Source organism: Rutilus rutilus (genome assembly GCF_951802725.1).
Source record: "Rutilus rutilus genome assembly, chromosome: 7".
NCBI classification, from domain to species: Eukaryota; Metazoa; Chordata; class Actinopteri; order Cypriniformes; family Leuciscidae; genus Rutilus; species Rutilus rutilus.
In genome coordinates, this window is record NC_140221.1 from 42,966,885 (window position 1) to 43,225,501 (window position 258,617).

General features: G+C 36.5%; 16 protein-coding genes and 1 pseudogene across 32 annotated transcripts in view; 8 read left to right on the forward strand and 9 right to left on the reverse strand.

Annotated features, from left to right (window-relative positions):
* Positions 1–651: 651 nt before the first annotated feature.
* LOC311293587 (sesquipedalian-1-like) lies at positions 652–6,209 on the forward strand. 2 transcript variants are annotated; one of them, XM_084413980.1, is made up of 3 exons: positions 652–721; positions 1,917–2,012; positions 2,845–6,209. In XM_084413980.1, the coding sequence occupies exon 3, from the start codon at positions 2,865–2,867 to the stop codon at positions 3,651–3,653; it is 789 nt and encodes a 262-aa protein (XP_084270106.1). In that variant the 5' UTR covers positions 652–721; positions 1,917–2,012; positions 2,845–2,864; the 3' UTR covers positions 3,654–6,209. The 2 variants fall into 2 exon arrangements, with proteins under 2 accessions (XP_084270106.1, XP_084270107.1); XM_084413981.1 differs by having other exon boundaries at positions 658–721; positions 1,912–2,012.
* A 3,023-nt stretch (positions 6,210–9,232) lies between these two features.
* Positions 9,233–52,487, forward strand: sh2b3 (SH2B adaptor protein 3). 2 transcript variants are annotated; one of them, XM_084415334.1, is made up of 9 exons: positions 9,349–9,428; positions 13,084–13,125; positions 23,004–23,984; positions 40,433–40,537; positions 42,193–42,287; positions 44,952–45,037; positions 45,431–45,645; positions 46,408–46,579; positions 50,504–52,487. In XM_084415334.1, exons 3-9 carry the CDS (start codon positions 23,031–23,033, stop codon positions 50,848–50,850), a joined length of 1,974 nt encoding a protein of 657 aa, XP_084271460.1. In that variant the 5' UTR covers positions 9,349–9,428; positions 13,084–13,125; positions 23,004–23,030; the 3' UTR covers positions 50,851–52,487. The 2 variants fall into 2 exon arrangements, with proteins under 2 accessions (XP_084271459.1, XP_084271460.1); XM_084415333.1 differs by lacking the exon at positions 13,084–13,125 and having other exon boundaries at positions 9,233–9,428.
* Positions 52,488–57,444: 4,957 nt separating this feature from the next.
* Positions 57,445–102,605, forward strand: gak (cyclin G associated kinase). Of its 4 annotated transcripts, none has more exons than XM_084414568.1 (28): positions 57,445–57,796; positions 61,838–61,899; positions 62,745–62,804; positions 63,992–64,106; positions 64,731–64,873; positions 65,600–65,725; positions 66,794–66,883; positions 67,302–67,437; positions 67,555–67,667; positions 72,180–72,255; positions 75,911–76,031; positions 81,625–81,674; positions 81,772–81,920; positions 82,930–83,052; positions 84,454–84,587; positions 86,759–86,953; positions 87,064–87,181; positions 87,618–87,697; positions 87,782–87,975; positions 91,184–91,348; positions 93,459–93,872; positions 94,583–94,717; positions 95,365–95,505; positions 97,628–97,714; positions 97,808–98,068; positions 99,100–99,266; positions 99,365–99,541; positions 100,641–102,605. In XM_084414568.1, the coding sequence occupies exons 1-28, from the start codon at positions 57,652–57,654 to the stop codon at positions 100,740–100,742; spliced, it is 3,879 nt and encodes a 1,292-aa protein (XP_084270694.1). In that variant the 5' UTR covers positions 57,445–57,651; the 3' UTR covers positions 100,743–102,605. The 4 variants fall into 4 exon arrangements, with proteins under 4 accessions (XP_084270694.1, XP_084270695.1, XP_084270696.1 ...); XM_084414569.1 differs by having other exon boundaries at positions 99,118–99,266; XM_084414570.1 differs by lacking the exon at positions 95,365–95,505.
* Positions 102,606–104,028: 1,423 nt separating this feature from the next.
* ugt2b1 (UDP glucuronosyltransferase 2 family, polypeptide B1) lies at positions 104,029–109,392 on the reverse strand. The gene is made up of 6 exons (XM_084414572.1): positions 108,133–109,392; positions 107,902–108,050; positions 107,271–107,402; positions 105,471–105,558; positions 104,929–105,151; positions 104,029–104,821 (listed from the first exon to the last, which is right to left on the reverse strand). Exons 1-6 carry the CDS (start codon positions 108,839–108,841, stop codon positions 104,539–104,541), a joined length of 1,584 nt encoding a protein of 527 aa, XP_084270698.1. The 5' UTR covers positions 108,842–109,392; the 3' UTR covers positions 104,029–104,538.
* Positions 109,393–109,526: 134 nt separating this feature from the next.
* On the reverse strand, positions 109,527–123,787 carry LOC311293961 (UDP-glucuronosyltransferase 2C1-like; annotated as a pseudogene). Its single transcript, XR_014630291.1, has 8 exons — positions 123,755–123,787; positions 123,024–123,150; positions 113,522–114,274; positions 113,290–113,438; positions 111,428–111,559; positions 110,421–110,508; positions 109,973–110,192; positions 109,527–109,809 (listed from the first exon to the last, which is right to left on the reverse strand). The product of XR_014630291.1 is annotated as a UDP-glucuronosyltransferase 2C1-like (transcript).
* tal2 (T-cell acute lymphocytic leukemia 2) lies at positions 120,060–121,341 on the reverse strand. The gene is made up of 2 exons (XM_084412801.1): positions 121,110–121,341; positions 120,060–121,007 (listed from the first exon to the last, which is right to left on the reverse strand). The coding sequence occupies exon 2, from the start codon at positions 120,990–120,992 to the stop codon at positions 120,663–120,665; it is 330 nt and encodes a 109-aa protein (XP_084268927.1). The 5' UTR covers positions 120,993–121,007; positions 121,110–121,341; the 3' UTR covers positions 120,060–120,662.
* Positions 123,788–125,857: 2,070 nt separating the features above from the next.
* shoc1 (shortage in chiasmata 1) lies at positions 125,858–146,207 on the reverse strand. The gene is made up of 28 exons (XM_084415057.1): positions 146,017–146,207; positions 144,990–145,080; positions 144,260–144,450; positions 143,823–143,982; positions 143,565–143,670; positions 143,321–143,465; positions 142,892–142,987; positions 142,653–142,788; positions 142,286–142,380; positions 141,925–142,188; positions 141,763–141,792; positions 139,861–140,391; positions 138,057–138,224; positions 137,742–137,912; positions 137,525–137,620; positions 135,177–135,352; positions 133,867–133,930; positions 133,716–133,785; positions 133,454–133,629; positions 132,955–133,069; positions 132,272–132,380; positions 132,038–132,165; positions 130,799–130,886; positions 130,503–130,634; positions 129,388–129,537; positions 128,049–128,202; positions 126,743–127,123; positions 125,858–126,158 (listed from the first exon to the last, which is right to left on the reverse strand). Exons 1-28 carry the CDS (start codon positions 146,114–146,116, stop codon positions 126,073–126,075), a joined length of 4,209 nt encoding a protein of 1,402 aa, XP_084271183.1. The 5' UTR covers positions 146,117–146,207; the 3' UTR covers positions 125,858–126,072.
* Positions 146,208–147,680: 1,473 nt separating this feature from the next.
* susd1 (sushi domain containing 1) lies at positions 147,681–161,237 on the reverse strand. Of its 3 annotated transcripts, none has more exons than XR_014627875.1 (20): positions 160,895–161,237; positions 160,332–160,786; positions 159,261–159,404; positions 158,965–159,114; positions 156,634–156,786; positions 155,357–155,536; positions 154,948–155,127; positions 154,682–154,861; positions 153,443–153,622; positions 153,143–153,322; positions 152,172–152,351; positions 151,831–152,010; positions 150,513–150,677; positions 150,324–150,415; positions 150,045–150,231; positions 149,311–149,404; positions 148,197–148,442; positions 148,065–148,104; positions 147,866–147,959; positions 147,681–147,777 (listed from the first exon to the last, which is right to left on the reverse strand). XR_014627875.1 is itself a non-coding variant. In XM_084413052.1 (20 exons), the coding sequence occupies exons 2-20, from the start codon at positions 160,384–160,386 to the stop codon at positions 147,732–147,734; spliced, it is 2,736 nt and encodes a 911-aa protein (XP_084269178.1). In that variant the 5' UTR covers positions 160,387–160,786; positions 160,895–161,237; the 3' UTR covers positions 147,681–147,731. The 3 variants fall into 3 exon arrangements, 2 of the variants coding, with proteins under 2 accessions (XP_084269178.1, XP_084269179.1); XM_084413052.1 differs by having other exon boundaries at positions 148,197–148,452; XM_084413053.1 differs by lacking the exon at positions 151,831–152,010 and having other exon boundaries at positions 148,197–148,452.
* A 2,895-nt stretch (positions 161,238–164,132) lies between these two features.
* Positions 164,133–172,717, reverse strand: LOC311293734 (uncharacterized protein). Of its 3 annotated transcripts, XR_014627959.1 has the most exons (8): positions 172,338–172,701; positions 171,914–172,077; positions 170,497–170,736; positions 170,193–170,372; positions 169,210–169,405; positions 165,400–165,482; positions 165,263–165,320; positions 164,160–164,179 (listed from the first exon to the last, which is right to left on the reverse strand). XR_014627959.1 is itself a non-coding variant. In XM_084414218.1 (5 exons), the coding sequence occupies exons 1-5, from the start codon at positions 172,604–172,606 to the stop codon at positions 169,212–169,214; spliced, it is 1,047 nt and encodes a 348-aa protein (XP_084270344.1). In that variant the 5' UTR covers positions 172,607–172,717; the 3' UTR covers positions 168,418–169,211. The 3 variants fall into 3 exon arrangements, 1 of the variants encoding a protein (XP_084270344.1); XR_014627958.1 differs by lacking the exon at positions 165,263–165,320 and having other exon boundaries at positions 164,133–164,179; XM_084414218.1 differs by lacking the exons at positions 164,160–164,179; positions 165,263–165,320; positions 165,400–165,482 and having other exon boundaries at positions 168,418–169,405; positions 172,338–172,717.
* Positions 170,216–192,562, forward strand: lrp13 (low-density lipoprotein receptor related-protein 13; the record flags this gene model as incomplete). The annotated part of the gene is made up of 23 exons (XM_084414260.1): positions 170,216–170,433; positions 170,608–170,702; positions 171,943–172,101; positions 174,142–174,315; positions 176,158–176,364; positions 179,364–179,588; positions 179,706–179,912; positions 180,969–181,198; positions 181,292–181,421; positions 182,382–182,569; positions 183,526–183,709; positions 184,889–185,101; positions 185,403–185,586; positions 185,826–186,027; positions 187,050–187,214; positions 187,318–187,518; positions 188,691–189,234; positions 189,615–189,734; positions 189,836–189,943; positions 190,183–190,416; positions 190,956–191,274; positions 191,361–191,469; positions 192,163–192,562. 23 exons carry the CDS (start codon positions 170,216–170,218, stop codon positions 192,187–192,189), a joined length of 4,443 nt encoding a protein of 1,480 aa, XP_084270386.1. The 3' UTR covers positions 192,190–192,562.
* Positions 192,563–194,871: 2,309 nt separating this feature from the next.
* On the forward strand, positions 194,872–196,976 carry LOC311293497 (uncharacterized protein). The gene is made up of 3 exons (XM_084413838.1): positions 194,872–195,324; positions 195,469–195,549; positions 196,182–196,976. The coding sequence occupies exons 2-3, from the start codon at positions 195,487–195,489 to the stop codon at positions 196,578–196,580; spliced, it is 462 nt and encodes a 153-aa protein (XP_084269964.1). The 5' UTR covers positions 194,872–195,324; positions 195,469–195,486; the 3' UTR covers positions 196,581–196,976.
* A 2,611-nt stretch (positions 196,977–199,587) lies between these two features.
* rchy1 (ring finger and CHY zinc finger domain containing 1) lies at positions 199,588–205,493 on the reverse strand. Of its 2 annotated transcripts, none has more exons than XM_084413839.1 (8): positions 205,380–205,493; positions 204,800–204,919; positions 203,904–204,019; positions 203,682–203,760; positions 203,494–203,597; positions 201,801–201,830; positions 201,498–201,618; positions 199,588–200,300 (listed from the first exon to the last, which is right to left on the reverse strand). In XM_084413839.1, the coding sequence occupies exons 1-8, from the start codon at positions 205,431–205,433 to the stop codon at positions 200,115–200,117; spliced, it is 810 nt and encodes a 269-aa protein (XP_084269965.1). In that variant the 5' UTR covers positions 205,434–205,493; the 3' UTR covers positions 199,588–200,114. The 2 variants fall into 2 exon arrangements, with proteins under 2 accessions (XP_084269965.1, XP_084269966.1); XM_084413840.1 differs by having other exon boundaries at positions 199,588–200,525.
* Positions 205,494–208,657: 3,164 nt separating this feature from the next.
* Positions 208,658–212,070, forward strand: kcnv2b (potassium channel, subfamily V, member 2b). The gene is made up of 2 exons (XM_084414011.1): positions 208,658–210,080; positions 211,104–212,070. The coding sequence occupies exons 1-2, from the start codon at positions 208,773–208,775 to the stop codon at positions 211,371–211,373; spliced, it is 1,578 nt and encodes a 525-aa protein (XP_084270137.1). The 5' UTR covers positions 208,658–208,772; the 3' UTR covers positions 211,374–212,070.
* Positions 212,071–213,699: 1,629 nt separating this feature from the next.
* Positions 213,700–216,067, forward strand: LOC311293054 (zona pellucida sperm-binding protein 4-like). 3 transcript variants are annotated; one of them, XM_084413055.1, is made up of 9 exons: positions 213,724–214,300; positions 214,343–214,573; positions 214,653–214,840; positions 214,908–215,005; positions 215,077–215,234; positions 215,311–215,503; positions 215,573–215,720; positions 215,806–215,878; positions 215,957–216,067. In XM_084413055.1, the coding sequence occupies exons 1-9, from the start codon at positions 213,745–213,747 to the stop codon at positions 216,031–216,033; spliced, it is 1,722 nt and encodes a 573-aa protein (XP_084269181.1). In that variant the 5' UTR covers positions 213,724–213,744; the 3' UTR covers positions 216,034–216,067. The 3 variants fall into 3 exon arrangements, 2 of the variants coding, with proteins under 2 accessions (XP_084269180.1, XP_084269181.1); XM_084413054.1 differs by having other exon boundaries at positions 213,700–214,573; XR_014627876.1 differs by having other exon boundaries at positions 213,724–214,573; positions 215,288–215,503.
* A 2,853-nt stretch (positions 216,068–218,920) lies between these two features.
* On the forward strand, positions 218,921–220,304 carry atp5meb (ATP synthase membrane subunit eb). Its single transcript, XM_084413339.1, has 4 exons — positions 218,921–219,086; positions 219,284–219,338; positions 219,687–219,785; positions 219,909–220,304. Exons 1-4 carry the CDS (start codon positions 219,051–219,053, stop codon positions 219,932–219,934), a joined length of 216 nt encoding a protein of 71 aa, XP_084269465.1. The 5' UTR covers positions 218,921–219,050; the 3' UTR covers positions 219,935–220,304.
* idua (alpha-L-iduronidase) lies at positions 220,159–232,498 on the reverse strand. The gene is made up of 14 exons (XM_084413338.1): positions 232,176–232,498; positions 231,536–231,676; positions 230,395–230,477; positions 230,075–230,182; positions 229,851–229,946; positions 228,524–228,726; positions 227,575–227,754; positions 226,776–226,992; positions 225,320–225,517; positions 223,201–223,322; positions 222,091–222,216; positions 221,521–221,597; positions 221,339–221,439; positions 220,159–221,253 (listed from the first exon to the last, which is right to left on the reverse strand). Exons 1-14 carry the CDS (start codon positions 232,334–232,336, stop codon positions 221,153–221,155), a joined length of 1,914 nt encoding a protein of 637 aa, XP_084269464.1. The 5' UTR covers positions 232,337–232,498; the 3' UTR covers positions 220,159–221,152.
* Positions 232,499–235,374: 2,876 nt separating this feature from the next.
* Positions 235,375–258,617, reverse strand: part of tnksb (tankyrase, TRF1-interacting ankyrin-related ADP-ribose polymerase b) — a 26,075-nt gene continuing 2,832 nt past the window's right edge. Inside the window, exons 3-28 of one of the 4 annotated variants that reach the window (XM_084415338.1) lie at positions 258,414–258,509; positions 257,821–257,857; positions 256,988–257,063; positions 253,923–253,943; positions 250,729–250,823; positions 249,405–249,471; positions 249,096–249,282; positions 248,891–249,009; positions 248,717–248,808; positions 248,557–248,635; positions 246,920–247,091; positions 246,724–246,803; positions 246,207–246,352; positions 245,958–246,123; positions 244,785–245,004; positions 244,587–244,696; positions 243,234–243,422; positions 242,112–242,349; positions 239,335–239,414; positions 239,124–239,244; positions 238,931–239,028; positions 238,772–238,846; positions 237,280–237,385; positions 236,353–236,539; positions 236,105–236,261; positions 235,375–235,779 (exon numbers count right to left, since the gene is read on the reverse strand). In XM_084415338.1, the coding sequence (XP_084271464.1) occupies positions 235,693–235,779; positions 236,105–236,261; positions 236,353–236,539; positions 237,280–237,385; positions 238,772–238,846; positions 238,931–239,028; positions 239,124–239,244; positions 239,335–239,414; positions 242,112–242,349; positions 243,234–243,422; positions 244,587–244,696; positions 244,785–245,004; positions 245,958–246,123; positions 246,207–246,352; positions 246,724–246,803; positions 246,920–247,091; positions 248,557–248,635; positions 248,717–248,808; positions 248,891–249,009; positions 249,096–249,282; positions 249,405–249,471; positions 250,729–250,823; positions 253,923–253,943; positions 256,988–257,063; positions 257,821–257,857; positions 258,414–258,509 (3,101 nt within the window). In that variant the 3' untranslated portion in view covers positions 235,375–235,692. Of the gene's footprint in view, positions 235,780–236,104; positions 236,262–236,352; positions 236,540–237,279; positions 237,386–238,771; positions 238,847–238,930; positions 239,029–239,123; positions 239,245–239,334; positions 239,415–242,111; positions 242,350–243,233; positions 243,423–244,586; positions 244,697–244,784; positions 245,005–245,957; positions 246,124–246,206; positions 246,353–246,723; positions 246,804–246,919; positions 247,092–248,526; positions 248,636–248,716; positions 248,809–248,890; positions 249,010–249,095; positions 249,283–249,404; positions 249,472–250,728; positions 250,824–253,922; positions 253,944–256,987; positions 257,064–257,820; positions 257,858–258,413; positions 258,510–258,617 lie in introns of all 4 variants that reach the window. The other 3 variants (XM_084415336.1, XM_084415339.1, XM_084415337.1) reach the window with 3 other exon arrangements.

Here is a 258,617-nt window from a genome sequence, read left to right on the forward strand (position 1 = left end):
GACCAGTTTGACAAGCTTGGCCAGCCTGGGAGACCAGCCTTAACCAGTTGGGTTTCCAGCAGGGATGGTATTGTGAATTCTTGTAAATACAATGGTATATTCCAAAACACCAACATTAGGCTACCACTTACAAAACCACCCATAAAAAGTCACCAGTACCTTATAGATCATGGTAATGCCATGTTGCTTTGGATATGTACCATGGTATTACCATCTGATATCATCACTGTACCTTCCCTTCTGAAACCCCCAGCTAAAACTAGCCTAGGCTAATTGGCTGGTCTTAGCTGGTTTAACCTGGTCTCCCAGGCTGGCCAAGCTGGTGTTCAGACCAGCCTGGTCAGCTTAAAAAATAGACCAAAACCAGCCAACCACCTTAGGTTGGTTTTAGCTGTTTGTTTGTTTTTCTCTTAGCAGGGTGTTGCTACCATACCAAAAAGAGCAGATACTTATGACCAAACGAAATGCATATACTATGAATGCATATATACAATCATGTTTCCAATCTCAAACTTAAGTTTAAATATGTCAGAGGCGCGTGGGACTCATTATGATGTTTATAATAACCGATTGTGTGAGTAATTTATTATGCACACATGAGCGCGCGAAGCACTGCTGCTGTTACTAGAGAGATTCCTGTAGAGTCACGTGATCGCCAGCCAGGAAAGGAAGAATGAAGGGAGGAAAGCAGTCTGCGGGCGTCCAATAACACACTCAGAAGGCAAGTTAAACACCGATAAATGCTCGAAATGACGTTCAAGCTTTCTCTTCATGAGTTTCTCTATCTTTGTACCGCGGCTTCATCAGCTTTACGCTAGTAACCAGGCTGCTTTTGATGGTTTGTCAAGCAAACTGCTCGAGCTCAGTCGAGAATGACAAAGACTGTATTATAAGTCATGTTGACTTCATTTCCACATGTTGTGCTTATGGTGATGGATGATTTCCTTTCTTTACGAGTGTAAATGAGTTTGATAATGTTATATTAGCTTTTTTTAACACCTTCTTGGTCGTTGTTAAAGCGTGTTGCCTAACTGTCCTGCAGATGTGGTCTGACAGTGTGTTCTGCAGCATTCTGATGCGCACTTGAAATGTAGTGTGTATGTCATGGATCACTCAAACTTTAGTTGTTGGCTGTATTAGCTGGTTGTATCACTAATAACTATTTGTTTGTTTTTACTGTGGCAGAACCGTGGAACAGTATCAGATAGTAATACCATGGTATTTTGATGTTGAAATGCATGTAACGTTATCATGGTGTTTACATGATATTAAATGCAACCTCCAAGAACACCATTGTAAATACCATGAAACATGTCTAAAATATGATACTACCATGGGGCTTATTGGTTCCTTTTTTGTAAATGTAACATAAAAAAAATAATAATAATACAGTTACCGGATATAATGCTGGTACTTTGACATGGTACTAAAATGGATGTACCATGGTATTTATCATAGTAAATGTCCAAAAAACGTTGTTACTTTTATACAAAGGTACTATTATCTTTATAAAAAGTATTGTGGTAGTGGTAAAGTGATGGTATCTGGCATATCAAGGATCTATGGTTACGTCCAGGGCTGGAAAAGTCATGAATCTAAAAAAATAAATGTGTGTGTATGTATGTGTGTGTGTGTGTGTGTGTGTGTGTGTGTGTGTGTGTGTGTGTGTGTGTGTGTGTGAATTTTGACTTTTTTTGTCACATGGTTTTGACGCATTTGGTCTGATTCATGTATAGTTTAGTCACCCCAGACCCCACACAGACCTTTATTTATGGCACTTGTTTTAAGAAAGAGGAATTTGCTTGTTTTAAACCAGGTCAGATGTGTGAAGTGGAATGTTACTGTAATTATGACACCTCGGTTGTTGACTTCACTGTGTGTGTGTGTGTGGCTGTTTCTATATTTTTTTAGAGCAGAAATGGGATGGAGATGTTCTACATGTGCTGGTGTTTTGATTGACGGTTGGAAGCAGGCCAAACGTGAAGGCTTCGCAGAAGAGCTTTCATAGAACGGTGAATTTAGATCTATTACCGTTCAAAAGTTTGGGGTCAGAACAATATATATATATATTTTTTTAGAGAAATGTATATTTTTATTCAGCAAGGACGCATTATATTGATCAAAAGTGACAGTAAAGATTTTTATAATGTTACTTAAGTTTTTTTAATCTTTTTAATTTTTTTATAAATGCTGTTCTTTTGAACTTTCTATCCATCAAAGAATTATGAAAAAAAAGTATTGTGGTTCCCACAAAAAAAAAAAAAATATTAGGCACAAATGTTTTTGACTGATAATAATAAGAAATGTTTCTTGTCTTGAGCAGCAAATCAGTGACACTGAAAACTGTAGTAATGAGTAACTGAGTAATGATGCTGAAAATTCAGCTTTACCACCACAGGAATAAATTACATTTGAAAATATAATAATTATATATATATATTTATTGTAGTAACATTTCACAAATTACTGCATTTACTGCAACATTAAAAAACAGACCCCAAACTTTGAACAATAGTGTGTTTTTATTCTTTTCATCACTTTTATTCACATTTTTTAAATAATATATATTGGATTGGATATAAAATATTGCAAAACACATCTAATCAGTTTTTAAGAAAGCTAATAGCCAAATAAAAGTGCATTGAAATCATTGTTATATATATTGACTGATAAATAATATGCAGAACAACTTTTTTAAATTATTATAAAAAAATTTTACGCAATATGACAAGTAGAAAATTGGGTTAAATCAATGTTATTAAATATTACTGTTAAATATTATCAGTCTATCTCTACTGTAAATGTATGTACTGTAAACTCAGTTTTGATTCATTTCTGTTTCAGAGACAGGTGTCCTCGCCATCATGAAGTTGAATGAGAGGAGCGTGGCGCATTATGCCACATGCAACTCTCCTCCAGACAAGACAGGCTTCCTCTTTAAGAAAGGGGAACGGAACACGGCGTACCATCGCCGCTGGTTTATCCTGAAGGGCAACATGCTGTTCTACTTGGAGGAGAAGGAAAGTCGAGAGCCCATTGGCGTCATCGTCCTGGAAGGCTGTACGGTGGAGCTCTGTGAGTCCGAATCCGAAGAGTTCGCCTTCGCCGTCAAATTCGACTGCGTCAAAGCGAGGGTGTACAAGATGGCTGCGGAGAGCCAGGCCGCGATGGAATCGTGGGTCAAGGCTCTGTCCCGGGCCAGTTTCGACTACATGCGCCTGGTTGTGAAGGAGCTGGAGAGGCAGCTGGAGGAGGTACAAGAAGCGAGATCGTTACAAGCCAAAAGCAAGGCGAAGAAACACCAGACGCAAGTGCAGGGGGCAGAAGCGGGCACTCGAACCTCCACCCCGTCCCTACAGAACACTGCCATAACGGGGCCTTCGCAGGAGGGGCTGTCTAGCAGAGAAAACGGGGTGTCCTGGAGTAAACACACCGGTTCGGCAAACGGTGTCAGCGAGGGTTGTGCCTGGGACGGGGACTGCAGCGTGAGGGCAAGTGGAGTCAGACCACCTCCGGTGCCTCCGCGGAGGAAGACCAACGGCGGGTCGCTCGAGAGCCCCGTTTCTCCCGGCACGGCCTGCTTCTCCAAACTGCATGAGTGGTACGGCAAAGAGGTGGCTGAACTGAGAACAGAATGGCTGCAGAGTAAATGAACGAAGCTGGACGTCTGCAAGAGACTCAACATATATGCAGCCGCACGCATACCATACTTAGCGCAATCATGGTTTAAAGAGATAGTTCACCTAAAAATGTCAATTCTGTCGTTAATTACTCTCCCTCATGTCGTTCAAAAACTTTGGTTCATCTTCGGAACACAAATGAAGGTATTTTTGATGAAATTTCAGAGCTTTCTGTCCCTCCATTGACAGCTATGCAACTGACACTTTGACGCTTCAAAAAGTTCATAAAGAGATCGTGAAACTGATCCATATGAACTGAGCGATCTAGTCCTAATTTTCTGAAGAGACTCGATCGCTTTATATGATGACCAGATTGAATTTAGGCTTTCTTTCACATATAAACATTGATCAGCGAACATAAACAGAAGCTCAACCGAACCTGCTTGACGCGCGACAACAAATCTCATTGGTTCTTGCAGAAGCTCAGACGTGCTGCGCAACACGAGAATGAACCTCATTGGTTCTCAAACATCAAGCGATCATGCTTGAGCTTACTTTTACCACAGCTGATGAACATTGAATGTCTAAATTAAATCTGTTCATCATTTAAAGGGATCGTGAACCGCTCAATTCATATGGATTAGTTTCACGATCTCTTTATGAACTTTTTGAGGCGTCAAAGTTGTAGTTGCGTAGCTGTCAATGGAGGGACAGAAAGCTCTCAGATTTCATCAAAAAGATCTGCATTTGTGTTCTGAAGATGAACAAAAGTCTTACGTGTTTGGAACGACATGAGGGTGAGTAATAATGACAGAATTTACATTTTTGGGTGAACTATCCCTTTAAGATATCATTGGTCAAATTCATCTAAAAACAGTGAGAACATCAAAATGAAAATCACTTTCCACCGTTACTGGTAATTTCTTTTCTTTTTTTTATAAAACAAGACCAAGCCATTTTTTAAAGAAACATTCTGTCATTGTTTACTCAACCTCATGTTACATTCCACAACTGTTTTGAAATACAGCAGGTGACCAAAGTTGGAAAAAAAATTGTTTATTAATCATAAGCACCAATATGACAAAATAAACCACAATTTACCCAAATATATATTTTACTAATACATGAAAGACATTGCACTTTGAACTGTTGAGGGTTGACCTAAATTAATCTTTCAATCAATTCATTGGAACACAGTTTGAACTCATTTTAACTTTATGCAATTTTTGAAATAGCTATGAATCAGAAATGCTATTAAAATCATCTTAACATAAAGTTCCTCACAAGTTTGTGAGACAAGGATTACAGTCTGTTTTTTTGAAGATTATCAGTGAAAAATAAAAGACTTTAAAAGAGTTTGATTTGGTGCAAAGGTTGTACAAGACTACATTTACGGTGCTTTTTTTATGACTCACAAAATGGTGCCAAACTTCTTTGTTTGTGTTCATGAAAGGAAGACAGTGATGTGGGTTTGGAACGACATGACAATGAGTAAATGATGACGGCGTTTTCTTTTTTAGATGAACTGTAAAGTCTCGTACTTAGCTTCATGTTGGGGTTTTCCTAGAAACTCATGTTGAAGTGGCTTGCCAGTTCTTATTTTATTTTTAATATGTATATTTTTAAATTGACGTCTTACTTGTTGAACAACACTGTGAATCCTTTTTCACAATGTTGGTCTTGATAAAAAAAAATAAAAAAATAATAGAATAGCGGTACAATATGTGTTTTCAGAATCAAAATCATCTTGAATGTTAATTATTACAGTGCCAAAGCTGGTCTATGGTCATTTGTAATAATCTTTCAATATTATGTAGCAACAAAAGCAAGTTAACCTGAGTGATTTCACTGGTGAATTGTATGCTGCATTTTAGGATGTCTACAATCGAACCCGCCAAAAACAGAATTGCCCAAATGATTTCTAACTTTAAAGTATGTAAAAGTGTCCGAGACAATGAAGCTATCTAATTAGACAGCTAACATGTAATCTTCGGTCAATGGATCAATGTTATTAAGCAACTAGCAATGTTATTCATTTTTATGCTAAGCCTTGCTATGCTTAATTATATATTATCATACTTGCCAATTAGCTTGTGAATGCTTTGCCTTGCTTTTTAAAACGGACCAATTATAGTCATCATACTGTGACCAACATTTAATACATTATACACACAGCTCTCGAATTTATTTATGGCTTTTTCAAAACGCTTTTTTTTTTTTTTTAATGGTACGAATTGTGTGCAATCCTGTAATCATATTTGGGGAGGTCCTTGACTGGCCAACCGCGGTGCCTTCAGATTTCATATAAAACACTGTGTTAGATTCCAAAATAAAATGGGAATTGAGAGACGAACATGGTTTCAATCCTAACAGTGTGTGTATTAACACGGTACTGCAATACCGTGAAAATAAAAGCTGAAGCTGTATTGCAATAACCAGTTTGTCAAAACAGGCACTGAAATGACATTGGGTTAAAAAATTTAATTTGAAGGAAACAAGAATGCAATTTTCTTTTTTTCTTTTTTTTTCAAATAAAAAAATCAAGTCAAATAAAGATGAGCATTGGGATAAAATATGTATTTTATTTGTGTGTTTTTTTTTTCTTCAAAATGTGAACTCGCACAATTTCACCACAAGGTGGCCCAGCATTGCTTTGTATTGGTGAGTAGTTCATTTTCTGATAGACTGAAGGGTTCATTCACTGATCCCGTGTCATTGCATTAGTTAGAAATGTCCGTGTGTGGAGAATGTATTGACTTTTTATTTGGTGGATGGTTTCTAAAATTCAATGCTCTTGACTTTTTTTGGTACATTTCTCTTCTTCAGCAATGTGCATAATAAGAAATAAACTATGAAACATACACTTTTACATTTATATATGCCCTTCGTGGCCTTTTCAGGGACATGGAAGTAAAGATTAAGTTTCGAAGGCATTGTTACTACTGTGGAACGTTTTTTTCAACACTGAATGAAGATTTCATTGCTTTTTCTTCTTCATTTCTCACAGCTAGTAACACGCTTTTAATGGACCACACACATTTGACAGCGGAAACTACAAAATCTATCATGTGAAGCCACAAAGAAAGCATTGAACCTGAAGCTTTTTTAAAATAAAAGTCCCAAAGCACCACATTAAAGACCCACTGAAGTGCCTTGAAACGCGCAGCATGATTCACTGTGTTGACGTAATTTCTACTGAAACAGGAAGAAAGGGCGGGAAATATCTAACAGTTTTTAAAATAGCCAATAGTGTTTTGTTTATATCACAGCTCGGTCAGAGCCGTTGAGCTCGTTATAGCCGCAGTTTCCTCCTAATCTCTTATCGTTTCTCCTCCTAGTCTCCATACCACTTTAAAATATATCATTCTGAGCAGAATTCAAATGGGTCCGGTATGTTTTCTGGTCTGTGCCGACTCGCAACACTAACGCGAAACCAGACTTCATTCGCCCCAATGGACAGCATATTTAGACTGTCTGAATTGTTCCCTATTCCCTATATATAGTGCACTTGGTGTCATTCACCATGTAGAAAATAGTAAATGTGTGAACAATTTATAATATATAATCAGCGTCTATTTATAATGTAGGGGGCGGAGCTTCAGATTCAAGAGAGCTTTTGATTGGACAGAAAGTCTGATGAGAAGCTGAAGTGCAGAGAGATGTCATCAAAATCAATTATCCATATTTTTGGAAGTTTTTAATGCTTATACCTTCTAAATGTGAATTTTTTCATTGTTTTGGATCACACGCTTATAGGTAACAGTAAGGCTAACATATTCATACTAAAAGCCAAAAAAAAGGAGAATTTTGATTTTGATGACTTTAAATTAGGGAGTTGACATGACGTCAAATAGTCATATAGAGTTATCCAGTGTGACATATTTTTACAACATTTATAATCATATTATATGATAATATGTGTTTGATATATATATATATGTATGTATATATATATATTAGGGCTGTCAAAAGATTAATCACGATTAATCCATCCAAAATAAAAGTTTGTGTTTACATAATATATGTGTGTGTACTGTGTATAATAATTTTGTATATATCAATACACACACATGCATGTATATATTTAAGAAATATTTGCATACATATACTGTATATATTTATATCTAATTTATATTATATATAAATATAATGTTTTTATATATAAATTACACATTTTTCTTAAATATAAATACAAGCATGTGTGTGTATTGATATATACAAAATTATTATACACAGTACACACACATATATTATGTAAACACAAACTTTTATTTTGGATGGATTAATCGTGATTAATCTTTTGACAGCCCTAATATATATATATATATATATATACACACACACATATATATATATGTGTGTGTGTGTACATAACTGTACGTCTCTATATTGCATATCTGTTTACATCGTATACATGTAATTCTAATTTGTATAAATATCATTATTTTTTAACTGTGTTGTATTATTTTTAGTTGTATTTATTTTTATTGTAGTTTTATATTCATTTGTATCACCCTAATCCCTATGTGCATATCAAGATGTTGATAAATCAAGAACTCTTTAATGTTTCTCAGAATAAACCATTTTTATACATCATGTCCTTGTTTTGAAATATCATGAATATTAATAGTGATGCTGGTAAGTCCCGCCCCTTCCGTAAAACCGCGCTGGACCTCTAGGTTGAAAAATCGTCAATGCAAGTGAATGGGAGAAAATAATAATTTTCTGGTCCCGTTTGAATTGTGCCATGAATGTGAACATATGTTGTCTGTGAATTTTTTATATATTATATTATATTATTATATATTATATTATATATTAGATATTGAAGTAGATAGACTATAATATTATAGCCAAATGCGTTGGCCTATGGTTATTAACAACTGCTGCAACGTACTAAAGTACATTTCACTTGAAGCTTTTGAAACAATGCCACAATCAAATTATTTAATAGCTGTGTCTTTCTAATAGCTATTACTTAGTTATGAAGATGTGCACAAACACTACTACATGTAAAGTTTGAAACATTATTACACCACAGTTTGTTTGCTTAATCACCAGATACATTTGCAGTGGTATAGCCAACAGATGAGAAAAAAAATAGCCACGAACTGGTGTAGAAAGTAGAGCCTCAACTAGATGAACAAGAGGGTAACGTTAGCTTAGCTAACTGCAATTTCTTATGGTTTGATCTCTAACACAAGTAATGGCTGTAAAATAAATCCAGCGACTGAATTCTAGAGGACCATAGCTTTCAAACAAGGTATAGCATGTGTATGTGTCCTGTAGTGAGACCATTACAACATTAGATGTTTGTGGCTAATGTAGGCTAAACACTACACATCGGCCGGGCTGCGATCAGACAGGCAGACGGGTCATATAAACACCTAAAAGTCGTTTCAAAATTACCCCGAGAAACAGTGCATTGCTGTGCTGTTGGTACACACGTACATAGCACATTTGGCACAAATTAGCTTATCTTATGTGACATTTTATCAGTGAGACTTCTCTGCAGTTCTCCTTGAAATTGAATGAGGGTCCGCTAAACCGGAAGTTGGTTTACAACGGAAGTACTGGACAGAAGTAAAAGTGGGCGGGGCTTTGCACACGAAATGGGGCTTTTATTTTGCCGGAAACTCAGTGCGTCTCGCCACATCAAGGATTTTTCGTCGCTTGTTGTCGCTGTGTCCATGGAAAGTTTGTGTGTGTGTGTTTTTTTTTTTTTTTTTCCTTCCTGAAAGTTTACGCAGGACTGTTGTTGCGCGCATCCAACATGACAGAGAAAGTAACGGACACCACGGCTGGCAGGCAAGTCATGTTTAATCATTACCATAGCTCTCTCTTCTTGTAAGTTAAGATGTTTAATAGGATTCTGCAAATGATTAACAGTTCGTGCTATATATCCTGACATTTTTGGCCAGAAGTTTCTTGGTCAGTGCAGATAACGCAGAACGTGAGAGTTTGAGTCGAGAGAGGGGGGGGGGTCTCCTGTTTCTGCTCTCCGACAGTTATGACACCGCAGTAATTATTATGAAAGTTTCATATAACTCATATATTGGCTATTGAGGTTATGCGATGCTATCTTCCCTTTCAAAGTTTATTGCAAAGTTATAGTGAACTTGTCACGCGCAGAAGAAAGTTTAAAGGGATCACGCAGTTTCACAGCGCGTGCCTGGCTCGGTCCGAAAGATACGTGAATTACGTACGGATTCTTAGAATTTGCGTCATTTCGAACTGGCAATTAAAGAAAGCAGCGCAAAATTATTACCATAATTTGACAAGATTAAACTGCTCGTGCTCATGCGTTCACACCCGCTTACAAGTTTATTAATGGCATCGAATTAAGTCCAGTGATTACGTAATTTTTGTTACACAACATATACATTATTATTACTAATTATAAGAATGTGGCACGAGCTAATTTCCATACTCAGGCTCGTGTATACAAATGTATTTTTGGAAACACCGCTTTTACTTTAGTTATGATGTATTTTGTTATTAATAATAATAATAATAATAATAATAATATGCCATGGTCATTTGCATATACATGTGAAATGGGCTCGTGAACATGTGTATGCAAATGAGTGTATGCCAGATGTGCTTTACATTATCTAGAACAAGCGACCGGAAATCCTGCCTGTACTTTAGTTTATAATGTATTTTTAATAATAATAATAATGTGCCATGTTCATTTGTATACACATATAACATGAGCTCGTAAACATGTTTATGCAAACGTAAAATATGCAGTATGCAAAATAATAATTATTTTGTATATATAAATACACACACACACATTTAAGAAATATTTGCATGTATATATATATTTTTTTTATTATTATTATTATTTTTTATTATATTTAAATATTTGAAATAAAAATACCAAATTTTTCTACATGCATGTCTATGTATTTATATATACAAAATAATTATACACAGTACACACACATATATTATGTAAACACAAACATTTATTTTGGATACGATTAATCGCTATTAATCTTCTCACAGCCCTAGAACATTTATTTTGACCAATATTTTTTTAAAGATGCACACACACACACATACATATATATATATATAAAATATTGTGCATTATCTATTAACACTATCAGTAGATGCAAAATGTTTTGATGCAAAATGTAAATATGTGTTTCATTAGCTGATTATTTAGTACTTTTTAATTGACTTCTTTATATTTTATTGGTGTGATCAGGGTCTAAAACTAACTGTTGGCCTGTATTAACTTGCAGAAAATATTTCTTACAGCCCACGAAACTGTATTTTGCATATATTTGTAACCTTGTGACAGTGGAGCCATTGAGCTTCCTTAAAAAGAGCTGGTTGTGTCAAGCAGCAGATAAATAAATAACCAAATTAACATGTATGGCACTAATATTTACTAATGTTTATTTCTATAAAATGCTTATTACTCTCGTATGGACTTTGGTGAGTGTTAAATATTTACCTTGGGTGTGATATTTATAACATGCATCAGTTCAGTTGTGGTTTTCTGTGCATCTCTGTGTATTATATTGATACGAATTTCACACATAGCTCAGAGCACATTCGAAAGCCAACATGTGCATGTTCATGTATAGAACAGGAGATTCTGTTGCATCATGCGTTCGTCTCAAGCTGTAAGAATCCCCCGTTCCCACACTCGCTGGCCCCTGAACTCCTACCCTTACATGGGGGGAACAGTGTGTCGAGATGTGACTGCGTGATATGGTCGAAGGAGCCTTAAACACTCAAAGCAGCGTGCTACTTGTGCGTGTGTGTGTGTGTGCACACGTGTGTGTACATGCACTTCCTTTTGATCAACCTCCTTCAGGTTCTGCAGCCTCACAAAAGGGCGCAAAGCCATACTTTAATGCATGTTTTCTGCCCCGCATCAGCGCTTCTGTCTGGTTTTTGTGCATGCTAGTGTCAGGGAGAGATAGAACGACTATTGAATGGGCTTGTGCAAACAGGACAGGGGAGAATTACAAGGTTGCATTGTATCTTGCTTGTGGTCGAGTCAAGAATGCTGTCATTGTGTGTTCTGAGACACTGAATATTTGTCTAGCAGATGCACAGACATCATTGAGTGCCATTGAGGTGTTGAAATGTGTTTTTGCTTATTTGAAGACATGACCCCCACAAAGCATGCATTATTAGTGCTCTGTGCTAACGCACCCCTGCCCCCCTACTAGCACTATTGGTCACACTTAGAATTAGGGGTTTGTTCAAAAATTTGGTGTGTAACTTATGGGAGTTTGTGCTATGAACCTCAACTCAATTCTAAGCAATCAGAATTACAATTTTTATATGCTGGATGATAAAACTTACATGGAAGGAGGAAGCTGAGGCATATCTAGGGACCAGGGGCCGGATTCATGAAAGTCTTTTTAAGATTCTTAAGAAATCTTCTTAAATATTTTGTTAAGAATGTCTTATTTGTTGAATATGCAATATTCTTAAAGGTAGATTAGGCAATTTCAGAGAGGCTAGCTTTGAAAGCATAGATCCCACCCTCCCTTCAGAGCGTCTCCAAAGCCACGCCTCCTTCAAAACACACACACAGCAGAGTCTGCAAAGTTAAATTACCTCATGTCTCAAAGCACATAACATTACAATAATAATTAACATAAACAACTTACAGAGCTCTAGTTGTACCACCTGACTGCTGCAGATTCATTTCGGTGTTGATAGTGTTGACCAAGCGTGTCGCACAAGTGCTGAAAGGTGAAGCCAAAGCGTCTCGATCGAGTGAAGGGGCGTCGTCCATCTTTTTTTACAGTCTATGGTGTTAACATTGAAACGCATAAATCAGAGTCTGAGGACGTGAACAGCTCTGGGTAGAATGTCACGGGTTGCCATCTTGTAATTACGGTTACGACACGGCGTAAACGCAGCATAAGCTCATTGTTCTGGTTCACGTTGAAATGTAAAAGGTGGCTGCTGCTTGTTTTTGGTGCTCGGTGCCTCTAGAGACTTGGGTTTGGGCACTTTTGATTTGGGCCTGCAAGCAACCAATCAGATCACCCTAGTAACCACCTAGCAACTGCATGGCAACAATCTAGCATTGTGTCTGTGACTTTTGCACTGGAAAACTTGGCATATTCTATTAGAAAATGTAATATTTTGCTGTTTAGAGCGGGTTTCAAGGATAATCCTCAATGTTGTCGATGCCAGAGAGAGATGTCAGAGAGAATGCTCAGTATTTATGTCTTGGTCTTTAAGTTTAGCTATATCAAGCAATTCTCAGAAAAAAAAAGCAGAATTGCAAGTTTATATCACGCAATTCTCAGAAAGAAATCTGAATTGCAAGTTTGTCATGCAATTCTGAGAAAAAAGTTTTTATTCAGTGGCGGTAATAAGCCTTCATAGAGCTGCATCATGTTGGGCAGACGTGTGATTGTGTAAAGCTTGAAATCTTACGCAAGGCCTCCGTTTTATGAATGGCTTTCTGATTTAGGGCAGGTGGCAGTCCTTGAAGAACTCTCCTATAGTCTGCAAGGTAAGATTGATATTTATTTTGATAAATGGTGAATTGTTTTTGCATTTCTGTAATCCACAGCAGTAGCAACATGTGGCGAGACAAAAATAGTGGTCATGGTCAATGTGATATAGTTCCTAGTGTGAACTTATTGTGTTGGCAACACCCCTGCCCCCCTTTTTTATTTTACTTACTTATTTATAACCATTTTATTGACTAACTCTTTTGATTTCTGATTTATGTATGTTTTTGTTTTAGTGGTTTGTTTATGTCAAGTACATGTTTTAATTTATTTCTTGTTTGCGAATAAGAAAATCAATAAAGTACAAATCATTTTTTTAAAAAGGTAATATTTTAATTTTAATTTTTAAGCTACTCTGAAATGTAAAATTGTAAAAAAAAAATATATATATATATATATCATAATATATTTAAAAAATATACAATATGTATTGTTCTGTATTTCTGAGCACAGTATGTGTGAGAATGCATGAAATGGTGGGTATAAACAATGTCTTGACCATGTGGCCAGCTAGGTCAACGGAAATGTGACATGAATGCACACATACGCAATGGAGGGGAAAACAATCCCAAGAGCCCCTTCTTTTTTGTATCCTGCTGTTCTGGCTGTTTGCAAGCCATTCCTTCCATGTTGATTACTTTGATTTAAATGGTAAAAAAGCTAATTAAATTAATGAATTAATCAAATCAATCGCAAATAATCGCATACATCAACATTTACTAACGATTAATCGACGATTATTTGATCGATTATTCAGCTTTTGCAGTTGTTTGCAATATTTATTTATACATATTCTAACTATCAAATAAAACAAGGAAATCAATTCAAATGAATAGACCAATCTCCTTCAGGTTTTCTGTCCTTCTCTTGAAGTCATCAATAGTTCAACTGCAACGATGACTGGTACTTTGTTTTTTATTAAGGCAGGGCATTGACACAAGTTTTCTATTCATAAGCTTGCGACTCAATTCCGGTTCAATATCGATTAATTTGGATGTATATCAGATATCAGTAAGTTGTACTGTATCTTTCAACATACCTTCTGATGGTCATTCATGTTTATTTCGTGCTATAACTAGTAGTAAAGAGGAAGAAGAGATGATCATTTAATGTTTGAATTTCATAGTAAAATGGACAGAATTTAAAAGCTGAAACTTTTTTTCATATCAAAAGTACCTTGCTCTGTCTTATCTGTCAGCTCGTTGTAAGTGTCCCCTGCAATAGGCTATATCTTCCCTGCGATATGTTAAACTGTCCCACGCTCTACTAGTTCGGCTTCATTCGTCTTGCCGCTTTTCAATCCTTTGCTATTAAGTCGTTCCGTCAAGTTAAAAGTAGTTCATTTAGAAAAATGCGTCTCGCTCGGTTGGATTTGGTTTTATTCCGGTATTATTAATTTAGTAAATGTTGTTATTTCTTGTAATAATTTATCTGCATTAAATATATGTGTTAAATTGAAAGCCGTAATTCAAAAGTAAGCATATGTCCTTTTTCTTTATAGTGATTTCGTCACGTGACGTCGTCCCCTCCTTGACATCTTAAGTTTTGCTTTAGCTACCATACCTTTCACGCCTAAAACTTTGAAGTCAAAGTTCATATCTGCATGTGAACGGTGTGTGTGTGTATGTGTGTGTGAATAAGTAAGTGGTCACTAAGGCAGGGCAGGGTTTCCTGTCTCTGTGAATAAGCCCACTGCCTGTCTGCTTCCCGCACTCTTTATTTTTGTGTCTCATTATAAAGAAGTTCTCATGCTTGTGCGAAGTGTTTGTTCCGTGTTGTTTGCACGCTCGTCAAATCATAAGGAGGAAGCTGGCACGAGGTTTGCGATTTCTCTGATTCAGCAAAATTACGTGTATGAAATCAGTTTCTGAGAGTCGGTATCATCTGGGAACTGCTTTTATTATCATGACCCTACACTACAGGAAACTCTCTGTGTGTGTGTCGAGCTTCCAAAGACCCCAGCCGGGGAATTAGAGGTTGCAAATGTAATGGACTTAAAGTCGCATTGGAATACAAAGCTCGGAAATTACACCAGAGCACCAAGTGTTTGGCTTGAATGATGATTCTGAGCTGTGTGTGTTTGATTTGGTTAATGTTAATGGAGCAGTTGATTTGTAGCGGTTCATAATATCTGTTAAACTAAGCTTACACAGTCATCAACTTAGATTTAATATTTCATATTAGCAGCTTGAATCAAAATGTAACAAATTTTTGATTTAAAATGTATTTTTCATCAGAAATTTCAAAACAATGTAGTTTTGTGAATACTGTTGATTTATTTTCTCCACATTATAAGAGTAACATTACAAATCTTGGTAAATTCATGATTTTTCATACACTTAAACTAATTATCCCCATGTTTTCTTTTGTGCTGAAAAGTTGTTTACGAAATACCAGCAAGTAACTTTTAGGTAACGTTAACGGCATTGCAGGGCTCGGAAAAAAATCGCTAGCCCGACGTCCCGGGGCTGTTGTGTTTTCCAGTCGGGCTACCAAAATGCATAACCGGCCTGAAATAACACAACTCATAACACTATCTGAAATAGTGTTCGCTTCAGTCTTGTTACTATCAGATTCGGTGCGTTCTTCATCTTCAATCCGCAGCGGCGCCGAGCAGAAACAGAGGACAGTGTGTGTGTGTGTGTGTTCATCTGAGCCTCATTGGTCTGTCACTGCTCGTCAATGTCAGAATATTTGAGATGACCAATCAAATCAAAGTAGGCGGGATTTATATTCACAGAAGCTGCTGAGCGCGAATTTGAGCAGAGCGACTGACGCTTCAGTTTACGGTCAAGTGCGAGATGGGATGTAAGTAGCTAAACTAAACATTTCACATTTGACCGTTTTTTTAGATCCTGAATGTGAAAAGAATGACAAAAATAATCAGGCAAACGAATATTTTTGTCGAATTTCACCATTTTGAACTGAAAATAGGCCTATGTAACGTGACTCATGTAATGTAATAATTAGTATACTGTCATTGTGAGGGGACAAGAAACATTAACAAAGCCGTTTTCATCATGTTAGGTAAGTTACAAGAATAATAATGAATGTGTACAATTTGTAGCCTTCAGTAAATTAAAAAAGTCCAGCTTTAGGAGGGGAAGAGACAGGGCAAGATGAGGAGACTGAGAGAAAAAGAGAGAGTGATGGATATAGTGAGAGCAGGTATTGACAAATAATCTACTGCCCGCTATTTCTTATCCTTTTTTTGGCCTTCAAATGTCTTGAAATGCACATATCAGAGAAAATTGATCCCCCTAACAACCTTAAATGTAGGACCTCTTTGATTATAAAGCCCTGTCTACGGCCCTGTATTAGGAATACTATCAATAATGAATGTGTGCATAATATTGTGAATTAATTTAATAAACTTAGTTAGGCTACCTAGCTTTCCTATAGTAGCTTTCAGTAAATGAACGCATCTGAGAAAATGATTCATAAATCAACCTATCAGTTGATGACCCTGTGTTTACTTTCCTCACTGACAGACAAATATTGAAAAGCCTATATCAGTCAAAGCTCAGCTTTAGGAGGAGAAGAGACAGAGCAAGAGAAAAACAAAGAGAAAAAGAATGTGATGCTGATGAGGAGAGAAAAATAATCAGCTGCGTGACATGGTTTTAAAGCTATTGTCATCCAATTTGTTTGGCCTTCAAAACATCTTAAAATGCACATATGTAGATCAGAGAAATCAAAAACATTTCCCCGAACCCCCCTAACTAGCCTACCTCACATTCGGGACCTCAGTGATGATAAAACCCTGCCATCTGCATGTTAATGAAACTAGTTAATAGTGAGCATAATATCATACCCTCATTGGGGGCTGAGCCACAGACACAGACTGATTCATGTTCATACTGGTCACACAACTTTCAGTTCAGTTAGAACCAGATGCATATTTGTATTATTGATGATTCTAATTTGATTATTTTAGATCCAATTGTTGATATTTGTGTTTTGAAAAAGTTTTTGATTCATGTTTTGACTCCCTAACCAATTTTCCACATTAAAAATTGTCTTTTTATTTGGGCTAGTAAAATTCATTTCGGGCTACCAAAATCTGAAGAGGGCTAGCGGCGATTTTGAAATTTTGCGAGCCCTGCATTGCATGATTAGATTTAACCTAACAAGGCCCTTTAAAACACCATAGCAACTATTGCAACAACTAAAAACAATCAGGACACCTTAGCAACCACATAGCAATGCCGTGGCAACCAACCACAAAAGCCAATCATGGTTGTGACTCTCACCGTTCACAGCGTAACTGTTTGCTAGATAGTATATTTTGAATGCTGTTTTTTGAGTTGTTTGATTTGAACTCAAGCCTTGTATAGTGTGAAGACACATTTGTACAAATGCAAGACATATTGACTGTTCAACCATAACACGTTTTTGCATTCCACTGCACTGCTTTTCCATTGTTTTTCTATGTAAACAACACTACATGGACGTCTTTGAATGTTGTGCTTGCATCTTTTGCAGCCTCTTATGATGCAGCAGCGGTCTAAAAATGTGGCGCTTAAGTTACAAGTTAAACTTTTTTGCCTTTTTAAACGCATTTTGTGTGAACAGCCCTGCTCGTTTGCTCTGAATAATCTTGTCTTTTTGGTATGCATCCATTGAGTTCCAAATACAAATGGAAAATAACCAATTTTTATTTGTCAAATATTTAATTCGATGGATTATCAGAAATAATAATAATTGGCTATTTAATAAAAAAGAAAAAAACTATACTGTCATTTCATTATATATACGCACACACACACCGGCCACTTTATTAGGTACACCTTGCTAGCACCGGTTTGGACCCCTTTTGCCTTCAGAACTTATTTTTGGCCTAGATTCAACAAGGTGCTGGAAACATTTCTTTTTTGGTTCATATTGACATGATAGCATCACACAGTTGCTGCAGATCGGTCGGCTGCACATCCATGATGCGAATCTCCTATTCCACCACTTCCCAAACCTGCTCTAATGGATTGAGATCTGGTGGTTGTTTGAGTTTAGTGAACTCATTGTAATGTTGAAGAAACCAGTTTGAGATGATTTGAGCTTTGTGACATGGTGCATTATCCTGCTGGAAGTATCCATCAGAAGATGGTTCACTGCGGTCATAAAGGGATGGACATAGTCAGCAACAATACTCAGGTAGACTGTGGCATTATATCCCACACACCATTACACCACCAGCACTGCCTGAACCATTGATACAAGGCAGGATGAATACATGCTTTCATGTTGTTTACGCCAAATTCTGACCCGACCATCTGAATGTCGCAGCAGAAATCGAGACCCATCAAACCAGGCAGCGTTTCTCCAATCGTCTATTGTCCAGTTTTGGTGAGCCAGTGTGAATTGTAGCCTGCTGTAGCCCATCTGTTTCAAGGTTGGACGTGCGTTATTTAGACGCATCTAGGTTGTAGCGAGTGGTTATTTGAGTTACTGTTGCCTTTTTATCAGCTGGAACCAGTCTGGCCATTCTCCCCTGACCTCTGGCATCAACAAGGCATTTTCGCCCACAGAACTGGATATCATCATTGGATATTTTGTCATTTTCTGGCCATTATCTATAAACCCTAAAGATGGTTGCGTGTGAAAATCCCAGTAGATCAGCAGTTTCTGGAATACTCAGACCAGCCCGAACATGGCATGGCACCAATAACCATGCCACAATCAATATCACTTAAAACACCTTTCTTCCCCATTCTGATGCTCAGTTTGAACTTCAGCAGATCATCTTGACTATGTCTAAATGTCTAAATGCATAGAGTTGCTGCCATGTGATTGGCTGAATAGATATTTGTGTGTATGTATGTAATTTTTTGTTAAATAATATTTGTAGATAAATAAAATCATACTGTGATTTAAGACTTTGGGCTTACCGCCCAACTCTAATGCCAGAAAGAGCGTTATCACGGTAGTAAAGGCTACAAAGTGCATGCAAAGTATATGGAGAGGGGAAAGACAAGTGAGGATAAATAATAAGAATAATAAGAAGTGAGGATAATGAATAAGCTTATGGTGAGAAACAGGAAATGGGTTAAAGTGAGAAAACAATGAAGTGGCTGTTTGGTTATGTCGAGGTTTAAAGATGGAGAAATAGGGCAGTTAGGATGAAAAGAAACACGAGGGATGTATTGCAAGAACGGGAATTTAACATGCATGCATGTGAAGGATGAGGAAGGAGAGAATAATGTGGAGAGAGAGCCGGCCAGAGAGGAAATGATGTTAGTTTGTTTGGAGGTTGCTGAGTCATGAGTGGGCCGGATGATCACTGATAGAACGAACACCCGGGGGCCAGCGCAGGGGGCGGGACTACGTCACACGGCATGCGCTCTGATGCACGGGCCATGGTGTAAACACGACGTGCACTCACATCGATGCTGGTGCTGGTTGACCAAGAATGTCTTGCTGGTTGTAGAAATGGTTTACCCCATAAAAATAATTGCATGACTTTCCAATCCTCTATGACTGACTTTCTTCTGTGGAACACAAAAGTGGCATTTTTATATATGATGAAAGAAAACCATGCAGGTTTGAAGTGACGAGGGTAGGAGATGATGCCAAAATCTTCTTAAGAAAAAAGGTTTTTCCATTACACTGCCCCGTATCTGCCGTTTTTTTAAATGCAGAAATGTGTTTTGTGTGAACATTTGCTCTGAATTATCTTGTTTTATGGTTTGCATATGGAAAATAACCAAATGAACTGTAATTTTCATTTGTAAAATATTTAATTTGATAGATTATCATACGAAATTGGCTTTGCCTCATGGTTATTTAACAGATAAAACAATTTGGGTTTGATTTCCATCAAAAATATCCAATGGACCCTTTTCATAGACTGTGATGATACTTTCCCACAGTTATTTCCATTGTAAATCAAGCACAACATATATATATATATATTTTTTTTATGTAATGCACATTTACAACACTATACTTTGTTATATTACGTTGACATTAATTGACAGACAAGTAGTTAATGCTGCTGTTTGAGTGTTTCTAATGCAGTTCTCTCTCTTCTGACTGACACAATCAGTCCCTCTATATATTTTTCAGCTTTTTGTAAAGTCACACAAAAATGCTATTGTGGATTATTTTTTTTGCGATTGTAAATTAAATAAAAACATACTGTGATTTTTAAAACTTTGTCCACGATACCAGAATTTGCATTTTTGAGCAAACTATTTCTTTATGCAAATTAGGAAGCCTTGTGTGCAAACCACCAAACCAGCAACACATCTTAAAGATGTTTTTGTGACCAGCTTTGCTCGTCTTTTTAGAAAGGACTTTGCACACCAAAGAAAACAGCTATACGTGTGATGGGTGTTCCTCTCCCTATGTAGGTTAATGCTTCCTGTCACCCAATAAAAGAGCAGAGTGCATGATGCCGTCTATAGAATGCCCCCCCTTCTCTTTTCTTCTCCTTTACCATGCGAGTGTTGTGGTTTTTCTGATCTGTTGCTTTCTTCATGTATTAAACCTTCATTTTGTCATGCTTCAGGGCTTCCAACGGAACTTTAAGAACAGCCCTTTACTTCTCACGCAGAGTTAAACGTTCACAGGCGTCCGAGAGGGCTGTGCGCTCGTGAATGAGGATGTGGGGAAGAGAATGGGGAGATTGGCTCCAGTTGTGTCGCAACATGTCTGGTGCAGCGCAGCACCCATGTGCAGATTTTTTTTTTTTAGCCTCAAAAGAAAAATTCCCCAGCTGCAAATGGCGACTGTGATCTGATTCCGAAGGTGGTTTGCACCACGTGTTGAGGGACCGCGCACATTCACGCGCCGAATTCCACATCGAGAACCGCGGGCCCATCAGTGACTGGTATCAGATGCTTCTGACACTTTCAACTTCCTCAGTCTTCCTCTTCACATCAACAATGGTCTCACAGATATTTCTGTGTTTGACCTGTGGCGCATTATAAAGTGGCATGAGCGATATTAGTCACTCTCTTCCTGTACTGGAGAGCTGAATGAGGGAGTGAGTAAAAGTGAAGAATCAGGTATTGTACTAGCAGAGTTCAGAAGACTGCGTCAGCCGCGCAGCGATGAGCTAAACTGATACACTTTGTTAGCGTTCATAGAAAGCTTGATTCATTGAAGAGTTTCGGTACAGAGATTGCCAAGTCAGTAGATGCGCAGCGTAAACAAAGAGATCAATTGTTCACGCAGAATACCTTATAATACCTTATATAATATGGTATTAAAACACAATCTCACAAAACTAGTGAAAAGACTTAATTTAGGACGGGACTTGGTTCAATTTATTGGGTGTTGGTTGAATGCCTGTGTGAATTGTAGCCTCAGTTTTCTGTTCTCAGCTGACAGGAGTGTCACCGGTGTGTCTTCTGCTGCTGTAGTCCCTCCGCTTCAAGGTTCAGTCCATTCAGAGATGCTCTTCTGCAGACCTCGGTTGTAACAAGTGGTTGTTTGAGTTACTGTTGCCTTTTTATCAGCTGGAATTAGTCTGGCCATTCTTCTCTGACCTCTGGCATCAACAAGGCATTTTCGGGCCACAGAACTGCCGCTCACTGGATATTTCCTCTTTTTCTGGCCATTATCTGTAAACCCTAGAGATGGTTTGTGTTTGAAAATCCCTGTAGATCAGCAGTTTCTGTAATATTTTATTTTATTTTATGTATACTCAAACCAGCCTGTCCGGCACCAGCAACCATGCCACGTTCAGTGTCACTTAAATCACCTTTCTTTCCCATTCTGATGCTCAGTTTGAACTTCAGCGGCTCGTAAATGCCTAAATGCATGGATGTTTGAATTAGCAAGCAGTTGAACAGGTATACCAGAATTGCAGTCGATTGTAAGAAAGGGGTGGCATGCATCACCAGAGAGAGGTCTGTCATTTTCACCGAAAGATTGACTTGTGACATCAAATTACAAGGTCAAAATAAATAAATAAAATGAAACATGCATGGATGGATCATTCACAATAAGATCAATAACATGCATTTTGAAAAAGATTGGGATTTCATGCCGACTTTGAGCGATCACACTGACGCTTATGAAAACTCTCATTAGTAGTCCGTACATGTTGTTGTTGCTTATTTGCATAAAGTTGCACTCTGCTCAACTTTGTTGAATTGTGTTCAACCATCTTTGCTGCTTGAGTCAGTGAAGATCAGCAGTTCTTTTTAGGTGTGTTTATGTGCACTTTTTTTTTTCCGAAGACCATAAACTTGAGACCGTAAACATCCGCATATTTGTTTACGTGTGCATTACATCTGTTCTGAGCAAAATTGCAGCCGTAAGCACAGTGCCCAGTCAGTCGCCACATAACAAAAAAAAAAAAAAAAAACAGAACAAGATTGTCACCAGAGCTACTGTGAGCATAAATAAACATGCACATTCGCTAGACGTAATACACATCAAGACACTACACATGTGCACAGCACATTTGAGAAAGTAGTCGGATTCAAAATTTACAAGGCTAAAACTTTCCTGTTAAACAGATTATTTAAGATCTTTACCACCTCTCAATTGATTCGAAATTTCATTTGAAATTCGAGCTCATTTGAATTGTTTGAGGCATTTACATGAGACTTTTCAGTCCAATTTAGCCATCAGTCCAATTATAAATGGATTATTAGTTTGCATTTAAATGTAGCTTATGGAAATGAATCATCTTGGTTGCCTTGTTGCTGCAAGTTACTTTCTATATTAAGTCTGGTAACCTTAGCTTACATGTACTGAAGTAGCTTCACAAAATAAAGCTTAAATAAAATGTGTACTTGATATTTTTCATTATGCAGTAAGCGTTTTAAAAAAGCAGCTTGAGTCGGTGTTATATTGCAAATCCAGTCATACAGACTTTAATGTGCTTTGATGCAATTTTGTGATGTTGTTCATCTGTTTTTCGCAGTGATTTCCTGCTGTGCTGGTTACTGCAATGAATGGTAACACTGCCCAGCAGACCACAAGCACTGCACTATCCATAGCACCCCCCTGTGGATGGAGGGAGTTCTGCGAGTTGCATGCCAGCACCACGGCCCGAGAACTTGCCCAGCACTACCGGCGCTTCATCAAAGAGCGTCCGGTACAGGATGTGGTCCCGCCGGAAAATTTCTCCAAGCAATTCAGTGCACTGTTCCAGCACCACTTCAGCTGTGAGGTGGCTAAAGATGCAGAAACCCCCCTGCGGCCACCGCCATTACTACCCATGACTAGCCGCTTACGCATCACTTCCTTCTCAGGGGTGCTGGATTACCGGGAGACCGTGCGGCCAGGAGCGTCTCCGCTAGTCGCCTCGTTTGCGCCCAAACCAGATGCCGTTGGCATCCCTAGGGAACAGGAGCAGTTACAACGCTGCTCTCCTACAGACACTACACGCAGAACGCGGCCGCATAGCCAGGAAGATGAACACCCGGAGCGGAGGCCCGGGTCAGAACGATACACGCACCCTGCGTTTCCCTTCCCTTCCCGTAGTGAGGTAACTCACATTTCCGTCAGACGCATCCGAGAAAGCGTATGCCAACTCTTTAAGAAATCTCCGCAACTTGATGAATCTTCAAGTGGTTGCCCTAGGGACGATTCACTCCAGGTGGGCGGACCGTCTGCGACTGTTGAATACACCTCTCAAACCCCACCTCAGACTGTGCAGGTAACCGCCCATCGCACCTCAAAGAAGGTTGCACTGTGGGAACGTTGGAATCCATTGCGAACTGTGAGACGGCGGCCAGAGACAGGAAGTGTTTGTAAAGAGGGGCAGCTGCGGTACCTGGAGGTGGATGACACTATCTCAGACACACCCCCGCATTGGCTGCGCTGCCGCCTGCAGGTCAGGAGGACCAATGACCACACAGCTAGCGAGAGGTACCAGCTAGAGCTCTATGACCCACCGAAGGTAAGGCGACCGGTCGAAAACTTAATGCATTTTTCAAGAGTGACTACTGTCATATGTTTATTTATTTTTTTCCTAATTTGTTAATTGTATCTCTCAGAGTTTAGTTGTTGCTGACTTACTGTAACTTGATATATTGGTCAGATCTTTTAGATTAGATCAGTATCAGTAGAAGAAATGGTAAGGTATATTTAATGGAAATTTGGAAAATTGTCATCATTTACTTACCTTTACAGTATGTTGCTCAAAACGCATGAATTTCTTCCATGAACAAAAAAATGAGTTGTTTAGCAGAATCTCATTTGCATTCATGTCTCTTCAAATATGGCACATCAGAATGTGTTGTACAAAGTTTGATGTCAACCTGATGTGACTTACCTTGAAGCGCTATATTTAAATATATGCAAACGTGAATGAGATTTAAGAGCGAAGTCGTGCTTTAGTTAATAAAAATGTAAATTTCATTCACGTATATTTGACATATCATGATGTGTTGCATGAAGGTTGCTGTCAATGACAAATCACACAAGAACCAATAGCGATTCAATATGAATTGTGGTGTGATTTGTCTTGATGCGTTATATTTAAATATATGCAATTGTAAATGAGATTTGAACGACGTGTCATGTTTTAGTTAATAAAAATGTACATTTTATCCACAATTAGTCAAATATGGCACATCAAGATGTGTTGCACGTCAATGACACGTGAGAACCAAGCGTTATGTTTAAATGCATGCAAATGTGATTTGAGATTTAAGAGCTATGTCGTGTTTTAGTTAATACAAATTACAATTTGATTCACCTATATGCAAATATGATGCATTAAGATGTGATTTGATGTCAGTGAAACATGAGAACCAATTGGATTTGGTTTCAAACGTGGTGCGAACGATCTTGAGGCCTTACATTTTCATAATCGCGAATACAAATGAGATTTAAGAGCTATATGGCGGAGGGGAGGAATTTCAGTAAATAACAACTTAAAGTTTAAAACTTGTACCCCTTACATTCTGCTAGATTTATCCTGCTCCGTGGAAGAAAGAAATTCAGACGGGTTTGAAACAACATCACAAGGGTGTGTAAATGATGCATTTTTTTCTTTGCTTTAAATCAAAACCAACGATAGGCGTGATTCACCTAGTAAGTGATATGTTCACAGTAACTCTCATTTAACCTAACTATCCACCCACATGCAAGACAAACAGCCAATTTGAAACGAAGAATGATTGATACTATCGCATGTAATGAAACTAATAAGGACACAATTACTGTTTTGTCTGCATTTATCTCCGCCTCGCTCCATTTCTCCGGCTGACACAGCATGATAGCCTAATTGGTAGTTTCGTTAGTTCATTCAGACAGCAAATGACGTCTGCTCACTTGAGGGGTTACGGTACGGCTATATCAAGGCACTGATTGGCTGCTGAGGAATCTTGGCAGAGATGTGAGAACTTGCTCTGAATGTCTATATAAGGGAACGGCGACATAGACCAAGAAAGTTCAAACACTTAAAGTTTATAGACTCCAATAAATGTCAGAAGCATGCACACACATTTTAGCTTCAAATTAGCAATGCATTCATTGGTTCTTTTTTCTTTGTTGACATTTTATTAGACACATAATTTTAAAAGGAGAGAAATGGAAATGCATTTTCTGAGCATGCATCATACTTTATTTCACAGTATCTTATGCACTTGCATTGGTGTGTGTGAGCGTGGAGGCTTCATCATAGAGTACACACTAGTCCGTGCCTTGATTCTGTAATTGTGCGCTCTATGTTTGGTGTGTTCACTACAATAGCAGCAGCGAGGGCAGCTATGCTAAGAGAGGAAGCTGCAGGGTGGCTGATAATTTCTTTGCGTGAGAAACTTTGTTTCAGGGAAGTCCTAACTTTAAAACCAGCCTGTGCACAGCAGATAAATTAGTTTTATTATCTGCTTTCAGAATTCACAGAAGTGTTGTATTATTATCATGTTAAAAATGACTAGATAGGCCAGAGACAAAAGTGTTAGAATGTATGTATAGATATTAGGTATATGTTTAACATGTGCATCCAGGGCTCAACATCAATCTATTCCAGGTAGGCCCTACAGTTTTTCAGCAACTCATCTCAAGAGCATGACATTTTAAAATCATGACCCACTGAAGTTGCTAGATGATTCATAATTGCTGGATCTTCATGAAGTAGGCTAAGTTCATTTTTAGCCTAAACAGATGACTAGTTATGTGTTTCTAGGTAAAAATCGATCTTATTTATGTATCTTATCTATCTATCCTGATCATTCCGATTTAATTTCAGCGAGTGAAGGACACATGTATACTCGCGTGCGTTATGTAGGCTATTAGGTACATTATCCTCTCAGACAGACAGTAGGTTGAAGCTGCTCAGGCCACCATTTTCTCCCTCTTCTCTGAAAGCAAGCGATGATGTAGTCAAAATATCCGGTAGTGTGGGTTTTCCAAGTAACGCGTGACCTCGCTGGACCGACCGTAAATACTAGAGTATTGTGCACATTATTTTTTGACAGACATCGATGTCGTGATGTTCAAACTATGTGGATTTGAAAACTGATGGATCGTACGGTATTAATCATTTATTTATTAGCCGGCAAGTATTCAGTGAAGTGATTGATTGCCCATGAGTGTGTTATGTCGATTATGTTTAGTTTTAATATTCCAAACGACAGCCAGTCTAGGTTGTTGACGTGAGGTGTCAACTATGTTTGATTTTTGGGCAATTATAAAATGTGCTGGAGACGTTCGAAATGCTTCATTATACATTTTTTGGGGGGATTTCGTGACTAAAATAAATCACATGTTACTCTGAGACTGACATGTTTGGCTTGCCAAAATTTCGTTGACTTTTGCAAATCAAGGTTATTTATTTATTTATTTTACCAGGAGTGGTTTTCATGCACAAAGTTATCTGTCTCTTATAACAAAATTATTTAAACCCATGAAAATGCAGATCCTGTTGAAAATAATAGTGAAAAAAAAGCACTTTTTTTTTTTAAACTATTGTTCCATAGCTCCATTTTTACACCTTATTACCCCCAGATTTAGACTCATACGTGTGTAGAAAAACTGGACGGTTTCTTGCTTGTGTATGTGTACGTGATGTTGTTTGGAAGGTTTGAGAAACATCTGTTTTGGGCTTCAAATGATAGTGTTCATTAAACAGGGCTTCTAGGGCTAGAGACCACAGACCTTTAATTGCTGATGTAGTCTGAACAAGTTTGGTCGAGCTCTGCTTCGAAACCTTAAATCGGATAAAAGACATACACAGATTCTTATATATATATATATATATATATATATATATATATATATATATATATATATATATATTATGGACACCAGAATAGCCAGCAGTTTGCAGTGCCTATGAGCCAATAGAGTATGGATTGAATAAGACCTTGTGTTTGTGTTGACGTCTTCTGATGTGGCTTCTTGGTGTGTGAGCAAGCGAGAAGGAAGACTTCAGAGTTCAGATTTTGCTATAATTTTTCTGTGTTGGAGGTGTAATCTTGTTTTTTTTGTATTATTTGCTGTAAAGCAAATCGCATCCAGTGCTGTGGAAAATATTTCTAATTCTAGAAAACCGCATCCTCCCATCTGGAGTGTGTTAGAGCTTGACGGTGACCTTATGCACATGCAGATGCTCACACAAATACATCCAGAGTCGTTTTAACTCTTTAACAAGCCACTAACAACTGAATCCGATCAACAACACAACATTCAATGTAACAGCCTGCACTGATTTACACAGAACGTAATGACAAATTGCATAAGATATATGATCATTTTTGTTTATTATGTTTTATGCTTGCATTTTTTGGGGTCTTTGTAAAGTGAAATCAAGATGGACATTTTTTTTTTTTTCTTGATGTATTTTCCCTTATTTATTTTTTCCATGGGGAGTAAAAAAAAAAAAAAAAACTTTGATAAATGAAGATGATTCACAACATTTGTGAACTTTAGTTTTAAGCAAAACAGCAAAAAGACCATTTTCTGTGGAGAAAATGAATGGGATTTTTAACTGCTGGGCTCTGTTCACGACACGTGCCCTCGTTTGTTTTTCATTCGCTTTTTAAAGAAACGCTCTGAAACTTGACTGACACCCGGTCTGACTCAAAAGTTTAGTTTCTTAACGTGATCGAGCATCTCTGACCTTGTACCCGGGTTTATCAATATGAGAATCTGCAGATTGATAAGTAGGCCACAGTCATAACGAAATCAGACATGTCCCTGTTTCTCCGAAAGCATAACACTTGACAAGTGTTATATCAAGAATTATATCACACACACACACAGATGCACACAGCAGCAATACACACTGATGCATTCTTAAAGATGTACTCGCACACACACAGTTGCAGACCGTGCACTGGTTCACATGATGACAACAGCATTTGTTTTATTTCGAACAGAAATGCAAGTAATAATTTTCTATTTTTCAGTTTTTTTATAATTGGCATGCCTAATTTAATTCGAGATTAATTGCATGCATTATTTTAAACGCATCACTCTTTTCTCATTCGTCATTTTGTCAGATTGTAGTTGCATGTCACATATGTTCTATTTTAGCGTTTCTCGGCTGGTCTTGGTATTCATTTTGTATATTTTCGGGCCTACATAGTTCAGGATAATATTAATAAATTTCATGCCTGACTTATTTCTTATTTGCATGAATAAAACTTTCGGGTTCTGATTCAAAACCAGCTGAGAACCATTGCTCTGTACATTTATGGAAAAATAAATGATTACTGATAAAATCAGTGTAGATTAATCAATACAAGTTCCAAAATGTTGTAATTTTGGGGACATTATAATTCGAATAGTCTGAAATAATGTTAACATCAAATTAACTTTTTTTTTTTTTAAGTAATGCATCCATTTATTTATTTCGTTTTTTTTTTAATTAATTTATTATTTCATTTGATTTGGTTTTCTTTATTTCTTTGGTTTTGGTTTATTTATTTATTTTGGATGTCTGAGCTCATTGTCTGGCCTATTTAATAATTCAGTGTTTTTACACCTCGTGGTTTCCATTAACTGACTAGTTTGTTTTGATAGTTTTGCTCTGTCTGCTTTTTTTATTTACTGATGTAGTTCAATCAATAGTAGTAAAGCAAATCTGTCAACATTACTGATTCACACCGGTACAGTCTGTCCAAAGCCTTCACATCTGCAGAATCAGGACTGATATGAGATCCATTGTGTGCTTTGCATATGACAGTTCCTCATCTATGGGTGGTTGTGTGTTTTTGTGTATAACACATTCACCCAATACCTCTGAGAGCTGTGCGCTGGGAGGACAAACACGGCCATGTTGGTGGTGGGTGTGAAACAGCCCCTGCTTAAAATATTGTGTGTAACATAACAGTGTCGCCTGTAATTCAACAGCACAGCCTCGTGACGCCTGTGTTATGCATCATTGAATGCTTATGTTTTTTGGACCCAAGCACTGTTGAAGGCCCCCAGTGTGAATATTCACAACAGCTGTGCAGTGTGTGAAAAATACATTGAGTTTTGGGTGAATTTCTTTAGTTCCTTTTACTAAAATGTGTCCAAACTACATGTTAAAACAAAACAAAAAAGCATTTTTGTAACATGTTTGAATGTTTTTAATGAAATGAATGTGTATTAGGAAAGTCACAATTCGCTACGTACCTTGATTTTGGGGTCACGGTTTGATATGAGTTTACCGAACCCCCCTCCCAGATTCAAAATTGTAAAGGGTCTATTTTGATTTGTTTACACTCACAATAAAAACAAAACATTGTGCTTTTGTAAAATAAAGAAAACAAACAGGATGTCGCTTTCCGCCATCCCGGTTTCCTCTCCGTAAATCTTGTGGAACGCGTGACAAAAATGAATCGGATCTCGGCGTATAGGACACTAGCAAGCTCTTGCGTTCCACCTGAACTCTTTGTTTTTGGGTTGATGCATGTCTTTTTCCTGTCGTTGCGTTCGATTGAGTGCGTGACCATGCGCTCGCACAAATGCGACCACTTCAAATTTTAACTCGCACATTCTCACAAAAATTGTCGCATATTTTGGTCGCAGTCGAGCCCTGGGTAGTGGGTTTTCATGCCAGAATATTCTATTCGCTTTTTTAAATTGTAAATCGCTGTCAGTGTGAGCGGCCCTTTTTAAAGGTCCTTGATCCGACATCCGAATTTGTCGTATGCGTTTTTCCGTATTCGTGATTCGGTGGTTCTCAATTGTCAAAACTTTCGTCTGTCATACAAAAATTCGTGTAAGGTTCGATTTTCTGCGTTTTTCGCATCCGTAGCACGCATTTTGAATGGTGTTTTGACAATTCAGAGCCACCGAATCACGAATACGAAAAAACGCACGTGTGCATTTCGGACCTTTAAGCCGCCTTTCCACTGCACACGACATTCGCATTCGATTGTCGCATTTCGCCCCCTGGTGTCAGTCGGACGGAACTTTGAAATTGGTCGTGAAGCAACCGTTACCCTCGGCTATTCACAATGGTAAAATGAATGATTTTAATGAATGTAATGCATGCATGAATATATCCACACAAAACAAATGACCCTCAATACATCTAATATAAAAAATAGTCAATTTTATAGAGCTAATCAATATAAATATTGATTTAATAATGATAAAAATATTTTTTTCCAGCCATAATTATTAATAACCGTCATTTTGCAGGAATAGCGTTTACATTAAAGTAATAAAATATTGGTAATTCTAGCTTCGCACTCATAGTTTTGATTAGAATACATCACATCCGGTCGACCGGTCGCATACGGTCTAGCCGCAGAAGTTCAGATATTTCAACGCATCCGAAGCTCAAATCGGATCCGACGTTTCCGCATACGCATATGATCGGAACTCCCCGCAGCTCCCGTACGACTCTCCGTCCGACGACTGTCGTTTGTCGTGTGCAGTGGAAAGGCGGCTTTAGCGTGATTGACATAACGTGAGGTCGTATTTATTTTTTAACGTGCGAAAATTTCGCATGCGAATTTCGGACTCATTTTGCAAGGGCCTTAAGTTTTTTACAATTATTTTTGTAATCTTTGATTATACAAATCTATTATAAAACTATTATGCTTCTATACTACACTCTAAAAAATGCTGGGTTGTTTTAACCCAATGTTGGGTCAAATATGGACTAAAAATTGTTGGGTTAAAAATGCAATTTAAAAATGGACAAACCCAGCCGTTGGGTTACATTTTTAATGTAACCAATGCAATTTGTCCATTTTTTTAATAGCATTTTTGATTTTGTCCAAAATGCAATTTGTCCATTTTTTTAACTGCATTTTTTAACCCAACGTTGGGTTAGTCCATATTTGACCCAACATTGGGTTAAAACAACCCAGCATTTTTTAGAGTGTATAACAATTATGACAGTAGGCCTACTTTGTTTCGGTATGTCAACTTGCCATCCGATATCGATCCAATCAGAAATTATGCGACATACAGTTGTTTTGGTTACTGAAATGTAGTTTCGAAACACTATTGAACCAATTTATTAAAAGATTAAAATAAATTAGTAGTGTAGTTTTAGCTAACAAAATACATTTTATATTTATTAATATAAAACATTTTAGTAGAATTTTATTCAATATTTTATAAAATATATAGTTAACCCTAACCCCTCCAGACACTGTAATTTAATGTGCATCCTTTGGGTCTGAATTTCAAAACCTTTTTTTTTTATATATACTAGTGTGTTATTTTTCTCAGAATTCCCCCGTAACTTCATATGGCCCCCTTTACACCTGGCAATTTCAGTCTGACCCTATGCATTGGAATGAAGGTGTGAATGCAATCTGGCAACAAAAAAAAAATCCATATTCTGTCCAAATACTGAATACCATACTAATGCCAGGTGTACAAGGCCTCATCTGTCATTTCTGCATTGCATGCATCCGTTAGGATGAGCAGAGTCCATCTCATGGTTTTGTTTTCAGTTTTGGTCCCCTGACGTGAGCAAATGGTGTTTAGGTTTCGGTGCGTGGTTTTTTCAGTGTGTGTTCATGTGGAAAGCATGTCACAGCTCTTTAATTTGTATATCAAAGGTGTTTGCTATAGCAGCGTGTGTTTGTGTGAATCCAGTGAAGTGTTGTGCAGTCTGTTTTTCTCTTAGCTAACAGCTGTTTCAAGCTGTGTCTACACTGCTGGTGGCAACGTGACACTTCAGTTTTGTCACGTCATATCAGCGTAGACCGTTTCGGTGCAGTATAGATAGTCAGTTATTGCAAAAGTTCTAGTCATTTTCGCAGTAAACACGGCAACATAATTTGAATATATATACTGCGTTGGAGTATAGACCGCTTGGTTGATTCTGGTGGGAGCATTTTAATTTGTGATCTGCATTGATTTTAATGGTAACACTCTAGTTTTGTCGCATAATATGCATCATGTTTGTAGTCTAGAAAGCTTTGTTGATTATAATGGGCGTAGAGGTGAGTAATGTACCGATTTAAACCATAAATCGGATAAATAAACGATAAACCAATTTGCTTCTGCATCAAAGCTCAAAATAAAATAAAATAAAAAAATTGGGGGGGGGGGGGATTATTAACTATATATTTTATAAAATATTTAATAAAATTCTACTGAAATGTTTTATATTAATAAATATAAAATATAGTTGTCTATTTATTTATTTTGTCAGCTATTTTATAGAATATAGGATGATTGCATGTAATTTTTTTTTTTTTTTTTAAATATGTAAGATAAAAGAAAGAAATAATAATGTAAAGAAAGAAAGAAAAACTCTGAATTCTGATAGTCCTGCCTTTACTTTTGACATTGTTTTAAAAGGACATTTCATTATTATTTTATTTTATAATCACTTTCTCATAAAAAAAAAAAAAAGTGTATATGTTATATATAGTCATGCAAATTTTTGGCATATTGGACATTTTAAGAGCATCATGATGTAATTTTCTTTACTTATCGCCTACCCCAAATGGGCGTGTGTTAGTTTCTCTCATGCATCGAGTCTCTAGCAGTGCAGACTGGGTGTGAGTGGATCATAAAGATTCTATATTACAAGTGTGTGTGTGGGCATTGTTGCAGCTCTTTATGTTAAAACCTGCAACCGCTGAGCTGGTTGGTATACCTGACCTCACTAAGCCACCCATGGAAAGCACCGCTTGCTCCCCCTCAATCTCTCTCTCTCTATTCGTCTCTCTCTCTGTCGTTGTGTGCATGTAGGTGCTGTGGTTCACCTTCTCTAGTCCGTAAACAGGATGCTTCCGACCTGTGTGAATATGAAGTTGAATATGAGTAGCTGTGTGTGTGTGTGTGTGTGTGTGTGTGTGTTTTCACTAGTGTATGAGTATTGTGCCGTGTTTTGTCACTTTCCAGCAAGCCAAACTGCATGTGTATTTATGGTGATTAAGCCAATAAATCTTTTTCTGTAATTAAAGGGCCGGTGCAGTTTCTCAACATCACTGCAGGCGAACAGATGTTTTTGAATCAATACTTACAGATATACTGCTGAAGTTGTGATAAAAATTGAACTAAAAAGAGAGGAAAAAATGAACTCTTTTGCTGGATGCATTAATGCACTTTTTTTTTTTTTTTTTTTGTGCTATAAATGCAACAAGCACACGTAGCATCTTAACACAGCTAGCGGTGGATGACGAGTGGTTTTCTAGCTGTTTCAGATTACAGAAAACATCCCTTTTTTTAAAGAAAAGTAAGATACTTGTCCATCTTCGGGAGATTTTGACTGACACCGGAAACCTGCTCTTTTTTTCATCTGCGCTTCTCCCTCTCCCTCGCTCTATCTCTGTCTTTCTTTCATGTGTATTTTCTCAGTACTGCTGTGGTGGGGCTTTCGAGAGCAGCAGTAAAGGTCAGAGTGATTGACACTCTATTTTAGTAGCGTGCAGGGAGGGAGATGGAGGTAAATAAATGAAAGGAATGTAAAAAAAAAATAAAGCCAGTGAAAACCATGAGCAAACCATTCTGACCTAAGAAGGGATCAGTCTTTAACACAAGCATGCAAATGTGTACAAATGTGTGAGTGTGTGTTTTAAAAGCTGGGAAACTTGGGTGTAAAAGACAATTTTACTTTCTTTTTTTCTAAACTAATGCTATATATATATATATATATATATATATATATATATATATATAGTATATAGCGAACAGTGACTCTCGAACCTTGGCCCTCTCACTTTTTGGAAAAAAGTAAACAGACTAAAATCAGCCTAGCCTAGCTTACTGTGTCCTCTTCTATGGGTTAGCGTGAGAGTACCAAAATAAAACAAAATGTAATAAAATGCAAATCCTCATTATAAATAATTGCATCATCACACAATCGATGTGTGCATTTCAACAGAATATGCTGATAACTGGCCACAAAACCACACACAATTTAATGTACGCCGACGCACGGCATGACAGCACATTAGCGACAGACACTTCCGCATCATCATCATCATCGAACAGTGATCGTGACCACACACAAACAAGCAAAGCTGGTAATAAATGATATCATTTAGACTGGCACAGCAGCCGGTTAAATGTATGTATCTTACCGTAATAAACTTATGATTTGGGTAAAAAAAAGTAACTATTATAATGCAGAATTACAGCAAATATGCATAATAGTCGCTGAGTTTAAATATACAGACTGACCAGTAATTCTGCAAAATTACTGTTTTCTCAAATAAAGCTTAACATGTATAAAACAGTGGCAGTCAGAATATAATCAGTTGGATTATAACCTATTAGATTTTAAATAACTTACCCAAACAGCCAAGTTTTTTTATTTTTAAAGTTTTTAAACTATTATTTAAAAGTTTGTAAATTTTTACATATAATTTTTTACAATAGTTTAGGCCCTAGAGGGCCCTGATGGTTCCCATATATTGTGTATAGATACATGACATGCATGTTAATACATGCTAGTTTAGAAAAATATATAATATAATTATATAAATATATATCATAATTAATATATACTATATGTGTGTGTGTGTGTGTGTGTGTGAGTGAGTGTATAGATAGACAAAAACATTAGTTTAGAAAAATATGTAATTTTATTTATATTTATTGTGATGCTATGCTAAATATTTTACATTTAAAATGAATACTTTTATCATTTTATATATAATAGAAATATATAATAGAAATAGTTAAATAGATTGGTTTCCTGGTCTTGGGCTGGAGGATTGATGAGCGAGGAAATGAGGCCAGGATGCCGGGGTTACACCCCTACTCTTTCCAAGGAATTTTTAATGACCACAGAGAGTCAGGTCCTCGGTTTAACGTCTCATCATGACTCCCTCTACTGGATTATATTAGTGGAGTAAGGTAGGGAAGAGTGAATGACAGCTTAGGTGTGTTCGATTTGAAGCAGTGCTGCACAGACTGATCGGTGTGTGTGACTTCAGAGTACAGCGAAACCTGTCTCTAATCGCTCTCGCGGGACTACATCGACAGGTCTGCGCAGCACCGCTTCAAGTCGAACACACCTAACCTCTTGCTTTGTCCCTGAATGCTTTGTTTTGAGCAAATCGAGTGACTGAATGATTCAATGACTCACTCGTTGGGGGAATGATTTGTCGCCATCTACTGACGGTTTTAGTTTCAAAAGTATAATTACATTTTTTTTACCATAATTTACATTTTATTGCTGTAATTATATTGCATGCCTGTGTTCCACCATACTGTAAGAAAGACTGTATAGTTCCACCATACTGTAAGAAAGACTGTTCGTGTACTTGCTGTCATTACACAATGTTATGAGATTGCTGGATGTTGTCAAAAGTGGCGACTTCGGTATCAAGTCGGTACTGAAATTTAAAAAACGTGACGATACCAGCATTTCCCTCAGGCATTGTGAGCGCAGTTGAAAAGCAGATGAGAGACGGATCCGCTGATAGACGCCTGCTTTCGAACGCTTCTGTACCTCTGTAAGCTCTCAGTGAAGACATGTTTTTGAAGCGTTGATCATCATCTAGCTGATGGTTAGCCACCAGGATGGTTCCCCGAGAACTAATGGTTCCTCTTAGAAACGTTTTCAGGTTGCATTCGCACCGCCAGTAGGAACGCTGAAGTGACGTAAGACGCGCTTGTTGTCGTGACTTTTATTTTGACGGAGCTGAGAACGCCAGAGCCTGAGCCATACAGTGCTCGCTTTCTCCATGTTCATTAGTTTACGATCTGTTCTAACAGTCCTGTCTAAAACGTTATTATATAGAACTGTTACACAAAGAAAGTAGACAGTATATGAAAAGTCATAAGTGTATGCCGTGTGGTTGATGTACAGTGTTGCAGAAATACATAATCATGTTTGGCTTGGTCAGAATTCAAAGTTGCGTTGGATTTCTCCTCAGCGTAAAGGATAACAGGCCCATCTATCACTGTTTTCCATGTTCGTAGAGTTAGTTTGTGGAGTAAATATATAGGCTATAATCTGGCTAATGAAATGGCGGGTGCTGGTGTTTCGCGTGCGTTCGGCCAATCAGCGAACACTAATGTCACAGATAGTTCCTATAGTGCTGGTTTTAACCCTATTCTGAAGTAGGAGCGAAATTAGTTCCTCCAAAAGGAGTTCCTAGAACTAAAATCGTTCCTAGTTCCTGCGGTGAGAACACGACAAAAAACGGGTACTTCCGCCAGTAGTTCTGGGAACTATGAAGAGGTTCCTCCGGTGCGAAAGCCCTTATTGCAGCCAATCACAGACATGCATGTTGAGCTCGTGAACGCAGTGGTCAATCAGAGGTATTCAAGAATCCATTCAATAGTGGGGAAATGCTGGTATAGTCACATTTTTAAAATGGAAACAAAGTCGGTACTTTTGACAACACTATGCTGGATAAGGATAAGCTTGTCAGAGCTGTTGCTGCACTCCGTCATCGGAAAGTTTACATTGTAATATTGTATTATTCTAATTTTTATCATACATATATAACATTGTTAAATATAACAGATTAATTGCAGTCACATTGCATACAATGTGACTTTTTTCGTCATTGGGTGGGCGGCCTCCGACTGTTTCGTTGAATAGGGCTCTGAATTGCTGAAAGACCATCTCTGGATCACAGCAGAACATCACTGAGACAACTCTTCCTAATGTCAAGTCACCTTTATTTATATAGCGCTTGATACAATACAGATTGTTTCAAAGCAGCTTTACAGGGATAGGAAAATGATGAAAATACAGTGTTGATTCACTTCCGTTCTAAAGGTCATCAATTATTAAATTACTTAATTTCATCTATAAAGCAGTTCTGCCAAAAATCTAAAGATGAAGTCATTATCCAGCTCAGTTCTCATACAACAGCGTCAATACAGTCAGATCAATAACATCGTTGAATATTAATTGATTCCTAGTGTCATTTATTGTGTGTTGTCAGCGACATGTTGTTTCTGGATTCCTTTGCGTTTTGTTATTTCTAATTTCATTATGTGACTCATTTTGAAAGGTTGTTCTGAGAATGTGAGTAAAAGCAAAAGTAACAATTAGGAAGTGGAGTTATTCAGATGAATGGCATGGCTGTTTGTTGTGGCATCTTAAACTGTTCTCACACACAAACGCGTGCACAATTAAACAGTGTTTAATGCGGTAACACCAGAGAACATCTGTGACTTGAAATGAAACTTTTTAAATGTGAGGATGAGCCGTGAAATCCTTACACGATATACAAAAACAGGATTTTAAATGGATCAGGTGAATAATGCATCTCATGCGTCTCCACATGGACTGTCTACATTGAAACTCAGACTCAGAGTCGCAGGAAATGCACTACAGAGTTGTGTCAGAAAACAGATAAACAGCATTCTACACAGCCTAGCAAAATGTTTGTATTGTGTAGAGCGAGGGTGAATATCCAGCCTCTGACAAACAGAAACAGGGGCCAAATATGGTCATAGAAATCGAGCTAATGCGAATTTCTTCGTTTTTCGCTCTTCGGTTTAAGAGCCGTCATGATTTGTCACACTCGGCAGTATTTAGTTTAGACTAGAGAGCAATTCCTGAAGTCATTTCACAACAGGGTTTGAAAGTGTAGCTTGCTAGTCAAGCTATATATATAAAAAAAAATGTATATACTCCACATGCTACTAACAAACAGTATCTAACCACCCTGATGCTACTAGACAATATCTTTTTAAATGTATGATTGCAATGATAGCTATGCATATTTTTTTGGCACAAAAACAATGAAGGTATTTGAATGAGTGAGATTAAAACGAGATTAAAGCCTTCGTTTGACTGTTTTTGATGTGCATCACATTTGCTCCAGCCACTATATGTTCCATGTGCGCGTAAAATATAATTATTTTCTCTATAAATATGATTAATTGGTCATATTTAAATCATCTTTATGCTAAAGCTAACTCATGATGCTTCTGGTTTACGACTTACTGCATCTTTTGCTTGTATAGTATGTATACTAGTGTACATAGTGTCTAGTGTATATCATTTTTTTAACCATAAGCGTTTTGTACTAGTTTTAATCATCTTTTGTTCATAACAGTATTTTATACTAATTTGAACCATTTTTTTGTTTGTAATCATATGTATACTAGTTTTTTGTAAATGTATACTACTAGTAGCCTATACTAGTTTAAATAATCTTTTGTTTGTATACTTATACTAGTTTTAATCATCTTTTGTTGGTATGTTTATTAGTTTCATCTTTTACATGCATATACTAGTTTAAACGATATTCATTCATCTTATCTTTGCAATCATATGTATATTAGTTTTAATAGTCTTTTTTTGAAAAGGTATGTTTGCTAGGTTTAATAATCTTTTTTGCATAATGGTATGCATACTAGTTTTAATCATCTTTTGTGCGTAGCAGTATGCATACTAGTTTAAGTTATCTTTTGTTTACAACTGTATACTACTAGTACTATACTACTAGTACTATACTACTATACTACTATAGTTCAAATCATTGTTTGTAACCACTGTAAAAAAATTATTGTGACTTTAATGGTCAAATACTGTTAATTATTTAACAGTAAGCTTCCTTACTACAGTATGTACGGGGTGTGTCTCATCACCACCGGTTTTTAGTGTCAGCTGCCAGTGTTTTACCATAAATTAAAAAAAAATGTACAGTGTAGTTTTAATAAACATATGTATCCCATCCATAACATACAAACTGCGAACAAGTTATTGTACAATGTGTCAATGTTCACTGATAATGGAGAACCTAAAAAATGTAACAAGAAACATGGATGTCGACAGTTTAACAGTTTAAGACATATTAACATCCAGCAATTTGTAGTGAATCTTAGTAGACAGAGAAGCTGATTGGTCTGTGGTTCGTGAACTTCCACGACCTCAACGCTGATTCTCGGAAACCGTCTTCTTGAGTATTAAATATATTATAGAATTGCTTTTGTGGAAATCTGCTCCGTAAGTTTAGCAGCCTTCATGCATTTGCCTTGGCGAACATAATTGGAGAAGAGAAACAAGTCATCTGCTTTACTGTTTGTGTGTGTGGTGTTCAATACTTCAATAACTTCTTGTTCTCCTGGAATTAGAGCAGAAGTGTGCAAATGTGCATGCATAAGCATGTGGACGTGAATGAGTCAGTGGTGTTTTCTCCTCTCCTCTCTGTGTGAGGGTTGACTGCCGTTCAAAGAGGAAGGCTTGTAGTATTACGGCACCGTTGCTTTGGCACAAGCCAGAGCGGGTGAAGCTATTTTAAGCCGTGATTTAGCCTGACTCACTCAAAATGACAGATTTAGTTTGAGAGAGAAAGAGCTTCTTCATTTCTAAATTCTAAATCTGAATACATGCTGGAAATTCCTGCAGCTCCGAGCGTCCGGATTCATTTGCAGCTCTCACAACTTCCCGGAATCCGCTCTCATTTTTTCCCAAGGAGATTTAGTGTGTGTGTGAGAGTGTGTGTGTGTGTGTATGTAGGCGTAGGTCGAAGGTTTCAGATCACGGGTCGTAGCTCTATTCTCTCTTAATTTCCAGATGAACATTCTTAGCTAATCCCAGTAGAACAAGAAAATCATCCCCCTCTCGTTTCCCTCTCCCTGCTCAAACCCACACTGGACGACATTCGTGAAGTGTTTTATCATCAGTGACAGAGTTATTATTTGTCTGACTATTTGAGTGGTATATTATTATGTTTTATTGTCCTGTAAAGAAACTTGTTGGGTTTTGTTTCAGTATGAGAGTCCAAATCACAGTTTATTGCTCTGTGTAAAATCTTACATTTACTTGTATTCATTGGCAATGGCAGACATTTTTATGAGCAACTCACAAATGAGAATAATGTAAGCAGAAGTGATCAATTCAAGCTACTGTACAACAATGAAATATGCATTTAAAGTATAAAGACATGATGATACAGGCACAATATAAACGGTAAAGGAGATTTTGGAACTTGTAAATGTTTCTAAAGACATGATGTAATTGTTATATGATTATATAAAGAGGTTTTGTTGCTTTTTTGTGTGTTTCAGGACTACAAAACGCCAAAGCTCACCGTACACTGTTCGGACATCAAAGAGATTCGACGCTGTAATCGTCTAGAGATGCCAGACAATATGAACACATTTGTCTTAAAGGTGAACGAAGACACACACTGGTTCATTTCATTGAAAAAAACTATTATATATTGACAAGGCCGATACATTTGGATGGTATTAGGCCATTTTAAGATGATCGTCTTTGGCCTGATCTTCATAGTGCATGTCCTGTTTTTAGTTAATATTGCATGCAAAAAAATGTTAATTTAAATTGATTCAATTCATATATAATTATGGAATATATACAGTGGGGTCCAAAAGTTTAACACCACATTGAAATTTGGTGAAATCCACAAGTTTATAGGACTTTCATGTTTTTTTAAACACTGAAACCGTATTATGAACGAATATGAAATATTTCAGATCATGCAGTATTTCTAGGCGACTAATCAAATGTCATTGATCTGGTGACTTTTTGTACAGACGGCCAGATTATCTTTCTTTGAAGCTCGGGATGCTTCTTTGAACGAATCAAATCATGATGGAGAAAGTGGTCATCATGTTTTACAATAAATAAATAAAAAAATACATTTGAAAATTGCAAGACAGAACCATTTTCACTTCTGGTCTCAGATCTTTAAATCCCACTGTATTTGATATTTGAAAATGTGTGGTGAGTCTTTTTTCTTTTTTTTTGTAGATACAGTATATCTGATTTTAGAACGGTTTTATAAACATGTATTTTCACAGTAATATACTGTATTACAGTATTTTCACAAACCAAAATGTCTGTTTGTGAATCCAAGTTATATTTGTTGTCCCAAATGAAAAAAACGTCTAGCACATAAAAGTTTATACCTGTTCTAATCTGTCTCAGGTTAATGCTACTTCTTGGGAGTCTCGTCGTTTCAGAGCTGGAAAGGAGAGCTCAGTCTTTGATTTTACTTTTTTGCTTTTTGCTGAAGTCGTCATGATTAGTGGTCGACCAAAATGTTTTTTTCCTTTGGTCTATGCTGATATCTAGAGAGCAAGGTGTCTGACAGCCGATATAAAGCAGATGAGAAGTCGATGGCAGCGCTCTGTGGTGTGACATGCTATTATCTATCTAAAACTATTCAAACAATCTTTACAATTACTATGCATTGCAGTTTTTATGGCCTCATGTTAATTGAGAGATACATGGAATAGTAATTGTTATATATTTAAATAAAAGTCATTAAAATGGTGAAAATTGTGAATTTATATTTATTTATTTATTTATTTATATATACTTCATATATATTTATATATATATGTATGTGTGTGTGTGTATGTATATATATATATATATATATATATATATATATATATATATATTAAGCTGTCTTATATATATTAAAGTAAATCTAAATAAATAAATAGTAATTTAATAACTGTAGAAAATGGTGTCAAGCTAGTCACATATATAAATGTATTACAATTTATTACATATTATTTTTATTTTTATTGTAGCAAATTAGTTCTTTTTTCAAATCTCACTTCAAATTCAATAAAAAAAATATCGTAAAACAGGACATGCCATTATTCTTTGGCAAAGCTGTCTTGAAACTGACACAACTCAACTACGGTTAATACAAACTGATGCTGACAAACACAAAATGATCAGCCAAGTTCGTTTCTAAATCTTTTATCTTCTTGTGTTCTGTCCGTTCTCTCTCTCTCTCTCTCTCTCTCTCTCTCTCTCTCTCTCTCTCTCTCTCTCTCTCTCTGCTCAGGTTACTGGCCATCCTCGTAGTTTTATATTTGAGGCCGATAATGAGCAGCAGGTGAGCTCCTGGACCACAGAGCTCCGGGAATGCATCACTAGCAGGTGAGAGCAGCGCTTTCTGCATTTGAGCTAAACTTACTTCTGAAGATTCCAGACATCTGCAAAAGTTCCTTACATTCCCCTACTGAGAAAACCCACTCACTTCCTCTCTCTCTCTCACACACACACACACACACACACACACACACACACACACACACACACACACACACACACATTAGGTTTTCATGTTTAATGGGGGACATTCCATAGGCGTAATGACTTTAATACTGTAAAAACGAAATATTCTGTTCCCTAAACCTACCCATAACAGAAAACCTTCTGCATTTTTACATTTTCAAAAAACATCACTTACTCTGATTTATAAGCTGCTTTCCTCAAAGGGACCAATAAAATACCCCACAAGGTCAAGGGTTTTGCCATCTTTATGGGGACATTGTGTCCCTATAACATAGGGTTTACCAGGACTGCACACACAAACACACACACAAAGGGTTACAAGCAGCTCTATTTTAACAAGACTCAACTTAGTACCAAAGAAATCCACAGAGTTTGATTTCTCATGCATTGTAGTATTTCAAAATATCTTAATATAGATATCACTCTGTTTGTTTACTTGCAGACATGTCCGTATATACCATCTGTGTGTATGTCTGTCATAGAAGGTGTGTTTGTGTGTGTGTGTGTGTGTGTGTGTGTGTGTGTGTGTGAGCACACGAATGTTTCATTTCCTTTTATTGGTGTGAGGGTACTGAGAACTCAAGCCTGTGTGAATATATCAATGTGAGTTTTAGGAAGAGAGAGAGAGTGAGGTCTTCCTGTTATTCTGATTACTAAGAATCTCAAGAACTCGACTCAGCACATCTCATGGCCTCCTTTCTCTCCATGCCCCCTGCTCTCTCGTTTTCTTTGCCCTGTTTTATTTTTCTTATGTGTCTTTTTTTTTTTTTTTTTACCTTTACCCTTTTTTTTTTCTTTTTTTTTGCTTGTCCAAGAATTACAAGACACATTTCCTGACTCGAACCAAAAGCTTTTGTGCTGCTCTCTCCCGCAACTTCCCCAAACGCCCCTCCCTGAGTCTTGCTTCTGCTCTCTTCCTCTGTTCTTTCCTTCATTTCGTCCCTGTAGGTTTCAAAGCGACGTCTGTTTTTCTGTCTAATAGCGTCTGTTCTCCTCTCAACAGAGTTTCTCGCTGAATTCACTGCATTCTTATTTGATTTATGTATTTATTTTCACAAATTCTCCCTGTTTTTCATGATAGATAGATAGAAAGAGAGTGAGATAATTAACATAATATTAATATAATAAATCCTATATAGTTTAAACTAAATAAATACATATGATTTATACATATGCACACACACAGGGGCTGGACAATGAACCTGAAACACTGGCCAGTGTAGTGTGAAGGTTTCACGTCTATATAAACGCGGCCTGGTGGCCAATCATCACTGATTTTAGTGTGAAGGTTAACATCAGAGCAATAGCACAGCTGTACATTCAGTATTGCAGTTCACACAACATAATTGGAGATATATCAGTTCAGAAGAGAACAAAGTGTTGGTGCTCGTCTCGCTGGCTCATCTGTGACCAGGACAGCAAGTCTTTGTGGTGTATCGAGAGCTCTGGTGTCCAGGGTAATGTCGGCATATCTCCACATAGGACGAGCCGCATCCAACAGGAGTAACTGTCAACGCATGAGGAAGCTGTCCTGTCTGAAAGGGATGTCCAGGTACTAACCCGGATTGTATCCAAAAACCACAGCTGCCCAACTCGGGATGCTATAGCCAAACCTTTGGTCACTCGTGCCAATGCCAAATGTTAGTTTCATTGGTGCCAACAGTGCAAATCTTGGGCTTAAACATGCATCGTTCTCTGATGTATCCACGTTCACTGTCTTTCCCACATCTGTGGAAGTTACGGTGTGGAGAATCCCCCAAAGAGTCCGAACACCCGGACTAAACACGACGGTGGATCAGTGATGTTTGAGCTGTAATATCATGACATTCCCGACTGTGCTTGATGGATTACCGAACCGTTCTGAAGGACCATGTGCTCCTAATGTTTTAAACATTGTACCCTGAAGGTGCTGCCGTGTATCAGCATGATAATGTACCAATACACACAGCAAGACTTGTGACAGAATGGTTTGATGAACATTAAAAAGTGAAGTTGAACATCTCCCAAGGCCTGCACAGTCACCAGATCTAAAGGTTTTTGAGCCACTTTGGGGTATTTTGGAGGAGCAAGTCAAAAAAACGTGACTGACTGCTGTTCTGGAAGAGGAATGGGTCAGAATCCCTCTGGCCAATGTGAAGGACTTGTATTGGTCATTCCCAAGACAAACTGAGGCTGTATTGGCCGCAAAAGGAAGCCCTATATAAACCGTGTTCAATTCTTTAACATCTCTGTTTTGATTATTTGAAGAAATTTTACACAAAATTTAATAAAAAATGCAAATAACTTTGTATTTAAGCACATATAATATGTGCGACAAAAGTGTAGTTTTAGGGCATATGTTTTAGGGTCTCTTATGGATCGCAAAAAAAAAAAACAAGTTTAGCTCTTTTTAGTCATCAAACAATATGGACGTACCTTAGCATATGTGATGTGATGTTATTGACAGTGTGACATTGTGGGACCTCTCCATGCAATTAAAGAAGTTCATAGATGTTTATGAGAGTGTGTGTGTGTGTGTGATTCCAGGTCAGATAGTGTGGATGGAGAAGCGTTTCCTGTTAGTGACTCACTGAATGCAGTTCGCAGAGGGAGCACAGAGCCCAGCGGCCAGGGTGAGTCACGCACATACACACACATACACTTTCTCTCTTCCTGTCTTCTGTTTTTCTCTCTTATTGACATTAATGCAAGTACTCTAAACAGCTTCAAAAGCATTTGTCGTCAACTCGATCAAAACAGATCTTAATAACTGGTGTGAACGGGACCAAAACTCTCAATTTTGATTCTTTATTGGTCATATGTTTTAGTTATACAGTTGAAACAGTGTCACAGTTACATTCGCTGCATAGATTTCCACTGCAACACATTTTTCATTCAATTTTATAAACTAGCATTTTAGATGAAACTATTTTGCATGATAATCGACCGCTTGCTTTAGGTAGAAAATCAGATGAGAGAGTCATATTCAGATGTCTGTAAACACACTGTCTCGTGTGCCTCCACAGCCTCTCTGGGATTTGGACTCACAGAGCACGCCTACAATAAAACGGATCACTTCCTGTCCTCTTACCCATGGTTCCACGGGCCCATATCACGTGTGCGGGCTGCCTACCTTGTACAGCATGCCGGGGTCAGCGGTCATGGGAACTTCCTGGTGAGACAGAGCGAGACACGGAGAGGAGACTATGTCCTCACGTTTAACTACCAGGGCAGAGCAAAGGTAATAATAACTCAATATCATCATTATCATGAATATTATTTTCATTAGGGATATTCAGTATATCAGTCACCAAATGGTTATTGCTCAATTTTGTGTTTAAATGTATTATTATTATTATTATTATTATTATTATTATTATTTTTATTTTATTTTATTTTAAAGGCATCATGTTTAGGCTACTACTGGAAGCAAATAATATCCGTGCTTATTTTTTCATATTGAGTCAGTATAATGTATTTCTGAGTGTTTTAAAAGCATTAAACAATTATTATCTTTTTTTTTTTTTTTTTTTTTTTTTACTGTACATTATACCGTTTTGTGAAATACACACACTCAAAAAAGCCAGAATATTATATTTTCAATTTAATTTATAAAACTGTATCCCACAATGCAGTGCTCAACCTAATCTTCCATTTCCATTTTTTATATCTCTGCATTATTATTATTAGACATTTTACACAAATTTTAAATAAAAATGCAAAATAACTTTCTATTTAAGTGCATTTAATATTTTATTAATTAAAAATAATTATATTTACTTAAATTTAAATGCATTAAAATAATGTAATATTTTATTAATTAAAACAACTATATTTACTTAAATATAAATACATTATTTTAATGTAAGCATTACATTTAAAATTATTAACATAACATTTTCTATTTGATCACTATTCACATCAATATTACTGTTGCAAATTATTTTCTCTTGTTTATGTCAGTATTTATAATGCATTTTCCTCTGTTTTTCTTCCTTTGCAGCATTTACGTCTATCTTTAACCGAATGGGGTCAGTGTCGTGTGCAGCACCTGCGTTTCCCATCAGTCATGGACATGCTGAATCACTTCCGCAACTGTCCGATCCCACTGGAATGTGGCGCCGCACGTGACGTTACGTTGGCCAGTTATGTGCGGGTTAACCCCACTCACACAGGTGAGACTAGACATATTTGCACATGTAAATATATACAGTATAGCACAGCTTTTTAGCCGGTGTTATGAAACCCTGCTCCTAAGATGTGCAGTCTGAAACGATGCAGTGTTAGAATGTTATTACTAGATGCTTAACAACCGACAAACATTTCACGTGCTTTGCACCGTCACAGAAACTGTTAAATGGCGGCGTCAACTGGTGTGAAGAAGAGACCGTTTCATTCTTATCTTTAGAGGGCAACAGATCGCAGTTGATCCGTGATCCGTACGGACGAGGCCCGGTTCGGCACGCATGTGAATCGCGGATTAACTGTCAAGTTTAACCATCATAGAGTAAAAGTTTATCACTTGCACGTTTTTTTTTTTTTTTTTGACAATTTGCACATTCAAGAGATTTTAAACCATTCAAGCGAAAGAAGAGGTGACAAAGAACACCGGATTGATTCCTCTTTCGCGTCTCCTTGCGCTTGAACGGACACATACACGTCAAATTGTTAAAATACCCGTCTCAGCAAGTATTTTTGTTTACGCAGTCGGTTATGTCCTAAGTGAACGTAACCAGTTGAGAAAGAAATCAGATGTGTATGAGTATATTGATCCGTTCATTATGTCTTAAAGTGACAGCAGCCTATACAAATCTGCTGCTGTCTGTCATGTAACCAGTCCCTCCAGAAAAACGCGATTATGCGATCGCATAATTCAATGCATAATCAGCCAAAGTCCACATATTTATGCAGGGGCCGCATTTTTTCAAATACGCCGCACTTTCGCCGCATAAATTGCCGATTTCCGCGCGCGAAATATGCGGGGCTTGCATGATTTCATAATGCCCGCATTTTCGTTGCAAAAAAGTCACATATATCTTAGCAGAAAGTTGAAAAATGTTGCGTTTACGTCACACAAGAGCAGCCATTTTCCCCTGTTGCCATGGGAACGTTATGAAGTGACGTTATTACAGTTGTAAGTATATAGTATGTAAATTTATCTTACAGTAAGAGATTGCACTTATTTTAACAGAAGATGTCATGTTTTGTATAGCTACCTCTGTAAAACAGGAAGCACACATTTTATTTTTATATTCATTTTTACAGAAGTTGTAGCATATTCCTTTTGTAAAGCTACAGAACTTGTTTGACTCATGCATGTTTTGTAAGTTTGAGCCATGTGTTTATTAAGGCTTAAATATTCCCAGCACTTTCTGTGATGTAGTATGCTTGCTTATCATAGGAAGTAATAAGAAACGACTTTTTACATTAAGGTAGTTGCACAGGGAATCACTTTTTTTTCTCTTTTTCATCAAACCGCAGTTTTTGCAAGTTCCCGCAATTTCATTGCATAAATATCCCGCATATTCCATGGCATTTTTTAAGAAAACGTGCCGCATAATCAAGGATTTTTGCCCGCAACAATCACAAAAAAACTCTGGATGGACTGTTTAATATTAATTAAACCATAAAACACATCTTCAACAAAGATTAATCTATATTTAATTTATACAGTGAACACTATAGTGTTATTTTACAATTTACTGATTACATTTCTGTTCCTGAATACTACTGTTTTAACTTTATTTGTAACTTTGTCATATTGTATATATATCTATGCTTGTAATTGGTGTATATGTTCCTATTTTATTACTGACTTTTATCTTTAATGTTAAATGATAAATTTTATTGCTGTGGTATTGATGTACTTAAAGTGGTCTTTTAGTAATAAATGAAAAGCAAAGTTACATTGCCCCCCCCCCCCCCTCCCCCCTTTTTTGCTGATCCGAAAAATGATCCAATCCGAGACTCAAAAACTGTACTATGATCCGAAGCGTGGGTTTAGGGATCCATTGCACCACTACAGTGTATAATATAAAGTCGTGCAATATTAGAGCTTTTATATAAACAGGTCGCACACGTCTCTCCTCCAATCAATAACAATGACACCGCAGATAAGTACATTAACCCAGGGTTTAGGAATGTACAGTGTGAAACGTCAGTTCATGTTAACCCCGGGTTAAATTATGAGCATTGTGAAACATGGAGGAAGATAGCGCAGGATTAATGCAATTAATAATGTATTAATGCTTAATGCAAGCAATATAACATAAGTGCCGCCACGTGGAGTTCTGGAGGGGGAAAAAACTCACTTAAGCATGCTTTTGCACATACAATAAAGTGCAACAGATGTTTTCTTAGTAGACAAATTGATTTGAATCACTTCTGAGTCATTTTTATATTTTAATGTAAACCATCTGATCGTAATTGTTATTATAAGTAAACATGTTTGATTTATTCTCCAAAGCCCATTTTTTTCACATATTTGGTGCTTGGCAAGAATTAATTTTGGGCTTATGTGTAATGTAATATATTGCAATGTAATGTGTGTAAACCACATTAAATAGCATAATAAAAATGTTTAAATAATCTTTGGCTAGTTTATGTGATCATACAAAGTAATAAAGGCGATATTTATTGCACTGTTAAAATACAACATATAATGTTCGGGCAGCTGAAAACATGCATACAATTTCTTTTTTGTCACACACTTTGAGCTCGGCAGGAGCGTTTCCCTCTTGTGCTTTGTGGTTTAGATGGGTTTTAGTAGTTCTGAGAGACCTGACACAAGGAAACATGCACTCTCTCAAACACACACGCATCCATACACTTTTATGCATATCATCACGACTACAGACTAACCTGCCATCAAGTCTCTGTTTCCTGCTGTCCCACCCTCACAAGCTGTAATAATGTGGTCAAGCACAAACACACACATATACACGAAGCCTAATACCATGTTTTATCACACACATTTACTAGCATGCTCTATTTTGTGCTCATACTTCAATACACTTCAAGCACACACACACTCTTACTGTGACACTCGCAGATGTTGTAAATGTGAAGACGATGCCCTCTATGGGATACAGGGAGCATCGTAAGGTTATTGAGGAAATATGATTCAATCCAAGAAATAAAATGCTGGGGTGGGGGGGGGAAGAAGTCGTCAAAACTAGTCAATCTATTTATGTGAATAACTGTAGTATACTCTAGCATGCAAAAGTTTGAGGTAGGTAAGATTTTTGTCATATTTTTGAATGAAGCCTCTTATGTTCATTAAGGCTACATTTGTTTGATAAAAATATTGACTACTTTCTCACTGTATTTTACATCTTACATTAAATATTTCCATACAATGCTCCCTGTATCCCATAGAGGGCTTCGTCTTCACATTTACAACATCTGCACCCTGCAAATAGATTGACAGTGTTTTTTTGTTTTGTTTTCCTGTGATGCAAAGCTGTATTTTCAGCATCATTACTGTGTCACATGATCCTTCAGAAATCATTCTAATAGGCTGATTTCATGCTTAAGCTAAATGATGAAAACAATATTCAAAACAGTTGTGCTGTGCTTTTATATTTTTGTAAAAGCTGATATACATTTGTTCAGGATTCTTTGATGAATTGAATAGAAAGTTCAAAAGTATATATTTTATTTGAAATATAAATCTTTTGTAAAGTGTCTTTACTGTCATCAATTTAATGCATCCTTGCTAAATAAAAGTATTACTTTATCGTTCACAAGTGTAATAAACAGTAATATTAAACTAAATATCTAACAAAAGTAATATTTAAAAATTCATTATTTAGAGATGTTCAGCTCTATAAATTGCTTTTTGTGATAGTCTTTTCTTTTTTTGTAAAATTCATAGAAAGTAATTAACTGAATTTTACGAATAAAAATGTTGAACTTCTGAGTGTAGTGTTCGTCATCATAGGCAGATGGAGCAATTTGTGGTTCTACATTTATGTGCTCATGAAAACTTCATCTACCTTTTAAGACTAACTGAAAACCAAAATGTTAAACTAGTGAATTTTTGATAACTGCAATAACTGTTGCGCTGATGAAGTGTTTTGTCTGTTCCATGTCTCTAGGTCAGAGTTCGGCTGTGGGCTCTCCGGTGCTGGTGCCCTTCTCTCGCTGGAGCTCAGAGCCGAGTCTGGCTCACTGTAGCCCGGATTCATGCCCTCACATGGCCCAGTCGTGTTCGCCCCCCTCAGCGTTAGTCGAGCTCCCGCACCGCACGCCCCCTTCCCTTCCAGATCGGCCCGTTCCCGTTCCCGTTCCCCTGCGCCGGAGCGAGTCGGTGGGCCGCAGAAACCTGCTCCGCCACCCCAACCCGCTGCCGCCCCTCCTGCCCAACCGGGACTCTGACTATGAACTGGAGCCGCTGGACAGGGGGCGCAAGAGAGCCATCGACAACCAGTACATGTTCTTCTGACAGAGACGGGATGAAAAAGCGAACAGAAGCAGCCGTGGATGCAAAGTGCTCCAGGATTCCCGCCCGGATGGAGACTTCGACAGAGTCGTGCACAAGACTCGGGGTAACCGTGCGATGCACACGTGTCTGAACGATACCGCCAGAGCCCTGTCACTTCACCATGACAGCTGTCTACCTTGTTAATGTATTATACAGATGTTTCACCATCAAATGTGTGTATTGTAGAATAACTAAAGTAGGAAGGAGAAGCGGGCAGCTGCTCATGGGGATACAGAGCATTTGTCGGAGATAGTGGAATGGGAAAGTTTCACAATGGCTAGTCAGTAAGTCGAACACAAACCAAGGGTCAATCCAAACACGTCTGTGTCTACACCGGAAGTGGCCGACATTGCGACAACTTGAGGTCGTCTACACTGGAAGCGTTCACAGACCAGTCAGCTGCAAGCTTGAGACTACACTCGAGCCATTAGTAAAATGACAATAAAATCATTACTAAAAAATAACATTTATTTTCAAGAGAATTGATGTTGCGTGTGATAATATTATACTTAATTTTACATAATATGTTAGTATTCTTACAACTGCAGATGCATATGGTTAACTAAATAAAAAAAAATGTTTAAAATTAGTATATTAGACCAGAAACATCTAGAGCTGGCTTTGATATATAACGGTCAGAAGTTATTTAAACGTGTAAAGAATACAATTTATAGATTTGAAATAAAATCACGTCATTTTGGATGTGGCTGGAGTTGTCGGAAATAGAAATGGAGAAACGGGGCATCCGCTTTAAGTGCTTACAGTGTAGACAGCTCTGATATTTATAACCGGAGCAACTTAGTTGTGTCGTGTTGCCACATACCAAACATGTCCGATGTAGATACTGTGTTAAACATCTTAAAGATCCAAATAGTTTAGTCTGGCTGCACACACACACACACACACACTTTCAGATTGTTTAATTCATGTTCAGTTGTAGTAATACACAGGTTTCTATATGTTTCGTGTATTAGAAGACCAAATTATATAGACCACATTTTGGTCGCATAGCCGAGGCCTTGATGTAGGACGCCTCTCGACACAGTGAGTCGTGTCATCTTGGATTCTAGAGGTTTACATTTTAACTGACCAAAGAATAAAATGAACCAAAAACCAATCCAGCATTATAGCCAATAAGTTTTGTTACACCTAAATTGTTCTGAATTTGTTTAAACCTGTGAATTCATTTCCTTCTATCTGTTTTAACACATTTTAACCCTCATGTGTTTCATGGCTTCATAAGCTGTGGAAATACTACTTTTAAACTAACAGCTACAAAAATCTGACACCATAAATAGTTGATATTAAGCTATTTGTCTGTCGTTTTTTTAGTAAATGCATTAGCAAAAAAAAAAACATTGCTCAACGTTTTCGGAGCTGTGTCTCCTTTGTGTCTCTTTGAATCGTTGTGAATGTCTTTCTTTGTGCTTAACACTACCATGATAGTCAAATCTGTATCAAGTGCAGATACCCAAATCACTTTATATCTCATTCATACATAATTTGGAAAATCTCACATTTCACCCCTTAGTCAAAAGAAAAGGATGTGTGTATATATATATATATATATATATATATATATATATATATATATATATATATATATATATATACAGTGCTATGCATAAGTGAATACACCCATGCTAAAGTTGACTAAAAAGAGGAATAAAAAATCATCTTTTGGAAATTGAACTTAATGCCTTAATTTAAAAAATTAGGAAAAATCCAACCTTTAAGGACACCAATTTTCTTTGTGAATGAATAATGTATCGTAAATAAATAAATGTTCTTCCTTAAAATACATGGTGCATAAGTGAGTACACCCCTATGTTAAATTCCCATAGAGGCAGGCAGATTTTTATTTTTAAGTATTTAAAAAAAACTATTTTTAGGATACTATGCATCCTGATAAAGTTCCCTTGGCCTTTGGAATTAAAATAGCCCCACTTCATCACATAGCCTTCACCATACCTAGAGATTGGCATGGGGTACTTTCCATAAGATCATCTCTCAATGCAAATCAAACTAGCTTTTAGGCTAACTGAAATAAAACCATGCCAATCTCTAGGTATGGTGAAGGCTATGTGATGATGTGGGGCTATTTTAATTCCAAAGGCCAAGGGAACTTTATCAGGATGCATAGTATCCTAAAAAAAATAAATAAAAAAATACTTAAAAAAAAAAATCTGCCTGCCTCTATGGGAATTTAACATAGGGGTGTACTCACTTATGCACCATGTATTTTAAGGAAGAACATTTATTTATTTACGATACATTATTCATTCACAAAGAAAATTGGTGTCCTTAAAGGTTGGATTTTTCCTAATTTTTTAAATTAAGGCATTAAGTTCAATTTCCAAAATATGATTTTTTATTCCTCTTTTTAGTCAACTTTAGCATGGGTGTATTCACTTATGCATTGCACTGTATATATATATATATATATTTATGTATGTATGTATATGTGTGTGTGTGCATGCATGTGTGTGTACCTGATTAATCCTACGTTGTGAGGACCAAATGACCTCACAAGGATATTGCTACCAGTAATTTATATTTTTTTTGGTCCCCATGAGAAAAATAGTACTAAGTAAAGTTTTTATTTTTAATTTTTTTAGGTTTAGGGGTATGGGATAAAGTATGCAATTTGTACAGTATAAAATTATTATGTCAATGGAAAGTCCTCATAATGATAGAAATACCTGTGTGTGTGTGTGTGTGTGTGTGTGTGTGTGTGTGCGTGTATACGCGTGCTTGTTTAAATCATTTATGAGGACAACATTTTGCATAACGACATTACACTGGTATTACAACGAAAATGTGGTTTATGAGGACATTTCCTGAGTCCTCTCAATTAAAATGGCTTAAAAAACACAAACACATTTTATTAAAAATGTAAAAATGCAGTTTTCTGTGATTGTTTAGGGTCAGGAGATTGAATATACAGTTTTTACAGTATAAAAACCATTATGCCTATGGAATGTCCTCATATAAAGATAGGTGCGTGTGTATGTGTGTGTGTGTGTGTGCATAATCATATATTTACTAATATATCATATTTTTACTATATTTATTGAAAAAAATTATATGTAATTATATTTTTCATAAAATGAAGAAAATTAGGCCTTCATTTTTAGGACCATAAATAATTCTCATAATACTTAATGATTATTTGCGTGTTTTACAATGACTGTATTACAGTACTTTTATACATTTATATACAATTAAGACTTTTCTTCTGGTTGTGGGGTGAAATATGACTGACATATTACAGACAGGTTTTGTGCATTCATACAGTTGTCAATGATTGATGCAAAGCAAGAAACTTTTCCACGCTCTCTCTCCTCCTCTTCTGCTTTGCTGCAGAATTCGGTCTCTGCTACAGTTCGTTTCCGCTCCTGCTACTCTTCATCGGCCGTTGTTTCTTCGTTTTCGTAACACGTCTCGATACCACAAAGAACCGTTTCAGAATTGGCAACCACATTCTACACTCTATAATTATATCGTTTAAACGTGATATGAATACAAGCATACCTGTGTATCACTACCTCGCATTGCATTGTGGACTGTGTGTTCCAGGTGGACTGTTCTTTTATGATTGGACGGTGTCAGAGCAGCATTGTGCAGATGGAGTCAGACTATTCAGTTGCTTGTGTCATTGACATGCATGTCCACTAATAAGGGATGTGCTCAATTCAATCATCAAGAGTATTTAAATGACCATGCTGCTTTGCAAACGACCCAGAATGTCCTTTTGTAATTAGAAAACACTTGTTTTTTTTAATGCAAATACGTTTCTAACACAATTTTTAACATGTACAGATTCAATTTCGTATTGCTGACTTTATCGGAAAACAACAGCTGCATTGTCCGGTGATGATTTGCTTACTCCAAACGTAGTGCTCAACGGGCCATATCGACAAAGTACATCTCAGAGTCAATTGCACTGTTATATAATGGGATGGAAATGGGAAGATCTGGGGCCGGTCGCATAAACCGTTCAGACTAGTCACATTTTGTTTCTTTAAGACTGTTCATAACTGTTTCAAGTCAGTTATATAAAAACATAGATTTGATAGTAAGTAAGGCTGCCCCTTGACACTCTAGTTGGACATACTAGTACTCAAGACACAGTCTGAACATAAGGGCTATGTTGATGCAACCGGCCCCTGATCCTGAAGCTGTGCACTTTGAGATGCTTTGTACATGCAGGCCCTGAACTGCACCACACCCTCAAAGTTCAACTGATGAATGTATGTCCTCTCTCTCTATACTGTTGTTACTCTGAGACGTATAAGTGCACTGTAAACCCCTGGGCTTTACCCTCAGCTAGTTTAACCACTCCACCACGGCTTTCTGATCAAACTTTCCTGTTACTTTCCATGTAGCAATATGCATATTAAATTATATCAACTGTATTTTTGATATTTTTAGGTGGAAAAATAAAGGAAATTTTTCAGTCCACTAAGTATTTTTTGGTTCTTTGTGATGGGCATATTAAACAAAATATAAGAAATATAGGTTTAGGCACACACAATATTAATATCATAATGATTTAACACTTAAATAAGTTCCATTTCATTTTGGAAAGCATTCATATGTTATGCTAAATGAATACATGTAAAAGTACTATGGTTCTGTTTGATTAACAACACTTAAAAAGCATCTTAAAAAAGTACCATGGTATAACTGAAATACTACGACTATTTTTAAGAAGTCATACAGTGTGTATATATATATATATATATATATATATATATATACAGGGTGGGCCATTTATATGGATACACCGTAATAACATGGGAATGGTTGGTGATATTAAAGTCCTGTTTGTGGCACATTAGTATATGTGAGGGGGCAAACTCCTCAAGATGGGTGGTGATATATACATATACTAATGTGCCACAAACAGGACTTTAATATCACCAACCATTCCCATGTTATTGCGGTGTATCCATATAAATGGCCCGCCCTGTATATATACAGTACAGGCCAAAAGTTTGGAAACATTACTATTTTTAATGTTTTTGAAAGAAGTTTCTTCTGCTCATCAAGCCTGCATTTATTTGATCAAAAATATAGAAAAGAAAATGTAATATTGTGATATATTATTACAATTTAAAATAATTGGTTTTCAATTTATTATACTTTAAATTATCATTTATTTCTGTGATGCAAAGCTGAATTTTCAGCATCATTACTCCAGTCTATCACATGATCCTTTAGAAATCATTCTAATATGATGATTCATTATCAAAGTTGGAAACAGTTCTGCTGCTTAATATTTTTTCATAACCTGTGATACTTTTTTAGGATATATTTGATGAATAAAAAGTAAAAAAAAAAAAAAAAAAAAAAAGAAGAAGAAGAAGTAAATGTTTTAAAAATATAAATATTTTGTAACAACAATATACACTACTGGTCAGTAATTTTTTTTCTTTCTTTTTTTGAAATAAATCAATACTTTTATTCAGCAAGGATGTGTTAAATTGATAAAAAAGTGATAGTAAAGAAGATTTATATTATTAGAAAATATTTTTTTTATTTTTAATAAATGCAGTTCTTTTTAACCTTTTATTCATCAAATATATTAGGCAGCAGAACTGTTTCCAACACTCATAATAAATCAGAATATTAGAATGATTTCTAAAGGATCATGTGATAGACTGGATGTCACATGTAATGATACTGAAAATTCAGCTTTGCATCTCAGAAATAAATGAGAAAAAATTTGATATAAAATGACTGTAATACAATAATCTAATATTTATAACATAAATGTATCATTAAGATTTTTTTAATATTATATAATGTTTTGCAGTATGGTAATTATAATGAATTATAATGCAAATATTAAACACTGATGGTAAAATTAGGATATATGATATCAATATTGTTTGATACAGTATATAGTAGGCTACTTGCATTTATCGCCCCAACTTATTATAGCCTATTGTTTTCAATCACTTATGCTTGCACTATATTCATAAGTCAATGGATAAAACCTTCTGCTAACTGAATATATTTAAATATCTATGGTAAGTTTGACAAACAACACTTCAAAAGTGCCACAAAAGTACCATGGTAGGCCTACTCTGCCATAATACTAAGGTATATTTTAAAGTATATCATAATCTGATTCCACAACTACCATGCTACCACCACAATTCTTTTTTCTTTTCTTTTTTTTTTTTTTTTTTGGTGAGGGTTTACTACCATAAAGTATTTTTTTAGGGTATGGTATTCTACTTGTACTATAGGAGTTCCATGGTATTCTGGGACAGTAGGCATACCATAAATACCATGGTACATGAATTTCAGTCCAATTCCCATTCATCACTGACTGTGCCATTGTATTGCCACAGTATTCTATACTTATTCTAAACATCTTAGGTTTGCACGTCAATCAACTTTGATGGATGAATAGAATACATTCCACAATTCACTGACTTCCAACCATCTCAGTCACGCACATTTCAGATGTGAATGACAGACAGACCTGCCAAACCAGAGGAGAGTTTGAACGCGTCCCGTGTGCGTGACGTCACCGCCCCACGTCAGCACCTTGCGGAAATACATACCGCTGCGAGAGAACGGGTCGATCGGAACCAGCACTCGAGATGTTTTCACACTCCAATAGAGAGTTTCAAATCTAAATTAACGCATCATTATCTAGTCACGCCACTAGTTGAGTTTGTGCACTTGTTCTCCCATCCGGTGCCGGTTCCGGTTAACAGGCGCAACGGGAAAAAGAGGGACAAAATGTCCCTGTTCCAGTCAGCGCTCGATTTCCTGGCCGGGCCCGGCGGATCCGTCGGTGCCGCAAGCCGGGATCAGAACGACTTCGTCGGGCAGGTGGTGGAGCTCGGAGAGCTGAAGCTCCGGATCAAACGAGTCATTGCGGAAGGTAAAAGAATCATTCAAAATAGCATCAGGCTAGTCATGCTAACCTGGGTTTATGTTACTAACATGTATTTAATTTAAAACAGCTGTGAATTTGACTGTATAATGTCCATAATATATTGTTATTCACACATATAAACATTGACTTTAGTGTATATGTGTTTATTTGGGAATTTAGCATAATGACAATTGACTAAAACTCGCTGGCTAAGTTGTTAGCAAGTCACTTGGCTGTGATACACCTGACATGAACCCATATATTTCATATGCTAGTCTGTATGTTCTTGAGGCATTTAGACATATGCATGCAGTCATTCAATAGCACATTTATATAAATTGCCATGCCAGGTAATAGTTCATATTTATGTTATATATGTTGATCTGTATTTAACTGCTCTTATATATGTGTGTATGTGTGTGCAGACTGCACCATGGTATTTACATGGTACTCTGTGGTAATTCAAAGAGTATTTTGATATATGTTCATAATAACATGACCTGACCATGGTATGTTTTGTTAGTGGCCTCTCATCCCTTTAAAAAAGCACTATGATAGTACCATGGTATCACTATTTAGTGCTGTGATGCATTGAATGGTACTGAATTTCACAAATTTACATCATATTCAAAGTACTATGTTTTCCAATAAAGTCTCATGTGTGTCAGATGACACATTTTATAAGAGTTCTGTTCGCTTGTGCTTGAAAGACGCATACATGCAAAATGATGTCAAAATGCCCACCTCTGCAAGCGTGTTTGTAAAGTCATAAGCACAGTCACTTATGGCTTACGTGAAATTGAACAATTGAGGGGGAAAAAAAGGATGCCTATCATTATATTTGGTCTTAAAGTGACAGCAGCTCAATATTCCTGCTGCAATTCCATTAATGTTAATCATCTTAACAATTAAACAACAAAATACAGAGAGAAAGTCACTTTTGTAGCTTTAACAAATATTCATTATATTTAATTTATACAGTTTACATTTAATTATACAATTTCTGTACCTGAATACTGTAAGACCTACCAAATAGAGCTGTTCAAGTCATCTGGTGAAATTGGTTTCAAATTGCAGGAAAACAAGATATTGCAATGTCAGTTGTTTCCAATATCGTATGTATATAAGCTTTTCATAATGTCGGTCTATATTGTGTATGAACTGTATAAAATTATACAATATCGTTCAAAGGTTTGGGACTGGTTCCATTTTTATGTTTCTGATAGAAGTCTCTAATGCTCACCAAGGCTGCATTTATTTGATAAAATACAGGAAAACAGTAATATTGTAAAATATTCTATATTATATTTGAATGTTTTAAAGTGTAATTTATTCAAAGCTGAATTTTCAGCATCATTACTCCAGGCTTCAGTGTCACATGATGATCCTTCAGAAATCATTCTAATATGCGGATTTGCTGCTCAAGAAAAAATTCTTCTTATCAATATTGAAAACAGCTGTGCTGCTAAATATATTTATAGAATTTTATGCATTTTTTTCAGAATTCTTTGATGAATAGAAGGTTTGTTTTGACAAGGAAATCTTTGTAAGAGGACAAAAGTCTTTGCTGTCACATTTTATCAAATGAATGTGCCCTTGCTGAATAAAAGTACAAGTAAAAGTGCAAATTGTTGTACTACATTATTTGATATATGTTCATATTTTGACGTTATATCCATATAGCCATGTTCATATGTTGATTGTTGTGTATTTTGCTCAGCTCAGACCATTTGAAATCTGTGAGATCAGTGTATGTCCATAAACCCTCATATAACTGGCTCAGGTGTGTTGACATCTACAGGCCTCGAATGGAAACAGAGGGCATTCTGGGTAAACAGGAATGATTTACGTGGTGGTGGTTCGAGGTCCAGGCTGGTAAACTGAAAGTTGGACGTTTGAACGATCCCAACCTCAGGTTTCTGTCTGTGTAATGACTGCACTGCCTGTTGCTTTGGATGAAAGCATCATTTTAAATGACAAAGTATCTGACTCAGTGTTGTTTGCATAGCTCTGTATTCATTGCACCTCTTTGTTCTTTGTATCGTATGACATTTCTGGACTGTAATGTTGGCGGGAATTTGTTTCCAGAGAAGTGAAATGAAAATGTTTTGGGCTCGCTATACTTCGTATTTACCTGAGGTCTCTTGCTCTGCATCTGTTACTGTGTTTTGCACCGTTCTTTTGTGCACTGTAACGTGAAACTCGAAAGCTTCTTTTGAGTCGTGCAGCCTGACTCAGGCCTCCGCCGGTATTCATTTACTCCGTTGCCATGGTTACAGGTCGTTTTGGTCACTTGAGGATTGTTTCACAAGTGTTCATAAATACCTGTCATTGTCACTTTTTGTTCATGTAAAGACATACACTCCCTGTGCGTAGTTGACTTGATACAGTCAGTCAACATCTGTTCATGGAGCCATACTTTTAATGCTTTATTATTGTTCATTTTAATAATCAGTCAGGCACATTCTCATATTTCTATAAAAAAATTCTGGAGTGGAACAACAGAATTTTTGGAAGATGTGAAATGGACATTTTTTATCTTTATGTATTCATGCATAAATTAATTGAGAGCCCTTTTTACTTTCTTAATACCTTAAAATCATTAGTGCATGCATATTATATTAAAATGACTTGCTTTTCAACAAACAACAAAGATCAGGGACTCACAAACTTTTTAGTCAGCTGAACACCTTTGACCTAAAATATTTACTTGAAGTACCCTCTGCATTTTTAATCTAATATTTAATTGATTTAAAGACACATTTCAATGTATCTTTATTCTTGGTTCTCTGATGTCAGTTAATGGTTGCATTATTATGCAGGGAAATAAATACTATATATATATATATATATAATATATATATTATTATTATTATTTTATTTATTATTATTATTATTATTTTATTTTTTATTATTATTATTATTTATTTTTTTATTATTATTATTATTATTTATTTTTTTATTATTATTATTTTTTTTTTAAATATATATTATTTTTTTTCAGTAAGTTTTGTTTTAATTTTTTTTGTGGACACTTTAGTTCGGGAACACAATTTTCCCTCAATAAACTCCTAATTTACTTCTTATTAATAGTTAGTACGGTAGTTGTTAAGTTTAGGTATTATAGGATTATGTTCAATATGATCATGCAGAATAAGGCATTATTATGTGCTTTATAAGTACTAATATCGTAGTAATATGCATGCTAATAAGCAACTAGTTAATAGTGAAAATTGGTCCCCAAACTAAAGTGTTACCATTTTTATTTTAAAGTTATTTATTTTACTTTTACTTTTAAATAAATGTAGCTTTTTTCACCAACCCGTGTAAAAGCTATCGGTTAATAATTATTGGTTAATGTATTAGGAAGATGATAACCCTATAATCGATATTGTTCGATATATTCACACTTTCCTGCTTTTACTTGTTTACACTTTTCAGTAATTAATTAAATATTGGGTCTACGGATAAATGGCAAAAGTGTTGCAAATTTCCAATTTATATACATTATTTCTTGTTTTTAAGATTTATTTATCCGTTCTATTTAGTTATGTTTTTACATTTCAGCCATAAAATGTCAATTAGGTGTTTTTAAATGTCATTTCTAGTGTTTTCTCCACGGCTCTGACTCTTGCTGAAACGTTGTGTAAAATGGTTGCTTGCGCTATGCGAAGAGACAACGATCCTATCAGTGTTTCATTAATGTTGTGTCAAAGCTGCAGTCGTAATGAGATCATTCTTTCTGTCTCTCTCTGTTGAATAATGACTTGCTGAAGGCAGACGTTTCTTTCTGTGTGAATGTTACATGCATAGACGTAAATGAATGAGTCAGTATTCCAGAGGATTTTATAGCGCGTCAATTACTGACTCTCACATGCTTTTTAATAGACCGATTCTAGAGTAGTCTGTGTTTTCGGAGATCAGCTGTCTCACGTCCTGTTTGTGCCACAATGACAAGTCAGCACAAAACTGAATCTGCCAAAATCTCATTCAGATTGGTGACCCTAAAATAAACCTAATGATGCAAAATGTTCCCTCTCTTTATAGGTGGCTTTGCGTTCGTGTATGAAGCCCAGGATTTGGGCAGCAGTAAGGACTATGCTCTCAAGGTATGATGACCTCATCACACACCAAACGTTGACATTCAGATTGTTTCAGATGATCAATACTGACTGCCATTATATGTGCTAATGAAGTTAAAGGTGCTTCTACATAACAGTCTTCAAAGAGCAATTTTCACCCCCTTGGAGATTTTTACAAATCTTTATTTTAGCGTTTTTATCCATATATGATCATAAAACAGTGCTGTTATTGTAAACTTAGACTAAAACATAATAAATATTAGACTTCAACTTAACATTTATATTCAGTTAATTTCAGTTAAAGTTTTTTTTTTCTTGGCAACTAACTGACATAAGTTGAAGTACTAAAATTACTTAAAACTGAAATAAAAATAAATTAAGCCTAAATATTTATATATATATATATATATATATATAAAAAAAAAATATATATATATATATTTGTGTGTGTGTGTGTGTATATTTGTGTGTGTGTGTGTGTGTGTGTGTGTGTGTAAGAAAATTACAAATAATAATAATAAAGTTTAAAAAAAAAATTCAATATTTAATTTAAATCTAATTCATAATATGAATAAATACTAAAATAGTATATAAATAATACTGAAATAATATGTCCATATAAGAACTCGTAAAACATCATCCATTCATATCAAGTACTTAAACCCATAATGTATGAGATAGACCTAGAATAAAATAGTATATCAGTGGTTACATAACATACACAAAATATGGAAATTCACTTTAGACTCATTTATTCGCCCTGATATTTTAAGCATTTTGGGAATTTTTGTTACTTTTTTGGGGTAATTTTGCCTTTTGTCAACGGGTTTAAAAAATATGTTTAAAGTATGTTTTTATTTGTTTGTGTGCAGAGACTTCTCTCCAATGAAGAGGAGAAGAACAAAGCCATCATTCAGGAAGTCTGCTTCATGGTAACAGTTAAACGTTTTTAACCCTTAAATGCATAAATATTCTACCGGATCTATATCTAACACGTATGACTCTTTAACTTCTGATATTATAAAAACAATTACAAAAGACTCAAATAAAACATATTTCAATACCTTTTGTTACTTTGAAGTGTTCAATCTGTTATAAAATGTTGACGCATCTGTCATCGTCAGAGCTTATTTCCCCAGTGCATTCAGCATTTGGCTCCTATTCTCTCAACCATATTCTTAAAACTATTATTTTCAACGTCTTCAAAATCAATATTTTGACAGCTTCTTCACCAGATCCACAGTCAAGTGACAGTGACGCTAATATTTGATAGTGGTACAGTCCTTGCTCTGGATTAAATCGCTGAGCCATTTCAAGTTTTGATCATGATAGTTGTCCATTCTTTTGTTTTATGCCTGCAGTAATTATGAGTGAAACATGACGTCATCATTGTGTTTCAGAAATTGCCACCTTGAGTAGTAAAGGTGAATTGGACTTATTGAGTCAACAGAGATTCAATTATTGTTGCGCAGAAAAAAATACTTACACTATTACATACCTTGGGTCGCTAGCGATCCTATACACTTTTTACAAAATTTTTTTTAGAAAACGGACATTCTTTTATAATAATTTTTTTTCTTGATGTACTGTTTATGATGAATAGATTGAGGAATACTAAGAAAGTTGATGTCTAACTTTTAAAAAACGAATGAGGAGGAGGGTAGTGAATAACGTCCCGGGTCGATAAAGACCCGATGTATGCGTTTACGGGTTCATTTAACAAGTTAACTACATTATTACGCAATGTCCTAACTAGGCACAGTTTTTGGTTACACTTTAGCTTAAGGTGTCCATAGTACAGTGTAATTATACATTTAATAACCGAGTAATAATAATTAACTACATGTACTTACTATAGGATTAGGTTTCGGTTCAGGGTTAGTTGCGTGTAATTATGCATAATTTATAGTTACTACTACAGTAATTACATGTAACGTGTGTAACAAGGACACTGTAAAATAAAGTGTTACCCAATTTGGTGAAGATGTTGCTGGCCAAAGCATCTCTTGCATTTTTCTTTCACTAGTTTGCAAAAAAAGAAAAGAAAAGAAAAGAAAAAGGAGCATTACCCAGTAAATTAAAACCTTTGTAAAAGCTATGTCCTTTGTGTTCTGTGTAGAAAAAGCTGTCTGGTCACCCCAACGTCGTGCAGTTCTGCTCCGCTGCGTCCATCAGTAAAGAAGAGTCGGACACGGGCCAGGCCGAGTTCCTCATCCTCACAGAGCTCTGTAGAGGTACGAGCACATCATCGCAAACGCACTGAAAATCATCAAGAAAAACACCTTCATGGAAAATTCATTTATGAATCAAATATTATTGTTATTTGCAGGTATCTAATGACAATTTTTTTGTATCTCAAAAAAATTACGTATTTTAAATATACAAATATTTATAATATAAATAAAAATTGCAATATTTAAAAAAATCTTTTTAAAATAACTTTTTAAAGAAATTGAAAAATAAAATTATTTTCTGCATTTCTCCTGTTCTCTAGTTGTCTAATAAACCTGGCGTTGTATATTACGAATGTTGTTGGCTCTTTGACACATTGCTTTTGTTCCTCTTTTGTAAGTCGCTTTTGTAAAGCGCCTGTTAAATACATAAATGTAAATAAATGTTAATATAAGAAGATCATGGCATTAATTTAACTTGACAGCCCTGTAACACACCTTAGCACAGTTCGGTCTCCGTTACTGGATGGATCTCTGATGTGCATTTTAACTCATATCTTTGGTTTGTAAAAAAAGAAAAAGGAAACTCTTGTCTGACTTAACACATTCCACTCTCTCCTTCTGACTTTCTGGCACTGGCGTCGGTTTCCTGTGTTCACGTTGACCTCCGCCCTCTGTTTCCTGCAGGCCAGCTGGTTGATTTTGTGAAGAAGGTGGAGCAGAAAGGGCCCATGTCATGTGACACAGTGCTGAAGATCTTTTATCAGTCCTGCCGTGCTGTGCAGCACATGCACAAACAGTCTCCACCAATCATACACAGGGACTTGAAGGTGAGGCTCCTCCCTCTTTCAGGCTGCAGGCGAAATCGTTGAATATGATTTATTTACAGAACTTCAACGTAAGATATGATCAAAGAAGTGTTTATTTATTTGATTATATGTAATAGGACTTTTAAATGTTTCGCATAAAAAATAATAATTTCAGTTAATAGGCAAATTTTTATTTTATTTTAGAATAATCATATTTTAATTTCCATTTCTTTATATATATATATATATATATATATATATATATATATATTTATATTTATTATATATATATATATATATATATTTTTTTTTTTTTTTTAATTTGATTAATTTATATGTATTTTTTATCTATATACACATTGTACAGTACAATGAAAAAAAAAAAATATATATATATATATTTGTTTGTTTTTTGCCATTTATATATTCTCAGCAGATGTTTTTTTACTGTATTTTTTTATTTATAATTAATTTGATTAATTTATATGTAATTTTTTATCTATACACATTGTACAGTAGAATGAAAAAAAATTGTGTGTGTGTATATATATATATATGTGTATATATATATATATATATATGTATGTGTATATGTATATGTATAAAAAATTAAGAGTTTATTGTGGTAAAAACACAGTAATACATGGCATTAGGTGACTTATTGCTTTAATAAATATGCACAACAATGTGTATATTCTCATTTGACCTGTTCTAAATGATCAAGTACACATTTCTTCTTCTCTGTAGATCGAGAATTTGTTGATCAGTCACCAGGGCACCATGAAGCTGTGTGACTTTGGCAGCGCCACTATTGTGGCACATTACCCAGACTACAGTTGGTCTGCTCACAAGAGATCTATGGTGGAAGATGAGGTGAGAAATGCTACAAAAAAAAAAAATCTTCTCCAAGCACCCATCCAGCTTTATGCTACATAAATATTAGTACCAGGTTAACATCATCATGACATCGTTGTCCTCTGGTTGGTTCGTTTGGCCATAGTTTTGATTGTGATTCATGGATTGTCACAATAATTGTGGAAATTATTACATTGTTATGTGGCCAGAGAGAAATATTTTGCAGTGATTATATTAAAATCTCTGGCTATTTCCCGTGGAAGCCTTCACTGATTTAATTGTTTTTGTTGATTAAATTAGTTTGTTTGGTTTCTGCTCCTCTTAAATCAGTTATTGGTAGTAAATTGAAACCCACGCAATGCACAAAGCCCGCCATTTCTCTTTACGTGAATGTATGTTTGTGCTTCTTCAGTGGATGTGCATTTTTGTAAGAACCCAATGAGGACCAATTTTAGCATTTTACAACCTAGCAAAGTTTTAATTTTTTTCTTCTACTGTTGTGTTGTTGTGTTTAGTATGTAGATGCACATAGACGCTCTGTTATGTAGTGGAAGATAAGAATTTAATACTTTTATCCCACAAGGATGCATTAATTTGTTTGCAATAAATATATTTATAATTATTCAAAAGACGCTTTCAAATAAATGCTGAACTTTTTATTCATCAAAGAATCCTGAAAATATTTAATGCGGTTTCCTCAAAAATATTAAATGACTGTTTTCAACATTGATGATAATAATAATTAATAATAAATGTTTCGTAAGCAGCAAATCAGCATATTAGAATGATTTCTGAAGGATCATGTGACACTGAAGACTGAAGTAATGATGCTGAAAATACAACTTTACCATGACAGGAATAAATTACATTTTAAAATATACTGAAATAGATTTGTTTGTTTTTTTAATAATATTTCACAGAATTCTTTCCAAAAAAAAAACGCTTGCACAATAGTGTGATCTGTTGAGCAAGGCCCATTTATTTCTCATAAATTATTTCTCTGAATCCACAAACGCACATCTTTTAACATGAAGGCCCACTAAATTATAAATCATTTCTCTTTCTTATTCTCTGTTTATCTCTCAGATCACTAGAAACACGACTCCAGCATACAGAACACCAGAGATGATTGACCTGTATTCCAACTACCCAATAAACGAGAAACAAGACATATGGGTGAGTTACGTGTATGACTTAATCCACATCATCTGTGCTAATTTGGTGGGGGAAATCCCATTGGAAAAATAAGAAGTCTGAAAAGGAAAGTTGATTTAGTGACAAAGGAAGTTGATGCAAAGTTTTAATGAAAGATTACTTTTTTGGTCCAAACCAGGTTTGAGGCGAGAAGGCATCAGATAATCAATTATTTTTTGTTTCAACAAGTGGTGCACAGCAAAAGTACATTTTGTTTGTTTCTCCACATTGCTGTATTTTAAACGTTAAATAAGTTCTGACTTCCAGGTTTTGATATGGCGCATTAGCATTACTTGTCATAGCACCTGGTTAGGAGGACGCAGTGTAACAAGAACACACACCTTTTCTCACTGCAGTTATTGTTGGTTGTTTTTAAAGAGTCTTGGTTTGTTCCCTATAGGCTCTGGGCTGCATCCTGTACCTGCTTTGTTTTAAGCAGCACCCATTTGAAGATGGAGCCAAACTTCAGATAGTAAACGGCAAATACAACATTCCACAAAATGACATCAAGTACACAGTCTTTCATCAACTCATCCGTAAGTATCCCGCAGGCGCTTAGCTGCATTCCCTCTTGCCAAAATCTCTCCTACTTCATACTGTCATTTTGCTCCTGAATGCAGTTGTGTGAAAAAAGCCTTGTGTGTTTGTTCCAGGATCTATGTTGAAAATCAACCCAGAGGAACGTCTGTCGATCAGCGAGCTTGTTAACCAACTGCAGGAGATCGCTGCAGCCAGGAACGTCAACCCCAAATCTCCCATTACTGAGGTACAACCTGAGGGTCTCTTAGATCAGGTCTTCACTAGTCATTCATAGGCTGCTGATAAATATGTGATGCAAGAGTTTATAACGGGCAACCAAAATGGGTCTTATAATGGAATGACCTCTTCTGTTAATCTGCCAAGGCGACAAGGTTATTATGATTAAAAAAATGTACCGAACAGTGGAAGAATAATTAATTAATCAGCCAGACTGATTAATCTGTCAGACTGATTAATAGTCATTTTGAGATCATGACATCAGCCGATAACTGTATCCACTTTGTAGATTAACCAAGGGCCTGTTTACACCTGGTCACTTCATGCGTTTTTACTGATCGGATCTGATTTACTCATGGCCCAAATAAATGTGTCTCCGCCAAACGAGTATAAATACGATCTTCAATACCTGAGCTATATTCAAATTTAACGGGGTTCACATCGACGAAAGCAACAGATATGAGCTGTATTTTATTTATCATCAGCTAATTTCAAGATCAAAGACCGCAATAGGAGAGCGAGCGGCATCAGCACTGGTAAGATCATTTAGTCTCTCTACTTTAAATGAAGACGATTGTGTGTTGAGCGTCTGCGACTTAAAGGCACAATATGTAAGATTTTTAGATTCAGATATCCCAAAATCACTGGAACAATGTTAGGTAACACTACTTTACAGTGTCCTTGTTACATATGTTACATGTACTTACTAGGGCTATCAATCTTCCTCTATAATACCATTCGAATTCCATTCCTTATTTTATTTAATATTCGAATAATATTCGAATATTAAATGCTCAAATTCATCCTATTATTAATATTTACGACATTACACAGTCTTATGGATCGTCAATGCGTGATGTTGATCGGTCTCATATCTTCACAGATAAACCGTCAGTTTGTCTGTTATTGCCTTTTGGCGGACAGCTGGTAGCAGTTGAGCCCCGTGATGAGGAGAGAGGCAGAACATAAGTAATTCTTGCCTGTTTTAGCGGCGGTTCCTCGGACAGATCGCCTAGCTTGTCAGGTTGTAAGTTGTCATAAAAAAAAAACTTATATTTTCCTCTCCGTTTTGGCCTTCCGTCCACAATGAGACGGCGTTTTTATTAATGAAAACGCACTCCAAAGTGGATATATTTGAAGACGCCGTTTTCACGTTGTAATGTTGGACTGAGAATCAAATTGTTGATCTCCGTTACCGTGGAGACATTCCTCTCCGCGACTTTTGACAGTTGTTATGATGATACAGCGTGGATAACGTGCACAATTGTGTTACGATTCAAAAACTTTATTGTTTATCAGACGAAACAAAAGCATTTAATTTTCACATGTGTGTGCCAAGGCGGCGAGAAAGGCAAGATTGCATTAAAAAATATATATATACATAAAAAAGCAATATTCGAATAGGAACTTCAGCATTCGAATAGTATTGATTTTTTTTAATATTCGAATTATATTCGAATTTCGGAATTCGTTCCAACAGCCCTAGTACTTACCATAGTAATAACAGTAAATTATGCATAATTACATGCAACTAACCCTCAACCAAACCCTAATGCTACCCTAACCCTATAGTAAGTACATGTAGTTGCTTAATATTACTCAGTACTTGCATATATAATTACACTGTAACAATGACACCTTAAAATAAAGTGTAACCCAATGTTATATATTTTTTTGACTTGTGCACTTATATTATCCCAAATGTTTCCGACAATGTTTAAATCCAGAGAAATCTGCAGTTTTAACCAGGAGTGTGTCTTTGTGTCTCCTGTCAATGACTTCATATCTGCGTTACCCTCGATTTCCAGTTTTACTTTCGTAGAAAACATGGAAACACCAAAGATGCTTTAATATATTATGTGCTTTATTAGACAGGTGAGCAACTGTTTGGATACATTTATCAACGGGAAACAAAACGAATTGTTATATAGCTCAGCACTGTTAGTCTTATTGTTTGAACCTCTTTGTTTCCTTGATTTTCCACGAGTAACATGTTTATGCCTCAGAGACAACACTATCTTGTCAAGTGGCTAGCATGGCAAAATCAGAGAGCGCTTTCTTCATCATTATGAATTGCATGTCATTTAGCAACAGGTCATCCAGCTTTTATTAATATGATATTCCATATCGATCTAGCTTACTGCAAAGTGCAACAAGTGTCTCATACCAGCCACCGAATGCACAGAGTAACGCACAGAGAACGGTGTTTCGCGCGGCTCTCTCTCATTAGAGAGAGCCTGTTACTACAGTAATGTTAATAAAACTTACATACATTAGCTCATCCATGAACATGATTTCTGCCCGAGTCCGTCGGATTGCTTTCCATCGGCTGTGGAGGTAAAGATGACAACTCCCATGATTCCACTCTCACGGCATCATCAATCTATGCCTTTGTTTTGAACAAGCGACCTCTAGCGACGAAAAAATTACATATTGTGCCTTTTATTTCCGGCAGTTGGTGCGTCTGCTTGCTGAAGAGATACTCGGCTGCTCATCTGTCTTATCTGGCTATAACATGTTATACAGCCTATAACATGCTCTCACATGTTTATTTTTGTAACATTTTGAGAGGAGTAAATATTTACATGTGTAAATATTTTAAATATGTGGTTACAACAACCAGATCCATTTACACTTGGTATGCGTCTCAGACCACCTCCTGAAGTGGTTTGAGTGGTCGGATTAAAGCAACACCAAAGATTCTTTTGTACCTCAAAATAATGTTTCCAAAATCGTTTCAGTGGTTCATCAACTCGTAACAGGGGGAACGGCACTTCTGCGTTCGCTTTTTCGACCCGCTATCGGCTATAACCGCACTATGCAAGTCTGCCAGATCGGGTAGCGGATCTGTAGTTTGAATGAGACATAAAAAACTACAATTTTGACTTGCTTTATGGCAAGCGTTATGATAGCAAAAAAATAGCAAGCAATGTCATTATTTAGTTTTTCTTTGTTTCTGATGTCGCAATACATCATACTTTCATAAAATCATGCAACATACTCTACCTTGTCTGTGGACATCGTTATTTCCAAAGCTGGTGCTGGATAAACAAATAGCGTGCGTGCGACGGTAGGCTAAATTATTTTCGACTGCGGTAATGGGCAATTCCGCTTCCAACCTGTAGGGGGACCGAAGAGGAAAAGTGCTTTGGTGTTGCTTTAAAATCCGTCATTTACACCTGGTCTTTTCACGATTGGATGGCTATCCGATCAGAGAAAACGCATGAAGTGATCAGGTGTAATATAGGCCCCAAGATGTAAGCTGGTCTTATGTCAGTTGTAAAGATATAACAGCATTTTTTTTAAGTGAAGTGACGTGAAGGCCAAGTATGGTAATTGATAACCCATACTCGAAATGTATCCTCTGCTTTTAATCCATCCAAGTTAGTGCACACAATTTTTGAGTAGTGAACATACACACACTGCAAACTGACACACACCCGGAGCAATACCATGGTATTGATATTAATAAATAATATTGATAATACACAATATACACATGACATTTAAATACATTACATATATTAATATTCTGTGCAAATTAAAAAAATATATAATTAGCAATCATTCAATTATTGCAAGTAGTATGTGTATATATGTGAAATCAAAAATCACCCTCTTGGCTCTCTATATATCAGCACGCACGTGCCATTGAAAAAGCCACTATGATCTGCCACTACTGTCACTTCATCTTAATTTTAGTAAACTCTTTGCGAGCTCCTGTTTGATCACCAGACTGGTGTGGTTGGTTGAATGAGGCTCTTTGGGTGCTTCATTTAAAACAGACCCCTCATTCTTTCACACTCTCTCTCACACACACACACAAACACACACACACGCAGAGACGAGCAGAGTCCCACATACTGATCGCAACTCTCTGAAGGGCCATTTAGAGACACCGCCGCTCTCTTCCTTTCGAGTTCTGTCCTTCTTTCCTCTCCTCCCTCCATGACCTCCTGGAGACAAAGGAGCATCTCATCCCTCTTTTTATCTCTGACCTAATGGCCGCTGATCTCACTACATAAGACAGAAACAGGGACTGGTAAACAAGTGGGAGGACAAGAAAAGGATTGGGCTGTTCCAGCCATGTTTGTTCGAAAGAAGTCTGATTTGGACTAACAAATCATGGATTCATAATTAATTATGCATGTGTTTGTTGATCTGGTTAAGAGCATCCATACAGCGTGTTTGCATGCAGAAGTCAGTGTAATGGTCCTGTGTGCACACATAGTGGAGAGGGCGGCTTTAGATGCATCTGATCTGGGTTAAGAAGGGGTTTCTCTCTGGATTAAAGTGATTACCACCAACAGCCAGAAGCAGAAACACACACACACACACACAGAGCCTGCAGCGATCGAGTCGAGTCGAGTCGATCGACTAGCGTTCAGATCCACGAGTTTTCTGGAGTCTGGTTTCCTGCTTTTCTCTTGATGTGTGTGTGCATCGGACTGTTGTCCAGATGAGTCTGTTAGGTTCTTACTACTGTCTGAAGTCTGTGTATGATGGCTATGAATCCCTGCAGCTCCTGGAGCAGAACGGAGGTTTCGGGAACAACAGTGCACAGCTTCCCTCTCAGATCAACAACATAAACAACGCTGGTGAGTTCTGCATTCAACTCATTTTTTGGCAAGGCATTTTCTTTTTAGGTTTGTGTAGATTTGATATGTGGTTTCCGTCTTATTCAAATGTCATTCTTCCTTTGTAATTGATGTGATCTGTTGTCTGGAGTGATTTCACCCAGCGGTGAAGACTGTGCTGTTCAATCTTATCCTGTTGCAGGATCTGTTGATGCGCTGACATCCTGTGTTTACATGCATGACATTTTGCAAGTTTCTCTTTGTTTTCTGATGATGTTTTACCTTTTCAGTTCTTTAACACGCATATAGGTCATTATTTATTTTGGTTGGTTATTTTTTTGGTAATAATGTTTTTTTTATTAATAATATTTTTTTTTTTATAAATGTTTATTTGCTTAATTAAAAATAAATACATTTTTAAAATAATTTTTTACATAATTTTGTAAGATTATTAATTATTTTAATCAATGTTAATTTTTTTTTCTTAATATTTGTTATTTATTATTATTGTTTAATTGGTTAGTTATTTTTTGGGTGGGTTATTTATTAATGTTTGAGTGTTTGTTTTTTTAACTAACTAACTTTTTAGTTGTTTGGTTTGTTGTTTCTTTAGTCTTGTTGATTGGTCATTTATTTTTTATTCGTGTTTGTTTGTTGTTTTTAGTTTAGTTAATGATTGTTTGAGTTATTATCATTTGTTGTTGTTTTGTTTATTTGTTAATTATTTTTATTAGTTACTATTGTTTAATTGGATAGTTATTCTTTAGGTTATTCATGTTTAACAAACAAACATTAATAAACTAAAGAATAACTAACCAATTAAACAATAGTAACAAGTAATAACAATAATAAATTTATCTAACAAATATAAACAAACTTGTTTGTTTGTTGTTCATTTTTACATACAAGTTAACTTTAGTTACTGTTTGGTTATTAATTTATTTGTTATTTTTGATTGTTTTGTTAGTTATGTTGTTTAGTTTGTTAATTGTTATTCTTGTTAATTATTAGTTGGTTGGTTAGATTTTTTTCTTTTGGTTTGTTAATGGTTTCTTGTTATTTTTGTAGTTACAAGTTACATGACTTTTTAGTTAATTTTTGGTTTGTTAATGCTAGTTAGTTTAGTTGTTTTTGGTTGTTTCTTTAGTTAATCTTGTTGGTTGTTTGATTAGTTAGTACATAAACTCTTCTGTGAAATATTTCATCACCTGTATACCTTACTCTCTGTGAGTCCTTGTGTAGAGTAAAACTATTAACCTCTACTAATTATAGCATGCAGTGTATAATAATAATAATATAGACAAGTAATATCCGGCTCAGCTGTATTTTAAATTGTACACTTTGTTAAACCGCTAAAAAGCTCTTAATGCCACACATTAATGTTTTCAGGAACTGGCTGAGTTGTGTAAACACTGATTTCTGGCTTCAGACCCACCAGCTTTTGTGGTAATAAGAAGCACTTTGTTTGTGAGAGATTCATATCAAAGAGTATTGAAGCTTCTACAGGATACAGCGGCATCAGACATGTCATTATACTTTTGTTAAAACCTCACACAGTTTGAATGAGCTCTTCATGACGGCTTTAAGTTCATCGGCGTAAATTTTCACCTGACAGAAATTCACACACACACGTGCACACACACCCTCGCTCATGCCTGCTCTCACACACACACACACACACACACACACCACTAGACTTAATAGGGATCTGAGACGTGTTTCATCCTTCAGAATGCTGCTAGTTTCACAAGTATCTTGAACAGCAGTTCATTTTAAACTACATTTAGAGAATTTAGCTAGACAGTGTATTTTCAGCCAACATGATGTTTTCATGAGTGTAACCCTCCACTTACCATCATGCTGCCATAATACTGTACACAAACAGATAATGCCTCGTACACACCCCTGCCCCCATATTTACCCCAAGGGATGGTTTCTCTCTCTCCATGCTGTAAGAGGATTGACCTCTAGTCACCATCTGCTGAGTTTACTCTGATTTTCTAAAACGAACACAGTCAGAAAGTGATAATACTACTCATGCAACCACACACGCGATCCTGTCTCGATTTCAGTCCATTAAAAGGGTTATATTCTACACTTTTGTAGCATTTCCTTGTCCACTTGTAATGTTAAGCAAGATTTGTTGCACCACAAAAACTCTGCTTACTTTTATTCTTAGCTTCTGTTATCTTTGCATACTAACGTTTTTGTGTGTTAAAAATACAGTTGTTCATGGTATGTTCATTTTATTTATTGTTGAAATTAACATTAATAATTACGATTATTACGCTGTTTGTTCATGTTAACGAATTAGACCTTATTTGAAAAGTGTTAGCAATATACCTGAAGCTTATTTGTTCGAATCAAATGTATGTTAAAGTTGGTTAGCTTGAACAGATACAACATTAAAAAAAGGTTTCTTTTAGTAACTGTTGAAATTAACTAAGATTAATAAATTATGTTAGCTCATGTTAACAATTAAGACCTATTTGTAAAGTGTTACCAGTTAATCTTGTTAGTTGTTGGCTAATTAGTTAATTGGTTCATTATTTTTTGGTTTGTTATTTGGTTTTGCATTTCATTACAAAGGTGTGTGAATACTGAATAGGCATTTGATATGTATGGGTTTTATCATGTTATTGAATGTTAGGTTCAAATGCTAGGTTCAGATGATGGTCATGTTACATATAGCAAATGTGTTCAACTTTGCAGCTTGTTCTGGTTAAAGGCAGTCTACTCGGACTTGGAAGAGACCGTCAGATACCCAAGATACCAGATACTTATGTCATGAACCCCTTAAAGGGTTAGTTCACCCAAAAAGTTCAATTCTGTCATCATTTACTCACCCTCATGTCGTTCCAAACCCGTAAGACTTTCGTTCATCTTCAGAACTCAAATGAAGATCTTTTTAATGAAATCTGAGAGCTTTCTGTCCCTCCATTGACAGCTACGCAACTACCACTTTGACGCTTCAAAAAGTTCATAAAGAGATCGTGAAACTAATCCATATGAATTGAGTGGTTTAGTCCAAATTTTCTGAGGAGACTCGATCGCTCTATATGATGAACAGATTTAATTTAGACTCCTATTCACATACAAATATTAATTAAAGCACACATTAGATATGGCAAACGGAAGCTCAAGCATGTTCGCTTGACGTGTGAGAACCAATGAGGTTCATTCTCGTGTTACGCAGCACGTCTGAGCTTCAGCAAGAGGTTTATTTCTGCACATCAAGAGCTTCTGTTTGTGTTCGCTGCTAAATTTTTTATATGGATTCATATGGATTAGTTTTACGATCTCTTTATGAACTTTTTGAAGCGTCAAAGTGGTAGTTGCGTAGCTGTCAATGGAGAGACAGAAAGCTCTCAGATTTCATTAAAAAGATCTTCATTTGTGTTCTGAAGATGAACGAAAGTCTTACGGGTTTGGAACGACATGAGGGTGAGAAATGATTGACAGAATTTTCATTTTTGGGTGAACTAACCGTCTAAGATCCGATCATTTGAGTTTTAAAGAACTGTTCTTTGAGACGTGTTATGAGATGATACGAGTCATTGCATCGAGGCGTTTCTTGTGTGTGCATAAGTCAAAACATATTAAGCAAAACTATTCCTCTGTAAAATCACTTTTGACAAACGTTGGCCCGCAATTATGTGCGTGTTTGAATCTCCAGGTGTGTATGAGAACGACCCGGCCATGGGTGGAGGCTTCCTGGATATTCTGAAAGGAGGAACCGAAAGATTCCTCACAAACATCAAAGACACTTCATCCAAAGTCATCCAGTCAGTAGCCAGGTGAGCGACTCATTCACACTGCAGTTAAACACCCCTGCGGCTGTCGCACATTAACAAGTGCTTTGCTTGAGTATGTTTTGGCTTGCCTTGGTTTCGCTATGATGCATCACTTTTTCGCTGAGCCATTCACAGATTCAGCCGAATGAAGGAAGAGGTCGTAGTGGTGTACGAGAGAGTTCTAGTAATCTGCTGGTGGTTAATCTGATATCACCTAATCTAGCTCTCAAGCAATGCCACCCGCTGCTGACTCTGAGCGTGTTTTCTGAAGTCTGTGCTCTATTCTTGGTATTAATTCAGAGGCTCTTTTTCACGAGCTGAAGCATTTTAAGGCTTCAAAAACATGCTGTCCTGACATGAAGGCTATTTAAAAAGGTAGGCAGATTAATTAGGAAAGATTCATTTTGACAAATTCTGCACTACCGAATGCATCATTCACAGACCGAATGCATTGTGATTGGAAAAAACTAAACATTCAAGACAGAGGATGAAGCAAGAGTAATGTTATAATTAGCTAGAGTTAATGTTATTTATAAATATATTTTGCTTAATTTCCCAAAGAGAAAAAATTAAAAAGTATAATGTTAAAATTAAAAGTTAAGAGTATTATACCCTAACATTGCACTATATGCATTTGTATTTCTCAAATCAGTGTTACTTTAGCTTTATACTATAGTAGGTATTAATATTTTGCATTTTTTATATTTTCAGCAATTTTCTTTGCAATCTTTTGTCATTTTTATTATTTTAGTTTTTTATATATATATATATATATATATATTTCTATTTAGCTTTAATTGTTTTTTATTTCAGTTTTTGTTTTAGTAATTTTAATACTGCAACCTAATCTTATTTCAGTTAAGGCGCCCACACACTACAAGATAATCGGGCTGATTTTGGGCCCAATTCTCCCCCTCTGACAATCCTAGGAAAAGGATTTTGATCTTGATAGTTCTACAGATTATCTAATCAGATTTTCTTGTGGTGTGTGAAGTGTGTTAAGAGTGACTGAATTTGCTCGGAAAAACGTCAGAGCCAATCTCAAAACGTAAAAATCTAACATCTGCTTGGGGGGAACGCCTTGGACAAACGCACACACACTCTGTAGAAGTTACCACGAAATGATAACTAATCAGAAAGCGAGTTGAGGCAAAGAGTATAGAAGCCCAAGAGGCGAAACTCAATAGAACGCTCCATAGCAACAGTTGCCCCCATGACGTGACGGCGCGGCCGCCATTATGGACTGAAAACTGAAGGAAAACGCCGAAAAATAATGGGAGTCAATGGCACTGAAAAACTTAACATAACAAAAACTTAACATAACTTATTTTTTTCTGGCCGTCATATCTAAATATGAAAACAATTTAAAATACATTAATGAGGATGACCGACGTTAAATGACAGAAAATATACGTCTATGTGTTGGTTATGCATGGCCTAATTACCCTTAGGAAAATAGTATTTTGGGACAAACTATTACTATAGAAATACTATAAGACTACTATAGAAATACTATAGCGGCTCTAGGATATTATAGAGGTATTACAGAACATAACAGAGCATAACCTACTTCTGTGATGTTCTGTAATACCTCTATAATATTTTAAAGCTGCTATAGTATTTATATAGTAGTCTTATCGCACTTCTGTAGTATGTCCCAAATTACTATAGTATTCCTATCAGATTACTATAATATTTTGTCCCAAAATAATATAAGATTCCTATAGTACTTTTTAGTAAGGGTACGTCCCCCACCGAATCGGCTTCATTAGCCTACCACTTACGGTTTGCAAAGATACAATTATAAAATTACTGCAAAACTTTAATCTATCAATATTTATGTTCTATTATCCATTTTCCTTGTTATATGACTAACAGAAATTCATGAAATAATATAGGCTATAGGCAGACACACAGTGATAAGATATAAGTAATAAGATATTTATTCAAATGTTGATTTTGAAATTAGTGACCATCATATATATGATTTGGAAAAATAAATAAATACATAAATAAAATTATAAATGAACATTTCTAAAGACAGTTAATATTTTACATAGAATATCACAAAAATATTAACAACTTGTTTTTTCAACATCTTCAGTGAAAGTGCACACAGTGAACGTTTCAATGGCAAGAACAAAAACAATCTGTGAATGTCCTATTACAGGCGGAAAGGTACAAAAACGATGTGCAATCTAGCAAGTGCACACATTAACAGTACTAAAATGGATTTTGCCATTGACTGGTGCTAACGATTTCAGCAGCTTTCAGTCCATAATGGCGGACGCGCCTCCGCAGCGCCATCTACAGACTGTTACCCATAACACAACAGAGTTTCGCCTCTTGGGCTTCTATACTCTTTGGTTGAGGGAAGCTTAACAATATCCACGCCTTTATCCAAACCTTTTTCTTTTTTCTGCAAATTTTTTTTTGTGTAAAAAAGCAGTCCAAACGCTGTTATCGCCATTTTGTCTTGTCCGTCATCTGGCATGTTTGTTTACTCTAAAATCGCATTTGACTCTCAGATTTTGAAAATCGGATAAGATTTTAGTGTGTTCCAGCCTCCCATTTCTAACTTTCGTATTTCATGTAATATTTATATTTTAATTCAGTTAACGAAAACGTTAATGTAGTTTAGGGCTGGGCGATAAAACGATAACGATAATTACCGCGATATAATTTTTCTCGATAAAACGATATCAAGAGTTCGATAAATGTTCGATAATGTTTATGCGCCAAAAGCGGAACGAAACTCATTTGAACCGCGCGCCACACGGACCATTAATCCGCTCGGCTCAAAGTCCAAACGGCAGAGCAGCGCGAGCTCACTAGAGCCGATGCGTTTAGTCTGATCGGTCTCGGTCAAGGTCACGAGATCCAGTGAGAAGCGCTTGAATTCAGCGAAGAACACAAATGTCTCAGTGATTTAAACCAGTTTAAAGGCAGATGAAACCGCGCTGACAAACAGGAGAAACACTGTGCACAACGATACAGTCAGAAGGCTTTTCCGTCTACAAATTCCCATCATTTACCATGGATTTACTGTAACGTTAGCCTAGTAATATTAACTGCACCATGAAATGTGGGATATACATATTGAATTGTATTATATTATTAATGTAGACGATGTATTAAAGGACTGATGGAATGTAATTACAGTATTTAATAATGTATTTAGGCTACTGTTTTTCGTACAAATACCATAGAAACCATAAAGTTACATTTTGCCATGATGGTGAGGTGCTACAGGCTATGCCTGGTTTTATCTGTGGTTATCATGATCTAAATGCATGATACTGGATGACCAATGGTTAAGTTTAATAAAACTCAAACAGTCAGCATATTACATTTTACCAAATAAAAATTAGCACATGCAGAAACTAAGAAATTAATTGTCCAATAAAGATATTTATTTTGTTAAGGAAAAATGACAAATGTTTGAATGTTCTACCTCAGATTTGTGAAATGTTCACCAGTTTGGCAAGTGTTTGTCCTGATATGTTCTGACAATAAAGAGTAGTTTAAAACCACAATTAACGCTCTGGTTTCTACAACTTTCACTTAGGAGCAAAAATCTGCCTTTAAACTTGAAAGAAATAAAGATTTGACTTTTATCGTGATAATTATCGATATTGACCGATATAAAAAAAATTATTGTGATTATTTTTTATTTTTTTGGCCATATCGCCCAGCCCTAGCTGTAGTTTTAGTCAACGATATAAACAAAATAAGAGCAAAAAGACATTTTAAAATGTTGTTTGTGGTTTCATCAGATATTACCTCATTCAAATGCGTGCTGCAGAATTATTCCTCTACAATGAACGTGTGATGCATGATATCAGATTTTATGAATAATTGATTCGTATGAATTTTTTCCGGAGCGCTGCTTTTGTATGTTCTTCTGTAGAATAACAAATGCTTATGCTTCATACTTGATAAAGCGAAGGACATTCATTAAAAGTAAATAGGTCATTTCTGAGTTCATGTTGATTTGATCATCAGAAGGTAAATGTGATCTGTCTAATTGTAGTGACTGCATGTTAATCTCTTGGTAAACTCAATCAGGGTTTTGTTTATGAGACACACTGATCTACCAGATCATAAATTCCCCTCCATAATCCGTTTGCATTTATTGATCATGTTTAATAATTATCCCCCTATCATCCCCACAAGTCTGTCGTGTTTATTTTCTCCTCAGTTTGCCCAATTTGCTTTTAATTTCCTTGTTTTTGTTCATTGTCTTGTTTTGTTCATTTTGTTCCTGAATCACATTTCTCGGTCTCAAATCACCAACCCCTTTCAGCTCCAGGTAACTATGGGACAGCGCCTGTGTGTCTGTGTTTAGCGTTACACGTGTGTATGTGTAGAGATGTTGTGTGAACTTCACTCCATCTTCATCTCATGGCTTTGTATGCTGTTTGTTCATAACCACAGTCTCCTCCCATCAGCAATAGTTTCTTAAAAGCTTGAACAGCTTGCCTACTAAATACATATGTATGAATGCTACGTTGAAATGACATTAAAGGAATAGTTCACTTCATTCCACACTATATCATGGTGTATTCAAATTCTTCTATATTTATATATAAACATAGACCTTATGTAGCCCCGCCCCTTTTCAGTGCTGTGCTTTTTGTGTTCGGTCTTCCGGTTTGTATTTCCACAAACAAGATCTTATGGATTTATGAATGAACCGCTCATTTTAATATCTTCCTGGTCTACTGACATTTGATATGACATCCACTTAAACATTACAATGCTCATGATAACTTATGTTAACTCTACAATAAGCTAAATTTACTCTTCGACAGCGTTGCCATAGAAATATACAGAGCTACCGCAAAAACACAAAATTTTAAAGATGGCTGCGCACTTGTTTCTCTGGTGCATAAGATCTATACAGTACCTTTAAAAAGTGTGGGGTTGGTAATATTTTTTTTAATGTTTGTGAAAGAAGTGTTTTATTCTCACAAAGTCTACTTTTATTTGATTGTAAAAACAGTAGGATTATAAAAAAAAATATTAAAACTCTTTTCTTTTTTAATATATTGTAAATGTAATTTATTCCTGTGATCAAAGCTGAATTTTCAGCATCATTACTCCAGTCTTCAGCATCACATGATGATACATAATATGCTCAATAAACATTTCTTTTTATTATCAATGTTGAAAACCGTTGTGCTGCTTAATATTTCGGTGTTGTTGTTGTTTTTCAGGATTTATTTGATGGATAGAAAGTTAGAAAGAACAGCATTCAAATAGAAATCTATTGTAAATGTCTACTGTTTTGCATCCTTGCTGAATAAACGTATTAATTTCTTTCCCAAAAAAAAAAAAAATCTTACTGACCCCAAATTTGGAACGGTAGTGTAACAGACTCAATGTAAGTTAGTTTTTCTTTTTGGGTGAACTATCCCTTTAACTGTTGTCTTTGCTTTTTTTGTTTTTGTCCCATATTTCTACGAAAGTGTCATAAAGTTTGATGACTCTACAAGCCGTTACTCATATTCCTCTTGACAGTTTTTCTGCCTGTAATCTAGATGTTCTTCTTGCTTTGCTGTTGTGTTCACACATGTGTCCTATCCTGTCTCAGTTATGCTAAGGGAGACCTGGACCTGTCCTACATCACCTCCAGAATAGCAGGTACACTCACCCGTGCAATAGGACTTTAGATTCATGTTGGATGTCTTAACCCTAATGGTGTAAAGTTAATTTCTTGTCTCTTTGTGTGTTTTTGCAGTCATGTCTTTCCCAGCTGAAGGAGTTGAATCTGCCATTAAGAATAACATTGAGGACGTGCGTCTGTTCCTGGATTCTCGACATGCGGGTCATTATGCAGTATACAACCTCTCCAAACGCTCCTATAGACCGGCCAGGTTTCACAACAGGGTGAGAGTGGATAGCAAAGCATTTTGCTTTTTCTCAAATGCAAATGATTAACAGATTACAGTGATTTTAAATTGTCATCTTTCCAAATATCATGAAACCAGTGTTGTAAATAAAACTAAAGCTATTAAAAATCATTTTATTTAGTAAAATATAAAAATTAGATGGAAAAACTTGCATTTCAAAAACTTAAATAAAAACTTTAAATGTTGCCATGGCAACTAACTGAAATAAATAAGTTTAAAGGTAGGGTAGGCAATTTGTTTTATAAACGCTTTTTGTTATACTAGTTGAAACTCCCTTCACATCCTGATAGCAATCCATAATAGAAGTGGTCTGAATATTAAAACATGTACATATATCTTCTGTGGAAGTCTCAGGGCCCAAAAATGTCTGTGTAATACGATGTCCTACCTACCTGTCAGCGTATGTAATTCCACACCTCCGCGCACCTGCTCGCGCAGACATCACACGACGAGCTTTTAGACTTGAGGTAATTAAACGTCGTCTCTCGTGACGCTTTGCAGACTCTGCTGTGTGTGTTCATGTTTTTTGGAGGAGGTGTGTCTTTGGAGACGCTCTGAAGGGAGGGTGGGATCTATGCTTTCAAAGCTAGCTTGCTATTGCTAGCCGCTCTGAAATTGCCTACCTTACCTTTAAGTTGAAGTATTACTAAAACTAAAACTGGAATAAGTTAAATAGAAATACATTTTAAAAAACTAATGAAAATGACAAAAGCCCAAAATACTAAAATGAAAACTAAAATAGGAAAATAAAAATAATATGAATTATTATTATTATTTTAAACATCAATAAATACTATAATAATAAATAAACATAAGTTTGTGGCTGGGCTTTTTGATAAATTCAATTATTGTGGTGATATTATTGGCAAGGTAATGAAACCCTTCACTTTTAAATATGGTATCTAGTCTTTCTATTGTCTACACATATTGTTTTTCTGTGCCGTACTGTACTTGATGAAACTCATAATTGTGTTGTGTGTGTGCAGGTATCAGAGTGTGGCTGGCAACCTAGACGAGCTCCTACTCTGAAGAACTTGTACAGTATATGTAAGAACATGCATCAATGGCTCAAACAGGACCAGAGGAACATCTGCATCGTACATTGCCTGGTGAGCACACACACACACACACACACACACACACACGGCTCTTTTCCCCCAATATTACTAGCTACGTTTACATGGACACCTTTTGTTTCAATCGGAATGAATTGATTCCAATTGATAAATCCGAACGTTGTGTTTACATGAACGCTAAATAAAGTGATCGGGTTTATGTGTGCGTTTATATGTCACAAACTTCAAATCAGATTTTTTTTTTTTTGTGACGTGCACGAATATACAGACTTTCCCGCTGTTTGTGCATACTAACCGTTCTCCTACATTGCTTCTTTTCTTTGTTTTGAAAAGAGCAGCCTTAGTATTTATCTATTTCGGGTCCTAATTAGGAGACTCGAGCACATGAACCGTTGTGCCGTGCTGCTTATTATTTATCAAGCAGTAAAAACGCCCGAAACAAGGACTGGTGGGACGTTGTCCTGCTCCACTTCACAGACGATGAGTGGAAGGAGAATTTTAGAATGACACGACAGTCATTTATAACACTTCATTCAACAACTTCAGCGTGTCATACGGCATTACGGCATTTCTACGTCATTTTACATGCGCAGTGCTTTCCAGTTTCGATTTTCAACCCGATCAAGTGTTCATGTAGCCTGGTTAAAACCAGACCATTCTCAGTAGTAACTGAGTTATGGTCTGGCAAAGCTTCATTAATAACTCATTTCCAAAGGGGCGTCACCAACGGACGTCGCTCAAATGCCTCTGGGCGCAATTGGATAGACCTAAAACCAATCAGAGCGATCGTCATCGTGTAAAGCCATATGCTGCGTCCCTAAGTTACACTACGCCATAAAAGTATGTACTCTTTTTGTGAAGAAAAGGTATTTACTTTTGAATGTGTAGCAAAAAAGTAGGCAAGCTTTGGGACATACTACTTCGTCGTCTTTTTCGGACGGATCTGTCGCGTAAACTGCCCTGTCAATCATCTTGTCACAGTTAAAATCCTCTATTAAATCTAATTTAATTTCCTACCGTTTCGGAGAGAAATGTAGTAGCACGTTCATCTGCCAGTGGGTCTTTCATGGAGACCAATCAGAGCGATCGTCATTGTGTAAAGCCCGCCCCAATGTTTCTGATTGGTGCCGCGATTTCGACGGATTAGAAATGGGCTTGAATGGGCTCTTTGCCAGACTAACTTACTTGCAGAGCAAATCTAAATTTGCTGGAAGTTGTCTGGGTTTTCCCAGACTAGTGTTCATGTCCTCTCGATTGGATTCGGAAGTGTTTAAACCACTCCTTTCGATCTGAATGAAATGGTTTGGCCAATTCATTCTGATTGACGTTGTTACTTGTGACTTTTTTAAATTCTGATTATGCTACTAGTCCGAATCAAAGCACGAGTTGTACTAGTGTCATCTTCATATTGTGTTCGTGTGTTTTTGTATGCAGGATGGACGGGCAGCGTCGGCTGTGGTGGTTTGTGCGTTCCTCTGTTTCTGTCGCCTGTTCTCTACGGCCGAGGCTGCAGTGTACATGTTCAGCATGAAGCGATGTCCACCGGGCATCTCGCCTTCACACAAGCGGTAACAACCTCTTCTCTTTTTCTCACTTTGTTCCTTTACACCGCACACCAAAATGTCAGGACAAGTTGTTCTAGAATAGAAATGGATTAGTTCAGCAGCTCAGACGCATGAACATGAGCAGTGAGCCGCAAGTGTGACCGTTCTTTGGTGCCGAGGTCACTTCCTTCCACAACTGTTCTTCGGCTCGCCAAGCGCTTCTGCCGAACTTCGCAAGCTCATGAGACTCTTTTGACTCTAACCAAGTGTGAATGTGATTTAAAGGAAGTGACACAACCTTGAACAGTTCTGTTGCTCACCAGAACCAGAGCATTGAGCTGCCATTAAAAGAGTATCCCAGGCAGTGTTATTTAGTATTATTTTAAAGTATTTGTCAAAAAAAAATTTGTATTTACTTTAATTTTTATATTTTCAGTTTTAGTTCAGGTTTTAATAATTGTATGTGCTTTTGTCATTTAATTAATTTCTTTTCTATTTAGCTTTAATTAAAAAAAAAAAAATTTTTATAGTACTTAAACTTGTTTAAGTTAGTTGCCAAGGCAACATTTTTGTTTAGGTTTTTTTTATTTTTTATCGGATTTCTATATTTTAACTGATATCTGATTTCATGTGGTATCTAATGGTGTCTAATATTTCAGTTAACAAAAACTATTTTTTATAGTTTTATTTAACAATAACCAGGGTTATTATCATTAAATAAAACTAATACCATAATGAAAACATTTTCATTACATTAAATAAACATAAAAACAAAAACATTAAACTTATATTTCATCTATTTGTCAAGTTTAAGTTGAAGTACTAAAATAACTAAAACTTCATAGACACATTAACTAATAAAATGGTTAAAAACACACAACAGAGTTATTAAAACTTTAACTAAAATTAGAATCAAAATTATTAAATCTAATTCAAATAAAATTCATAATATTAACAAAAACTACAAAAGTATATAATTAATACTAAAATAGCATTGACAGTAACAACACTGACTCCGAGGTTAAATATAAGTTGAGCTTTTGTATTTATGTACAGAAAATCAATTCAACTTGGGGATTAAAAGGATTAAAAGTTGAAACGGACACTTTTAAGCCACTTACAGCAACACACATTTTTGTACATATTTCAAGCATGATATCTCCTTATGTGTGAGATCTGCTTGTGAGGATGTGGGGTTCACAGCAAAGATCGTAATGATCTCAGTTTTCGCTGTTCACTAGAGCGAGGTCAGACTTCTCATCCCACACCTTACATGTCAGATGATGATTTTGCAGGTTGTTATTGGTGCTTGCTAAGCCATCATCACCGTTACAGTACATTTTAAAATGTTCACTATTGCTGTTTTAAAACGTCTTTGTGTGAACCCCTGGTTCACTTAAATAGTGTTTTGGCTCAAGACCCGAATGTGTAGTTCTTCAGCTGTAGATTTACACTACCGGGCAAAAATTTGGAATAATTAAGATTTTTTTTATAGATTTTTGAAAGAAGTCTCTTATGCTCACCATGGCTGCATTTATTGGATTAGAGATGCAATAAAAACAATAATAGTGTGAAATATTATTACCATTATTACCAGCTTTTTTCTAGGTTAATATATTTGGTAACACTTTTATTTTTTTATAGTGACATTGTTACATAATGTTACATGCAGTTACTATAGTAATAACAGTAAATTATGCATAATTACATGCAACCAACCCTAAACTAAACCCTAATCCTGACCTAATGTAGTTACTCAATATTACTCAGTACTTAAATGTATAATTACTGTGTAACAAAGACACCTTAAAATAAAGTGCAACCATATATTTTAAAAATATAATTAATTCCTGTGATGCAAAGCTGAATTTTCAGCACCATTACTGCAGTCGTTAGTGTTACATGATCCTTCAGAAATGATTCTTGATATGATCAAGTATTTTTCGCAAATATTATGCAAAAAAAATAAAAATTATTTCCATTATTAATAATTGAGCACTAATAATAATTGATATCAGTTGAGAACCAAATCATCACATTACAGTGTAATAAAATAATACTGTCCTACAGTATTTTTTCATCAAATAAATACATCCTTGGTGAGCATAAGAGACTTCTTTTAAACACACCGGTTATGTCATAACTGTGTGTTAACAGATTGCATTAACCAGTGACTGTTGTTGTTGTTGTTGTAGGTATATTGAATACATGTGTGATATGATGGCAGAGGAGCCCATAATCCCCCACAGCAAGCCTATAACCATCCGCTCTGTCGCCATGACACCCGTGCCACTCTTTAATAAGCAGCGAAACGGCTGCCGGCCGTTCTGTGAGGTTTATGTCGGTGACGAGCGCATCGCAACCACCTCACAGGAGTATGACAGAATGAAGTAAGTCACTTCCACACTGTGATGAAACCCGTCACACGATCCAGTGCTGATAGACATGATGATTATCATGTTCCCAGCGTCTCCATCTCTAACTAATGCCGTTTCTGCAGGGATTTTAAGATGGAGGACGTGCGAGCGGAGATTCCTCTGAATATAACCGTGCAGGGTGACGTCGTGATAGTGATTTATCACGCGCGCTCCACGCTCGGCGGACGCCTGCAAGCCAAAGTAAGACAAGTGACCAATGTTTGTGTATATTCTCCCAGGACAAGATCTGAAATATGAACAAATGCAAATTAAATGGAGTTACTGATCAGTTGGACTGATCAACGGCATGATTATGATATAACGGCAACATAAGAACAATAGTTGGACCAGACAAACACACCATTGCACATTTAAAAAAAATGTTTTTTATTTACGAGAAAGAATTTAAATATTTGTACAGACCCTCTAACCCTCTTTACATTTTCAATCTCTCCCCGACAAACCCAGAGCAAACTGCCTTGGAAGAAATTAATTAAAAGTTATAATTATAATAAATAAATCAAATTAAAATAAAAGTAAATAAATAAAAAATAACCATTCTGCATCTTTAACATGATATGGTACCGCATTTGTCGTAATACCACTCATTTTAAGGCACCATAATGTTTTTTTGCAGATGGCTTCCATGAAGGTGTTTCAGATTCAGTTCCATACAGGCTTTGTGCCCAGAAACGCCTCCACTGTCAAATTTGCGAAGTAAGTTTCTGATTACTCTTACAATGATCTCATATCAGTTTCGCTTTCAGTTGTATGTCAAAATGATGATGTATGTATTTGCAGATATGATCTCGATGCGTGTGACATCCAAGAGAAATACCCTGACCTCTTCCAGGTACAAGTAAATGTGGAGGTGGAGCCTCAGGATCGCCCTAGCAACAAGACTACGCCCTGGGAAAACTTTGCCACAAAAGGACTTAATCCCAAGATCCTTTTCTCCAGCCGAGATGAACAGCAAGAGATCCTGACAAAATTTGGTGAGTTTTCTCTTTATTTTGTTAGTTTTTTTCCCCTGATTCTTCAGTGTTCTCATATGTTTTTATAAGAGCTATTTATGGTCCTTAAGTCTTAAGATGTCTTAAATTCATTTTGTTCAAATTTAAGGTCATAAACAGTCTTAAGTATCTTACATGGTATAGCAAGTGTCTGAAATATTTTAGGACGTCCTAAATTTGGGCATGGAATCACGATACGGCTAATGTAAGTTATATAACTTCAAAAGGCAATGATTTAATTAAAATGATTGTGAGCCATTGCTGATCTACTGTTGATGAATTATGGCAATGTTTACTCAGGGTACCCGCGGGGTCTTAAAAGCATTGAAAAAGTCTTAAATTTGATAATCTCAAATTAAGGCCTTAAAAGCCTTGAATTTGGTATACAAAGTCTTGAATTTCGTTACAAAGGTCTTAATTTTTTTTGCCTTTTCTATGATTAAATTCATACCGTAACAAAATTAGCTGTTACTAATGTAGACTAATTAAAAATTAGTCGCGTAACGTTGAGTGCACCTCGCGCTTCACGTCATAGAAGAACTCGCGAAAGCGCGCGCACCCGTTACGATGGTTACTAATCAGAGCTTTTCTGTTAAAAGAGCATGTTTTCTACCCGGTCTTTTCTGTAGTATCTGGCCACAACCATCCACGCGCTCTCTCTCTACATTGTTGAAGAAGCGCGGATGATCTGAAAACACAGACAAGCTGGAGTTCAGCGATCTTCATTTGAGAATATCTGTCACGAGCCGCTTGCACTGTTTGTGCGACTAAATCTGCGATCAAAATGCAGGCTGATATACAGCAGTGTTTTTAATGTTGATCATTATGCGAGCAAGAATGCAATGTTTCCCAACTATCCACACGATTTCAAATGTGACATTGATTTTATACAACAGTAAAAAAAAAAAAGGGTAACATTAAGTGATGTACTAAATTTTAAACAGGCTTATTGCTCTATTTTGCAACAAACTCTGTGGCTTTGACAAAGACAATGAGTTACCGCCACCTACTGGCGATTTTAATATCATATTTTTATTAATATTAAACGTTTTTTAGCATTGAATATTTATTGAACATTGTTTTATTTAAAGCATTATTTATTTTTAAAAGTATTATAAAGGTGAAAAATGAAATGGAAAAATCGATTAAATGGGGCAAATATTGTCCCTTAATGGAAAGATGTGACTGCAGTCGTGGAAGAGAGGGGGTACGGCACTCTAAAAAATTGGAGAACTAAGGAAAAGGGATATGTAGAATTGCACAAGTGCTACTGCTAAAGAGTGCAATGTCAATACAGCCTGTTAGCTTAATTTTAATTTCTCATAAGCTTAATCGAATTGGCCTAGAGAGAATAATTATGACATTTTCTGTCTAAAGACTACATATAGTTACCAAAATTAAAGTAACTGCAGTAGTTTGACTAAAAGTAATGACTAAAAGTTGACAAAAAATGCAAACACATTTCGTCAACTAAAACTATGAAAGGCAGAATGACTCAAATGTGACTAAGACCAATAAGCATTTTCATCTGAAGATGAAGAGTAAGACTAAATCAAAAATGGCTGCCAAAATTAACATTGGCCTACACACGTGCACGCTACAACGCTGATGCGTATGTATTAAATATGACTGATAATTTAAATAAAATGTTTTATTTAATTCAAATAGTCTACTTGTACATAATTATTTTTTAGGGTTTAAAATGTATACAGATTTTACATTTTCCCCTCATACTTCTGTCGGAATTGGTACGAAGTTGGCATTGAATTTCATTTGAAATGGTATTAAAAAGGTCTTAAAAAGCCTTGAATTTAAGTTGGAGGATCCTGGGGGTACCCTGTTACTTTATGGTGTTTATATTGTAATTTGTTGCAGATGGTTGTAACATTTTTTTCCCTCATCGATTTGAATGAGCAGCTGGAAGTAGTAAAACAGACATTTCAAAATAAGAGTCCTGATCTAGTTCGGGATTATTTATAATTAAAAATATCTTTTTTTTCTGGATATTATTGCTATTTTGGTTACACAGTAAACTAGGGCTGTGCGATTAATCGTAATTGATTTTCGATTTTGGCTTCCAATGATTATGAAAACAAGGTAATCGAGGTAAACCGATTATTGTTCCGCTGCTGCATTCTGTCCAGCGCACCCTCCTTTCCTTCACAGCGGTGTGCTTTCATTCCTCCCTAAAAGCCCAAACTTAACATCTAAATCACCCAAATAAGTGAGTGTTGTAAAATGGAGTCTACTGTTACTAAACTGCGGGACGTGTTTGATATTAAACGGTGCTGTTAAAAGCGTATTAAGCCTCAAAAGAGACACTGTTCCCCAGGAGGCGTTCTGTGTGTGCGCTCGAGTCAGAGCCGAACGCGGAGAAGCTAATGGACTTCACAAATATGTCAAAATGCCTTTTGTGAGAGTATTCACGTAAACACAGTCTTAAATAAACGTGCACAGTTGAGAAAGAATGTGTGTATCGGTATTTTTGATACATCTACTCCAGATTTTCTGTCCAATCAAATGCTCTTTAGAATCTAAAGCGTCCACATTATAAATAAACGCTGCGGCTAAAATTGTTCACTTGTTTACACATTTACTATTTTCTACATGGTGAATGGCACATAGTGCACTCTATAGGGGATAGGGAACGATTCAGACGAATGAAGTCTGGCTTCGCATCAGTGTCACGTGAACCGCTGCAGCGCACACACACACACTGAGCTCTGGTCCAGAGACACGACAGCACAGAACGGATCATGTGCGTGAGTCGGCACAGACCACAAAACATATCGGACCCTTTTGGTTTCTACCCAAGAATGTTGTATTTTAAAGCGATATGGAGGAGAAACGGTTAGACAGACTCGGCATTAGAAGTAGCACTGAGTAAAAGAGACACTAGTGCCATGCAGCAACATAAATGACTCACTTTTCAAACTGCACATCCTCAGCATGATGATGATGATGATGATCACTGTTTTGCTGTAGTAACAGTTCTACAGGGTCTTCCTATTTCAGTGGAAATTACATCAACGCTGAATAACACTACACGCTTCAAGGAACTTCAGTGGGGCTTAAAGCTCTCAGATACCCTGCATTCTTGTTTTTTCGTCTGCATTATGATGTTATACTTTTCATATTAGTTTTAACCTAGATTCTTTTTTTTTTGTTCTTAATCTTTCCGGTTGATCAGGTAAACCAGAGCTTCCACGTCAGCCTGGTTCAACAGCCTGCTACGCCTCTGAACCTTCTCAGCCGGAGCATTCGCCTGAAGGGCCACAGACCGAACCAGATTCCCCTTCTCCTCAAAGCACTGACACCAACGCCAACAGCTTCTTCCAGATGCTTGACTGGGAAGGTATACAGCACATTTATAAGAACACAAACTCCATACACATTCCCCCCTGATTGTTTGCTGCCTCTGCACATTAAAGGGGAAGCATGTAACTTTTTAAATGTTAAAATTAGGGATGTCATGATTCCTTAATTAAATTCAAATACTCCATTTTAAAAAATCCTAGATTGCAATTTGCTCGTTTGCAATTTGACCGTTTAACCGACGAACTAACGGAAGTGGCGTGTGCCATGGACAAGAATCCATGAACCGCATTATTTGACTGTTATCCAAGGCTGCACGATATTTTAAAACCATTTAAAAATCATAATATAGCGTAGCGCTATTGTGAAGTTGATTTATGTACTGTATTCTGGTAGGGCTGCTCGATTATGGAAAAAATCATAATCACGATTATTTTGGTCAGTATTGAAATCACGATTATGTAACACGATTATTTCACATGACTTTGTGTTGCATTATTTTAAAAGACACCTTTCAACAATTCTTAAAAAATCGAAATTTGAACATTGATTGTACTTTTTGAACTATTAAAATAAATAATATAACAGATAATACTTCAATGAGTATTTTAATAATTCCCGCAGGTCTACCACTTATAATGCGGAAAATTCCCCCGCAAACATTGATTCACTTTAGCATGTAGATTGTATGAGTAGCCTAAATTAATCCACACAGATTATAAAATCAAATCAATCATTTTAAAACTTTCTCCAAGACGCAATTTCACAAACCGCGTGAGTGTTCAGCGGTGCTGGGTCTTCTCTCTCTCTGTCAATCAAAATGGGTTGGACAAGGCAAGCGTCGAAAACTACACTCTCGCGTTTAGGAGTCGGGACATGACGGAATTGACCTATGGCTAAGCCACGCCCCCTCCACTCACTCGGACAAACAGTCAACATTCGGTAACAGGCGCTATGGCAGCTGTCACAGTAGGAGACATTTCACAGGAGGCAATTGATGATTTTTGGAGACAGAAAGATTATATATCATCTCGAAGTTACCAAAAGGGCCTTAACTATGCATTGGAGGGTTATATTAATAATTGTATTGTTGAGAAAGTCGATGAAAAGCTTCAGCTCCAGACAAAGATTTACAGGTCACAGTGTAAACGTTATAGTTTGGTGCTATTTCGCTTTAAACGCTCGCTTTGGACGCGCTAATGGATTCAAAATGTTCAAGCGTCGAACTAGACGCGATACGCGCGAATTTGACGCTCTATTCGCGTTTGGTGTGAACGCAGCATAATGAACAGGCTGTGATGTCAAGATTGCAATGCTGAAATGTGTGTGTGTGTGTGTGTGTGTGTGTGTGTGTGTCAGAGAGAGAGGCGCGGGCGCGATCGAACACTGGAAACATAAAAACATAACTTACTCCATTTTGTTCAGCTAGAAGCTAGGTTAACGTTAGCCTAACGTTACGTTAAATATAACGTTCAAATACGTTGTTGACTTACCTTAGAACAGATTTAGACATCCTTGTTTAATTTATCCACGTTTAGTTGGTGTTGTGGTCTAAGTTACCGCACAACTTAATCCAGAGCAGACACTTATCTCGGTTGAGATGTGGCTTGGGAAAGGGTAAAAAATACACACCGTAGCCCAGCCTCTCAGGATACCTAGTGTCGGAGTTGCATGTACCCCATGCACACCGTTTGACCATTTTAAACTTAAAATGACAAGAAAAAACATATAAAAACGAATGAAAACTGACTAACTGCAATGCATTTCAATGGACGTGGAAGCAGAGAATGTCCGAGTGTATTGGGTTAGCTATGCGCACTGTGATTGGCTCATCGCGTTTGGGGGCGTGGCTTAGCCATAGGTCAATTGTCACTTGCACAATCGGGCCAGCATTGCATCGTAACTAAAGTCGATCATTTTCACTTCTTTTTAAGTCTTATCAGTTTAAACATTCAAGCTGAGAGAGTTTATGGCTTCGGGAGGGGTGGATGTGCGCGTGTCGTTCAGAACACAAGACAAAATTAGAGCGTTCTTTCAAAACAGAAACCGATCGTTTTTATTTAATTGTACTATTTTGGTGATTGTTGGTGGCCAAAGTCGAAATCGAAATTCAATTAATTGCACAACCCTATATTCTGGTGTATTTACAGAAGGCAGTCAGCAGTTCGATCACTCTGACAGCCAATTGGATGACCAGGAGGACTTGAGTGGCGGCTCGGAGGAGGAGTCAGTGTCTTACTCCGCCCCCATTGATGGGACTCTGTCACGTGACACCAGTGAACCGCTCTTCGAGGCGGATTTCACAACCACACCGCCTGACCCCCAGCCCGACACAGAGGACCTGCTCGGCCTGAACTCTGACCCCTGTCTTTCGGCCGAGAACATTTCTGTGGTGACGGGTTTGAAAAGTTCTGCTAGTAACAGTGATTTACTAAACGATCTGTTCGCCCCTCCATCCAACGCTGCGCCTCAAGCTACCACAGACGACCTGATCGGAGAAGGTACAGGAGAAGATCTGTTCTTCCCCAACACGTCCAGCCAACCGGCACCAACGGCTAATAAAGGTAGAAGAGATTTCCTGCAAGAGTGTTTAAATATAGTGTTCAGTACCAAAAGGTTGCAAGTTTGACTCCTGGAAGGCATGATTCACCTATAATAATAAATATAGATAATAAAGATTAAAGATGAAAGTCAAAAATCGAAAGAAATTTATATTTTGGTTAAAGAAAATGAAGCCTGTTTTAGGAACAGTATTATTTTTGGCATTATGAAAAATTTTCCTGACCGCTAATTGATTAATTTTCCTCTCAAATTCTCATTACTGTAATGATAAAAAGTGTATATTTTGTATTTATACATTTTTATCAAATTTTATAAATTTGTACATAGTCTTTTATGTATTATGCTGATTTAATTTTTTTTATTTGTCATTTATTTGTTTTCTTATTATACATACAGGGTGGGAAAAAGCAACAACATCAGCATTACATTTAATTACATTTAATTAAATTACATTTAATTTAATGTAAATAATAATGAAAATAGCAGATCCACTAAACACTAATTTAATAAAAAAAAAATAATAATAATTTGACCAAAATTAGCTCTTTTCTTTAATGCAAAATAAATAAAACAAATCTTTTGATGTTTGGGTAAATATCACCCGGACATATTGATATTTTAATTATTAATATTAATAATTTTAGAAGAAAAAAAATGTGTATAATTTTTTTGTTGTTGTTTGTTTTAAATTACATTGACTTTCTTTCTGTAGACTTCTTTGACCCCTTTGGTGTGGGGTCAGCGTCTTCGGGGTCAGATCTGTTTGGTGACCTCTTGGGGTCAGACAGTGGAAGTAGCGGGTTCAAAGCTCCGCCTCCTGCATCCAACTCCAGCCTCTTTAACCTCAGTGAGTTCTGCTCCGATTTACATATGAATCAAAGTAGTGTACTAATAAATCATTGGTATCACTTTACAATAAGGTTTCATTAGTTAACATTAGTTAATTACTTCAGTTAACATGAACTAAGAATGAACAATACTTTTACAGCATTTATTAATCTTAGTTAAGGTAAGGTTAATTTCAACATTTACTAATACATTATTAAAATCAAATGTTGTATTTGTTAACATTAGTTCATGCTCTGTGAACTAACATTAACAAACAATGACCAGCTGGATTTTTATTAATTAACATTAACAAAGATTAATAAGTACTGTAACATTGGTATTGCTCACGGTTAGTTCATGTTAGTTAATACATTGAATAATGTTAACAAATGAGGCCTTATTGTAAAGTGTTACCAAATCATTGTTTTATTATTTTTAAAAAGGACAAAAAAAGTTGTGGTTATTAAGAGCAATGTTTGTTTTGAGTTAAAAGGGATAGTTCACCCAAAAATGGAAAATTTTCTGAATTTAAATTTTTGGGTGAACTATCCCTTTTTTTTTTTTACTATTTGAAGTATAAATAAACATGAGTTTAAGTTCTTCGGTGTTTTTAAAGTCTTTCATAAAATATTTCATAAAATTAATATTTATAAAATATTTTGCCAGATAAGTTAGCAAGCGAGACTCCGAAGATGACATCATCAGCGAGTCAGCCTGACCTGTTAGGTGGGTGGGACAACTGGACCACAGGTGGAACCAGCACGACTATTAACATGACTACCGCTGCCAGCAAACCTACTATGAGTGGTAGTCAAACATTCAATCATTCATTCATCCATTCAGATAACCAGACCTTAAATCAGTCAGAACAGTTACTTGGTTAAGTTGGTAACGCTTTACAGCAGACTAATTTGTTATTAATGCATTAATTAACAATAATATCAGCATGAAAAGGAAGTTGCCTATTGTTTTTTTCTTCCCTATTGATGTATATCCGAGTAAAACAGCTTCTCGAATGAAGAAATGTAGGGACTTGACTTTGCTGATGGGGTGGTTGATTGGATGGTTGTGGTTTGCTATTGGTGGATCTCATGTGAGTGACAGGTTGTCCCGCCCTCACGCCAGTAAACGCATCATCAGAGAAGAGAGGAGTTGTCCGTTATTTTGATAAAAGATTACGAGGGCATATGAATTTTTTTTTAAATAAACATGTTGACCGATAAAGCATTTATAATAAACACTGCAATATTCCATGAAAAATATTAATTTTCTAGTTTGATTTCATGGAGACCGGCTATTTTACTGCATTTGTTAAACTTTGTCTATGTGAGATAATAAAAAATGTACTTGTTCATGTTGGTATTGGTAACAGTAATAACTTTTGATCTTTGACTCTTTCCCCACCATTGCCATTTTCCGTCATTTGAAACAATGTTTCCCCGCCATTGACGGAAATTTCCGGCTTTCCGTGTTGTCACTGTTATACGGTAGGGGGCGCTATTACGCATCTGCCCAGTGGCCTCTGTCCATCATGGCCTCCTAATCATCCCCATATACTGATTGGCTTCATCACTGTCTCCTCTCCACCAGTAAGCTGGTGTGTGGTGGGCGTTCTGGCGCAATATGGCTGCCGTCGCATCATCCAAGTGGATGCTGCACATTGGTGGTGGTTGAGGAGATTCCCCCCTTCCATGTAAAGCGCTTTGAGTGCTGAGAAAAGCGCTATATAAATGTAATGAATTATTATTATTATTATTATTATTATCTTCTGAAATAATACGGAATCTCCTGCTCAAAAGACTTGTGAAGAAGCAGAAACAAGCGATATCATATGTAAGCAGATGCATATGTAAAATATGATCATCGGCATTAAACAGAATATAAATCAAAACTGCCTAATGTTACCAATGAAATGTTGACCCAGGATGAGCTGTAGGACTGTGAAGCTTTGGGGTTGATGGACTCGATCTACTCCATCTGTGTTTTGATCATCGATCTGAGTCCGATCCACACGTGTGTTTTTTCTGCTTTTTGCTCAAAATGTTGCTTTTTTTTATGGAAAAAAAAAACACTTAATAAGTGGGAAAAAAAGAATGCATGAAGCTAGAATAAAAAGCAGAGGCTTTGTTCTTATTTGTTTATATATATTGCATGTTCAGATATTCATTCAACATAATGTTCTGGGGGCCATGACAATTTTGTGAATATGATGGAAAATGCTGGCGGTGGCTGGCAACGTTTTAAAAAACCCTGGCAGGGAAAGAGTTAAAATCCACAAAAAAAAGTAATGCACAGGGAAAAGCCATGGCAAAGTCTCCATTGAGCTCATTAATTCTACATTCACTTACTGTATGATTTAATCATCGTTTGAATCTGATCTGGATATAGTCTTTGACAAAAACTTGTTTTTCTCAGCTTTTTGCTCAAATTGTTGCTTTTTTTTTATTAAACTTACCCGTGTTTTTTTTTTTTTTTTTTTTTTTTTTTTTAAGCAGAGGCTTTGTTCTTTCTTTAGATATATTGCATGTTCAGATATACAACAAAATATTCTGGGAGCCATGACATTTTTGTGAAAATGATCAGAAATGCTGTCGGTGGCTGGCAACGTTTTTTCAAAAACACCAGCAGGAAAGAGTTCAAATTGAGATTAACATTAAGATGAATAAATGCTAGATAATAGAAATAGATTTCATTGTTAGTTCATGTTAACTAATGTATTTAAAGAATTTGAACAAATGAAACCTTACTGTAAAGTGTTACCATTAAATGTAACAATAACCCTGTTCATACAGTCAAACACTTCCTATGTTTACCGGTCAATCAGCTAATACGATGTTCTGGTTAGTTGTTAGAATACTCCATAATCCAGTCATAGCAGCCCATAAAGTGTTTAAAAACTGTATTTTTGAACCCATCTTTCTTTGTGCAGCCTCAGGACTCTCATCTTTCTCCAAGGCCAAATCTCAGAGCTTTGACCCCTTCGCAGACCTGGGCAACCTGCCCTCAACACTACCTGGTATGTTTTACTGTATTAAATGTCAGTGTTGACCCTTTATAAGACTACTTTGTCATATTTCATATCATGTAACTAACACTGATTTGTGTTTAGGCTCGTCCAGCGCTGGTTTCTCTGGTCCAGGTTATAAAGCGGCGCCCTCTGCTGGTGGCCCAAAGAACTCAAATCAGCAGTGGCAGCAGAACCCTCGGCCCTCTTCTGGCCCGAACAAACCCTGGATGCCTCTAAACTCAGCGTCCAGGCAGCAAACCCAGCCCTCCAAACCTGTTCCCCAACCGGCTAAACCAAACTACGTCCCCAGCTTCAGTGTGATCGGTGGCCGAGAAGAGAGGGGGATCCGTGGGCCGTCCTTTGGTAAGGCTTCTGAACAAATGCATTAAAGTTGCACATTTGAAATTATTCTAATAATTGTTTGAGCAAAAAATATTAGATTTTGTGTAATACAGCTGTTTGTGCATGTTTCTGCAAAGTCCATGGCAAAAGATGTGAATGCCTGAAACGCCTCGTTTGTAGTCCTGCCATTATTTCCGTGACTTAAGGCCCCGATATACTCATTAGGAAGTTCTTTTTTGTTCTGTTTGAACAAAAAAGTTCAAAAAAGTCAAAAAAGACTTCAGATATACGAGCCTAAACACACAAACACACATTTTTGGAGAGTATTCACAAACACTGTGGTTGATGTGTTAAGTAAATGTACACAGGAAGATTTAATTTGAATCGTTGAGCTATATATACATAAAAAAAGACAAGTAAACATTAAGAAGAACAAATAAACAAATTGCAAACAATAGCACAAATAAATACAATAAAAATAAAGAGGCTGATAAAATAAACATGGCTTTAAGTTTTTCAGGTGGGTCTAACAGTATATTCAGGAAAAAAAACACAAATGAAAGTAATCTAATGTAAAATAACAATGGATAGTTTTCATTTCATACAGATTAATACTTACAATTAAAGTTATTCAGTGATTTTCTCTGTCTTTTGCAGCAGGTTTATTAGGCTGCTGTCACTTTAAGAGCGTGCGCACGGATCCAATATACTGTTACACAACATGAGCTTTCTCTAACTAGTAACATTCCAAAACTGTATTTTCCTGAATACTTTTTTGGCATTTTGACATAATTTTGTATGTATTTGACCGTTTAAGCGCAATAAGCCACGGAAAAGAAGTCAAGTTTGTTCTTGAGAGGCGGCTTTATGAAAGAGCTACTTATATAGATCACGATGATACTCAGAGAGAACGCGATTTGGGATGCAGCGAGAGCGTTTCATGCAGAGAGTGACTTGAGCAATAATTGTCATGGGCGATTTGGTGCGTTTATGATGCACTAATACGTTTCATAAATGTGTTGTGGTTGTTATTGTCTGCTTTTGTTGTACAGACTGTTTCTGTCCTTTAGGTCCGAAGCCCAAAGTGAAAGAAGACGACTTTGAGGATCTTCTGTCCACACAAGGTTTTGGCTCCAAACCTGACAGGAAGACGCCCAGAACTATTGCTGAGATGAGGAAGCAGGAGCTGTCTAAAGACATGGACCCTCTCAAACTTCAGGTTCAGATGAGCGTTTAGCACAGTTTCTCAAGAACATATTTCCTGGTGAATGTGCTTTGGGCTTGATGATGATGATGATGATGATGTCTGTATGTTAGATCTTAGATTGGATCGAGGGGAAGGAGCGTAACATCAGGGCTCTGCTCTCCACACTGCACACAGTCCTGTGGGAAGGAGAAACCCGCTGGAGGCCCGTCAACATGGCGGATCTAGTCACACCTGACCAGGTGAAGAGGGTCTACAGGAAGGCTGTGCTTGTTGTGCACCCAGACAAGGTATGAGATGTTTACATTACAGCAATGTTCAAAAAGCAAGAAAGTATGAGAATGCGTTTCATTTTTTTCATCAAAATGTATAAACTTGGTCTCTGAAAAAAAAATCTGCTGACAGAGATAATGCTATACGGGCGGAGAAAGTCTTTTTAAAGGAACACGCCGACTTTTGGGGACTTTAGCTTATTCACCGTATCCCCCAGAGTTAGATGAGTCCATACATACCCTTCTCATCTCCGTGCGTGCCGTAACTCTGTCTGACGCACTCGCCGCTAGCCTAGCTTAGCACAAAGACTGGAGGTAAACGGCTCCAGCTAGCATACTGCTCCCAATAAGAGACAAAATAACACCAACATTTTCCTTTTTACATGTTGTGATTTGTATAGTCACAGCGTGTAGAAATAACATGGTTTTTGTTTTTACAAATATTTGTTTTTTTATTTATTGTTTGTCTTATTGTTATTTAGTTTTAAATCATTAGTTTTTTAAGCAATATTTTGATCATTATTATTAAGCAATATATGAATAAGTAATTTGTATGGATAAACATTTTTGACAGTAATAAAAATATACATTTATATAAATACAAGTATTATTTTCATTTAATTTTAGATATGATCATTTTTGTCAAGAAAATAATAATTAAAGAAATATGTTTGATTATAGTTAATATGTTAAGCAATATAATAATTGCAAATATTGATAATAATAAAAGTATTGTTTTCATTTCAGACATGACCATTTGTCAAGTGTTGTATGTTTTCTGTCAAGAAAATTATGTGTTAATTATAATTCATATACTAAGCAATATATTTTTAGTCATTCAAAATGTTCGACAGTAATACAAATCTGAATTAATATGAATAAAAGTAAGAGTTTTATTCTGCATATTTCGAGTTTCACTCTTAAACTGTTGACTGGAAGCAGTTTAAAGTTGCTTATTTTGATTAACAATTATGAAGGTTCAAAATTTTTTTAAAAATATATGTTTTAATGGATTAATCGTTTACTATAAATCCAGTTATCTGCATTAAGAAAATAAATAGGGTCAATTTTGATTTGATTCTTACATGATTTGATTCTCTCTCTCTCCGGTCTTCAGGCCACAGGTCAGCCGTACGAGCAGTACGCTAAAATGATCTTCATGGAGCTGAGCGATGCCTGGTCCGAGTTTGAGAACCATGGATCCAAAGCCCTGTTCTGAACACGCTCAGTGAGCGTCTCGCCTACAGGCTCAGCGCTCTCTCTCCCCACACACACACACACACACACGCGCGCTGAGAGAGAGGCTGGCAGTGGAACAGATCAATCACAGGAAGAAAACAGACCTCTTATGTTTGAGGAACGGACAGATCTCTTCCTGAACCACCACACACTCTCCTGAGAGAAACCTGTAGCGTTGGATTTCTCCTCCTTCAAAAGGGGACCATGCTAGCATCCTTTTGGCTAACACACACACACACACACGCCTGAGACTACAGTCCGTCTTGCACTTCAAAAGAGCTTGAAAACTGATGGTTTCTGGGATGAAGACAGACACGATTATCGCTGATCTATTTTATGCCATTCTATGCATCACACTTTTGTCATTCTTTTGTTTTCACCTTTTTGTTTTTCAATCAGTGTGGTTTGTCAATTACTGATGTAAATATTCACTCGACCCTTGTGTGTGTGTGTGTGTGTGTGTGTGTGTTCGAGGGTGGATCGTGTTCATGCGAAGCGAAAGCAGAGGTTTTTGCCGTCTCTGTTGGACTTTTCATCACTTTCACTTCAGTTTCATCATGTTTTCACTGATCTCAAGTGTTACTTCTCTCCGGGCGCCTCGTTGGAAGGTGATGTTTGTGTATTTGTAGGTTCAGGGCTCATTTTCTGCAGGTATATTCCAGTGACCGAAAAGAAACTTAACTTCAACAAAACCTCTGAGCTCTCCATACATTGTTTTTTTTTATCTCAACAAGGACCAATCAGAAATGTCTGTCTTATTTATTGTTTTGAAAGCTGTACATGGCTAATGGATGGATATAAAAAAAAGGACTAAAATATCAAATTTATTGTAAACGATGAAACAAGCTGAGCATTTTTTTGCAAAACTAAAATCATTCCAAAGCATCTACTAATATGAATGTGCTTTTTAAGATTATTGCTGGCAATTTTGGAATGTAATTGTCTTCTTTTTTTTTTTTTTGTATTCCTTGTACTATTATCCCATTTTCAACGTGTTAGCAAGTCTTCACAATATTTTATTTGATGTTTCCACATCCTCTTAATAATGACACTAGAAATCCCTCGGGTCATCAGGCCAAATTCAGATGTACCCATATCCAAATGTAAAAAAAAAATTATAATAATAATCTGATACAACTTATTAGACGATGTTAGGGTGGAAATCAATTAGTGTTGTTTTTTATAAATATAGCTTCCAATATTTTTGTTATAGAAAAATCGAGGACTGGAAGAAAATGCTCTTATCATTTAGACTGGGACTTTCCGAGATTATCCATGTACGAGACTTGCGACACAAGAGGGCGATACAGTCGGACTGAACAAAACCGAATCCTTCCATCTGTTACTGGGTTTATATGCGGCTGCTGTTAAGAGGACCGATGGGCTGGTTCAGATTGTCAGTTCACTGTTTTGTGTGATTTTTTTTGGAAACGTTTCAACTTATTCACCCTCCACCAAAGTCATAAATGGTCATACATGTTTCAAACTGGAGTGTGGCATTTCTGTTCAAAATCGTTACTGGTTGTATTTAATAAGTTCTGAATTAAATGAATGACTTTGTTCAGTCTAAATAAATGTCCTTATACTTATGGGTAAGATAAGTATATATTCGCAGAATAAGAATATGTGAGAAAATAAACAATGCTGCTGTATTTTGGTGGAGAGTGAATATTTTTTTTTTATTAATAATGTCAGAGGTTTCTTTCTCAGCTTTCCTTTGGATGTAAAAACTACTGTTTCTCACCAGATGCCTCCTGCAATGGAGAACAAAATCATAACACCACGGTCTTAAAAGATATTTTTGTCTTTATTTTCTTTTGACCAATAAACCATAATCATGGTTTTGGGTTTAGATTGTCTTTTATTTTATTTTTAAGCATTATTAGTCTGTATGTCACCTAATGATACAAATGTAAGTATTTACCATAAGTTAAATTCCTGTAAGAGAATTTACATCTTCAGGTATGGCAATACGATATGTATTTAATAATACAGTTGAATGTATGCAGAATTGTGCACATCATGCACGTTGTCTAAATGCATGAATTATATTTCAATACATATTTACCTCAGTTGATCAGTTTAAACATTTGCCATTGATTTTAAAGTATGCAGCAGTGTGGTCTCAGGTTCACGCAGCATCACACGTCATTGCGTCAGAATGCGCAGATCTGTGACATCATCATCATCATCATTGACCACAGTGCTTTTATTATGAAACTAGAAATTTACATAATTTAAACATCAAATCGATTTAATCCACTTAACCTACAACCAACATAATTTAACTTTAATCTATAACTATTGCAAAATGATAATACTATCTCAAATGTATAACCCACTACATACAGAATAATTTGAATCAAGCTTGGGTGAACGAATTACCCATTCTAGCCGTTGCGCTACAAGTTTATAAATACTACACATCTAAAATGGACTCCCGTTTACTGTAAGACCATCATCCATGCAGCAAATCTCTTGATCACCAAACCTGCTCTAATCATCTCGGGTTTAACCGATCATATAAGGAAAACTGACAGGATCACATTAAGAGTTCGCTTGCTTGTTGATGGTCGACTGGTTGTTCGCGATGTGTGAAGTAAACTACTAAAGCAGGCATTAGGCCTTTAAATAAAATAAAAGTCCCATTGCAATGATTTACAACGACCACTAGGGGGCAGCCACATGTTACTTACTGATGAATGCAGAGTTAACAGAACGAGAGCGTATTGTTTTACTCTTCATCGTAATAAATATACATTTCTTAATGTTTAAAAACGTATATATTCTGATTTATATCAATTTATATCACAGTCATGTAGCAGTCAGTTTATTTTATCCAGTGACTTACAAATGAAAAATAAGTGCAAGACGGAACAATATTAGCGCTACAATATTGAATTTCAAGAGTAAACCACAGTACAAACGCAAACAGATTGTTTTATTTTAGTATTGTGAGATGAGAGGCCATCCAAAGTTGAGTGATGTGGCAGGACTGTATGTAAACTTTTTTTGCACTGGTGCTACAGAGGTTGAAAGTTCTGAAAGTACAGAGGTTCAAAAATTGTTTTTAGAAAAACTTTTTATTTATTTGCTAAAAATGGAAGAGTGCAGGAACATACCTCTTGCACATCAAAGTAGAACAGATCTGAGGGCAGACATCACTAAATAAAAACTCTTGTTTGCAAACTAGCACTAACCCATGACACTCCACTATGAGACTAATACTGTCAACAGTTGCATCTTTTCTTTAGTTTAGTGCATAGTGTGTGTGTGTGTGTGTGTGTGTGTGTGTGTGTGTGTGTGTGTGTGTGTGTGTGTGTGTGTGTGTGTGTGTGTGTGTGTGTCACAGATCTAGCATGTCTGCTGGCCACTCCACTGGACAAAATGACTCAATGCAGCCGGGACACGAGTTTTAATCACACAATAGACTACAGCTACCAAGTATAATAGCAGTGCACCATCAATCTCACACGCAAACAAGCACAATCACTTCACACTATTAAGCGGCTGTGTTATGAACATGCAAAACTGTATCGCACGCGTGCTACAGTGGTACATTTATTCATCGCACAGACCAATTTTTCCACATATATGTCGCACTGTACAGCCCTGTGTGGTGATAAGGAACATCCTATTGACAGCTGAAGTTATAGGTGGAGAGTTGACAGGATATTTTTGAGCTACTGGACCTCAAAAAGACCATTGTGTGGGTGGAGACACAATGTTTAGTGCAATAAGGCTTTAAGAAAAGAAAAAAATCTACAAAACAAGTGTCACTCTTTTTTGCTTTTCTGCTTTGATCTAAAACAGCAACGCATTATGAAGAATTTGCTCAGTTTAAAGAAGACGTAGAGGACTACAGTCAGGATAGTGAAAAGAAAAGCGAACACATCCAGACAGTGGTACTGGTACCAGGTAAGGTTGTGTGCTTCTACACGCAGGTGTTTAGCGCCTTTATTGCGCATGACGAACTCAATCCAGAACACCGCCTCGTCCAAAGGCTTCATTGGTCGGTCATGATGAATCCTGGACAGACGCGTTGCATTCTCTTTATACCTGCGGAGATGAAGATAAATAATGTAATGTGTCTGTGTATACTGTGTCTGTGTAGTGCAACGGAGAACATAGACTGACAAGAGTCAGATATGATATGAGTGACTCACGAGGGGTCGTTAATGACGGCATTGAGTCCATCCACCAGCTCTTGCGGCTGCATGGTCTTTATATTGTCTATAGCAACAGCAACACCCTTGGCCTTCATATGAGCTAAATTATCTGGCTGGTCACCAAACATGGGGATCCCGACCATTGGAACAGCATGATATATGGCCTCATATATGCCATTAGTGCCTCCATGAGTGATAAATGCTCTGGTTTTGGGGTGGCCTGAATCAGGAGACAAATATGGATAAACAAACAATGAAAAAGCAAAAGTTGTTGGAAGTTTACATGGAGCAAACTCCAAATTACACAACCAGACTCAAAAATAACAATTCAGACAACTCAAATAATAAATTGTTGTATAGCCTACTGAATAATTAACGTAAGGGCTAAGACAAAAGATGACAGGATCTTTTTTTAAACCTTCCGCTGGCCTAATTTACTCCCACTGTTACCTTTAGTGTGTTTTTTTAATTATTTTTTTTCAGCAGGAATGACTATTTTAAAATAAAAGTCGCATACAATCACAAATTATAATACAAACCCAATAAATCATTCTGCGGGATCCACTTATAGGTTCTGGTGTTTTCACCAAGAGTGTCTGGCTTCTCTCCACCGTATCGCCATAAGACCTGCAACACACACGTGCAAAACCACACACTCAACTGATCAGTGATGATGACAGAGAGATTATAAAGAAACAATACCTGACTAAATGTGAACGTTCACCTTGAATTGTGAAAAAATGTAACTACTTGCCCTCATTCCAATCGCATAGAGAAGCAGTGCTTATGTGTTCATGATATTTGGGTATTAAAGGTGCTCCAAGCGATGTTGGGTGATGTCACTTATTGTTGACGTTCAAAGTATTGACAAACAAAACAGAGGCTAGCTCGACCCTCCCTCATCCTCATCCCGTCCCCTCTCCCTCACTTCCGTGCCTCCTGAAACAGTCATGAACCATTTAGAGAAACCAAACTGAAATTTTTATACCTTTCCAGCAAAAACAGAGCCGGATTGGAAGCCCTTCTGCCGGCGGAGAAGTTCTCCTTTTAGCTCAAAAATATCTTGTCAACTCTCCACCTATAACTTCAGCTGTCAATAGGATGTTCCTTATCACCACACAGGGCTGTACAGTGCGACATATATGCGGAAAAATTGGTCTGTGCGATGAATAAATGTACCACTGTAGCACGCGTGCGATACAGTTTTGCATGTTCATAACACAGCCGCTTAATAGTGTGAAGTGATTGTGCTTGTTTGCGTGTGAGATTGATGGCGCACTGCTATTATACATGGTAGTTGTAGTCTATTGTGTGATTAAAACTCGTGTCCCGGCTGCATTGAGTCATTTTGTCCAGTGGAGTGGCCAGCAGACATGCTAGATCTGTGACACACACACACACACACACACACTATGCACTAAACTAAAGAAAAGATGCAACTGTTGACAGTATTAGACTCATAGTGGAGTGTCATGGGTTAGTGCTAGTTTGCAAACAAGAGTTTTTATTTAGTGATGTCTGCCCACAGATCTGTTCAACTTTGATGTGCAAGAGGTATGTTCCTGCACTCTTCCATTTTTAGCAAATAAATAAAAAGTTTGTCTAAAAACAATTTTTGAACCTCTGTACTTTCAAACTCTCAACCTCTGTAGCACCAGTGCAAAAAAAGTTTACATAAAGCCCTGCCACATCACTCAACTTTGGATGGCCTCTCATCTCACAATACTAAACTAGAATTCTGTAATTCTTAATTATAATCATAATTATAATCCCCCCCTTTTACATTTTGGAATGAGCTATATTTTAAAAAGCACTATACCAAATCAATATGATCAATACATTGAATTAAGTATTTTATAAATAAAACAATCTGTTTGCGTCTGGAGTCTGGAGCAGTTCTCGCCACCTTTTGAACGCTTTTCCGATGTAAATTCAGGATGCACGTTCCTTCTCCTTTTCCCCATTCTTTGTTATTTGTTGTCGTTGTCTAGGACATCTCTCCTCTAGCTAACTTCCCTCTTCATGCTTCTCTCTCCTCCACTCCCCACACCCCCCTTCATGTGCACGCGCACTAACCCCCCAACCCCCACCCCCAAATCATTCTTGTCGGTTATTGGCTGGAACACTGTTTGTTATGTTTCGTGGTCCAGGCTGGGCCAGTTTGTTTTTGTTGCCGTTTGTGGAGCTTGGGCTGTCTACAGAGACCGCGCTTTCTTACAGTGTGTTCAGGGGACAGGCAGCTAGCGGATAGTGAGGAGATGTTTGCTGTATGTTTGGCCTAAAAAAACGTGTGACATCGCTTAGAGCACCTTTAAGGGTGTAAGAATCATGTCATTTACCTTCTGTGGGATCTGGGCCAGTGCAGAGGCGATCCTGTTGGTCATCTCTTTGGGAATTTTGTCTATCAAAGATCCTAGAGTGAAGACCACAATCCCATCATCCCCTGAACTCTGTACAAACTCCTCCATGTCCTACACAAAAAAACACCATTAACTTGTGCTGTGAAAAAGTGTTTTTTTGTACATATTTCTACAATATCTTAAATATGTTGCCACAGGTACAATTCACCGCAGATTCCAGGTAAAATAATGGTGCTAAAAGCAATTGTTTTTCCTCATAAATTTCAGGCAAACAACACAGCGTGACCAGCGCGGTCCGAGTCAAGAACAAATTACTTTGGAGTCATTTCTTTTTAGTAAATCAAAAACATACAGCGCTACCAGTGTAGTTTGATTACTTCTTATGAACCGGTTCTTTTAATGTATAGTTTATAAATATTCAGTTTACTTGAACAGAATCCATTCAGACTGGTCAATGAGTCATCATTTGACTCACTGAACTGCAAGTTATTTTCTATACTCCTCTTGGACTTATGATTAAAATCATGCGTACCCTGTTTGTTTTAAGAAATTCAGATCTCCTATCTTCTTAACAGCAAATGAGGTAGAATCTTTAAAAAGACAGATGCACCTTGGGTAAAGGCTTGGCAGGGGTGCAGTGAAGCCCTCCAATGTATTTGAAGTTGGGCAGGAATGGCCGTGGAAACTCAAAATCCCAGTAGGTTCTGATCAACCAGATATCAGCTTTACCCATCATCTCACAATAGGAAGTGGGCCGTCCTGAAATGAAAGATTTAAAAAAACAAAATTAGCTTTTATTTGAAGTACAATCATTTTTTCCCCTCCAGGTTATTCAACTCACCTAAATATTCAGTGTAATAGTTGTCCGTTTTTTTCCACAGACTAATGGCCAAAGCATCTTGAGAAAGGTAGAACAGCATATTGAGGATTCGCTCGGTAAAGCTCATCTTGTCTGTGAGTTTACTCATGGCTCCAGGAACAAATGATGGTGGAGCTGGTATCTGACCACACAACCGCTCTGCAACATGAGCGATGGAGAATCGGAACGTGTAAACCAAGGGAATGTCCAGCTTTTCAGCCACAATATCGCTGCACTGGTAGAGCGGATCTGACAAAACAACATCAAACTTTCCATTCCGCAATTTATCCATCAACTTCGGAGATTTCAGAATGCCGTCACAGTGTGCCAGAGACATAGCCTGATGTTTGGACCCAAAGTCGTAAAATTTAATTAGAATCTGCAGCAAGTTTAGCTGATCCATCTCATACACTGAGAAATGCAGAAATTCATCAATGAAGTTTCGCATCTCCTTTGCATCCATGGACACGTTAAAGGGCTGGTAGGAGAAGCGATCCGATTCTTCAGCTTTCATGTAGAGAGAGGCATCCGGCACCAGCACTGTGACATGGTGTCCCCTGTCAATCAATGTTTCCAGCACAATCTTCAGATTGATCCAGTGACTGCCCTCAGAATACCAAACTAAAATATTCCCACACTTTCCAGTTCCAAATACAGTGAGCAGAGAAAGAAAACAGACTATGAGTCTCATGATTGCCAGTGATACGATTGTGAGATCTTTAGTCTCTTGCCTCTGACATGTGCTGGACTGTCTGGTATAATTATTAACATAGTAGATTTTAACAAGTCATGAATCATAAATCAACAAGCTCATAAATCAACAGGGTAAAAGGTAGAGGCCAAAGTGTAAAGCAGATAAAGCAGATTCATTCATGTAGCTTTAAATGGGTCATGACCTGAGAAATCAAAATTTCCTTGAGCTTTTGACATTTAAGAGGTCATCATACTATAAGAATATCCTGTAAGTTTGAGAACTGAAAACTTCCTTGTTAGTCCAAAAACTGGTTTTATTGTAACCAAGCTCAGCGAACGACTCATTGTGGAATGACAATGACCTCTTATTATGACATAATAGTGCAACGAAAGACGGCCTCGGCAAAAAAAACAAAAAAACATGCCTACTTCATTATTGCAATTTTGGCCCTGCCCACTGGGCCAAAGGCTTCACTGGTCGGTCATGATGAATCCTGGAGGACTACAGTCACCTGTGTGGTGATAAGGAACATCCTATTGACAGCTGAAGTTATAGGTGGAGAGTTGACAGGATATTTTTTGAGCTACTGGACCTCAAAAAGACCATTGTGTGGGTGGAGACACAATGTTTAGTGCAATAAGGCTTTAAGAAAAGAAAAAAGAAAAAATCAATAAAACAAGTGTCACTCTTTTTTGCTTTTCTGCTTTGATCTAAAACAGCAACGCATTATGAAGAATTTGCTCAGTTTAAAGAAGACGTAGAGGACTACAGTCAGGATAGTGAAAAGAAAAGCGAACACATCCAGACAGTGGTACTGGTACCAGGTAAGGTTGTGTGCTTCTACACGCAGGTGTTTAGCGCCTTTATTGCGCATGACGAACTCAATCCAGAACACCGCCTCATCCAAAGGCTTCATTGGTCGGTCATGATGAATCCTGGACAGACGCGTTGCATTCTCTTTATACCTGCGGAGATGAAGACAAATACAATAATATGTATCTTTATACTTTATAAACTGTTCATCTTTCTATTTTGTCAATGTTGAGTATTAACAAGAGAACCAGCATTGACTCCTCAAAATATCTACACTGAAGTCTTGTCATCATTGTACAATGACAGTCAACTCACGAGGGGTTGTTAATGACGGCATTGAGTCCATCCACCAGGTCTTGAATCTGCATACTGTTGAAGTCTAAAACAACAGCAGCACCCTTGGCCTTCATATGAGCTAAATGATCTGGCTGGTCACCAAACAAGGGGATCCCGACCATTGGAACAGCATGATATATGGCCTCATATATGCCATTAGTGCCTCCATGAGTGATAAATGCTCTGGTTTTGGGGTGGCCTGAAACAGGAGACAAACACAGAAGATTGTGATGTTTGGCAAAAGGTCACAAACCTCAGTAGGAAGCGCCAGAGTTTCATTCAAATGACTGTGCCATTAAACTGAATGTTGTATTATTCAGTTAGTTAGCAGTAAATGTCAAAAAACTGTTTAGCATTAGATCTTATAATTGTTGCTTTATTTTCCCTAAAATAAAATAAATACACAATCACAAATTACAACACAAACCCAGTAAATCATTCTGAGGGATCCATTCATATATCTTGGTGTTTTCACCAAGAGTATCTGGCTTGTCTCCGTTGTATCGCCATAAGACCTGCAAATAAAAAACAGAACCACACTCGCAACTGATGTGTGTATAAAGACAATGAGATTTTAGAGAACCACAAGCTGACCTAGACGGACTGATATTAAATCTAGTGCATGTCAAAGTTTCTATTTTTTCCTCCTCTTTCCTTCCTTCCTCCTGCTTGACAAATGTGACTGAAATGTTTGCCATTTTTTCGAGATGGTCCTCACTGCAGAACACGAAATCCAGGGGGAGGAGTTGGATCCAGATCCAACTCCTCCCACCTTACATATACCTAAACCTACCCATCTCCACCCCCTGATCCCTAAACCCACCCCTAAACCTACCCATCTACACCCCCTGATCCCTAAACCCACCCCTAAACCTACCAATCTCCACCCCCTGATCCCTAAACCCACCCCTTAACCTACCCATCTCCACCCCGATCCCTAAACCCACCTCTAAACCTACCCATCTCCACCCCCTGATCCCTAAACCCACCCCTTAACCTACCCATCTCCACCCCGATCCCTAAACCCACCTCTAAACCTACCCATCTCCACCCCCTGATCCCTAAACCCACCCCCTGATCCCTAAACCCACCCCTAAACCTACCCATCTCCACCCCCTGATCCCTAAACCCACCCCTTAACCTACCCATCTCCACCCCCTGATCCCTAAACCCACCCCTTAACCTACCCATCTCCACCCCCTGATCCCTAAACCCACCCCTAAACCTACCAATCTCCACCCCTTAGATCTGGATCCAACTCCGCCCCCTGGATCTCGTGTACTGCAGTGAGGTGCTACTGATTTTTTCGGTAAAGTATTGATTTTATTTCGCATCTTTGGTAGAGTGTGCGGACTCTCTTCAAGTGTTTTATCTCCTATGAAATTATAAAGAACGAAATACGTAAAAAGAAGAATGTAAGGATGGTAAAATAACCTTCTGTGGGATCTGTGCCAGTGCAGAAGCGATCGTATTGCTCCTCTCTTTGGTTATGTTGTTTACCATGGACCCCAGAGTGAAGACCACAATCCCATAATCCCCTGAACTCTGTACAAACTCCTCTAGATCCTACACACACACACACACACAAAAGGATGTTCAGTACATTCTCTTTTTGCTACAATGTTTTTAATATCAAGTACTACCTAGGCATTACTGGATAGTAACTGATTACAAAATTGAAGTATTTGTAATTAGATTGTTACATTTTAAAATACTCGTAATCAGACTACAGTTACTTTATTGATTACATGAATACATATTATTCACATAATGGAAGTAAATCATTCATAATTTATTGATTGTCCCTAATTATTATTTTTCATGTTTTAAATGTTCCTTTGTTATACATTCAGAAAGTCTTCTACTTTTGTGAGGTTGCACACAGACCAGCCACTAGTTATAAGTAACTAGTTATAAGGCTATAATTACATGGAAAATGTAGCATTTTAAACAAAGTACTTAATTTTTTTATGATTATTTTGATGAATCTTTCAAAAAACCCATTATCCCCAACTCTGTCTGATTTCGGTATCTGGTACTGTATCTTTCAACAAATTTTTTCATGTTCAATGAAATCATTCACAATGTTCATTCATGTTAATTTCGTTCTGTAACGAAGTAAAGAGGAAGGAATTGATCGTTTTCACTCGCGCTCCGCTTCGCTTGAACTCAGGCGCTACAGTGATCTCTCGCTATCAAAGAGTGCTAAACCGGTATTTATTGTTTGAATTTTGTGATAAAATGTGACCTGATCCAGCAAAATGAGTCACAGTGACCCAAATTTCAAATTTGAGATTTTGGTATTAGAGGAGACCATAAGCTTTCAAATGATATCCTCGTCAAAGTCATACCTTGAATGGTTGTAAAGATATACACATTTGAATTATGGTCGTCTGCCCTCTTTTTCCAATTGAAAACCTGAGAAAATCGCTTTTAAAGTTTTTTGCCCGATATCTTTCAAAATCCATTGCATTTAAAGGGATAAACTATTTATTGCACAGCTTCATTTGACCAAAGACATTAATATATGCTATTAAACCAGGCTGAAGCTCAAATTATTTTAAAGTTTTTATTTGAATAAATATTTTAAAAGGCACTTTTACAAACATTTACTAAAATCAGAAAGATTGAACAGAGGTGCTACAGTTTTGCTTGAGGGTGTGTGTGTGTGTGTGTGTGTGTGTGTGTGTGTGTCTGTGTGTGTGTGTCTCTGTGTGTGTTGTTTGAAATTTAGCACAAAAAAAACCCAACTATTATTTCATTGTTTTTCCACATAATCGGCCCATATCTTAAAATGGAACTTCCGACTCATTTCGCCAGAGCGGGTCACAAATAGACAGAATCTGAAAGCTGAGACTTTGTTTCATATCAAAAGTAACAAAGCACAAAGCTTATTGCGATTTATTGGACAAACATTCATGATGAAACCTGAAAAGTGACGCACATTCCCTGTTCAACTTTCTCTTCATAAATTTGCTTGTCCTGTACGTGAATAAAAATGAAAATGTGAACCAAAACAGAGCCTTTTAAATGGCTTATTATCATTAAAATGTGAACATTAAATTGACCAGTAATAACAGATTATGACGTAATTTTTACGACCCTGTCCGTCAAAATGACTGACAATGCGGAAGTCTAACGCGACAGTCTAACGCGTATAACCTCTGTTATTACTATTCCTGTCAGGTTTACCATACAGATTTTTTTTTTTTTTTTTTCCTGGTTTGATGATTCAAAGCATGTGTCTCATGAATTTCAGATTTTGAGCTGGTAGACTATTAAAAAGACAGATGCACCTTGGGTAAAGGCTTGGCAGGGGTGCAGTGAAGCCCTCCAATGAATTTGAAGTTGGGCAGGAATGGCCGTGGAAACTCAAAATCCCAGTAGGTTCTGATCAACCAGATATCAGCTTTACCCATCATCTCACAATAGGAAGTGGGCCGTCCTGAAATGAAAGATTTAAAAAAAACAAAATTAGCTTTTATTTGAAGTACGATCATTTTTTCCGATCCACCTTATTCAACTCACCTAAATATTCAGTGTAATAGTTGTCCATTTTTTTCCACAGACTAATGGCCAAAGCATCTTGAGAAAGGTAGAACAGCATATTGAGGATTCGCTCGGTAAAGCTCATCTTGTCTGTGAGTTTACTCATGGCTCCAGGAACAAATGATGGTGGAGCTGGTATCTGATCTGACCACACATGCGCTCTACAGTGTGAGCGATGGAGAATCGTAGCGTGTAAACCAAGGGAATGTCCAGCTTTTCAGCTAATATCTCACTGCATGGGTAGATCGGATCGGCCAGCATGACGTCGAACTTCCCATGCTGCAATTTGTCCATCAACTCAGGAGATTTTAGAGCACCATCACAGTATGCAAGACACAAGTCTTGATCTTTGGAGAAAAGCTGGTAGAATCTGATATGAATTTGCAGCAAGTTTAACTGATCCATCTCATACATTGAGAAATGTAAAAAATCCTCAAAGGAGTCTTGCACCTCCTGTGCATCCATGGACACGTTAAAGGGCTGGTAGGAGAAGCGATCCGATTCTTCAGCTTTCATGTAGAGAGAGGCATCCGGCACCAGCACTGTGACATCGTGTCCCCTGTCAATCAATGTTTCCAACACAATCTTCAGATTGATCCAGTGACTGCCCTCAGTAAACCAAACCAGGTACTGTATTTGATTGAAATCAATCAAAACCCACAGCCAATCAGAACAGCATGTGGGCGGAGTCTCGCAGCGAGTGCACAGCACCAGAGAGTAATCCTGAGGGCACTAGCAAGAAATCAAGAATCAAATTCATAAATATTACACCACTTAAACATTATCAAAAATACATAGGCAACTGAGTTACTAAAACAATCTTTGTCAAATAATACACTTGTTTGTTCACAGTTTGAACGTTCTTATTTCCATTTGTTTAATTTCAAGATCTGAGGAATTATCCATTGTTGCTTTTACAGCTACAAAGCTGGAGCACTAATTGATATTCAAAGTCACTGTGAAGGCCGCACTAGCAGCCACACATGGAAACAATAAGTTACGGTGGTAACTCTTTCATTTGTTTTGAGCACATTACATACTATACAAAATAAATATCTGGACACACACTTTAGGTTTAAAAAAAAAACGTTTTATTAGTTATTTGACTTAGTTTTCTTTTTGGGTGCACACATTTAGTTAACTTTGTCAATTTAGCTAATTTCAGGTTCATTAATGTGAAATTAATACCTTTCTCTTTGAGTTACCAGTTCTTGGGGAGTTGCTGATGGGGGTCTCTGGCTGGCTAACAGGCAAAAGGACTTTGTTTCAACTGACTCACAGCTGTTTAAATAGGGGAGTGGATAATTGGACTGCGCCATGTTTTCCCATATCATGGGGGTGGCAGAGTATTCCATTTTTGAGATGTGTTCTTTTCTTTGTTAGGTATATTTTCTTGTTATGATTATTTAATTGATTTATCTTTGGTTCATATCAGGTAGCGTTGGTTTAACATGTGTTGTAGTTATTGTGGTTTGTTTATATATTATGTGTTTTGTTTACCCCCTTTTGGGACAGAATGGCCTGATCAGCCACTATATAAGTTTTCCCCATGTCTCAGTCTAGGAGGTCTGTTGGTTTGTCCAGGTTTTGGGTTGTTCAGCCTATGTTGAGGTTATGTTACCTGAGTTAAGTTCTGTTTAGTTGACCTCTTTTATGGGCCCAGAATTTTCTGTTATTCTATAAATTAGTGGTTTTTTTTTGTTTTTGTAAATAAAAACATATTTTTTTGGAAACCTATTTTCTGACTCCTCATGCCTGCCAGCTTGGTCTCTCACAGTCACATTGCACGCTTTTAACATTAAATAAAGCACATAAACAGTACCTGAGATTATCATTGCCACACTTTGTGTTTGTTGTTCCAGCGCGACGTCGCAGAAAAATTTAATCGTTGCGTGTCGTCGTCGCAGCTGGTTAGGACAAAAACTCTGATTAATAATGGAAAAGATACCTTTTATCGCGTGTGTAGATAGGACACAGTGTAAGGCTACTTTGCAGCCCCAGTCCCTGGTTAGGCTTTGAAAAATAAGAAGAACCAGCTAAGACTGTGTACAACCATCAATGTTCACAAACCTGCTTTTGTTTGAACCAATTTTTGTTTGTTTTTAAGTTTCTTTAAAAAAAATTCCCAACTCAGTTTGCATTTTTACTTGCACTGGCAAACTGTTCCCGAGCCGTGCACCTTTAACTGAAAATGTGGATTGTGCAAATTTAGTTTTTCTCTTCGGTACTGTGCAATTCTGATTAGCTGCACCTCTTGTAGTGCTTCCCTAACTACTCCTGTTTGAATATTAATTGGCATGATATCTGGACCAAGATTGTTTATTCATTTAAAAACCATTTTAATAAGTTTTAAATAAACTAAGCAAACTATATATTTGTATATATTTGTAAAATATTACTATGATGACACCTAATCAATTTCAGTTACAATTTATTTTTAAGTCGCCTGTGTTACAGTGTAATTATACACTTATGTACAGAGTAATAATGATTATACGTGTACTTACTATAGGGTTAGGTTTTGGTTGAGGGCTAGTTGCATGTAATTATGCACAAATTTATAGTTATTACTATAGTAACTACATGTAACGTGTAACAAGGCCTGTAATATTACAGTGTTACCTTGATTTCTTGTCCGAAATGTTTAGTTAATTTCAAGTAGTGAAAGACTGTTTCATAATTATACATGCAAGTTTAGAAAAAACATAGTCTTTTCCCGCTTCCTTGTTTACCTTGTCCCTCTTCCCGGGCCCGACGAAACATATTTTCACATTTATGGCCCGAAATAGTAACTGGGCACCCTCCCCAAAAAAAAAAAACTTGTGAAGTTTTTCAAAATAAAAGCAGTCAGTCAAAGTTCTCCAGTAACCACTAGGGACAGTAATAGTCTAATATTTAGTAATGAATAACCAAAACTAGAGCACAATTATGAATTCTTATAAAATATAATTCTTATTTTAATGTATAATTTAATATTTTAAACTTATTTTTTATATTTATATATTTTTTTACTTTTTTTAAAATAATTTTATATTAATAACATGAATATAGTTAACATTATAAAATATAAATATATTCACAAATAAAAATTATTTATCTATCTATCTATCTATCTGAACAGATTTTAAAGCACTAGATATCATTGCCGACTTAGAAATTAAAATTGATAAATTGATAAATACAGTAAATTGAACCGGAACATCAAACTCACACAGAAATACGCACCCAAATGAAAGCAATGTGTTCTCAATCAACTCAAAATATAATGATATCCTCCCGACTGGCTGGATTTATAGTCTGAAGCTAAAAAAAAATGGCAGTATGTGCCCATTACTGCATGTTTTTCTGCAAAATCTGTCAACCCTAACAAAAATAAAAAAAGGTTTCACTTTGAAACAATTTTACCCAGAAATTGCTAGCAAATATTACACATAATTGCAAAGAAACTGCCAATAACACATTTAATTAAATATGACATTTTGTAGTAGAAAGACTGACTGTATTTTCTTTTAAAACATAATCCACTAATCTTAGTTTTATCTAAATTAAAAAATATATTTTTTGACAGTAAAATGTCAATTCTTCCAGACTGAATGTGTAGTGTATTCCAGCCTTAACGCATTACACTGGGATGTGACAACATATTCATCAATACCATCTAAAATATTACAATACCAAACATTTAGTGCCTCCTCCATAGAATTGGTTTCAGAGGTTTAACTTTTTCGCCCTAATCCAAAACGTTCTAACTCTTCTTCCTCAGTAAGTTACAGCATGATGCTTTTTGAAGTATAGATTTGCCTAATCTGATTACAGATCATTGGATTGTCAGTGTGCCATAAAAAAAGTGCTCTAGAGGAGAGAGAGCCGCTGTCCGGCCCAACAATAGTGTCTCTCCAGCCAGCAATGCACCTGCCAGCTCTCCTGTCTCACACAGATAACACTTTCTAGCCTCTCTTCCATGCGAGCCTTATTTATTTTTTTGAAGGTGGGGGGGGGGGGGGGGTGGGGGGGGGGGGGGGGGGGGGTGGTGCAAATATAAGGATTTATGACCCCTCTAGCCCTTTTTTTTTTTTTTTTTTTTGGAGACGGGGGCTCAGACAGTGGGAAAAATTTAGCATGCAGCATGTGAATTGGTTTAGACGTATAAAGAGATCAGGGCTAATCGGTTGGCACCAGAGACACTTCTGCATTCAGCCTTCTTTCGGGGAGGGCAACGGAGCGCGGGAGTGAATGCATGTGAGAGGGGGAGGGAGGGAGAAGCCCATGATCTGCTCCATTGTGATAACAGATTTAGGCAGAGTGTGGGGTTCCGATAAGGAAAAGCACACTCAATAGAAGATTAGCCGCATACTTGGAGTAGAACAGTGAAGGAGAGGAGGACACTTGGAAAGAAGAGGAGACGTGGGATGTATTAGTCATGCTGAAACGGAGTCTGTTTATTATTTATTATTAATAATTACTCTCCTTTCATCGCTTTTAAAATTTGCTTTAAATATCAGTCGCTGTGTTATAGAGCTCGAGTCTAATCATAGCAGATTTATCAGTTTAAACATAGCACAGCACAATATATTGATGTAAGGAGTCTTAGATACGCATCGTCCAATTTATTTATATAGCGCGTTTCACAAAATCGTTTCAAAGCAGCTTCACAGAAAATCATTACGCTTTTGTAATATCTTAAAATCTTCATGCTTTAAAGTCGCATTTTAAGCAGATTAGAGCTGGGCGATGATATAGTTTATTTGGTGACGATACAAGCAATCAAGCAGTTGAGATTTGCTATATAGTTTATATCAACCTATATGTATGCAGATCAAGTTTGTACTTATATATACACAACTTTGTATAAAAAGCTGGGCGATAATATAGTTGCATTTTGTGGCAAAATAAAAATAATGCTATTGCTATACAGTATATAGCCTATCGCCCTACATGTGTGTGGATAAAGTTGGACATACTTACAGTATAGATCCAACTTTATATAAAGAGCTGGGTGATAATCTTAATTTTTTTTTTGCTATATAGTATATATATGCTTTATGTGAGTATATATAAAAAAAAAAAAAAATTGGATATAGCCTGTTTCCCACTTTATATATAGAGCTGTGCAATACATTAATAGTTTATATGCTTGGTATATATTCTGAAAATTGTTAGTAGATATTCAAAGTTATGATGCATGATGTGTGTTTGAACATTAGATCTAAAACAGAAGGGTTAGTTTAAATAAGCATTAGTAACTCGCACTCGCCCTCGCCAGATGAGCTTTGCTTTTCGTGTTTGGTTTTAGGATCACAAAGTTTCCTTTTTTGTGTGTTTGCGGTTGTGATTGTGTGTTGTGTTAAATGGTGATTAGTACAGAGGGCAGAGTCAGCTGCTGATTTCAGACGGGTAAAGTGGTATGAACAGCTGCCCATAAACTCACTCTTCCCTCTGTGATGATGATTCGAACAAGGCTAAGAGGGATTTAACAGAATATTTTTTTACATTTAGGGTCAAATGTGGCCTATTGACTAAAGTGATCTGAACATAAATGATGGATATGCTCACTTGCAGTGTAACATGCATGTATCCAAAATCATCTTATAATAGGCTGAATGTCACTAAGTAAAGGGTCAGATCATATTTCACCCCAAAAATCCAAAAGAAAAATTTAATTTGCATGAGGAAAATCAAGCCTTTTTAATTTGACCTCCTGTCTTAAACAAAAAATGTATCCCCCCCAAAAATATGAATTAATATAATGCTAAAAACCTTATTCTTACACTGTAAGAAAAATAAAACAAAATAAAAATCTGCATAAATTACATTCAAAACAACATATATTACCATAGACATTGAGATCACAAAGAATGGTCCTAAACTAGACTATTTTCTTCATGCAAAACATCATTCATTGCTTTTGTTCTCCTGGTTTTGGGGTGAAATACGACTTGGATGTGTTCTTTACGTGTCTTATGAGACACGAGGCCAGTTACTAAACGTTTGAAACAGTCTTTCTTCTGCGTCACCTGTGTATATGAATCTTGTCACTCTTTTAAATGTCTAATTAAAATAAGATCCATTTTCTGTACTGATGTGCGAGTGTAACGCAAACATACACCTGATTGGTCACTGACGAGTGTGGATTTTGACTCCAAGATGACCTCTGGCCTCGGACCAAAAGTTAAGCTGTGTCTACAATCCGCTCTCTCATGTGGCTTGGACACTTCCAGAGGTCATCGCTATGGTCACACGGCTCTTAAACTGGCACTGCAGTGAACAATTATCTGACCACAACATAAAAGCCAATCAGAGTCTTCAGAGCAGACCAATACATGCTCACATAAACTGGTTAGGACGAAACCACTTTCACCGAACTGATGATGTTTGATCGAAATATTTTAGTGAATTCGAAGAATGATTGAATAAGCCTTTTCACTTATTTTTAATATCAAATCGACTAATAAATGAATACAATAAATAATAATTTTCAAGTAACGCAATTGTTTGATTCATGAGGGGAAAAAAAACAAACATTCTACAATTTTTAATAATGAATGCACAAAAATAATCTTTGGCAAAACATAATTTTGTATTTGTGAATGCAGAGTAGTTTAAACAATAACATTTTCCATTTAATAAATTACAATTTAATGTACAACCAGTTGCATGTGCTGAATCCATTAACAGCATAAATATTAAATAAACACATTAAATACAATCAAATAAATTAACATTTGAAATCTGAGCTTGTTACTGGCTTCAATCTCAAACAAAACATTCTTGAGTTTTTCGGAGATTAAATTATATAAATACTAAAAAGTACTGGGGAGACGCTTCCAAAGTGCACTCTTGACGATGCTTATGTTGTTCAGGGTTTCCATGGATTCCATGGTTTCCGGGATTTACGCAAGATTTTAAAGTACTGGTGAATAAAGTGTCTCTGGGTTTCCACAGATCATTCATTTCCAAACAGCATGAGTGATTGTGATGTCAAAAAGAACATGAACATTCCGAGTTCCGGAAATCCACTCCAGCTTTGTGTCTCCGTGGCGATGGAACTTTCAAAAAAATGTCACAGTCACAGAATCCTCTCGCAGAACGCTCAGTTGAGAAGCGTTACGTTGGTTTAGCTCTACCACGCTTCTGAGCCGTCGCAGCTGGACCCGGGCGATGGCGGGTCGGTGTCGCTGGTCCAGGTGCGGTCGGTGCGCAGGTTCTGCATGTTCCCCGTGAGCAGCGTGAGGAGTGCGGCTTGCGAGTGAGTCGACGGCTCTCCGCCCTGGCTCTCCAGCAGAGTCACCAGGAAGTTGATGTAGCGCATGGCCAGCCGCAGGATCTCGTTCTTGCTGAGCTTTTTCTCAGGCGGGTGCGTGGGAATGAGTTTCCGCAGCTCCGCGAAGGCTGTGTTGACGTTATGTTGGCGCCAGCGCTCGCGTGTGTTGGTGAAAACCTTCCTGGTCATGATACTGCGGTACTTCTGCAAAAAACCCCCCAAAAAAACAGACGGTCATGCTATTGTCTGAATATTATACATTGGGGAAAAATTATTATAATTCCGTACAAACAAACGATATCTTACCACTTTCCGTTGTCTTGAAGCTCTATGAACGTTGGGGCATCAGGAACAAATTTTCTGCCGTGAAAAATCCCCAAAATAGTCCCGACGGCAGGCGAAAGCAGCAGTGTTTAGGAAAGATAAAACGCTGTCAGGTAATAAGCCCGCATCCGTCCTCTCACTCTCACTCAACCCTTGAACAAACTCCTCAAGACAGAAAACAGGGTGAAGGAGAGAGAGGCTGTGAGGGAGGGGTGGGGTTTGGCTTGTGCCTCTCGTTTTTATAGTCCTGCTGCTGTGTGACGTCGCAGGGTGTGAGTGAGTGGGGGTGGTGGGGGGGGAGATTTTTACATCTGCCATTAATGCGTTTAAATTGATTAACATAATGCATCATGTATCCATTCACAGCTATAGCATTCGGGGGCTAAATACAAGGAAATCCAGCTTTTGACCAAGTGAACATGTAAAACAAAATGCCGTCTAGTGTTTAAACCAAGCAGGGCACATTAATATAAAGCTTTTGTCTCATGTATCATATCCTGGACTTAATCTTCGACTTCACAGCAGTGTCAAAAACTCTTTATTCTATTCTATTCTTTTATTTTTACACTATTAAATGTTTAAATTATATTACTTTATAATTCATATTTAATCTTGATTTAACAGCAGTTTCAAAAACTCTTTATTCTATTCTATTCTTTTATTTTTACACTATTAAATGTTTAAATTATATAAATTATATTATAAATCATATTTAATCTTGACTTCACCGCAGTTTCAAAACTATATTAAATACTAAATAATAGTAATATTAAATTACCTAAATATAATGATATTTAACTTTATAAGTAATCTAGTTAAATTTCCATTTTCAAGGCAATAAAAAAAATACTAAATACTTCACACTGCCAGTCACATTTATAAAGAGTTTAACAGGTTAGACAAATTAAAAGGAAGGTATAATCCAATGATTAACACTCTTAAGATTGTATTTTACCAAAAAAGTCAAGCTTCGCTCTGCTTCTAAAGAGTTTTGACAAATAGTTTTTGCATGCTCTCATTTTAATCCACAGAAAAAAAAATCCAAATATAATAATATTGTCAGCTTATAAATCTTCACAATGCAGATCTTTTCTAATAGCACTTCTCTAATGGAACTAAATGACGTGAACGAACCAGCATATACCACTTTTATTGATGCGAGTTTAAGTTAATTCATTATTATTATCTTAAACACTTCCACATTCACCCCATCGGGCAACAACAGAAACGACGGGACTATTCAAAGCAGACTTATAGCCTATGAGCTCTAACGAATACGTGGCCGTTGTGCAAAATGTGTTTCTCTCTATTGTTGGGATGCTGGACGTCCACCTGCTAACAGATCTATTACAGCGACTCTGTCCAATAGTGAAGTGACATCATAATGAAAACCTTCCTCTGATTGGACAACACTTTGCCAAAAAAAAAAACCCACAGCATATTCACCCTGACAGAGAAATAATATGGGTTTTGTCTGAACGATGGTAATCTTGTTTAGCATGTCCTGGGGCTTCACATAAATTACACTAGGTTATGACAGAGGCAAGCTTGTGGATCAGCACATTCTTTGGGGCCAAGGTCTCCGAAGCCCCCTCTCGCTCTCTCTCGCACTCTCAACCTCCCTTCAGATCAAAAGCTGGTGTCTCGCTGCAGCAATTGTTGCGTTAAAAGTCTCTCTGAGAATTGTGGGGGATTTGCATAATGGGATTATGGAGGGATTAGGAGTCAGGCAGAGGACGGACACAGTTAGAAACGGAGTTGAATTCACGACTTCCATTCATACAGACTCGGCCGCTCAACACTCCCTGCACCTGCAGAGCTGCCTTTCAGATCGGCCAAAAACTTCTACAACCCGCAAACCTGCATCGCAACCAAACTCTCAAACTTTACACCCACCTGAGCTCCGGTTTCTCCTGGCATATCGCAATTGTTTCTCCAGCAATGCAACTAAATGAAGGCTTCTGCTGCACAGATGTTTCTCCTGCGAAAACACTCCGGCAATCTCTCAGATTCGCTCCAAAGTCTGTAATCGAAAGTTACAGCTGTCAATATGAATTCAGATATTCCTCATCAAATTCTTATGATGCCAATGATCAGAGATGTGCGATCCAATCAAATGTGTCTTATCATTCAGCTTCAAGAAATTCTGAGACAAAGCTGATATTTACATGAATTAAAAGTAACTGAGAACTAAATTCTCATGAAATAAAAGAGAAAATTATGAGAAATACAATTTTGCTTTAAAAATATATAGAAAATAATATCTAAACATCGCACACATTTAATTAAATATAAACATTTGACTAAATGTTAACATATATGAACTATATTGAAATTCTATCAATTTTATAATTCATATTTTTACATTTTCATTTTCAGCCACACACACGTATATATATATTTTTATTTTAAATATAAATAATGTAAACCAAAAAAGTATATACACACACACTTTTTAGTATATATTATTTAGATTTAAACTATATTTTTAAAATATATACAGTATATTATATTATTTTTATGATTTGTGTATATATATATATATATAACATGGGTGGAAAAGGGAAAAAATAGCCAATTAGTACATAAAAAAAGTAACATAAAATAAAATAAAGCAAGTAACTTACTGTAGTGTTTGTGGTTTGTTCAGACTGCCTCAGAAAGGACCTATTAAAGGTCCCAAACCTTTCCCAACGGTTCCTATTTGAGCATTTAGTACATTGTTGACAATGCAGTAAGAGTGACAATTGATTTGACCTAATGCTTGCAATGAACAGTGGTTAAAAAGGGTCAGATTTGAACAGCATGCCCTGTTCTCACAGCTTTTTTCCATCTGAAAGAGCGCAGTGATTACGGTCACATCACTGACGTGTTTATTTAAAGCGCTGTGTTTTACTGCCTTAGACTGGACACACGTCTTCCCCCAGTGTCCGAAAACTGTGGTTTTATTTGCTTTTGTTTGTGTAGTAGGCAGACGTGGCGGTTCAGATGGTGTTGGGAGTTATTTATGGAGGCTGTTTGGTGTTTTACAGAGGCTGAGACTAACGGGGGGGGGGGGTGCAGAGAGAGTGAAAGGGAGCGTGATGGAGAGAGGAAAATGCCCTATGGGAGTGTGTTTTCTCGAGCTCATTCCTGCGAGGGGCTGCAGTCAGACTGCTGGCGCGCTGAGATAAGCCCCCCCGACCCCCATCACTCTCCCTCTCTTCCTCCTCCTCTCAACGTGCGCTGCTTTCTCTCGGCTCTGACTGTCAGCGATAAGAAGATTGTCCTGTAATTGAATGACTATCTTTCTATCACGCTCATTTAAGAAAATAGCGAGGGGCTGGAAACGTGTATGGTGTGGGAGATAAATTAATGGCCACTGTCAACGCAGTCGCCAATCAACATCCAGACCGGTAATTTGGAAAATGTTTTTTTTTTAACGCCAATCAATTCAGCTTCGCATGCCAAATGATTTATTCAGTTCCAGACCAGTAAACAAATGCGTAGCAGAAGCGTGACCTCCTCTAAATAAGCAGGAGTAACGTGTAGCAAGAAATGAACGCGGGTTGCTTGTTTGTCAATAAAGTGGCACATCTGAATAGGACTCTTGCGTCTGAATGCAGATGCATTCTTCACACCTGCTTCTGTGTACATACTATAAAGCTAACAGATGCGTGTGTGCTCACGTTCACTCTCAACTGTAGGTTAAAGGTCAGTAGTTAAAGGAGCCACGTAATACTGCGGACTGTACTTAGAGGAAAAAAACAACAAGGCACTAAATACTTTTGAGCAATCAGAGATCAAACCCTCTTGCTGTGCCCGACACACATTTAAAATGATAAATCTATAAAAAAAAACCTGAAACCCTGCAATTATAAAACAGGATTTGCACATTTTGATTAGTAAATTTCCATTTTTTAATATGATTTCTGTACGATATTTAAAAAAAATTACAGAAATTAAGTTATTAGTAGTAGTCATTAATAATCATATATTCAAAATAATTTTATAGTTGACCATTATAAGAAAAATTTGAAAAATTTGAAAAACTACAAATTAGAATAATTAATAAACTATAAAAATATCCATGCCTTTAAAAAAATTTTAAAAAAAAATTCATGACATTTCCAGGCTTTTTTTTTTTATTCTTCTTCTAATGACTCCTGGGAAAATCAATCAATAAATAAAAAAACCAAAATCTAAATTAATTTTAAATTATATAAATTATTAAAATAATTTAAATATAAATAAAAAATATTAACGGCCAGCTTTACTAACAGCTTTCTCCAGCGCAAACCCTTTTTTGGAGTTAAAAAACTACTGTCAGGATTTACTAAAGACACGCAGTGATTGCATATGCATTTGTAGGAGTTTCCCTTTCAGACGCAAAATGTATGAGAGGAAAGTATTTAAATGAATCACGCAAGGTGATTTACTAAGGTTTGCGCTAGTCAATTTACTGGTATTTGCACCATTATTAATGCCCCAAAAAAAGCATGTCTTAAACCAGATGGTAATTTGGTAGACTGTGTTGGTCATTATGGAAATTATGGAAATGATCCGGCTGTTTAATTTGCGTCGTCAGTAGATCACGTGCAGAACTATCTTTGGGAAGCTTTTTGGCAATTGTAATGAATTTATTAATCGAATTTATTTAATTTAGTTAAATAAACACGTAAATGTATAATATATAAATGACAATTTTTTTATTCTAATTTCAGCTAACTGTTCTCTGAACCAAGAATACTATAAATACACCTAAAGGATGATAGGTTAATCTTTAATATGAACAATATCTACAATATTAAAATATATGTTTTTATATATATATCCATACGAACATATGGATGAACTGTATTAATTTCACATTATATTCTACATAAAAACAAAATATACATATGAAGATGAGAAATATTCTGAAATTTCGAGTGATAAACTGAAGAGAGAAAGAAGCAAAAGTTTCTCAGAAAAATCTCAGTCTGGTCTGTCCGTCATTCCTGCCTGGGACTCGCTCATATAGCAGTTTTCCTCTCTTGCAGTGTGGAGGATCTGCCAATAAACACACAGACAGAAAATAATGGAGCAAAACTCTCCTGTCCTCTGGAACTGGTCTTTTGTGGTGGATTTCGGTTTCAAATGTCATAATTTCTTCACTATCATGTCGTTTCAAAACTGTATAACCTTCTTTCTTCTGTGGAACACAAAATATATTTAGAAAAATGTCTGTTTTTCAACCACACAATGAAAGGCAATGGGATCTACAGGCCTATGGAGCTAAATTAATTCATTTAGAAAATACGATTCACAAATGCGTATAAGCTAACATTCACAAAATACAAAATGACAAATTTACAATCCCAAATGCAAGGCACAATTTCATAAATTAGCAAGTATGTATGCACATTTCAGAATGTTTTGTATTTTGCCAATATGATTTAGATTATGAATTTGTGAATTGCTGTTTGCTTTTTGTTAAATGTAAATTAGCTTATTGAGACCGTTTTAGCTCCATAGATCTAACGTTGTTCAAAATATCTTTTTTGTGTTCTGCAGAAGAAAGGAAGTCATACAGGTTAGGAATGTGTGTTGCTGCATGCATGCGTGTGTGTGTGTGTGTGTGTGTGTGTGTGTACCACTGTGGGCGTCTTCTTCTCCTCCTCGCCTCTTCCTCTCCTCTCCTGTCCTGCGAGGCGGATCGTTCTCAGGTGAGCTCCGGTGAGTCTGACCCTGCGGCCTAAAGCTGAATGCACAGGCAGTGTTCCTGTACCCCAGCACTTCAGGAGTGTGCAGAGGAGCCAGGGGAACATGGGCAGACCCTCGGGGAACATCACGGCCTGGCACTAGATTTGGGTTTTGAATGAATCCTTCACCCTGCGGCTGCCAGACGCTCGCTGTAGCTGAAGCTTGGCTGAACGGACTTGGCAAAAAGGGGTTGAATGAGTGAGAGTGAGTTGAATCTGGAAGAGATAATTCGCTTTTTCTCCATGTTTCCTCTCCTCTTCTTCTGTTATGACCTGTTAATGTGATAAAGAAACAATTACAATTATTGCTCTATTTTACCTGTCCAAAAGGGTCCAAAATTAGTCCATAGCCACATCTACCAACACCTACACACCTACTAACCATATATATATTTCCAACTGGGCAGTGAACTGTATAGTGACATACTTTGAATTTGTCCTCTGCATTTAACCCATTCAAGTTAGTGCAAACACATTAGGAGCAGTGAGTAGTGAACACTGCAAACTGTGGACACACACACTCGGAGTGGGTATTGAGAATCGAACCCGCAACCTTCGGGTTACTCTCTATGCATTAGGTCACGACTGCCCCCGTCTGATAATGCTAAACTATATTTAGCATTGTCATTATTGTAATAAGAGTATAAGCAATCAAGTACAAATCAATCAGTATTTATCTATATATTATGGCATTGTGAGATAGTGTGTCATAGAAGGAAGGTATCCTTCGTCTAGGTGGTTGCAACACGCGTAGTATGTAGTATGAAAAAATTTTGTCCACACAATTTAGCATTTTTCATTGCGTTATCACAAATAAAACAATTAACTCCAAACACAGCTATGCAATAAGGTTACAAAATCTTTAACAATTTTAGTTATTAACATTTATTTGATATATTTAGACGTTCATTTTAAATATTTATTTATAATCTTATCATCAATTTATCATTTATTTTCACAAACTTTCTATAAATCTTATGAATTTAGTTATAGACATTTATATATTTAGACAACATTCATTTTAAATATACATTTAAAATCGTATCATTATTTTTATAATTTATTTTCATAAATATATAAATAATAGTTATAACGACCAAAGCATTATTTTCTCACATTTGGTGCTTGGCAAGTATTCATTTTGGATCCTGTCTGTAAGGATTAAGCTAATTTGTTTTCTCTAAACACCAAGACTGACCAATCAACTGGCTACGTGGCGTCTTATCCTCCAGATGTAACTGTAGATGAGGATGAGGAGGGTGAGCTGGGCTGTTTATGTGTGAGAAGGGTGTATTCTCACTCTTCATGGTGGCCGTTTTGACTTTGGACTCAGCTGTAATATCACTGAAAAGCTGCGGAAAAACAAAGAGAGTGTGAAAAAAAAGTTTCCTTTTACATATTTTTAAGGGAATTTTGAGATATTGCATAAAAAACACTGGATGATGGAAACGCCAAGATGTGCATAAATTCTAAAAATGAGCATAAAACACATTATGCGCTCAATTTGAGGCGGACAATCTTTTTATCTAAAAAGAAGACATGCACATAAACCACGATGGGGACCCATTTAACAAATACATTCCTTTTATGTGAAACAAAAAACTCACGTGACTTTGCCTTAAAGCGATACTCTCACCAAAATGCAACCTAGGGTCTTTTTGTGAATCTACCCGAGGCAAACTTTCGTTTAAAAGCATAATTAGGATGGAAACGCCACTTTTAAGTTTGACCGTATTTTCGTTTTCGGTCAAATTGCCTTTTGAATGGGAGTGCTTGGGCCACGACTATGATAGTATCAAAATCGCTATTTTTAAAGTAATGTAATACTGTATCTTCAGTATAGCGGACAATACATACATTTTGCATTCGCCAAATCTTCCTTCAGGGTTTCCGTAGCACGCTCCCTGCGGCGCAGCCCTCGATGCTTCACGAGAGAGAGAGTGCGTGTATGTGAGTGATTGTGTATGTATGTGCGAGTGAGTAAGTGAGTGTGTGTGAGTACCTGTAGGCTATGTGAGTGAGCTTGTGTATATGTGCGAGTGAATGAGTGTATGAGACGGCTCGCGATGACTGGTCGCAAAACAACGTGTAGTCTGACATGTTTCTTGTCCAGGACATGACAAGATTTTTAGGAGTCAAAATCGTGTAATCTGACACAGTGACTATCGTAACAGACAAAAAAAATCGTGTAATCTGAACCAGGCATAAGAGTTACCTCAGGATTTTTTGTTGTTTTATTAGCTCAATCCAAATACAGTATAAATAATTTGGATGTCTAACAATCTTTGTTGCGCACTGCACAGTGACTTTTCAGTTAGAGAAAGGGTTTGCCTTTGCAATTTTGTTTATGTTGATGCACTTTAATTAAATACAATAAATGTATATTTTTAAAATATAATTACAGTTCGCAGTTATTTTGTTTTAAATGGGGTGGTGGGGGAAATCGAATCGAATCGTAAATCGAGTTTTTTATTTAAAATAATCACAGATTTTTTTAGGGAAAAAAAAAAAAAAAAATCGCCCAGCTCTAGTATTACCTTAATGACTTTGTGAGGGATCTGTGGGAACATTTCCTGCAGCTCGGAGAAAGAAGCTCCCAGCAGCCACTGCAGCGATGGAGCTCTCCTCAGCATCAGTTGAGCAACCAGAGGATTAATGCAGGGAAACTGCAATAGGCAATGCTCTGCCTAAAATAAACACACATTAATGCGTCAGTGAATTGAGCACACAGAATGATATTAAACTTTCAGCTCCATCTACTGGAAGAAAATCTTGTGAGGTTGATAGTTGTTGATAATTTTGCATTTGTCACTCATATTAACTGTGTTACTAGCTACTTAATTACTAGCTACTGATTGGACATCCTCAAAATATCAATTTCCTTTACAATTAGGGTAATAACTTGAAAAATCTTGGTTGTAATAAAATAAGTATAATTATCAAAAATAATAAATAAATAAATAAACAAAGCTTGTGTGATTTTGTTGAACTCATTCAGAATGAAGAATGACTTTGATATTGTCTGATTTTATAAATGTTTTCTTTTTACATCGAACCGTGTTGACAAATAGTAGGGATACAGCCATGAAATGTTATCTTAGATGAAATATTATGAATATCTTAGGTATGTTTTAACTTAATTGAAAGCAAAATGTTATTTTATTGTTTTATTTTGTAAAATTGCATTAACCTACCATGGTTCCAGAGACACGGCTCTAGTTCTCATTCAAAAATGCGGGAGAAACATTATTTCTAATTTAATCAAGGACAACTCGTAAATAAATATGTTTTCAATATTAATTTGTGCATTTTTAAAATGTGTAATAAAGGTGCAAAAATGATAATAAAAATCTGAAAAGAACTCAATATTTCATTTTGTGTTCTCAGTTCTAATTTATAATGTATACAACAACGGTTCTTTTTTAATTTTTCTTCTCATGGTTAAAATAGAAATGCACGCAAATGTACAGGGTATTTATTATACTTTAATACATATATGAATCTATATTAAGTACTGAGTTATAGCCTGAGGACAGATGATTTTAGGGTCACTGATGATCAGTGACAAAAAGTCATAATTTTAATGAAATAAAGAAAAATTATAATTTTTACAATTTTTACGTGCTATGAACATTTTAGACCTGTCATTCACCTTTGTGGGCCGCATACTGAGCCAGTCTCTATCCAACCAGCTCAGTCCATCTCTCTCTGAATTCATCAGCGTATGTAAGGAGATCTGATAGATGTAGCTAGCTATCTCTTCTTCCTCACACACTATTAACACCTGAAACATACACCACACATGCCATGGTCAACAAATATACACAAGTATTTTTCAATAGCATAAAACAGAAAATGTCAAACCTGACACTGGTATAACCTTTAGAATTTCTTTTAAGATTTGTTATCCGCTATTAAACTTGCCATAATAAATTAGGAGGAAAATACCTTGACATCAAACTTCTCAGACTTGCTTCCGAACAACACAGATGCAGAGTAGATGTGAACCAGATTGATATAGATGTTACTGGAAATCCTAAAATTGGAGGAAAATAAGTGTTTAGTCTTTTGAATCTACATAAATTAAACAGTGTGTCAGTCACGGTTGCTGTTTTGTCTTCTGTCGGCTATGAACAGGAATCAACACATAATGCATCACAGTACAGCTTCTGTATAGATGGAATAAAAAAGCACAACCACAATTCAGTATGCAAACAGTGCAGTACTGAATATTACTGTATAATGAAAAGTGACAGTCCAATATTTCAACCAGGCCGATTAATTAGCTGATATTTGGTCATATAACAGAAGTACCCTAGTTAAAAAAACCATAACAAAATGTATTTAAAAAACAAGTATACTACAAATCCATTAACATATTTACTGACATATCGTTTGAGACTTACTGATAAAAATATTATAATTAAACTTTATTTTGGAGTACTTCTTTATTGCATTAAGCCTAAAATGTGTTTTAATATCACTATTAGTAAGGACAGTATGATCTGTATAATATCAGTCTTTAAATGCAAGTTAAAGTGTACCTAGAGTATACTTTAGTATACTAAAGTACAATTGCAGGGTATTTATAATAAGTACATAAAAATGTAATGTATTTGGAGTATACTTAGCATAACAAAAATGTATTTCAAATACATTTTGGTTTATTTATTTTTCACTAGGGTGGTCATTCCATCATGTCAATTCCAATCTATCAACAACCTTGCAACAAAAATATTCATAGTATATCAATATCATCTATATTTGTATTTTGAGCAAATATAGTGTAAAATAAATGTTCATTTAAATTCAACTACTGTATTTCATATCAGCATTACATCAGTCACTCTCTACTCTGGATGCTGGTTTTGGCATCGGTCATTATGGCAACTAATCAGGGTTCAGCAATAAACATGGCTTGTAAAATTAAACATATTCACCTGGCACATAAAATCCAAGGCTAACAATAACATTTGAATTTTGTACAATTATTTTTTTTTTGTGCTGAGGTCAATGAAAATCTGCAATCAGAAAGAGCTTTATGTTGCCATTGCAAATTTTGACATTACAAGTAAATAAATTAACTACCAGCCCAAATGGGGCTTCAGAAACAAATCCTTACTGTCGAGCCCTGATAATAATGAATGGTGACATGATCACACAGATGTAAATGTATTTGAAACTGACAGCGCCCTGTGGTTCTCGGCGCAGTGCAGGATGAGCCAGCAACGGCTGAACTGCAGAGATAGGGCTGAGAGTCTCTTGACGACACGCTCCGATGCTTCTCCAATCTTCTTCTCCAACTCACTCAGCTCCTGAACACACACACACACACACACACACACATACAGGATTTACATGTTCAGTCCACGGTCACATTGTGAATGTAGGTCTGGTGAGCAAGTGTGTATTGAGCGTCACCTGGATGAGGATGGCAGTGGTCTCATCCACAGTGATGACATCATAATGGGTTCCGCCCAGCTGCAGTGCAGATGGATAGTGCTTCCTCTCCAGCAGAACAATATTGTACCTGCCAACAACAGTCTCTGTGCATCATCAGTATACACTCTTTATAAAGCTTCTTAAATAAAGGTTCTACATTGGCATCTATGGATCCATGAAAAAAAGGTAGGTTAATCGTCGATCTAAACTGCTGCTGCGTTACGCACACACACAGAAGCGCGCATCAAGTGTATTGTAAACTCTGTTCTGTGATTTATCAATAAAATAGTTCCAGCATACAATTTTTAGTAACTAAAAACCACAGCTTCACTATTAGTAGCAACTCACACGCAATCGCTCTCACACACTAAATGCATTCATATAAATGTAATCTTTACTGTGCTACTTTATCTATAACTGACTTAGAACGAGCAGAAAGCTGTGAGAAATATAACTACCCAAAGACAGAAGAACTGATATAAGCTGTTATGTAGGAGTGCTGTCATATGCCATATCTGTGCACAAGGCAACCCACGTTCGAGTCTCTTATTTTTATTTCGTCAGTCGACGTCGACTCTCATCTCATCACATAAATGTCGACTTTAAAAAATCTGAAGTCGTTCAACCCCTTATATACACACACACTACATTGAGTAACTCACGTTGTCTCCAGTGTGTACTGCATCTTTAAGCGGTTCAGTAAACCATCAGTGATGAGCAACACAAACGGAATAGTGTCCAGATATGATTTAGCAGTTGATTCTTCTGGGATGTCTCCTACAGATGATCATAACAAGATCATAACAATAAAGAAGCTTATTATAGAATCAATAATCCATCATTTTTGTATTTGATCAGCCAGAATTTGTACCTGTAATTGTATTTGAATGTTTAACATAGTGTTTGAATGCTGTGTTAAAATATAGGGAAGATATCTCTTCCAAGCTAATTCAACCAGCCATAACAAGCAACAGGACATCTGACCAAAACACTTGGATTCTATTTCTGCATTATCAAGATGAAAAGGCCTACTAACACTGAGATCTCATTGATAAAGAATCCCGCTCCACATAATTGTGCATTAAACATCAAATATGTTCTAATTGGCTGTGATTACTGACGTTACAGCATCACGTGAGCATGAAGGATTGTTGGACTGACTGGTTTCAGGCACTGCAGTGGAGAAGGAGATAAAGTTGACGTTTCTCTCTGAACACACACTGCCGAAGGGCGAGTGGCCCACACAGGAAAGCTCAAACACCACGCTGAAACTCTGCCATGGGAAATCAGGACCGATGTGCTGACTGCACACAACGACACACCTACTGTAGGACAGTCTGAGGAGAAAGGAGACGGACATGACACATTAAATCCACACCTCATGTATTTAGTATACACCTTAGAGATAAGGACAAAAAGAGACCTGTCCATCACTTCTCTGCTCACTACTTTAAGCTTTCCTTCATCCGGGACGATTTCAGACACAGCGTTTTCTAAACACACACACACACACATAGAATCAGGCAGGACAATCACTGCATAGTAACAATCTTGTTCTTGAGAAAATAACTCACCTGATACTTGGCTGAAAGCTGAGAGCAGCTTTTTATTTACACTGTTCACTGTCAACACTAGAACCTGCTCACATGCAACAACAGTCATTAAACATTCACATTCTGTAAAATGTGCTTTGTTTGAAAAGTATGTTTAGTCAAGTTAAGTCAATGTTATGTGTATAGCGCTTTTCACCATACATATTTTTTTAAAGCAGTAAATCATGATGTTAATTTTCCATATCTTAATTCCTTAGTCGAATTTAGTAGATAAGAGCTGGGCGATAATATAGTTTACATTTTAGTATATATCACTTTACGTCAATGTACTGTATGTATGCAGATAAGGTTGGATACACATATAGGGCCCTATATTGCACCCAGCGCAATTGACTTTGTACACCGACGCATGTATCATTCCTATTTTGCACCCGCGCACAGCAGACTTTTCCCTCCACAGACGCACGTCGGTAAATTAGGGAATGAACTTTTGCGCTCACGGGGGCGGTTCAGCGAAAAGAGGAGGCGTGTTCCGGCGCAAACGTTCCCTGGTGCTATTTTGCAGGTTTAGAAAACAATTCCGCCACTGACCAGGAAAAACCTAGTCTAAAGTCTAAAGTGTTGCGCATGTTATTCATATGTTATTTTAAGGGTGCATGCTTGGCCATAATCAATGTAGCGTGTGCACAACGCGCATGCACTTTGCTTATCTCATCTACACAGAGACGCAGCAGTTCTCATTTTTAGAAAACCATACATTATTACAAGGAAAAATATTAACACACGAGGGAAATCATTGTGGTGTCCATGAAGATGTGAACAAATAGGCATAAATCTAGCTTACACATTTACCCACATTTTTACCCTGTTTAACCGAAGCTAATTTGGGTGGGTTTCTCCCATCCCCATACAATGTCACTTCTCTGTGTTTTACGGCCCTGACGAGAACGTCGGTCTCCTCGGCTGTGAACCGCTCCTGGCGCGCGCCTGGCAATACAGCAATCATGGAACGAGCGCGCCTGCTCTTAAAGGGAATGTGAGATGTCGCCCTGATTGGTTTATTTCACGTTACGCCCAAACCACACCTATGAATAATGAAGCTACTTTCAGACCAACCCATTTTAGATTTGCGTCGGGCACAAGAGTAATTTATCCCGCCGGTATAATAGCAACAGCGCCCAAGACCCGCCCACAAAGTTACCTGCGTTTCGCGCTTGATACTTGCGTTTCAGATCGTTAAAATAGGGCCCATACAGTTATTGTCTGTTTTGAGCTTACTTCAGAGCTGAAGCACAGGTCTTAACTCTAAATAACTCTGTATTAAATCTCACTCTTGTGTTGGGGTTGGCGTGGGAGTTCATCCATGTGTTGATTTGTTCCTTGAGCTCCAGTAGTTTAGGGTTGGACTCCTGCCTCTTCTGACTCAGATACTGCAACACCTCAAACTTCCTCAACAGCTCATCCAAACAGCTCAGAGTACAAGAGTCCTTCGCCTGAGCCAGGTACTCTATTCAAAGACAGAATTTATAGGTGTGTGAGTAAAGCTATACAAAAGCTACGCTGTAACGATCAAATCACAAATGAGATCTCAGTTGTTTGTGCCACACTGATGCTGCTTCTTAGGAAAAAAACTAAGTAATCTCACATGCATCTCCTCTAGAGGGAATAATTAAACCATATATAAAAATAAATAAATGTGAATTAAATTAATCGATATTAAACTGAAATCATGTTAAAGCTTGTGCAATTATGAAATCTAAGGGTGTGATTTAATTAAGTATATAGTCTACGAGCTTCAGATTGAAGAGTGGCACTGTGTTACATGCATGCAGCTAACAGTGTTTTTTTAGCATCAGAGCACCTCACTTCAAAGTAAATGCTGCTTTTCAAAAAGCCTAATTTGAATGTTTGAAAGTGAAGAATTTAAAATTAATATTAGTATTTTAAAATAAAATAATTATTAGGCATATAATTAGCAAAAACAATTTTTTTTATTTTACAGTACAATTGTAATTTACAACAGTAATATATTTATATCTTAATTAGAATTAATTCAAACTAGTGTTGTCACGATACCAAAATTATTGTTTCGATAACGATACCAAGTCAAGAATTGCGATTTCGATACTTTTCCTGAAAAGGGAGAAACACTCTCAAATATCACTGCTGTGCTTTATTTTAAAACCGGGACAACATTCTAATCATATAACACACTAATAAATGAACATATGAACAGCAGATATATTAAACATTTGAACAAAATATCAAAAATAAATTAGAGCAATGACATTCAAGGTAAAAAAAAAATAATACATTTAGCAGCATTTTCTCAGTTATCATAAGAAACATAAGAGTTACCGGTAATAACTTTATCTTGATTCTGAACTTTGAATAAAAATATGAACAGCGATTATATTAAACAATGTTTAATATTGGTAACATATGATAAGCCTCATTGGTGATATATTTGACATATGGGGAGAGAGTTGTGGAAGGCCTGTACTTCATGTTAAACATAAATATATAGCAGCAAAGACAACGTCGGCAGTGTTGACGGCAAAATAGGCTACAGAATATTTCGTTCTGTATTGAGAGGTGCAGTATTTGAAAATCGATAATAGTTTTTTAAATTACATTTATATCTGCATTTATGTCAAAACCTAGAGACTTTCAAACATCAAAATGTAATTTATTAATATGTATTCGTGTCAAAATGACTTAGAACCATCTTTTCCTATTCTATTTTGCCTGGAAACGCTTCTAACACGCTTGCGTGTCGCGTGAAAAATAGGCGTCGGTTTTATTTCTAGCATGCACGCGTTTTCCGCGCGGCTCGGGCGCGCGTGTCACGCAGGCAGTGTGCTAGCTCTAACCTGTTAACAAGGGAGCTGAAATAAAAACGGACACGCCACGCATCCAGTGTGTCGCCGGCCTTACAAATCTGGACCGCGGTCATTCTTAGAAGTATCGATACTAATAAATTTAAGAATCGTGACGTTTTTAATTTCCGAGAATGGCGATACTTTTGAAGTATCGGTGCACCGTGCAACACTAATTCAAACATATATATATATATATATATATATATATATATATATAAATAACCAACATACATAACAATAATAAATCAGGCCCTATATATAAATAATTTTAAAATAAAAACAATCAAAACACTTACTAAAAAAAGACAAATATTTTATGTGCACTTGCATGTCATTAACCAATACCAGAGAACTGTGAACATGCAGCGTGTGTCGTTAAATTAACGAAACATTAATTGAAAACCTCAGGGGGTGCTTCAAGTAAATATTTTACGCCTGAGGGGTTTAGCTGACAAAAAAAATAAAAAGTTTAGGAAACCGTGCTCTAGAATTTTATAAGAGATCTCAAGAATGCCTCAGATAACAAGATACGAAAGTCTGCAATCAAACGTCAAAGATCTCAATGTGAACATTTATCATCCAATCTTCCAAGACAAATTATCTGAGATATGCTGTCCACATTCATTTGAAAGCTCTATGTTAACAGTTGAGTCATTTGTGTCTATTTTATTTAAGGAAAAACATTTGATGCAAAGTTGATCATTAAACGAAATCCACTCCTACGCAATGAAAGAGCGACCTCTCAGTAATATGAGACCATAGCTATGAGACATGAGTGTTTTTTTTCTAATATTTACCAGTGGCTGCGTTGAGGTCACATCTGAACAGGACGTGTTCCTTCAGCGTTACCAGAATATGTAGCAGTGCCATCTCATTAAACACACTGTCAGCATCTGCCACATAAATAATACAAAACCATCTTATTTAAAAAAAAAAACGATCATGTGGTGAGATATGGATCCACTACAGACTCCTGTGCATTCTTATAATGTGTGAGAAAGTGTCTCTTCTGACCCCGTTCTGTCCGAAGCATTCGCTCTTGCTGCTTTAGGAGGAATCGTGTGAGTTCGGAGGACAGAGTGCCAAAGTCTCTGTTGTTCAAAGCAGAGATGCCCAACTTCTGCATTTTTCCCAGAGAGGGCAGAGCCAACGCATGCAGCTCCCGATATGCATCTCGCTGACTCTCTACAGGAATACACAGAGAAATACAGTGAATCATTTCAACTAAACAAATAAATGATTAAGAATATACAAAAAAAACATGTAGTTTGTGAAAAACAATTTGTTAATCTAATGTTATTCAAATATTTCTGATCTGACTGCTGATACCTGTGGCTTGGACGTATACAGTCTTGCTGATGGTCTCTTGTATCTCTTCACAGGGCAAGCTTTTCTCAGTGGCTATGACAATCCTTCCTGTATCTGAGGCGTGATTCACTGCATTTATTCTGTTATCTAGCAAAGCTTTTCCAGTGGGATTCTGACACCTGGTTACCTCTGAAAGATATTAAGACTTTATCACTTTAAGTCAATTCATTGCTTTGTTTTGACAGTTTGCAATAATGGTGATCTCAATCTTTGTCATCTCTTTTTTTTTTTTTATGTACTTTGTGTACTGTGTCAGTATATTCAATATAACTTTCAGAATGCAAACCTTCCTACCCAGTCAAAACAAATTTTTTATTAAAACTAAGCAGCAAAAATTACTAAAGAAATCTTTCTTGTGGAGTCACAATAATGAATTTATTAACACGTGCCTGTTAACGTCAACATGACCTATTCTGTAACAAGCAGGATAGATACTAAGCAAAATAAGATACTTGTGTTCTGTTTGTATAACTAACACTAAAAGATGTCAGGGAAGACCTCCAGACATTCTGCAGTTCCTAGACATGTGTTAACAAAAAACTTTAGTTCACCCCAAAATGAACATTTTAAAGGGTTAAAAGGGTCAAAAATAAAAAAAATTGAAAGCGGTCTTTTTTTTTTTTTGCTAACAAAACACTTGTTATTAACACAATTAATAACAGAATTTTCATTTTTGGGTGAACTAACCAAAAAATTCTGTTATTAATTTCTCACCCTCATGTCGTTCAACACCCGTGAGACATTTTCGGAACACAAAATGAAGATATTTTTGGTGAAATCCGAGAGCTTTGTGTCCCTCCATTGGGAGCTACGCAACTACCACATTCAAGGTCCAGAACGGTAGGAAAGACATCATTTAATGGTGCGTTCCAGGCAACCTGTAACCCGTGTTTTTCCAACCTTATACCCGTGAAAGTGCACTGGAACGGCAGTCAAACCCGTGACTTCCCACCCGTGAACTCGTACTAGATCGATGTACTCCCAGTTACGAGCTCTGCCGTCACATAGCCCGCGAAACCATACAAAACAACAATGGCAGCCCCTACGGATGCAGTGTTTCTGCAGGCGGTACACGGTGAGAATACACTTTAGGACAATATAACGTTGCAGTCAAATTAATAATAATATAATAATAATAAATAAACAAGGAGTAAGCACCTTTGGAGACAGAAATTATTACAAATGCGCATAAGCCCCGTAAGGTCCGCCATGCTGGTTTGTTTACATCTAGTTACCACAATTCCTTGTGCTCAGGTAGTTTGGCGTGACTGGCCTGGAACGCTACAAAGTCGTGAGTCGTGGTTTGAAGTCGTGATTTACGCCCTAAAAAACTGCCTGGAACGCAGCATAAGTAATACATGTGACTCCTGTGGTTTAACCGAAATTTAGTGAAGCGACACTAGGGTTTTGTGTGTAAAAAAAAATTACCGCTTTCAAAATTTTCATTTTTGGGTGAACAAACTCTTTAAAATCACCATGACACAGAAATAGACTATTCTTATTTTTTTATGGAATATTATAAAATATTTATACGTGCACATCATTATTTTGTTAAAATTCATGTGCACTCCAGCAACCTGTCACTCACATGAGATCGCAAGAAATTAGAAAACAGTAACAATCCAATCAATTTCCATCCAACTTTTTGTTCTCATTCAAGAAACGCGTTTTACTCTGATATACGTCACAATAGGGAAGAAAAGTCACAATTTATGTGTCATGCTGACTTTAAACACTATTAATGAAAGTCCTGGATTCACTCTACCTGCAGATGTTGGACTGCCGCGCTGATGTCTTAATGTCATAAAAGACGAGATAGTGTCCAAATCTTCGTTGGACTGAACTACAGAATTATTTCCCTTTCTGCCTCTCAAACCGTATGATAACAGAGATGATTTAGGGGCTATGTTTTCTCTTCTCTGTTCTGACTTCTCAGGAAGTTTGTGTATTGCGGATATCACTTCAATATCTTTAACGCAGTGCTTCAATGGAGACGATTTAGACATCTTGACCACTTCAGAAAAGCGGTGTTGCTTTTCTGAAAGACATGTGGAGGAATTTGTCTGACTCTTGTCTGATTTTTCTGGTGGACTAGACATGCGTTTCTCCATCTCTGCAGCTTCACAGTCTCTTCCTCCAGCTGTTGTCACCGTAGAACCGTCTCCTTGGTGAGACATGCGCTCCATTATAAAGAACTTCACGGTAGTCCCTCTCTCCACCTGTGTAGGTACGGCTGACTGCAGAGGCTTACTCTGGGAAGGGTGAACTGCAGTGGGATGGCTTGAAGGTGGCAGTGCTGAGAAACCAGAGTAAAACATTTAATTTGAGCTCAATCAACAGCATTTGTGGCATAATATTGATTACCAACTTGTATTATTTGAGCTGTAACGTTCTTGTCATTTACACAGTCGATTTAGGCTTGTGTGTCGTGAAAAAGTTGTAAAATTCAAACTTTACACAGAAAGGGTAAGGAATTGTATCACTAAAGTCATATTAACATATTGTTTGTTTCTTGTTGCTATACTACTAAAACGAGTATTTTAATTTATTGGCCCCTTTTGCTTCCAGTGTAAATGCCTTACTGTATCCCAGATCACACTACAGGTGAATAGGGTAAAAATTTTAGCTAGCAGATATCACCATGAAACTTTCCCAGTTGATTACCTACATTAAGATGAGAAAAAAAATTATTACAAGTTTTCTGTAATTTAATGTTTAAATATGCAAATTAGGCTATATCTAATTAAATATGCGCTAATTTGCATATATTTTTTAAAACGAAATCTGAGTATTGGAAAAAGCCAGGTTAAAAATAATTTTTTCATTGTGTTCACATATTAGATGGGAAAAAAATTACTGAGGGATTTATGGATATCTACTTTTGTTATCCTGTACATCAGAAAATACTGCCTTAAAAAATTATTTTTGCCATGTTTTTTGGAATAAAATGTTATATAAATCAGGCTAGGAATAATATATTTACAAATCCCTCTGTAAATGTCTTCATAATATAACTAGGTACAAGACTGGAAAGGTTGGTGTATATATAGGTGCTACTGAAGTGGAGATTTCGGATTTGGAGTATGAGAGAAAGGTCATTTTGAGAAAACAGGCTTTAAAAAATGTATTATCAGCCAATGAGATTGCGCATTCAGCCCTTTTACTTTCACGATTGGTTGCTGATAAAAAGGAAATGACCATATTTGGATCCGACAGGATTGTACAGGAGAGAGAGAGCTTCCTAACGGTGCTTCTGATGACAGGCTGCCGGCAGCGATCGCGTAGCAGCACATTGATTAAGAACGCCAACTTTTGTTGAATTTATGAGAAATCTACAGACGCAAAGTGTAATAAAATAAAGACCTAAATGTGTATTTCGGACTTTTTTTCACCACAAGTCTAAAATAAGACATGTTATTGAAGACAAATATCCCAAAATCTCAAAATTGACCAGTAAAAAAAAACGATGTTTTTGCCTGCCGTGTCTCGCCTTAAAGGAAAATGAGGGTGGAAGATAATTGTTGAAAGAGTTCCTTTAAGGCTAACAGTGAACACAACAGATTTTCACGCCTCAAATATGCATAATAGCAATGTTTGCAAATGATCACGACTGAAAATATATATGTAGCTCATGATTAAAACGATGAGAGAAACTCAAAAAGCTCACCAGCATCTGAAGGGCATTCACCCAGCAACTCTGTAAAAACACAACATTAACATACAGACCTTTGAGTAATATTTATAATAATACCTTAAAACCATTACATTTAAAGAGTAATATTGCAGTGTCATCTTTTACATACAGGCATACTTCACTACAAGAGCTTACCATCTATTTTCCTAATGGACAGTGGTGAGAATATTTCATCTACGTGCGACTCTCTCACAGCTGTCTTGCATTCTTCTGTGGACATTTTCTCAGTACAGATGAGGAGATTTCTGAAGTTTTCAGGCAACGTCACTGTACTGTGTGTGAGATGAAACTGGCCCATGTTGTCTTTGGGTTCTGGGACCGGTTCCATCTCCACCTTCAGTGGTGTAAGAAGCTCTGGAAGTGACTGAATGTGGACTAAGGGCTTATTTACCTGTGGTTCTGTACACACAACACAATGGAGGTCAAGGACTATACACACTTTATGGATATAAACCAGTGCAAGTTTCTCACATTACTATCTACATATCCACATTACCAGTAAGTAAAGACTGAGACACACATTGGAGATTTTTCTCTGCCATCCAAACTGCTTTTTCCATATTTTCACAATGACTGTCTGACATGAAATGCCTGGGAAAAAGTATAGTACATATTATTTCCTGCGTCATATGAATTATTATGAGTAGTTTTTTCATTGATCTTTGTGAACAATTCAACGTTGCACATTATTCCCCCCAAATAATTGAAAATTGATTGTAAATGTCGTTTCATGTTGGCTTGAAAAATGAAAACAATCCTTTTGTAGATGTCATGGAATATCTATATGTTGAAGTAAAGATATATTTACTGCAACAAACATTCACAGCCATCCTTCCTTGTTTTAACTAATGCAACAAACTCACTGCTTATAAACTGGTGACAGTACTTCAGCCGACAGCTGTCTGCTGGACATACACAGGTCTGGTAGACACAGCGTGTGATTACAAGGTGAAAGAGGCAGGTCTAATTCCATCTCGGCAGAAGAAGACCTTGAAGCAACTGGAATGAAAATGAAAGGTTTTGAAGTCACTGGAGATTAGAAGAGCAATCTACAGAAGGAAACACTCTTTGTGATTAAATATGAACAGTCAATACACACTACCTGGAGATTTTGGCTCCTTAAAGGTCATGTTAGCAAAGCTGCTGTCAGCCATTTGCAAGACCTCCAACTCAGTCGTGTTTTTATAAGCAGAAGTGGCTATTTAAAAAAAAAAAAAAATAAGATTATTGACATTTTATGAAATGCAATGGCCCCAAAAAGTCACACTTATAAGTGTAAACGTCTGATTGTAATTGCATTAGATAACAAAATATAAAAGCAAGAGGCATTTGCACTTTTCTGAGAAATGTTTGCAATGACTTTCAATCAGCTGGTGTTTGAACAGTGCACTTATTGTTTTATTTAAAAACTTGAAACATATTTTGTTATCTAATGCAACGATAATCAGATGATTTTATTAAGCGTGACTCGTTTCCAACAACTCTTCGGGGCCATTGTATATTTTTTTGCAATGTATAGGTCAAGTTTTACCTTCTCTAAGAAGATCTTTTAAGGGTAAACATTCTTCCATTTGTTCTCGGGTGACATTTAGAAAATCTTGCATTTTTGCAAAGGGAAAAATGGGCTCTCGTCTTCGGGAGGAATCCATACGAACTTCAACAGGCAACATTAGTGACTGTGGAGAAATCATAGGCTGTAATACTAAAACTTCTTCCTAAGCTGCAAAAAGCACAAACAGATTTTTTCATTGACATGATTCAGTTTTGTAGTTTACGTCTTCGTTCAGTACTGCCTCTTTTGTGAACTCCTCTGTAACATTTCCTCCAGTAAACGTGGCGCCCGTTACTTCTTCTAACCCTGCATCGTATGAGGCACAGTGTCTAGGAGAAGGAAATATGGGTGAAAATATAATTTCAGTGCATACATTATGCATAATAGATTTTTTCAAGTAACAATCCTATCTTCGCAGACTTTTCTTTAGGGCTGTTTTTAAAATTCTTTATGGGAGAAAGAAATGTATTGTATGTTGTACCTAAAAACAACCCCTTCTAAAAGATTTACTGATGAATTGAGAACAGGATCCGAGACAGCTATGATCTTCAGCCTCTGAAGCATCGTTTGAAATGGAGGCATGTGGCTTTTGAACCGCTGCAGATGATCACTGAATATCACCTCCTCTGGCAGAGTGAGATCTGAGATTTCGGAAACAAGTTAAGAAAGGATTATATCAATCCTTTTCATTGTGAGGCCATCAGAAGGACTTCTAAGGACCAAGAACGTATAAAGATCCTTTTGAAATCCCTTTGAAAGCAAGCCATGTGATGTGCTGGGAATTTTTAGCACACATCTACCCCTTTTTTAGGTAGAACATCAAAGCCAAAACTCGACTGGACTGATATAAAGTGGTGCAGTATTCAGAAATGACATAAAAAATATCAACAAATTATTACTAAATACTCCAAATCCTACCATCACTGGTAAAGCAACATGCATCTGGCGTACATGGACCGAAACTCTCTTCCCAAGGTGATCTGATGGCACTGCTCTCAACTCCATCTAAAAGCCAGAAGACTTCTGAGGTCCCAATACTGCACTGAGAGGCAGGATTAGAGCTGGGAACCACTTCCTCTAGTCCTCTTCCTGTCTGCAACACACTGAGCCTAAACACAACACAGCTCAATTTGAAGAACCTGTATTTAAACACAACTGAGAGAAATTCAGGGGCCGTTTACATAACACACTTTTCAACTAAAAACGGAAAACTTTTTTGCATTTTGGCCGTTCATTTACACGACAACGTCGTCTTGGGGGCCTGAAAACGCAAGTTTTTGAAAACAATACCATTATCGTCCCCATGTAAACAACAAAAACGCGGAATCGTGAAAACGGTAACGTCATGCGCCTGCATATCACATGTTCAGTTTATAGGCAGGTAGTGTTTCTTTACAAAGTGACATTGCCAACCACTGGCCTGACCTGCATAATGCAGCGTTTTAGTCATTATTGCAGATCCGTGTGAACGGGGATCGTTTTGACAACGTTGTCGTCTCTGCGCAAAAGTAAAAGAAGACTTTTCTGTCTTAGTAGATCGTTGTCGTGTAAACGTACCCTTACTCTCAGCTGGGTGTGGACACAATCTGCAGACACAAATATGAAAGCATAGATCATTATCAAAGGGCATTATAGAAACAGTTCAAACCTTTCCAAACAGTCACTGAAACGCATGTTGGCCTTCAAGTAATCCATTACAGATCCAGTCACTTGTAACGTACCCATGGATATTTTGTTCGCTGTTATAAATGACATAAGTCAGTGTTGATATGTTATCATTGAATATAACAAAAGGCATCTGGGGGTGAGATAGCAACACGGATGAATGTAATGTAAGTGAATTTCCTATTCAATAAAAATCTTCTCCCTTATAAATCACTAAAAGAGCAAAACATCTCCATTGATGAAAAGAAAATCATCTTGAGTGAGTATTTTATGCCACAATTCTCATTTTAGGGCAGAGGTCTTCAACCCTGCTCTTGGGGACCCGCTGTCCTGCAAAGTTTATTTCCTAACTGGTTCAGCACACCTGCCTGTGATTTTCAAGCGATCCTGAAGAACTTAGCCGGTTAAGTTGTGTTTGAGCAAGTTCAGTGCTCTGCAGGTCAGTGGGTCCTCAGGAGCAGGACTGAAAACTTCTGTTTTAAGGTAAACAACAGTATCTAGATCAGGGCTTCCTGGAGGGCCACCGTCCTGCACAGTTTAGCTCCAACCCTGATCAAACACACCTGAGCAAGCTAATTAATGTCTTCAGGATCACTAGAAACTCACAGCTAGGTGTGTTTGATCAAGGTTGGAGCTAAACTGTGCAGGACAGTGGCCCTCCAGGACCGAGTTTGAGAAACCCTGATCTAGATATTAGGGCTGCGTCCGAAATGCTGAAAAATGCTTCCAAAGTTGGAAGGCATCAAGGCACATCCGAAGCCAATGTTAGCTTCACCAACCGCAACTTTCAGAAGCCATCTTTATAACTGCCACAGAATGGAAAGGACTGTGGGATATCAAACGCAGCGAACGGATACATCTACAGTATGCTGCCTTCAAAAATCGATCAGATGAAGGTATCTCAGGAGACAAGAAGTGAAGCTAACATTGGACACGGACGTCCCTTGATCCCTTGATGCCTTTCTACCTTCCGAGGGCAGCATTTCCATAGCCAAACTTGCCACACTTACTCCATGGTACTCGGTAAGCGATGTCTTTCAGGTGTCCATCGTGAGGGTAGACGTTACTGACTAGCTGGTACGGAACTGGAAGTTCCAACATGTTCATCATCAGTCTGCGTCTGACTGAGGCCTAAAACAGATGACACCTCAATATTTAAAAGTTTGTGTTAAAGTGTTTCATAATTTATTGTACCCTTATTCTGATTTATATATTATTACCCCCTCCAGAACTTTTGAGTAATTTATTTAATCTCATCATCTTGTATAATCTTATATAATATAGGCTAATTCCCTTTTCTGTTTTATTTTTGTTAAATTTCTCATGTTTATTCAGAAATAAAAAAAATATATATATATAGGTTAACTATATTATAGCAAGTTACATGAATGGAAATCAGTGTAGGAACTCACCTCAGTGATGTAATCAATACCTTTATACCTGACAGTCATGAAACTTGCACTTTGTTGTGTTTGACCACAGGAATTTGACATGGTGTGGTTATTCATATTGAAACCACACCAGCGGATCTTTAAAAAAAAAAGACCTAATACATTACAATATATCGATCGATATAACGACCGTCTCCTTTGTTGTGGATTAATCTGAATCTTTATGCGGTTGGGAGTCCAGTGTCAAAGAAAAAAGGGCAAATTTGTTCCTCAGTTGCACGGAATTATGTGAAATGAAAACTGCTACGAAAACTGATTTTGATGTGGCCTGTCAAACGATACTACAATATATTGGGAAATGTCGCTTCTTTTGAAATGACGAACGATGACGAAAAGATGGATTACATTAATTTATACAAGATTATAGAGTTAAACGGTCACCTGTGCAATTAAAACTGATCGTGGCATAAATCTAAAGTCTGAGGTGAGATATTTCTGTCGCAGCGCGCCTTCACTCGGTCTGGGTGATTGACAGGATGAGGAGCTACAAACCACGCCCACCGGGCCTTCGCTCAAGATAAATCAAATAAATAAAAATCCTCTCTCTCTTTGTATATATATTATATATATACACACACACACACACACTTTGCATATATAAGTAGTCGGTCATACTACTGTTAGGACTGCACCTACAACTAATTGCTCCATGCTCCCTCATAGACTACTGGCATTAGGAATGTACATATTAACCATTAAGAGCACATTAAAATATCATCATCTGAAATAAAAAATTTAAAAATGTATCTGGTTTTGTATAAACGAGATTGGTGACTCAGACGGTGGACAGATTTTCACTGTTTTCAGTAATGCTCTTCCTAAACAAGATCTGTGTGTGTGTGACACACACTCTCACACATTTATTTGTGAGTGTTTGGGGGAAACAGTGGTAGTGCACTGCCATCTAAAGGACATATTTACGTTTTTAAAAGAGTTGTGTTTTTATTTATTTTTTAAATCTTCGTGATCCATCCTTTTCAACACTGTGAAAATCAATGCTGTCCATGTGCACTCTGGACAATATTTAAATTAAATATAGACATTGGGAAACATTGATGCTTGGACCTTTTTATTATTTTTCTCTATTTTTCCTTCAGTTGGTTTTCATTACAATAAAATATCCTACTGTAAATTCAGTAACTTCATCTACTATAACCGCAAAGTGAATACTATGGCAGGATGTTTCTGATCGCATGAAAAGATGACACAATATAACTCATCAGTATCGCAAACAGTTTTATTTCAGAACAAAGGAATCATTGTGTGAAGATTGTTTATAAAACTGAAGAAAAAAATCTGGGACTGGACTTTTTACAGTACCTGTAAAAAAAAAAAAAAAAAAGAAGAATTTGACAGCGCTTAAAGGAAAAACAAGGCACAAAATTTTATCCTGTCAATGCGATCTCACCAGCTGTACCAGTATCCTATGACAATGACTAAGCCAACAGCACTTATGGATCCAACAGTTACAAGAGCAGAGATCTTCATGATGTAGGATGTTCCTAATGTGAGAAAAGAAGCGGTTTACACTGAACCACTCCGGGTTATTTTTTACATAGAGTTTGCAGGTAGCACAAAGCAGTGTTAGAGAGATTTATGATCCTTACCTCTGGCCTTAGCCCAGATTACACAAGACTGTGTTCTAGACTAATAAAGAAAACACAGAGAGAGAAGTTAGAGAAAATTCAAAGCATTTTTAATGCACTAATTTTACAGGTTGTCTTAAGATGTCTTCCCACCTTTCCCCACTGACATACAGTGCGGAGGATAATATAATAGTCTTTTCCGTTTTCCAGAGGTGCGTTGAAGAAGTCTCCATAGAGCTGCTGATCCCCGACAGTGAAGTTCAGCTCTGCACTCAGACCGCTGAGCTGGATCTGGGCCGTGACGTACCCTCGGTCACATCTCTGCTGCGAGAAGAACCCCGGACTTACAGACGAGCTGCAGTCAAACAGCATCACACCCTCGACTGGGAACACGAACACCTGGTACATACTGAAGACATGAGACACAAAAAGACATTCACAGCAACTGAATATTGAATTATCTATACAGTGGGATCAAATTGCAAGGTTTTTTTTCTAAATATATTTCATATGCATTTTTGGTAACACTTTATTTGTTAACTTTATTAGTTAACATTAATTTAAAAAAATACTTCTAAAGCATTTATTAATCTTAGTTAATGTTAATTTGAACATTTACTAATACATTATTAAAATCAAAATGTGTATCTGTTAATATTATTTGATGGACCTAAACTTCAGTAGCATAACAATGAACAGTTGTATTTTTATGACACACTAAAAACATTCATTTTTTTAGTTCACATTTTCAAAAATTCTTATGCTGATAATATCATTTTTAATTAAAACTTTTGTTTTAAATGAGAAAAGAATGCATTAGAATTAGAATTAGAAGCATTTTCAAGTCTTGTCTCAGATGTTTGAATCCACTGTATGCCCATATGGCTACAACTTTTTATTAGGCATTATTTGGCATTAACGGCAACACTTTACAATAAGGTCTCATTCGTTAACATTAGATAATGTATTAACTAACATAAACTAACCATGAGCAATACATTTGTTACTGTATTTATTAATCTTTGATAATATTAGTTAATACAAATCCAGCTGTTCATTGTTTGTTCATAGTGCATTAACTAAAGTTAACAAATACAACTTTTGATTTTAATAATGTATTAGTTAATGCTGAATTCAACATTAACTAAGATTAATAAATGCTGTAGAAGTGCAGTTCATGTTAACTAAAGTAGTTAACTAATGTTAACTAATGAAACCTTATTGTATACTGTTACATTAACTCTTAAGAAATGTTAAGCGTCTTTACCATATTGAGTCAAGTGTGTTGGTCGATCTCCGTAATCTGAGAGTGGGCGATGAAGCCTCTACTTCACTGTATTTGATTACTGGTGTGGGGGGGACTAGTAACAGAACACAAGAAGTACAGTGTCCAAATCAAAAAAAATAATAATTCACACAAAGGCACTCATAAATCATAAACTCAAAGATATTTTGAAGAATGTTGGTAACCAGACAGTTGACGGTAGCCATTGACTTCCTTTTTTTTTTCCTACTATGGAAGTCAATGGCTACTGTCCCAGTCAACTGTTTGAATACCAACATTTTTAAAAAATATCTTCTTTTGTGTTCAATAGAGCAAAGAATCTCATTCAGGTTTGGAACAACTTGAAGGTGAGTAAATGATGACAGAATATTAATTTTTGGGCGAACTATCCCTTTAATGCATGTTCCTGGTCTTATTGTCAACAATTCAACAGTGCACCCCAAAACATTGGAATTAAAATTAGTTGGTTCAACTTACTTAAGCTTTTAGAGTTTGTACTAAACAAATTGGGTTAGTCTGTCTATAAAAGTCTCACGGTATTTACTCAGTAAATATTTACACGGTGTTACTTAAAAAAAGATGTATTCAAATTGTTACCTTAATCTTTCAAGTTGAGCCAGTGTAGTCTTTTTTAAGAGTGCACGTAATTTAAAAACGTATTACTTACAAACCTAAATGTTTGTGGATTATGGATGTTTGCAGCTTTTGTTTTGTACCTGGTATGCTAGTGTTTGCTGTCACTGTAGACGTTGCTTGTGTGGACTCGGCTGTAATGGTTATGGTGTAGTTTGTAGCAGGCAAGAGATTTAGACAGAGAACAGGCAACGGGGCAGTTGAGCTGAACTTCTTTTTTCTCCTGTCACTAAACAGCCGATCAAAGTCTCGCAATCCAACGAACGTCACCTGTGTTGAGATGTCACATACAACCTCATTTCATGATTGAGAGACAACAACAGTGCAAAGATATAGCTTAAAATGAACTGATGAATACTCACTGTGTATTTCTCCCTATATCCCTCGTTCTCTGCATTCCAGTGCAGACATCTTTCATTAATCACCACCAGGTCATTAATTATCAGTTTTAGCTCTGGAACACAGAGAATTAGAAGCATTTTAGACCAGATTTGATGTCAACGGCCACTCTTTTGGCTATGTCACACTAAGGTTTAATTGATTTCAAACACCTTTGCAATGCAGGGTGGCTATCTCCCACTTTCCTGTGATGTCACATATTGAAATGTCACTTCCTGTGTGTCTGTAGTGTCCTTTAACACAGCGGTGGATCACTGCAGTGTTGTTGTCCCATGCTACCTCTGCGTGCGGCACCTCTGGTGCAGGGCCACAATGTGCTATAGAGAGAAAACACACAGAAATGGTTATGATATTGATATGACATTCCAGATATTGTTCTGAAATATGTTGATCCGAATATAGGACATTTGTGACAGAATATAAGGATGTGATTTTGTTCTCTTTTTCTCATTGTAATTTGTCCTTGTGGATTAGTCGTCATAGTACTGTAGGGTTATTTCTGACAGTCGGCTTAACTACAAAAAAACTTAACTATATATATATATATGTATATATATATATATATATATATATATATTGAACATTTCCACTATTATTACACAGGGAAAAAAAAAAACATAATTGTGTTTGTTTAATTTTTTGGACTAGTTACTAAAATATAGACCTTGTAATTGCTTTCCATGTGACAAATAAACCCCTGTGAAAATTCAGAATGTATGATATTCATAGTATTTACACTGATGTTAATAAGTTTGGGGTCACAGTCCAGCTTAAGTAATTTCAGTGATGTTTCATTTTTGTTTTAAAAAAGTTATTAATTTAGTTAATTTATATATATAGCTGCTCTGGAGTAAACCGTGATGTCATCGTCCAGTTCAGTTCAGTTCTTGTATAATAGTGTCAATGCAGGCAGATCAATATTATTGTTGAATATTAAATTTAATGTCTCCAACTGAGCAAGCCAAGCCAATGGCAACAAAGGTGGAAAAAGGCGACAGTGGCAAGGAACTAAAACTCCATCAGGAGACAGCATGGAGAAAAAAACCTTGGGAGAACCCAGGCTCGGTCGGTGGGCCAGTTCTCCTCTGGCCAATGACCGAACAGTGTATGATTATGATTCAGGCAGCATTATTGGTCAGAAGTCAGATTGGTTTGGAACAATCAGAATATTATCCAGTTCCATCTGGTTGAAAGCTGAATTTTCTGCATCATTACACCAGTCTTCAGTGTCACATGATCCTTCAGAAATCATTATATGCTGATTTGTTCCTTTAAGAAACATTTCTTATTATTTTCAAATGTTAAAAACATTTGGACTGCATTTTGTGGAAACAGAGAATTTTATGACATTAAATATCTTTACTCTCACTTTTCATCAATTTAATGTTAAGAGTTAAATAATTAAAAATAATAATTGACCCCAAACCTTTAAGCATAGTGTATGTCATTATTAGGAATTCAATTGTTTACCTATACACGTTACAGACACTTTTTCCCATGATCCATCTGATGTACACGTTGACGTGTTTTTGTCACTCTCCTGTTTGAGTCCATATTTACATTTGTACTGAGCCACACTGCCCAGTACAGATGCTTTGTTCCACTTTATATCAGTTAGTGGGAATTCTGGGGGAGGTCCACAGTTTATCTCTGTTTATTGAGACCAGTGTAGAGCGTTAGAAATAAAGACCACTGCAAAAATGCTGCATATCTCATCATTTCTCACCATTGGAAATATATGATGACCTAAAGTGTAAAGCAGCTTTAAATGATGTGAAGGTCAATAAATAAAGACAGAATGTTGTCAGTACCTTCACATCTCACGTTAACTTTGCTCCACTTTGCATTTGAGTTACACAGTGACACATTTCCTTCACCCACAGTGCGATATCCAGCTTCACACACATAGAGGGCCACAGAGCCCAGACTGGAGCTGCTATTCCACAACACAACTGAGTGAGGTAGTGAGACGGGGACGCCACAGTCTACTTCTAAACAAACACACATACAGACACACTGTACATGTGCATACATATTATCAGCTTATTGAAGAGGACAGCACTGAAATATCACATAGATCATTCTCATGAAATGGTCAACCTTTCCCTTCATTCTCACGCCCCCATAAACACGCAATTCAAGAGTTATTATTCAAAAAAGTTACATCTATTAATTAATCAATGACTTAATTCAGTAATTATATCACTATCATATCATAATTACTAATATCTTCTGTAGAGCTGCTTTATAGCTCAATCGGATTTGTTTCATGAACTCTGAAACATCAACATGGTTATTGAACTGAACTGAATCAACACTATTGCCTTCTGTAGAGCTACTTATAGCTGATTTAAGCTTGTTTTCATAATTTGACAAACTTTGCACTTTTATTGAACTAAACTGAATCAACACTGACTTGAGCTGAATAATGACACTATTGTCTTCTGTAGAGCTGGTTTAGAGTTGAACAGATTTTGCTTCATAACTAATTAACTTTTTAACATTCACACTGTTATTGAACTAATTTGAATCAACATTGGACTAAATTGAGTTGAATGGCACTATTGTCTTTTTAGAGCTGCTTTACAGCTAAAATTGGTTGAAGAACAGTAATAATATTATTTTATTTTTTATTATTGTGAAGCTGCTTTGAAACAATCTGTAAAAATGTGACTTGACTTGACTTGACAGAGACCTAAATTGCACCGTTTCTTGAGAATGACCCGTTCACAAAATAAAGGGAGCAAACATGTCAACAAGAAATAAAAGTGCAAAAATATACCTTGGCACAGAAAATCAGGCTCACTCCAGATTCCCTCCGAATCGCAAACTGACGTATCTCCTTCCCTAACATTATGAAATCCTTCAATGCACTTATAAGACACACTAGATCCAACTTTAGTGTCTCCTCTCCATATCATAACAGAGAGGGGGGGAGAAGGCGGTATGCCACAGTTCACCTCTGAGAAACGACAAAAACCTCGAAAATGTCTTCAGTTTACACATTCAAGAAAAAGTCAGTTCATTTCTTTTTTGAGTAAACTTTGAGTTAAAAACAAAAAAAAAGCATGCAAACTGTTACCTTCACACAACAGAGTAGGTTTTGTCCAATAACCGTTCTCAGCGCACACAGATATATTACGTCCTTGTTTAGGATAGTAACCGCGTTTGCAGTGATATGTTACAGTGCTGTTAAATGTGACTCTGCCATTCCATATCTGTACAGTGAGGGGCAGTATAGGAGGCTCCCCACACACAATCTCTGTTGAGAAGGAAATGACATGTCAATTTATGACCGAATCACTGCAGTATGAAGAGCAGAGGAATAACATTGCTTATACACTCTTAAAAATAAAGGCTCTTTATTGGCATTGAACATCCATAGATGTCTTCCATTGCACAAATTTGAAAAAGTGATGAAAAAAATGTGTCTTTTCATACTTAGAAAAAAAATATTCTTTTGAGAACTGTTTTTTATTGAAGGTTCTTTGTGGAACCTAAACCGGTTCTTCTATGGCATTGCTGAAAAAAAAACCCTTTTGGAAGCTTTATTTTTAAGAGTGTATAAGAAAAAAAAAATCAAAAGTTTGAATATGCAGAATCACACAGAAAGCACTTCATATGTCCTCAGAAGATTTGATTAATGGCGAATAGAGTGTTAAGGATTACTTCTGAGATGCTTGTTTAGTGCTTTTTTGTCATTATAATTTCCATTTGACTGTACTGCAAAAAAACGATGTTCTTCCTCAGTATTTTTGTCTTCTTTTCCAGCACAAATATCTAAACGTTCTTAAATCATACATTCTTGAGAAGCGAAATTACTAAAGATAGTAAGTCTTGTTTTATGACATGCCAAAAATATGTGAGTTTATGCTTAAAACAAGGACAAAATATCTAATTCATATCTAATTAAATTAAGTTTCTTTTTCTGACCCCACTGACAATTGTATTTTATTTTTTTTATGCACAAACTCACTTCATTTTGATACATTTTTCAGAAAACAAGACTAAATATCTTATGTCATTTTGCTTCTCAAGTAAATGTATCTTGATTTAAGAATGTTAAGATATTTGCACTGGAATTCAAGACTAAAATAATAAGGAAGAACATAATTCTTTCAATGTATGTACAAGAGCAGCCAGGATATCCTGGAAAATGTATTATTTTGAGTTCTACAGGGAAGAAAGAAACTCGTGTTGACATGAATAAAATAAATGAATAAATGTGAATAAATGTGAATCAATTGTGACAATTAGATTTTTTTGGGTGAACTATGCCTTTAAAACTTTCTTTAAAAATAAAAAAATAAAATCTCTGTACCTTCACAAGAATAGTCTGGGTTACTCCACTGACCGTCGGTTTTACACACGGACACATTTCCTGTATCCAAACTGTGATATCCAGTTACACAGTTATACAGAGCCACAGAACCAATCTTACTGACACCATTCCAGAATAACACTGCGCGAGGCAGGACCGGAGGAGAACCGCATTGTATCTCTAAACACACATAAACAATCTCAACACGTTCTTTGCTTGAGATACGCTGTCATATTTCTGTCGACATAATAAACAGAAGCAGATACCTTCACACTGGAAGTCAGGACGGCTCCATGTCCCATGAGCAGTACATACTGACACATTCTCACGTCCACTGTTAAAAAACTGTGGGTCACACACATACAGCGCCAATGATCCCATTCGAGAGATGTTATTCCAAACCATTTTTGACTGAGGCATAACATGAGGTTCTCCACAGTCCACTTCTACGAAGAAATCGATTATATTTGATATCAGGTGACAGTAAAATATGCAATGAATTTATATAAGCCTGTGTGTGTGACCCCTACACTTTTTTGTGTTTGTGTGTTGAATATCCCATTTCACTCTGAAATACATCAAATTATAGAAGCAAAATGGTTTGGAAATGCGGTGTCACACACCTAATGTGATAATCGTGCAGACAGTCATTTTTTGCTCACATGTAAACATTACCTTCACAGACCAAACTTGGTCCGTGCCACTTTCCATCCAGACCACAGACGGATGAATTCTGTCCTCTCTTCCACTGAAACCCCTCCCGGCAGCCGTACTGGAGTTCACTGCTGTAGTGTGTGATAGTGGGGGAGAGCCGGTCGGCGTGGAGGACTGAAGGAGGAGACCCGCAGTCTATCACTATACAAACCATGCACACAAAAACAGGTCCATTACTTCAACAGAATTTAACATTAATATTAATAACATTATATACACTGCCTGGCCCCCCTCAAAAAAACTTGCTGTTTGGGTTTAGATAGGCAAATGCTTAAGAGTCTATGATTGGATCATTATAGCAGTGATTATTATAGCTTTTCATTACTAAAACAACCATGTATGAAGACACATCATGGCCATATTCTAGGATGGCAATGTAAAGATTCACCAGGCTCAAATTGTGAAAGAATGGTTTTGAGGGAGCATGAAGAATCATTTCCAGAGTCCAGAGCTTAAAGGGGTGGTTGATTATGATTTCACTTTTCTAACTTTAGTTAGTGTGTAATATTGCTGTTTGAACATAAACAACATCTGCAAAGTTATGACGCTCAAAGTTCAAAGCAAAGGGAGATATTTTGTTTTAAAGAAATAGCTTTTTAAGGACTACAACAAACGGCTGGTAGGGGCTACACGACATTCCTCCCGGGTTAGTGACATCACCAACCCTAAAATTTACAGGGTGAGAGAACATTGTGCTAGGTCATTTTTTGTCTTTAAACCAAACTTAGGTCTTCAGCCGACAAAGGTTTAAATCCCGTCTAGTTAGCGATCTTCCCATGCATTAGGTCAGTAGGCGGAGAGTAGACGGTCTTTTGTGGCTGTTTGAACACATTCGACCACATCAGCATTTACACTACGAAAGCAATCCGGTCAAATGCGTTTTCGACCACCTCTGGAAGTGGTTGAAAGTGGACAAGCTCAAAATATTTTAGACCCTGTTTAAACCTCTATTTAGCGTTGCAACTTGTGATCCGATCGACCAAAACACATCTTAATATCAGGTGTAAACAGGGCCTTAGTAATGATATGCATAATGATATGCATGCCAATAAGCATTAATAGTAACAATTAACCCTAAACTAAAGTGTTTCCATATCTTTTCATTAATTAATTAATAAATTGATTAATTCATTCATTCATTGCAGCTGTAATATGATAAAACAGTTCAGGAGATTTCAGGTGATAAGAGGACCAAATGAGTGATTTGTTAATGTAAAGGACATTGGCCCCATCCTTACCCTTGCAGTAAGCTGCGTCTCGGTTTGGATTAAAGGGTTCTGGTCCATCCTGGACTGTGTAACCGATCTGACAGGAGCAGGTGAAATCTCCATCTGTGTTTTGGCAGACACTTCCTTCACCACAGACCCCCTGCACGCTGCACTCGTCCAGATCTATAGACAAAACAACATCATGGCGTGAGAGGAGAAATGTGCTGCCTGAAAACACCAGAACAGAGTCTATTATGACAGCATTTCAGTTCTATGTTTATTTAGTTTTATTTAGTTTTGGTTCTGTTTTCCTTGGTTTGGTTTGCCTTATTAGTTTCCATAGTTCCTAATTTATGCACCTGGTCTGTTTTCCGTTGATTACTCAGTTTGTGTATTTTAGGGGTTGAACTTTTTTTTTTTTTTAAGTCGACAATTGTGAGATTAAAGTCGAGTCGAGGTCGACTACTCGCTGATGACGTCATTAATTAAGGACAGCTATGGCATATGACTCAGCGCTCCTACAAAACGGCTTATTTTTATCAGTTCTTTTGTCTTTGGGTTGTTATATTTCTCACAGATTTCTGCTCGTGCTAAATCAGACACAGATAAAGTAGCACAGTAAAGAATACATTTATATGAATGCATTAGTGAGAGAGAGAGTGATTGCGTGTGAATGATGGTAATATACCAGATGGTATAATCAAACATATCTTATGGAGCACTCTCTGAGTATTCATTTACAGTATTTGTCATTTTAACTGTTGGAAATGGAGTGTAAAAGTGGACTTCAAAGATTTATTATCCTGTTGCGCCCTCTATACGCCATGATCAGCTACTAGTCGACGTCAAGATTTAAGGATCATGGCAGGGCATTAAAGTCAACTAGTCTGTGCAACCCCCTTATGTATTTAAGCCTTCAATTCATTCAGTTCTCGGTTCTGTCTCGTTTACGTTGTTTTGCTATTTCTCCTACGTTTGCCCTGTAGTTTCCTGAGCATTTGTGATTAAAGATTGTTCTTTGAATTCTCTATCGTTGTGCGCTTATTTGAAGCCAATCAACTCTGACAGCCACGTGAAAAAATAAATAAAGCCACATGAAAAAATAAATAAAGGAATACATATAAGAATATGAAATTAAAAGGTGCAGTAATATGCAATCAAAGAAACGTAACTTTTTTTTTTTTTGGACACTCAAACGATTACATTGAAATCTATAACAAGGGCTTCCAAATGAGTAAAATCTTTATAAAGTAAACCTATAAGATGCCAATAAACATTAAAAAGTATTAGATTTCTTTTTTTCTTTTTTTTCTGATGAATCACTTTCTTAGCCTGTTAAAGGGTTATTTCACCCAAAAATGAAAATTAGCCCATGATTAGCACTCTCAAGCCATCCAAGGTGTATATTAAATTCTTCTTTCAGACGAATACAAATCGCAGTTATATTAAAAAATGTCCTGGCTTTTCCAAGCTTTATAATGGCAGTGAATGGCCGTTTCTGTTTTGAAGTCCAGCAAAGTGCATCCATCCATGATAAAAGTGCTCCACACGGCTCTGGGAGGTTAATAAAGGCCTGATGTGAAGCGATGTGTTTGTGATAAAGTTTTAAATATGGATATTTTCTTACTCTAACACATATCACTTCACTTTAGAAGGCCTTTATTAACCTCCCATACAATTTTTTTTTAATTTCAGTATGCTTTACAGTGAACCTAAACTTCTATAGCTTTTTACCCTTTCATTTTTTAAAGCTTTCACTTCTGCAATACTCTGCTGAGTGTCTTCTTTAAAAAGAGACTATAGGTCTATATTCCAAAGCAATTATGAATTACAGCCATTTAAGTTCAGATCTATGATCAGAAAGGGTGGTGACAGTTAACAGGTTAATATGGTTTGTTTTCTGATATGTAAAGCCTTTCAAGCTGCATTAACTGTTTGAAATGTGTTGTACAAATAATTATACATGTAATGTGGACGTTATTAGTTTAAAAAGTATTAGTTTCTTTGCGCTGTGCTGTTAATTTCTCAGTTTAAAACAAATATTTTTTAGTTTGTTATTTTTGTTGTTGTTGTTAGCCAGGATAAGTGTGTCCTTTAATGTATTTTGACACATTTCACGTGAAGCAACTCCTGTTTGACATTTTTGAGCCACTGTTGTGCAATAATTTCTCAGAACTTGTTTAGCAAATTATCCCATTCAGGATATATCACTTGCCACACCATGTTCACACCCATCCTGTAACATCTCTGCACATGTTTGAGAAACACAATCAGCAAAACAACAATGATATGGGGAACACATGCTGGGGCCCAAATGACATGGCTCCACAAATGCATTCATTTACTGAACTGAAGACTCACCACGGCAGTACGTTCCATCATTGGGTATGAATGTGCTCATGTGATTGGACGGGCTGTAGCCTGCAAGACAGGTGCAGTAATAGCTGCCGTACGTGTTGGTACACTTAGTGTGATCGCCACAGATTCTGCCCAGCTGACACTCATCTTTATCTGTAAAACCGGAGCAATAAATACAGTTATCATGATGTGATGTACAGATTTGCGTAGTTACAGAAGCCCCATAACAAAAATGAAATTTAAAATAGCATAGCATATCTGTTTATCAATCAAAAACATAGTACTCAGGATAATCAAACCTTGGCAATAAGTCCTTCCGTTGCCGACAAATCCATACATGCAGTTGCACACTTTCCCCCCAGATCCGTCAGTTTTATCATCACAGGTAGCTTTTTGATGGCAAGAGGCACAAACATCCACTTTGTTTGCCTTCACTCTTATATCTGAGGAGAAGAATGAAAAACCTGGATATATATATATATATATATATATATATATATATATATATATATATATATATATATATATATGTGTGTGTGTGTGTGTGTGTGTGTGTGTGTGTGTGTGTGTGTGTGTGTGTGTGTGTGTGTGTGTGTGTGTGTGTGTGTGTGTGTGTGTGTGTGTGTGTGTGTGTGTGTGTGTGTGTGTGTGTGTGAGACAGAGAGAGAGAGATTCGCGCACACGCACACAGTGAAAAACCTGGATTGACATTTCCATTTTGAAATGAGGATACTTACTAAAGCCTAGTATATAAAATTTAAATCTGGGACTTTTGGGGATTTCTGGGAAAAAAATATTATTATTATTATTATTTTTAACCCAAAAAGTGAATAAAAATATATAAAATTCTGTACAATTTCTTGGAAAATTAGTGACGTTAATTGAGATGGTCAAATTATGTTGGATGATCATCAGGTTAAATCAAAAGGTAAACCAAATAGCCTACTTGTTCAAATTCAAGTTCATTTTTCAATTTATGTAAATAAACTTAATTCACACTAATTGTTATCCTGATAATATACACACACACATACATACATATATATATACACATACATACATACATATATACACATACATACATACATATATATATATATATATATATATATATATATATATATATATATATATATATATATATATATATATATATACATACACACACACACACACACACATATATACATATACATATATAAACACACACAGGTGTATATATATAGTATACACACACAATTTTGACAATCAATAGCTGCATAATTTTATTAATTCGAGGATTAAATCATTTCAATCTTTTGTGACCATTTAAAAATATTTGAAAGTTATGATTATTAATATAAAGTCACCTACAATTGTTTGATACTGACCTTTAAATATGCTTTGAATCATCAGGAAGCATAAGGCCACTCTTTTGACTGTCATCGCTGTTCTTCTCTCCTCTCTTCTTGCGAACTCAATTCATCACTGTTCTGTTCCACATTTCTCCTAATTTCCCCCTAAAGACCCTCCTCCTCCATTCTGAACTCTGTTGATAATGGTGAATGAGTGTGGCGCAGAACGGTTAGTTGAGGTCAAGCTCATCTCCTCTCAGCTTTCTGAAGGACATAGCGGTCTGTGCGGTTTGTACTGAGCATCTATTATCATCAGCGCTGACACATTCAGTTAAATGTCACTCTCTGAGAGGGAACCTGCTCATTCTCATGGCCACAGGAATTGCACCATCACTGGCCACATACTGATTATGACTATTTTTGGCTGCTGTTTATAAAAGCTGCCAAACTGCTGTGAATACACCCATCTTCAATTTCCGCTGATGGGCTATCTATAAAAAAAACTCCTTTGTGTTATCGGTGTCATGTTATTATAAAAATGTTTAATAATCATGTATGATTAAAGTTGGCTTCTAATAACGGTAAATTCATCGTCTTACCTTTTTGGAGGGGTAGATCTGGTCTACATATTTCTGATGCACAAAAGAGAATAACCTAGAACAAAATTTAAGTTCTTTCCCAAAAATGTCACATTGGAATTATTCTTAATAAGAACAATAACATCATGTTCTTAGTATGATCATGACAAAAAGAGTACAAAACATATAAATGAACATACAAGCACGTGACACATCGACAGCGGCAACTCTAGTGGATAGCGAGTTAACACAGTTTGGGTATGAAAGATAAGAGTTGTCTGCACTATCACCCTCCTAACACACCCCTCAAACACACACACACACACACACACACACACACACACACACACACACACACACACACACACACACAGCAACCCCTCCCAACAAAAAAACACACCCTCGCTCAGCCCATCCGGAAACCTCCAGTGAGTTGAGAAACCATTTCCTCCACCTGACTGCTGCACATGTGAGACGGGAGAGACACAAGAGCAATGTACTGTACGCTGCTGTGAACATATGCACTGCTTTTATTCAAATGTACAAAACAGACACCATTGTAGCCGTATGAAGAGATGGAGCTCATGAGCACTGTACAGAAAATGTGCCAGTTCTGAGATGTTTGGATGTGTGCTGATTATAAAACTAGTGCTCACTGCAAAGTACACACTGAATATATTTTAAGTATGTGAGTACGCTGTGTGTGCTAAAGGTTTTAAAAAGTAGTATGCAACATTGTTACATCATAACATGCAAGATAACTGGACGTTATGCTACGAATAGAACCTCTTAGAAATAAAAAGGTTTTTAGCCTATATGCATAGAAATGTTGTACGTAAAAAGTTTTGGCAGTCTAATAAAAAAAAATTGTTTATGAAAACATGTTAAAAATCGCAGCTGATATACCGTCGGGCTCATTTGTCACGTTGGCAATAGAAGGACGCAATATTTCAAACGCAGTATTTTCTGTTATATAGGCTACTGGTAATAAAATTAAAACTACCTTTAAATGTCTCTGCCATTTTTAACATTGTAGAATTATTTATATATCTATACTACCGTTTAAAAGTTTGGAGTCGGTAAGGTTGTCTTTCAAATAAATGTATGCTTTTATACAGCAAGGATGCATTAAATTAATGAGAAGTTTCACTAAGACATTTCTAATTTGACGAAAGATTTGTAGCATTTGCATATAAATGCTGCTATTTTCAACTTTCTATTCATGATCGAATCCGGAAAAAGTCACAGTTTCCACAAAAATATTAAGCAGTGCAACTGTGTTCAACATTGCTAATAATAATAATAATGTTTCTTGAGCAGCAAATCAGCATATTATAATGATTTCTGAATGATCATGTGACACTGGAATAATGGCATCTGGCATCTCATGAATAAATTATGTTTTAAAATGTATTCAAATAGAAAACAGTTATTTCAAATTGTAATAATATTTCACGATATTACGGTTTTACTGTATTTTCGATTAAATAAATACAGCCTTGTGAGCATAAATGACTTCCAAAAATATAAAAAAAATCTTACCAACCCCAATTTTTTTGATGGCGTAGCAATAATCATGTTTATCATTTATAAATTTATATCAGAGCGTACTCACATTGCGGTTTTAACAGTCTTGTGACACATTTTGGTCACTGATCGAACAAAATGGAGCTTGCCTAGCTAGAGATATCTGCGTTTGATTTTTTTCTCTGTGCAGTTAGTTATAGTTACCTGCACATTTCCAGCGGTGCTCTCTGACCTCTTACAAACTCAGATCAGCACTGAATATTTCACAAGCCCAGGGTTACGGTGCAACTACGATAAAAGACAAACACATACAAAATGTATAATTCACACAAACACTATTGTGCCAGATGCACGGGAAAAGCAGCCAAAAGAAATTAGCTCTGTCTGGCAGCACCAGCTTTCAAAACCTTTTAAAACTTGATCCTCACAGCAATTGTGCTCATGCAGAAACACATTTACACCCTCAGGAGGCATATCATGGAAAACAGGATTTTTCTTTCTCTTCTGAAGTAAAAGACTTCCACTTTTCATGCTTCATCTTCTCTGATGAGTAGTCTTTCCCTACCTTTTTTTTCTTCTTTCACTAGGAAACATGTCACATTATGGGAGTAAAATAGGTTACGAAAGTCATTTAATGACTTTAAAACAACAAATAAACTATAATAGAGAGAGAGAGTTAAAAATGGTCATGAAAAACTTAATTATGACTGTTTTGGGTGCAAGAAACCTCGACTAAAGGCCCGTTCACACCAAGGACAATAACTATAACAATAGTCGTTCATTGAAAATCGAAATGTAAAATAATAGCAGAGTTCACACCACAACTATAACAATAACAACAGAGGAATGATAAAGTTGGAATCACTTTCAGAATGATTTTTTTTCCAGATAATGAACGAAAAGAAAATTGACAGCCAATCAGAATCCATCCTTCTTTAAAGCGCTCAAGCATTAAAAGTGGCAGACGACAAAACTGCAGTGCGTGCTTTTAATAAACAGAATGATATTGTCTAATAAAGTTGACGTTATAGTCATCTTTAGCGTCCTTGATATGAACAGGCCTTAACATTATAAAATTACATTTAAGAAAAAAAATTTGCTCAAAAAGTGTATAATATCGGCCCTTTTTTTATCATATGATAACACAGAGGCAGCAGGGGCGTGTGTGTTTTTTGGGCAGCTCCTGCTCCTCATTAGGAGTCTCCATGGTCGAGCCTTGCTCTTGACTCCGCCCATCACACAAAGAGTGGGAGGAGTCAGAGGAGATTGACTGGAGACGCCCACACACGAGCTCAGCCGCGTTCCCGTCCGTAGTGGACATGTCCGTCACTGTCCTCTCCCTCAGGGACATATCATCATCATCCTCATCAATCAGCACCACATCCATTTTCACGTCCACCTGGATGCACGGAACGGTCTGAACATCCTCCGAGCTCTCCAGGTTACTGGAGTCGATGAAACCCATGAGAGACGACTTGTCAATGTCCAGTGACGCGTCGATTAGACTGTCCTCCGCCTCGTGGTGCAGATATTGCATCTCTTTCAGATTTTGGATATTGGAAACGCTCCATACATTACATGTCTGTTCATTCGTTTCTATAACACCGTTCACTGCGACCTCTGTCGGATTTGTTTTCCTTCCATCGTCAGCCGTGACCTCTAAGGTCAGCTCGGGTTCAAATATGGTCTTCTGCGGGTCCCTGAAAAGCATCCCATCCTTTTGAGAATTGTTCATCATACACTTTTGCTTCTTCACACAGGTTGTCTTTCCAACAGAGCCTAGGACAGTGAAAAAGAGGATGCATATGGCTATAGATACATTAGCACATGCAAAAGTCACCGCTACGATATCAGGCCATTGTTATATGCGGTTGCTAAGATGTCATTTTTAATGTGTTGCTATGTGGTTACTTAGTCAAAAAAGACCAAAAGAGTCTCCATGAAATTCTGATCTACTGTAAAAAAAAAAATTAAGTACAATCAACTTAAATGTTTAAGTCTTTTCAACTTAAATTACATTAAAGAAAAATGAGTTGAATCTTGTATAACTTATAAAAACCTTATAAAAATATTTTAATGAGTTAACGCAATGTAAAAAACGTGTTATTATCATAACTTATTAATCATATCATTTATAATGACAACTATACTGGTATCTATAGACATGGTTAGTCTCTCCTTTAAAAGGTCTGAAGTATTTTTTCACCCATTCATCATATGTTGAAGCACGTCTCCTTAACAAGCCACATAATTTGAGGTAACATTCATATCTGGGATGAGTTATACACAATACAGTATGTTGAGTTATTGTCTTAATACTTAGCATTAGTAGTTAGTTCAAATAACTCAGCAACAGTAAAAATTACGATTAGCAAACTAATAAAAATGTATCTAATTTATCCACCAATATTTATTATTAATATTGAAATTTATCATGAATTTAGTCTGTCTGTCTATCCTTCCTTTCAATAATTTGAGGTCGGTAAGATTGTGTAATGTTTTTGAAAGAAGTCTCTTATGCTCACCAAGGCTGCATATACAGAAAAAACTGAAAAATTGTGAGATACTACTACAATTTCAAATACCTTATTTCTATTCAAATATATTTTCAAATGTAATTTATTCCTGTGATCAAAGCTGAATTTTCAGCATCATTACTCCAGTCTTCAGTGTCACATGATCCTTCAGAAATCATTCTAATATGCTGATTTTCTGCTCATTAAACATTTCTTATCATTATCAATGTTGAAAACAGTAGTGCTCCTTCATATTTTAGTGGAAAGCATGACACATTTATTTATTTTTGGATACTTTGATAAATATAAAATTGAATGCATCCTTGCTGAATAAAATTGTACTGACCTCAAACTTTTGAAAGGTAGAGTATGTATATCTAAGCCATTTCTTATATCTTCCAAATCTGAATGAGAAAATATTTCTATCACATAAACATTGAGTTTTTGTTCATTTAAAGTGCCCTGAGCTCCTTCTCTACTCACCAGAGTTAGCGTTGTCTTTGGTGACCATGGCAAGCTCTTCCTAACACACCTCAGAGAGCGCTGGTCCAAGAGACAGGTCACATCTGGACAGTCGAGAAAACAAAAAGAAATAAGATCTCCTATAAACCCTCTACGGATTCAGGATTACCACAAAGGAATTAACCTTTTGCCCTTCCACTACCACACTAATACCTCAACATGCATGCCTTTACTTTTAGCATCCACAGATACAGCACTATTAATGCTCCAGATGTTGCAAACAAAGAAGAAATGCAAAACAGCCAACCACAAATGCACTGATACACATTACGATATTGAGAGAACAGAAAGATGAAGAAACTGGAGTAGACGAGGGAATGAAAATGGGAGGTGGGCAGTTTCTTCCCCGGCGCTCTCCACAGGATGAATACACACACGATGCCTTTAAAAGCAGCAAAAATAACTCAAAGATCCCAAGAGACTTCAAGGCATTTTCAGAGGAAGAAAGACATCCTAACTGGCGCGGCCGTCACTCGTGAGGAACACAAAAACAGACACATCTGCATATCAAGAGTCACAAGCAATACAGCACAAACTACAGAAAAGAGCCCACTTCTCTTAGAAATGAGATAGTGAAGTCTTACCAAAGCTTATTAGACAATATTGAACTTACACTTTCATTATTTTCTTCTTTGATCACAGCAGCTTTTCCACTCACCGCTCCAAACACACCGATTACACATGACTGCACATTACACACGACAGAATCAGGCCTTTATGAATTAGTAATGTCTATTAGGCCATATGAGTAGTCAAGAATACACAGCAGTCTTATACCAGATATTAGTTTATCTTGTCTAAGACTATATACTGTGTGTGTGTGTGTGTGTGTGTGTGTGTGCATATATATATATATATATATATTACACACACACCTAAGTTATATAATACATTAAATTGCTTTAGATTTCCAAACATTCCTTTCGCAAATGTGTAATTTGCACCAAAAAAAAAAAAAACAATGTCATATTTGTGTCATGTAAAATGTAAAATGTCTATTTTAAAGCATCTATCCCACAAAATTAAATATATTAAATTCACAATAAAAAGAGACAACACAACTAGCATCAAAAACTGATCATTATAACTCGGTATTTCCTAACTAATTACGATTATGTTAAATGTGTAGCACTAAATACACAACAAATTATCATTTTCGCAGCCATTTACGAGTACAGCTGCATGTATAAAAATACATCTATCCACCAAATTCCAGTGAAAATAAGATTGCATTTACAAAAATGAGTTAATTAATCACCATCAATAGCTTAATTGTGTTTCAATGCTAACTAGGATTATTAAAACCCTACTAAGTAAACAAGTTCGAAGTAAACAACAACAGCAACATCAGATCATTTTGTCTGAAAACAAGTTAAGATGTTGCAAATTAAGGATCGCTACAAATCATCAAAAAGTGAAATTGGAGAAAAGGAATTATTATTACGTAGATATAAAAGTTATAATATATTTATCTTGTTCAGAAAAGAGCTTCTGTGAGAAACCCCCTCCTCATATACGCTGAAAACACACTAATGAATAATACACATGGAGCACTTACACACGTGTGTGTGTGTGTGTGTGTGTGTGTGTGTGTGAGTATAGGGAAGGGGAAAGAGAAGAAAAGAGTCGAGAGAGTGAAATATTCATGAGAAACGGCCCTCCACTCAACTCCTCCCCACTGATACAGACGCTGATTAGAATATTGTTAGATACAATATTGTTAGAGAAATGCAAACAAATTAGGCTGAATTCAAACAAAAAATATAGAATAAAATCACATTTAAAAGGCAATATTTATTTTATTCCCTTTAAGTAAGTTATTTTAAGTTATTGTATCCCACTTTTATAAATCTATTTATAGTACTATCATGTTTCTTTGCACAAACAAATACAGTACATAATTTAGTTCTACATGATGAAGGATATACGGATTTTTAATAGCAACCTGTGTGTGTTATTTTAAGAGAGCAGCCATACATCTGTGTTGTTTTATTTTCTTTGTTAATTTTTTTTTTTTAATCATTAGTCATTTATGTAGCTGTCGTTTGATGTCATTTTATTGTTATTAATTTATGTCTATATATATATATATATATATATATATATATATATATATATACAGTACCAGTCAAAAGTTTGGAAACACTACTATTTTTAATGCTTTTGCAAGAAGTCTCTTATGCTCATCAAGCCTGCAGTTAAAAAAAAAAAAAATAAATAAAAAACAGTAATATTATGAAATATTATTACAATTTAAAATAATGGTTCTCTTTTTTAATATATTTTAAAATGTAATTTATTTTTGTGATGCAAAGCTGAATTTTCATCAGCAAGTACTCCAGTCTTTGGTGTCTTATGATCCTTCAGAAATCATTCTAATATGATGATTTGATACTCAGTTATTATCAATGATGGAAACAGTTGTGCTGTTTAATATATTTTTTGGAATACTTTTTTCAGGATTCATTGATGAGTAAAACGTTAACAGCATTTATTCATAAAAACAGCATTTATTCAAAATAAAAACATTTCTAACAATATAAATCGTTACCATCCCCTTTTATCAATTTAACGCATCCTTGTTGAATTAAAGTACTAATTTCTTTAAAAAAAAAAATAGTTATTGTTCCCAAACTTTTGAACGGTAGTGTATATTGTTACAAAAGATTTCTATTCTAAATAAATACAGTTCTTTTTAACTTTTTATTCATCAAATAATCCTGAAAAAAGTATCTCAGGTTATAAAAAAAATATTAAGCAGCACAACTGTTTCCAACATTGATCATAAATCAGCATATTAGAATGATTTCTGAAGGATCATAAGACACCAAAGACTGGAGAACTTGCTGATGAAAATTCAGCTTTGCATCACAAAAATAAATTACATTTTAAAGTATATTAAAAAAGAGAACCATTATTTTAAATTGTAATAATATTTCATAATATTACTGTTTTTTTTTTTTTTTTTTTTTTTTTTTTAACTGCAGGCTTGATGAGCATAAGAGACTTCTTGCAAAAGCATTAAAAATAGTAGTGTTTCCGAACTTTTGACTGGTACTGTATAAAAAAAAAAAGTCTTTTACATTACTTGTTACATTACTTAATTCCTTGCTGTTGCAATGCTTGCTAGTGTTGTTTTATCTTATGATTGTATGGTTTGAAGGGATGTTTGTTTTCTTGAGTAAGAGATTTCAAGGTTTTTACCGTCACAGGACGATATTGTGAAGAAGTCATTTTTTACTGTTCTTGCTGTGGTATAATAACACGGATTTGTACTGGTCAGACGGAGTCAGAGCATCGGGATCGGGATCAGATCTAATATATCTCATATTTCTGACATGGAGATCCATCCGACCCAACCACGATTTTTCCCAACCTTTATCCAATCTTTAGAAATAATCAGCATTCCACCAGTTCGACACGGTCCCCTGCCGTTAAAGTCACCATGAAATCAAAATTGACAATTCTTATTTTTTATGGAATATTGTGGTGTTTATTATAAATGATTTATCTGAGCACTTTTTATTAATGTGCCCTCGTAATCTTTCATCAAAATAATTTCCCCTCCCTCTTGCAGCGTCATCTCTTCTCTTCTCTGATGATGTGTTTACTGGCGCGAGGGCGGGACAACCTGTCACTCACATGAGATCGACCAATAGCAAACCACAACCATCCAATCAATTCCCCATGGACAAATATACGTCGCAACTTCCATTTAATGGTGACTTTAAGTGTTTAGTCTCCCTTCTGACTCTGTAAGAGTTACATCACCATCACTCTGCCTTCTCCTTTGACTGTAGTTTAATCTGTCCGGAGAGGTACAGTGTCCTGGTTCTGTGGTCCTCCATTGAAAATGATGCTGAGCTTGAAGTGTTTTCACTGACTCTGATGGTGAGTTTCCTCGGAAAAGACACAGGCTGTGTGTAACGGACTGACACAGTCAGAGGAGCTCTCACCACTTCAACTCCTACAGGTGTAGAAAACGAGGATGAAACGACATTGGGAAAAGTTGTTATATATAATATAATAGTAGATTAAAAAATAAATCTATAATATCTACATTATAAATGTAGAGCAAAAGGGCAAAGGGTTATAAATATACATTTATAAATATATTAATACTATATAATATAATATTTATTACTCTATTAAATTATATACACACATATATATATACATATATATATATATATATATATATATATATATACAATTTATTAATATATTATAAATAAAAAAATATATTTTACTAGTATATTAAAATTATTTTTTAATATATATTATATTATGTTAATTTTTTATATATTTTATATTTAATTTTATATGAAATAAATAATAATAATAATAATATATTATTTTAAAATATAAATTAATAATTATATACTATCATTAAATATATAGTTTATATATTATTTATATATTAATATATTAATACTATAATATATTATAAATAATTTAATGTAATAATAAATACAATATTCAAGTATCTAATTCTAGTATATACTTAATAAATTATATAATATTGTCTGTGGCCCTCTAGGAGCTGAGTTTAACAATAACACTTTTTTTTTTTTTATTGTATATAAAATGAATTTGATAAAGTAATACATCAGAAATAAAAAGTCTGAGATAGGCTATTTACACAATGCTAAATTTTGCAGTGAAAGTCATTATACATTATACATCCTATGGACCAACAAAGACATTTATGCCATTCCACTGCTGGTGTGAATAGCCCTCCAAACATTACTTACCATTGTGCTTCTCCATCTCTGCCATGCATCTGGAGAACATCCACAGCATGTGCGCGGAGGGACGGGTAAACCCCAGCCAAGAAAACACATGCAGAGGGCAGAGGTCACCAAACACCCAGGCACATCTCACACCGCTGGACCAAGGAACAGCCAGGCTGATACATCTCTCTGAGACAGGATCTGGGAAAAAACAAATAAACCACCAGCTGAAAGGGTCCTGCATTAGGACAAACACCCTCATGTAGAGTAAAACGCTTTTCACAGCCACTGATATGAGTCCGTTGAGTGTCATTGGGTCCCTTACCATGGGTGATCTCTAAGTCAGGCTGAGCCTCAGGCCTGAATTTATTGTTTGGAGAAAGTAGAGTGAGTGTGGTGGTCCATACGGTCTGCTGATGTCTGGATGCGGTTAAAGTGAGATCCACCTCCACTCCCGCACTAACGGTCCTGTACTCCAGCACTCTGGCCTGCAGGGAGAACGTCCCTCTCTTCAGCTCATCCACGGGCTCGGTCAGACTCAAGACCTCACGGACACTCAACAGACCTGCAGGAAATAGAAGTCATTCTTATCTGAGTTAACTCAAATGAAAACATGTTCATTACGTTAACTGACATAAAATATAAAAAAATAAGTTTAAGGTTTTTTTTTTTTTTACATTTCTCATTTAGTTAAAAAAACTCAAATTTAAAGGAGCTGTATGTAAGAAATGTATTTCAATTAATCATAAAATGGCCCTGATATGTCACTAGACATTAAGAAATCATGTTCATTTCAAATACTTATATCACTGACAACAGTAGTACGGCCAGGATATTGTCATTTAAAAGTGAAGTTGCAGCCCTCAACTGATGTTGATGTTGTCATGTTGTGTTTTGGCCTGAAGCGCCACCCTCCACCTATCTACCAATCACGAAGTCAGTAGTGTTTTGGCATCGGGGTTGCCAGCTCAGCTCTAGTTACCACAGCTGCAGCTACAAACGTTCCTGCTGGATCCTGCAGCCTATCTGGCAACCTCCAGTCAGGGGGGAGGGGATACACCGCTCTACAGTAATTTAAAAGTGATTGCAGTACCAGTTTTGGCCACAATCTTACATACGGCTCCTTTAAATAAAAATGGATAAACGAATAAAAATGACAAAAACCCATTTAATTGTCATGCATATGAACACACTGATATTCATGCTTATTCTCATTTCTCTGGTTAAGAACCTTGAGCATTAAAAAATGTATTTGTAATATTTGATCTGGATTATTGACATTTATTATCAGATATATATAACTACAGAGCTAGTCTCTGATTCAGATTGGTCAAAATAAGACTTTCTGAGGTCAATTACTCCAAATGGCTGTTTATTTTGCTGACTGTACATTATCTCTGACTTATTTACACACTGAATGATTTGTCGTAAAAAAAAAAAAATATATATATATATATATATATATATATACAGTATATATTGGAATTATGATTAGAATTTGTATTGTATTGCAAATCTTAAAGAGGTCAAATAAAAATATATATGAATAAAATAAAATCACACTGGACAAGAAGATTTTGGGACAAATATATGCAGTAGAATCTTATTTAATTCCTAGATTATTCCTGTTTGAATCTAAATTATGATAGAAAATGATTTATGATTTTTGCCCCTTTTTTTTTTTTTTTTTTTTTTTGTGCAAGGGTTGTGCTCAACCCACATGCTGAAAAATACGATCTTACCCAAAGGGCTTAGATTGAATCTCTCTGAGCACACAATCATGGTGAGCAGTCTGGTGAAGAGAGACTCGGGATAGCACAAGGGAACATCTCTGAAGACACTGTCAGGATAGTCCCAACCGTAACCCGAAACACTGCAGAACCTCCTCAAAGACACAGCATCATACCTACAGATGACCAAACAATAACAGGTTTGTTTACTTATTAAGGACTGGAAAATATAATGAGTTTCAATACGCTTTTTAGCATTATGACATATAAAATGCTTGACAGATGTTTATTAAAATACAATCATTTAGTCTGGAAATATATATAAAATAATGTAAAGATATGAATAATAGTTTGATAACTTACATAATAAATAATACATTATTATTTAGTAATAAGATCAATGCATTCAATTAAGGTTGTCTTTAAGTCAACTTACTTGCAGTTGATCAAAGTGAAAACAAGCTCGTCATTTGTGTCTTTGTTTTTCCACATTTTTCCTCGTTTTTTGCGGAGAGATTCATGAAGGTATCTGGTCATAAGGTAAACAGAACCTGGCAAATGTCTCCGGGAGTCAAAGACTGTGTGAGTTTTAAAGGAGATGTGAGAAGTGTAAAAGACTGAATGAAAGAGGTACACCAAAGTTACACCTGACACCACAGCCATAAATGTGCTAAAATTATCCATATTCCGGTCCATCATTAACATTCTTTTACAAAAACATGTAAAGAGAACCTGTTTATGATGTGTTCAAAGTTCAAAGTAATTTCATGCTACTACATTGTTGCGCGTTTCTTCTTTCTGTTGACATTTTTGATCGTGCTTATGAAGAGCTTTATCGCTCTCTAGTGTCTGGGAATGCCACTGCAAAATCACTGTAGTGTCAAAGTGCCAAAGTAACAACCTGACACGATGAACTTTACTTTTATATTAATTATGAACTAAATGAAATTATATAATTGTAAATAATTAAAATAATTGAGTTATTTGAATAACACAAATTGAAGAATACCCATGAAAATTATACGAATGAATGAATTTATGAAGTAGCCTGTAAGTATAACATTAATAATAGCATAAATTAAATTATGGAATTTAATAAATTATGACATTTTAGTTACCATATTAATTGTATTGGTTATTACTGTATGAACATTTCAATAATAATTGCTAATAATAATAATAATAAATTGTTAATATTAGTTTTAATATTTTAAACTCTAATAAAAAATTTATTATAGAAATAGATTCAATTACACAGTTTATTAAATGTATTTTCTGTAGCCTATTAAATCCGATATCATCACTCATGTGTCAATCATCTGATCAATTAAAGCCGCATCGATCTCAGCTGCGCGCGCGATAAAGCGCCAGATCTCGAGCTGAGTCGGTTTGACTCGCTTTTCCCTGCAGTGAAGTCATGTGTTTATTTGTGCTCCTGAATTTCGCTTCAGGGATCTTTCTGCTTCTGAGAGGTCAGATGAAAGTCTCACATTTAACTTTAGCCCACTGTAATATTTTCCTCCGCTTATTTATCTCGTTCAGCTATTGAGAAACTGGTGCAGCAAATAGGTGTCGATGAAGTCACTGCATACTAAATTACAAACGAATACTAGACTATTTATCCTGTCAGAACTCAGAATATATCACTTTATTTTCAAACACTTCTAACTTTAAGTCGTTTCAGTTTCATAGGTACGTGCTTTAGTTAGGTTAACTTATTTCTGAATGATAGTATCTTAATAAGTTATATAAATAACATATAAATAAATATTTATTTCATATAAAATTTGAAAATAGTATTTTTGAAATTTTTCATAACAAATGTAAAATTCAATACCTTCAATAAGTTCGCTTTTTTAAAAACTTTTTTCACTTCAGCAATAATCTGCCAAGTGTGGCCTTTAAATAGAGACCAAACTGAAGTATGTGCTCCAAAGCATCCAATATTTATGACAGTTAAGTTGGAAATGTCCTTTTTCAGGTCTATGCTCAAAAAGTGAATAAATGGCTATAACTATTATAACTACTGCATTTCATTTTTGACCGCCACTCGAAGAGCACCAGAATGTTAATCACATTTCTTCCCAACAAAACACTACCATGATGTAGGCCTATAAATTGTGCTTGTACATCTTGATAGTATTTGTTGTAATGCTTTTGCGTTGATTTGATTTAAATAAGAATGTAAAATGAGTGCAATCCAGTATTGAGGATCTAATGTTGTGCTGTCTCTGCTCTAGCTGAATGTGTTGTGGCTGCAGAGGCTTCTGAACATGTTCCCCTGCACTGCAGATTGGGCTTCAAGCCCTGTAAGGACGGATCAGAGTGTGTTCTCTACAGCCATGTGTGTGATGGTGAGAACGACTGTGCTGATGGCTCTGATGAAGATGAATGTGCATCTGTCTGCAGCATGGGTATGTTTTTATACATTTGTAACAAACATTTTTATTAATACTTGACTCCCAAATTGATTTCCAGAATACAGGGTTAATAAATTATAACAACATGCATCAATATTAGGGATGCATGCACTGATGTAGTGGCCAGTAATCGGTATCGGCTAATAAAAGCAATTATTTTCTCTATCGGCCATTGGCCGATTGTTTAAAAACAGCCGATGATCAGGGCCGATTATATCCTGTCAATCAAAAGCGGGTGGGAAAACGTGTCAGACTGCAAGTCATGCTGTGTGTGTTTAAATTTGTCATAAAGACAAGCATTAATGAAAACCGCAAATCTGAGCTGTAGCTATTCAAACATTTCAGTTTTTGTGTAATTATTACATCTGAAAATAAATGGCATTTGAATATAATAGTTTGGGCTCTTGTACATTTTAACCTCTAATATTATAATGTATCAAATGACAGGGTTTACAGCATTAGTTCGAAGTTTTTTTATTATACATTTTTTTTTAAAGGGGTGGTATAATGCCCCTTTCACAAGATGTAAAATAAGTCTCTGATGTCCCCAGAGTGTGTATGTGAAGTTTTAGCTCAAAATACCCCACAGATATTTTTATAATGCATGTTAAAATTGTACATTTTTGAGGGTGAGCAAAAACGCACCATTTTGTGTCTGTCGCTTTAAATGCAAATGAGCTGCTGCTCCCGGCTCAGAGGGCGGAGCCTCAACAGCTTGTGTCCTTTTACCTCACACAGACATGCACTGAAAATTTCAATAACTTTTAGCCTTTTATGTTCAAACCAGAGTCAGACAATGATGGAGAGACTAAAGAAGTGACAACATGTAGAATGCAACAGGACATTTCTGAATGGTTAGTTGATGAATTTATGTAGCTTATGTGTAGTTATCTTCTAGTCATTGATTAGCATATTCTGTCTTGATAATCTATAAATCGTGTTCAGGGGTTTATGTAAATTTTAGGGTTGGTGATGTCACTAATCCGGGAGGAATGTCTTGTAGTCTCTACCAGCCGTTTGTTGTAGTCCTTAAAAAACAATTTCTTTAAAAGCAAATATCTCCCTTTGCTTTGAACTTTGAGCGTTGTAAATTTGCAGATGTTGTTAATGCTCAAACAGCAACATTGCACACTAACTAAAGTTATAAAAAGTGAAATCATAATCAACCACCCCTTTAAGAAAATCAAACTATCCGTATCAGCAGATATCATTCCGAATAATCTGCTGTATCGGAGGAGAAATTTAGTACTGGTGGATCTCTAATCAGCTATGTGTGTTTTAGAGGACTTCAATATGGAGCTACTTAAACATAACATTACTTAAACATGTCAACTATAGTTGCAAAGGCAACATTTCTCATTTTCATTTAGTTTAACTTGATATACTAAAATAAAACTAAAAAAGAAGCTAGAAAAAAAGAGAGAAAAAAATACCAAAAACTACTAAAAATTATAAAACTTTAAGTAAAAATGAAACCAGAAGACATAAATAACTATAATACTATCTCAATTATAAAATAAACCTGAAATGCAGAATTTTTTATAATTTCTGGCCTTGGTGCTCATATTAATTGGTTAATGTCTGATAACCACTTTTTAGATTCATATAGATCTAATTGTTATAGTCCCAGTATTCAATGCAATTACATCAGATGTAACTAATTAAATTACAGAAAATGAAGAGATCCCTTACTTTACTTTTTCAAGGGAAAAGTAATTAAATTACAGCAATTAATTACTTGGCAATGCATTACATCAACACTGGCCACCTGATTAATTTATTACGCTATTTATCGCAGGCTTCTAAGAATGCTGTAATAATTCCATCTGTCCTCAGGTCAGTTTCAGTGTGCTCATGGGAAGAAGTGCATTGAGCAACGGCAGAAGTGTGACGGTGTGGCTCAGTGTCAGGATCGCTCAGATGAAGTCGACTGCTTTAAGGAGGGCTGCGCTCTTCGTTGTGACGAAACCCGATGCATCCCAGAATCCTTCATCTGTGACGGAGACGCAGACTGTGCGGACGGCAGCGATGAGGCCAGCTGTGGTAGGAGTTTTGTTTAGGCTTATGTATTACTGGATTCTAGCTATGCTAGAGGAAGTGTAAAATCATCTGCTTGGACCATTAATGGGCTCAGAATGGAGCCTAGCATACTGATTATGGCATACTATTATAAAATGGTAGTGAAACCGTATGCAACAAACATTTTCAAAAGCAGCATATTTTTGTCAAATGATGTCATTACGTTGCATACTTAATTTGGAGAGTGGCAATTAATCTCAATGGATATAACTGGTTATTTTAATGTAACACTTGTGGGAAAAGAACTGGTTGTGCAGACTCAATACAAGTATATTTCTAAAATAAAAATAAAAAACTTCTTGCAGATAATATATTAATGAAAAGACCACTTAAGTGTACTTGGAGTACACTTTCATGACTTAACAAAAAGTGCACTTTGTAATGTCACATTAAAAGTTGTACTTAGTTTTAATCCGTAAGCACTTAACCTCTAAAAATAAAAATAATAATAATAATTCCTTTCCTTTTCCCTTAATCCTCCCTTGTCTGGCTTATGCTACTCTGAGCAATGCCTGCACTTTGTATTTTGAGCACTTCTTGCATTGTTTTTGCCTCTTCATGATGACTCGCTTAAGTTAGTCCTAATTTGTAAGTCGCTTTGGATAAAAGCGTCTGCTAAATTACTAAATGTAATCTTTGTCATGCTTTAAAGGCGCACTATGCAGTTTCCGTTTTTCTCAAACAGCGACCCCTTAGAGTCGCTGTGGAGTACTTGTATTTAACGTTACTGTCGTAAATGCCACTCGTGCAGAGCTGTCTCTGCACTCTTCCGACCGCGCTTTCTTCGTCGACTCTGAAATGCGTGCTTGTCTTCCACAGAGGCTGCTTCATATGTTGTTGATGTATGTGACGTCATGCCGTAAAGCAAGTCGTGATTCTCGCAAGATTTGTCGGGGCGCCACCTCTCAAACTTGCATTGCTGGTTTTGCCAGCGCCGTCCCCCCTCCTGCTTTGCTATCGGGATGGTTCGCCCTACTACAAGTTCGTTTACCATCGAAATGATTTCGAAGCTGTTATATTAAAGGTGCATTGCGCAACTTTTCATGTTAAAAATACCCGTTTTCTAACCCATACATGCTTAAACAATTGCCTGATGGGCTGACTGAGCCCTTCTCTGATCACTGCGATTGCCTCTATAATCCTGTACAGTAAAATAAATAAGAGGGATTCGGGTCGGAATCTGAGACTGGGCGTGACGTCATGCGCGTTCACGGCACGCTCATATGTCTGGCAGGTTTGTGATTGTGTATGCGCCGACGCCGCCATTCTCCGTAGAAAATGGATTCTAAGAGACCGGCTTGTAGTTCATTTCAAACACCAACGCAAACTCCACGTAAGATAAAAAAAAAAAGAGAACTTTTGTCTAGTGCAACCAAAAGGTCCAAATTGGAGTCAGACAGGCGTCGGGGTAAGACGAGAGTAAACATAGGGAAGGCTTTCAACAAATGGAGAGATCTCCGGTCTGCTCTAGGGCTCAAACGGGATCCTCAGTTGGCTTTTTTCTTGATAAAAAGGTAAGATATATCCCATTCTCTAATGTCTGATACGGCCAATAATGACAATAAATGACGATCCATAAAATGTGTAATGCTTTAGCGTAAGCTAGATAAATGTACAATCGGAATAGGTTTTACTAACTTACCATTGTCAGTGATCAGGTTCAGAATGATTGTGATATAAAATGCTGATATATAAGTTAGATACTTAGACACAAATTTTGAGCAAATTACTGCTTAATTACGATGTATTGCTATTGGAATATGCTACTTAGCTGATCAATCAAACAGGCTAAACCCCCGCAAATCTTCGGCGGATTAGCCTGTTTGGCTTTTATGGTAACGTCATAGTGCCACTTGATTGTTTATTACCTTGAGACATTTGGGTGTACTTTGTTGACCGACTGTGTATGGTATGGTATCATGATTACAATTTTGAGCTTTTACAAAGTTATAACTTATATTGTTCATGAACGTGTTTCCATAATAATAGTCATAAGTGGATACAGTAAACACATAACACAGTTCAACATGGAGATAGATGGGAATAAAAAACGAAGTTTTCTACTACCCCCATTTTTTCCCTCACACATAAGTGTGTTATTTACTCAATTGCCTTTCCTTTCACATATTTTAAATTACTTGCAGATTTAAAACTTTATTACCTCTGAAGACATTATGATTGTAAACAAAAGATTTGTGCGGCTGATGCTCCTTGGGTTATGACCAGCTCGAGCTCGTGCAAGCGTGCGTGTGCGTGTGGTCCGTGAGCGTGCACACCTCTGGTTGCAGTTTCGCTTGCCGCCAGAGGGGGCGTAGTTCTGCGAAAGCTCAGACTCTCGCGCAATGCACCTTTAAGGTACAAATCTTGCATAGTGTGCCTTTTAAAGAAGTACACTTTTGTTGTGTTGACTCATACTAGAGCGCATGCGAATGTTAAGTATTTGTTTATAATTTTACCTGATAGGAATCCAACCTGATTTAGATAAGGTTCAGCGGGCTCACAACGCTTGGTATAAATGTTCTGTCAACTCCGGTCTTCAGAGCACACAGTGAGCTCTGGTCCAGAGACACGATACCATAGAGCAGATAATATGCGCAAATTGGATTAGACCACAAAACATATCGGACCCATTTTAATCTGCACAGTATGCTGGATTTTAGAGCGATATGGAGATTACGAGGAAACTGCGGCTTTGCCGAACTCAACGGCTCTGACCGAACTGTGCTATAAACGAAACGCCATTGGCTATTATAAAAAAGGGGAGGAGCTGTTCGATATATCCCGCCCTGTCTTCCTGTTTCAGTGGAAATAACGTCAAAACATTGAATAATGCTGCGCGTTTTAAAAAAAAAGAAGAAAAAAAAAAGGTAATTGCGAGTCTCTCACATTTCGGATTTTATAACTTGCCATTCAGATTTTTCCCAAATGCAAGAATGTCAGAATTGTGTTTCCTCTTGTCTTAGATGTTAACCCTAATGAATATGAAGTCATCACTGAGAATGAAGTAAAGTCAGCGGAGGATGAAGTCTCAAACGCTCCTGCAACTAAAGGACCTCTGCACTGTTCTATCGGCTCTAGGCCATGTAGAGACGGGACGGACTGTGTGCTGTTTAATCATGTGTGTGACGGCGAGTTTGACTGTAAGGACGGGTCTGATGAAGACGAGTGCCCTGTGCAGTGTGAATCTGGTGAGGAAACCACATACAGTAGCAATACTCACATTTAGGCACTTTTACTTGTTGAGAAAATGTCCTCAATTCCTGCTTCAGCGTTAACTTGTTAATATTCCATCCATCTGTCCTCAGGTCAGTTTCAGTGTGCTCATGGGAAGAAGTGCATTGAGCAACGGCAGAAGTGTGACGGTGTGGCTCAGTGTCAGGATCGCTCAGATGAAGTCGACTGCTTTAAGGAGGGCTGCGCTCATCGTTGTGACGAAACCCGATGCATCCCAGAATCCTTCATCTGTGACGGAGACGCAGACTGTGCGGACGGCAGCGATGAGGCCAGCTGTGGTAGGAGTTTAAATTCGCTCTTTCTTGAGGGAAGCAACTTTGGTTAGCTGTGAATAGAAACATAAGATTACTTTTTTTGTGTCCATTGCAGTGTTAACTAATACAATTGACAATTTTCGCTCATTGAAATAAAGCTAAATTAAAAAAATTTAATTAGAAATGTTGCCTTAGTAACTAACGGAAATAAAGTTTATGTAAAACTGAATATATAATAAAATATATATAAAAATTAAATAAAACAATGACAAAAGCAAATTACTAAAACTTAAAGTTAAAACTGAAAATATAAAACTTAAAGTGTAATATATATAAAATGAAATAAATATACATTTTAGATGAACTTTTCTAAACTCGAAATGTGCCTTTGCAACTAACTGCAATAAAATGTTTAAACTAAACAAACTGAAAATATAATAAAAATAAAGTGAAATTGAAAATAAAATAAAATTTAAAAAATCTAATAAAATTGACAAGCACATACAATTACTAAAGTAAATTAAAAATATATATAAAATTAAAACAAATTCAAAATATTAATATTTACTAAAGTAAATTGATAATATAAAGATAAGATGCTAAAATAACACTGCTCCATTATGCATGGTTTCTGCAAGTCTGAGATCAGCTTTACAATAAAGCATGGTCACAGAAGTAAAAATCCCATTAATTTTCTTTATAATTAAAATTCATTTCATTATGGACGATAGTTTGCTTGTCTTTGTTCCCATGTTTTGCGCCATTTATTAGTTGTCATGGTTACTCATTGTGTTTCTAATTATAGCACACCTGTTCTGTGTTGTTATTTTGCCTGTGTATTTAAGACCTTCAGTTCTCTCCACTCTTTGTCTGGTGTTTGTGTTCAAGTACACACGGTTACTTCGCTTGACTACTCCATAAAGGTTACTCTACTAGTTGAAGAGATACCTTTCTCATCGTCATCCTTTGTGGACCAGATCGTGACAGTAACACACCATGACAGACAGACAGTCTGAAAAAAGTATTGACTTTTTTTCTCCCATTGACTTAAAAGCACGTTTTACATCCCCTGTCCTGTAGGTGAGGAGAGTTGTAGCAGTGCGGAGTGGCAGTGCAGCAGCGGTCAGTGCTTGTCGGTCGGTATGCGCTGCGATGGACACCCGGACTGCAGAGATCATTCTGACGAGGAGGACTGCTCTAAACCTCCGCCGTGCAGCACGAAACGCCGCTGTCCGAAGAGCCAGGAGTGTCTGCTGGACGAGTGGATGTGTGACGGAGAGATGGACTGCAGGGATGGCACAGATGAGAAGGTGTGCGTTACATGACCAAAAACACATTATTAAAGGAACATGATTCATTTAGTTGTTCTAAACCCATTTGACTGACTTTCCCATGTGGGACAGAACTGTAAGGAGTCTCCAGTGCAGTGCGGGGAGTTCCAGTGGCCGTGCTCCTCTAACACGCAGTGTATTCCACAAGCCTGGCGCTGTGACCGCTCTGAAGACTGTAGGGATGGAAGCGATGAATCTGGTTGTGAGTTTCTACAGTTTTATCTAACTGGAACAGGCTGAACCCAGCTTTGACCCCAATGCAAGAGAATTCCCAAATACTTTAAACATTAGAAATTAGTCAACATGAAATTACAATTGACCATTTAATTCAATACACGTTCCTGTTCTAATTGTGAACAACAGTTCTCCAACCTGTAATAGAGATACTTTTAACAATCCCCAATTGATAAAGTTATTGACTCTGAAATATGCCATATTATAGAAGTAAAATGGGTTGCAAGGGTCATTTAGAAATGGATTTTGTGAGTCACTTCTCAGGAATAAGATGATTGTACAGACTAAAATTAAGGAAATACACTCTACTGGTCAAGAGTTTGTGATTTTGGTAAGATTTTTACAATTTACATTTTTTTGATCAAATACAGTAAAAAGTTTTATATTTCACAATATTGTTTTATTTTAATATTTTAAAATGTAATTCACTCCTGGTTTTAAGCATCATTACTCCAGTCCTCAGTCACATGATCCTTCAGAAATAATTCTAATATGCTGATTTGCTTTTGCTGCTGATTTATGTTGATTGTTATGCTTATTCATATTTTTGCAGAAACAGCAGTAAAAAAAAACAACATTCTGGATTCTTTGAATAGTTCAAAAGAACAACATTCATTTGTTTATTTGAAAACATTTGACAACCCAGACTTTTGAATGATAGCGTAATATTATTCAATCACCTTTGAAAACCCTGATTGAATAATGTGTATATAAGTAAATAAATAGCATTTCTGTCCACATTGTTTTCATTTTGATACTTTCCTGTATTTCAGTTTTGGGACAATTTTCTAATTTTACATACAATTAAAACCATTTCAATGGGATTCTATCTATTGATGATAAACTGTAATGGTTTTACCAATTTTGTCGTCAAATCAGTACTTGACTTGATCTGCATTAATGAGCGCCTTTGTCTGTGTTTTAACAGGTCCGAGTGTGTCCTGTCCTCCTCATCTGTTCCAGTGTGGTAGTTCGGAGTGTGTGGACCCGTCTCAGCTCTGTAACGGAGTTACTAACTGTCTGGATGGTTCTGATGAGGGCGGGAGCTGCCAGAAAGATAAATGCTCTGAACAGTCAAAGTGTGCTCAGGACTGTCACAGCACACCTACAGGGATGGTATTCCTCTTTCTGTTCTAATGTTATAAAATGACACTTTTTTTTTTTATTTTTTTTATTATATTAAAATCTACCAGCCTCAAAGTTTGACTAATAATACTGACATGCACTACAGTTCAAAATTTTGGGGTCGGTAAGGTTTTTAATGTGTCTGAAGTCTCTTATGCTCACCAAGGCTGCATTTATTTGATCAAAATACAGGAAACAGTAATATTATGGATTAAATAATTATTATAAATAAGTTTTCTATTTTAATATATTTTAAAATGTTGTTTATTCCTGTTATGGCAAAGCTGAATTTTCTTAATGGTTTTGTGGAAACCATTATTTTTGTTTGTTTGTTTGTTTGTTTGTTTGTTTGTTTGTTTGTTTGTTTGTTTGTTTGTTTGTTTGTTTGTTTGTTAAAGAACCATTCATTTGAAAAATTATTTTGAACATTATTAATGTATTTACTGTCACTTTTGATCTATTTAATGCATCCTTCCTGAATAAAATAAAAAAAAGTTATTTAAAAAAAATAATACATTTTATTTTTTTTGAAAAGTAGTGTGTTTACAGGTTTAGGAACCTTTAGGTTCTAAAGTAGATTAATTTTTACAACCATTGACAACAGTCAGATTTGTTAATACATTACACAAATAGGGTATAAAATGCATATTGAAAATAATTTTTGTTTGGTGTTGCAATGATCATATAACCTAAATTTAGGTAGGAAAGTTTCAATGAAATTTAAAAAGCAGAAAGATAATATGGCTGATCTTACAAAAACAGATCTCATTGTACTCCGCATGACCCAATGAATCTAAAAGGCTTAAATTAAAAGTAGTTTATCAATGTTGACCAGTTGGCGGCACTGTCCTCAAACATGTAAATGTCAGGGCGAAGCTCTTGGTGCTTGGCCTCTTATTGATAACTGCTTTTAAATTCCTTCCACTGTTTTTATTTTCTTCCTATAGCGCTGTTGGTGCAGGATCGGCTACAAGCCTGTAGATGGTGGTCTGGTGTGTGTTGATGTGGATGAGTGTGTGGACCGTCCAGACTTCTGTTCACATTACTGTAACAACACTCAGGGTTCATTTGTGTGCTTCTGCAGTCAAGGTTATGTTCTGGAACCTGACGGTCGCAGCTGCAAAATCACAGGTATATATTATGAGCAAAAATGTATAATGCATTTCTTTTTTTAGCGCAATTTTCCACCGGACAAAATTGCGATTGTTAACTCATGATTTCTGTTCTGTCTGTGCGCACCAATCTTGCACTTCTATCTACTCCTCAACCAGACCACCTAGAGACTTCGGGTTTTCGGCATTATGTTAAGGAAGGTCTAATCTCGGGAACGCACAAAAAAAATCCAGGAAAAGATTTGGGATTTCCTGGAAATTCCAGAAAAAAATCAGTTTTTTGCAAATTTCTCGGCAACCATAATAGCTATCGAGTTGAAACAAATTGCAATCGATAGCTTCTAAAATTTACAATAATATTAGAAAAAAAGATTTGATCAAAAATCTTTCCTTTATGCTTCAAAAATTGAATTTTGAGTGTTGTGATCCCATGACGTGAGAATTGCGCTAAAACACTCACTGAGTTTTTATTACTTGTTTCTTTTTTTTTTTCCTTGGGTTGTAAACCAGCATAGGCTATGTTTGGAATGGCATGCATACTGAGCAGCATACACTATTTTTTTTTTTTTTTATGTGTAAGACCGTAAGCATTATGCAACTAATATTTTAAACAGTACTGTTTAACAGTACTACATTTACATGACCTAATTGCATGCATATTTAATTGAATAGTGCCATCCAGTTATCTAAAATAAAGCTATTTAGCATTTCAAAGAGGTTAAACATTACATTTATTTGATTTTCAAAGCTTTCAGAATCTTTACTTTTTAAAGACATTTCATCCTGTATTTTTTTAATTAACATTTTAATGACAGTATATTTATTGAACATAATCAAAATAAACAGAATGGTTCAAACTTTGCTGACGTGATTGGTTTGAACAAATATTGTGTAAACATAACTTTAAAAAAATGTTTTTTTATCATAACCCATAAAATGTGTTGCTCCAGTGTTCAACACAAAATGACAACAACAAAAAATCTGAAACTATATTATGGAAGTAATGAAAAGCACATTTTCCTTAAGGTGTGCCTTTAAGCCCTGGTGTACCCATATGGTAGAATGCTGTTCTGAACATAGTCAGTGTTAGTAGCCTTTGCCACATGTATTAATCAGACAAACTTTGATGCACTCAAGCACCCCAAAGTACGTTTATTCACCTTTCTGTACAAAAAGTTACATTTTGCCCCTGTCTCAGGTGAGCCGTACCTGCTGGCGTCTGTGCAGTCCGAGGTCTTTCTGCTGGGTCTGAGGAGCTCCAGTCTGGACGTTCTCCTCTCGTCAGAGAAGCACTTTGTCCTGTCGCTCGACTATGATTGGCAGCAGCAGAAAGTGTATTGGATCAACCTCAACACTGACAACATAAAATGGCTGTCACTGGATCAGAAGAGCAAAGGAACCATCATTAAAGGTCAGTTGTTAATATTTGGTAACTGAAATAAAGCAAATAAAATAAGTATTAGATGGAAAAACTCACACTGTAAAAAAATTTAATTTGACTGAAATATGTTGAAGTTGAAATACTAAACTGAAATAAAATTAGCTAAATTAGCTAAAAAGCTAAATAGAAATAAATACTATAATAGTGCATAATACTAAAATAACAGGTCATGTTGCAGAAACGCACAATAGGTGTAAATGTGTACGCACAAAAAGTATTCATGTTTTTGACATCGCAGAATTGGGAATGTAAGTGTCCATCTTTATGTCAGGTATAAATGCAGACAGTCTGGCAGTGGACTGGGTGGCGAGGAACCTCTACTGGGCCGACAGTGTCAACGGCCAGATCAATGCAGTGGGACTGGAAAATGATGCCGCCAAAACCACAGATCGTGTGATGATCCTGGGTGAAGATCTCGGGCAGCTTCGCTCCATCGCTCTCCTGCCACAGAAAGGGTTAGAATAACCATTTTTGTCACATTATTGGTTGGCAAATAATTTTTTTAACCAAACACATTTTATTAAATCAGACAATTAACATCAAGCAACAAGACATTCTGTCGGGCATGGATGGAAACATGCATTTCTAAAAAAAAAAAAAAAATCTTGGTGTAATTACATTTATTCATATTTGAGAACCACTGATTTTGAATGTCTAATGTAAACTGACCCTGATATATTTGTCATCCTTTCAGAATAATGTTCTGGTCAGAAACGGGCGACGAGGCTCAGATAGAAAGAGCAGGAATGGACGGCTCAGACAGACGTGTGCTGGTCAGTCGCTCTCTCCGGTGGCCGGTCAGTCTGACTGTGGACTCCATTCATCACAGAATCTACTGGACAGATGAGAAACTCAAGTGTATAGGATCAGCCAATATTGATGGAGGAGATATTAAGGTAGTGGATGTTCACCAGGCCGTTTGAGAACTGTAGCATTTCACAAAATGTATATTAGGGCAAAATACTACAGTAGCTTCTAACATGCTTTGCTAGTACTTGAATGTGTTTGGTTGCATACCTTGTTTCTGGATCAACATTCCTGTCCATCAATCAATGTGTTTGTCTGTTAGATACAGTGGTGGATGAAGTACACAACTCAAGTAATATTTCATTAGGGCATCTATATTTTTATTCAGGTATACATGCTGCTTTTCAATTTCACTCCACTAAAAGTAGTTGAAGTTGCTGATCATTTTAGTGTGCAAATAAGTTAAATATACCATATACAGTAGTATTTTAAAATTGAGGGAAATAATTTGTGTAAATATGAGGCAACAACTATATACAATGTACACTCGTCACATGGGGCAAAATATTGTAACGTTGAGGAATGTTATGCAAACATTCTAGTTATTTGATACCGCTACAGATGGTGAGAAATGCAGGCATATCCACATTCATGCATTTCAAGTCATAACCTAAATATGATTTTCATTTACAATAATCAATACTAAAACTTGACATTAGTAACTCTTCACACCATCAGCTGCATCCGACAATATTCCATGTCTTGGCTCCTTCTGACTGGATCGTTGAATCTCTTAATTAGTTTATTCAAAAACAGCTGTAATCGGATCAGTCGTATTTGCGAGTGAATCGTTCAGTGTGATTTGTGAACCAATTCAACAGGTTCATTGGTCTCAGGGAGTGGCGATTTTCAGTTCAAAATGAGGAATGATTGTTTTTTATGAAATGTAGTAAAAAGTATAATATGCTTTGAAATGTAGTGAAATAAAAGTAACAATTTCCCCAAATAAAAATGGTCTGATAAACGGATACTTGAAGTGTACGCACTGTCCACCACTGGATAGACATGGGTCCTCAATGAAAGACAAGATGAGTTGAAGATATGATCAATTAAATTCCAGCATCTTTTAAAAACATAATTTCCCCCCCTCCCATCTTCCATTATTTTGCAGATCTTGCAGCTGATGGAGACTCCCAGTCCGTTCTCTGTGTCTATATTCAATGATAAGGTCTACTGGTCTGATACCAAAAGAGGAACCATTCAGAGAGCTCAGAAAACCACGGGCAAACAGCACCAAGTCCTGCTTAAACGTCCTGGACAGCCATTCGGTTTGAAGGCGAGTATGATCAGTAAAGTGTATACTTGCTTGCTTTGAAACATGCATGTGTAGGATGTAATGAAGTTTAAATCGGGTAACTGGTGCTTGTGTGCCTCTGCAGGTCATTCATGCTCTTTTCCAAGTGGGCGTCTCTAACCCCTGTGCTTCCCAGCACTGCTCTCACATGTGTGTGTTGGCACCAGGGCTGAAGGCCGTTTGCAAGTGTCCATCTCAGTTGATGCTGGATGAAGATGGACTCACCTGCTCCAAACCCAAAGACTCCTCTTTCCTGCTGTTTCTTTCTCCTGCTGCAGTCACACAGGTGTTGCCGTTAAAACCTGATGGTTAAAATTAGATGTTAGAAGTCATCAATGTTCATACATTGAGTAGGTCATACCGTGATTTTTGCCAAAATATGGTCAAATGACAATTGAAACTGTGGTCTCTTTGATTCTAGCATATGGTCTGGAAAAGGGTTCATTAGTACGGTGTTTGACAAATGTTTTATGATGCACTTTCAGTCAGCATCCCAGATGTATGCGTGTTTGAATACACAGCATACGATCCAGTTAAAAGGTGAAGCACACCTAGTTGCACCAAATGGAATTGCGAAAGTAATGATTTAAAGGGATTGTTCGGAGTAAAATCAAATGATGTTTTATTAACAAAGTTCGGGAGGAGCACGTTCAAATAATCAATCAACTCATCAAACAATTACCATGTCTACCCTATCAGCATGAGAGGAAGCATATATATATATATATATTCACTCTGTCAACTCACCTAACTTCCTTGACAGTTTTCAGCATCCCTCCACCACCCCGACTCCTCACTCTTGGCTTGTTCTTTCACAGCCAGGAATACGGGGGGAGTACTCTGGGTTCGGGCCAAATACCGAGCCCGGAGCCCTCTCCTCGGACAGCACGCCAAATACGCATTTATTCTATCTGACTTTGTAAGTGTGAACTCATGAACCTAGGGTTGATGATTGATCAACCCCCTTTCAGGACATTGCTGTTGTTTTTATAATTTTTATGACTTGAAAGCTTAAAGTTGGCATGAAATTTTAAATGTATCCTATCTATTTTCTACATTAATAATTCTGAACACAATGTGCATGGAACACAAAAACATCTTAAGCAATGGATGGAACTTTTTTTTTTGATTTTTCCATTGCACTCGGATGCTTGTCACAAAATGGAAGTAAGCATGTGATAAACCACAAACCAATAAGTAATGTTTTGCATTATAGGCTGTGCTACTGTTTTCCTGGCAAAAACATTTATAGTTTATAAATTCCAGATTTTGTAAAAAAAAAAGTAGCTAGATTTAAAAATATTTTATATTTTTATATTTCTAACAAATATAATTACATTAAATATGAAAAATAAAATGTAAAAAATCACTACAATTGAGCACTTCATACATCTTTTAAAAGTCTCCTATGCAGTGTTAAGTGTATTAAACTGATTAAACAGTTTGTCTTTCTCTCAGATCTATTTACAGAACAGAGACAGTGGCGTGAACCTACAAAACTGGCCTGAACATCGCCGTTTAGACCTTCCCAACATGAACAAGCCAACCATGTTAGATTTAGTGCTGCGTGACCTGACCCTGTACGTGTCTGATGGTGGTCAGCCCGTCGTGAGACTCTTCAAGATGAAGGACAACACGCTGGTGCCTCGTGGGAAACTTCTCCAGCTACATAAAGACTCTCTGCGTGTGTTTGCCGTGGACTGGATCACCCTGAATGTGTACTGGAGCAGCGAGAAGCTGCCTGGCCTGCAGGTCACCTCACCGGACGGCACACACGCCAGTGTGTTGATACAGGACGGTGTCGGAGCCATTGAATCCATTGCTTTGGACCCACCCAGTGGGCACCTCTGCTTTTCAAACAAAGTCCAGGGAGGTCAGGTGACCAGGGTGGAGTGTGCCTATATGAATGGACAGAACAGGACAGTGGTGTGGAATAGTTCAGTCCGGCCAACTTCACTGCTCTTGACGGATGAAGGGAATAAACTGTACTGGGCTGACACTGGTATGCTTTTTGTATCAAAAATACAGTAAGAACATTAATATTGTGAAATTACATTTAAAATAACTTTTCTATTTGAATATTCAGCATCATTACTCCAGTCTTCAGTGTCACATGATCCTTCGGAAATCATTCTAATATGCTGATTTGCTGCTCAAGAAAAATGATCATCAATTTTGTAAACCGTATTGCTGTATATTTTTGTGAAAACTATATTAAGATACTTGTGTTCAAAGGAACAGCACTTATTTGAGCTAAAATAATCATTTGTAATAATGTAAATGTCTTTACTGTAACTTTTTACCCACTGTTGCTGAATAAAAGTGTTAATGTTTAAAAAAATCTTGAGCTGATATAATGAAATATACTGGACTTTTCTCTAGGTCTTGGAGTAATTGGTTCAGTTGGCATAGATGGTTCTGGATACAAGGAAATAAAGACAGAAGGCAGCTTGATGGCATTTGCTTTGATTAACAAAGTGCTTGTTTGGATTACTAAAAAAGGTACATTTGGACAGGGAAGTTTTGTGCTCTTCCTGTGGGAAAAGCCAGATCATACCAGCCTAAGGTGGTTTTTACCTGATCAAGTCTCCATTGTTGTTTAGACTCCACTAAGTGTTGGTTCAGTGAGGATGAGCAGATGGGGAAGCTGTGGTTTGAAGTGGACACAGAGATCGTCAGTCTGAAAGCATTCGCAAAGTCGAGACAAAAAGGTGAGCAGGAAATCGTTTAAAACTTGGTAAACTTCACTTAAGATAACTGTGGGCAGTTGAGCATTGCGAGAGCCGTGATGCAGTGGTAGCAGAGAGTCATGTCGCTCTAGTGGAGACACAGGTTTGAGTCCAGACTGTCGTTTCCTGATCTCGTTCTCACTCTCCTCTGTCCGGTCCATTAAAGACATGACAAAAACATGCAAATTATGGAGCATTAATTATTCTGTTTTATATTTCAGGCACTAATCTCTGCTCTAATGGTAATGGAGGCTGCAGTCACCTCTGTCTTGCGTTCCCCGGAGGAATGACGTGCCATTGTGATCATGATCACCGCCTGGTCAACGGCAAAGACTGCAGCTCCGACCCCCGCTGCCCTGGAGCCACCAAACCTTGCCTGAGTGAAGACCTCTGCCTACCTCTGGAGAAGTTCTGCAACGGCGTCGCGGACTGCCCAGATCATTCTGACGAGAACTGTGAGGAATCACCAAACCCGACCCTTTGGCTTACATTTTTAAAGTGTTTTAGGGAGGAAAAAGTTGACTTTACTAACAGTGTGCATTATGCACACTTATTTTTCTAATCATTTTTCTGTTTTGTCATTTGTAATAGTTATTTTGTGTTTAATGTTTTTAGTTATTTTAGTTCAAGTTAAACTACATTAAAATGAGAAATGCTGAAAGTTTATGGTCAGGAAAAGGGTTTATTAGTACTGTTTTACAGCAATGTTTTATGATGCACTTTCAGTCAGCATCCCTGATGTATGCGTGTTTGAATACACAGCATATGATCCAGTTAAAAGGTGAAGCACACCTCTTGTTGCACCAAACAGAATTGCGAAAGTAATGATTTAAATAAAAGAATCATTATTTTATTTTTTTATTTTTTTCTGAAAGTTTCTCAAATAGAAACATTTATTTCAGTTAGGTTTTTATTTTAAGTAAAAATAAAAATAAAAAAAAGTTCTAGTTAACTATAATAACCCTTTGTTTGCTCTTCTGTTTTAATTTCTCAGGTCTCCAAGATGCACATAAAAACGTTCGGATCAATCCTAAATCGTTCCGTCCAGGTTTGAGTGAGAACGTCATACCAGAGAACGTGGAGTCTGAGGAGTGTGGCTTTACGCGGTGTAACGGCAAAGGTAAATGCGCGACCCAGAACGGAGCGGCCGTGTGCGTCTGTGAGGCGGGTTATGGTGGAGAGCTCTGCCAGGATGTTTCGGGTGGGTTCTCACAGGGGCCGGTTCTGTACGGGGTAGCTGGACTGTGTGTCGCTGTGGTCGTCCTGGGGGTTGCCGTCGGCATCATTCAGAAGAGAAAAGCCACAAATCGGAGGTACGCCGTAATCTGCTTGCTTTCATTTGCTCAAGAAGGTTGAAGCCATATTGGTAATGAGCATTAAAGTATGTTTGTGTGTTTAGGCAAGCAGCACAGGCTGTGGATGTGCAGGAAACGGGCCTGAAGGATATAGAGAGGAGACCTAAGCCGTCTTCAGAAAAACCTAATGGAAAAGACACAGAATCGTCAGAGGTAGGAAATAATCAAATGTAGGTGTAACGGTACATGTATTCATCCTGAAGGGTCACGGTTCGGTGCATACAGTCAGTCACAGGTGATCTACACTCCAATCCAGAAGGGGGCGCGCAGTATTTACTCGCTGTCTCCAAATTTTTCTCCTCTTCGCTCATCTTTCCGTGGTTTCTTGAAAAAGCGTAATATTGAACTTTTCACATCTGTAAATGTATTGAACCGTGACCCTAAAATCGAGATGCGTACTGAACCATGACTTCTGTGTAGCGTTACACCCCTAATAGAATGGTAATGCTATTAAAGAATTAATTTACCCAAAAATGAAATGTCATTTACTCACCCTCTTTTGATTCCAAAACCACTTGACTTTTATTTTTCCCTGTCATTGCTGGCGAAATAAATGAGCAAAGATGGTGTAATATTCAATGTGAAAATGCTTCAGAAGGTTGTGGAATGACTCGAGTATCTGGACCTCTTTTGTCAATCTCAGTTTTGTCTTTGCGTACATGCGTTCATATGGTAACCATGTGAACATTCTACAAAACGTCTTTTGTGCTCCACAGAAAGAAATCCATATTTGGGTGACTGATTGACTAATGTCATTTTGGGTGAACTATTCCTTTGACATGAGAGAAGAGAGAAATCATGTCATATCTTGTACATGCAAATAAACACACTTTGTTCTGTCTTTAGGAAAATGAAGTAACGTCTGTGGATTAGCTTCACCATGTCAGCTGTAGCATCTTGGTTTCTTTGAAATAAAGTATTGTTGCAGTTTATTAACTTTGCCATCTGTTTTCATAACACTCATTCTGTATTTATTTAATGGGTCACTTACTGACGATAACTTGGTTTACCACATAAGTAGGCTACAGCAGAAATAACTTTTTGCCACAGCACCACATTGTGTAACTGACATATTATGAAAGATTAAAGTAAATTGAGAAACCTATTGTGAAATGATCACCTTTACCACAACGTGTTGGGAAGGAAGATGATGGAAATCTGGCTGCATGGAAACCTTTGGCCCCAACTACAAAATGACCTCACCAATTCAACAAAGGGTTAATGCATTTTAAAACTGTGTAGGAAGGTACAACACTAGAGGAGGTCCTTGACATCTTAAAGGAGTCATAACCTGCAATTTTCACTTTTCCACGAGAATCAATGTATGTTATGATCGACTAACGATTATACACTGGCCGGGAAGCCGATATTTAAAAGTGAAGCGTTTGTTTACCTCAGGGTAAATAAACCATAATAGATATTTTGACTATAAATAACAAATTGTTTGTGCTATAACTATCTATTTATAGATGGAGTAGTTTTAAAGAATGGCCCGAGGCTGTGTTAAATAGATTGTTCCCTTTACTTTATTAAACCATTTACGATATTTTATTCTTTTTAAATGTATTGTCTGTCATAGCAGCGAATATTATTAATAACTAGATTAAAAAGTTCGTCGAGACAAACTTTAAGTTGGCTTGAGAAAGTTTGGACTGGAAAGTTTAAAGTAGTTTGAAGATTAAAGTAGTTTGAAGTTTAAGTGAAGTGTTCTCAGATTTGTAAACCGTAGGCTACAGTTATTGCTTTGGTTTTTCAATCCATACCAATTTCGCTCAAAAGGGACACAACAAAAATATTGAATGCAACAATAGAATGCAAAATTTATTAACAAAATAGAACTATACAGAAAAAAAACTAGGCTACGTACAACGGTAACAGTGAACAAATTCATAATCCGTGCACGCTTTCGCAATCGTTTTGTAAATCGTTCTTTTGCAATAGTTGTTTGTAATATTCAGTTCCTGTGAAAAATTGTGAAATACTGTTGGGATGTAGGCTAATATTCAGTTCCAGTGAAAACCTGTTCCAGTTAATGGAGTAGGCTATACACAGGTGATGTGTAATATTCAGTACCAGTAAACTTTACCCGCTGGAAGTTTCTTACAGTAACTGAATGTTACACATCATCTGTTCAGGTTTGAAAACTGTAGCCTACTCACAGATTTGTGGCCTATACCTTATTTTAGAAATCTGTTTTTCTGTATATTGATTTGTGTAATGTATATTGATTTGTGTATTAAGATGAATACAACTGTCTTAACTGAATTTTTCTATGATTTGGCGATGGGGTGTGTAAAGATGACATGAAACCGCATGTGGTTGAACTGAAACACCCCCCAGGTCTATCGTATTTTGGTACCCAAACGTTGACAGGTATGATCCAACATCTGGTGCAGCCACTGACGTTTGGTGACCCCTGCCCTAGAGGTGGTGATTTTTCATAGTTTTCATCTGTCGACCCCAAGGAGAGGAGCTCGATGGGTGCGGACAGACATCTTTCCCCTGGTCAGTCTGGTTCCGACAATCTTCAGCCAGCTTTCATCATTGTCCCTACTGTCAGAGGACAGCCAAGTAACACAAATTCCCATGCAAAATACCAATGGGCCAAAAGCACCAGACCCCCTGAGGGTCACTGAATCTCACAGAAAGACTGTTAAAGACATTGGCCTTTGGCAAATCTGTAAATTAAAAGGATATATATTTACTTTCATGACCTTTAAAGGCTTGTTCACTCCAAAGACTCTATCACTCTAATTCTATTAGAATAGGGAAGTCCACACTGCAGCTGTAACGATAGCAAAACCCATGAACTACATTATTGGAGTCTCTTTCGACCCTTATAATAAACCATATTAGTTCATTGGTATGGGAGCCAAGTGTGATTGCTGTGAACTGGCCTATATATCTCTATCTCGGCAAACTGCAATGCAGTTGGAAGATTTACCAACCAAGGTTATATGTAGATGAAATGTTAAATACTGTAATAAAAATGTACTTACCCTCGTGTTTTTCCAGCCTAATTTTGAAGGTGTTGCTGCTTTCATGCAATGAAAGCATATAGTGACCAAAGTATAAACAAATGACCAAAAAAAGCAAACAAGTAGTCTATAATTGTGCATATCCCAATTATTTTGAATATATTTTCTGAGAGACTGAAATTTAAAGGGATAGTCTACACCCAAAAAAAGTCTGAATTTACTCAACTCCAAACCTGCTTGACTTTATTCTGCAGAACCGAAAAGATACAATGGAAGTCAATGGGGTCCAACATTGTAGATCTTTTGTTCCACAGATGGATTTATCGACTGCTTATAACAGGTAATCTCAATGTGGGGTGAGATTTAAGGTTTTATCTTTTTATTTTCATGTAAGCACTTTGGGCAACCTCGGCTATATAAATAAACGAAAGAAAGAAAACCATACAGGTTTGGAATGGCATGAGGCTGATTAAATAATGACAGAATATTCATTAAAAATTGACATGCCTGTGTTTGTGCTTTGTGTTGATTAAAAATAACGGTATGACTGGTTTCCTGCAGCGTTTTTGTCCTCTGACTGGAATCTCGCTGTAGGCTGTTCCTGTCACACTGTGGCTGCTCTGAACATGTTTTCACCACAGACACGATAATGTGTTTTCTTATAAAGGCATTTGAGGGTTTTAGATGGATTCATCTTTACCATAAGAGTTCACAATGACTAGCCCTTGGGTGTGTTCTCAATTAAGTTCAGCCAAACAAAACATGTTTACTGAAACGATCAAATCCACTTCTTTGATAACCACACGATCTCTTCAGCGGAGGTCTGACTTCCGTCTAAAACCTTGCAAACCAAATGTGAAATTACAGAGAAAAGGAGCATAAACACATCAAAGTTTTGACACCAAACGTAAATTTGTCCATGTGTGTCCAAAACTAAACCTCATATAAAAGTGCTCAGTTCTGTTCAGCTTTCAGTGCAAGACTGTCACACCTCAGATATTCTTGCGTTTTTCCGAGGAGCTTGAACAAGGTAACGTTTTAACTATTTATTCTTTCATATTGGATGTTTTTTTTAATCATGTGTTCCTTTTGTAATGTTAGAGTAATCTTATTGTCCATTATGTGTCTATTATATGTACACATTGTTTCATCAATTTTCTTTCTCTTAACAGAGAGAGACGTTTAATAAGAGATGGAGGGTTTGGGACCAGCACTGTTTGGATTATTTTTAGTGTCTTTCACAGTTTCTAAACCGGTAAGGAAACTTCATATTTTAATTTCACAACAGACTGACTTGTCTCATATATTAAGCATGTTTACTTCGGGGAACTAGGTCATTACAGTATTTGTGTCCTTACTTTTTTTCCCCTTTTTTTAATAACATTTTAAATTAAACTCTTTCTTATTCCCTGTATCTTTGTCCATGACAATTTGTATGGAATTTACTTGCCAATCCTTTACCTCTGTAGCCTAAACATGTTTAAAGCTTGTCTTAAAGAAGCTTAAACTACTTTTTAATTAAGTTTGAACCAATCCATTTAGGGTTTTATTTTAATTTATTTCCTTTTTCTATGATATTTTATCTTTGTGTAACTAAAGCTTTACAAATAAATTGTGATTTTTATTTAAAAAACACTTGCCCATGGCTTCACAAACGAGGCTTAAGCTGACTAAAATGCATGTCTGAGCTGTTTTAACTTCAAGTTTTCACTTGCATTGACGTATCTTAAAATGTCACTGTCATGATTTTGTCTCAAGAAGCACAGCGTTTATAAAAGCTACTTAAATGCCCTAATTGAACGAAGGCCTAATCCTGGCTTAATCTACGCCCTTGTCTATGAAACCGTACCTTAATCTGATGATTATCTATGTACAATCCTCTGACAGGTTTGTCTGCATCACCAGCTGGCATTATCCAGTTCTGAATCCTCTGAATCAAATGAGTCGAGCTCTTCGGAGGAGATCACGGTACACAGAACCACAATAGCGAGAACCACAATAGCACCCATTGCGCTGAACACCTTGAGACCGAACATCCTGGAGGACAACCGGCACCAAACCAGTGACCGTACTGCACATCCGGGCCTTGCGCTGACTACACCTAACCCTGCCAACACGGAGCAAAAGGTTGTGGACTTGGGCCTGGATACAAGCCTCAGTCCTCCTCTGCCGGGGCCGGCTGTGCCAGATCTCGTGTCTCCAGACGTCACCACCCCAGAACTACGATGTTACACGGTAGAGCTCACCAGTCCTGCGCCCAAACCTGCCAGAGGAGATAACATTTAATTAGCCAGCATGCTTTTATTTTACTTGACTTGTCTATTCTTAAGAAATGTGATGGTGTTTGTAGCAGGCTTACCTATAAGAGGTTGACCAACCTTTTTATCCTTTTCCACTGCTCTTCAGTTGCAGTTGCTATCTTCTGAATCACACTACAACTTTCATGCGTTTTCAACATTTCAAACTTTCAACATTTTTTCATTATTATTATTATTAGTTGAAACAGTATTTAAGAAATATGAAATGGTTATAGGATATAAAGCAAAAGACAAAGAGGCATCCTGCTTATAAGGGACAAGAGGTTTTTCAGAAACTTTGCAAATTCAAAAAGTAATAAAAACGTGCAAAATAATATAGAGAAATCACTTCATTTTAACTAATAAAACATTGGGTTATAGAATGATGACATTTGTGAGCTTTTTTTCTACATTTAAAACGCAACAATTTGGCTATCAGGCTATGACTCATAATGGGGTCAGTGCAAATTAAGATAATTGCACAAAAATAATTATAATTTTTCATCTAGAAGATTTAAAAGCATAAATGCAGGTCATATTTTTGATAAAGCACTTTAGTCTCCCATATAGTTAAAAATGGCGCTATACTTTTAATGTAGCTAAAGTTGGCAACATGTTTACTTGTCTATAGTCACTCGCCCCGGTTTCACAGACAAGGCTTAAGCTAGTCTCAGACTAATATGCATGTTTGAGCTGTTTTAACTGAAAGCAACTTGCAATGACATATCTTAAAATAGGCTACAGTATAGTCAACATTTGAAGTGGATCAAAACCTTTCATCAAAGTTACACATTAATTTTTAACAATAGCCGTTCTTGTCTTAGGACGACTTTGATTAACTTTTTTGATCCACTTCAAATGATGACTAATCAGTGCCATTGATGTGTCTCAAGATGCACACCACCACTATATAAAGGCACGTTTATAAAGGTTAGTTGGTGAATGCTAGTCTCATGGTAACACATGTAGGCATATACTGTCTAAACATTACTAAATAATTGAGATAAAAAATTACATCAATTTGGAATAAAAATAATAATAATTGGGACTAATGCCACGTTCCAGGCAACCTGTAACCCGTGTTTTTCCAACCTTATACCCGTGAAAGTGCACTGGAACGGCAGTCAAACCCGTGACTTCCCACCCGTGAACTCGTACTAGATCGATGTAGGCCTACTAGCCTACCAGTTACGAGTTGGAAAAACACGGGTTACAGGTTGCCTGGAACGCGGCATAAGTATACGCCCCTAAGGGGACATGGTGGTGAAAAAAATTAAGAGATGAAAATAGTAAGTCAATGCTTTTGCGTTCTCTCGCAAAATGTTTGCATTCTCCCGAGAAACTGTTGTGTTCTTTGCGAGTGAACGCAACGTTTCTCAGGGAACGCAAACATTTTGCGAAAGAACGCAAAATCATTGCCAAATAACTTTTTCTCCCATCTCGGTCTCTTTAGGGGCGCAGTAGTAGACTTGTCATAATTTTTACTTTTTATGACTATTCTTCATCTTATGTGTCGGAAATAAGCTTCCCGTCTCGAATTTTAAACTAAAAAATATGTTGCGTGAACGGACACTTTTAACTTGACACGTTCTAAAAACTTAAGACTCAAGAACAAGTCGAAACAACAAGTCTGCCTAGCGGATGTTTGCATAGAAAAACAATGGAAAACTGAACAGTAGAATGCAAAAACGCGTTCTGTGTGAAGCAGCCCTAACACTACTGTCTGCTGTTAACGTTTCTCATTCAGCTCATCACTAACAACTTCTGCTAGCTCATACTGAGAGTAACTGCTCATTCTGTGTATAAGAGGATACAGTTTTAAATCCATTCCTATATTCAGAAATAGGCATAAATGCATGAAAATGTATTTAAATAAAAATGCAACATACCTCTGTTGAAATGTATCAAAGTAAAATACCAGATACTGTGTAGGGAACGTTTTTTTTATTTAAATACAAATACAGTATTTTGTTTTCGGAAAATAAATACACAGAATACATGAAAAATTAACCATTCATTGAAGTATCACTGTCGGGCTGAAATCAAGGACCTATTCTGAATGCAAACAACACTTTGGTGTTCACAACTGCTTAGAAACGTTTGTTTTTATTTCACTTACCTCTTCCCCTGCCCAGTAAGAAATCATTTTTTTCACCATCATTGCTTCTCTAACAGTTATTTATTGAATGACATGTACGTTTCAGACATTTATTGATTCAATACTGTTTAGCATCACCAAATTTTCAAAAAGACTGGCTTTAAGTTGTCGTCTGTGTGCAAGATGCCAAATAGAAGCCATTTCTATACTTATTTCTGACCAGGTTACACTGCAGCCTATTACTTGTGGCGAACACTATAAATCACATGCAAAACTGTGGGAACAATATGTTACTCATAAATTCTTTTCTAAAAACCTGAGGTATCCCACGAGTCATCATGACTCCATTGAGATTTAGGATTTAGTATGGTAGAACTATTTTACTGTTTTCTTACTTGGATTATTCATGATAGATTGTTTTATTCTCATCCAAATTGCTTCAAACACAAATGCTGTATGCAATGTGAATAACTCTGAAATCAGTGGTTCAAATACAGTCATTCAGGTTGAGAAAAGCACATACCGTCTCCTACGACTGAAAGCTGCATGAACTTGTGTTTCACCATTCACTGCTGCAAGCAAAACAACACATGAAGGTCAGGAATAACCCACCGCCGCAGGAACAGGAGATACTGCAGAAGTTATTACAGGATGGTGCAACCCAATCTGACTGAAAGCGGCTTTGAACCCTGCAATTCATGAAGTGTGGCCACCATTGTTTCTGAGAGCAAGTAAGGTGGAATAAAAGCACACTTCGGATAAAACTAGTCATTTCATTCTCAAAAAGTCTGCACTACAAATATCAACAATATCTGGAGTCACGCTCAACAAAACAAATAAAATGAAAAGATACAGAGCACAAGATTATTTCTAGAAGGAAAACTTTAGGAAAATAAGATTACTTCAATCTTTTTTATTAAATGAAATGTGCAATGCGATCACGCAATGTGATCATTTTATTTTATTTTTGTAACACAATGCTTCTTTCTTGCCCAGCATTAACCAATAAATAAGCATTAAATCATTTTAAAATTAACAAAGTTCAGAAATGATGTCCACATTCTTAAAAAAAATATATTCTTGATAGATAATGAGGATTTAGTAATCAAATCAGATTTTAGTCAAAGTTTATCCCTATTGCACTGGATTATCTTTAACATTTATGACACACAATGCATGTGGAAAATTCAGGAAATGTGTATGTTGCAAATCTTACTGTGCTAGATCAGTTGGTTTCCATCACAGGAAATTAAAGGCGGGAAAAATAATTCTCATCCAGTTTAATCCAGCAAAAAAAAAGAAAAGAAAAAGAAAAAAGAGAGCAGTTGTACAGACATTGGAAGCAGTGAGAGAGAAGAGTTTGTATTTCTATGCACAGTCAGTTCTGTAAAAGCTTAACTGGGAGATGATTGGAGAGCCTAAACATCAGTCGTGGTTCTGCGTGTCGGTCTCTTCTTCTAGCGGCTGCGGTGCAGGCTGTCGTGGGTCAACAGCGGGGGGCGTGATCAGACCCCCGTCCTGTGCCGTGTTGTAGGAGCCACAGGTGCTGCACTTCATGCCCAACACGTGGAAGGACACAGTGCAGTGAGCCTGGCAATCATTGCATATGATCTGTGAACAAACACAAAGTCAAGATGACTTATTGGGGAAAATCTCTCAAAAATAGGTCACATTTCACAGTAAAATCAAGGAAAAGATAACTTGTGGCGCTCTAGCGGTTAATAAACAACACTGCATGAGTCTTGCATTGTAGCCGGAGCTACTTCTCTCCGTTTAAGTAGATGACGAGTCACACAGGAACTGGGACACTCCGCAGCGGTTGTCGTCCCGCCCGGTCTAAAATAGTCCGAATATAAACACTTATTAGGAGAAGACAAAAACACGGTTTGGATGATGTACTCGCTCATTATATACGTTTTAAATTTTGAAAAAAAAAAAAGTTACTTGGTGTACCTTAAAATAAACAAATCCAATTGAATGAAGCCAATGTTAGGGTTATTTAGAATTGTTGCATTGGGACCCACGTTTTTGGGCATTCCCATTATTACTCCCAGATTCTCATTTCTGTAAAATAGTAAAAGTACTATAATTATACTGATTTAATAAAAAAAAATTAAAGGCAAATTCTACGATGAGGTAAAAATGAGTTTCTTTTTTTGCATTATAGAAATGAGAATGCAATTTTTGTTTCAGAAATGAGAATTGGGAAACAAGAGAAAATTGTTATGAAAACAGTAAAAATCATAATGGTCCTACAAGGTGCAATTTTATTATGCAATACAAAAATATATGGAAAAATATATTATAATAATAATAATAATAATAAATAAATAAAGATTTAAAACATTTAATATGAGATGAAAAACATAGAAATGTTAAACAAATTTCTTAAACAAATTAAGTTTAAGTTGGAGTACTAAAATTACTAAAACTAAAGTGAAAATAAATTAAAGCTGAATAGAATTTTTTTTTTAAACGAATAAAAATGACAAGCACTAAAACAAAAATTTAAATTAAAACAAAACATAAAAAGCTAATAATATTAATAAAATCAATAAAAAAAAAAAATTAACTGAATTAAAAAACTAAATTAATAAAATAATTATATTGAGGTTCACACTGAAATGACCAAAGTAGATTTCTCCAATCTGAGCTGTCGTAATTTTACAACTGGAGGGTATACGAGTACATCTTACAGTTTCATTAACGAATATTCACTTCTGCGTGTGTTTGCATTGCTCCTCATTTGCATGTCCATTTGGATTAAGTGTCTGCTCAGTGAATGCATGCAAATGAAGGCTCTGTTACCTTCACTGTAGTGTCCTGGTACTCAGTGGGCATGGGAGTCTGGGCAATCTCCTTATCTCTCTGTTCCCAGAACTGCTTCATGTTGAAGGCAGAGTGCATACACAGGGGACAGCGGTAAGCACTGTGGGACAGACCGCCACATGTAAGCACATCTCTCCACTGCTCAGAGAGGCTGATATTGTATATGGCTGTGACACTTATTAAGTTAGAGAAATGTCACTATGAACAACATATGCAGAATTAGCAATGAGCCATAAGAAGACATTAATACAATAGTCAGAAAACAACATCATTCCTCCTTACCCAGTTCTGCACATGTCATCAAAGCATGTTCTGCAAGCAAAAAGATAAGTGTTTTTACATCAAATCACATTCATTTGATAGGACACCAGATGATACACACACAGAGACTTTAAATATTTTATAGAAATCATAATTTTTTGCGGTTACACTTTATTTTAAGGTGTCATTGTTACAGTGTAATTATATATTTAAGTACTGAGTAATAATAATTAACTACATGTACTTACTATAGGGTTAGGGTAGGATTAGGGTTTGGTTGAGGGTTACTTGCATGTAATTATGCATAATTTACTGTTATTACTATGGTAAGTACATGTAACATATGTAACAAGGACACTGTAAAATAAAGTGTTACCTTTTTTTAATATATATATGGGTCAATGACGTGACGGGTCATTTTTTTTGTCCAAAGGCCTTAATAATAATAAAAAAACAAATATATAACATCCAAAGTATGTAAGGTAGTACAACTTGATCTCTTTTACTGAATCCAAAAGGTTTTAATTATATTTTACTACATATAAAGGTATTTTAAAGATTTTGAAGTGTCAAAAGGTCATTCGGTAAAACCGATATAGTAAATATTTAAATGGAATAATATTGTTTTTAATAACTAAAGGAACTACAATAATACAAATATAAAGCAGATAAGGCTCTTTTTTTTACATTTCCCCTTTTCTCCTTTCCCTGTGCAATGTTTTACTAGTGTTTAGAGTAGTCCAATAAATGATTACATTTATGAGATCAGTGATAATTTTATTTAATATTTCTTCTGTGGTACACACTATATACACTATCTCAACATCAATGTCAAATCAGTTTTTAACTTTCAAATCAGTGGTTAAACCGAATGACTTTTTTGGTGACAAATCTTTTCCATCTTGTAAAAAATGACAAAAAACAGTGTTAATTGATTGTACAAACCACAAAATCTTATTGTTAACACCTAGGTAAACTAAAAAATGGTTTCAAATATAGTTATATCTCCATTCTATTTTTTTACACTTTTAAAAACCTTATTCGTCAATGACCCATATATAGTGGCCATCACTGGTGTTCAAACCTTTAACTGGTAAAAGCCTAAATTCAATTGATCGAGTCTCTTCAGAAAATTTGGACTAAACCTCTCGATTCATATGGATTAGTTTCACGATCTCTTTATGAACTTTTTGAATCGTCAAAGTGTCAGTTGCGCAGCTGTCAATGGAGAGACAGAAAGCTCTCAGAATTCATCAAAAAGATCTTCATTTGAGTTCTGAAGATGAACAAAAGTGGTTTTGGAACGACATGAGGGTGAGTAAATATTGAGTGAACTAACCCTTTAATAGTGTGTAGGAGAAATCTCACACAACTTTGAGCATATGAAATTTCTACAGACACTGCAATATGACATCACACTTTGCAGCCTCTTTTTTAAAAACATAATTCAAAATAAAGTAGATGAAAAATGTGAGAATATGCAAACACTGCATCTTGCAGATTTAAAGTTTAAAGTTGTGGCGTTACAATCTTCTTTTGGTCACGTGACACAAAGTCGCAGGTCAGAGTTCACCAAACTTGAACTTTGGAACGCTTCGAAATGTGAAACTTCATCGCTTGAGCTTGCGTTTCCAGTCTCCTGCATTTGCATATGAATGGAAGGAAAAAGTGTAGTGTGACCGCCTCTAAACACAACAGATGATCAAACACTCACTTGTGTAGCAGATGCCCGCACGAGAGCACGTGAGCCCCTATTCTGGACGTGTGGATGTCCTCCATACACACAGGGCAGTTCTGCCTAGACACGTTCTCAACACACTGAAACCACAAGCACTGCTTAATATTTCACTAATAACAACTAAATGATCAAGTAACATACAAGAATTTGAAGACTTTTCATACCTTGTGATTATCTTTTAGATCAGTGGCTAAACATAAATTGCACTTCGTACAATGGAAGTACTTCTCTCTCGGGCCAATTCTGAAAGTAACAGAGGAGAAGGTCAATGAGAATCTTATTAAAAGAATTACAAATGTATTGCTTCGGTTGAATAATGAAGGCACCTCTCATTTGTTTTGCATGAAAGTGTGCGCTAAATTGATGAATGTAAATGCCATGCAAACCTGCATATCCCGCAGGGCTGGCAGTGGTACTGCTTCTTGTCTTTGTCAAACAGATGACAGATGTCACAGTAATACTCCCCGAACTTCACTTCACATTCTTTACATGTCTGTTGAGCCTGATGAACACAGAATGAGCAAGAGTTTGAATGTTATCAAAGCTGAAAAGCAACAAAAAAAAAAAAAAGTAAGAAATCATATTTGGCATTAAGAAAAAGCCTTTTTAGAGGACCATTAAAATGTGTTGCATTTTGACATTTAATGATTTATATAACAAATAGAATCATGATGTGCAATTATTTATTTTGCATTACAGTAAGATTTTATTAGATGATGACTAGTATTGCGTGTAATATATACACTGCCTTTCAAAAGTTTGGGATCTGTAAAATGTTGTTTTTTTAAGTCTCTTATGCCCAACAAGGCTGCATGTATTTGACAAAAAATACAGTAAAAATACAGTAATATTGTGAAATATTATTACAATTTAAAATAACTGTTTTCTATTTGAATATATTTTAAAATGTAATTTATTCCTGTGATGCAAAGATGTATTTTCAGCATCATTACTTCACATGATCCTTCAGAAATCATTCTAATATGCTGATTATTATCATCAATGTTGAAAACAGTTGTGTCCAATTTTCTTCCAACATGCTTTGATGAATAGAAAGTTGAAAGGAACGGCATTTATTTAAAATAGAATCTTTAGTAACATTATAAATGCTCTTACTGCCATTTATGATCAATTCAATGCATCCGTGCTGAAAAAATGTATTAAATTATTCTTTCTTTTGCATTTGTGGTTAAATAATACCCAGACATCTTGACAGATTTTGTGAGATTCACCCAAGCAAATTGTATGATGTGTTAAGAGGCAAGCTTAAATGTTACTTTACCTCTTGAATTGTATTGCACGATGCGCATTTGACCTCTCGGACCTTAAATCGGTCCATTTGATGGTTCTCTTCATCATCATGACAGAGTCTGCAAACATAAAACTTCCCACAGCAGGGCGCCTGCAGAGACACACCACAAATACAATAACCCATCACCATCAATGCACATACAACAGTCCGCATATATAACATCAAACACTCTCACAGCATATTGACTGACATCAGAATATGTTGTAAGTGCAAATGCAGGACCATAACAAAAACCCTAAACTGCTAACATTACTTCTTAGACCATACCGAGCAAAGCAACTAACATATCTTATTTGTTGCATTTAAACCAACAATAATTCGATTTTACTTCATAAAATAATCTTATATTACAGCTAAAAAGTAGTCAATGGGTGTTCCAGTGATGTCTATCCCATACAGTTAGCTATATGCTATTAAGACTTGTTTCAATCACACGCTACCGTGCGACCAAGGAAAGTATTTACCAAAACAATCGTGCTAACTTATTGACATTGGCAAGCATATATGAAATACAACGTATAACGTATACATGTAATGAAATGTCGCTCACTTTTAACAAACAGCTGCGAACATAGTGCACACATCCAACTTCAGTGGCGGCCATGTTTCGTTCAAATACGAGAAAACTTTATTTAACTGTCGGTTATGTATCACGTGTTTATCCCGCGTTCGCATTATAATGTTCCTTCGTAAAAAAAAATGAATATATATATATATATATATATATATATATATATATATATATATATATATATATATATATATAAGAAATAGAAGATTAGCTTTGCCTTTTATCCAAGCTTTTCATTGTTGATTTGAAAATTATTTTCTGTCCGATAAGTTTAGTGTTATTGAAGCTATTTTTATATGACACTTTGATGCTTTGATGTAAACAATCGACATTTTTAAAGATTACCATCAGGGCTGCCACCTCTCACGCATTGAGCGTGAGACTCACGCAATTTACACTTTTCACACGCTCTCACGCCACACATCCATTTTCTCACGCACAGAAAAATTGCGGAGCAAAGAGGTACTTTTAATATTAAACTAATTCTCAGCTCTTAGATTCCGTCAATTTTATTACGAAATACAGACAAAAATACGTTTGGCGCTTGTAAATGTGACGTGACAGATCGCTGAGCGCCTCAGTTCAAGTGCACGTGGACCGATCATCTGTTACTTTTTTATTTAAAGATGCAGTACAACTTACCGAAAGTATACATAATATCGACCAATTAGTGTTTTTCAACCACTGAAAGAGGTCAATATAAACAGCAGGAGAACAATTATGTCACATAACGTTACATTTACCTCAGGAAAGCCATTTAATGACCATAGCATGTTAATTGAATAGAAAAAATAGCTTGAGAGGAGATTTTGCTGAGCACTATATTACATATTTATTATATTTTTACTTGCCATTAAATAATTGTTATTATAACAAAAACTGCATTATATTTAATTTGTTATTTTTAACCTTTAATAATACCAGCAGATTAGGCCCTCTATGTTTTCAGCATTAGGTGAGATTTTTTTTTTATATATATATATAAAATTTAAAATAAACATGTATCCAAATTAGTCAATATTGAATCAAAATCGGAATCAAATCACAAGAATGGAATTGAAATCTTGAAATTTTTGTCAAGCAATAATAAAAACGGTATACTACCAGTCATTGTACAATGTAAACATTGTAACATGTTGTCACTAAACTTCATAAAATTCTATTTAGTTACCAAATGTTTTGACAATCACAATTACACTTATTGTGATGCAATATTTGTTTTTACACCCCCCCAATGAAATGATGTAGAATTACTTCATATTCCGTGTCCAATTTATAATCAATATACTGTATATGTTTATTATCACAGGAAAGTTGTCACAAGGCTTAATATCTCAGGGTTTTGAGTCAAACATCCAGCTAAACAAATGTTTAATTACTTAAACATTTGGTTCTAATTTACCGTCTTATTTCTGTAACAGCATTTTGAAAAACAAACATTCTGTCCTGTAGCCTGGTCTTATTATATTGTATTATTAATATTGTCCCTTTGTTTTTATATAAAATCACCATGCAAATAACATTTAGGGAAATCATAAAGGGAATCCTTTATTAAAGCTTCAAATAAAAATCAGACCCATTTTTGCGTGGGTTTGTCACAAACTGAGCACAGTGACAGACGGTGGCAGCATCTGCCCCTCCAAGATTAAAAACCTGCCAAATGTCTTTCCTGAAATGATTGCTTAATCTAATCTACTGTGGGTTTAAGTCCTTAAGAGTCTATAAACCACTGAACATATAAGTATATTCATGTTATATCTGAATATCGGATTTATTAAGCTCTGCTTTTGGACTTGATGTTGTAAAACTTGCTAACATGCTCAGTTTGATTGGTTTCTCTCTCTCAGATGCCCTTGAGATCTGGAGGGATGTGGATGTGTTTGATGGCACTATTATTTGTTATACACAGGATTATTTTGTGTGTTGATTCTTTGTTACATCCTGCTAGACTTTTATATGGAAAAATCCGTTTTTAAGATATAAAAAGAATAAAATAAAATCGAACAAAATACAATTGAATACAATGGATTATTTCTACAGAAGAGAATATCTTAGATGTGGATGATGGCAAATATCTTAATGCAAGTTATTGAATAAATACAAATTCATTCTTTTATATATTTCCTTTTATTATTCTAAGAACAATATAGCAATTAGGAAAAAGTCATAAACATCATGTGATTATACAAAACTCATGTCAAGAATATCTTCACAACCCTAGAAAGCTAATAGGAATAATTCCAGTAACTGAACTTAACAATACACTCTTATTCGTAACTATTGTACATTTTGGCAAATTGGTGGCTAATTTGTATGAATTTGTACAATCTCATCCATAGATCTCATGACGGTCAGGTTTAGGCTGGGGTTCTTTCTAAAAATCATACTTTTCCATACGAATCACATTGTATGTTTTCTCATTAGATCATGTTGAAACCTAAGTCTCTCGGTCTCAGTGACCCGGTTACCTTAAGTGACTTGGCATTATCCGTCCTGCTCTTTCCAGTGTTTGCAACTCTCGATTCATGCCCATCTGAATTTGTTTTGTTTTTGAAAGCAGATAAACACGGCATTCATTATTCAAAGAAATTCTTTATTTCATAATCACATTTTCAATCCTGAATTCATCTTCACCAGTTTTATATAAAGTGATACTGTATATATCTTTGATTATTAAAAAGCTCAAAAGAACATTATTTTTTTAAATAGAAACATTTTGTCTCATTATAAATGTCTTTACTGTCACTTTTGATCTATTTAATGTGTCCTTGCAGAATAAAACTATAAATTTCTTTCTTTAAATCACATACCTCAAACTTTTGAATGGTGTATAATTATCCACAACAAATATTAAGCAGCAAAAAAATTCAACATTGATAATAATAATAAATGTTTCTTGAGCAGAACGCATATTAGAATATGTGACAGTTTCCTTCATTCATGAATTCATTCATTCATGTCCACTTACTTCTGTTTGGCTGCTTGTTTAAATGTTACTATCATTATCCTCTAGTAAATACCTGCTCTACCAGAGATAAAGATGCCCATATTTTAGAAGCAGTTTATAAATAAGCCTTTGAATGTTGAAAGGGGTCTTGTTTGGGTAACTTCATATTCATTCATTGACACATTCATTAGCAAGCATGTCATTTCAAAGAATTCAAAGCAGACTTCACCCTCAATCAAAGGCTTAACGGATAATGACATTTAAGTTGAACCCTTAGCTTCTTATAGGTGGCATTAGAGGACTGGTGCTTCCTCCTGCCTGTCTCTTTATACCTAAACAGAGTAGGTTTAGAGTCAGTAAAGCTCTGAGATTAACAGGCGCGCTGTACAGTTCCTCCTCTAGGAGGATAGCGGAAGACTGAGAGGATGTTCAGTGATCAGAGAAACAGGAGACAGAGCCTCTTTCCCAACTGCAAAATAGCAACTTCTGAGTCAACAGACGACACCATCCCATTCGCTAAAGGGTGTTTGGTGAAACAGTGGAGCTCTTTAAGCGAACTACAGGCGGATATCTATGATATCTTTGGGGATGTCGACGATGAGGAGGTTGAGAGGTATTCAGAGACTTCGATATGGTTTACCAGCATATCACCAAGCAGGAATTGCACGCTTAACCTCAACGTTGGAGGAAAGTCCTACCGTATCGCCTACAAAATGGCAGCGAGATACCCACAGAGCAGAATTGGCCGTCTGGCCACCTACACTGACCTCAACATGAAGCTGAACCTCTGCGATGACTACGTCGTGAAGGACAACGAATATTTCTTCGACCGAGATCCAGACGTCTTCAACAGCATCTTCAACTTCTACAGGACCGGTGTGCTGTGGATCAAGGAAGAGCTCTGTCCGAGGAACTTCTTGGAGGAGATCAACTATTGGGGCATTCGGATCAAATACTCTCAACGGTGCTGTCGGATCCTGCTCGAGGAGAAGCACGACGAGTTGTGCGAACAGCTCAAAGTTCAGAAGGAACTGGAGGCGGAGGTGGTAATCGAAGACAACGAGGAGGCATTCGACAGCATGTTTCTCGGCGAGATGCGACGGTCACTTTGGAACTTCGTGGAGAATCCGTTCTCCTCGGTCCCGGCGAAACTCATGGCGGTCGCCTCGAGTATGTTTGTGCTGGTGTCGCTGGTTACGATGACTCTGTCTACGGTGGAAGAAATGGAGAACATGGCATCTACTAATCAGTTTAGTGGCAAGACATTCGGAGAGTTTGTAGAGACTCTGTGCATAACCTTCTTCACCACTGAGTACCTGTTGCGTCTGGTTTCGACCCCAGATATCTGTTGCTTTGTTAAGAGCATACTGAACGCTGTAGACCTCTTGGCCATCCTTCCGCAGTTTCTGCAGTTCATGATCGAGAGCTTTGAGACCTTCGGTCCTGGGAAACAAAATGCGGACATGCAGACTGTAGGTCAGGTGAGCAAAGTTGGACAAGTGCTGCGAATCATGCGACTCATGCGTATTTTTCGGGTTCTGAAACTGGCACGTCACTCCACGGGACTGAGAGCGTTTGGCTTCACGTTGAGGCAGTGCTATCAGCAGGTGGGGTGTCTCTTTCTCTTTATTGCCATGGGGATCTTCATATTCTCTGCCATGGTTTATAGCGTTGAATTCGACGCCCCTAATACCAACTTTACCAGTATTCCACATTCTTGGTGGTGGGCATCTGTAAGTAAAACATTATTTCTATTAATCATGCATATATGATATAGATGATGTTACTCAGTACTCACCCTAATGTCTGTCAAAACCAGTATCACTTTCTTTTTTCTGTGGAAAACGCAAAAGGAGATCTTGATAAAGTGCAACAGTCAAATTCTAGAGGTAAAATCCCATTCATTTTCACCATAGGGGAATTGACTATGAATGAAAAACCTTTAAAGACAGACCTACAATGAGCTACGAGGTTATTAATCGATGGTACATTTTTAAATAATCATGTTTAACAGTGGAAATCCTGGTGAAAAGTGGCATTGACCATGATACAGCAGAGAAATCTCTACCAATCAGAAAATCGTGCCAAAATAACTCTTTAGCTCCGCCCACTCCCATAAAGCACTGCAAATGATGTGATAGAGTCAGTCTCCTCACACTCTCAAACTACTTAAACATTTGTATGCATATTATTCCCTCATCTTTCCCACAGTCTTGTACCTTTGTTTTTTCGTCCAATTTTCAAATGTTGTGATTCACCTTGTAGATGGTTGGTTTGGTGCATGGCTTATAACTCTTATAACTTATAACTCTTAAACGAAGTTATTTTTTTGTTGTTTTTTTAATCCCTATGGGAAAAATACTTACAGAATCAAGGCCGCTGAAAAAGTGGACTGGCACTATTGCTCTCTATAGCACAAAATCCTCTGCTCTTTTCCATTCAATAAAAGAGAATGATGATCATGTTTGTCAAACATGATTTACAGTGAATTTTCAGTGAAATCTATTATAGCCTACGTCTTCAGGTTTGGAAAATGGTGCAAAAAAATCATTTTAACTACTTTTATGAAGTTTGCATGGTGTTTTGGGAGCTTTACCACTTATGGTCCCCATCCACTTTCACTGTGTGACGTAACGCTCTGCTAAACTTCTCCTTCAGTTTTCTATGGAAGAAAGAAAGTCATTGGGGTTTGCAACAAACACGAGGTTGGGTAAATTATTTATTTTGATCAGTTTACCAATAACTTCTCATTCCAGGTGAGCATCTCTACTGTAGGCTATGGTGACATGTATCCAGAGACCCTATTGGGGCGGATATTTGCCTTTGGCTGCATTTCCTTCGGGATCATTTTGAATGGCCTTCCAATCTCCCTCCTCTTCAACAAATTCTCAGATTACTACGCCAAACTGAAGTCTCATGAATACACTTCCAACATGAAGAACAGAGGGAAGGTTAACTTCATCCTGAGAGCCAAGAAGAAACTAAAAGAATGTGGCTGCATCGAAACTAATGACACTGTTTCATAGACACTAGTGAAATTGAGTTCCCAAAAATGTGCATATTATTTTATTGTTGGGATTGTTAAGATGTACTGAAATTTTTGTCAGAATGGGATCTTTTTCTAAAAAGCCTCTCATGTAAAAGTGCCAAATGATGATTACAGAAGCACATTTAGCCACATAACACTGACCTGCATTATCCTCACAGTTGACGTTCTACCTTGCACGTCCTGATTTTCCACAAACCTAACCCCGTAAGTAATCCCTAAAATCAGAGGGGAAATGTTAGTGAATAACACTGATGTAGAAGCACCTAACCTTGCAAGCCTAAACTTGACATAAACTGTAAACTGGTTCCTCAAATCTGATTGGTTGATTGGAATGTTGTTCCAGGATCAATAAAGATGCTGATTCATGTTGAACCATGTTTAACTTGGTGAAATCAGGTTCTGCTTCTAACCTTATACCTGCCCTTTATATCTCGACCTGTCTGACAACCACAAAAGAAGATTAATCTAATTTACAAATAGAGTTAATCTAATTTACAAAGTTTCCCTGACATGTCCAATTAAATCAACACCGTATTTAGCCTCCAGAGACCTAGCAATTCCTTACTTGTTCTCAGCAATTTCTTGGAGACCATACAAGCCTTTGGGTTCAGTTAGGTCAAATTGTCACAAAACGTAAGAGTGGCATATATAGTGACTTAATACTCCCAACACTGAAAAAAAACAAAAAAAAACCTGTTTTGGTATTGAGTTTACAAAGAATTTCTGGAAAAACATTTTTTCTTTTATTGTGGTATAATTCCTGATATCTCTTTGAAATATGAAAATGTTAATCTTGGTTATACGCATTATGAGAGAGAGGATTCGGATGTTTTTTATTTGTTCAATCTTAATTTGTTTTTGGCTAAATATTTTACAAAGTGTAAATTTAGAAAGAGTAAGCCTTTCTTCAACATATTTCTTGAACTCTATATCTGATTTCTGATTCTTCTAATAAGAAAGCTGTGAAAATGGTGAATCTTTATTTTCTTGCTCCCTGGCATATAATATCATTGTCATTCTGTATTTTTTGTTTTCTATAATAATAATTATATTAATAATGGAGTGGGATTTACTTGAAAAGGGCTAGGAAACAATTTTCACTCGTTAATTGCTAGTAAATTTCATAAAAGATTACAAAGAAACGGCAAGACAAGTAACACATTGAATTAAACGTATAATTTTGAAGTAGAAATAATTAATTAATTAGTAACTCCAAAATCTTGTTTACAACTTAAAAAAAATAATGGTTTAGGCTACAGTGCAGTTACAAGGTGGCTAATGACAAAAAAAACCTCCTCAAGATGTGAGGAAGAAAACTTGGTTGGGAGGAACATCCTCTCTCAAAATACATTTTAGCAAGACAAATATTTATAATATATTACATATTAATAAAAAAAGAATGTCCCAGTAATGTAGTCTGCTTTCATTTAGCATTAATCCCTTAACTGTTGTATCCCAACTGGTGCTGCGTTCCAGTCCAAAACTGTCATGCCCTTCACTCGCAAACTTCCCTCCGTCTCGTTCACTCGGATGTACGTCATTGCGAGTGCCCACTACTGGCGGAAACTGCAATGGGCTGAACTGGAACGTCCTAAGCCCTTGATCACTTGGAATCAGCTGTGGAGTTGATTTATTATTTACATTTTTTTTTCCTTTAAGAATTTGTTTAATGCAGCATCCAAATGTTTATGTGTGTTTGGGTTGTTTTAAACAAAAAATATATATAATTAATATATCATAGAGTTGTCTGTGTGGTGGTGATTAGACGAGCTATGTAGTGACGTCACAATCGTACTGCATTGTGGGACATATAGGTGCCTGAAGTGTACATTTGAAGCAGACTCGCTCCCTCGGTCAAAATCGAGGGAACGAGGGTCTGTCCATATAAACTTCCCTCGTTCACTTCACGAAGTGGAACGCACTTCAAAATGGCGGCAGGGATTCCCCCAAGGGGAAGTGCTTAGGGAAGTTCGCAAGTGCGTGTCTAAAAGTGGACTGGAACGCAGCATAGGTAGCTGTCCAAGGCCTTGTTTACACCTGTTACTAAGAAGCATTTTTGTAAATCGTATCACAAGTGGACTGTGGTAAATGAAGGTGTAAAAAGTTTTTTTTGAGCTTGTCTATTTTTGGCCACTTCCAGAGGTAGTCCAACACATGTTTGTTCAAAAGGGAAAAATGTACTTTTAAGAAACAATAGAATCACCTAGTTGCATAAACTCCCACTCGTGCAAGTCTGGAGAATCATGACTGTTAATGAAGAGGGAGGGATTATCATTAATTAGCCAAAGTCTGTAGAGTACAAAAGGACCAAAGGGCAGCACCTCAGCAGTGTGACTAGCTGTTGAACAATGGCAGGAAGTTGGTTTGCTGTTCAATCTCTGGCACTTTGTGTTTGGTTCTGTGCTTTCAGTCATGCTGTTCCAAAGTGGAGTGATCTTCCCCAGAATCCTCAAGCTCTGAGGTTCAGGCAAACTGACCAGTGGTTTCAAAAGCCAGTCCAACAGCAATCTAGTCAATGGATTCCTCAGCAGGTTCAAAAGCCAGTTCAACGGCAAGCTAGTCAACGGTTTCTTCAGCAGGTTCAAAAGCCAGTTCAGCAGCAATCTAGTCAATGGTTTCCTCAGCAGGTTCAAAAGCCATTTCAACAGCAAGCTAGTCAACGGTTTCTTCAGCAGGTTCAAAAGCCAGTTCAACAGCAAGCTAGTCAACAGTTTCCTCAGTCAGTTCAACAGCAAGCTAGTCAACAGTTTCCTCAGTCAGTTCAACAGCAAGCTAGTCAACAGTTTCCACAGCCAGTTCAACAGCAAGCTAGTCAACAGTTTCCTCAGTCAGTTCAACAGTTTCCTCAGTCAGTTCAACAGCAAGCTAGTCAACAGTTTCCTCAGTCAGTTCAACAGCAAGCTAGTCAACAGTTTCCTCAGTCAGTTCAACAGTTTCCTCAGTCAGTTCAACAGCAAGCTAGTCAACAGTTTCCTCAGTCAGTTCAACAGCAAGCTAGTCAACAGTTTCCTCAGCAGTTTCAGCCTAAGCAGCCAGTGGCACAGGCAGAGCCCCTTGACAAATGTACTGTAGCTGATTATGAGCAGATTCAATGTGGACCACCTGGTATCAGTGGTGCTGAGTGTGCTGCTATCAACTGCTGCTTTAATGGACTGCAGTGTTACTATGGGAAGGCAGGTAAGAGTGTAGAGTCAATGTGGAGGCATTCATGTTAAACTGATCCTCAGCAATAACCTGCTCTTGTAACTCGTTCCAGTGACTGTCCAGTGTATAAGAGATGGTCAGTTTGTGGTAGTGGTGGCTAGAGATGTTACGCTGCCTCGATTGAGCCTGGATTCAGTCCGTCTCCTGGGTGGAAGTGATCCAGCTTGCAGTCCTGTGGGATCCACACCTTTCTTTGCTATATACCAGTTCCCTGTCACTGCATGTGGCACAAGCATGATGGTGAGTAGCTGCTTGTGGTTTTGTTCTGCATGAATGGATTGGATGCCAACAATGTTACTATTTGCAGGAGGACAGTGGATATGTGGTGTATGAAAACAGAATGACCTCCTCATATGAAGTGGGTATCGGACCACTTGGTTCCATTACAAGGGACAGCCATTTTGAGTAAGTGATGTATGCTTTATCATAAATGTGAATCATTGACAAATGCTACAAGCTCACTGTTTGTTGTCCAGGCTTCTCTTCCAGTGTAGGTACTCTGGTACCTCTGTGGAAGCTCTGGTTGTGGAGGTCAACACTGTTCCTCCACCTCCACCAGTAGCTGCTCCTGGACCCCTCAGGGTGGAGCTTAGACTGGCAAATGGTCAATGTGTCACCAAAGGCTGTGCAGAAGGTAAGTGTTTGTCCCAAGTATGCCTTAAGCCTTTCTAAAGCTCCAGTTTCTAGTTAAACGCTGCATTCTTCCTCAGGGGACGAGGCGTACACGTCCTACTACAGTGATGCTGATTATCCAGTTACAAAAGTCCTGCGGGAGCCTGTGTTTGTTGAGGTACACATTTTGGAGAGGACCGACCCCAACATTGTCCTGATGCTGGGACATTGCTGGGCGACATCAACCCCCAGTCCACTCAGTCTACCCCAGTGGGATCTTCTGGTTGATGGGTGAGTAAGGCCAGTCTTTATCCATCTAGTGTGCTGTAAGGCATTTCTGACTGCCTCTTTGCCTTTCAGATGCCCTTACCAGGATGATCGTTACCTGACCGCATTGGTTCCAGTGGCTGGATCATCTGGTCTTCAATTCCCGACCCACTACAAGCGCTTTGTTGTGAAGATGTTCGCATTTGTAGATCCAGCATCACTGGCTCCTCTGCAGGAAACCGTATGCTCTGCAGCCTTACCTCAACCCTTAATATTAGTGCTTTTTACAGTCAATTCTATGGCTTAACCCTTTCCCCCTCTGTTAGATCTTCATCCACTGTAGTACAGCAGTGTGCCATCCCTCCTCTGGCTCCTGTGAGCAAAGTTGCACTAGGAAAAGTGAGTGCTTGCTGTAAGTTGACTTCAGGAACTGAGAATTTATTGAAGTGCCCCTCATGCTTCTACCACTTTTTACAGGAAGAGACGTGCACGTCAAGACCATCTCTAGTGGGCAAACTGTGGTGTCTAGTGGACAAGTTAACCTGGTCAAGTGAATTTTAGTGTCTTAATAAACTTCATGAAACTCAACATGTTTCTCTTTGGTATTCATTTCTGTCTTGAGTTGGATGTTTCATGACTGTTCTCAGTTTGACTTCTGCACTACTAAACCTTTTTCTTTTGTGCATTGAGATTCTTGACTTGAACTAAACAAGCCAAGTTTCTGCCTAAGTCCTCTAACTTTACTATTTGCCAAGTTCTAGTTGTTAACTTGGGCCCCTGTTCATGTTTCACATATCAAATTAAGGTTTTATCTTCTGTCTGTTTGAGGCTTTACATACGACTTTATGGCTGGACTAGCATAACTGTTTATATTGATGGCCAAACCCCTCTGAGGTCACTCGTTGGCTTTTTGGAATGCTTTTTTACAGTCACGCAAGTATAGAATCATATCTTGGGATAAAGGATTGGTTGATACTGATTATATATATTACTTTTATTTCAGGCTAGTCCCAGCAGGGGTGGATCTAGAAAAATATTTATGGGGTGGTGAGAGGGGGGCAGGAATTTGAGGGGTGGCAACATATGGCAGATGTTTGTGTATATATATATATATATATATATATATAATTTAATCAGTTAAATTGGCAATAACTTAATTTGTTGCTGCCTGCCAACTGGGCTGGCAGCGGGGGTGGCAAGGCTTTCTTTTAGGGTGGCATTTGCAGGTAAGATGGTAAGTCCCGCCCCTTCCGCTAACCCCACTGGACCTCTAGGTTGAAAAATTGTCAATGCAAGTGAATGTGAGAATTTATTTTCTGGGCCGTTTGAATTTTGCCGTGAACGTGTCTGAATTTAATATTTTTTTTGTGTGAAGAATGCTACAATTTAGCGGGTAGAAGTTTGATACGGTTAGACTTTGTGTGAGAGCACTTTGTGGACTACAACTCTTCGCTGCTTTTGATTACATCAGACGGGAATCTGAAGAAAGAACAGCCCATTTTGTTTGAATGGTGGCATTTGGGTACAAAACACACAGGCATCTCGACCCTGCGTCCATTACAATGGACATCACATGTCAACCCCCCCCCCCCCCCCCCCTTTTTTTACTTTTGGAGCATTTCAGTTTAAAGCCTGCAGTCCATTAGATTGGACGCTTGTCATTCAATCAAATGGCAGTAAAGCTCTGCATGTAGTAATTATAAAAAAAACACTACTTTGAAGAGAAGCATGTCAGCACTTCACTCCAAACACAGAAGCAAGCAACATTTTCTATGGTTTTATTTACATTTTTTGATATGTTTGCCAGTATTTCATAGTTTGTATGTAAAATAGAAAGATTGAACTTAATAATTAAAGTTAAAAATTGATTGCAAATTTTAAATCAGGATTTTTTTAAATGTGTCTGTCCATTAGAATGGACAATGGGTTCAAAAGCCTGTTACTGAAATCACATTCCAGTAACTGAAGTCCAGTAATGCTGATTGAAATTTCTTATATAAAAAATCTACATCACAGTACCGATACATTTTTGAAACTTTTTCATATGCAGAATATATAGTTCTTGAAGTGCTTGAACATAGCTGATGGAAATATCTCAGATGTTGACTTTATGTGGAGTGATGAGGAAGATGGAGATGTAAGAAAAATATCCATATTTAAAACTATATAAAGTCAAATGACTAGCTTCCGGCCAAACGAACATATGGATTTGACTTAAATCTAAAGCGTAACTTGAATATGAATATTTTTTTTTACACAAATGCATCGCTTCGCTTCAGAAGGCCTTTATTTACCCCCCAGAGCTGCATGGAGCACTTTTATCATGGATGGATGCACTTTTATGGGCTTTCAAAACAGAAACAACCATTCACTGCCATTATAAAGCTTGGAAGCCAGGACATTTTTTTAATATAACTCCGATTGTATTCGTCTGAAAGAAGAACGATGTCATATACACCTAGGATGGCTTGAGGGTGAGTAAATCATGGGTTATTTAAAAAAATTTGGGTGAACTATCCCTTTATCGGTATAATACACACAAAAATTATATTTGTCATCACTTACTCATCCTCATGTTGTTCTAAATCTGTGTGAGTTTCTTTATTCTGCTGAACACAAAAGAAGATATTTTAAAGAATGTCGGTAACTAGAATGTTGACAGTAGCCATTGACTTCCATAATATTTTTTCCTACTATAGCCTATATTTTCCTTACAACTACATATTATATTATTATGATATAATATTATCATTATTAATAATTATTTTGAAAATTATGATAATATTTTGCAGTAATGTATCCATATAGATATTACAGTACAATACCGTATAATTAATTACAGCAAAAGCAGAACAAATGACGAAATACAGTAAAAATATAGTAAAGTACTATTTGGTAGTTTACAGTACTGATCTTGTGTACTGTAAAGTGAATTACAGTAGTTACTGGAAATCGAAATACAGTAACTTGCTGGCAACCGTGCTGCCAGTAATGTACTGTAGAAATACAAGAAAATCGTTAACAGAGAAATTGTTTCAAAGATGCACACAGGAAATTACTCTAACATGAATGCATTGATTGATTTTGATTGGTTTATTTTTTTATGAATAAACAAATGAGCGATCTATAAAGCAAACGTTTTTGACCTTGAGAAAAAGCTTTAAGTATATACTAACAATTTTTATGTTTATTATTTAATTTTATGTTGGTACATTTTTGTGAAGTACACCTGTTTTGTTTAAAAAAATTACAATTAAAGCTAAACATTTTTTTTTTTTTTTGTCTCATTTATAGAAGCCTCGTGAGCTGGGAAAATGTACTTTTATATTTTTCTGAAACTTTAAACATAATTCAGGTCTGAAGGGGTTAACGGATGGGCAAGACTCGCTATGCTACCCCGGCAGATCCGCCCCTAACCTCTTTTTCGGACTCGTCGACGACACCACAGTTGCTCTCCAGGCCTGCAGGTGGCGGTATGACGTCAGCGAGCTCATAAGCCTCCCTTCTTCTCACTGTGCTCTTGCGCGTCTCTGACCTCTGGATACTGAGTGCGGTCCTGAAGTCCGGCGAAATGGTTCCTCCAGTGCAAGTGTCGCCGCTGATTAAGGTTTGTCTTTACAAATCCATCATTCAAGATGTGTATTACTCGATTTAAACGAAGAATGGCGTCTATCTTTCCCTCCTTCTGTCAGAGCGGGCTGTGATGTTTTGACGTCTGTTAAAATGGCCGTCACGATACTACCTTCCTTCTCTGTTAATAAAAACAAAATTACTGATATTAATGAGATTTATTTTGTCTTTCAGACGGCCAGATGGTCTGCATTGCTTGTTGGCATTATCTATGGAAAGCGCAGATATGGTAAGAACAAGCAAGTTGATCTGAAACAGTGAGACAGGTGTTCAAATGACATTCAGTGGACAGAAGGACCTTTAAATCATTCATAAAACATTAACAGTGTTTATATACATACATGCATGCACTCCCTTTTAACAGATTGCTTGTGGAAGTAGCATGTTTTAGAGGTTCATTCTTTCATTTTTAAGTTTATCAATTCTAGTCTAGAGTGCATGTCTTTGTAGGTCTGAACTACATTTATTGGTTTAATTAAAAAATATATATACAGGAATGAAAGTTGGTGGCCAAAATGGTGCTAAAAGTTTTAAAATGTTTACACACTTAGTTAAAAAAGCTTTTCTTTATCTCCAGATAATCTGAAACCAATCGCAGAGGAGGAGAGGAGAATAGAAGAGGAGGAGAAGAAGGTGCGAGAGGAGAAGGAACGCATTGCTAAACAAATAGCAGAAGGTAAGGTTTCACCTTAACATTTTAATAGTGATTCTTCTGCAAATTCATCAGGTGGATATTGGAATTGCTTGCTCATTTGGTCATCCTGACTTTTTTTTTTCTTTTCTTTTTTGTATTCAACAGCTAGTGAGGACACGATCCTGAAATGAGCTGGCCAAAATGTCGGGTTTTATCGTGTCATTGTAAAAAATCTTGTTATCTGACTGGATAACTAATGATGCTTGTATTCTGCCATTTTGATTTTACAGTGCCCATTTCACACCTTTCAATGTTTTCTCTAATAGGTTATGCCAGACTAATACCTGTTTTTGTGAAATAATCACTGAGTACATGCAAATATGTGTGTATGACCTTGTATAAATTTCCTCTGATATGACCACTGGTTTGTTCTTTAATTGAAGAATCTTTGATTACAACATGATACAGATGTAGTCCATGCAATGTTAAATATACACTGAATCAGAGTTTCACTTTGGTAAACATCCCCACCAATATTTATTAATAAACTGTTGATCCCTATTTCTTTGTTTAATTTTGATGTATAAAAATAATTGATATGTCCAGGTGGTTCAAACTATGAACTGAGACAGCAGCAATTTTAAATTAAACAATCATTCTTCTGGGAAATCCTGTAAATAAAACTTCAGGTTATTAAAAAAATCATACAGTCAAGGTCCATTCAAACATTAACCAATCCATTTTTATCCCAGATGGCATATGCCTGTGGACTGTCTTTTATGCACACTGAACAAGCCCTAATCTGATTGGCTGGCTTTATGCAACTTCAGTTAGTAGGGTGCACAGACTTGTATAAGTCTGCTGGTTAAATAGTTGTTTTCAAGTTGTGTGCTTTTTACAAACTAGTTACTGTATTTGCCAAAGATAGATTAGTGCTATCAAATATTTGATACTGAAGAGTTTCGTTTGAGGAACTTTATGTTGGTCAAGCCAATCTCATCTTGTGTTTATGAGTGTTTGTTGGTTAAAATAAGATATAATGTATGTGGACAGTTATTTTAGTGTCATTGAGATACTAAGTTTTTGTTCATATTTTGGTTAGTCCACCAAAAAATGGTGAATTTCATTCATCTTTAGAACACAAATGAAGATTGCTTTGGGTTACTTTATGTCTTTACTAACTTTCTGGGGCTTGAAAGTAGTAGCTGCATAGCTGTCAATGGAGGCACAGAAAGCTCTCAGATTTCATCAAAAAGATCGTCTTTTTTTTTCTTCCGAAGATGAACAAAGGCCTTACGGGTTTGAAACAACATGAGGGTGAGTAAATGATGACAATTTTCATTTTTGGGTGAACTATCCCTTTAACTATAATAACCCTGGTGGACAGTCAAAAGTCTGGCTGATCAAGACTACCGGTTCTCTGAATATTTCTCTGTGACAGAATATTCTCCATTTCTTCCCCAGTAATCCACGGCTCTCACTCTGTAGTAACCCTTGACCTCCAGACTCTCTGTGCAGGGGAAAAACACAAGCAGGTCAACAGAATATGGATCAGTGCTTGAAGTCATACATTTTGATTTCAACTGAATTCATACCTGGAGAAAACGTGAAGTATGTGAAAATAGTGTCTCTGTGATTAATCTTCTGGAAAGTGGTTTCATCTTTGGAAAATTCCACTTCGTATGTCTTTATACACCTACAAATGACATGCAGATTACATTTATAGTTTGAATGAACTAGTTTGATGAACTCACTGCTGTACTTAAACAGTTCTTACTTGGTGCCGATGCAGTGATCCTTCCAAATGATCAGAACTTGTCCTTTGGTGACGGTGATGAAACGCACCCCGTTCACCTGCAGAACGATAACTGCAATATTAAAACCAAACCACAAGGTTTCTAAATCTCTGCAAAGAATAACATGCACCTGGAATGCAGAAGTTTTGCAATCATACTTAAATTAATTTCATGCACAGACAGACACAATTTTGGGGCGTAGGTGAACAGCAGATGCTATAAATTCACTCCACATCATGACTTCAACATTACACGATATTAAACTCAAGGGCAGGTCCAAAACCTGGAAAATGGTGCCTTTACTAAGCTTCATGAGGTGCATCCTGGGATGCTTTTAAACAGTATTAATGGAGTTCACATATACATAAACATAATTTATATTTGTCTACAAAACTAATTTCAAGTATTTCAGCATCAGCCTTCAGATCAAAATGTTTTTAAAATCATGAGAAACAAATTCAGTTAAGTGTGACTGGTAGTGTAACCTTTTGGTGTCAGATGCGTTTAATGAGAGAGCTGTGATGTCAATGTTATGTCAAGTTGCCACTAACCTGGTTGGGCTTTTCTTTAGACTGGGCACATACGTGTACGAGCAGCACTGAGGGGACGGGAAGGATTGTCTTTAGCGTCAGAGAGCCATCGGATGGGACCGGCAGAGGTCCATCGGTTTGTGGGTCCTACGACATACACATTCATTTAAATACTCATTTTTTTCCACTCTTGGCGTGTAATTTTGATGTTTTATGTAGATATGTATGTAAAATATGCTGCAAAACCAGCTCATTTTGAAACCATAAAGGTTATGAAGTCGCAATCATGCGCTCATTAGCATATGGCCAGCCACACTGTGAAAAAGTATTTTTCGAAGATGTACAGTAGTAGCCAAAAGTTGATGTCCAGCCTAGGAAAATTCACATCTTCACTTTTTATTCAAATATTATAAAAGATGAGGTAAAGATTTTGTAATTGTGCTTGGAGTCAATGAAACAAATCAAATTGTACTGACATAATTTTTAGTCATTAAAAGAAATGAAAAACACTTGCAAAACCAAGAGAGAACCAACGAAATATTAATAACTGATTATGTTGTAGTCAATGTATGCTTTTTCCTGTGAGCTATGTTTGTTTGTTTTTGGCTAATAAAACCTGTAGTTTGCCTTTTTTTTGCTAAATAATTGTCAGATAAATACCATAACCAACTTTAGTGTTTTGTTCTCCCCTCATATTTAAAAACATAAAATATTTTCCTGATATTTTGATGGTTTAATTGAACTTGTAGGGTCATTAAAAACAAATAGCCCGTCCGGATATCACTTTTGGCCACTATAGTAAATAAAAAATTGTTATTGGAGTATGTTTTACTGAAAATTACTATTTCAGGCTTTTCTACTTCAAAATTTCTGATTTAAGTCAGTGTGTTACTTGCCGTTTCTATGTAATTATTTGTGAAATTCACTAGCAATTTTAATAAAAAAAAAAAAAGAGTGAAAATTGTTTCTACATCTTTTTTTCCTTCAGTGCATATGAAAAACATACAGAAGTCTTGCACAGTAGCAAAAACCGCTTTTGTCCAAGAAACCAGTAACATTATAAGCAAACTTCCTGGAAGTCATCAATAAAAGTGTGTGTTATGAAGGAGTGTGCATGTGTGTGTGTTGAACCTCTTGGCTCCGCAGCGTTTTGAACTGCTGTGCAGTGGGATAGTCAGGGCTGCCCATGCTCTCCCACAGTTTAAATGGGTTTGTCACGTTATTATCCATGTAGTGTGTCACATACATCAGACCTGCAAACACAGACAGGATAGAACTATAAATACAAGCATATTTTGTATTTTTGTTATACACAATACACAGTTTCAAAGCAGCTTTAAAAAAAATCATGAAGTTAATGGTTATAATATCTTAAAGTCGCATTTAGCAGATGAGAGCTGTGCGATAATATAGTTTACATTTTTCAACGATATAAACGATGAAGTTGAGATTTGCTATATAGTATGTCACCCTACATGAGTATACTGTATGTATGCGGATAAAGTTGGACATACTTATAATATACAAATTTATATGTACTGTAGAGCTGTGCGATAATTTAGGTTGCATTTTACAATGATACAAACAATTATGCAGCTGAAATTTGCTGTATAGTATAATGAATAATGTAAGTCTACTGTATATGTGTGTAAAATGGGATGTAGCCTACTATATATCAAACTTTTAATATATCGCTGGGCGATAATATAGTTTACATTTTCCAAAGATATACAGAATCGAGCAGATATGATTCGCTATATAGTACACACAGTTTAACGTGAAGGGTAAGGGTAAGGTTGGGTATACTTATAATAGTTGTTTGTAATAATTAGTATTAATTATTAAATTGTTAATTCATTCGAATTATTAATTCGTTATATTATGATATTGAGTTATGAAACCTGTGAATTTTGTTCAATTTGGTGTAGTGACAAGCCTAAGTTCTATTCAATTCTACATTCTTGAGCAAATACACTCACCTAAAGGATTATTAGGAACACCATACTAATACTGTGTTTGACCCCCTTTCGCCTTCAGAACTGCCTTAATTCTACGTGGCATTGATTCAACAAGGAGCTGAAAGCATTCTTTAGAAATGTTGGCCCATATTGATAGGATAGCATCTTGCAGTTGATGGAGATTTGTGGGATGCACATCCAGGGCACGAAGCTCTTGTTCCACCACATCCCAAAGATGCTCTATTGGGTTGAGATCTGGTGACTGTGTGGGCCATTTTAGTACAGTGAACTCATTGTCATGTTCAAGAAACCAATTTGAAATGATTCGAGCTTTGTGACATGGTGCATTATCCTGCTGGAAGTAGCCATCAGAGGATGGGTACATGGTGGTTATAAAGGGATGGACATGGTCAGAAACAATGCTCAGGTAGGCCGTGGCATTTAAACAATGCCCAATTGGCACTAAGGGGCCTAAAGTGTGCCAAGAAAACATCCCCCACACCATTACACCACCACCACCAGCCTGCACAGTGGTAACAAGGCATGATGGATCCATGTTCTCATTCTGTTTACGCCAAATTCTGACTCTACCATCTGAATGTCTCAACAGAAATCGAGACTCATCAGACCAGGCAACATTTTTCCAGTCTTCAACTGTCCAATTTTGGTGAGCTCGTGCAAATTGTAGCCTCTTTTTCCTATTTGTAGTGGAGATGAGTGGTACCCGGTGGGGTCTTCTGCTGTTGTAGCCCATCCGCCTCAAGGTTGTGCGTGTTGTGGCTTCACAAATGCTTTGCTGCATACCTCGGTTGTAACGAGTGGTTATTTCAGTCAAAGTTGCTCTTCTATCAGCTTGAATCAGTCGGCCCATTCTCCTCTGACCTCTAGCATCAACAAGGCATTTTCGCCCACAGGACTGCCGCATACTGGATGTTTTTCCCTTTTCACACCATTCTTTGTAAACCCTAGAAATGGTTGTGCGTGAAAATCCCAGTAACTGAGCAGATTGTGAAATACTCAGACCGGCCCGTCTGGCACCAACAACCATGCCACGCTCAAAATTGCTTAAATCACCTTTCTTTCCCATTCTGACATTCAGTTTGGAGTTCAGGAGATTGTCTTGACCAGGACCACACCCCTAAATGCATTGAAGCAGCTGCCATGTGACTGGTTGATTAGATAATTGCATTAATGAGAAATTGAACAGGTGTTCCTAATAATCCTTTAGGTGAGTGTATAACAGAAATGCATTGTATTTTTATTGCATAGGGAGGTCTTTTGTGATCACTGACCCACACGTTGAGGGATTCCAGTGAGGCGCAGACTGATGATGTCAGCGGTGGAGGAGGTCTGGTTATCTCTGCTGTTGTACAGCAGGACGGTGGTCTGCCAGCTATCGGCTGTGAACCGCACCTGAGGGACGTGAACGGTGGCCAACACACCCACTGACGAATTCACAGTCAACACCTCAGCCAGCACCTGAGTCTCGCCTGAGGAACAGAACATGAATATGAGATTATCACAAACTCTCGTAAATGCCACTGTGTTTATCTGCAGTGCAGGTTTCTGTCATTTCATAGATGCCACAAATGCATAATCAACAGCAAAGTCAAACAATTCGGAACAATTATACTCTATGTGATATACAGTAGTAGTGGGCGATATAAGCATTTATACCAAATTTATTTCTTTTTATTAAACATAATACTGAATTTGGTTAAATATAATATTTTGGTCAATATATCACAATATAGACTTGCGATGCACCGAAATGAAATCTTTACCGAAACACTTAACCCGAAATTAGGTTTTAATTTAGCTGAAAACCAACACTAAAGTATTGTTTATTTAATTTTGGGCAGCTGAACTCTTTATGCTATTCAGGGTGTTGTGTTTTCAGGTGATAAACTAAACAAGTCGTAGTAAAGTTCTTCCTCAAATTTGTTCAATGTCACTGTTTCGCTCCATGGTTTCGGCACTCCTAAACTATTTTGAAAAAAATTCAGCCAAATATTTTCAGATGCCAAAATTGCGGTGCATCACTAATATACACATTTTTATAGCAAAGTAATTTAAATACTCGGATGAACATATTAAACAAATGAAAATAAAAAAAATTACATATTAAAGTAACACAAAATATTATACAATTATTATATAAATATATATAGAATTACAAATTATTTTATATAAATATATTAGTAACACTTTACAATTAGGTTTCATTAGTTAACTACATGAACAATACTTCTGCAGCATCTATATTCATTTCAATTAATACATTATTAAAATCAAAGGTTATATTTGTTAACATTAGTTAATGCACTGTGAATTACCATAAACAAGCAATGAACAACTGGATTTTTTATTAATTAATGTTAATAAAGATTAATAAATACAGTAACAAATGTATTGCTGATTGTTAGATCATGTTAGTTAATACATTAACTAATGTTAACAAATGAAACCTTATTGTAAAGTGTTACCAATACATTATATGCAAACATTTTTATATTTATGTTTAAATAGAATATTGAATTATATTAATATTTTGGTCAATATATCACAATATCCATATTTTTATAGAAAAGTAGCACTTTTTTTTTATCTACATGGCATTCTTTCTTCTAAGCTTTGAAATGCATTTGCCATGATTCAATAGAACTTCTTTAGCTAATTATACAGTTTGACATTCTTAACTGTTATAACACCCACTAACACTGATGATTCATTATAAGCGTTCATTACCTAACAATGCCAACAGGCCCATCACAGTCAGGACAGGTTTCCGCAGAAACTGCACGTGAGGCGGGTTTGTGTTGTTGATCTGGAATCGAGCGGTGAGCGTGCGCTGGGTAAACGGGTGTGGGTGGTAACTAAGGAAAGCATTGTCGTTGCTAAGCAGCGTGTAGTTGACGGTACTGTTCTGGTCCGCGATGAGCAGGTTCTGATGCTGTGAGATGACCTACAACACCAGACGCATGAAAGGAGACTGTAATACTACACCAAATATACTTAGACTCACTAAACTAACAAGCTTTAACGAATCATAGAAAAGAAAGCAAATCATTTAAGAAATTAAAATATAGACCCCATTAGAAATAGGTCGAAAAAGTTTAATTGTGATTATTTTCTGAAAATAGTAATATATATATGATCATAATAACAATAATTATGTATATATTATCATTATTATTATTATGATAATCATAATAAAATAATTATTAACAACTATTAGTTAGTTATCTCATGATTTCTGTTTTATTTTGATTAATTGGTCATACCTACTATTAGCTACTGGCCATTTAAAATTTTCATCTGTCTTGCTCCAACTTTGTTTTAATAGGAAATACATCAGCTTAGGAAAGACCATTTTATTTGTCAAACCATTTAAAGTAGTTTTTGCTATTAAGGAATGGGCTCAGGACAATACGATGTCCTCATGTAAATCACATTTAGATATGCCCTACTGAGTGATCACAGAAAAACACAGCTGGTGAAATGAGATATTAGAGCGAGAGCAGAGAAACACAGCACTCTCGTGTACCTTAACCACCATGGCTGCATAGGTGACATCCGCTCTCCAGCTGAGCGGTTTGTTCCAGCCAACCAGCGGATCAGCCTCGTCATTGTAGATCGGTACAGAACCGAACTGTGGGAACCGCTGCTGGACCTCGCGTACAGTGGCCACTTCCTGCTGCAGGATGGGCAGCGAGCTTCCACCTCCCTGAAAAACAAAGAAATACATACTACAAATAATCAAAAACCTAATTATTTTACAAATTTATCTGAAGCTACTTGCAGTACACTTATTACAGGAACAAGATCAAAGTCAACATGCAAAACTATCTCTACACATTTTACTTCGGTTCTAGTATATAATGTGATATTCAACAAGGACAAATTTAGGTCAGGACTTGATTTCACATGGTATATTTGCGTTTTATTATCACTTATTACACGGGTCTCTGAAATGCTTGATTCTGATTGGGCAGTCGTGTGACGTTAATTCCCTGATAATGACAGTTATCACCAGCAGCAACCCTGTATAATTTCACATTTATGCATTTTGCAAATGCTGTTATTAAAAGAGACTTGCATTCATTTTTATCAGTTCTTGCTTTTGAGGCAAACACATCCACATCTTTCATGTCTCTCATATCACAAAAGTAACGAGCTCTCTCTCGTATCATTTTGTGTCTCAGTTATTAACTTGTCACAAGACCAGTTTCTAAGGTCTAGGCGCAGGAAAGGAGGGAAACAAAAATGAGACCTGTTCATCCGTCTAGGCTCAAATCTGTACCTTTTTTCTTTGCTGAAGCTTTGTGCTTAATGATGAGATGATCAAATTTTCCCACTCAAATCAATATTTGTTGTCTGATTATATGTGGCAAGCAGCCATGTAGTGTGTGCATCTGGGTTCTGATCATGCTGTCAGAGATTATTTTGCGGCTGGATGAACATTATTCCCTTACTTATCATAAACTCTCATGTACCTTCTTGTGTAGTGCGATGTAGTCTAGCCGTACGCCGGTCTCTCCAGTAAAGTAGTTTGTGCCGTTGTAACAGTGCTGCAGCATCTCCCAGCAGTACGGCGAGCGGGGTGGAGAATGACAGGAGTCTCCCGGACCCCCGAACTTCAGGACTGGGCTCGCTGCACGAAGGCCCTCAGAGCAGGCATCGTAATAGTTTAGAAACCCTGGAGGAGTGGAGCGGGAAAAATTCACTGTCACCACAATGAGGCTGGTAGATTGCCCTCAGCAAAACCACTCATTCTTCTATATGGTAGCATTAAATTAAAACTTGTCAGACACGTTCTTGTTTTGTCCACACCACAAAGGCGCATAATTTCTGTGCTCGAGAACAACATGTGGAGAAATACAACACATAAACATAGACGGCGATATATAAATCCAGAGAGGACTTACATTGCAGCATTTGTTGTCACGTTATATGACGAACAGATTGAATTTAGCTTGACCAAATCTGCTTGACGCATGAGAACAAACTGAAGCTCAAACGTGATGCGTAACACAAGAATGAACCTCACTGGTTCTCACACGTCAAGCGAACAAGCTGGAGCTTCCGTTTACCACAACTGATGTGTGAGTTTATGAATGTTAAGATGTGAATAAAAGCCTAAATTCAATCAGTTCATCATATAAAGTGATCAAGACTCTTCAGTAAATTTGGACTAAACCGCTCATATGGATTAGTTTTACGATCTCTTTATGAACTTTTTGAAGCATCAAAGTGGTAGCTGCGTAGCTGTCAATGGAAGGACAGAAAGCTCTCAGATTTCATCAAAAAGATCTTCATTTGTGTTCCGAAGATGAACGAAAGTCTTACGGGTTTGGGGGAACTATCCATTTAAAGTTTTCCCCAAAATACAGACATAAACATAGACCCTGGTTCAGTTTGGTGCAAATTACATATGTCTGTTTCAACATGGTACAATAAAATTGTTGACTTCCAGATCTTCCAAAAAAATATAGCTGCAATTACAGGGCCTGAGGTTATATACCCGCAAGACACGGTCCCAATGGATCTCAAGACAATTTTAAAGGTTGGGCAACTTGGGACTATTATTAACTTGCATTGTGGGATGTTCAAAGAACAGAGCAAGATATGCAATGCAACATACGTGACTGTCAGAAGACTAATCAAAATAAATGCTGCTAAAAATACAAGGGTAAAAAAATCTATGAATCTAGATTTTAAGAATCTAGGAACATTTTGTTTCTAGTCCATTTGGATCAAAACTTATAAGCAGAAATGACAGTGTTTTGGCTCAGACAACAAAAAATATATATTAGACTGTACCTTGGATTGACACAGTGATGTTGTCAAAGTCGTGGTTGTTCGGCTCATTCCACGTCTCGAAGTTCCACTGAGAGACAAAGCTGAGGCCATATTTCTCTGCACACATATAAAACAGCAGGAACACACACAGCTTCGTGGTAAACACAAAGGTTCAAACTGCACAACAAGTGCTTCCTGATCCATCATCACGATCTAAAACATTACAGCTTCACTCTTATACTCACCTATGTATCTTTTGGCGATCAAATAGACCAAATTTCTCCATTCAGTAACTTGTCTTTTGTCTTCAAAGTTGCTGAAGGTGTTGGACACACTGCCCATCAGTTCAAACCCTTTAAAAAGAAGCAATCCTCCTTGACACAATGCAAAGTTTTTAAAATAACCCTATTGGTAGCAGCCTAATCCTACATTATGCAAGCACAGATTTTACTGTAATATTCAGAATTTGAAAAACAATGTTTGAAATCTTAGTCCTACTTAGTCAAGAAATAATGCAGAATAATTCACAATCTTGTGCTCTGTATGTGTCTGTTGCATTACATACCCGGCTGCAGTCCATTCTGCCAGAGAAGGTCAATCAGCTGGTCTAAGTGAGTGAAGTTGTAGTGATATTCTCCACTGTTAACTCTACACAAACATCAGAGACAAAAAATATTAGTACTACAGTAAACTAGTTTACATGGAGATGCATGGATAATATAAAAAATGCATTTAAGTAAAGATTATTCAATTCAATTCAATTCAAATTTATTTGTATAGCGCTTTTCACAATACATATACATATTTTTTCAAAGCAGCTTTACAGAAAGTGCATTTCAGAAATGTACATAGAAAATTAAAGTTAGTTAATCATGTATTAATTTAGGGCATAACATCGCTGGCGTTGAGTCGTCTCTTCACAGGCGTCGAGTCGTCTCTTTATTTGTTGATGCACAAACAGAAAATTAGATAGTATGTCAAAAGCAGATTCCAAGAGAGAAAAGATAATATTAAAGTAGGTTTTATAGCATTTAGATTTTATTTACTTCATTTACTTCATCCCCTGAAAACTAATGAAATCTTGGTCACACTTTACAATAAGATTTCATTTGTTAACATTGATTATATTAGTTAACATTAACTAACAATGAACAATACTTCTACAGCATCTATTAATCTTAGTCAATGAGAATTTTGATATTTACTAATACATTTTTAAAGTTTAAATTTGTGTTTGCACTGTGAACAAACATGAAGAAACAATGCCCAGTTAAATTTGTACTACCTAACGTTAAAAATATGCTTTAAGAATATATTGCTCATTTTAAGCTCATGCATTAACAAATGTTAACAAATATTGTAGTGTTACTGAAATCTTTGACAAGCAATAGACATCTGCACCATAAATGCTTGATAACGTAAATATTGCACCTTAAACATTAACTGTAAATCATTTGAATTTTATCTTAAACCTTTGAATTTAAATGTGACCCAGATGTTTTTAGGCAAAAAATAATAATCAGAGCTTACTAGCGAGGTAAAAGATTTTTAATGAGAGAGAGATGCATATGCATATTACATATTATTATCAATCTTAATGTTTGCATATTTACATACACAAACTGAGTATGTTATATATGAAAATATTTCACATTCACCAAACAGAAGACGAGAAAGTCTGACTCTGGGAATATGGAGTGACTGACCGTGCGGACACCAGCTCCAGCATCCAGTGTATCCGCACCTGCTGGATTCCTCTGTGTGGCACAGAGCCGATCAACGCCAGATTCATCTGCTGGTCTGGACTGAGATCGTACAGGTGTGCATCAGTGTGTGGCTGTGGAGGGCTGCAAAAACAGGACACAAAGGTGAACGATGTGCTTATTCATATTTATTTACCCAGTAAAACAATTACATAGACAATGTTTTCCTGGAAATGCTGGGGTAGATGTCACTAACAAAAGAGTACAACAATTATAATGGTATTATCACACGTTATTTATTCATTCATTCTTTCTTTCATTTATTTGTTAAATAAGGTAAGAGTTTGGGCATGTATCATAGTACTACTACTACTACTACTAGTTTACTACTACTTCTTTGTTTTGAGTATAATGTAAACACTGTGATGTATGAATATGTAATCATGCAGTGCTATGGTTTCCCTTAAAGAAGTAACTTAAAGTGATTATATCAGAAGGTAATATCATGATAATTAATATACCATGCATATTTAAATGGCAATCCAATGTCCAAAGTAGTACCATGGTACTAACATCATTTTATACTCTTGTACCACGATATTATTAGTAAAGGTTTGGGTTCAACATTACAGTTTTATCCTACCAGAATCCAGTGCTTCTCCAAAAGTGCTTCAAGTTTCGTAGCCGCTTGTCAACATTCACTTGAACCTCCACAGATGAAGATATAACAGACTGCAGCTGTTTTATCATCAGGACTGATATAAACACTGTCCATGTGAACGAACTGTGTTTACATCTATGCATGTTGCTGATGTCACTTTGTGAACACACACGTTCACTTTACGTGTCGGTCACTTAACAACTTCATAGACATATTATCTTATGTTTAAAAAATATTCTCCCCAACTTCTGTGCTCATAAGATGTACGAGTCTCCATCTGCTCTCTTCAGAAAAGTTGGTGCACTGACGTCAATGAAGTGCGACTTGTGTTTTTGTGTCGACAGCTGAATGTCGCTGCCAACTGGTCTAAATGTGAAATGCCTTCAATGAATGAAGGGCAATGAAAAATACCTTTTTTAGGTCTACACTGCATTTTTATAAGCCTATAGTACAGTATAATATAGTATAGTGACAATACAGTAGCCCAAACAATATACACACTCATTTTTATAAGCCTAGTACAGTAGTATAGTGACAATATAGTAGCCCAAACAATATACACACTCACTTTTATAGATAGTACAGTATAATATAGTATAGTGACAATATAGTAGGCCAAACAACACACTCATTTTTATAAGCCTATAGTACAGTATAATATAGTATAGTGACAATATAGTAGGCCAAACAACACACTCATTTTTATAAGCATATAGTACAGTATAATATGGTATAGTGACAATATAGTAGCCCAAACAATATACACACTCATTTTTATAAGCCTACAGTACAGTATAATATAGTATAGTGACAATATAGTAGCCCAAACAATATACACACTCATTTTTATAAGCCTACAGTACAGTATAATATAGTATAGTGAAAATATAGTAGCCCAAACAATATAGGCTACACACCCATTTTTATAGGCCTATAGTACAGTATAATATAGTATAGTGACAATATAGTAGGCCAAACAACACACTCATTTTTATAAGCATATAATATGGTATAGTGACAATATAGTAGCCCAAACAATATACACACTCAAGCTAAATGTTTAAATATACTTGTGTCCTAATGTAAAACTCATTCAAGGGTGTTAAACAAAATGTTACTTTATTTTATTTTATCAGTCTTTCTTTGCTTGTTTGTTTTTTAAAGCATCTGAAACAGCGTGACTTTTAGGATAAAAAAAAAAAAGATGTGGGTTGTTTTTATTATGATCAATGGGTTTAAATTGGCAAATGTTATTCTAAGAGGCAAGGCTGACATATGTATATATGCCTAGCACATTTATTACATTTATAGAATATATGCATAATATTTATATGCATAATATAGAAAGAAGAAATAATGTAAAAAAAAAATCATATAAGACCATTTAAAAATGAATGAAAATAAAGGAACAAAAAATAATCACAACATAAAAAGTTGCATTCAAAAGAATTATAATAAAAGTAGATTAAGACATAACAATGTTTTATAGATTGCAACTACTATACAGCTAAAGCAGAATGTATAAGATAAAATCAAACAATAAAAAAGTCCCATCCTTTTGTTTTAACTCTTTTCATCTGTCACTCATCCATCTTCTTATGAGGATTCACAGGCTGAAAGTATAGGTTAGCCTGTGGGCCGAGGAAAGCAGAGATCTGATTAACAATTTGCAGAGATTCGCATTAACAGTTTGTCCTACACAACCAGCTCTTACCTTAGTTTTTCCTCCAATATATCTGTAATAATATATTATATATATATATATATATATATATATAAAAAAAAACACAGGTGCTGTTAAAGAAACAGATAAAAGTATCAAATTTGCATTTATGTCCTACAACCTGCTAATAAAACTCTTACCTTCTGTGAACACTTGAAGTGAAGTTCCCTCAGATCAGAGTAGATGATTTAAAGGCCTCCTAGTTTTGTAAGATTTCGGATTCATCCAATCAGCGATGGTTTTCTTTCTTTCTCATTTCCCCCTAAATTGCAGAATGTCTCAATATTAAACACCATTACCGCTAAAAACTCCCATATAATTAAGGTTATTGGTTTCCAAATGTGTTTTAACATCAATATTATGATGCAATGTTTGTAGTGCAACATGTCTCCGTATGTTACGCAAGTGGCTTTTCCTTATATTGAGGAAAAATCTAAGATATGAGACACAAACAAGATCAAATGACTGAGAAATAGAGGAAAACACCCAGAAAACCCTCTTTTAAACACATGAAATCAAATGTTACGTTAAATATATTTTTATTTTTATTTGAGAAAAACCATAGCTGAAGAAGTTTCATTGTCCCTTGAAATGTAAGATGCAAAATTAAAATGCACAAGTATGTGATTATGTTCATTAATGGATTTGCTATTTCTAAGAAAGTATATTAATATGGTTCTTACGCATGTTATTTTAGGCCAGACACTCAGTTTTTTACAGTCTATGGTTTTATACTAAAGCTATAATGTTTGCTAATGTATAAGTTACATTATTTATAATAATAATATATTTTTGATTATGGACCAAAAGTCTGTCTAGCAAGATAAAATTAAAAATTATGGAGCGACCAATCCATGATTATAATGGCAAGCGGTTCACTTTGCAGGTCAGAATCAGCTATGACAACCCTAATCTTGGTTTTCAGTCTCCTGCATGTCTGAGTCTGGCTGTTCCTGTGAGTTGAAAATATGATTACAATGTAAATATGAAATAAATAATGCTAATTGTTTAAAGGATTATGTCTGTTGGAAATAGGTGGAGAAATAAATTTGGATTAATAAATGCAAATAAATGCAGTTAATTGACCTTTCTATTCATCAAATAATCCTAAAAAAAAGTATCACTATTTCCACAAAAATATGAGGCAGTGGTTTTCAACATTGATAATAATAAGAAATGTTACCTGAGCAGCAAATCAGCATACTAGAATGATTTCTGAAGGATCATGTGACACTGAAGACTGGAGTAATGAAGCTTTGCCATCACAGGAATAAATTACATTTGAACATGTGCTAAAATGGAAATTATTATTTGTATTAATCTCACAATATTACTGTTTTTTTGCGATCATGGTTCATTTTTACTCCCCTTTGCAATTTCAGCTAGTAATGTTGAGACTAAATATAGGTAATACCTTTTCATTTGAATAAACAATCAAAAGCGAGTCATATGAATGAGTCCTGTTGATGAGATTTATTTAAAAGAAACGAACAGACTCAAAAAAAAGGTTCCATTAAAATACAACTCAAATAGCATTGTTAAACAGTCAGTTTTACATGTTTTCTTTATACTACCTGTACATTAGACTTCACAATTGCAACTATTTTCAAATAACTTAAGTAACTTGTTTTTAAAAGTGCAAATTCATAATTCAGACATGGGAATTCCATGGGTAAGACGTGGGTACATGGGAAAGTTCACATTTCCTTTGTGCAACGAGAGTGAGAAAGAATGAGTGAGCGAGTGAGTGAGTGAGTGTGAAACGCAGTGTATTGACTATGACTTCTGCTCTGCTCCTGTGGAGGACTGAGGCGTGCTGTCCGGCTTTATTATCTGATAAGTGATGAGATACTCTGGATAGGCCTGGAAAACAACAACAACAACAAAACACATGAAGTGGCCATTCACACATGTTTTTTCATTCCACTGCGTTACTTTTCCATTGTTTTTCAATGTAAACGTGCTAGGCGGACGTGTTTAACCATTGTGTTCGCATCTTTTGCGGCGTCTCACGCATGACACGCCATTCTAAAAACAGACCTAGCCTGCATCTGGTGTTTTTACACAGTACAGTTACACTAAAGGCCCTGATATACTAACAAAATCTGGCCAAAATGAAGCAACTCAAAGCAAACTTTCCAGAAAAGGCTGTTAAACAACTCGGAGCTATCATTGGTCTTTGGCGTACCTGTTCTCCGCGGTAGATGACATACTCGGCGTAGGCCAGGCCGTTGACACTGGGACGGCCGATCACAGAGTGATGTCCAGGGGGAGCGTGGGCCATCTTCATGGCGCTGAACTGCAGAAAGGACTTTCCCAATGTCACACGACAGAACAACATTTGCCTGCGGGAAATCAACACATGAACATGAAGAACATCCACTTGTGCATGTGTTTATGTTGCATTATCTTATTGTGTCAGGTGTGTTCATGTACCTGTGGCACACGTAACAGGAACGGTCTTTGTGAGTGGGGCAGCCAGTGCCGCCCCCGATGCCATAGACGTACTGGTTACTCTTAGACGAGTTCTCTGCGAAATATATGCCAGCTCCAAACATGCCACCAATATATGCATGACGCTCATCGAATCCTTTATGGATGATGGCATTTATGAACGGAGATCCTGAAAAAACAAAACGTGCTTAGGATTATGATAAGGAAAACAACTCAACTCAAAGCAAAATGCAATTCATGGCTACATATAGCAGTGATGCATTTACAGTACATTTCAATGACAGGAAGTACTTTAAACTAGAACTTTGAAGGTCATTTGGTATTAATAAATTAATTTGTATAGGCAGATGGTAAGGTTTGTGGTCTTATAAGGGATAAAAATAATGGCCTACCAAAACTAATTAATTAAAAATTAGCAGCTCAAACAGAGCATGGTCGGTACAATTATTAAAATGTTTTTGTAAGAAGTCTCTTATGCTAATCAAAGCTGAATTTATTTGATCAAAAATACAGCAAAAATAGTAATTTTGAAATATATAAAAATACAATAAATTTAAATAGTAAAAAATATTTTACAATATAATTTATCGCTGAGATGCAAAGTTGATATCAATGTTGAAACCAGTTATGCTGCATGACTTTTTGATGAATAGAAAATCAAGATGAGATTCATTCATAAGATGAAAATATATATATAGAATTAGAATAGACCATTTTCTTTGTGTCCTTACAAGGTAATATATTGTTTAATATATGTATTGTTATATATATCAAAAGCCCTACAATTTCTGCACTAAATATAAAAACTGAAATGAAACTGAAGTTTTACATTTATAAATAAAATTACTTTTATTCTTTACGTTTCATTTGTCTAAGCATGTTTTCAATTCAAGCGAGTTCTGCACTTACCGTGAAACAGCATTCGCTCATTGTGGTGGTTGTGATTCTCGTCTGCAATCTCTTTCTGCCTGTGTGTATATCGCTCTCTCAGTTTCTTATTCACCACCTTCTGGATCTACGTGACAATTAGATGACAGTTAGAATTTGCTCAAGAGTAAAACAGACTTAGATAAAGTGATAGTTCATCCAAAAATTAAAATTCTGTCATTTACTCGCCCTCATGTCGTTCCAAACCCATAAGACTTTCGTTCATCTTCGGGAACACAAATGATCAGCACACAATGTTTACAGCATTCAAATATGGTCAAGGAACCTCAAGCATGAGAACCAATGAGGTTCATTCTCGTGTTACGCATCACGTTTGAGCTTCTGCAAGAACCAATGAGGTTCATTCTCGTGTTACGCATCACGTTTGAGCTTCTGCAAGAACCAATGAGGTTCATTCTTGTGTTACGCATCATGTTTGAGCTTCTGCAAGAACCAATGAGGTTCATTCTTGTGTTACGCAGCACGTTTGAGCTTCAGCAAGAACCAATGAGGTTCATTCTCGTGTTACGCATCACGTTTGAGCTTCTGCAAGAACCAATGAGGTTCATTCTCGTGTTACGCAGCACGTTTGAGCTTCAGCAAGAATCAATGAGGTTCATTCTCGTGTTACGCATCATGTTTGAGCTTCTGCAAGAACCAATGAGGTTCATTCTCGTGTTACGCAGCACGTTTGAGCTTCAGCAAGAACCAATGAGGTTCATTCTCGTGTTACGCATCATGTTTGAGCTTCTGCAAGAATCAATGAGGTTCATTCTCGTGTTACGCATCATGTTTGAGCTTCTGCAAGAACCAATGAGGTTCATTCTTGTGTTACGCAGCACGTTTGAGCTTCAGCAAGAACCAATGAGGTTCATTCTCGTGTTACGCATCACGTTTGAGCTTCTGCAAGAACCAATGAGGTTCATTCTCGTGTTACGCAGCACGTTTGAGCTTCTGCAAGAACCAATGAGGTTCATTCTCGTGTTACGCAGCACGTTTGAGCTTCTGCAAGAACCAATGAGGTTTGTTCACGTGCATCAAGCAAATATAGTTGAGCTTGATTTTATGTTTGCTGATCAATGTTTATACAGTATGTAAATAAAAGTCTAAATTAAATCACATAAAGCGATCACGTCTCTTCAGAAGACTTGGATTAAACCACTAAATTCACATTTTCTTTATGATCTCTTCACAACCGTCAGAGCTTTGGGTGAATAGACTTTCAAATGGAAAGAAAGAAATCTCTCAGATTTCATAAAAAATATCTTCATTTGTGTTCCAGAGAACAAGTCTAATGGGTCTGGAACGACATGATGACAGAATTTTCGATTTTAGGTGAACTGACCCTTTAAGATATGTTTCTATATTAAAAAAAGATCATACAATATGTTTATGTAATACTCTTTTGGACAGCAATACCTATTTTAGATCAGTTAAATAGCACTAATGTTGAATACATTTGGTGTGTGTTTACCTTGAGGACATTATATCGACTGAAAACGCCACCCGCGTTTCCTCCATCCCTGTGCTCCCGAATTGTGCTTTGCATCTGTGACCAAAAAAAAAAAACACTCATCACACAGAGCCCAAGCAGACGGCTATTTGAAACAGCCCAGAAGTGTTCATGTTTTACCTCTTCCTCAACGGACTGAAACTCTTTATCATCCACAGCCAGGTCAATCAAAACTGTGCCCTGATTGGTGCAGTGGAAGGTCAGGTATGGGTTGGCACCTGCGGCGTTACAGATAACAAGATTCAAATCTAATAAAAATATACTGATGCAAGCAGGCGCAGCAGAACTGATGTTTTATGAGATGGACACTCACCCTGCTGTCCTCCCAGAAGCCTCTCAATGCCTTTGATGAGTTTATGACGGTGTCCGTAAGCGTTGATGCCGATCTCCTTGAGCTCCTCGTGACCCATGTCAGCCAACACGTCCAGAGTGATCTAATGGAAAAAGGACGCACCGTTACAAACACGCAAAAACGTTGAACTATAGGAAATAAAAAAGTTGAAAGATGTCTCTGTCTTTCTCACCTGTTCTCTCTCGAAGATGTCCCTCAAGTGTTCAAGCCCCAGACTCTTCAGGAATTGTGAGATGTTCATATCTAGGACAGCTATGGTACATAAAGACATTTTAACAAAATAAAAATTGTAAAAATGTAAAGTTTTTTTTCTTTTTTCTCAGAAGTGAATGATTTTAATGATATAAAATTCTACTAGCGTTACTCAGACTTTCATTCCTCCACCAATGTGAGTAAATTGATGATCTGAAGTAGTCTAACAGTGTTTACTGGAATACTATTCAGCAGCAGCAGAAGTGTAGTCCGATACCTGAACGAATGACCGGTTCTTTTGAATAAATCAGTGTAGTGTAGTTTGATTCCAGGCCAATGTTTCTTATAAGGCAGTAATTTTTAGTGAATCAAAATCATACAGCAGTCCAGCAGTGTTGGGGAAAGTTACTTTAAAAGTAATGCATTACAATATTGCTTTACTCCCTAAAAAGTAACTAATTGTAGGTGCATTTCCATTACAGGGGCCGTATTCACAAAGCATTTTATCTTACCACTAGGAGTACTCCTAAATCGCACTAAAAGATTTTAGCTAGGAGTTTTCTCTTAGAAGTTATTCACAACGCCTTTCAGACCTACTCTTAGCAAAGAAAAATGACAACTCCTAAACTAAGAGTGAGTCTTCGTTGCTATGGATGACGTCATTACTCATGCACGAGCTTGACTGAAGTGACCACCTTGATTGGCTGATGATTGTAACGCGGGAATGATTCCAAACCCCTCCCCTACGATGATGAGTGACAGGTGACAGGTCTCATTAAGCGTGCGCTACACAAGTAGTGCGAAGGACGGAAGATGATGAATAACTGAATAAATAGCCTAAATGAATAAAGAGTAAGGCAAAACAAATAGCCTAGTAGCCTAATGAAACATATGGATTGATGCAATATCTTTGCAACATTATTGAATTAATCTGTCACTATCTGCCTCTGCCTACGTTTGCAAAGAGAAGAACATTTTAATTTGATTCACAATGAAACGTTACAATTAGTTTAAATGCAATGAGTAGCCTAGTTTTGGTTGTTGTTGGTGGCGTTATTGCAGCCCTAGTTATGCCTACAATGCAAAATTATTCCCTCGCGATTGGAAGCTCCTGTAGCCGCCGCGTACGCATTTCAAAACATCGCGACGTGAAATGCCACAAAAAGCGGTTTGTGAATAGGTCTTAGTGAGTTAGGAGTCCTCTCGACTTCTTTTAAGCTGTCCCAGACTTAGGTGCTACTTTTAGGGCTAAAATGCTTTGTGAATTACTCTTAGTGAAAAAAATTAGGAGTCCTAAAGTTAGGAGTGACACGCCCATTATTTTTAGGAGTTGCTCCTAAATTCGCCAGTTAGGAGCTACTTTTAGCCTTAAAATTCTTTGTGAATACGGCCCCAGATTGGTAAATGGTCCAATCCATTAAGATTTTTTCTAAATGTCGACAAAACTATTGCGAAATGACGGCGTTTCCATTAACCGAAGTTATGCGACTAAAACCTAATTTTTTCCTCTCGCGATAAGTAAAATCATTCCAAAAACCATGGCAACTGACATTGGTAGGTTTATGTATATCCCAGCCACTGCACTAGCCATTACTATTAATCGAAGGAGATGTATGTGTGTTTTCCAAGCATTAATGGTGAGAAACGACACTTATTATACTTGTGAGCGGCACATGTGTGGTGTTTCTGGGTGTTTCTCCCTCATATCTGCTTCAAGGTCTTGATTGTGGCATTTATTTGAGGTTTAGAATCCATTATTCCTGTAATTATTTTGTCTTATATGAATTTACTACAGAACTCTGTCTCATATTCTGTCCAAACATACCGCATCGTCTACGTACGTCAGGTGACCTGTAAATGCGCAAAAACTGTTTCCATTTCAGTTTTGCGAAATATTTCTTTTTCGAATTGCCTGAAAAACCACCTCATGTGAGCGGAAAAACTTTTTTGCGATAAATGGGAGCTTTCGCGAAATTGACATGTTTCCATTGGGCGTATTTTCATTTCGCAATTTCTATTTGCGCAATTTGAAGGGTAATGGAAACGCGGCTTGTGTTAGTTACTTTTTATGGGAAGTAATTTGCTACGTTACTTTTTTGGCAACTTTTTCTCAACTGGGCTGGGCTTGTTTCTTTAAAAAGAAAACTTTTAATTTTTGCAAATGTAAAGGCCATTTCACACTAAAAGTGAAGTGAATAAGCGAACGAATGAAGTGAACATTCTTACTCCAGCATTAAAAACAATAAAATTAAACTAAACTAAAGTCAGTTTTCCTTATTAATTGGTTAATAAAGTGAGATTATTTAACATTTAATTATTGCAGGTTTGCATAATATTCTAAGTTTGCATTTCACTGTCTTTATTCATTTTGAGGAATACTGAACCTGTTTTTGTGCAAGTGAGATGTGCTCACATTTAGCGCACACAATGCCTCTACACTTACTCCCGATTTCTCTCAACATGGGGAAAGGAGAGCTGTCAATCAATAAATGGGAAAACAAAGTAACTTATTTAAAGTAGTGCATCACTTTACTAGTTACTTTTAAAAAAGTAATCTGATTACATTACTCGCATTACTTGTGATGCATAAGCCCCAACACCTGTGATGTTTAAGAACAAGCTATGAAGTGGTTCTTTTTAGAGAATGAAAGCAATACGGTATCAGCGTATTCTGATTCCTGAATGAATGACTCTTCTGAGGAAGTTCTATTGTTTCTTCTCACTAACTTCTTTTCACAACATCTTGATCTTTCTCACCATCTCCTTCCTTCCGCTCAGTTCCGGCGGCTCCATCAGCAGGTCCTGTCGCCCCTCCACTGGCCCCGTCGCAGAGGGGCCCGGCCAGGTTATCGATGCTGGAGGCGGCGGAGAGGCAGGAGGGTGTGGAGGCGGGTGATATCAGAGCGGCGCTGAGGACGGTGGCCTGCGGTTTGAAACAGCTGGGAAGAGCATCAGGAGGCATCGCGTCCATCAGCAACGCACGGATGTCATCGGCCTGATAAACACAGATGAATGAACTTAATCAGCGCCTTACTAGTGAACACGAAATCCAAAAATCTAAAATAAACCTTTTTTACTTTATTACAACATGTTTCTGGTCATATTGTGCATTATTCATCTGTGTAATGTTGGTAACACATGACAATAAGGTTATATTTGGTAACAGTAGTTAACGATAGCAAACATGAATTAATAATGAAGAATACAGCATTTGTTTATCTTAGTTAACGTTGATATCAACACTTACTAATACATTTTAAAGTCGTATCTGTTAACAATTGTGAATGCACTTTGAACTAACATGAACAAACAATGAAGAATTATATTTTTATTAACTAACATTAACATAAATTAATAAATTCTGTAAAATATTAATTACTCATTGTTATTTCTTGTTAGCTAATGCATTTACTAATGTTAATGAATTGGACTTTACTGTAAAGTGTTATGTTTTTACAATCTTCAATACGATTATTGTCGGCTTTTTGACTAATTGCTTTAGTTCCTCTTTTGCAAGTTGTGTCTGCTGGATAAAAGGAGTCTGCTAAATGCAAAAAATGTTAAATATGAATGTTAAAAAGTAAAATAAAATTCTCCACCACTGAAACAACTTTTTTTCTGCTTACATAAGTGGGGAAAATAACACTGACCAATAATACAATTCAATCAAATCTGTTATTCACAAGTTCTGTTATTTCAGAAACATGTAATATGTAGAAGTTTATTTTAGAAGTCAATTTTCACAAAGCATTTGCACAATTGCTTATTGATTTCCTCATTTGAAAGTCTAAATGAATACATGTAAATGCATACATTTTCACTTTCCTTTAACATTTTTATTGCAAATTGCAATCTAACAGTTCTGGTAGGGTAGTTTACCGTGGCCAGGTCCAGAGCGGTCTGTCCCTCCTGGTTCTTCATGGTGGGGTCAGCGCCGTGTGCCAGTAGCAGTGCACACAGCTGTGTACGGCCCTTCTGTGCAGCCTCGTGCAGCGGAGTGAACGCCCACTTATCTGTCGCATTCACGCACGTGTTAAACTTGATCAGGAGGGCAGCGATGTCCACATGCTGGACAGAACAAGAGAGAAGGCAATTATAGAAGCAGTATTAGTGTCATGATTCCACCACAATAGTGTTCAGCACTACATACATACATACACACACACATACACACATACAACATTGTTCTCTACTGACTTTGGGGCAGAAATTACTTGTATTCAGTAATGATGCATTAAACAAAAGTGACAGTAAAGACATTAAATTCAGTTCTTTTGAACTTCCTTTTCGTCAATGAATCCTGAAACAAAATTATGCATCAGTTTCCACAAAAACATTAAAGGAACACTCCACCGTTTTTTGAAATAGGGCTTATTCACCTTCTTTCCTACATTTAGATAGGTGGGCAAATGCATTTTTGTCTCAGTGCATGCATTGTTTTAGTTTGACAGGGTCGACGCTAGCTTAGCTTAGCATAATGAATGGAATCCTTTGTTGCCAGCTAGCATGTCCTGAGTAAAAGAGATATAAAAAAAAAAAAAAACCACCTAATTACTTCTTGTGGCCTGCGTATTCACAACAAGTACAAATAGCGATGCAGATTAACACTAGGCGATTTCCTATGCAGATATTGACTTGGGACTATATTAGGGGGAAGCACAGGCGAAGCACTGCTACTTGGGCGCAGAGATATCACGCCCAAGTAGCAGTGCTTCGCCTGTGCTTCCCCCTAATATAGTCCTTAATATATAAGTCAATATCTGCCTAGGAAATCGCCTAGTGTTAATCTGCATCACTATTTGTACTTGTGTATACGCAGGCCACAAGAAGTAATTCGTTTTTTTTTTTTTTTTTATATCACTTTTACTCAGGACATGCTAGCTGGCAACAAAGGATTCCATTCATTATGCTAAGCTAAGCTAGCGCCGACCCTGTCAAACTAAAACAATGCATGCACTGAGACAAAAATGCATTTGCCCACCTATCTAAATGTAGGAAAGAAAGTGAATAAGCCCTATTTCAAAAAACGGTGGAGTGTTCCTTTAAGCAGCACAACTGTTCTCAACATACTGATCATAATAATAAATGTTTCTAGAGCAGCAAATCAGCATATTAGAATGATTTCTGAAGGATCATGTGACATTTCAGACTGGAGTAAGTATTCTACAAAACCAATCCTTTAAAGATAAAGTAATTTATGAAGACAAAACTTCCCACAGCCTGATCTCTCACCCCATATGAAGCAGCGTTATGCAGAGGGATCAGTCCTCCTTTATCCTGAGCGTTCACATCCGCTCCGTGCTCCAGGAGATACTCGGCCACCTCCAGGTTATTGTAACCAGCTGAATTCATTTAAAAATGAATTAATTCATCAATAAAACAGCAGACAGACGAGATTGAATGCGTGTTCAGTGTGAGAAAGCACGTTACCTGCCAGGTGCAGTGGTGTGGAGTTCCTGCCCTGTGTGTCTCTGCAGTTGATGTTCTCAGGACTGCAGAGTTTCTGCACGCGAGCCAAACAGCCCTTCTTAGCGGCATCCAGCAGAGCAGCGTCTCCACGCAGAAGGTCCTGGATGTCCGTGTCTCCGTCCTTCACCATGTCCAGAGCCATGTTGCCATCGCGGTTCTTCTTAGATGGGTCAGCCCCATGCTAAAGAGAGAGTAGATATGATTTAAGACTGCAAAAAAAAGTAAAACATTTTAAAGTTGATGCTAAAGGCACAATTTCACCTTTAACACAGACTTTAAGTGAGGAAAAAGTAGCATGCACGTAAAATTATTGGTGAATGGTTTTAATTGGATTTAATCTAAATGGCAGCTAAAATATTTAATGAGATTCTCAACAAGAACTAGTGAACAAATATGTTCAAATCTTAATTAGTTTTTTAACAGATATTTTTAGGACACTTTGTTTTTTATTTTATAATAATAAAAACTATAATACATTTACAGATATTTAAGTATTTATATATATTAAAATATCATATATATTACAATATTATATTTATACAATTTATATATTCCAAAAAGTCTAGAATTTGACAAACTTAAATATGAAAAAAAAAACCCCACATATTTACACACACACACACACACACACACACATACATATATATACATATATATACAATATACATATATATACACACAATATACATATATATACACATGTATATACATATATATACACATGTATGTATATGTGTGTGTATATATATACGTATGTGTGTGTGTGTAAATGTGTTTTTTTTTTTTTTCATATTTAAGTTTGTCAAATTCTAGACTTTTTGGAATATATAAATTGTATAAATATAATATTGTATATATACATACATATACATATATATACATACACTATCTGAATTCCTTGACCCCAAATAAATACAGGACATTGGATAATACTATATTAATTCTATTCTATTATATTCATATTTAACATGGGTTCGTTTATTCAATAGTATTTGTGAGCCGAAAGTGAAATGTAGAGTGTGGCAAAATAAGCAGTGAGCGTCTCAACGATATGAAAATATGAAATTCCCACGCAATCATGACATTCATTATGAGGCCAACATGTGCATGATTTCTCCATCTGAGGTATCAAACCTTGAGCAGTAGTTTGCAGATCTCATATTTGCCCTTGGCTGCAGCTTCATGTAATGGTGTGAACTTCCAAAGGTCCGCCACGTTCACAGACGCGCCATGTCTCACCAGCAGCTCTGCCACCTCATAGTGACCATACGAACACGCGTTGTGTAAAGGAACCAGACCACTGATCAAGAGAAAGATAGAGAGTCAGTGACAGTCAGATAATGCCAAAACAGAGCAATGATAGTCAGAGGAAGATGATCGTACCCTTTATCTTTAGCGTGCACGTCGGCCCCATGATGCAGCAGGTATTCCACCACGGCCACGCGGTTGTAGCCTGCAGCAAAATGCAACGGGGTGGAGTGACGGCCCTCCAGATCACGACAGTTCACGTTTTGAGGGGAGCACAGTTGCTATGGAGGACACACACAAACATCTTCCTTCACAAACCACCATCAAATGAATAATAATAATTGATTAGGTACGTTTACATGAACCAATTTTCCCCCGAAGTCAAATTCGCTGCTGGTTCTTGGAGGTTTTTTTTACGTTTTTTTTTTTGTACAATGAGTAAAATAAGGTCTGTGGTAAATATCTTGACAATATGTTTTGCTCTTCAACATAAGTTCTTATCTAGTTATTTATTAGAAGCAAAAATAAAAAACAAACTGTGTGTGTAATTTAGTTTGTAATTGTAATTTATAATGTCCTGTTTTACGTCACATTGCTGAAGTGAAATAGATTTTGAACATGTTAACTTTAAAGTTGCTAAACTGTTATCTACCTTCACTGTGTCAAGGTCTCCGGCTTTAGCAGCCTCGAGAAAACGATAATCCACGTCCGAATTACGGGGAGGAATGTTCTCTGGAGAAATAAATGCAGGAAAATCATTACAGATTAACGACATCTTTAGCGTTTAATTCAGAAAAATTCATTAATCATACTGGAAAAACAGCTCAGAGTAACGGATGTAAAACTACCATTAAGTATTTGCTGAATGGCTTCATTCCCCATTTGTGAAGCTGTGAAGCCCTGCAATGAAATGATTGACGGGTCGGCTCCGTAACTCAGCAATAGTCTGCAAGTCTGGATGTGGCCAGCAAGGGCCGCCCTGTGCAGAGCTGTCTGTCCCAGTGTGTCCACAGCATTCACCTGAACACACACACACACACACACACACACAAAGCTCAGCGAAAAAGGTTTATTATAAAGATAAAGTACTGTTCAAAAGTTTGGGGTCCGCTTGTAGTAGTATTACGGTTTCCACAAAAATATTAATCAGCACAACTGTTTAGAAACATATTCGAATTATTTCTGAAGGATCATGTGACACTGAAGACTGGAGTATTGATGCTGAAAATACAACTTTAAATCACAGGAATAAATTACATTTTAAAATATATTCAAATAGAAAACAGTTGTAATAATTGTAATAAAATTTCACAATATTACAGTTTTTACTGAAGAGCAGAAGCGAAATCGGTAACACTTTACTTGAAGGGGTGTGCATAAGACTGACATGACACCTCCATAATCATGACATGACACATGAAGGAGGTTTTATGCATGTTTATGACAACTGTCATTAAGTGTCATTCGGTCAATTATGACATTTTTATGCAAATATGACATTGTTTGAGATGTCTTTGCCATGACAACTTGACATACACCAATACATCATAACCTGTCATAAATGTGTCAAACATGACAAAGCAGATTAATTATCAAACTTAATAAACTACTTAGCTTTATGGGTTATGTTGTCTTGGTAATGTCAAGTTGTCATGACAAAGACACTGACAGGTTATGATGTATTGGCTTATGTCAAGTTGTCATGACAAAGACATCTCAAACAATGTCATCTTTGCATTAAAAATGACATAATTGACATGATTATGAAGATGTCATGTCAGTCTTATGCACACCCCTTCAAGTAAAGTGTTACCGAGAAATCATACCGACCCCAAACTTAGAAAATAGCTCCTAGTTAAAAATGGCACAATTTCACTCAATATTTGTGTGCAAATATTCTGCATTTTGAGGGAATTTACATAGTGAAAAGCCATTGTTATATAGTATATATCATAATTATAGTACAGTATATCAAATGTTGGTAACACTTTACAATAAGATTTCATTAATCAACATTAGTTAATTTAAATTAAGAATGAACCACACTTTTACAGCTTTTATTTATCTTTGTTATTAATTTCAACATTTACTAATACATTATTAAAATCTAAAGTCGTATTTGTTAACATTAGTTAATGCACTGTGACCTAACGTGAACGGCTGTATTTGAACTAACGTTAAAGATTAACAAACACAATAACAAATGTATTGCTCATGGCTAGTTCATGTTGGTTAATACACTAATGGTAACAAATGAGACCTTATTGTAAAGTGTTACCAAAATTTTTAATGTATCATTGTTTTATAATTTACAATTTGATTTATAAAAAAAAGAAGTCCTGAAGTGTGTAACACATTGTATCCCATAGGGTAGGGTATGAGATAACAGATACATTTATATAGTTGAAGATGAAAGCAGCTGCCAAAGTAGACGGCATATAGCAAAGCAGCTCACTAGATCCTGGAACATATCCCATGCTGGTACCTTCGCTCCATGTTTCTGCAGGACTTCAAGCGCATCATTATGACCCCGCTCAGCCGCTACGTGGAACGGAGTCATAAAACTAGTGGAAGAAAGAATAAGCGAATGTGAGAAACAGCAACCAAGAGATTCAACAACATATCTACCAAAGTGGAAGACTCACTCCTTGTTCTTCTCGTGAATGTTGGCACCTTTCCGGAGGAGCAGCTCTGTGACCTGTTTGCGTTTGGGATGAGGAGACGCTACGGCGCAGTGCTGCGAAACAAAAAACGGTTAGAGATCTTAATAAACACATCATTAAAACCCTCAGCATTCAGAGATCATGCCCTGCGCTCACCAGAGCGGAGTCGTGCGAGTGAGGGTGTTTGAAGCTGATGATCTCTTGAGCCGTTTTCTTGACCTTGGCCATGTCTGCCTCACGGGCCGCTTGCAAAAGCGTGTGTCCTTTGAACTCATCTGGACGAAGGAAAAAAAAAATCACAAAAGATCAAATGATTGCACCTTATATTGAAATAAGCGGATGCAGGGTGAATTGCCCTTACAGGTGAGTCTCTCTTTAAGCTCAGGTGTGGGCGCCACATCCACCGCGCTCTTGCCGTGGCAGTTGAGCAGTGTGGGATCGGCGCCGTGACTCAGCAGCAGTGAACACACCTCCACTCGATTCTTACTGGCCGCCTCGTGCAGCGGGGTGAACTGCCATAAGTCCATGGCGTTGACGCACGCCCCGTGCTGGGAGCGAGACATACAGGGAACCGTCAATCACATTAAATAGAAACTCAGAATCAAAACAATAAAGCATCTGTGCTGGAGGAGCATATATAAGTAAATATTGGCTGGATTATTCTATTTACCTTTAACAGGAGCTCTGTGACCTCGTAGTGACCATAAGAGCACGCATTGTGCAAAGGAACCAGACCACTGATAGAGAGAGAGGGATAGAGGAAAAAAGATTATTTCACAATTTATCAAAAGATCATGATAAACGCTGATGACCTTTTGTTAATTCACGTTCCTGGTCTAATTGTTCAGAGCAGATTATTTAAAATAAATAATATATGCAATACAATTTGATGTATTATATATACACATATACAATACTAATGATATTCAAAAGTTTGGGGTTGTTGTTTTTGAAAGAGTGTCTTATGGCGCTTTTCCACTACACAGTACCAGCTCGCCTCGGCTCGCCTTTGTTTGGTTTTCCACTGTGTAAAAGTTGTACCTGCACCTGCTTCCAGGTACTTTTTTTCGCATCACCTCCGGCGAGGTTCTGAGCGAGCTGTGGCGATACTAAAATGTGACGTGAAAACACGGCAGACTGCTGATTGGTCAGAGAGAATCGTCACTATTCACTGCGTCATCATTGCACGCGCCAGACGGAGTATCCTGAATAAAAAACAGCAAAAACAAAAACATCCAAAAACAGCATACACTCGATTTCCTCCATTGTCCTGTGTGTGTGGGTAGCAGGTGTGTGTCGCGTAGAAGATTAAGTCACGGCAGTTTCCTGCGGTGTCGCTATGACGACCAGGTGCTATTGTGGAGGTACTATCTGCAATGGAAAACGGAGCGAAAAGCGAGCCGAGTCGAGCTGGTACTGGTAATGGAAAAGCGCCATTACACTCGCCAAGGCTGCATTTATTTGATCATGTAATATTTTTAAACATTACGATTTAAAAGAACTTTAAAATATATTTTAAAGTGTAATTTATTCCTGTGATCAAAGTTGAATTTTCAGCATCACTACTCCAGTCTTCAGTGTCACATGATCCTTCAGAAATCATTCTAATATTTGCTGCTCAAGAAATATTTCTGATTATTATCAATGTTGAAAACAGTTGTGCCGCTTAACATATTTGTGGAAACCATGATATGTATTTATTCAAGATTCTTGGATGAATAAGAAAGTTCATAAGAAGACAATCTATTTAAAATAGAAATCTTTTGTAACAAAGTAAAAGACTTTACAGTCAGTTTTGATCAGTTTAACGCATCCTTGCTGAATAAAAGCATTAATTTCTTTAAAACAACATATTACTGACCTCAAACTTTTGAATGGTAGTGTATTTATACAATACAAAAAAAGTAAAAGTAAAAATAGGTTATATTTCATGTTGGCTTTACACACTGGACACTACATTTTTAAGAGAGAGACAGGAAGTAGTAGTTGCTCACCCTTTGTCTTTGGCATGGACGTCAGCACCGTATTGCAGCAGTAGCTGCACTATACGCACACGATTATACCCAGCGGCCAGGTGAAGAGGGGTGGACTGGAAAAGAAGAGAGAAAAATTAATAACCTGTCTAAATATATTCAGTTCACTTAATGGAGCTAAATTAATGATCATCAGTAATACAAGCGCTCATCTCACATAACCCAAACCCCAATATAATTATATAAACTTGCTTGTAGCTCATCCCAACATTAGACAGCTAACTTGTGTAATGCATTTCAGTTTTGAAATTTCGTTCTTGATGTTTTCGTGATGCAAATGGAGAAGCGGTGCCTAAAGGCCCGTTCACACCAAGAACGATAACTATAAAGATAACTATATTAGCGTCCACACGAACGCACAATATCATTCTGTTTATTCAAAGCGCGGTGGAGTTTTGTCGTCTGCCACTTTAAATCCTGCGCTCGTAAAAGCAGGATCGATTCTGATTGGCTGTCGATGTTTTTAATCATTCATCAGCTGGAAAAAAAACATTCTGAAAGTGATTCCAACAATATAATATCTCTGTGCCATTATCATTATAGTTGTGGTGTGAAATCTGCTATTCTTTTATACTTAGAACTATATCTTTATCATTATTCATCATAAATATCAGTTATCGTCCTTGGTGTGAACGAGCCTTTAGTACCTCTAAAATCTGTTTCTACAGTCCACATTGAATTGTAAATATATGGATGCAATTAAAGATCTTAAAGAACAGGTAAACGCCTACTCGCACCAAGAACAAAACAAAAAAAGTGGAACAAATCACAGACGAAAGGTCACACCAAAAGCGAAACACTTGGGTCAAATCACATGCCTTAGCCTGATGCGTATTATACTTTCTTAGTCGTTATATATGCTTTTCTAGAAGCCGAAATTCAGTGTCCCTATCATAAACCTAGAAGAGTCCAACTATAAGAGAAAATAACCACTGTTACCATAGAAACAGAAATAAAAAGCAAGAGAGCTCAGCACCAACAACAAACTCCCATGAAGCACTGAAAATCATGTAACAGAGTCAGTATCCAGCATTATTTTGCTTTAAAATTTAAAAAATGATTGGTTTTATACTTATAATCCATGACTCTAAGCCAATAATAGTTTTATATTTTACCACCGTTTTTAAATTAAATCACATAATTTGCATTGCACTGCCTTAAGTACACAGACCAGCAAGTTTGTAATGTCAACTCGACTCAATTGTCAGTCAGAGCCGGTTGGATCGGTTCATGTCTTAGATATCTTTATTGCAAGATTATTGAAATTCTTTGAAAGAAAATGGGGAAAAATAGGAATACTTTGTGGAACCACTAAAAAAAGTGAGCAGTCACTGTCGCGCACTATTGCCTCTTGGTGCAAATAGGCCTTTACAGCTGCAATCTGTCTTGAGCTCAATCGCTTAAACGGAGAGTTCACTCAAAAATGAAAATTCAGTCATTATTTACAAACCCTCATGTCGTTTTAAACCTGTAAGACTTTTGTTCATCTTCAGAACACAAATGAAGATCTTTCTGATGAAATCAGGGCTTTCTGCTCCTCCATTGACAGCTACACACCTGACACTTTGACGCTTCGAAAAGTTCATAAAGAGATCGTGAAACTAATCCATATGAATTGAGCGATTTAGTCCAAATTTCTGAAGAGACTCGATCGCTTTATATGATGAACAGATTGAACTTAGACTTTTATTCACATATAAACAATCAATCAACTCGGAAGCTCGGTAAACGGAAGCTCAAGCATGATCGTTTGACGTGTGAGAGCCAATGAGATTCATTCTAGTGTTACGCATCACGTTTGAGCTTCAGCAAGAACCAATGAGGTTTGTTCTGACGGGTCAAGCAGGTTCGGTTGAGCTTCTGTTTATGTTCACTGATCATAATATTAATACTACATTTTATTTGTAACGCACATTTAAGCAAAATCCCAAAGTGCTACAATTTAGAAACAACCAAAATAAAAAAAAATCATCCAAAACAAAAAAAAACGGTGAGTTTTAAGACCGCATTTAAAAGCAACCACAGTGGGACTGGGAGCGGCTGCACAGAAAGCCCGATCTCCCATAGTACGTAGCTTAGTCCTGATCAATGTTTATACGTGAATAAAAGCCTAAAATAAATCTGTTCATATAAAGCGATTGAGTCTCTTCAGAAAATTTGGACTAAACCGCTCAATTCATATGGATTCATTTTACAATCTCTTTATGAACTTTTTGAAGCATCAAAGTGGTAGTTGCGTAGCTGTCAATGGAGGGACAGAAATCTCTCAGATTTGGAACGACATGAGGGAGAGTTTTGAATGATGAAAGAATTTTCATTTTTGGGTGAACTATCCCTTTAACTTTAGATAATTATAAGTGACTCAATAAACCACTAGTAACTTAAATAGTCTAAACACACAAAAAAAGTTACAAATTCATTCTCAGTTCATGCAGTGAATAATGAAGAAATAATGGTGACATGCCCTTATGACAGCCTGAACACAACCACAGCAAAACAATCAATCTCAACAACGCAGCCATTTAGTAATGAAGATGTGCCTCAAATGTATGATGCATTCTCTGAGAGAATTATGTTTTTCAGTGCAGGATGGAGAGGCAACATTCAAGTTCATATCATTATTAATGAGGGCTGAAATAGAGTACAGAACAAGCAATGGGCAACAGTGCAACGTTTCTAGCAAACACACAATGGATCTAAACAGGACAGAAATCAGGAGTTAAACACCACGTTTGTGGAGAGCATGCGTGCTGATCACAACAAATCAAACAAACAGGTTCAAAAACGTGAGCGATGGTGCGTGGATGTGGAGTTTAGGGGTAAAAACATGGTGGAGTTCTTGCAAAGGAAGACAGTTTAGAGAAGTTTTGTAAAAGAGTAAAAAAAAAATATATAAAAAAAAGAGGTAAATGAAAGCCTTGTTTTCAGAACCTGCAGGAGTCATCAAAACATTAGCAGAGCTATTGGTTGATTGATGGATTGTGACCAGCAGAAAAATAAGGCAGGTTTCTGTGCATTTTAAGTGTGAACCAGCGTATGGATGGATTTTTAGGGGCAAAAATTAACAAAAAGAAATTGTAAGAATTTTTTTTTACAAATAAATAAATCACAGAAGACCAAATAAAACTAATTTCTGTTTCACAAAATAAACTTACCAGCATTTTTTGTGATGTTGACTGAATGTCGCCAGAACAAAAAAACAAAAAAAAACAAAAAATTAGCTATAATCTAACATATTATCCATCAGAGCTAACTGTGGTGCTTGAAACCTAAAACAACAGCTAAAGCATCCTATATGAAGCACAATATCTGAAATATTTTGCTACTTTTTTAGAAACATTATTTATTTGAAATAAATTTTTATTGATCAGTTCACACAAGAAGATAATGCTAAAATCGATTTGAAATTTTCAATGGCTGATATAATACTTACATATACTGTATATACACACTACAGTTCAAAAGTTTGGGGTTGGTGAGATTTCTTAATGTTGTAGAGAGAAGTCTTTTCTGCTCACCAAGACTGCATTTATTTGATGAAAAATGCAGCAAAAACAGTAATATTGTGAAATATTACAATTTAAAAACTATTTTAATATATGATAATGTGTAATTTATTCCTGCTATCAAAGCTGTATTTTCAGCATCATTACTCCAGTCTTCAGTGTCACATGATCCCTTCAGAAATCATTCTAATATGCTCACTTGCTGCTCAAGAAACATTACTCATTATTATCAATATTGAAAACTATGGAAGCTTATTTCCGCCACTGAATAATAAATAAATAATAATAATTGCGACTTTTTATCTCACAATTCTGACTTTTTTTCTCACAATTGCGAGATATGAGGTCAGAATTGTGAGAAATAAAGTTGCAATCTGAGATATAAAGTCGCAATTCTGAGAAATAAAGTCGCAATTGCGAGATATAAAGTCGCAATTCTGAGATATAAAGTCGCAATTCTGAGAAATAAAGTCGCAATTGCGAGATATAAAGTCGCAATTCTGAGATATAAAGTCGCAATTCTGAGAAATAAAGTCGCAATTGCGAGATATAAAGTCACAATTCTGAGAAATAAAGTCGCAATTGCGAGATAAAGTCGCAATTCTGAGATATAAAGTCGCAATTCTGAGAAATAAAGTCGCAATTCTGAGAAATAAAGTCGCAATTGCGAAATATAAAGTCGTAATTCTGAGATATAAAGTCGCAATTCTGAGAAATAAAGTCGCAATTGCGAGATATAAAGTCGCAATTCTGAGATATAAAGTCGCAATTCTGAGAAATAAAGTCGCAATTGCGAGATATAAAGTCGCAATTGCGAGATATAAAGTCGCAATTGCGAGATATAAAGTCACAATTCTGAGAAATAAAGTCGCAATTGCGAGATATAAAGTCGCAATTCTGAGAAATAAAGTCGCAATTCTGAGAAATAGTCGCAATTGCGTGTTATAAAGTCAGAATTGTGAGAAATAAACTATTCTGAGGTAAAAAAAATAAATCTGTCTTTTTTCCTTAGAATTGTGTTTATATCTCACAATTCTGAGAAAAGATGTCAGAATTGCGCGATATAAACTCGCAATTATGTGTTATAAAGTCAGAATTGCGAGAAAAAGTCAGAATTCTGACTTTATAACACGCAATTGCGACTTTATTTTACGCAATTCTGACTTTATATCTCGCAATTCTGAGAAATGAAGTCTCGCAATTGTGAGATGTGAGTCGCAATTATCTTTTAAAATGTTTTATTTTGTGGCGGAAACAAGCTTCCATAGAAAACAGTTGTGTGTGGAAACTGGCTTTTTTCCCCCTGATTCTTAGAAATGAATAGAAAGCTCAAAAGAGCAGAATTCAAGCGAAATAGAATTCTCATTTCAACCTACATTTGATCCTATGTATTTATTTACTGAGATCCTAAGACACTTTACAATGTGTCCTTACTGAATAAATGTATTAATTTATTTAAAACCCCAAACTTTTGAACGGTACATACACACAATTTAATGACAGAAAATGAGAAACAAAATTAGTTCATTACTTTCTACAATATTTCTTTGTATTCTTTACAACACATAATATATGACAACAGAAAACCTTTATTATTGTATCAGTGCATCCCTTAGGTCTATAACCCCTTTCTTTGCTCATGCTCAGATATCAAAAACGATACCATTCATATATACTATGTTTGTTGCATAAATGTTGCCACACAAAGAATCTCAGACTGCAAAACAAAATGTCAGCGGTTCAAAGATATTTCTAGGTTTACAACATCTAAGGCATGATATCACTCCCAATATTCATGTCTATGTAGAGTTCATTCAAACATAATTTATGCTTGATCAACTATAATGTCCTGTATTTGATGTGAATTGTGGTGTTAATAGTTCAAAAAAAAAAGCTAAATGCACTACTCTCAAATTATATCACTATACAATTTACACACAGGTATCAAAATCAGTACCGGTAAATAAATAAAAAAAATATAGTAATAATACATAATATCACTATACTACAGCATGAGTTACAGTAACTCAACATCCACTACAAGAAAAACAAGCAAATATTTAAGAAAAACACTAAAGTGAACTCATTTCTAAAAAGCCCTTCTGATATAAAGAGACAGAGGTCTGGAGGGAGAACTGATGAATGAAGTGACCTGAAATTATCAGGGATGACAGAGGATTTGAGGGGAAATCAACGGTCCTGTTATAATGTTTAGAGAAAGAAATGGATCACAAGCTTTTGCCTAAAACATCGTAAAAGGTCAGATCCAATAAGCGCCAAAGATCAACTGAAATCCCTTATAAAAATAACTGACATTAAAAAGCGGTCAGAGAGAACAAAGGGGCAGTTAAGACTCGAAACAAACATTATAAAATGACATCAACCATACGTCCAGACTTAAACTCATTATGGGTAAAACTAGGTCAGAGCTGTTTACTCTAAACACAGTATTACGGAAAGAAAAAAAAAAACTCAAACAAGGGGACTTAGGATTGCCTTGACCTACATCTATATCATTTACATGACCAATGAAATACATGCAATCACATCCTGCATTTGAGTTTGAACAGAACTAGAGTATAGAAACAAAGTCGGACATAATATTTCTAAAATAGTCATACTAGGAATTTACATCTTATAAGGTACGTCAAATATTAAAAGCAACATTACGGAAAAATGTATGCTGATTAAATTAAATAACTCAGATCTGTTACCTTGCGTCCATCGCTGGCATGACAGTTGACGTTAAGTGGGGTCAAAAGTGCCATTAACTTTTCCTCATTCCCGCTCCTAAGAAAGACGTTTTTCAAACAGAGGGAGACAAACACGGCAACTTAGAGAAAAGACACTTCTGGATCAGTGACAGTCAGAGAAGATTCAAATGTACTTAATGGACCACGTCATCTTTTGAAATGCAAAATTTAACAAATTATTGAAACCTAGCTGCAAAAACGGCTTGCTTTAGGATTGTTTTGAGAGCTGTAACTAAAGGATAAAGGAACTATATTGGACTTAGTTACTCATTTCGCATGCAAACACAGCCAATTTACATAGTCATGAGTCTTTTCAAGGCACGGTTACAAAAAAAAATCCATTTAATTCTAAAAGATCAGAGAGAGGGTAGAACATAGCAATGAAAAAATTGATTTTGGGAGCAAGAAACCTTTAAAAGTCTAATGTTGTATATATTTAAACATAATATAATATAATTTAAGAGTTCATTGTACTATCACTCACTACTAAGAAAATATTCTGTAATTTTAGGATTCTGTAATCATAGGGGACAATTTTACTCAAAATCTCCCCAGTCCAAAAAACATTGATTGAAAACCAAATGGCTAAAAACGCTATATTCTTGAAGTTTTCTAAACATCAACATATGACCAATACAGCACCTACAGCTCTGCACAGTCTTCCCAAAGTACTCAAACAATCAAACCAAGATGTTTGAACAACCATCCAAAACCCCTTGAAACCAATTATAGAAGTGTTTATTTCAGCAACACACTGATATTAAATTATTACAGTTACTGTGCCATAAGCTCACCTTGCTGCCTCCAGCAGTTCATCCTTCTTATATTCACCTAAGGAATAAAGACAGACAGCAGGTGTCAGACAGACTCGAAAGATGTGTGAATATGCAGTGTAATGTAGCTATTTTCAGACTGGAAAACAAGCATACGGTTTATATTACGCAGTACTTTGCCGTTTTTTTATTAACATGTGAAACGGGGTATGCGGTATGGATTGATTAAAGTGTTCTGCTGCAACTTCACAGTTTAATTGGGTGAGTTTGCGAGTGCTGTCAAGATGGCATTTTAATCCAATCTTGTGTACAAATGCTTTGACATATGGCTACCCAATCAAATAATGGATGATGGCATTCACTTCTCAGACTGGAGTGCAGAACATTGTGGCACTTTTGTTATATATTGCACATTTTTGTAGCAAGTCATTCAGGCATTCCGTGCAGTCAGAAATCTAGGGAAATCTATTTACTGCGAATAATATACATACTACAAAAAAGAATAGCTATGCCATTGCAAAACATACCCAATGTGCATTTACATGTCTGCTCATCAGATTCAGTGTGTGTTTGTTAATGACTGTAAAGCAGATGTATGAACGTGCATGTCTCACCAGTGAGGACGGTCTTAGCAGAAGGGTCTGCCAGGTCCAGAGCTGATTTGCCGTCAGTGTTTCTGATGTTTGGATCAGCACCGTGCTGTAGCAACACTATAAGAAACAGAATCAAGCAATTCAGCGATACTGAAACTGACGATATCAAAAGCAGATCATATTTTAAACTTTGGGCTATAACTATAAATATCTATACTGGTTTGC

Excerpts from the sequence above, each read along its gene's own strand:
- ugt2b1 (XM_084414572.1), bottom strand. The coding sequence starts at position 108,841 with ATGAGACTCATAGTCTGTTTTCTTTCTCTGCTCACTGTATTTGGAACT. Across the intron at positions 105,559-107,270 it reads TGGCCCAGATCCCACAGAAG|GTCTTATGGCGATACGGTGG; the intron begins GTAAATGACATG and ends TGTGTGTTGCAG. Across the intron at positions 104,822-104,928 it reads GCCGTCATTAACGACCCCTC|GTATAAAGAGAATGCAACGC; the intron begins GTGAGTCACTCA and ends TCATCTCCGCAG.
- tal2 (XM_084412801.1), bottom strand. The coding sequence starts at position 120,992 with ATGACCAGGAAGGTTTTCACCAACACACGCGAGCGCTGGCGCCAACAT.
- shoc1 (XM_084415057.1), bottom strand. The coding sequence starts at position 146,116 with ATGATGAACATGTTGGAACTTCCAGTTCCGTACCAGCTAGTCAGTAAC. Across the intron at positions 138,225-139,860 it reads CGGCAGTCCAACATCTGCAG|AGGTAACCAGGTGTCAGAAT; the intron begins GTAGAGTGAATC and ends AATATCTTTCAG. Across the intron at positions 133,630-133,715 it reads AGCAGAGAAGTGATGGACAG|ACTGTCCTACAGTAGGTGTG; the intron begins GTCTCTTTTTGT and ends CTTTCTCCTCAG.
- gak (XM_084414568.1), top strand. The coding sequence starts at position 57,652 with ATGTCCCTGTTCCAGTCAGCGCTCGATTTCCTGGCCGGGCCCGGCGGA. Across the intron at positions 93,873-94,582 it reads GGCACCAACGGCTAATAAAG|ACTTCTTTGACCCCTTTGGT; the intron begins GTAGAAGAGATT and ends TTCTTTCTGTAG. Across the intron at positions 97,715-97,807 it reads CCTGCCCTCAACACTACCTG|GCTCGTCCAGCGCTGGTTTC; the intron begins GTATGTTTTACT and ends ATTTGTGTTTAG.
- LOC311293734 (XM_084414218.1), bottom strand. The coding sequence starts at position 172,606 with ATGTTAATGATGGACCGGAATATGGATAATTTTAGCACATTTATGGCT. Across the intron at positions 170,373-170,496 it reads TGACTTAGAGATCACCCATG|ATCCTGTCTCAGAGAGATGT; the intron begins GTAAGGGACCCA and ends GTTTTTTCCCAG. Across the intron at positions 169,406-170,192 it reads AGAGATGGAGAAGCACAATG|GAGTTGAAGTGGTGAGAGCT; the intron begins GTAAGTAATGTT and ends CTACACCTGTAG.
- kcnv2b (XM_084414011.1), top strand. The coding sequence starts at position 208,773 with ATGTTCAGTGATCAGAGAAACAGGAGACAGAGCCTCTTTCCCAACTGC. Across the intron at positions 210,081-211,103 it reads ATTCTTGGTGGTGGGCATCT|GTGAGCATCTCTACTGTAGG; the intron begins GTAAGTAAAACA and ends TTCTCATTCCAG.
- LOC311293054 (XM_084413054.1), top strand. The coding sequence starts at position 213,745 with ATGGCAGGAAGTTGGTTTGCTGTTCAATCTCTGGCACTTTGTGTTTGG. Across the intron at positions 214,841-214,907 it reads CATGTGGCACAAGCATGATG|GAGGACAGTGGATATGTGGT; the intron begins GTGAGTAGCTGC and ends TACTATTTGCAG. Across the intron at positions 215,006-215,076 it reads ACAAGGGACAGCCATTTTGA|GCTTCTCTTCCAGTGTAGGT; the intron begins GTAAGTGATGTA and ends TTTGTTGTCCAG.
- idua (XM_084413338.1), bottom strand. The coding sequence starts at position 232,336 with ATGCATAGATGTAAACACAGTTCGTTCACATGGACAGTGTTTATATCA. Across the intron at positions 229,947-230,074 it reads GATCGCCAAAAGATACATAG|AGAAATATGGCCTCAGCTTT; the intron begins GTGAGTATAAGA and ends ATATGTGTGCAG. Across the intron at positions 223,323-225,319 it reads TGGAATCCCTCAACGTGTGG|GTCTGATGTATGTGACACAC; the intron begins GTCAGTGATCAC and ends CTGTGTTTGCAG.
- rchy1 (XM_084413839.1), bottom strand. The coding sequence starts at position 205,433 with ATGGCCGCCACTGAAGTTGGATGTGTGCACTATGTTCGCAGCTGTTTG. Across the intron at positions 204,020-204,799 it reads CGTGCAATACAATTCAAGAG|GCTCAACAGACATGTAAAGA; the intron begins GTAAAGTAACAT and ends TGTGTTCATCAG. Across the intron at positions 201,619-201,800 it reads GATGACATGTGCAGAACTGG|TGCTTACCGCTGTCCCCTGT; the intron begins GTAAGGAGGAAT and ends TCTGTCCCACAG.
- LOC311293497 (XM_084413838.1), top strand. The coding sequence starts at position 195,487 with ATGGAGGGTTTGGGACCAGCACTGTTTGGATTATTTTTAGTGTCTTTC. Across the intron at positions 195,550-196,181 it reads CTTTCACAGTTTCTAAACCG|GTTTGTCTGCATCACCAGCT; the intron begins GTAAGGAAACTT and ends ATCCTCTGACAG.
- atp5meb (XM_084413339.1), top strand. The coding sequence starts at position 219,051 with ATGGTTCCTCCAGTGCAAGTGTCGCCGCTGATTAAG. Across the intron at positions 219,087-219,283 it reads AAGTGTCGCCGCTGATTAAG|ACGGCCAGATGGTCTGCATT; the intron begins GTTTGTCTTTAC and ends TTTGTCTTTCAG. Across the intron at positions 219,339-219,686 it reads CTATGGAAAGCGCAGATATG|ATAATCTGAAACCAATCGCA; the intron begins GTAAGAACAAGC and ends CTTTATCTCCAG.
- LOC311293587 (XM_084413980.1), top strand. The coding sequence starts at position 2,865 with ATGAAGTTGAATGAGAGGAGCGTGGCGCATTATGCCACATGCAACTCT.
- susd1 (XM_084413052.1), bottom strand. The coding sequence starts at position 160,386 with ATGACAGTCAAAAGAGTGGCCTTATGCTTCCTGATGATTCAAAGCATA. Across the intron at positions 150,678-151,830 it reads AGTGTCTGTAACGTGTATAG|CACATTGTGGCCCTGCACCA; the intron begins GTAAACAATTGA and ends TTCTCTCTATAG. Across the intron at positions 150,416-150,512 it reads AGCCACCCTGCATTGCAAAG|AGCTAAAACTGATAATTAAT; the intron begins GTGTTTGAAATC and ends TCTGTGTTCCAG.
- sh2b3 (XM_084415333.1), top strand. The coding sequence starts at position 23,031 with ATGAATGGTAACACTGCCCAGCAGACCACAAGCACTGCACTATCCATA. Across the intron at positions 40,538-42,192 it reads TGAACACATTTGTCTTAAAG|GTTACTGGCCATCCTCGTAG; the intron begins GTGAACGAAGAC and ends CTCTCTGCTCAG. Across the intron at positions 45,038-45,430 it reads CACAGAGCCCAGCGGCCAGG|CCTCTCTGGGATTTGGACTC; the intron begins GTGAGTCACGCA and ends GTGCCTCCACAG.